General features: G+C 40.2%; 1 protein-coding gene across 1 annotated transcript; it reads left to right on the forward strand.

The window, feature by feature from the left end:
- Positions 1 to 17,030: 17,030 nt before the first annotated feature.
- On the forward strand, positions 17,031 to 239,858 carry MOCOS (molybdenum cofactor sulfurase). The gene is made up of 15 exons (XM_086469348.1): positions 17,031 to 17,160; positions 43,368 to 43,457; positions 46,114 to 46,180; positions 101,047 to 101,688; positions 139,992 to 140,068; positions 185,700 to 185,899; positions 202,464 to 202,580; positions 205,496 to 205,942; positions 213,277 to 213,439; positions 219,584 to 219,665; positions 223,828 to 223,952; positions 224,568 to 224,673; positions 229,901 to 230,027; positions 232,357 to 232,461; positions 239,712 to 239,858. The coding sequence occupies exons 1-15, from the start codon at positions 17,031 to 17,033 to the stop codon at positions 239,856 to 239,858; spliced, it is 2,625 nt and encodes an 874-aa protein (XP_086325474.1).
- The last annotated feature ends 32,318 nt before the right edge of the window (positions 239,859 to 272,176 follow it).

Raw genomic sequence — 272,176 nt, forward strand, 5'->3', positions numbered from 1 at the left:
AGTATTTGCATGTAGTAGCACAAGAGTACTAAAGTTGTTGGCTCATGAATGCCAAGACTCACCCAAGCTCTAGAGTCCTGGCTGGGGCTCTAGGACGGTGGATCTAAGAAATGAGCTTGCTCATAATGCTCAAATTTTCTGTCACATTTTCCTAAATAAGTGGCTTTACCCTGGCTCAGTATGTAGCTTGGAAAGCTAGGGCAGAGCGGTGTATTATGGGGTTGACGCTCCGTTCAAGATATCCTCTGACTGCTAGTGTAGCTCCTCCGCATCCCCCAGCATCACTCATCACGTTCTGATCCTTTCTATTGACATCACCTGCGTCAGGATTTGGAAAGTTTTCAGGGATGATTATTGCATGTGTGCAAGCCAAAGATGATTGGTTTTCGTTATTCTGTTGGGATGTAGCATGACAGTTATGACAAATACTGTGACAACCTGGTGTCTTTTATAATTTGAACAGATTTAGTTCTTAATAGAAGGTGACAAACCTCCTTAATCTTTCACTTTTTTACAATGCAGCAACGAATATCAGTAATTGAAATAATTAGTATATTTCTAATTTCATAGTGTCATATGAAATAAAAAATCAACTTTTTTGCTTTATCTTGGTTTTCTACTTTAAGAATGGAACCTGTTTCTGTACACAGCAATACAAAGAAGTTAGTTCTGTTATGAAAGATTATCATGAAAGAGAATAATATACAGATCTTTGAGGTATATATGTAGTAATACTCTATTTCTTTCTGTACTACAACTAGCCCCTGTTACCACATTTTACACCACAGCTGTGAAACTGCTGAATGGCATTACTCTTTAGGGAGCACGAGTGTGATCTACTCCTCAAAGCACAGGACTGAGAAAGGGGAAATTTATACTGTAGGTCCGTGTCTGTGGTGGTGTCTAAGCCATTCTATCTGATCAAGTCAAAGGCAGTCTGGCTAACTATGATGGTGTCTCAGACATACCTCATGGCTTTCCTGACTAAAAAACAGAGTAGGAACAAAAATCGTTATCGTATTGACAAAACCATTGTTTGGTCCCTAAGAAAGATCAGTAATATATGCTCCAGAGAAAGGTGCAGGAATACTAAAGCAAAGAGATTTTGAGATAATTTGGAATTTCCCCCTGCTGTTCTTTTTGCCTTGTATTAAGGCTGGTTTATGCTGTAGAGTACTGAGGCTTTAAATCCCTTCTGAATGTTAAGCTTTGTGAAGTATTTTGATAACTTCAGTTGAGAAGCACTATATAAGCCAAAGTATTCTTTTTATTAATTGCTTTATGATACAGTACTCACAGATGTCAAGAAATATAAATACTGGGGATTTTTCTTGGCAGCTGAAGGCCTAGCAGAGTTTGCACAACCTGGAATGACGACGGGCTTGGAGATTTTTTTATTTTTCCAAGTGTTGTTTGCAGAAATACATGTTTCAAGAATTTCACTTTTCACATTCTTACAGCACGAAAGAGATTTCCTTCTGTATCCCTGAGATAAGTGCAATGATCTTTTTCTCCCCACTAGAAAGGGAGAAAGTATGTGAAGTGAAGAGACGCTGGCTTCATCTGTCGCTACCATGAAGCTGTGTCTGACCCTTCAAATATAATTTTTTTTTAATGTTTTCTTGCTGTCTTGTATAACAATAAGTACCCTACACTTGTATTTTGTCATGTTGTCCTACCTCAGTTTACTGATGAGTAGTACACTGATGTGGGAATTTCAAAATCTAAATTAAGTCCTGGTTCTGCAATGCATAGAATTTTGCTTGTCTCTTTATGCAAGGTTAATATTTTTTTACCATTCATAAGATAAATGGAAGTTTGCAAAAGTAGAACAAAGCATATATCTGCTAAGCCATCAATATTTTACTAAGAGTCCAAATAATACCCATACCCCTCCTGTGATAAGCAGCCTGTCCTGCTCTTGAATGTCTTTACCATTGACTCAGTGGAAGTGGAGTCATCTTGATCTTGATTCCCTTCCCCCCCCCCCACCCCCCGCCCCGCCAAATTCTATAAATTTGCACTTTCATAAGAAAGAGGCAATAGTCCTTTGACTCTTCCATTTTAGCTCGCTTAACAGTTTGCTCAGAGTGCCAAGAAACTGTTTTTGCCTTCCACGACCCCTTTTTTTAATTCCTGAAGGCCCTCATAAATTTTTGTATTATTCCTAACCTCTGTTGGCCTGCAAAGCAAGAGACTCGGGCTTAGGGAAAATAATCTCTTATATGGTAGGTGCATAGCAGGAGAAACAAGGGGCTGGGGCAGATGGTTGGAGGTTTGGATCTACTAAGGCTGAATCCTTCCTTGAATTCCTGTATACAAGGCCAGTGATGCTGTCAGTTTTGTCTTTATGATCTATACATAAGCGGTATATGTATAGCGGTTGTAAACGCCAACGCAGTTCAGAGTAGTTTGGAAGTGATTGCTTTTCTTAGCAAGAAATGGTTAAAAAAAATCAGTAGTTGCTTTTGTAATTTTTTGTTGTGCATTATGCTTGGAAGCTTGTTCATTGTTATCAAAGGCAAGGTCTTGATTCAAAGAGACTTATTCTAATTGTATGATCTAATTAGAATCCAGCTCCTAACCATACATATTTCATAAATAAATTAAATGACTTTGCACATTCTTTTTTTCAACTTTTGGATATGTATCGTGGGTCACAAATGTAGAAAACGTATTATTGCAAATAAATTATTTTCATTGCTAATAACCATTTTGCAAACATTGGCATGGTGCTGTGTCTTTTGCTGCAAGCTCATGTCTCTATTAACCATGCTAAAAATTGGAGTGTGGACAAGTGACATTATCTTTATTTTGTTTTAATGAACAAAAATGTAGCTTGTTATAATTTATAGGATTTGCATGGTGTTAGTTCTGATTAGGTGCAGGGGGATGTATTGATGCTTTTATTAACATTAACTACCACACAGTTGCTGCTATCAAGAAATTCTTAGAATACAAGTGAACACAAAAGGCCTTGGTTGCATCTCATCAAGCGAAGTAGATCATCTTTTCAGCCAGTACCTGGTCACAGCCTTCTGACTGAAGAACTCACATAATGTATATAGAGTGACTTCGGATGACTTGCCTGCTGAAAAATTTGACGCGAAGCTTTATGGCAACATTTTTCCAAAGTGACCGTAAATTCTCATCACAAATTCAAGAATCTCTGATTCTTAGAAATGGTGGGCTTTTTGTGTGGTCAGCCCAAGGCTGTGGGCACTGCTACCAGACCCACGCAGCAAAACCGCCGAGATTGCCAGCACAGAGAGATTTATCTGTCCACAATTTTGGCTCGCTATGGAAAAGCTGAGATGGTGTCAGGTATGTCACTCAAAGAGAAATCCCAGAAGTAACTTCTTGTTGCTGGGGGTAATAGGTTTTCATTTATATTCATCATATTCATGTCATAACCTTTATGAGATTGACTTATTTTTCCTCCCTTTGTCTTATTTACAAAGTTTCCCTTTCCTTCTATTTCTTCATTTGCTACTGTGTGAAAGGGCCTTGTAAAGAAAAAATAAAAAAATAAATCTGAGCACTATCAGCGTAACAAATTTCTCAGACTTGCCTGTCAAGGTCTGACATTAACTCGTTTTGCTTACGTGACAGTTGGCAGGTGGATGTCTCTCTGTTGTTTAAAACGGAGCTTGCTTTGTGTTTCTCTCTGGCCTTTCACTTTTATGCAAAATTCCCTTATTTCCTTATGCTATTAATATTTTCTATGAATTTGAAGAAAGCCAGAAATTGCTCCTCTTTCATTTCCTTTTCAAAAATCCCCTGACTCTTTGTTGTGTGCTATAAATACTGTCTGACTGTTTCCAGTGCTCTACCCGGATATTTCAGCAAGCTGAAGAGCCGACTGAGGGCTGCCGCCTGCCAGTCAGATGCTGTAGAAGGATGTGTCCACGTGCACAGAGGCAAGATGAGAGACATCCTGGCAGGGTCAAGTGTGCATGTTCACTTTGCCAAATGTCAACTCCAATTACAGAATGCTACTTCCCAACATTTTAAAAAATGCAGCCCCTTCTAAAAGTACACAGAGTACTTCTTGATTGCAGGAAAACTCTCTTTCTTTTAATTTTTTATAAAGTGAAGCATAAAAAATTTACATGAAAACTTTTAAATGGTATAGCTTGAAATGTAAGAAGGTTTGGAATGTTGCTGCAGCACATCAGACTCTACACTCTAACCTGTAAATTGGCACAAGTTTTATTGTGCAGTAATTTAATTTCATTTCTATTATATATCTTAGACTCAACATCAGGTGATTATTCCTCTCTTCGGCTAGGCAATGTAGCTCTTGACTATTACAAACCACAGACTTGAATCAAACTCTGAATTCATTAGGCAGAGTCCAATAAAGTGCTTCTAATGACCCTCACTGATGCCAGTGATCTTGGGACTCAGCTCATTTGTGATAAATAGTACAGTCCTATTGAGAAATAGATAATGTACAAAGTTAAAAATGTGTTTGATAGCAAATATAAAGTGGAAAGAAGGTTCAGGGGACACAATGCTCTGAAGTCAGACTCACCAGGTTTAATGTAGTGTATTGAGATTAAATATTTTTCTGTGGTATGTAATCTGCTGCCAGACACAAGCACTAAGAGAACTTCTGCTGAAGAAGACCCAGTGAACTTGGTGTTTATAGAAACCCTGTGCAGTATGATTTCAAGTCCCTGTTTTAAATTAGGGATTTGGGCACCATACTGTAACTCTATAAGTGCTAACTTTCAGGGTTTATCACTTGCCAGTGCACTTGTTCACAACACCGACTGGAGGAAGCAGTTTCTTTCCAGCCAGACTTGAAGCAAGCAGAAGATTTGGACAAAATTTAGTTCCATGTAAGTTTAATCTCCCCAACTTCTGTCTGTGATTTGTTCCTATTAGTTTAAATTGCTTCCTGACGAGCTGATTTCAGTGGCTTCTGCCTTAATTCTGCCCCGTGGGTTACAGGAAAGAGCCTGTGGGGATATTTGGAGATGACACTGCCTCTAAGCGGCAGAAGACTGAGATGCCACACTGCCTCGTGTTGAAGTGCCCATGGGAGCCGAGACTTTGTGCCAGCAGTAAATGAGTTGTCCGAAGCTTCATCAGCAAGTCAGATAACCACGTCTCTTTAGCAATTTTGTAAACCGTGGTGCTGATCCAGTCAGCTGAGGTTAAATGTCACGGCCAATGGAAAATCTGAGGGGAGATCAGCATTTACACAACTGCTCTTCTTCACCAGCTTTCAAACACCTCCTCTGCACAAAACAGCAGGGTAACCAAGAGGGTTTTCTATCAAAGCCTATTCTGAAATACTTCTGAAGATTCTCTGATTAAGTGAAAATATGCCAAAGACTTACCATTTATTTAGAAACTCAAACCTCCCACGCACTTTTCTAAATGCAGTTACAAAAGCTGAGTCATGGAGGTCCGCATTTTCAGAGGTGCTCAAGGGTTAAATGTGAAATCCATGAGAAATAAGAGTGTTCAAATATTTGCAACCTAGGACCTTCCCTTTTCTGTTCTTATAATTACTTTGGCAAGCCCAGGTGCCTTTCTCCCTTCTCTGATGCAATTTATTTCACTGTGCTGGAGATTAACAGGACCATACTAATATTATGTGTTTTCTTTCTCCCAGTTCAGTTTTACCTAATAGATTGCTGACAAGTGTGTGAAACCCTGGCTGCTGGTCAGTGTATCATATCTAACCGATCATTGCTGATGGCATACGTTGTTGTCATACATAAAGTAAGACTCCAGAGCAGTATTTCTAAAGCCATGAATGATGGCTGCAGTGCCATTCAGAATTTAGAACAGAAGAATTTCAGGTAGTTGAGATTCCATCAAAGACAAGACCTAAAATGTTTATTTTTTAATTGCAGGCTAGTAGAAATCTCTTTGGAAAAGGTCCAAATTAAAAAGACCAGCAATAATCACTTCAGTAAACGTTCTAGTCCCAATCTCTTTTTACAATGTGTTTCCAATATTTTCAAGAAAAAAAAATAACACCTAGGTCTTATGTCAAATTCTCTGTGTAGGCGGAATAAGCATTTTTACTGTAGTGAACTGTCTGCTATAGCTTGGAAACCATCTGCAAGAACAGAAAAGACTGTCAGAACTCACTAAGAACAGGATTATTTTAAATTAACAAAGGTGATCTTCCTTTTCCCCACCACCCATTTGCACTTCAGAAACTAAGGGTAAAGGTGCCTTCAAAGTGAAAGCTCTTGTCTTTGGAAATGAATATTTTTATATGGGTAGACTTTGTATAGCAAAAATTGCTCATGAAAATCCCTATTCACAATACCTCAGTGTGCTAACAGAAGTGGCAAAACTGGTCAACAGCATCAAATACATTTTAGCTTTGTGTCTGAACAGAGATGTCAAATATATCATCTAACTTACACAGTGAGTACCTTAAAAAATAATTCAAAGCAATATATTGAAAATAATGAAGCTCAACTGGTAACAGTATCTCATCATACATTTGTTTCATGTTGTTTTTTAGTCTGCACAAAAGTTTCTGAATTTTTCAAGCTGAACAATCAAATGATCATGAAAAGCCTTTAAGAATGGGAAGTGGGATGAGAAACATTATTGCATATTTAGGTACATATTTAAGTCTGCAAAGATATTTCAAAGAAATAGAGAATTAAATTTTTGATGAAGTTGCCAGCATGTTAAAGCTGAACTGCTGGGAATGGTTTTTGGTAGCTTGTGATAACAGGTATAAATTGTAAGCTCCATGGTTATAAACAACACGTACGTGGATGAGTTGCATCTATTATGCAGTACAGAAATCTTCTCTGCATTTCTGCATGTGGATATATGAAACATTTTGGATTTCGTAAGTGTAAAAAGCTGTTTGCCATTTAAAGTCGGTATCACTAAGCCTCAACCAGCAAGATTATGACTCTCCAATCCACATTAATAATTCAGTGTGAAATATCTTCATGACACTTGTAGCCCCGTCAGAGATCGGAAGTGTTTATATTTTCTGGATACATTATATTAAAAGCAAAAAGCATTAGTATGCTGCATGCATTTACAAATTCTAGTCATGGTGGATGGGCTATGATAGGAAACCTATCATTTTAAACCCGGCCCTGCATTATTACTCATGGTGATTTCTCTGCGTAGTGCTGATTTGTAATGGGCATCTCATGATAAAACCGCCATGTCTGGGCACGTGATATGGGTGAGGACAAGCAGTAAAACTGGGATCCCAAACCATATTCACATCTCGTCTCCATATGTGTTATGAGGTTCTTCAAACCTGTTGGGTTTGGTCCTTCTTGTTAAAATATCTTTTGGTTTGGTGTTTCCTCCAGTTTTTCTCATACCTCCACCATCCACTGTCCCTGGCCTGACTCTTAGGGTGGCAAGGGGCGTATGCAAATGTCTTTCCACTGAAATGTGCTTTAGCCAGAATGACTTAATGAGAGATGGCCTAGCTACTGTTTGTCAAACTTATGCATGTCATATTTGCAACACAATCAGCCTCTCGAAAGCAAAGGCTTATGTGATCAAGTCTTCCTTTGAACTTCTGGATTCTCGTTAGCAACACAAAGCTTTGTCACCGTTGCAATAAATCATATTTTAATAACTGTTAAATCCTTTGAACATAAAGTTTAACAGTAACACTTGCAGGAATTAAATACTTTCATCAAGCATCGGTGCTTATGGCCTAAACCCATTAGACACTCACCACCTACTACCTAAGGTAGGGACTGGGGTTTGCCTTGGAACAGGGGCTGATCACATCAAACACTGAACAAACACATACAGTAATAGTAGAAAAAAGGGTTTCTGACCCAGAGTTTAGTTTAAAAATACAGGCCTGAAGAGGAGTGTGGAACCAGGGCAGAATATGCTGGCTGTGCTATCAAGACATTTCTTTCCCACCTAATGATAGTTGCTATTTTTTGAAGGTATCGTCTCAGGACTCACCATTGGCGGGCAAAGATTAGACAAATTTAAAGTCAAGTAGAAGAGAAGTCGTGCTGCAAATAGACTGTAGGAGGAAGGGGGCAGCACACACATACTGAAACTACAAAGAAATGGTGAGCATTCATGGAACAGGACTACAAAAAGGGCAGGGAAGTGAGAGGCAACCTGTCCTGCTGGCTGCACGGCTAGTCCCACCAAATCACCACGGTACCTGTACTTCTGCTCAAGCTTCTTGCTCTGCTGGCTCAGGAGTCCTCTCAACCTGCTGATCTGGATTTGTTTAGAAACATTAGCCCTCATGGGGAAAGGATTAAGCAGCATGGCTCTACGCCACATGGCTGTACTGCCTTGGAAGTAGTTGACCACAATGGGCTGGAGGATGCAGAGGTTTATAGGGTTATATCACTGTCAGGGCTGTGCCTTTCCCACTGCACCCCGCAGTGGTGCGAGAGGTTACTTCCCTATCTGCTCTCATGTTCCCTTCCTAAAATGCTTCTCCTCAGCTACTGAGGTGGCACTAGGCACCTAATGGATGCTATTAGCCACAGCCCTGACAGCACTGGGGGACACGAAGTGAGCCAGCAAGCAGGGACAGCTGTCTCTCTAAGTGATTCTTCTGCTAATAAGTTATTTAGGAGCAAATCCCAAGTCCCACCGAAGCCCATGGCAACATTCCTGTCAACCTACTTCAGAGCTGGAGTTAGCCCTTTGAGTGCTGAAGCATCTTCTGTGGCCTCCTTCCACTTAAGCCACCAAAACTGTATTTTCCTGCTTGCTTCTGCTACAACTGGAGTATAGTTGCTGAGGGTTTGTGTATATAAAGGATTTGGTTTTTGTTGAGGGTTTTTTTCTGACTGGAAGATCGCCACAGACCAACAGCCTAAACAGTTCATAATAATCAGCCCTAATTCTGAGGAGTGATATGGCCATTTTTATTACCAAAGAAAATGATCCACGTGCAAAACAGAATATCAGATATCAGTGAAAAAATAACCGTTTTTTTTTTCTTGTGTATGATTTTTTTTTTTTTTTAATTGTGCACAGGATAAACTAGAAGCTGTAATCTTTTGCTATACACGTCCTAGCAGCTTTTTATAACTGGTAGGCTCAAAGGGCCATATTAGGAGGGTATTTCTTGTAACTAATTGTAAACATGTGGTGAATTAGATAAAGTTTTCCTTATAGTCAATAAATAACTGTTTACAGTCAGTAAGTAACTACATTAGAGTTTCTGATACTGCACATCTTTTCAGTTCAACCAGTTAACTAACTGGAGACTGGAGCAGTGCATGCACACATCGGGATGTCTCTGCAATGAGCAAAATAGTCTTTATTTTATTGTTCCATGACACAACATGAAAAAGAATATAGCGGCGTGAAAACTCATTTTGTGTATAACGAACAAATGAGAAAGGTTATGTCACATCTAAATGTGTAGCAAGTGTGATCTGGGCTGCAATGAGCTAGTAATGCTTTTCCGAACACACAACCACAAAGGCGAGGCTGTGCCTGTGCTGACTTTTGTGCAATCATTTAATGACTGTAGCATTCATTTCCACTGATGCTTTCAGTGTCCGTGGAGGATCAGAGCAGAATCTGGCTTTCTGCTGGCCAAAAATCTGCCCGAGAGCAAAACCTCTCAATTTCAAGACTTTTCTTGCAGTTTTCACATATACTGCGTTATGTTGGTTCTCAGCATTCTGCATGCTTTGTATTACATAATTCCAAACTGCTTACTCCCTTAATAAAATATCCAGTCATGTCCATAAGCTCTGATTTGTAGTTTTCATTAATTTATACCTAAGGCTGCTACAAGGAAAGGATAACCTCTCCTGTTCGTACAGTAGACCAGTGGCAGAGTCAAAGCCCAAGGTCATGGCTTTCTACAGCATTAGTCTATGTATTTTGTATGAGCCTTGTCAGTAAAACTTTGTCAAAGGGGGAGACTGTAAGATATGTCTTGGGACAGTCATGCAATGGTAAAGCAAGCTGGATACAACAGGATTCAGAACTGGAAGTTGATGATGACTGGACCTAATGCGATGTGCAGTGGTTTTGTATAGTAGCTGTCAGTCACTGTCACCATCATAAAAACATGATTGTTACTGGAAACCAGTGGCATAACGGCAAGTAACCACAGATAAGTAGACTGGAGAGGGTTGGAATAGGTGACCTCCAGAGGTCCTTTTCAACCTCAACTATTCTATAACTCTGTTTCTTAAATAATTTGGGCAATATGAATAACCCATTGCTTGGTCTAATAAGCCAAACAGGCAGGGTATTATTTTTTCTCTTTGAGCAGAAACACCTTTACTGCCCATTTGCAAGATCCGGCCCGCATTCAGTGCTCTTCAGTCGGTAAGATGTATTAGAAATACAGTCACAAAATGTGCTGGAGGGGACAGAGAAAGGTTATGCAATCCATGCTCCTGCCCCAGGACAACCTTTTCTTGTTTGTCAAGCTATCTGAGAGCTGATACTAACAGTCAAACATTAATTACTTAGAAATATTTTGATGATCATCGGAATTAACTATTATAGAACCACAAGAGTTTGGAAGGGACCCCTGTAGGTCTCCTGTCCACATTCAGCTGGAGGAGGTTGCTCAGGGCTGTGTCCTGGTAGGTTCTGAATCTTGCTAAGCATGGAGACTTCACAGCCTCTCTGAGGAATGTGCTCCGGTGTTTGATCACTCTTATGGAAACTAATTTTAAACTTATATCTAGTCAGAATTTCCCTTGTTCCAGCCTGTGTCCATTGTCTTTTGTCCTTCCATCAAGCATCATCTTCTCTATACCCCAACATCATGTAGTTGTGTTACGATGATGGTTTATTATTTGCATTGAAATAGACCCTAAAAAACCAACACTGCTCTTCTATAGAGCTGTAAGAGCACACCGTAACCCCTTTATAGGTAAGCATATCAGTTATTTAGTTATTTGCAAAGTATCAGTGCAAAGGCTGTTTCCTGTTTCTTATAGTGCTTTTGAATAGTTGCTAAAGACAAAAAAAAAAAAAAAGCAAAAAAAAAAAAAAGCATTGTCACAGTGCAGTGAAAGGATAAAAAAATTTCTTTTCCTATTTTGTAACATCTTCCAAGGAATGGCAGTGTTATACATTAACATTTACGAATCAAGAAACCTACTAACTAGATTACATAGAGGCATTGTTTCACTCTGCTAAAACTTGGAAAAAGCAAGTTAAATCAATCTGTTTCTGCTACTGAGCCTCCATTAAGAAGAAAGAACCTGCAAAACTGTGCGTGTGTGTGCATGGGTGGAGGGTTAATGTGTGCAATTTGTGTGCCCGGTGCATGTGCACAGGGATCCTTTCACTAACAGCATTTTATCACTTTACAGTTTTGTGAACATGACTCTCTAGGCACACCTTTCCACCAATGTATATAATTTAATTAATGTGCTTACATGGTGTCATGGTTTAACCCCAGTCGGCAACTAAGCACCACCCAGCCGCTTGCTTACTCCACCCCGCAGTGGGATGGGGGAGAGAACCAGAAGGGTAAAAGCAAGAAACTCATGTCTTCAGATAAAGACAGTTTAATAGGTAAAGCGAAAGTTGTGCATGCAAGCAAAGCAAAACAAGGAATTCATTCACCACTTCCCATGGGCAGGCAGGTGAGCAGCCATCTCCAGGACAGCAGGGCTCCATCATGCATAATGGTGACTCGGGAAGACAAACGCCATCACTCCAAATGTCCCCCCCTTCCTTCTTCTCCCCCAGCTTTATCTGCTGAGCATGACATCATACGGTACGGGATACCCCTTTGGTCAGTTGGGTCAGCTGTCCCTGCTGTGTCCCCTCCCAACTCCTTGTGCACCCCCAGCCTCCTCGCTGGTGGGGTGGAGTGAGAAGCAGAAAAGGCCTTGGCTCTGTGTGAGCGCTGCTCAGCAGTGATTGAAACATCCCTGTGTTATCAACGCTTTTTCCAGTACAAATCCAAACCATAGCCCTGTATTAGCTACTGTGAAGAAAATTATCCCAACCAAAGCCATCACATTCTCCACCCCTTATTCCATACCATTTATGTCATGCTCAGGTCCCACACTATCCAACACATTCTCATTACTCACCACCCCTCTTCCCATCCTTTGATATAATACACAGATATCATTCCCTTGGTCTACGGACCACCCCTGTGAAATGTCTATAACTTGTCTCTAAAATGTCCACAAAATGTCCAGAGCTCATTTAGTCCATGGCTTTGGGCTCCATCTGTTATGGTGGTCACTCAGGACAGGAGAGGTGGTGTGTTGCATGGAGTTACTGGGCACCAAAGCCAGCTCAGGTTGGGTCACTGCTGCACTTGCCCTGCTTTTTGTAAGTCTTCTCCTCCATTGGTTCAGGTTGTTCCTGATACAGTAATTCCTATAGCATGCAACTCAAATCATGGGTTACAACATTTTAAAGGTATTTCCATTACAATCTCCACCCCTGGTCCCTTTGGACCAGACCATAGAGTTTAACACTGCAATGAACTCTTCCCCTTGCCCCTGTTCCAGCTTGGACTTTCCACAGACTGCAATCCCTTAAGGATGTACCTGCTCCAAGTGGAGCCGTATCTATGAGCCACAGTCCCTTCAGGAGTATACCTGCTGCAGCACGGACTTATCCACTGCCACAGTTGCTTTGAGATGCACCTATTCCAATGTGGCCTTATCCGTGGGCCACAATGCCTTCAGAGATACACCTGCTCCAGCGTGGCCTTACCTAGAGCCACAGTCCTTTCAGGAGTGTACCTGCACCAACATGGCCTTAGCCATGCCTGCAGTCCCTCCAGGGGTGTACCTGGTCTCTTGTGGGCTTATCCATGGCCACACGCTTTGAGGTGCTCCAGCATGACCTCATGCACAGCCACCGATACTTCAAGGTGTACCTGCTGCAGCATGGACTTATCCACAGCCACAGATGCATCAAGGTTTATCTTCTCCTGTGTGGACTTATCCTTTGGCCACAATCCTTTCAAAGGTATACCTGCTGTGGCACAGATATAACCATGGCCACAGCTACTTCGCAATGTACCTGCTCTGGCATGGGCTTATCCTTAGTCACAGACACATCTGGGTGTTCTGCTCCTGCGTGGACTCACCCACAGGTCACAGTCCCTTTGACTTGAGTTCACACTGGAATTCCAGCCTGCCCAGTACAGCAGCACAGAAACAGCAGCGATGCCCTGGCCATCTGCCAGCCCAGGTGTATGGCCATTGCTGTTATCAAAATGTTCCCAGGCACAGCAAAGCCAGATGATAAGCAGTACAGCAAACAGCAAAAGCAAAAAGCAGCCACTAACGAGCACAAGACTCTAATTTACAGTAAGGCAAGCAAGGCCTGTGGTAAGCACAGGAGCCTGTCAATTAATAGCTGAACACCAATAACAGCTATAAATTCAATCCAGCACGTTCCAATCAAATCTGTCGTTAACTCGAACCCTTCGAGCCCCATGTTGGGGGTGTCAAGCGTTGAGGTTGGGCCCGTCACTAACGAATGAAAGATGTCCTCTATCAACCCCTCTCCCCTCCCAAAAGGGAAAGGGAGAGAGTATAAGGGACAGAGATTTTACAGTTTTGACAAGAAAACTAAAATAGTTTTAACGAAACAATAACAATAAAAGAAAAGATAATAATAAGGAAATAATGAAATATATATAAATATGTATAAATAGATACAAAACCAATACCGAATCCAATTCCCCCCACGCTGATGATGATATGTCACCACTGAAACTGCAGGGCTGGCACTGGGGCAGTCCCAGGCTGGACTGGGCAGCAGACAGGGACGGGATGCAGGAGCCGGACTTAGGCACTGGATTCAGGGCTGCATGGATAGGGATTGACAACAGAAGAACAGACAGAGTCCTCCTCAGATGTCGGCCATCGAAGAAAAGAGATTGACCCTCATGATCCCTCAGCTTTATACTGAATATGACGTATATGGGATGGAATACTCTGTTGTTCAGGTTTGGGTCACCTGTCCAGTTCGCTTCTCCCTGCAGGTGCGACCTTTTACGTGCTTGCGACCTTTTTCATTTACAGCACCCCAACAAGGAGTACAAGATTTAGCAGTGACCTTGGTCGCTATAAGAACAAGCATAAGCAAGGGCCTCTCTGCACACCATTCCTTGGTACGAACTACAAACATCAGGCCTTAGCACTGCTGGGAGCAGTCACTGTCTGGAAATACGTGCTGTTGGTTTCAGAAAGCGCAGTTAGTTAGAGGAGACTTAACTGAAAAGTAAAAGCACTAAAACAGAATTAGTTCTGGTTTAGCTCAAACCAGGACAGGGTGCCAAAAAGCACTGCTGTGGTTTAACCCCAGTTGGCAACTAAGCACCACCCAGCCGCTCGCTCACTCTGCCCCACAGTGGGATGGGGGAGAGAATCGGAAGGGTAAAAGTGAGATAACTCATGGGTTGACACAAAGACAGTTTAATAGGTAAAGCGAAAGTTGTGCATGCAAGCAAAGCAAAACAAGGAATTCATTCACCACTTCCCATGGGCAGGCAGGTGAGCAGCCAGCTGCAGGGCAGCAGGGCTCCATCACGCCTAACGGTGACTTGGGAAGACAAACTCCATCACTCTGAACATCCCCCACCCCTTCTTCCTCCTTCCCCCAGCTTTATCTGCTGAGCATGACATCATACGGTATGGGATACCCCTTTGGTCAGCTGGGGTCAGCTGTCCCTGCTGTGTCCCCTCCCAACTCCTTGTGCACCCCGAGCCTCCTCGCTGGTGGGGTGGGGTGAGGAGCAGAAAAGGCCTTGGCTCTGTGTAAGCACGGCTCAGCAGTAATGAAAACATCCCTGTGTTATCAACACTGTTTCCCGCACAAATCCTCATACTAGCCACTATGAGGAAAATTAACTTTATTCCAGCCAAAACCAGCACACATGGACTGATCCCCTGGCTTTACTTAATAACCAGAGAAGAGAAGTTACTCTCTAACTCTGAATCTGCAATGTGCAGATGGAAAAACTATGTTTTCATGTGGAAATTCCATGAAATCTCCAGATTTTTCCTCAGAAATAGCAGTAAAACCTAGTTAGTTTTTACAACTTATGCTAATTTTCAAACCCAAAAACTTCTGTACTGCACAGAGTGGCCTCAATGCCTCTTTTTATTTAGAAGATTCTGGTTGGCCTTATGATGGATGAAGATGAACTAAGTCCTGTATTGGAAACTGGTAGCTCCCCAATGACCAGTGATCATCACCAGGTTACATTCAACATGAAAACAAAGCACATTCCCAATTAATACTATCTCCATCCTTGTGTTATTTTCAAAGGGTTAATACTGCAAAATCAGGAGGGGAAAAAAAAAAAAAAGAAAATCAATTGTGGGGAACCATTTTTATACAAAAATGTGAATGGAAATTAGATCCTTAAGATGAATTTATCGTAAGATCAGAAAGCTGCATTCTGTCATCAAGAAAAAGGACTGTTTTGGTGGGGAAAACTAGTCTTGGTTCAATAAGGAAATGAAAACAACTATTTGACACAAACTATATATGAAAATGGTGAGGGAATTATGCATACCAATCAATAGAAATAAATTGCTCTGGAAATTGATAACAGGAAGCTAGAAAAATGAGGGAGAATCCATGGCAGGTATTTTCTACACACACTTGCAGTAAAAAAAGTCATAGTAATGGCATGGGTCCTTCTAAACCGCAATGCATAAATTATTAAAATAATTTTTAAAAGGATATACGGTACAGGGTTCTGGTTTTAAAAAAAAGTGATCTCAGGAAATCAGCTAAAAACATTCCTCCACTTGATGGCAACTGTCTTTTTTTTTGTCAGTGGTGTTTTGTTCATCTGGAAGGAAAAATGTAAGGTATAGTTCAGTTGCTGATTAGTTTTGGTGAGATCATCTGCTGGCCAAAAACTTTTTTGTGTGCATGTGTATGGTTATGGTTTGTTCTACAAAGCAAAGGCTTTTACCTGAATGGCTGCTGTTCTTTCTATGACAGACCATACCACTCCTTAGGCTTTTCACAGAAACACAGAATGGCAGGGGTTGGAAGGGACCTCTGGAGATCATCTAGTCCAAACCCCTGCTAAAGCAGGGTCACCTACAGCAGGTCACACAGGATCACATCCAGGCAGGTTTTGAATATCCCCACAGAAGGAGACTCCACAACCTCTCTGGACAAGCTGTTCCAGGGCTCTGCCACCCTCAGGGTAAAGTTTTTCTTCCTCATGTTCAGGAGGAAAACCAACCGATTTGGCCAACCATGGTCCTATTGATTGACCACATGGCATCTATGGCCAGTAAAGCTGGTTAAGCGTGATGCAGGAGTATCATACACCAAATGCAAGGTGTGAGAAAGTGACTTCCACGACCTATTAGCAGCAGTGGAAGAGGTATCATTTGGAGGAAATGGGGAAAATTTGAGCATTGAATTGGAAAATTTTAGGAAAAAGCGATTTCCACCAGCTACTCCTGTTTTAAACTGTGCCTCAACAGGAGGGGATGTGAGCAGAGGCACACGCGTTACTGTGAACCCGAACCCGACATCCTTGTGCTTCGGCAAACTCCACGTTGGACTGGCTCTGCTCGGGTCCGTGGGCTCGGGGGTCCCCTGCCTTGGCGTCCGGATGACGAGGGTGGGCCAGGGCAGGACTCCGCTGCCGAGCGGTCGCCGGTTGCAGCGGCGCCTGGGCCGCCGCACGGGGCCCCTTTCCCACGGGCAGCCCCGCGGAGCTGAACCCCCGCCGGCGCCCGGGCCGGGCCCGGCTGACGGCCCGACCCGGCAGCCCACCCCGCGCCCGCCGCCTCCCTCTCCCGGCCCAGCCGCAGCCGCACCGCTGCGGGCCCTGCCTGGCTCCGGGCCCGGGCTGCGCCGCCGCTCCCGGGGCAGGGCGGGCAGGCGGGGCGCGGACACCGCCGGCGGGAGGCGGGAGGCGGGAGGAGCGAGGCGCGGCGGGGCCGGGCCGGGCCGGGCCGAGCCGGGCCGGTGGCAGTGCCCGCCCGCAGCGCTGCCGGCGGGGAGGCTCCGCTGCCCGGGCAGAGCCGCGCTGGTGGTTTTGTCAGACTTTCTCCCCCGCCCCGTTCCCGCCTGCAGCCCGCGGCATGGCCGGGGCGCCGCGGGGGGACCCGCTCTCCTTCCGCGCCTTCCAGGCCGCCTGCCCCGCGGGGTGCGAGTACGGGTACGGCGGAGGCCTCCGCGACCTCCGGGAGCGCGAGTTCCCCCGGCTCCGAGGTACCGCGGGGCGGGCGCAGCCCAGAGGGGCGGGTGAGGGGCGGGCAGGGCCGCGGAGGGCGGGCCGGGGCCGGGGGCGGGAGCAAGTTTCTGGAGGGAGGGAGCGGCGGGGGAAGAGGGGCGGCTGGCGGAAAGCACCGGCCTCGCCTCGCCGCAGCCCCCTGAGCGGCTCGGCGGGGGGCATGGAGCCGCCCCCCTCCCCTGTGCCCTCTCCTCTCTCCCTCCGGCACAAGTGCCCCGGAGGTGCCGTGAGTTCAATAACAGGATTTAGGTGCAGCAACACGATGTAAAGCGAGATAACAAGAGGGAGGAGAGGGAAGACAAATTAAAATGTAAAACAGCCCTTGTCTGGTAAACGCTTGTGGTTAGACAGGTCTCTGTTATGTCAGGTTGCATAGATTTTTATCGGGTTATATAGATTTGCGTAGATTTGTATCGGGTTATATAGATTTCCCCTCCCCCACAACGTTAAACATTGCTTGAACATACTGCTTCGAATCTAATCGTGATGGATATAGTGCAGTAATTTAGTTTTTTTAAAAGAGGTATCGATGCCTGCGATACTAGCGCTTCAAAATACTGAGGGAAAAAACAGAGTAGAGAGGAGAGTAAATAACATCAGTTTGGGTGTCCTGAAACTGCTACTTAGGCCACTCTTTCTGTTAAGAGTTTTGTGATACTGCGTCTTTTTGTTGTTTCTTTGAATTTTGGGGACTGAATGCAAAGGCAGGCTTTCTCACACAGGCGTTTAGTAAAGAATGGAGTTACGTTCTGCCTCTACAGGGATGTGGAAGAAAGTTAGTTTCAAGCAGCAATTTGAAGAACTTTTCTTTAACTAAAATTCAGTAAGTTAATTTAACAGTCTAGTATTAGTTGTATTAGTTGCATCAGTGCAAGTTTGGTAACAAGAATCTGCTTGTCCTAAATTCAGGCCAAGATTCTGAAAAGTGGGTGTTTTGTAACTGAAGCATTCTTTAGATATTTAAGCAATGACTTTTCAAAATGCCTGAGCATCAGGCTCGCTTCTCACGAGGCTCCCCAATTTTGAAATAAAGTGCATCTGCTAATGAATGATGTCTAGTGGATCAGTCTGGGTTCCCATATGGAGGTCACTGCAAAGGCAGAGCATTAGGAGTTTATCTCCATTTGAAAATCTTCTGCCTAATGCAGGCTACTGAGTTACACTTTGGTCATGCAACCTACTAAGATGAGATATGGATGAAAGATAATTTAGAATATTTCCAGAAAAAGATGAACAAAACCAAATACAGGGTATAAAATTGAATCTGCCATAATGTTAGCTAAGTGAAATGCATAATGGTCTACGGTAAGGTGACCTAGGTTGCAAATCCCTTCTGCCCTTCATTTTCCCCTTCAGAATTTTAACCTGTTACTTAATTCATAAATCGTCAACCCTTCATCTTGAAGGCTTATCACCTCCATGAGGAAGATCAGTGTCCTTAACTGATCCCTGTACATGCACGTGGTGTCCTGTCTGGGATTCTTGTCTTAAAAACAGGGGCATATCGCCTCTAGTCAAGAACTTGGGCCTTCAAGTGATGCCAGTAGTGCCAAATGAAGGGTGTCCAGGGACAGATTCATAGGCCAAATGTGTAAGGCTGTGTCCCCTGCTTTACACGTCTGTTTGTCCACTTGTCTCGGAGCTGACTAGTTGGACTAGTCCAGGACAGAGTCCAGAAGCTGGCTGACAGTGGAGCAGTGTGGATGATAAGCACATTGCTTGTACTTATTTGTTGGCCTCCTTTTATTTAGCCATGTGGCTGTATCCCCACTTGCTGAAGGTCTGATGATGTTATGTCTTTTAAAGCTCCAGGTCTTTGTTGCCTTGCTGAAATAAGGCAAAGGAAATGTGGCTGATGTCCAGGTTGGCAGCAGCTGTAGTAAGTAAAGGGGCCTTGTCCAAGTGACTTACAAAATATTGGTGGGGCTTTCAGGCATTTAGCTACTTAAGCATTTTCTGTGACCTGCCAGAACCTGCAAGTTGGGGGATGAAGTAGAAGTTTCACATTTCTTGTGGCCTCAGGTCAGCTGTATGGGTAAGTCCTGGTTGTGCAAACACTGAGTGACTAAGGAAGCTGTAGCTGTTCTTCGAGTTGATCTCTGCTGGGTATCTCCCTACTGCATAAATGTGCTGCAATTTAATCCCTTCTAGTTAAGAGCAATCTTAACTAGTTTCACTAGGCAAAAGAGAATGAGCTCTGTTTTTAGGTAGTTAACGGTAATGTCTTGCTCTGTCTGTTTACTTGGGGCATGCCTCAAAGATCTTTCCATCACTGAGGTTGGATAAAGGTCCAGGTTTTGCTGCTTACTTTTTATGTGAACAGAATTTTTGGAGTCCCTGTCTTGATAACCATAAATTAAGCCTAATGCTCAATTTTGGAAATGCCATCTTCTTATGAGCAGTATGTGATAATAATAATTATTGCATATCCATGTATTCACTTCTTCCTGATTGCTGATATTTGGTGGCATCCACTGAGGGCGTCTTGTGCAAATGCTGTTCTCTGGGGAAGGCAGAAACCTCTTCTGTGTTATAAACCTTTGCTTGTATGGTGCTAGTGCTTCTGTTGTAGCTCTAGTGGGAATAGTTCCACAAGTGTCTGTTGAGAAGGCGTGTAGGGAACACTGGCTACCGGACATACTGTAAAACCAGGGTTTTTCAAAGGTGGTCTACCTGTGGTCCTGCCAAAGTCGGTGGGAGTTTCTCTCTTGGCTCCACCAGAAGGCCAGTTAGGCTGTGTGTTGGGGATTTCCCCTTCAGGCTTTGTGACGGGATAAGAGGAACTGCTTTACTTTCTTGAATCAGCAGGGGTCTGTCTGTTTTGGCACAGAAGCCTTAAATTTTACCTTTTAAGCCAAAGTTTGTCTTCACTTTTGTAATTCAAGAGCTGTTAGCTGATGGCTAGAGCAGCCCCTTCTAAAAATATCTGTGGAGTCTGTGAAATGGATCCCTGTTTCACAGGCAGCACCATATGCGCAATATGTGACCTTGACTTTAATCTTGTGAGCAACGTGCCCTTATCTGCGGTGTAGGATTGTAAATTGTGCTTTAGAAATGGGTAAAGAAATCAGCGGGAGTTTATAGGTTCTGTTGTTAAGTAATGGGGATGAATATGCTTCTGTGATGTTTATCATAGCAAAGGAAATAGGAGCTTCAGTTTGTATCATGGGTTTAAAAAAGAAAAAGCTGACATGTGATTTGCGATGCAGCATTTAATCCCAAGATACCTTTCCAGTTTCAGCTGTGTGCCAGTATTCTCTAAGATAGCTGTGCCCGTTTCAGTGGGAGCTTTCCAAGACCGATAAGCAGTGGATACCCATCCCCCAAATAAAAACCAGGGCACGTTAGCGATCACGTATTCTTCAAGGGCTGCTCAGTGTTTGAAGATCTTATCTTTAACTGAGATAAGATGTGCTGTCACATTTAATGTCAAATTGGCCACTGTCCTGTACTTCAGCAGCAGTCACGTAACAAATCATCTGTTACCTTAGTAGTATGAACATTTGTGGTATGTGTGAATACAAACAACTCCCAATAATGTAGCTTGCCCGTTAAACAAAAAGGAAAGGTAAACTAAGCTTTGAGTAACAGAGTGGGCCTTTGATCCTTTGAAACTCAAATGATGTCCCACGAACTGGTCACCTGTATGAGAGCTTATTCTATTGTTCAGTTAAGGAGCAGCTCGGTACTGCATTTGACCTTACACAAAAATAGGACTTTTTACTCATTGCTGGTAATTCTTTGCACCGAGACTTTTCCTCTAAGTAGGGGAATGGGAAAAGCAGGTCTTCTCTGTGCACTTCAGTTAGTCCTCAGTGCTTGGTTAGCAAAGGTCGGCTCTGTCCTCTGAGAGCAGAAAAAGCTCATCTGTTTTGTCACGTTTGGGGTAATCTGGTGCTTTGGCTGAATTTCAGAAGTGGGAAATGCATTCTGGTGTGTCAGCTCAGAGTAATTTTGTTGATAGGTAGCTGATGCTCACATTTTATGAAACTTGTGAAGATGAGTGTACTGTGAGCCTGAAGAGTTGCGCTCACCTCTTGATTGCAAATGTAGGCATGACCTCAGTTTCTCTGAGGTCTGTGTGCAAACTGCTGTGCCAGTTTGCTTGCCTTGTCAAACCAGAAATTCTACCAGACTTGTGTCTGAGGTTTTTTGTTTTCTTTAAAAAAAAATTAATTGGAATAATTTTTGTATCCTAAAATAATTTGGGTTTGGGTTTTTATTTAATTTTTATTTTTACATCTACAGAGGTTGGTTTTTTGTTGTGTTGGTTTTTTAAGACGATTCTGTTTGATCTGGTATCTGTCTTCTACTTCTGCTTGTGTTTATGTTATTTTCTTCTGGTTTCCTAATTAATAATAATGTCTATCTGTGGATGAATCTATTAAGGAATCTTTTTAATCTCTTTTTTTTTCTTTTTGTTGAAGACTAAGTGACCGGCTGTGTTCAGCAAAACCTTCTATAGTTAGATTCTTTGAGCAATATTGTTCTTTGAGCAGGTTAGCAGTATCTGAGTCTCACCATGCCATTTAAAAACCAGTTTGATACTAAGGGATAAGTTTTTTTTGATTCATTGCTGCCTAAGGTCAGTGCTGAACCAAAAGCAAGGCATGGTCAGATGCAGTACTTGATTGTGAGTTCCCTGAAGCCCACCCACTCGTTGCTGGCCAGAATTAAGCTGGGCAGCTACAGTCCTGGGAGAGACGACATCTCCCAGAGAAGGTAACACGATTTCATCCGCGCGCAGAGATTGGCACATGTTAATGTGAATCCAGTGCTTACCTCTCCCACCCAAAGGCAGCAAAAGCAATGTGTAGGGAAAGGATGAGGCTGCTTTTGTTGTCTCCTTGGAATATTCCAGGTAGCTAGAAGAGCTACTAATTATGCTGGAGAATAAATCTCACCGAGTTACCTCATCTCTAGCTCACCCTGAACCTAGAAGAAATCCTTTAAACCTCTCATTTTGGTGTCTAAACCTGAGAGCTCCTCTTCCTACCACTGCGCAAGGCTTGTTCGCCCTCTCCTCAGCGGCTGTGAGATCTCTGGCTGGTAGCCTGCTCCTGTCCTCTGTAGCCTCTCTGTCACAATATGATTTAATTTTCTGAAACACGTCTTTTTTTTTTTTTGTTTGAGGGAGGAAAGAAAGCAAACGAAATTATACTTACTGAAGGAGGCTGCTGGTGGACAGTTTGAAATGCCAGAAGACATCTGGGAAGATGCATTTAGTGGGTGGAGAAGGTGTCATAAAAAGAAGCTGTGGTACGGGAAGTGTAACTGCACGACTACATGACAATTATTTTGTAAAAACCAACATATATGGTTTGTATGTAAAGGCATATAAAGCCTTAATGCTTCCTGTCGATTTCAAGTCAGCAGTAGTTATCTAAAAAAGCTATTATCTAAAGAATTGATCTCAAAGAGGAAGCGTGGAACATAAAGTGGATTTAGTACCAAATACAGTAAAAGCAGCTGTGTGTTAGTTTCAGATGCTTTCCTCTGCCGACATGGAAGTAACAGGTACTGTTAAGGTGTTCCTTTCCTTGCATTTCAGGGTTCAGAAGGTGGTCTGCTCTGTGCAGGACTGATCCTTCAACTGATCACCCAGAGCTGGATGATCTTTTGCTCTTCATGATGGATATAGCTCTTAGTGAAAAGCAGTCAATGATATCGTCATTGTGATATTTCAGCACCGAGTAAAGTTTTAGTTACTTTAAAGTTTAGTTAGAGGAAAAAAAAATCCCTGAAAGATACAGACAATGTCTTCTCTTTCTTGAATTGTATTACTCAGAGTAATATATATAATTCATTTTTAACTTCAGGTTTGGTGTTGTAATACCCATATAAAGATGTTCACTGCACCATTACACTGGCTCTGTAATCGCCTGTGTCACATAGTACAAGACATTTAAAACTCTGTCTGGAATACAGAAATGTTGAGCAAAAAAAGCAAAGTACCGAACCCTATAAACCTGTTATAGTGGACACGAACTCAGAATTGTCAGGTGTATTTTAGAAATAAATAGTCAGTCAGTTCGGACTGGATTCTTTACAACAGGAAGTAATCACATATGGACATTAGATTTTTTTAAATCAGCATGTAGATATTAAAAAAAAAAGAAAAAATATTTGGAAAGATACTTTATATCTTTATATAGATGCTGCAGGGTATCAGCCACCCATTTACAAAAAAAATGCACTTTTAATTAAAAGATACATTATCTCTAAAATTAATGTCTGCACAAGATATATATTAGTGTATGAAAGTATAGAAACAGGCAAATGTTTTATTTAGAAAAGCCCAAGATACTTTCTTATCTCTTTCTCAAAAATTGGAAACGCACCAAAATCTTGTTCCTACAAAATCCCACATCAGTGGTGATGCCTGCCTGCCTTCCTTCCTTCCTTCCTTCCTTCCTTCCTTCCTTCCTTCCTTCCTTCCTTCCTTCCTTCTTTCCTTCCACCCGCCTGCCTTTGCTTCCTCTTAGGTTCTCCTGTTTGTCCTTCTCTGTTGTTATGATGTTGCCCTATGTAAGATATGTATTGATTTCTTCCCAGCCTATTTCTGTATATTTCTATACGATGTATATCTGATTTAGTGTCCCTGCACTTATACTGGAATTTCATCTGCAAAATCAGAACCTGGCACCTGAAATTTCAATTATATGTTATGGTAGCAATTCCCATATCTAAGCCCCTCGCCAGAACTCAAGGGTACTCCCAGTCTAAGGACAAACACACAAACGGAGAGGTGAGAGGTCAGTTTTTGTTGATCGGCGTGATTCATTGCGTACTCGGTATCAGAGAGATGCTGCAGAGGCATTGCTTGGCTGTGAAAAGACTGTCATTGAATTCAGGGAGACCACGCTGCAGAGTGCTGCATAATAAAAAGCACTGATATGAGAGGTTGATAAACGAGTAGACAGAACAATATATTTGCAGAGCAGGAGGCTAGTGGGATGCTTAACTTGGAGATGATATTTAGGAAGTAGGATGCTGAGCTCTCAAATGTCTCAGGCTTTTTATAATAGGTTGTCTTGGCCCAAGCCATCAATGCAGATGTTTTGCTTTATCTGACACTAAAATACCAGTAAGGTGTTTTTTAAAAAATTTTTATACTTCACTGAGCTTAGAAACTTAAAAACAGAACTGAAAAAAAGCTTCTTTTAGGAATATGTCATCTTGGGGTTAGTATAATTCTTTTTTTTCTTTTCCCGAGTTACTAATGCTGACAGCGTTACCCCGTCTGCATATTGAGAACCACAGACTGGTTCCTGTCACGTTTGCTAGGAGGACAGGTGTTTTGCGGAGGTATTATGAAAAAGGTAGTGTCAAGAACTGAAGGTGTGGGAAAGGGATGTCAAAATTATGGAGAAACAGGGGTATAGTAGGGCAGGGAGGCATAAACACAGGCCACAAAGCAGGAAAAAGTCAGACTTTATTAGTTTCATTGCTAATGAGGCAATTTGTTATGCTCCTGGCAGTATCTGTGGCAGCCCAGACAGATCCTGTGCCATGATGCTCTTTGTCGCTTAACCTTCTGTCCTGCCGTAGAGAAGCAATGGTCTGTGAGGTGCCTGCGATGGGGACGCGACCCCAGGCAGGCAGCTATTGTGAGTGTCGTGCAAGTCACTTTTTCCATATAAAATTGGAAGGCAGGTCTTCGGGAGAGAAATCTTTCTCTCCCAGCTATTTTATTTCCCCCTTCTTGCTTTCAGTACTGACACTCTCCTCCTTTCTCGTAGCAGCCAGGCTTTTACAAGAAGAGTAAAAAAGTTGTGGTTTCTATGCTCGTTCAGATTAGTCCCTGGAGCAACAGGATCTTAAATGCTTTTAAAAGAAAGCTAAGAACACGACTAGACAGGATTTCTGTCACTTACAGTCTTCTTAAGAGAGAGATAACCAAGGATGTGATCTTTTCGTGACATGGTTAGCTGAGGAAGGATGATTGCCCAACCAAGCTTACTTCTTCTGGCAATACGCAGAATAATGTCCTAAATTAAAATTTGGAAAGATGACAGGAAGCTCATTTGAACAAATATTCATTAATTAAATTAATGTTGTGTGAATTATTTTCATTAATGTTGTGTGAATTAATTTCATTAATGCACAATTAAACATGCGATATCACTGTTGGTACCCCTTTGCAAACTTATGAACAGGTCAGGTGCAGTGGCACAGGCATCAGAAAGTTTGTCTTATAATTTCTTCCCGAGGAAGAAATTGAAGCCCAGGATTTTCCACATGGTTATTATATTCGTGCCACACGGTACATTAAAGTTGTCATAATTCAGTAATTTGGGACTGATGGTATCAGTAATGAGTGCAAACATATGCTGTCTTTTTTTTTAAAAAAAAAAAAGGACTTCATATTGCTGTTGAATAAAGTACATTGTTCATCTGCTGTGCCATTCATTTCCCAAGTAACTTATTAAGGAGTGTAACTGACTTAAGTAACTTAAACATGTGACTGGGAGTCACATTTTTGTTATTTGTATATCTGCCTGTGATTTCTTTTAATGTAAACAATTAGAATTGTCACAAAACAAAATGTTACTCAGCTGCCCTGGCAGTGTGCAACTCTTTAAAAATCTGTCGTCGTCTTTGATTCGTTACCCACTAGGAAAATATTCGTTACAGATTTAATCAATTTAGGGAGTGTGTAACCCCAGTGAGCAGCGTGGGAGACTCTTCTTAAAACCTTGTCAGATCCCAGTTGTGATGGACAATTTGCTTTGATAATGCACGTTGCCTTCTCATGAGGCTGGATAAAAGCAGGTAAGTAAAAGTGGTCAAGTAGCAAGAACTCCCTACCTGATGGACTGAATGGAGTAAAATTAAAGACTGCACGAAAAAGGAGCCTTTGCCAGCCACAGATGTGCAGCTTGCCCCCCGCATGTAAGCCAGCTAGTGTTGCGTAGCTGGGAAGCTGACTGAGTTGATGTTCAGACAAAACTGTACGTAGATGGTTGCACTCTTGTTACTTTATCATAGAGTTTGTGTCCACAAACAAACAAAACATTTGATTAACGAATAACGGCTTTTAAATGCATTCCCTAAGAACGTAAATGCCTGAGAAGTAATGTATCGGGGAGGGTGGTCATGAAGTGTAGCAACGTGATAATAATCCTCTTCTTATCACCTTAGCATAGATGTTTAGCAACAGGTACAATGCTACCGAGACAGCCTCGTAGTATAAATGCAGGATGACTGCTTGCCCTCCTAAAAAATGAGATAATTTAATACTAGTGTAAGTGAAAAAAAACATACTCCATTTAAATTCATTAGAAATTAATTGGAAGACCTGCAGTACATAAGAAATAAACTAAAAAACATGTAAGATATGTTTAGGGTAATGTGAAATTGCATACAGGAGACATTAAAATGCAAAAATAACCTTTAAGGGATGGCTGCAAAGGTGTGTTTTGAAGATAGGATAAGGAAATAGTGACACATCTGAACTGTACCGCAGCTGACTTTCCTTTTTCCTGGGACTGAGCAGCCCCCGTGAGTGGGGCTCACAAACTCCTTTCCGTTTGGTTGTTTACAACTATTTCTGATTTGTCTGAGGTGCGTGTCCCTGCCAGGATTTTTTCTGGTGATGAAGTTAAACCCGTTGTTTTAAGGCTTGTTAACTGTCTAGTTAATGTTCGATCAGTGAACTTAGTGCCTCTCCAAACTCACCAAGAACAGAAACGCAGAAAGGAGGGAGAAAAGCTATGACAGTTGTAATGGGAAAATCCCTTGCTGTGTACATTAAATGTCCCCAAAAGCCATCATAATTTGTGAAGCTGGAGTCTTTACGAGAATCTTTCTTTCTTTTCTTAATTTTTTTGTGGAAGCTGTCTTTGATGTGAGTCTTGTTGAAACCATTTCTTGGGGAAATGAATTGCGGATTTCAGTGAAACTGTTCCAAATCTGTGCTTGGATGAAACTTTCTAAAGTGGAATTTGACTAAAAAGTCATGGCACTAGCGGTTGTATCTGCTCTTTGTCCTTCAGGGTCAGTTCCAGAGTAAAAGAATAACTTCTTCGATGATCAGAAAATTAATAATTTGTTTTTCTTCTGCAGAGCAAGCCTAGAGTAAAGGCTCTGATTTGGGATTTAGGTGGAAATTTAGCTTTTCATTAATTAGAATAGCAGCTGTTGATGTACTTGGACCTATCTAATGGCTCTACAGTGTTGAAGGGATTACCATCCATTGAAGTGGTTTTATGAGCAAAACACTGCAGTTGTAACTCCAACATAAAGGAAATCTATTCCTTGGGAAGCACACTTTTTTTTATGGTCATAACAACAGTTTAGGATTTGATACTGTGAAATATTTTCCTTGAGAAGGGTTGATCATGGCAATTCCCCCTTCTTTAAAGCCTGTCCAGTGTCTGTAAAACACTGAGATGAAGGAAGGAAGGGGCAGGGTATGAGCAAGGGGAAAGGAGGCAGATGTGTGGGACAAAAAGTAATCTGCTTTAATATTCCTTTTTGTGTCACAAAGAGCTATTTCAATAGTAACTTTCATAGCTCATTGTCAAGATTAGTTTTAAACTTTCTGTCTTCTATTTTTGTAGAAGCCTAGGAGTTTTTGGTTGGGAAATAGAATTTAAAGTGGTCTTTGGGTATAAACTACTGCTTGGAAAGAAACCAAACTTCTGGGAGTGAGGAAGGAAGTACTGATGGTTTTGTTAGGAGCTGCCTTCGGTTCGGGCTCGGTGAAGCTCATCTGCACAGCACAGAAAGCATCACTGCACCGCAGGGCTGTGGAACCAGGACTGTCTTCTAGTGAGCACTACCGTGGCCCCAGCTTCATCTGACCTGCCAGGAGAGATGTGAGGTCAGAAGACAAAGCCTTCTTGTGGCACTGTAGGAACCCTCCCTGAGTGTAGGCTGTATAAGAACAAACCCTCCCTCTAAAAAACAAACCCTATTTTCCAATACCAGCTTGCCCAAAGGGTGGGTCTAATCCAGTGAAATGGTCTTTAAGGGGTGAAGCCATCTATTTCTCCCTCTTAGAACTCACCCTTTTGCTTGTGCTTAGAAGCCTGTAATAGGATGATGTTGAGTACTTCATGAATGATGAGAAAATACAAATCCTAGTGAGTTACGTCGCTACTTTTTTTACTGAGTTTCCTTTCCATCTCGTATTTTTTAAGGATTGGGAGAAATCTTCCCTTCACTGGCCTCCAAATACTAAATTTAAAACCACCTAATTTTGTTGGAATATTTATATTATGATTAGCTCTAGTGAAAGGCAAAGGCAGCTTTTTCGCTCATGGGAGCTGAAGCTACCCATTAAAAAAAAAAATGAAAACTTCTGTTCCTTTGAAGGTGCGGACTGTTGCGGAGTTCACAGCATGTAACGCTTGTTTGGAGGCACTCGGTCGATTCTCCAGGCTTTGCATCACTGAGCGTGACGGCTCCTGAGAGATTAAATAGCTGTTGCCATCAGAACTTTAATCAGTGTTTCTTCCATTTCTGCAAGTACAGAGAAGGATAGGTGTACTTGTAAAGTGTCATGAGGATTACACTGCAGCGCTTCCTGGATAAACTTCAGTGCCACTGAAGTAGGGGAAACAGTACCAAATAATCTCACGACAGCTGTCATGTTTCCAAAAGTGTCTGATCAAATCTTCAAATCTGAATGCTGGATACCTTGTGGGTACATCCAGCCTCTCATATCAGTCACTTCTGCTTTTGTTTGCTTCCATTCTAGTGGTAGAAATGTGATTATGTACTAAACTACTCAAATAGCAGCTAATTTACAGTGATCTCTTTTAGTTTTTGTGTTTCAATGTTACATGTACAACTACTTATAATAAGTGGGTGTTAGGAAGTTAGGGGGAAAACCTCCCTTTGGCTTGTTCCTGCTTCTTCAAAAGCCTCCTAAACTTTATGTTTATAGAACTTACTGTCTTTAAAAATTACCTGGGTTCTTACTTGGGTTGTATTGAAACAGCATGAAAAATTATCAAATTAATAAAATTGATATTTACAATATAGTTATAAAAAGCAGATATGAGGGGAGGGGTGTGGAAGGGAGCTCTCGTGTTTTTTGCTTTAGGATGAGAGATTAGTTTTTATACTTTTTTTTTTTTTATATGTAATCCATCTACGTGACTTGTGGTCTTTCTAGTCACTACGCATCTCCTTTTGTTTTTCTTTGTTCGGCTGCAGATTGAATTTCCCCATAGTTGGAGAAAGAAATAGCTGAATCCAGAGAAGAAACTTTACTGTTTAGGCACTTATTGTAAATGAGTTATAGACAGTGTCGCGAGTTGCGTGCATTGAGTCTACTTCACTGCACTGTGTATTCCTTGTGGAATGACTCAGAAGAAAACAGCAGTCCAGTCTAATGTGTATAGTCTCTGAATATATGTTGATTGGAGTTCCCAGCTTGTAGACAGGAATATGATATAAGAAAAAATCAAACACTAGAGGAAAAAATTATATAAGGAAGAATCTATTCCTGTCAAAACTGGTTGTTTCTTATTGTTGTTCCACTGAACAGTTATTACGATGGGTATACATAAAAACATAAATAAATATAGATACATTGGTGTATATATATAAATCCAGGAATTTTAGTCTCACTGTGGTGAGAACACAAAGTGCCTAACAGTTCTTTTTCTTAGCAGAAGGAAATTGAAGTGTTTCAAGTTTGAAGGGGGAAAAAGAGCATGGGGTGGGCATGGGGAAAAATTTACACTTAATTCCTTTCTTGGATCCCTCTGTCAGCAGAAGTTGCAGAAGAGAACCCTGTAGTTTGCTCCTATAGAAAAAAAAAAAAAAATAATTGTGTAGACTGTGCAATAACTGATCTCACGAGGTTCACTTTACCACTTTATCCTGACTTTCTGTGGAGGCAAAGTACCAGGTGTTTATACAAAACGTTGAGGAAGGCTTGCTGTCCGCCTGGAAACGAACTTCCTTAAAGCAGTTATCTCACATGAAACCTGCGTGACATTCTGTGCAGCTGATTGCCTGGGTTTGTTCTATGTTGAGTATTGGGTTATGGTGGTGACTACATGACATAATAGGGATCATTCTCATTCTGGTATTTATGGCACAAATTTGGAGAGCAGTTTTTAGAAGTAAATGGATCTGGAATGAAACACGTAGAAGCAATTGTTGTATGCGCTGGGTTAGATGCATTCTCTGAGTTACCATTGTGTCAGAATATTTTGACCAAGTTTTTTTTTCCACCTTGATTGTTTCAGATACTCTGATTTGAAAGGCGATGGGGCAGATTGAGATGTCTGACTGAACTAGATTTATAATGGACATGATCTTACAATTACTTGAAAATCAGGTTCTTCTTGAGATAACTGTAACTAGGGACACAAATGAGGGCAATTTAACATACTAATTTTAAAATTTAGGTTTTTGTTTAAACAATTTGATTTTGAGCTTCCTTTGCTGAGAGCTCCCTTCCATTTTCCAACCCTCTGACCCATACCTTGGCCTTCCTGTGCTCCACTGGGAACCTTTACTAACCATTTCAGAAGGTGCTTTTGACATATTTAGGTGCTTCACTTTTACATCTCCTGGGTAATCCTTTTGGTGAAAAATGTTTGTGCAGTTTCGCTGAAAATAAACGGTAATTACAAACTAATTTCATCTTAATGCCAAATGAGTAGCTTAAAATACAAGTGGTAAGAACCAATGATACTATTGTTGCCTTAAACATACTTGCTTTGGGGGAATATGGTAATATTATGCCCACAGGCACAAATTCAACAAAAAATAGAAATTTTCAGGATATAAGAGCTCGTGACAGACTCAATAGTATTCTGTCAGGTTACTTCTAGTTATAGTTTTAAGCTAGCAAGTCTGAGGAAGTATTTGAAAATTAATAGCACAGAAATTAGCTCTGAAATACTAACAAATTACTGTTACTTTTCCATTTATGATAATACTGTTTGTTATTAATTTGATCGTTCATTGTCATAAATAATGTTCACGTCACTTAACATTCCTCTCCATCCTTGCTTCATGTCACAGAATCAATTCTTGAATTTCTTCACTTGCATAACTCTCTACTTGCCTCCTGACATCCTTTGCCCACGTAACGAATAGGTGTGCTCAGCAATCTCTGTTTTGTATAGCACTGGTAGAAGTGGTCTATAAAGAAGGACCAGGCTTTAGCGTGGGTAGGGAACTCCAGGACTTCAGGGTGGGTATGACAGTAATGGAGACTCGAGATGTGAAATTGGTACTCATGCACAGGGTCCAATCCTGTGGTCAGTTCTGGAGGCAGAGTATGCTATCTGTGGTTTTTCAAGTATCTTGTGTCATAAACTGAATCAGATACGTTGTATGAGTGGTGTGTCTGGTCTTGTCATTTACTCAAATATGGCAAAACTGTACATTTTGTGGGGGAAGATGTTGATTTTTAAGTGCATCACGTTTTCTCAGCTGCCTTGAGGCAAAATGCAATAGCTGGTGTTGTGGCAGAGTTGTGATTTTAAGCTCAGAGTTCAGAGATTGGGGAAACTGTGGAATATTTGTTTTTCTATGCATAATCTTTTATTCATTCTCAAAGCTAGTCTAGTGTTAATGAGGCCATGTGTATTTAGCACTTTGAATAATTTATAATTATCTTTCATTTCTAATGTCGTTAGTATTGAAAGAAGCCCTTTAATTGAAGGGAATTATACCATGATTTAGTGAAGCACAGCAAAATATTCTTTAGGTGTATGATTATAAAATTGGGATAAGGTTGTAATTGCTTTATTGCTAGGTCCGTAAAAAAAAAAAAACAAAACACCCAAAGGAGCAACTGCGAAACTCATTTTTGTAGGCAGAAGTATCCACTGGGAGGTTGTTACCAAACATGAAACTCTGTATATTTATATTAGTAGTGTCAGTCTATTATTGGGTTCATGATGCTCAGATATTTGTATTCTCTTAGTACTAACATAAATCAGATTTACTTCACAGGTGCCCCAAATCCTGCCTTAATTTAAACATAGAGCATCCAGATAAACCAAGTAAAGTTGCAAAGGAGAGTAGCTGACTGAATGGACTTGCATTGAGCTGAATAACATTAGAACTCAGTCCCCTGTACTGGAATTCTCTAGTGAATGCAAAGTTAGAAGTGTGCCTAACTCTCTTAAAAGATATCCACCAGTAACTATGGTTAATGTAGATATTGTAGATACCTTTGTTTTGATATGTCTTATTTCAGGGATGAGGGAAGGGGCACTTAAAGTGAAGTATCTTTTCTTTCTTTAACAAAAGAAGCCCTGACAAACAGTCCCCAACTTTGGTATGTTACCAAAAGTTGGTATTGCTTTTATTGAGTGTTGATGCTGTTCCATAAACGTTAATTTTGATTGAGACTGAAAGCAGATGTGATGACTTCTAGGTTATCACGTTGCCAAAAATATCAAAATGTAGTTAGAGAAGCGGTAGAGAAGGTGGAAAAGAGCTTTAAGGGAAGAGAGTCTTCATATTCACATCTGCTTTTCCTTATGTTCTGCTACAAGAAGCAACATGAAAACACTAATTATCCTCTTAAGGGGATACTTATGTACATATATTCATATACCCATCTCCGTACTGCATACACAGGCATATTTGTGCATATTTGTAAATAAAGGTGTATAATATATGCTTGGAGAAAACACTCAAATCACCTGGATGCCTTGAATAGACTTCTGGAGTTCTTCGTTTGATGTAACTGACTCTAGTAAGCTGATTTGTGTAATCTTGAGGTTCTGTTGCTGTTGCCTCTGTTATTATAGCCCTCCTTTTGTCGATGGATTATAAAAGATGTTGCACTTTTTGAACTGGTACCTGGACTTCTAGAGAGTGCATGCATACCCCAGAGGCTAAAGATGCCCTGTGGATGCCATATGAGGACACAGCAATATGAGCAGCCCAACACATCTTATTCAAGAAAAGAAAAGTGCACTCGTTTCAAAGGTCATGTAAGCTTCTGTGCAGATCATAACCCAGCTCCTTAACTTGGCCTGGAATCAAAAAGGTAATCAGTGCAGTATGTTTAGGAAGTGCTGATTGTAGTGTATTTGTTAATGGTTTAACTCATACAGAGTTCAGCAGAGCCTCATAATTACTTCAAAGGCTCAGAATCAGACCTTGATGCATGTTCTTATGTTTGAATGGAGCTTGCTCCTCTTCTGCAGAGGTGAGGTCTCTGTAAACTGAAGGCAAAGTTCTTCTCTGGTTATTCATTGTAGTGCAGCTGGAGACTCAATCAGACTTCGCTTGGGTTCCTTTTGACTCACTGGACTTTGGAAAAGACTTTTTTGTTCTGTTGCAGCCCTTCAAAGGTCAGAGAACCTGACCTCTGAAATGATAATGCCTGTACCCAGTGCAAGGTAGTGTCTCCGGAAGAGCCACAAACTCTGAACAGCTGTACGGCAGTAGCCAGCAGTGGGGTTTTGCTGCCCAAAGTTCGTTTCAAAGTAATGACCAAACCTCCAAAAGCTGTGTCACGTGTTAACAGTCCTTTAGAAAGAGGGTTGTAAACTCTGTTCTTGTGTCAACAGCTCAAGTGATTTTTAGATTTATTTTAGTAAGCTGTAACATGTTGGGCATGAGTGAAGTTAAAAAACCAGAATATCTGGAAGCTGCATGCTGTTATTCCTGTTAAAATCAGGACAGTGTTAAGTAGGATTTCTCTCACGTACTGCTGTGTTTAGGCCTAGTCATTAGGAAGCTGGTATTTTGTTACTTTTGTAAGAACAAGTTAACAAATCTCTGCAGTTGTCATACTGTTTCAGAATTAAAAACTGTGGTTTACTATAACATTATTTTTTGATAAATATATGCTTTTTCATTCCTAGCACATTCCTGGAAATGGTTGTTGAAGACTTTGAATCTGTGCTTGGGAAGACCCCTAATATATCGAAAAATAAGCTGTAGAAACTTACCAAATATAGTAAGGTATTAACAGAAGTTTTATGCCAATGTATAATTACATTCCTATTAAACTGACAGAAACCTGTTTGTGTCTGTTGGATATATATTTTTTGAGTGGGAAAAATCATAGAACCATAGAATGTATTGGGTTGGAAGGGACCTCTAAAGGTCCTCTAGTCCAACCCCCCTACAATAAGCAGGGACAGCTCTAACTAGGTCAGGTTGCTCAGAGCCCCATCAAGCCTGACCTTGAATGCATCCAGGGATGAGGCTTCCACTGCCTCTCTGGGCAACCTGTTCCAGTGATCAACACCCTCATACTGAAGAACTTCTTCCTAATGTCCAACCTAAATCTGCCCTTTTCTAGCTTAAAACCATTACCCCTCATCCTATCACTACAAACCCTTCTGTTTTCCAAAAGTGCTACGCTGTTTGTGGAGGTATTAGGAAATTACAGTCAGTCCTGAAAAATTTTACAAAATAATTCTCATTTCAAAAAATTCCTCGATAAGAAATGCATTTATTTAATGAGTTGTATTATTGACGTCTGTATATCTAATGCAGTCTGTGAACTTCAGTAAAGGTAAAGCAATTGAGCATAATCTTATCATCTTGATTGGTCTGTTTATAGTTGAATACGTTTCACTTCAGGTAGCAGCTTGGATCAAATTACTATAAAGTAAAAGTTAAACTGGCGTGCTCTGTGGGGAACTGGTGCCAAAAGGTTTTGTGATGGAAAAATGTTTAGATTAACCCAATATATGCACTAGGAAAGCTTATACATAGTTTTTCATTTCCCTAATAAAACCTCACTATTTCTGTGTCTTACTAAAATGAAATTCCAACCATACATTATATTAAATCTTTAGTTACTCAGAAGTGCTACTGAAATTCCTATACTTACCATTTTTTCACACTGTAGAAGGCACACTGAAAAACTGCTGCTGTCTCCTGTTTGTGGTTTCAGTTTACATTGGTGACTGCTTCCTGGTAAAAAGGTGATACAGGAGGTTTGGTCAAGCATTAAACTTGGACTTTTCTAGCATTAAATGTCTCCTTGGCTTAATAATGCTGTGCTTTCTGACTACTAGAACAATTAGGAGTGTAGACCAGGTAAGGAGTAAGGAGTGTAAGCCAAGAGATAGGGATATATTGATCTGACGAGGTATTTTTCCAGTAAAGTTAGGGAAAATTACTCTAGCTTTCCAAAATTCTGAGATCTTCTGGAATGTGCGTTCTTCCCCACTCCGTGCTCTCCATCCCCCTGTCGCTCCCAGAGAAAGGGCTTCCAGCTGGAAGAGGTACCACTGAGACTGGAATGGGGTGTCAGATTTGTCATGCATTAGAAATAAAGGAAGATGGCATTTTTACCCAGCGAAAGTGGAGAGGTACTACTGGCTTGCCAAAGGAGAAATAGCTGCCGCATCGGTGAAGGTAGGTACTAAAGCAGAATGATGCTGATATGGGAGATATAAGAATACACTGACTGTGAAAAAACATAGTCTGAAGGTTAAGATGTAGTTTCTTACTAGGGGGATGTGATTATGAAGCACCATTCTGGTTTGAGCAAGGTAGACTAATGACCTACCTATTTTCCAGATGGAAGTAGCTTGGTTGATGATTGTAGTTACCTGTTGTAGCAAAGGACTACCCACTGTGGGCCAGCACAAACTTCTCAGACCTCTCATCTTATGAGAGTGGGGTTCTGGCCAGCAGTCCTCGCACTCCCTCTCACAGCCTTTGAAGTTGTGTACGGTTTCTCTTGGTAACGGTTATTTGGTTTTACAAAGATAGTCCAAATTTATGCTGAAGGGAAACTTATGTTTCTCGTGTTCTTTTGTCGCTGAAATTGATCTTCACAGTCTGTTCCTGGCAATGGACTGCTTGCTGGATGGTATAAAGAAATCTAGGGCTGTAATTGTCTGTGGGGAACCTCGTGTAAGGAACTTCCACTGGAGAATAACTTTACTACTGGTTTGCTGTAGCAGCCACTTCTCTGCCAGAAAAAGCCAGCAGAGGGAGGTACTGTTGCATTTGCCAAGGCATTACCCGTCCTTTTGTCATCGGGAGGAAATGATGGCTGGGAAGTAGTTCTGTGGGCCCTCAACAGTCGGGATAACTGATTTTTCTGTCTATCGTTCAGTCTTCATTGCATATACCAGTTCTCATGCGGGTGTTTAGTTATTGCTGTGGTTGCATGTTCAACCCAAGGCTCTAGCTGACAGAAGCTCATACTGATTTGAGTATTTCTGTGTAATGAAATGAGTTTTAAGGGAAAAGGGAGATGAAAAGGGTTACTTTTTTTTTTTCTATTGTTTTGAACTTAGTTTGTCTTCTTCTAGTGTTTTTGGAAACCCATAAAATAATTTAAAAGACCTTCTATATATCACTGCATATTTCATTTGGTATATTTTGCAGGGAATATTTAGAGTCACTAATTTGTCCTAGATTTTGTATGAATCCAATTAATTCAGGTCACAGAGCAAGAAATAGAACTGACTAGAAAAGTCAGTTTCAAATATTATCGCGGCGTGTTGTTGTAAGCCTGTGGCTGCTTTGTGGGAAGGATGAGAAGAAAAGTAGAGCAGGAGAATGCTTCTAGAAAATTTAGTTGATGGCTGCTATTGTAAACAATTATTATTAATATTCTTTAAACATTGCTTTTTACCATCGTGTTTTCATCTCCAGTGGAAATTCTGAATGCTTTTTTCCTACACAAAAGTGAATGTTTCTGTGAAAATTTCAGCAAAACCAACAAAAGCATTTTCCAGCAATAGAGAACAGGAATATGTTCTCTTTTAACTCTTATTTCATTTGATCAATTGCATCAGAGAAAAAGAAAAAAAAAGAGACTGAAAGATGGTCATATCTTCAGTAGGGAGGTGTGAAAGTTTCAGTTTGGGTGAGTTACAGCTGTTTGAAGACTTGCATAAATATGAATCACTTGTGATTTATATTTCATCTAAAGATGATGAGACAGTAGGCTGCACTATGTTATTCGCATGGAGCTGAGGTACCTACCTCTGATTCATGCCCACAAGTAAGGCTTCAGCTGGTCTCACACAACCCGTTAAAGGTGTCTGTGGAAATAACATCACTGACTGCAGTCAATATTTAATCATGCCCCAGTGAGCAAAAAGTGAGCACTGAATAAAGCTGTGTCTTACAGGTGGGCCAAATAGGCGAAGGTCAGCGCTGATTGATCCCTTTACCCTGGTCTCATTTAGCACAGGAGCTGGCAAATGGTGAAATTTGACGGCATGTAATTTTTTTTTTTTCTCTGTAGCTGTGAAAGTTATATTTCATAGGGTTGGATGTGACTTCTTAATAAATGTAAAATCCTTGTGTTCTTTTGTGCTCACCTAGACCTCAATACCAGCAAGCTGTAAACTATAAGCTGCAAGTAAGGGCTCATGGACATGGAATAGTGCCAGTGCTTACTGGAATAACCCTAGCCACCTAAATAGCTTTTGTGGCGTTGGTATGGCCCCTGCTGAGGAGTGCAGCAAGCAAAGAGGGTGTGTGGCACTGGCTGTAAACTGTTTTGATGTTCTGTCGCTTTGCTGTAGGTAGTAATGCAATGCAAGCAAATAATGCAGGCAAATACCATGTGGATAAAAGTAACGGGAACTTGTTATGGATAAGTGTAATTGCACATTTCGTGCTTTGCTTTTTGTAATCAGTCCATCAGGTCAAATACTAAAAGACATTAATTAAACACCAGTTTCCCACAGAACTCCATAACTTGTTAGAGGCCCTTAAAATATTGATACCATTATCCAGGTTACTTGTAGTCCAGTGCGGATCGGCATTTGGCAGTCAAGTCGAGCTGTGATTACCAAAAATTGATAAACTTGGTGGACTGGCAGTGGGACGCAGAACGTGCTCCATGTTTGCGGGCTGACTGCTGCGTTACTTCACTGGGCCTGTAGCAATTGAGTCAAGTCATGCTGAGAACAGCGTCTTCTTTAACTGCGTGGTAACTATTCAGGCTTTGGGCATCTATGGCTTTGTCCATCAAGCACTATGCTTGTGTGGTCTTTTGAATTGCTCCTTGGCCCTAAGCAAGGGAAACAAAACATTACCTTGTCTAGCAGAGCAGGAGTGTTTAGGTGTGAGGCACATTGTTATTCAGAAAACATACTCTGGTTCTGCTAGCTTTTGTCTAAATTGATGCCGAACAGGAACTGAAGGTACAGATAATGATCATAGAACCACAGACTGGTTTGAGTTGGAAGGGACCTTAAAGACCATCTAGTCCAACCCTCTGCCATGGGCAGGGACAGCTTCCACCAGACCACATTGCTCCAAGCCCCATCCAACCTGGCCTTGAACACTGCCAGGGAGGGGGCAGCCACAGCTTCTCTGGGCAACCTGGTCCAGTGTCTCAGCGCCCTCACAGGAAAGAATTTCTTCCTAATAGCTAATCTAAATCTAGCCCCTTTCAGTTTGAAACCGTTACCCCTTATCCTATCATCATACTCCCTGGTAAAGAGTCCTCCTGCATCTTTCCTGTAGTTTAGTCCAGTTTAAGTACTGGAAGGCTAAATATTTGTTCCAGAAAATATTCAGCAAAAGCAAATCTCAAGCCATATTAGTACGATCTTTTTCTTTTTTTTTTTTTTTTTTTTGCTTTTAGTGCACTTCATTAATGGTTTTGCAGAACCAGGATCTTTATCTGTCTATACGTACATACCATGCCCTGTCTCATCGTGAAATTGCGGGCACTTTCATAAAGGTTATATGTATTACATAGTTAACGCTACTTTTGACATTTAATTTAGGAGCATCCCTGGGGGCAGCTACGTTCTTATGCCATCGATGGAAAGAGGGAGCTGCCTCTAAAGAGCATCTGACTTGGATGACTAAAATAACCTGAGATACCTGATGTGATACTACCTGTTAAAACCTCACTGGGTCCAAATGGTACCACACTTGTCTACACCCTCTGTAGAGCCCTCTCATCCCTATTTTGTCACTTGGTTTTTCTCTTGCTTTTATTTTGGTGTATGAGATTCTCTCATATTTGTCTTTTGACAGATAATGATTTATTTTGCCTTCAGCTTGTTTTCGTATAATCTATTTCATACTGGCTTTGTTAATATTGCTCTACTTAAGATATATACTGTCTCCCCAGGGCATTGGCTGTATGTGCTTTCCAAGTAATATTGTGTATATAGTCCCACTGAATTGCAATTATATGCACCAATCAAAATTCATGGCTCTGTACAGTTGCTGCCTTGTAACTACACATTTCATTCCTCATTATGAAACTTTTGGTAATGTAACTGGCAGCCTGTAGTCAGCTGGAGTACAGCATTTTCAAAGTGCCATGCCTGTGAGAAATAATTTGTGAAGCCACAGGTGCAGGTCAGCTTGTTTTGGTGATTGTGGTAGAATCACAGGATGGCAAAAGGTTAAGGAGGTGGACATGGAGCAGCCACATGGAGTGTAGGTAAATTGGTTATTTTTGGAGGTGGTGCTCAGTCAAAGTTCAGAAATATGTAGCTCCAAGAACAATTTCAGGGATTAAAACATCGTATTCTGTACTACCAAAGTAGTAATAACTTAGTCAGATAGGAGCTGGGTGACCAGGCATGGGTTTACAGGTGCAGTGTGAAGGAGAAAGCATTTGCCACCAGGCCACTGTAGGAAGTGCCATGGTCTCTCTGTGCTTCTCCCCCCCATAGACCATCCTCTGGGTGGTAGGCATATCCATAGCTTAATAATTACTGAAAGATTTAATGAAGACATAACTGCCTTGTTCTACTCTCAGTTCATCAAATGACGTCTTCAAATTTCTTCCAAGTCAGGTGGAGACACCTTTTAGGAAAACGTGCTTTTGTCAGAAGCAAGCGTTTTGGCTCCAAAAGATTAATCCAGGTAGTTTCTTTTTGCTTTGTGTGTTTTGCAGCAGTCAGACTATGTACAGTTGAGTGTTCTCACCTGGTCTTAAACTCTAATTTTAAAATGCCTCAAATTAAATTATCTTTATCTTTCTTCATTCAAGAGATAGAAATGTTCAGTTAAACTGAATGGTCCCCTGGCATTTCTGAGGCTGTATGTGCACGTGCACTCATGAAGTTTTACGAAGAGCCAAGGCAGGCACACAGAGATGGCGGATGCTTTATTAAGAGGTGAATTGTAGCACAGAAGGAGAACCCGGAGCTGGGCTGGGGCTTTCTTCAGCAGGACAGACTGGCCTGTGTTGGTTCCCAAAGTGTTCCCCATGTAAAATTAATCTGCAAGAATATTAGCATATGAATATTACAGCTTATGAACCGATACTCTTGCTGAATAACTTTCCATAACTAATGCTGACCCATTGAATGGTTTTCGATACTCCTGTAAAAAAAAGCTACTTCTGAAATGTGATTTTATCAAATAGTTGGTATATTATTAGATCAATGAAGTCAGTTACACATTCCAAACATAATAGTATGTAAATTAAACTAAAAGTTAATTTTACATTTTCCCTGAGCAATGAAACCACATCCTGATGGATATTACATTTTCATTTTCTTTTGGTTGATCATATTATATTTTCTTTCTCCTGTTACTTCCTGTAAACAATATAATTTTATAGTGCTGACAGCCTATATGCTAAATACCACAGTGAAACAGGGGGAACTTTTTTTTTCTGTATACACTGACAAATCTCTTTGGTTAATGTGCATTCAATAGAGTTAAAATAGCAAATGTTATTAAACCAAGGGAAAAGCACAATGAAAGTTATTAATGTTCTTTCTTTGCTGGTGTTATGCATGTGCCACATTTTTTTTCTTTCCTTTAAAAATATAGTTTTGTTGAAATAAGACAGGGAGGAAAAAACTAGAGCATAAAAGTGCAATAGCAATAAAGATATTTGTTTCGGCACAGTCTCAAATGATGAGAGAGTGTATTTCTTTTTCTGAGCAGTGGAAAGAGATTATTAAATGCTGTTCTCTGTTTTCAATTAAACAGCAGCATTAAAGATAAAATAAAAGTTTAAGAATTAATAATTTTCCCTTCCTCAGCCAAATGTCCTCCCCCATTTTCAAAGTAATATACCCAGAGGAGGAATTTAAAAACTGATCGGCTGGGTTTTTTTACCTCCATTTCACAGAACCACAGTACTGGCCTTTGCGATGAGCTACCCAACAAATCAAATTTGAAGAACTGCTTAGGGGCTCTTTACCTAGAGATCTTTTAGTCCACGTTGCATCACAGGAGCGTTGGTTGGGACAGCAGGTGCCTGTCCCCTTGTCGGGGGATGGCTTGTGTTTGAGGAGCCTCAGCCTCCTTTTTTGTTCATGCTGTATGGTTGCGTTATTGCTTCCACGCTGGCAACCTCCTTAGGGCTGGAAGGATCCAAAACAGGCAGTTGTCTGCCTCCAGAGGAGCATCACTAGGCTGTGCTTGTGGTGCCCATAAGAGCTAATGAGCCAAGTGGCATCTCTGTGGGGACTTTGTTGAGAGGCAGTGTTGGCTGGGATGGTTGCCTCCAAGATGGCAGTCCTTTCCCCCTGTGTCTGGCTCAGGGCTGTCTCTTCCCTTTCTCAACTCTAGGCCTGCCTTTCCCAGCTGTCCCAGCTGTGGCCAGTGACCACGGAGTCTTTATAGCCCTGACTGCTGCCATTGAGCTGGGCCCTGGTGCTGGTGGCCGTGTCTGTTACCCCCCACTTCAACTCCACCTCAGGGCAGAGGCGTTTGGTGCCAAGCTGCGGGCCGTGGGGCAGGCCCTGGTCTCAGGGTGGCCAGGGTCAGCGTGTGGCCTGCTGGAGAGAAAGCTGGTGTCCCCTTGCTGGTGTCCCCTTGCTGGTGTCCCCTTGCTGGCAGATCCCGTGCCGCTCTGCCGGGCAGGGGCCTCGCTGTCTCCTGCCGTGGTGAAGTTTCCTCTCTCCCTCCAAACCCCCGGCATTCTGGAGGTGAGCTGAGCAGCTGTAACCCCTCCGGTCAGAAACTGGGCTGGATGGACCCCCATATGCGTTTTGACCCCCACGTGCTTGTATGTGCCACTTCTGACCGCTTGGGAGAAACTTTCTAGGATTTAAAAAGAAAAAACCTAGAAGGTCTGTGCCTCTAATAAATCAGTCCAGGTTTTGTCCACACTCCAGCCCTCAAAGCATCTCAAACCACTTGATTAACTTCAAACCATCATTAAAGAGTCTACTTTTGCTAGACACTGTAAGTGGGAAAATCCTGAGGCAGGGGAGGGCTTTTCTCTTTTGAAAATAAGAGAAGGGATGGGTGTCTGGATTGGTTTTATCGTTAGCACTGCCTCACATCTTTACTCACTGAATCACTGCTACAGCAACATAATATACAATAGTATATATTTCCAAGTGTCAAGGCTTCTCGTTTAAAGCTTAACTTGGTGTTAAGTCCCTGTGGAAAAGGAAGGCCTTTAAAATACTTAATAAATTCTAATCTTAATCATATTCATCATTATTAAAATTTGAAATAGGTTGAAATACTTAAGGTAAGTGAAATGAAAAAACTAATAAAGGCATGAAACACACTGGAGAAATGGAAGAATAATTGCTAAAGATTAAGAAATCTAAAATGGCCAAACATGAAAAAGCCTTCGATTCCAAAGGGCATTTATTTAAAAGTTTTGCAATAGCTTAATAATATAAAAGGAGATTTTAGAAATTAATTCAATGCTAAGTGCAGCAGAGTGGCAAGAAATACTTAAATACATTAAAACTTAAACTAGTCCTGTCTTTGGGCTTCCAGCATGATTTAGGCCTTGTTAGTTCGACAGAGTTGCTTCATCTGCCGGTGAGGAGGCAACACTACTATTGTTGCTGCTATTATTAATAATTGTTATCATTGTGTTAATAGTAGTTTGCATAACAAGTAGTGCCTAGGGGTAACAAGGCACTGTGGCTGAAGGCACCATCTTGCTCAGTCTTGTATAGGCAGAACAAAAATATTTTTCATTTCCAAAGGAAGTGTAATCTAGACATGACAGGAAGGACCTCTTAAAATATTTTTGTTTTAATTAAAAATTGTAAAGATGCACTTAAAATGTTAGGCTTCTATTGTATCCTCCTTTTTTTTTTTTTTGTGCTAGGGAACGAAAGATGCCTTGCTGTGAATATTGGCTGATTATTGAAACAAATTCGAGAGGTGTTTTTCGAGAGCTATAGAGACTTCTAAGTCAGGCAGAGAAATATCATAGAAGTTTAGGGAAATTGGCTTTTTGTGTGGTGTACTGTGCTAGGTGTGTTTGAATGGTGCACTTCACAATGTAGTCTGTGGGAGAAAATGGAATTAAATATTTAAAAAATTGAATCTAGTAATTTTATTTTTATTTTAGGAATTACTTACCTTGACCATGCTGGTTCAGCACTTTTCCCAGAGACCCTACTTAAAGCTTTTACTGATGACCTCAGAAACAACGTTTATGGTAAGTGCAAAACAGCATTCCCATTAATCTTCTCAGGTTTCCGTCTAAATAGATCAAAACTGTGCCTCTTGAGTTGTTGGACGCATACTTCTGTGGGATTTTTAGCACTGCTATAGAGTAGTTGGAAGACCAGTGATTTTACAAAGGCGTCGTAGTGCCTTCATGTCACCCCTAGCTTTGTTCTTTGGTGGCCAAGGATATGTCTGTATTGGTGAAGAAGAAAAACCAAAGGGAGTGTGACTGTTCTGCAGGGTTAAGGCACCATGCTCAGGATAAACAAATACAATGTAGCTCTGAGTACTGTTTGTTCAGGGTTTGGTTTTGGTTTTGTTTTTTTTTCCACAGAAAATGCAAAACCAATTTCTCATGCAAGGACCAGAATCCAGAACCACTCCCATTCTCAGTGAGGGTCATCACAGGGAACTTATACTGTGGCTCAGTATAAGCATTTTATTTAGAAGAAAGCTTAACTCAAAGATCCCAAGAGAATTTAGGCAGGGAATAGCTGCTATACCTCTCCCAGACTATTAGACTTTAGTGCATACTCAGAAAAAAGGATGTGTATTGCCAAAGCAATCTTGCACATAAGAATGTGAGTAAAAATATCTACAGAATTGTGCAATATCTGGGTGACGATTTAGCCGTTGAAGCTGTGGACGTGGGCACTTCAGCACCACCTATAAGTACTTCATCTCCAGATCTCTACTTAAACCTTTCATTTCTTTCTAACTTTATTATCTAGTGAGAACCACACACTGAATGTGCATTTATACAAAGTCAGCAGCATCCACTGTTTAGGAAATATTGTTACTGTGTGGGACAATTTACATCGGAGTGATTCATGCTTAACGAGAAAAAAGCTATACTGTACAATAGCATCTATATATGCTGTGATTAGTCCCACTGCAGTAATCAAGATTTCTTATTGTGTGTTACTATCTGTGGGCTTTGTGGCCTTTTTGCTAGTTTTCTGTCTTTCTTCTGCTCCCTGATACACAGAGCAAAGTGATTCCTCACTTGGGAACGAGGTACCACTGCTTTAAATGAAAACTGTGTTCACTCAGGCACCGCCACACTTGTGCTTATCATCTGGGCGAGCCTCTTGAGAGTTCTTGGTAGTTTTCAGCGTGCCATTGTATGTGTCATTTCCCCCTCTTTTGTTTCCTAAATGCTGGCGAGGCCAGGATCCACAGCGTAGACTGAAGTTCCGCTATGAAATAGGTGTTGTTCTTGATAGGGATAGGGTTTTTTTGCTGTTATAACAAGACCCATTGATTTGATTACCTTCAAAATCTCCTATTCAAGTGCGTGTCAGTGATCCTAAAATTAATGTTCTGTCACTCCAGCCATTGTAAAGTGAAAAGTATGCACTCTGATCTTAGTTCATTGGGCTCAACCCTTATATAAGTACCATAAGTGGCAGAAAAAAAAAATAATTTGTGAACCAGTTGAGTGCTTGTGAATAGAAATAGTGGTGCTGCCAGTTTGAAGCACATTTGCATAGTACCTATAATACTATGGAAGAGCAAATTGTACCTTTTTTAATACTGCTTTCATCTAAAATGACAACAGGAGCTCTAGTATGGTCAAATCTCTTTTTTTTTTCAGTTATATCTCTGATAGTCTGACAGCAGTAACTGATGTATGAAAAGAGTTCATTTAACAGACAGAGATGTGAGTGAAGGGGGAGTTTGACTTGCAGCTTTTTTTATTTTCTTGGAGATAATCCACAGGCCCAAAGAACTGCAGTTTAGCTGTTGCATGTGTAAATGAGGGAAGTAATGTAAGTAAGAGACATTCTTGCTTCTAAATTGAGAATATTTGAATTGGAAATTACAGAAATGCAACATCAGACATGAAAAGTCTAAGTATTAGTTTTGGGTTTGAGCTCTAAATTTGTTATTCTTTTCCACACCTTCACTCAATAACTTTCAGCGGGGTGATTTTGAAATTTTAAAGTAAGAGTAGCTTATATTGCAAAAACTGTATTAATATAGCATTTTTTTTTCTTGTTCTCTTTCCAAACTGTTTAGGCGTAATCTTTAAGCATTTACTGATAGGAAAGTGTGCTGTGCCTATGTGGATATTGCTCTAATCATTTTTGCTCAGGAAGATAAATTCATGCCCTTCTTATGTGCTCTTAATTGTTAATACATGCCTGTACTGAGCTGTGCTAAGGTGGCGGTTAATTTTGCAGTAAAATTTATGTTTTCATGAGCTATTTGAATTTCAGTCACTAAAAAAGCCAAGATTAGTCCTGGTGTCCAATCATGAATGTCTGTTATCTCCAGATGCTGTCTCTTTTAAATGGCTTCTTAGCTAGTGCGCAAATATGTTTATGAATATGCATTCTGTCTGTAGTTTTTCCTAGTATGTTTGTGCATATGCAGTTGTGTTTTCCTTTTAAGGGAACAGCCTAAGTGCTAGTAAGAGATCCATCTGAAGTTTCAAGGTCTGTCATAATTGCTTTCTTCTGTTATATGTCCATTCTCTTGACTAACTGCTCTAAGGAGTTTCAGGGCATTGCTGTGAAGTATATGTTAAATCTTTCTTTGTCATCTTTTCAGCCTGGCTTGGTGTAATACTTTGATAAAAGAAAAAATTAATAGCAAAATTGTGATTAATGATTAACTTCTATATCTCTGTTGTCTCCTAGGCAACCCTCATAGTCAGAATATCAGCAGCAAGCTGACATATGACACAATCGAGCATGTCCGATACAGGTAGAATAATCTTTCTTTCAGATGTTGTATAATGCACTTCATAGAGTTTTCATTTTATTAGGCTTGTGCTGTTTTGATGACTTTGATGTGATGTGATTTTCTAAGGGTCATCTGTCGCATCTAAAGAAAACACTTCACACTTAAAATACAGAGTACTTGGACAGTCAGGTGTTGGACAAAGTCAGTTCTCTTTTGCCCAGATGTCCCAATTCTCAAAGTCCTGTAGTTAAATTAGTGCTGTAATGTGAATCTACAGTTTTAATTAAGATATAGGAGTTGGAATCTCAAAATGTAAGATGGTATGGTAAGATAGTAAGGTGGAACTAAGTGCAAGGACATGGTTAAAATTCAGATGAAATTAAATAGGGCATAATTGCTTGTGAGAACTTATAAAAAGCTTGTGGGAATGTGTACATTGTTTTACAGCAGGTACTTCTGTTGGAGTAATAAAATACCTTTTAAAGTAGTTTTAGAGTAATTTTTAAGAGCAAAAAGAAAATGAAAAGGTAAAATTGAGTGATGGGGCTTCTGGGTGTGGGCAAGAAAGTGAACTGAATCTCTAAATAAGGTATCCCCCTGAAAGTTCAGGACAGAATGTGTTGAGAGTACACCTCTTGCCATTAGTTTACACCATGAAGAAATACACAACTTAAGTACCTGGGTATTGGTTTTAGGGGTTTGTGTTAGGTAACTCTTGCTATTTTATGAAATATATCTTTATTGAAGAATTGATTTGAGTTTATTTGCCTGCTTTTAATGGCACTCTTTGTGCAAGGAAAGAAACGTCATGTGTTCCACTTTGTTTTATCATCTTCTTTAAAAGCTAAGGTTTCTCCCAAACACATCACAGAATTCAGATGAATAGTAATGGAACTGTAGCATTGTAGTGTTCATAGCTGTAATGAAGAAAATCTGCTGTATACCTTTCTGCTGCTTTTTCTCTGACTACACTTTTGTGAGGGTGTAAAAACCCAAGATTTCTAGCTGGAAGATGCTGTTGGCTGTAAGCTGTTCCCCGCCTACTCCCACCACCAGCTTTCTGGAGGAAGTATTTATTTTTACTTCTTCCACAACCCTCTCTTACGCTGTGCAGGATGACAGCCTATTAATGTAGGGCCAAATGAAATGAAAGAGACTATCTATGAGGAACAGCTGATTTCAAAAGCAGACACAGCCGGGTACAGCAGTACCTATAGCCCTGCAGAGTCTCCCGATCATACCTATGTGCTCACATGCAGCCTTAGCATTCTTGTTTCCATTTACTCTCAGTGATATTTCAGTGTTGCCATTTAATAGTTCTTCTCATGAAGGCACAGTAGAAAGTGTAGCTGTTTCTGGAATAGTTACTATTGTGCTCTGTGTTCTTCATTGTTAGGGACTAAGGAAATAGACTTTCACCGTGTAACTTGTATGGATTACTTTACAAGAGCTGACATCTTCAGCTTATTTTATTTTGGATCCTGCTTTAAAAAAGCTTGAGACTTTTATAAGAGCAGGATGGGAGATGACAAGAATCATTCCAGTGTTTGTATTGGGGTTTTTTGGTTGGTTTTTTTCCTTTTGGAAAAAAAAAAAAAAAAAAGTAAGTCCTTTGCACCCTAATAGAATTTGTCGTCTATCCCTACAGAAATTCAGCCATTATTCCTCAATAAAAATTTAAGCAGCATAGTCATGAAAAAAGCGCAATCATAAAAATTCAGAAAGAAAATGCCCCCAAAACACTGTCAGTAAGTCAGCTATCTAAAACGCAATAAAAGTGTATGAAAAATCTATAGTTCCATGCCATTGCAGCTAATCAAAATAAGCAATATGACAAGACATGGAGACAAGCAGCTCTGTCTGCATCACAGTGCACAGACTGGATTTCCTCACTGAAAGAACAATTCAGTGGGTAGTTTGAGAAATCTTAAAATTAATTGCTTGCTTATAGTTCTGCTTTTGGCACATGGCTGCAGCCAGAAGTATGGCCTTTTTTCAATGTTTGATGACAAGACAAGATGATTTAAAAAAAAAATTAGTTTGATTTTTTGATGAGATGACAGAAGCAACTAATTAAAAATAAGCACAAAGCTTAATTTCTGATTTATATTTGTCGATATTGGTGATAGCAGCATCAGAACAGACTTTCCTATTCTGGCAATGTATGTTGTTCCACAGTACAAAGCTGTATGATCCGGTTTTGCCTTCATATTTGCTTGACCAACAGAAACCACTCTTAGAACATGGATTTGCAAGGAAATAACATAAAAAATTAAATATTTGAGTCAATGGATGTTTTCTATGATTTACAAAATTACAGTAATCAGTGGCTTACCCCTTGACCAACTCAAGTACAATAAGAGTAAAAATAACTATTTTATTCATAAAAACATTGCTTGTCTACTTGCAATGAACTGCTGAGAGACTTTTAAGATTATGTGTATCTCTACATTAACTGAGTAACATGGAGAAAAGGAAGCAAGAACTGTAGTAGACCTTACTGAAGTGCATTAAATGTATACATCAAAAGATTATAGATCCTTTCCATGACTTTGCTTACAGATGTATGAAAATGCCATTTCTCCACTTCCACACAGCTGAAAAACATGAGTGCAGTATCTCCTTATGATGCTGCAGATAATGCAACTCAGAAATTCGTTACGTTGAGTATTAAATAACCCTTTTCCCATATGCAAGCGTTTTAAAATACTCACTTTCTGAATATTTTAAAACATTGTCCTTGTAGATCTTACACTTGCAATATCAAATAGGGCAGCAGTGTCTTCTAACCAGATCCAGACTGAAGGTTTAGCGGTGTTTTATGTTTGTGGTGTGTTTAAGATACACAGCGGGATACCTTTTCATTTAAGCACAGTTGTTGAATTTGATGGAGTTTTGATGTTCATCCTTGAACTTTCAGGTACTACGGAATGTTAAACTTAAGCATACTTCGGGAATTCAAATATATATTAAAAAAAAAGGTAAAAAATTTCAGCTAAGATTTCAGTACCAGGCATCTCCTAGTCTGTGGCAATATGTGTATTATAGAATTTTCTCACTGAAGCTAAAAGGATTAGGCATTGAGCTAAATGGGATGAAGTTTAAATATAGAACCAAAACGTGTATTTCTATACAAGCCTCTCTCAAAATGTGCCATCTAAGTAAACTGTAAGGGGAGAATAATCTCTATGGCCTGCACATACAAACGACAAATGTGCGGGCATGCACAAAATCAAGGTAAATTGCTCAGTATTTTTAAAAAATACTCACTTGTGTGGTGAAACACACAGGTGGTACTGGATTTTGCTAAGGAAGCAGTCTTATAAATGCTGTTTATTATTTGATTTACATTGCATTTGCAGAGAACATTTCATGATAGCAAGATGAAGCTTTACATTCCTTCTGTAAGCATTGTACTTGCTTATGAAATAAGTTTCCATTGCAAGTCTTTTTTTTTTTTTTTTTTGAATGATCACATATTCTGAAATGGTGCTATGTGCAAGATAAGAATTTTTTCTTTATTCCCAGGTTTAAGCAGTTCTGTGTCTGAAAACAGTAATGTTAGAACTGATACATACATGAAAATTGGTTGACCTTTCCTAAACAGTAAGAAATAGTAGATACAGTATCTGCTTAGTATTGATTTGTCCTTTGCAAAGGTCATCGATGGGAGACCATACGGATGAGTGACATGTGAGCACTGCGTCTTGTCCTCCTTAATGGTACTTATCAGCGTGAAAACTTTGTTTCAAAAACTAGGATGGTTCAGCCCTTTTGCATGCTTGTTTTAGAATGCCATTTGCAAATGCTGCTTTTCCTGATCCCACTGCTCAGCAGGGCAAGTCTGAAATGCCACAGTCGCTGAAGTCTAGCAGAAGGTGACAGTGCTCACTGAGGTCACTCTGTACATGGCAAATGAAAGAAGCATTAGAAGATAATTATGAATAATGGATAGGTTTTTTTGGAAAAGCTTGATAATAGGCAAGAGGGGTGATATTTTTCCTTGTGGTTCATGAAATGATTTTACGTAGGCATGCAGAGAAACAATCCCAGTGTGCCCACAGTTTGCTGGCTGATATCCCAACTCTGTGCTCTGTTATGCGCCGAGCAGTGGCTTTGGTGCAGGTGCTTCTTGTTTTCTCTTTGGCCACACCTAGCCTTTCATGTACCTTTGGGAACCTATTTTTTTAATTTTTAGCACTAAAAGAAAAAAGCTAATGCAATGGATAGTAAAAAAGAAGACAAAGGACTCCATTTTATAACCAGTTGTTTCTAGGAGTGAATCCATTAATTTTCATGGCTTTACTTTTGCAATCCTATGGAAGGTAGTAAAAAGGTTCTGGCCAGGGCAACAGGTACTGTTATTTTTGAATGAGTTAGACTGGTTTAAGAAATTAGGCTTTTACTTTGCAACTTTGCTCCTGGACTTTCATCTCTGTCTGAATAAATTCATTAACCATTAACTTGATAATTGAAGCTTTAGAAAGGAATTTGCTAATATTGCCTGTTACTCTTCTGGTACTCAGCTTTATACCTTCATGATTTGTATGAAGAGATTGCCGTAGATAAAATTCGTACAGTCATGGTCATGATCTTTGTGTAATCTTTGTTGCAAAGAGAGTCAAATCTGCAATGCTTCATTTATCAAAAGAAATAAATATTTCAGTAAAACAAATTAAAATCTGGAGGTCAAGATTGCTAGTTTATGAACACAAAGGATGAAATGCTTCTGGGCAATTCTGAGTTTAATTTGTATGGGTGGTTAGAGGGTGTTTTGCAAAGAGGTCTGAAAAAATGGGTAGATACAAGCTTTAATTTTTTCCTTCCCAATTCAGAAAAAACCCTCAGGAATCTGCTTTTATAATGTGGCTGTGACAAAGAAGCAATGGGGAATAAGTTTAAAAGTGATCTTGCTGTTCCATTGCTCTCTAAGTAACATTCAGAGTAGGGAGAGTGGTACAGGCTTCCTGGGATTCAGGCCACCGTGTTAGTTGACGTTTTTTTTAAATGCGCACAGCCTTGCTGCATCCTCAGCTGCTCTTTTGGCAGGGACTTGATTTTATTTTATACTTTAAATAAGGCTTTTGGAAGACTGGATATTTAGCACAAAAATAATTTCTGCCATCCTGTGTGCACTTGTGCACTTCAGTGACTTCAGTGCTCTTCTGTTTCTCATCGTAAGCTACGTAGCATTGAAGAGGTGCTCCATTTGCTTCAAGTCAAGTTAAGAAATTTGGAATGCCATCTTGAATTATGCATGTTGTCCAAAATTCAGCTGATATTTTTTCTCATGTCTAATTTTTTTGAAGACTGCAGACACCTTCTGTTTTGCTCTACCATCTGAAACTTACTCAATGATCCTCTACCGAGAATTGCACCACTGCTGAAAGTTTAACCTATGCTGTTTATATCTTATGTTTTACTTAAGGTCACAACCCTGGGAAAGACTAATTTGTCTAAGATTTTGGAAGCATAGAGATAATTTATTACTGCACTTTTTTAAGTAGTCTCTAATAATCTTCCTGTGAAGTTAGCAAACCCAGTATTGGGCTCCATTTCGAATCTTACTCATTTCACTTGTGAAACAATCTGAATACTCCATCTGTTGTTATAATTAAGCTGTTGAAGGGACACTGCAGCATTCCCATGGGCTTCCCTGGTGGCATCTGTATCTCAATGAATCTGACATTCCTGGTGTCCCTTCTGCTGAAAGGCGGAGCTTTTTGCGCTCATCCTTATATTTGCTACCTGAGCCCCACTTTGCTGCAGTTTTAACCAGCAGACTCAAGTCCTTAACAATCATCATTTGCATTATAAGTCTTTGTTCCCCATCCAAAAGCATGGCAGTTCTGCCTCTACGTACTGTCCTGTTTCCTCAGCTCTTTGGTACCGTTTTTGTTGCACACACTTCAATGATCGTGATTTTTAGCACTTTAAACACTGATATCCGCTGAAATAGTTCTATTATAAAGTCCACCTAAGTGAATAACTATTAGTGATGCTTGTATTTTTTTATCATTATGAACAGGGGCTAGCAAGTTCATGGTGTATTATTTACATTTTGAATATATATATATATATTTCTAAACTGTTGGTGAACTTCTAACCCCCTCAGTATAACAATGTATTCAGGAACTTCCATTATTTTTTCTCCAGAGCAGATATGATCTGCAAGTAGTGGTAATTTTGGGGGCAGGTGACTCTGCAGTGTTGGAGTCATTTAATTATTTTTCTTTTTTTCTCTCAGTTGTGATGTAGCCTGAGAATTATATTCTGTCCCTGTTACATCACATGTAACTGTGGCTGCCTTCTCATCTCTAATAATGCCATTGGCTTTTATAAGTTGTTTCAGACTTTCTGTAGCTCATCCAGTTTTCTTACAGACAGAGCAAACACGTTTACTTTGCCAAACAATGGCACGTCTTCAGCTCTCCCTTTCTTTAATGAGCAGGTTATTTACAGCACCTAAGCTAGATGCTGTAGTCCTAACACTGTGGGTTGGTGTTTTTTTTTTCTATTTTGCTGCCCTCTGCAACCTGCTGTCTTGCTGAAATTCTCAGTTAATATCCCACACCTGTTAGTGGTTGTTGTCTTTTATCTCCCTTCAGAACTGAGAACCCACTTGGCCACAAGCAGAACCAGCTAGCTGTGTTCATTAAATATATAACGGCTTGTTACCAAGGTCATTGCTGCCCTGCTGAAAATGTGAACCTTTCTGTGGCAAAAAGCAGGGCAACTGCACAGCTTCTAGGCTGCCCAGGTGATGTGTTAAACACCAGAGAGAGTGGAGCCAGCAGGAGCATTGCAGCAGCAGTGTTGAGCAGAAGAAACTAAGAACAGGGAGTGCAGAAGGATGGGCAGTGGCTGGCAGCGGGTAATGATGTGGTGCAAATTGACCACCTTAGCCTTAGCAGGGATGAAATGAGAGTGAGAGGGCCCAGTAAGGGTTTTAGGGTGCCAGGTTTCAGAAGACTCAGGTCATAAACAAATCCCAACTGGTATGGTTCAAGAGTATGGGAATGCAAATGACCTTTGGGTTTTTTGTGTCTCATGTCCTGCTATTACAGGCTGCTTTTCACCTGCTCTTTCCCCAATGGGAGGGCTAGAAAACTCTTTCTTCCACTAGCTCTTGAGAATCACAGAATGGCAGGGGTTGGAAGGGACCTCTGGAGATCATCTAGTCCAATTCCCTGCTAAAGCAGGGTCATCTACAGCAGGTCGCACAGGATCACATAAGGCGGGTTTTCATATCTCCAGAGAAGGATACACCACAACCTCCCTGGGCAGCCGGTTCCAGTGCTCTGCCACCCTTGATGTAAAAGATTTTCTCATGTTCAGGTGGAACTTCCCATGTTCCAGTTTGTGCCCATTGCCCCTTGTCCTGTCGCTGGGCACGGCTGAAAAGAGCCTGGCCCCGTTCTCTTGACACCCGCCAATAGATATTGATAAGTGTTGATAAGGTCCCCTCTCAGCCTTCTCTTCTCCAGGCTAAAGAGCCCCAGGTCTCTCAGCCTTTCCTTATAAGAGAGATGCTCCAGCCCCCTCATCTTCATACCCCTCCGCCAGATTCTCTCCAGTAGTTCCCAAGGTCTCTCTTGAACTGTGGGGCCCAGAACTGGACACAGCACTCCAGATGTGGCCTCACCAGGGCAGAGCAGAGGGGGAGGAGAACCTCCCTCGACCTGCTGGCCACAGTCTTCTTGATGCACCCCAGGACACCATTGGCCTTCTTGGCCACAAGGGTACATGGCTGGCTCATGGTTCACTTGTTGTCTACCACAACTCCCAGGTCCTTCTCCGTAGAGCTGCTCTCCAGCAGGTCAACCCCCAGCCTGTACTGGTGCATGGGGTTATTCCTCTCCAGGTGCAGGACCCTACACTTGTCCTTATTGAACCTCATTAGGTTCCTCTCCACCCAGCTCTCCATCTTGTCCAGGTCTCGCTGAATGGCAGCACAGCCTCCTGGCGTGTCAGCCACTCCTCCCAGTTTTGTGTCATCAGCAAACTTGCTGAGGGTGCACTCTGTCCCTTCACCCAGGTCGTTGATGAATATGTTGAATAGGACTGGACCCAGTACTGATCCCTGGGGAAGCCAGTGTCTTTTTGTTTCTGTGACAACATTTTTATTGCCTGTAGGCTTTTACGGTCTTTTCTACCATTAACCCCTTCTGATGCATTTATGTAGAGGAAACCTGTCCCATTCTCCTGTTTTTGTAGGCCGAACAAGATAAACTCCTCTAGATTCTACTTCAAAGGTGCATTTTTCATCTCCTACCCCAATCTCACTGACCCTCTCCCTGGGCCTGTTCTGGATTGCCCCCATCTTTCTGAAATGTGTAGCCAAAATAGAATGGGTCATTGAAATAAGCCGTGCAGTATGGCAGTCAAGGGTAAGGTAATTGAGAAAGAATAAAAGATTCTTTAAATGGCAGTGTGACCTGATCAAATGTTCTGGGTGCTAGGAGAAGGCAAAAATTATGGTAAATATAAGGAAATGTCACGGGCGTTTCAAATGAAGAGAGGAAACCTGCAAGCACACTAGATTTCCAGGATGAAAGAAAGCACATCTTTGTGGGGATTCTTCTAGAATGTAATAAATTTTTTGGAAGATTATATTTCCCGTTTGTTTTTGTTCTGAAATTTCATGCTAGGCTGAAAGTGATAATGTGGTCCATAAACTGATTGATACTGATATGTGTAGAACAAAAGTGGAAGACTGAGATTTTGTACAGAGAGGTATTGTGTAAGGAACCACATTGACCTGAAGGGAAGAAAATTATTTGATGAGCTTGATCACTTTGAGCATCTAGTTCTTTGAAGCTAAATGCACTAGCTTTTGTTGGTAGTTTGAAAATGAGCAGCAAATAAGTGCCTAAAACTCAGACAGGCCTTTGTAGTATATGCTGGCAATATTAATGAGTTCCTCCTAACTCTCTTTATTCCTTCTTTTGTTTCTCTGCTTATTTCATTCATTCTTGCCTGTTTAAAACTCCATTTCTAAAATGAAGGTTGTAAACAAAGATTGTGTCCTTGAAATTAAAGGGTGCCTTTAAGAAGCAACATGAGTCATGGTAAGATACAGGAATATGAGAGATAAATGAAGCAAGACTTTGAACAGAACTGTCTCCTTTATATTAAGGTTAATAACATCTAGTGAATCCAGGTTTAATTTGCTAGATTTTATTAGTATATTTGGTACGTGTCAAGGCAGAAGAAAATTGCATCATTAGTATTATTGAGTGCCAGCTCAATAACATGTTGCTAATACTTTAGAATTTATTGGAAGCTTTTGGATGGTGAGACTGTTTAGAGGAGTAAGATGTGTATGGTTTGGATTTTATGAAGACTCCCTAGGCTTGTAATGAATCCAGTGTTCACAGTCAGTAGTGTTCAAAAGAGCTTTTCAACACTTAGGCTTTTCTCAGCCATCCTCTTACCACTTCTTTTAGTTTGTCTTTATTTTTAAAGAGTTTTTCTTTTAGTATTTCACTACATTTTTTTGCACAATACCTGTCATGCGATAGAGGAGGTTTTAGAGATATGAATCACTTGGAAAATCTGGCAGTGCTCACAGACCAGATTTTTCTGACTTGTGAGTAAACTATGTATGAAAACAGTGTTGTTTTGCAGGAAGAAAAAAAAAACCACCAAAATACCAAAGTTGATGAACAATACTAAAACTGACCTCTGGAATATAATGCTGATGCTTTTGTGCTAACAAGGGAAGCACTCTGCAGCAGAGGTGCAAGGCAGAATCCTAGTAACTTTTGCCCTGCTAAGAAAAATTTCACTGATCTGTTGGTTCCAAAATCCTGGTGCCAAAATCCTGTGTGGGGTCCCACTCAGCCATCTTTTAGGAGGGTGGCTCTCTGGTGAGCCTGCTGCAAAACTTCCAGTTCACTTGCTGTCCATGCCAAGTTCCTTGCAACAGTAGAACAAGATCTGCCTGCTAGTAAGAGCTTGTCTGAAGATTTTTACAATCTTGCTGTAAATTCATAAAAGCTGAAGGTTGTTTTATTTCACACAGATCTATCTTCCTGTGGAAAGTGAAAACTAGAATCTAAAATGTTCTGTTAGACAAGCGTTGTTCCGCTAGCCCTGCAGGGCTGGAAACCCTTTAGTCCCACAATGATATGCTCCAAACCCTGAAGTCCCCTTGTACAAGCTTACTGGAAGATACCTGTCTGGCCTTCCAAGAACTGGACAGCGGGCCACATATATAGAACTTTAATTATGCCAAAATGCTTAATGTGAAATCCATTAATATTGTATACACAGTATAATGTGGGCTTTTTTAGTAACATACTTGGGAAATGTTTCCTCCCCTGGAAAAGGTATTTATGGATGGTTTTGGTCACTTGATTTTTATCAGCAATCGTGTAATGACCCATTTACAAGGACTGTTATTACAGCCTGCGTTTTAGCTCTTTGGGTATTACCACGCTTTCAAACTGGAATAAGAAACTGTACAGACCTCTGAAGTGTTGTGGCTAAGACAGCATACGAAGGCAGTGACTGAGCCTGGATTAAAACAGACCTCCTAACTCTTCTTGGTTGTGTTCCTCCTATGTAAATTGTGTGCTACATGCAGATAATTTCTGCATTATTGTCCACGACTGCAGCATAAACTTTGCCTGTGTTTATTTGCGATGAATTAAATGTGTTGTGGTAGTAGATTGAAAGGGGTTTGTAAATCTGTCAGCGTCGGGTTACCTTAGCCAAGGAAGAAGCCTAAACAACCATGATAGAGGTCAGGTAACCAAACTTGCCTGAGCCAAAACAGGTAGGAGCAGTGCCTCTCCTCCCTCCTACTTGGCTGACATAGCCGCTCAGAGGAAAGGGAGGCCTCCTAATTTCCAGTAGCACTTTCCAGCTGTCTGGAGTGGCTCAGTAAATGGCATGCTGTTGCTTCTCTTCAAGTCTCCCTCTTTCTCCTTTGGGTGGGAGAAAGTTTTACCATGTGCCAACCTTGCAAGGCACCATCTGGCCTGTATGCATTGTCTGAAGGCAGTGCACAAGGGTCAATTTCTGTCAATCAGTGAGAAATCCTTGCTGTGTGGAATATAGTCCAGTAATGAGTATAATATGCTGCTCCATTTGCGAGAGGAAAATCAAATAACCTGATGTACTTTATAGGCACAGGTACAGGCAAGAAAGTTCTGTAGTTTTTCAGCACCTTGAGCCATACCTGTGAAAATTAAGAATCAAGGATACATAATGTAGCTCACAGTAGCAGGTCAAATACGAAAGACTTCATCTGAAAAAACGTAGAACATTAACAAGCCACTCCAAGTTTATCTGACCATGTTTGCCTATTTAAAAATCCACATGGGATGGGATTGCTATAGCAAATAGTACCGACATTTAGCGTTTGTAATGAACTTCAGAATTAGTTTGATGAAGTATGCTTTTAGTATAAATTAGAGTTAAGCTGCATTGCCAACATGTGATATTATAGGTGGTATTGTTAACAATGAAGTGCAAATGAAATTCTGCCTGCTTTTAATTAAATAAGCACACACTCCACTGAGTTTTGGAAATTAATTCTCTTAATCTGAAGTCTCAGGACCTGAACAGCTATTGTAATTTGAAAGATGGTTCTGATATGTTTCAAGGCTGTTTGTACTTAATAAAATACTCGTGCTGTTTTCTTCTGTAAATTTGGGGCCCTTTTGATTTCTTCAGGGTTTTTTTGTATTGTGTGAAAAAGAGCCAAGATAACCTCCTTCCTGGTCGTGGCCCATGAAAGTCAGAGCTGTAAGCACGAGTATCGATGAAAGGGCTAAAGCACCAGGATTCCGGTGTTTCTGCTTAGGAGTTGTTGGTTGTGGTTGTCCCCTGTAGACAGTACGATGCGGCATGTTGCTGTACGTGAGGAAGGCACGTCCGGCAATCCAGAGCCATTACAGGCCTTCCAAAATGGGAAGGGATTGACCACAAATTCTTACTGGGAAGGTGCCCTGCTGTTTTTAAACTGCATGGCCTTGATAAGGTTCTGGAAAGCCAGGTGGCTGATGATGTTCCTACAGACAAGTCACAAGGCTTGGAGGAGAGAGATTCCCCTGACAAGGAGTCTCCTACAAGATGTAATAGATTTACACATACCAGTGCTAATTACTTCCTTCTCAGTGTTGTGAGGCAATCTGCACAGCTGATTGAATAGGGGAAAAAAGGAAAAATAACTGTCAATATTCATGTGATACTGTGCTTTAGTTATGTGCCTTTTGAGAGAAATTAATATATGCTTCAACTTTTTCCACTCTTATGATAATTTCATTATCATATGATTCAAGTTACTATAAACTAAAACAAAGATGGATATAAAGTTGTTCAAAAATGAGAAATACAGTTTTATTTGACAAGGGTACATGAGATGGAGTAAGATCTAGTTAATTAGCTAGTATGTAAAAATGTTGATGTTTCTTGAGTTTGGTATGGTCAAATTTAAATGTTTTGGTGGTGTTTTTTGCATTCAAAGACCTGCATTCAAACCATTTCAGAGCCATATATAAGATGTAGCAATCTTTTTGAAAATGCTTGTATGCGACTTATATGTTTTGGAGTCATTTCAGTTTTATTTTCACAGCCTAAAGTATTTTTTGACCTCCATTATAAGTAATTTAAAAACAGTGCCATGTAACATTTTCTATGTCACTTGCTTGACTTTCGTTTTCAAGTCTAATTGAGGTTTACTTGCAATGAATTTGAGCTCTCAAATCACTTAAGCCATTACTGTAGCGGAAGCTTTCTGCCTTTAGGGTGTACTTGTATTTCTACATTAACAGAATTGTGTTTTGTACCTGTACAGTGAAATTCCCCATATCAAACTCAAACAAGAGAAACGGAAATGAAATCCTATTTTTTTGCTCCCTCTTTCTACATGGGAGAATTTTGCTGGTGTGGCTGTATTGATTTGTTATCATATACCTGACCAATGTAGTAGCTGTGGCAGTAGAATTAGGTAAATATAGAACTAAGCATTTGGGGAAACTATATTCAACATAACTTTTCAAGAAATCAGAGTTATAGTGTGCAATTAACAGCTTAATGGACCTTTACCTCTTCTAGCAGCTCATTTTAAATGAGACAGATTGCTTGGCAAACGTTTAATAAAAAGTTTGATTACATACACTGTGTAAAATGAAGACTTTAAAATTAAGCGTGTTCAGAAGTAATTTTTCTCAAGCACGTGTGGGTTGCTAGAAAAAGAAAGCGTGCATGAACTTGATAACTTAGAATATAATTACTGAGGTGCAGAGCATATTGTAAGTCATTTAGAATTTGTGAATGGCAGCTCTGTGGGAAGGTTCAATCACAGCAAAATATAAATGTCGCTAAACTTGTTTTTACAATCACAGTGAAAGAAATCACCCTGGTGATTTATTCTTTGTAGCACACAGATCAGTGCCACTTTCTACAAGGAAAAGGAAAACCAGCAAAATACTGTTTGGTGAACAGAGGCCAGCAGACTTTTCTTTCATTCATTCTGATGTGGCAAAGTGCTTGAAGGCAGGTTTTAAGGGAGCCACAAGATGAGTTGTGGCATAAATCATGCTTTACCAGCTTTGGTTATGTGCTGCTGCTTTCCCCTGTGGCCTCCTTCTGTGCCTCTTCTGGAGGTTTACCCTTGGAACAGGAGCCAGCAGAGTGGAGCTGCTGACAGTCATTTTAAGTCCAGATGCTGAAGCAGTGGAGATATGCACATATGCTCAGTGCCAGCTGTGGCAAAGATGGGCAGTTTTTGGCAGGCAGCAGGGCAGGCAAATGGCGATGGTCAAAACCACTGTGCCAGACTCACAGCAGCTCGTAATAATGGCTGTAGCATGCGGCATGCCTTAGGTCCCTGCTCGGCTGGTGTCCTGTCTCTGAAAGTGGGTGTGTAAGATGGCAAGTACTTCCCTGGAACGTGCCCTTCTGTCAGTGCTCTGCGTGGATGCTCAAATTGCTTGAGGCTTGCACTGACTTGTGGATCTGGGGCTGGAAAGTTGAGGATCCTGGGTATCACTTGTTAGAGAACAGCTTTCAGGAGGCTATACATCTGGGCATGTAGTTCTCAACCTGTCTTGTACATTATTCCCACTCTTAATGGTGTTTGGGGAGTTGTAGTAGATGATTTTCAACTTTTATGCTTTTGGGTCTAGCACAAGCAAGTGTGTTGCCCAGGAAAAACTACTGATACAATGTTAGGAGAAAATGAGAATCTTAAATTCTTCCTAGCAAATTGTGAGAAGATTATTACTGTGTTATGCAACATTTAGGGTCTGTTAGACCTATTAGAAAATGAATACACGTTCCTCCAGTGCATTGGTGGTCACACTGCCATTGAACTTTCTGAACCTACAGTGTTTACAGTTTGATAAGCACAATCTGTTATACATTAATGGTATTATATTTGCTTATTTATGTAGGTAATTTTAAATGGACCCTCTCACCACTGTATTAGGTGCTTTGCAGAAAAATTAAAAACATAAATTACATAAGCTACCTGCAGTGGGTACAGTAAACTAGTGCTGCTGATAAAAATGACCACCAAGGACATAGCTGAGTTATCTGAAATAAAATGAAAGACAGAGAAAGGGGTCATAGAATCATAGAATTGTTTGGATTGGAAGGCACCTTAAAGGTCATCTAGTTCCAACCCCCCTGCCATGGGCAGGGACACCTTCCACCAGACCAGTTTGCTCCAAGCCCCATCCAACCTGGCCTTGAACACTGCCAGGGAGGGGGCAGCCACAGCTTCTCTGGGCAGCCTGTGCCAGTGCCTCACCGCCCTCACAGTAATGAATTTCTTCCTAATAGCTAATCTGAACCTAGCCCCTTCCAGTTTGAAACTGTTATCCCTCATCCTATCACTGCCCTCTCTGGTAAAGTGTCCCTCCCCACCTTTTCTGCAGGCCCCCTCTAAGCACTGGAAGCCCACTAGAAGGTCTCCCCAGAGCCTTCTGTTCACCAGGTTGAACAACCCCAACTCTCAGCCTGTCCTCACAGGGGAGCTGCTCCAGCCCCTGAGCATCTTCACGGCCACCTCTGGACCCGCTCGAGCAGGTCCATGTCTGTCTTGTGCTGGGGGCCCCAGAACTGGATGCAGCACTGCAGGAGGGGTCTCACCAGAGTGGAGTAGAGGGGGAGAATCCCCTCCCTCAACCTGCTGGCCCCGCTGCTCTGGATGCAGCCCAGGATGCGACTGGCTTTCTGGGCTGAGAGCGCACATTGCTGGGTCATATTCAGCTTTTCACCCACCAACGCCCCCAAGACCTTCTCGACAGGGCTGCTCTCCATCCGCTCATCACCCAGCCTGGATCTGTGCTTGGGTTTGCCCTGACCCAGGTGCAGGACCTTGCACTGGGCCTTGTTGAACTTCATGAGGTTGGCCTGGGCCCACCTCTCCAGCCTGTCAAGGTCCCTCTGGATGACCCCCCTTCCCTCCAGCGTGATGACTGCACCACACAGCTTAGTGTCATTGGCAAGCTTGCTGAGTATGCACTCAGTCCCACTGTCCATGTCGCCAACAAAGATGCTAAATAGCACCGGTCCCAATATTGTCTATGTAAAATAGATCTTCGAGATCACCCCCGCTGCTTCTGAAGAACTGCTAGAAAAGCAACATCCCCTACCTTCTAGCCAGGTGCCTGCCTGTAAAAGATGTGAAAAGGATGCTGTGGACATCAGAATTGTATAATGGCAGCAGACTTCTAAAAAATACTCTGCATTGAATAAACTGCTAACCAAGTAGTAACAACCCCAGAAGAGTATTTAAGATTCCTGCATTTCTGCCTCTGTGGGACACCAGTCCTGCACCTGGGCCTGCATCTTGTCTGTGCAAAGACTTTGCTTTCTCTTATCTACAAGAGGAAAACTGCTTGCACTGACTGTGAAATTGAAATTGTGAGAGTCTGGGTGTTAAAGCCCACAGCTGAGACTTCTGCTCCCAAGAGGAAACCTGACATGGTAGCTGCAAATATTGTGAGACTTGTGGTATCTCCCTTTCAATTTTCAAAAGCTTCTGGATTGACAGTACTAGTGAAGAGTGTGGTAGGCATTTTAGTAGAGTCGAATGGGCATTTTGCTTGACTGCCTGGTGCTCATTTGTGGCTTGGCTCCTGACAGATGGCATACTTTATAACAGCAGCCTGCCCACTTTTTTCCCCACCAGAGGTACTTATTTGGGTCTATTTCAACTGTAGCTGAGAAACCCAGCATTTGTTTTTTCCCTGTACCAGAGGTCTCTGAGACCTCTTCCTGTCAATCACACTGACTTGAAATTTGAAGCATCCTCAGGAGGAGCTTGAGGTAGATAGAGATGCTACCAGAGGTTGTGTCACAGCATAAAGTTACTCCCCATCCCACACAAGAGGCTAAAATTATCACTGGGGTTTGGCTTTCTGATCCTCTGTGAGTTTTTACTGTGACAATTTGCTTGTAACAACAGGACAGAGAAGTTGCACTAACAGGAAGTTATGTTGTGTGTTGAGTGTTTTGTGTTATACAGAGTGTGTATATGCACAAAATTAATTCTCTTTAATCAAAACCAATCGATATACAAAAATGTCTGCATTACTTCCCTCTCCCCACCTTTGTTGAATTTTTGGTATCCTCTCCTGAGGAGACAGGGTCTTCCTCATCCCCTCTTCCTCGTAGTTCCTGGGCATGTACCGTCCTGCCCATCTCAGTCCTGCAGCCTATCATTATGTCCTCAGAGTTGCTGATTATACCTGTTCACATCATCACTTGGGCAGCAACAGCAGCAGAAATCTGGTGGTTTTGGCACTGCCTTCCTAAAGACATCTGGGTTGTGTCTTTCTCTGCTGTTTAGATATCCCTGCTTTATATATGTGTATATATATATCTCTCTATATCTGTCTGGCTATGTGTCTGTATATACATATGTAGATACGCATAGAAATTGCCAGGGAACTCACAGAGTGCAGTTACATTTTGATGCTTCTAATCAATAATAATTTCAGGTGGTGTAATTACCAAATAGTTGTGCTAAGTAACTGAAATGCTTAAATCACACAGTATTATATCACTTAAAAATAAAAATGCTACAATGAAAACTCACGTCTTCAAACTATGCCCTCCTGAGGGAGAAAGAATTGCTGGGCAAGTAAAGCCTGAGTTCTCCATTCTTCTGGGATTTGGGATAATCAAATATCCTGGCCCATATTTCACTTCTCCCCTTAAATCTTGAAATATTAAAAAAACTGAAAAGAAACACATTTGGATAATTTGAAATTATTTGACTTTGACCATTTTTTGTTGTCTTAAAAGTGAACAAGATCATAATTTTTCATTCATGAAAGTCAAAGCATTCCCCACTGTCTCTCCAGACAGAACCTGACCTTGCAGAGTGCTGTGGCTCGATGGAAATAAACCTTCTGTGAACTTCCCTAATTCTGCTGCACACAGAGCTAGCAGCAAACCTGCCCATTATTTGTTCATTTTCATGTGTACCTTTGTGACTTCCCAGTGTACAAGTATGTGCTTATCTCCCACTAGGTACCTGAAATATGAAATAAATTAATATAACAGCTTTAGCTTTTTTTCCCATCAGAACATTAAAAAATCAAATTCATTTGATACAACTAAATGCTGGGGTGGGGGACGGGGTGTGGAAATATAATTAATTTTTGTCAAATGCTGATGTTGAGATATTACTTTTTTTTTGTGACAATCTGATATAATTGGACATAAACTGCTGAAAAACCTGTTAATTAAACTGATCACATCATTTTGGCGCATCAGTTTAGTTATCTAATTTTAAGTATTTCAAGTTGAGAATGGTATCTAAGGTAGGTAGAATAAATCAGTTTTTAGGGGTGACTAGTGTAGGTTTAGATGTTAAATTTAAGTGAAATGAATCCAGTCCCAGAATCTAAAAAAGATGATTTACTGTATTTATTTCTGATGGTATAATTGTATTTATTGAAGAAAATATACCTTTTATGAAATGCCTGGTCCAGAATGTGATAACTTTTTAGTTATGGAGAGCTTCAGTGGAAAAGCAGGGCAGCCGGGAGAAAGATGATGATAAGAAAGGAAGTTTAATTTTTTTTCAATGACAGACAGAAATGATTGAACCAAGATCAATATTGGCAGCTGCTATTACTGCTGTGATTCTGAAAGTGGCAGAAACAGTCATATTACCATATTGCAGTAACCTGAGTGGAGCAATGACTTATGAGAAACAGCCTACATCATCTGAGAAAAGCAGGAAAGCATCACAGCCTTCGGTGCAAATCCCACCTGTGTTTGTGGGAAGCAGTCAGCCCAGCACCGGTGCCACTGGTTGGGGATCAAAGACAGCTGATGCATTGCAGCCAACGACAATCCTAAGAAGCTGGTATGTTTCGGGCCAGTGTTTTTTCATGAGGAAGGAGGGTGATTAAACAGTGCTGTTCTGTGTCACTGTATTTCTTTTTCTTCCAACTGTGGGGCAGTAAGTTTCCCATGATCCTTATCAGCAGCTATGGTACGTGGGACTGGAGACAATATGTAGTGAGTACTTTGTCGTTCATGAATTAAAAGATTGCCACGTTATTTCATTTGGAGTCCAACCTTAAAAAAGGTATAGATTTTGCTCACAAAAAAGCAGGCATGACAAGGAAGGTGTAAAACTAGAATTTTGTTCCACTTTGCAAGCCTAAAGCTTGCTTTTGCAGAGGCTGTGAAATAACAGATTATTAAGAGACATAATTCTCAGCTCGTGTTTTAAGTAGCTAGGCAGGAATATATGGCGTTACCATCCATCTGTCTGATGAATAAGTGAAAATGAGAAGGGCTCTAATTTGCAGGAGCCTGTGCATTGTTTTTGTCTGTGCTGTAGCCCCTCTAGGGAAGAACTAGTGGTGATAGCAGCATATCTGTGTGTTTCACAGTCTGTTCTTTAGCTTCTTTTGAATTTACAAATTTTTGGAACAACTCAAAATAATTGGAGAAATAAAACTATTTATGGAATACACATTATTTAAAACTTGTAGGATAATCAGATACATAGTTAATTTTATACACCATTCAGTATAGCTGTAAAGCTTTCCCACATGTTAGACTTGTGGAGAGAGTTTAGGATACATTAAAACGTTCTTGAGAAAATACGCTGGACAGTTTTTTAATGGTGGCGTAAGGTGAGGCCAAGGACTGTTGTTTTGCAGTTGCCCATAGCTGTACAAGCCATGAAATGGTAGCACTTTTGCCCCAGCTCTCAACAGTGTAAACTGGACTTTAGTGTTAAAAATTAAACCAAGAGGACTGCCTCCTCAATTCTTGTTTTCACAAGTGCCTTCCTCACTGCAACTCAGGCAAGCAGGTATGAGAAGGAGGGAAGATAGCCTCACCTGTGCTGGGGCTCCCAACATGGTTCTTAGGGCTACAGCTCAGTGTTAATAAAACAGGAAAAGCTTCGGCCGGATCTTTTATTTGCACAGGGCAGTTGTCTTATCAGAAGCAAAGAAATTGATAGACGTAATGAATCGTTTTTCTGCTTGCATCTGTTTAAAAAGGAGAGTGAATTTTGTTTTCTGAGAAGTCTGGGAAGGAAATTTATAGAGGGACTATATTTCTCACCTAATAAAACTTATTAAAGGAAAATATTTAGGCAAGTGAGTGTGAAGGAGCCCCAGCTGTGGTGGTGAAATGTAGAAGAGAAAACGTTGCAAGGAATTACACCCTCGTCCAGCATTCTGCCTAATTAGCATTAGACGTGTTTGTGCATGTAAATAGAAGTTTCCCTCGTGTATACTTTGCTGTTCACACTTAGAGTTAAACTCAACCATGGGACAGCTACTAATGTGCCAGCTGCATCGTTAGTACATTTAATACATCTTAAAACATTGTAAAGCAGGAATGTACTTCAGTGAATAATAAGTACTGGAGAGGGAGGGGAATATGTTGGTTGTAGTCTTATTAGCATACTCCTGTCTGAGGTGTTCCGATGCTAGAATGTGTTAGTAGCAGAGAGTAGACCAGCAGATGGTGTTCCACAAGCTAGACTATTCAAACTAGAGATTTAGGGTATGTCTGAAGTTAAGACACAAACCAGAAATGTGATACTGTAGGTAATGCTCAACACAGAAGTGCAAATGAAATTCAACATATTTTAAAAATTCAGTAAGTGTACAATTCACTGAGTTGCTGAAATTCAGTTCTGTTAGGTTAAATTCTCGAAAACCGAGTAACTATTGTGCTATACAATTAAAATACTATCTTGCCATATTCTTAAGTGAGGTTTCCTTACTGAGGCAGCCTTGCTTTTTTATACCTTGCTCACTCGAACTTTTGAGTAGTCTCTGTCTTCAGACCTTTTTGAGACTTTTATGTTACCTTGTCCCTTAAATGTAGCACAAGATACTGAGTTTATTAATATTGTTATTAATAATATATCTTAAAAGTTTGCAGTTTGTAGATCTCTGTGTATGTAACCTTGTAATATTCCAGGTATTACAAATCTTCCGTGAGATGTAGATTAGCAAGGTTAAAACATTAGTTAGAAGTTAGAGAGCTAATCATAGATTTGGAGTTTGCAAGAATTAGAATTCTTCCTAATACACCAAATCATGTGATGCTCAGTGTCTATTTTAACATCTTGGAACCTATTTCTTTCCATGTACAATGTGAAGATAATATCTCAGTCAATTACAGAGTTTTTCTGAGGGTTAGTAAGAGGATACCTTTTAAGATATCTGAGTGGAAAATAGTATATTGGAACAAATTGTTTCAGAAAAAAAAATCCCAAGATTTAATTTTGGAAATATATGCAGCTGGACTTCATCATGATTAACATTATAGAAGGAGTATGTCTTTTGTCTCTGGACAGTTTGAGACCAAGGTTACAGATTGCCATTTTCTTGTAATAAGTATCTCATGCTTATACAAGCAACACATACTCCTTTTGATGGTTTGCTGTGAAATAAACGCTGCTGAAATTCTGTAGGGTCTATACACCAGTGCAGTTAACAAGACCTAGGGCCTTGTCAGTACTCAGAATTACACTTTAAGTCGTTTGAAAGTGTGCTATATCATTGCAAAGCACCACACATACTGTTGAGGTTTAAGATCTGTTCGTATTGATGTTTCTATTGTTTGTTCTTCTGAAATCTGGGGGAAAGAGGTGTTCACAACCAGTAATGCTTTTGCCTTCATGATAGCCCTTCCGAAATATTTTCTTGAAGTGAGTAAAACAGTGTGTTGATGAATGAAGCATCCAGGAGACTCACAGAAACAAACCGCCGTTTTCTGAATTCCCAGCCAGTGTTATAACTCTCGGACCTTGCTCCCCTCACTTTGTCCTTTAAGCTAGCAAACACTAGAAAGTGTATAGAGGTTTTACCTTATATTAATTCAAACTTTTAAATAACTGTATTTAAAGCTGTGTGCCTTTGAGTATGGACAACACATGCAAAGTGTGTTTGTATTGTTTTTTCTTTTCCCCGTCTGCAAATCTTTGTGCCCTTTCCATATAGAAAAAAATAAAAACGATGGGACTTGTGCCCACTCTCCTGTACCTGTGTAAGTTCATTGGCTTTAAGGAGTTTGCTTGTTTACAGTGGTGCTGACTGGGAGGATCAGTCTTGCTACTTGTGCTGCTGAAATGCACTACTTCTTTTATAGCTGCTAAAAGGGGAAAAAACCCAGTCTAGAATAGACCTTTTTTTTGTACTTTTTATTCTTTTTTTCCCCTTATGTAGGAGGGAAGGGTACACGGTTAGTTGGGAAGTGTCTATGAAAACCTAGGATTATGACTAGCAATACAAGTTAGTAATTGACAGGCACACTGGAAGTAACAATGGCGTCTTTGAGAGCTAATTTACATTGTCTCTGTGACCTGGGCACTTTGGTCTTGGCAATGAGGTGAGGTCAGGATTTTGTCCCTGTGACCTCCTGTACCTCGATTTCAGTTACTTAGTCCACCGCCTGGATGTAAGTTTTTTTTCTCCTTCCATGTCCTTTCCCTTCAAAATGTTGAGGCAGCTTGCATTGATAATATCTAAATAATTCAAGTCTGATTGCACACATTGTGAAAAATGATGGATTTTAAATTACACACATTTAGAACTAATTTGTCCAACACACAGATGGCTTGGATAGACAAAAAGAAAAAGTGAATGTAATAACTTATTGAAGAGGAAAATATGCACGGTACCATTCTGACATTGATGTAGCTTGTTGGGGGACTCCAAATGTGTCATTTGCAATGCCCAAGGTTTGTACAGTTCAGAAGTATTCATTCTCCTGTGAAACTCAAGTAAGTTTATACCAGTTAGCTTGACATCAGTACTGAGATATAGATAAAAGAGTCAACCAGTAAAGTATTAAAGGATAGCAACTTTATTAATGTAAATCAACATGATTTCACAGAAAACAGATCTTGTTTGCTTGAGACCATTTTCTGAGTTTATCGGTAGAAAGAGCTCTTGACATAGTAGACTTCTGATAGGCATTTCACTTAGCACTGCACAGGGTTTTCATGTCTTTATTTATGTTTTAAAGGCTCTACACCCAGAGACGAAGAGCAGATTTTCCTTCTACAGGATAAAGATCTGTAATTTAGAATGAGTGACTCAAAAAGGTTTGAGATGCATGAAAGTAACTGACATGTGCTGCACTTCTGCTGCTAATATATATAAGCAGAGGGGATTTTAATCAAAAGAGATTGTTCAGCCAGTTGAGGAAAACTGCCATGTGCACATGCCAGAAAGAAAGGATGAATGTAAAAAAGTATAGTCTACATTTTTGTTTGTTTGTTTTCAATGTAGGCAGTTAAATAGCAGCAAAGAAAGTTGAATTTAAAGGGTATGAAACAGTATCTGAGATGCAAAGGAACTGTGGCATGGACTGGAATATACTAAAACTTTTATAAAGTAGTGAAGATACTCACGTGGAACACACATATTTATAAAAACTTGTTTTCTGAGATGAGGTGGCACCTTAGAGACCCGGACACATGTTTTGTACTGTTTGCTTTCACTCATAGTTCCCTCTGAAATCAATAAAACTGCGTATGGAACAAGATAATACTCAGTTTAAGCTAGGGTGCCTTAACCCACAGCAGTACAAATACGTGCCAGATGAAACAGCGGAACGTGCAAAGCTTGTTTGTAAGTTTACTGAAAAGGTCAAGGTCTCAGATCGCCTACTTAAAACATGTGTGGTTTCTTTCCCCCTTGGCAAAAATAAAGACATATTTTATAATAATTCTTTTTTCTAAGTGTTTTCTTTGAATTACAATGAGAAGCGTATATGGAAATATACCACAATTCTGAAAGTCAGTCCTCTGAAATGAATTAATGTTGTTTTCATACAGCCGTGAACAAAGAGTCTTTTTTCAGGAAAGATGCTCTATATCTGTTGCTGAAGGATTAATGTATTCTGAAAGTTGGGGGAAGCGTCTGGATTTAGAAAGGCTATCTGCAAATGGCTGTTGACAGGAGAGAAAAAAAATTATGACCACTGAAAGCCCCGTGGCATTCTATTGCAACTGACAAGTTGTTTTTCTTAATGCCTTGGAGATCATCGCAACTTTCTCTTCTCTAACACAGTGTACCTCTGTGAGATTGAGGCTTGACCTGACTTGGTTTTTAATACAGAAGTAAATAAGTAGCAAAATACTATCTTCAAATGATACCCTGAAACTATTATTTAAGACCCCAAGAACACCATAGCTCTTTCCATTGCGTGGAAGATGACAGATCGCAGTGCATTCTTAGGAAATATTTTCCCTTTTAACCAGCTATGAGCAGTAAGATTTTATCTTGTTTCATTTCTAACAAACTGCTGGAAGTCTCTCTCTGGGTAGTGTAATGGAATCAGTCAAGACAAGGAAGACATTGCCTGGGAAAGTGGAATAAGTCATATCTGAATTTCAGTCCAATTTGAATTTTAGTGGCTTTGGGCAGAAAGAGAAAGTTGTCATCTTTGCAAATGAAGATGACCCATAGTCATTAAAATATTTCTGTTTTCTAATCAAGTCTATTTACATGAGGTAGGTTTTGTAATTTGCATCCTATGTCATGTCCAAATTACACGTGGTGAAGATCACATTTTTTCCTGTGGCATCAGGAGCTGTAAGTAGTCATAGAATCATAGAACATAGTCAGGGTCTTTTGACAGCTGAGGAGGTTTCCTGTTACTTTAACTGGAATTAAAAACGTCTTTCAAACACTGTGTGGACATGTCTGCTCAGGATGACACAGGACTTCCATTTCCTCAAAAGAATTTTTAGTTCTGCTGTATTTGGGAATAGTGATTTTGAAGTTCATATTCAGTCACAACCGGTATACATATAATTCTTTGTCTAAGTAACAAAGAGAAGATAAAATACCTTTGAAATTTGAAGAGCTAACTTTAAGACTTGCCTGTGTCATGAGATTGCATTTTACTTGGATGTGCAGTTGTTTATTTATTTACAGCAATGCAATGATCTGTAACTGCAAGGAACAGCTACATCTCCATCTTCATGGAACACTGACGTCTAATTGCTGGTGATAGGAGTATTAGATGTTGAAAAGTTCTCAGTTTTTTTTACTGAGCCAGAAATAAGAGTTTGGAGTTACAGGTGGTATTTTCAGTTAGAAGCAATTGTTTTTCCACACCTGCAGTGAATGTCAAGACACTTTGCTCACTTTTCACGATGATCCCAATGGGTATTTAGGGCTTTCATTAATTGGGGGGTTAATAAAAGCCACTTTTTTTCAGTGCCAGGAACTTCAGTGATTTTTTTTTTAATCTGGCACGTAGACAGAAGTCAGTGCTGCCATTCTTACTGATTTAATAGTTAGATGTTGCCTTGAAACTATTTATGGGGTACAGCCTTTTTCTGAAAAGGGAAGGATTTATGCACTTGTCTTCCTTGACTTCATCTTAACATTTACTATCATTTTCAATCTGCAAGACACTGGTGGTGTTCTGAGAAGTTTTTACATATTGAACAATCACAGAGAATGTGTGTGAGTTTTTATCCAATTGAAATCAATACATCTTGTCTAGTTTTCGTCACTTGCTAGTATTTAATTATCTACAAGCAAGTCAAATTGATTACACATATAAGAACCTTACAGCTTTGAAGCAAAATGACTGAGCTTTTAGATTTGGCTAGGATAGCTATCAATGCTGGTGGCAAAATATAATTAATACAATTTATTAATAATTTTGATTGGGAAGAACAACTTTTAATAACTTTGAAGGACTCTGAGCAGTAGCTTAGAATTAAAATCCGTCATAAGAGTGAAAATCATTGTAAGGGTTGTTTGGATTGTTTTTAGATCTTCTGTCCCAAGTTCTTGGTTATCAAAGGTGCTTGTTTACATATATATAGTTCCTTATATTTTGGATTTAAAGAAAACAATCTTACGATTTGGTCCCTTATTTCAATTTTCTTGATTATTGATGGAAGGGGTTTTAAGCTTGGATCAAAAATAGAGCAAAGTTTCTGTAAATATGTGCCTAGGTAAAGGGGTAAAGGGTTGAACAAGCTCTTCTTGCAAACAAGAAATGTTCAACTTGCATACAGTGTATGTACATGCATGCCTTGCATGAAATCTCTAGATGCCGTTAGAAATTCTTCAACTGACTAGAAAAAAAATGTAGTTGTTGTCTCTAAGAAGACATTTTGCTGCACTTTATTTCATATTTCTTTAGACTTAAAGTGAAAAAGAAGCCTGTATAAGGTAAATCCTAAACATACTGAAAGGAAAGAGAGAATAAAGGGCATCTGAAATGCCAGTGCAGCAAAATGAAGGATATTCCAGAGGGAAACAGGATCTAAAGTAGGAAGGAGAAATCTTGGTCAGGTAACAGATGTTTTCCCTCAAGGATAGTAATGGAACAGATACCAGAGGGGCAAAATATCTAATGAACAGCAGAATTTCTCATTTTCTTTTTCCTCCTACTCCCAATGTCAGAACAATATGTCTAAAGAAGTGTGCCAAGAACTGTCACCTTCTTTGATATTGAAAGAGGAAATAAGAAAACAGATAGTTAATTTCAAATTTCCATGTAGGAAGAGAGGAAATGCTCCCATTAGTCAGATGACTCGATATATCAGGGGAAGCTCCAGTGCAGCCTAGTACTATGCATTTACTTGAACCTCCTTCAAAGGGAGTGTTGCACGGGCTGGCATTAATAGTTTTCTCCTTTCTGTTGCTGCAAATAAGAAGCAGCACAGCGCTTTACTCCCTAGAATGCTCACTAAAGTAGGATATTGGTAGAATATTTGTGAGACATTTATCTTCATGGTTGTGTTGTGCAGGCTAGTTATGAATTTAATGTACTTTGGTACTTGACTAGTTGTGTGCTTGTTCTCAGGCTCCCTTGCACAGGCTTCCTTATTGCAGTTCCTACCTAAGGTCAGGCTGTGCACTGACTTGCAAGAGAATTGGATAAATCCATTTAACATGAAATAACAGACTTTGACATTTGACTGGCACACTGTTTTTTTAAAAGGACATTTCCAACACATCAGTCAGTTTCCATGTGATAAATACATTCTTTCCAATACTTGAAAAATCAGCAATTTATCAGAATAAAAGGTCATCACTGAGTCAGACATATATCTGTGAGTGCATGTGTCTTTTCCCTTTTTTTTTTGTTTCCTCCTTTTTATAACAGCAACTAGGTAATGCAACAGTAAGCTAGGAGCCAAATTTGCCCTTTGACACAGAGCTCCTGTTGGTTAGAAACCACTGGGAGCCATATGCTTACGAAGTTAAAACATGTTTCTTTGTGTTTATGATGTTTTAATGTAGGCTATGATGCTCAGTCGTTTATGCAGTAAAAATTCCCATCAAATTCAACAGCAGCATGAGGATCAACAGTGGCAGTTTTCTCTTAGTCAGGCTTCTGGCAAGAGGCCGCCTGCTGCTTCCAGCTATTGCGGAATGCAGCCTCACGCTGCTCACGGGACTGAACAGCTGTGATCACATTACATCCACCCAGCGGTCTTTTCACTCACTGCCTATAAAATGACAATGGATCAATTTTAAACTGACCCTGTTGACTTTTAAAGCCCTTAGCATAGATGGAACTGGTTTTCTATGAGCCTTCCCCATTCATTTTTCTCTTGAGTCCTCTTAGTTGTCTTCCAGTCAGAGCTTGTTGGTTGGCAGAAATTCTGTTCTTGTAGCCCCAATGGTTTTGTAGCTTGTTTCCTCTCAAACATCTCTTTGGTTTTTTCTCCCTGCTTCTTTTTTAAAATGTTGTGGGAATCCAAATTTTTGATACACCCTTGTTCCCCCTCTGCTTTGCCTCCCAGAAGTGTGTTCAGTTTCAATTGCTTTTCTACAAAGCAGTAGAAATGCTCTACCTCCTTGTAGCATTTCATAATGATTTTGCATAGTTTCACTTTTAAAATACGGAGGAATACCATAATTCAGGTTGGAAGGCACCTTTGGAGTCCATCAGGTCTCAAAACATAACTAGCTTCAAAAGCTAGGTCAGGTTGCTCAGGTCTGTATCCACTTGAGTTTTCGGTATCTCCAAGGACTGACTGCACTCATGGGGAAGACTTTCTTTATGTTCGATCAGAATTTTCCTTGCTGCATCTGTGATTGCTGCCTCTTATCCTTCGACTGTGTATTTATGAGATGAGTCTGGTCTATCTTATCTATAACTCCCCTCACTTTTACAACTGAAGGCAGTAATGAGGTCCCCTGAAGCCTGCTCTTCTCCAGGCTGAGCAAACACCATCCTTCAGTCTGTCTTCATAGGGTGTGTGCTTCAACCTCCTGGCCATTTTAGTGGGCCACTGCTGAACTCACTCCAGTTTGCAGATCTCATCTGTACTGAAGATGCAAAACTGGACACAGTCTTTCATACATCTTTTGAGTGCTGGGCAATAGGAATAATCACTGGACCTGCTATCCGTGCTATTATTAGTACTGCCCAGTATGTGGTTGGTATTCATTGCCACACCAGTGCACTTGTTGCTCATATTCATCTTTTGTACCAGGACCAGGTCCTTTTCTGCAGAGTCCTAGTCCTAGTTGGTCCTCCCTCTGTGCTGATGCACCATATTGTTCCATCTCAGGAGCAGAACTTACTTATCTCTGAGCTTTGTGAGGTTTGTCAGCCTGTTTCCTCAGCTTGTCAAGGTTCCTTTGAATAGCAGATCTGCTCTCTGACGTATCAGCCAGTCTCCCCGCTATGATATCATTCATGAGCTTTGCTGAGGGTACGTTCCACCCCATTCTCCAGATTGTTGATGAAGATGTTAAACAGTATTGATCCCAGTATATTTTTTTCAGGTTTCAAAGTGTTTTCTTAGAGCTAGGATCACCTTGGTAGGAGAAAAATAGTTTATTTATAGTAATGATAATCTTGTAGCAGTATAAAATATAGTAAGTTTTTCAAATGTTGGAGTATCGTGTTAAGATATGTGTTGGAAATGTCTCCATCACAACTGAGCATTAGTGAGATGATAAGCATTAATGAGACAAGACCTACACTTTGGCAAATGATAAACATAGAATGGATAAAACAGAAGGTTTGTTTGAATATTCCCATCTTCAGGACATACAACTAAGACGAAGCTTTTCAGACTGGGCTCACTTTGCCCTGGAATTTTGTATTTACTTGTGCCTTAAAATGTGTCTGCTTAAAAATAGAGAAGGTGGCAATGATTAGTATTGCAGCCACAGATCTGTAATGCTTGGATTTGGAGATGGCAGCTTTGCTACTGTAAACATTAATGAAATATGTTCTACTCTCTACTCATCACATAGATAGTATGATGCTGATAATTGAGTAGTTTCTAGGTACATTTGGGGGAAAGCAGAGTGAGCATGTAGTTTGTTCATAGGTGCATAGGAAATGAAAGTTGCACTATTTGACCAAGATTTGATCATCTGAGTTTCAGACCAACATTTTAACTTCAGCATAAGGCATTAGCTTAGTATCAATAGCCTAGGGAAGAATAAGGGAATCAGTTTGTGATTCTTTCCTTCTACGGTTTTCCAGCATCCAGTGACCTCTGGCTCAGGAACTCTTGTGCCAGAAAGGGTATTTTAGAATTTTAATAATACCTTTTTGTGTTTAGCGATATCATTCATAGTGAAATAAGTGAGTTGGTTTCAAATAGTCTTGGCACTTGCATCTCCAAAGTCCTTGGTAAATGGCAAGGTACCTGGCAGTGGATTTTGAAGTGAGCTTCTTTCACTGGAACAGCTTACGTGGTAGGTATGACTACGAGGTTTCTGTAATAATGTGAGGTACCTGACAATTCAATCCCACTGAACTATCATGTCTCAAGTCAAATGAAAATGAGTTTGGACAGATATTGACCTCTCTGTCAGTGACGAATATCCTGGGTCTACTCAATCCAATGTGGTGATGTGACATTTAATCACAGTCACAGTAAGCAATGAGCATTTTGTTGTTGTTGTTGTTTGTTTCTGTTTTTCCCATACAGTCTCATTCTTTTTGCTGTCTTTTTAGTGTTTGATATGAGTTGAATTGACTGTTTCTGTTTGCCCAGAACAAAATTTCCTCCTGGCAGAAATGTGAAAACTATGGGGCAATAGTAGGGAGAAGTTTTCCTAATAGCTTGGAAATTCTTGTTGGCCAGAGAGAAAGGCAGCATTACAGAAAGGATGTTAATGACCATTCTATAGTGTTTCTACCATTATTTTGCCTCTTTGTTCTTGCCCTTGTTTTTTTCTTCACAGTCAGTAGAAATGCTGTCTGTCATGAATTTGACACTGGGTGACTAGCCAAGTGCTCCAAAAGCAGAATGGTTTGGAATTGTGTGTGCAGGAAATTTAATTAGGCACTTAAAAAAAAAAAAACAGAAAGAAAACTTGTGCTTTTTGTTTCAGTGTCTTGAAAGTGAATTTTGACTCAGGAGACCATGGCTTCTAGGCCCTTCAGCTCTCTGGCAAGGATCAAAGAAACCTTGAGAGACCCTGCCAATGCTCCATCAGAAATGAATCTACCTACTCGTACTTCCACCAAGTATTTAATGGCGAGGCATTTACCAACAGCGTAAATGTTCTGGGTTCTTTTTTTTGTACAAATGGTGGTCACCCAGTGTAAACGCAGAAATACATCTACACACAAGGTCATAGACTCTGATTATTTTTTGCTTAGCTAGCTGATTCTTTTCTTTTTTAGGAGTTCAGAGCCACTGTGGTGGCTCAGGTGACTGAACTTCATACTATGAGTAAAGAACAGTCAAAGGGTTTATAAAACCGTAAAGAGAATTTTTTGCCATTGACAGATATTTCTTCACATAAAGTATGCAGCAATTACTTGCAAAGAGCTTTTGATGGGCAAAGTCAGGAATAGTTGGTAAACAGACTTTGAGGAGAAAATGTGTCCAAGTCAAGTGCCTGGTTTGTGATGACAGGTTCTAAGACCTTGTCTTAGGAAGACCTCTTCTAAACTGTTTGACTCTTGATTGCCTTATTGTTGCTTCTATGGCTAGAGTTCCAGATAGTACTGAAGGAATGGAAGTAGGACTGTGATGTGGAAGTTACATTTGTGCTCAGTAGGAACATTTTCTTCCATGGCTGCATTGCTTTGGGAGCCTGGGCGGGCTGAAAATGTGATTTGCATTTTCTTTCATGCTTGTGAGTGTGGGTGCCATTCTGTGTCCTGGGTAATAAATACCACTGCTGAGTAGCAGGGGAATGGTATATCCCTCTGGGTAGGGAGCAGGTAATGGGTAGATGCCCACAGTTCTGAGCAACTTGGAAGAATGGAGATATTTTGGCTGTAAGTTTAGATAGTCCTGATGTTCTGGACAAGTAAAAGAGGTTTACCAGGCAGTAAAATGGGTCTCAGTGCTGGTCAGTACCTTAAGCAAGGCAAATCCATAGCTTGTTCTTTTGGAGTAGATTAGCTATACATGATAAGGCAGTCGTCTCTGGGACTCTTAATGGTTTGGCCTGTTTGGTTGCTGTCTAAGTTTTGCAGGACTCTTTTGACTACATATATATATGCTAAAATTGGCTCTACAGGCACAATAGCGAAGTTTAGCATCTTTATGAACCTTTTTATTATTACTTGAGGGAAATAAATGTCTGTCTGTATTATGCATGAGCATGCTGTGGTACTGCATTACTCTGTCTTCCATCAATATGTCTTGTTCTCTTCCTTTATCAGCTAATGCTCATGATAATTCCAGGGGTACATCTTATAGCACAACCAAATGACTGTCATAACCCGAACAGGTGGAAGGACATGATATTAGGCTGTTGAATATTCTAATACATGAAACAGCCAGCCGTATAGTGATGTTTTAACAACATAATCAAAACACAGATATATCTGTGTGGTAAAATTGACTGTTGCTATAACCAATACACTTAGAATGATTACATGATTATAACGAAAATGCGGTGGTTATTTGCTACATTAATTAGCTGTTGATTTAATGTTACACAAATGTGCTTCCTTTCAAGTAATCGTATTTCTTGCTGACATTTCTGAATAGGACTACCAATTAGTTAAACATGGGTAAGTAGAGGTGCTGGTTATAGGTAAGCTACAACAGAAGACAGTGGAATAGGGCTTCATAATTTTAAACTTTTAACACATTACTCTCCAAAGCATGTTTTTGTTAACACAACCTTTTGGTTGCATTAACAACACCTTTTTAAATAAGCACACATCTTTGATATCCACTACGTAGCCAAAGTTGCTAAAGAAAGAGATGTTGCTTCCCTGTGCTGAACTTTTCAATGAGATCCTATATTCCTGTATCTCCCAGCAAGTCCAGCTCCCAAAGCCCTTGGAGAAATGTTTAGTGGTTTACCCCACTCCATCTCAAGGGGAAATCCAGGGAGGCTTTTAGTGTTTTGGACTTTACTGCAATGTCAAGATGTCTCTGTAAGTGTAGAAAATGTCTTTGACTTATTGAAAAGATAAATAATCAAAATGTAAAAATGTGTCCAGCTAAACTGTCTTCTTGAGTCAAATTTTCTTAAAGTTGAGAAGACACAGCTTAGCCTGTGCTAAGGGGGTTGTTTCATAAATCATCCTTACAACGAGGATGATTGCAGAATCCCTCTGCTTCTTGCTCACCCGCACAAACCAAAGCCACATCCTCAACTGATGTCAGTGCCAGCTTTCAGTGGGGATTATTTCCAACAACTTGTGCTTGACTTACTGTATCTGAGGACTAGACCCACAGGATTTCCAACTATAGTGATCCTGCACTTAGATAAATTTTATAAGTCTGAAAACGGACATTTTTAAACACATGTAAATGCTTAATTGGTTTAATCCCTTAAGTAAAAAGTAGATTCTGTGATCAAAGTGCTTTTTCCTAGTGATTGTACAACAGACTGAGCTATAAGCTGGAGGTGACTTGGAGGTTAAAATATGTGGCGTTTGCTCTAGATATTTTTTCCAAAAAAATCTTTTTATCTGCCATCTTTTGTAATGTTTTCCTTAATATAGCTTGCTATTTTCTTGGCTGCTTCCCTCTTAGTCATATTGAAAGAATATACACTATTTCTTGTAGGACTCTGTCCTACATGGAGATACAGAGGTGTTTTGCTGGTTTTGTATGTGTAAAACATGTCCCTAATCAATAAGCCATCAGTGCAATAAAACTGTAACTTAATGTCTTTAGAACTCTGCATATGCATTTTCTACATTTGCAAAAGTATAATTGGCCAGGAAGTTTTTGAGTGGTATTAGGAGTTAAAATCAGCCAAGTGCATTCTCAATTTGTTGAAGGAGCAACAAGCCAATTCAGTCAATCATGCGTACTGATAAGCTCTTTCACAAAAAGCTACGCAAAGTGCAGTAAAAAGATCCATTTTTTTCCCCTTGGAAAATGGTTAAAAAACATAAAAATTGTATGTCAGAGACTGACTAGGATGGGAACTTTTAATATGTCCTCAAACTACACAAAGTGACAAGCTCTTCTAGCTTCTGCAAATCTGTAATGGTCTGTATTTAGAAATTCATTTGCTTCCAGAACTCCTCATCTTGCAAAATGACCATGATTTTTATATCTGGATTCAAATTTTTATAAGTATAATATAACACTCATACATAAAGGTGATACAATGAAATTTGAGAAACTGAGAAAAAACACATTAAAAAAATATTATACAAAATATGGATTGATACCAGATTTTCTTTGTTGTTTTATTAGTTCAAAACAATGATTTCCTCTGAAGGACTGACTGATGAAAAAAGAGGTATTCACATGTGAACCTCGGGCCATAGAAAACTGCATTCCAAACCTTTTTCCTTGGATTTTCTACTTGGCAGACAGAGCTGAAGCCATCAGAAAGGAAGAAAGTGGCCAGAAAGTGAATTATGATTTTAAATGCTTTGTTTTGGTAGGCATCAGTAGAAGACTAGGTCCACTGGCCTTTTTGCTGCCTTCTCTTGTCTCTAGTAGGACTTGCAGGTAGCTCTGGTGGTAGATGCTAGAAAGACCCACACAGATATGGACACATTTTTATGAGCTGCTCTTAGCCTGCTTAAACTTCCCTTCTGGTAAACGATGTCAAGCCTTCACTCCAGAAAATAATTCCTTTTATCTGTTTCTGTCTGGGAGAACACATAAGCATCAGTTAAAATCTCAAGCTTCTGCTTCAGTGGGACTCAAGCCCACACTTAAAACTAGGCACATGTTTAACTGCTGTTCAGAATAGAATTTTTTTTTTTTTTAAACAGGCTTTATTTTTTAATTACACAAATTCAGAGAACAGCATGAGGGTGTTTGATTTTTGGTACCAGGGACTTCAAGCTCTTCTAAATCACTCCAGCACTTTGTCCACATGTACTTTCCCCCCTACATGAACACAATTTATTATTCCCTTTGCTAGTATGCATTGTGAGTAAAATTACCTGTTCTTCTGCTCTGCATTATTATGCTTTCTTCATATCATCTAACAGGCATAAGTGTGAGTGGGTGTCAAGAATCTGACTAGTCTTCTTCTAAATATTGAAATTGTCTTGCATGCTTTCACTGTCAGCTTTGAAAAAAAAGCAATGGAGCATCCAGTTGGAGTTAGTAGCCACACTTCAGGTTCTTAATTGTTTAAAACTTAACTATTTTTATTTTTCTTATTGTATGGCATATATTAAGCCAGTTTTCGCACTTGCAAAGAGGAAAGCAGTCTCTGCTTTGGGAGGCATTTTTGCTCTACTTCTTGCTGTCTTGCTTCTGTAAAGTGCAAAAGAAAACAGCCAAAGATATCTGTCATCCCTGGTGCTTTAAATCTAGAGAACCTTAACTGAAGAATGGAAGGAGAAGGTGTTTGGCACATGGTGAAAAGAATGGAAGCTGTACTGAGGAGGAAGAGATAAGGAGGAAATGGAGAAACCTTATGCTGACTTTTTACAAGAATCATAAGATCACAGGTTAGTTCAGGTTGGAAGAGATGGCAGGAGGCCTCTAGCCCACCCAGCTGCTTGAAGCTGGGTCAGCTATGAGACCAGGTTGCTCAAGGCTTTTCTTCTATCCAGTTGGATCCTCTCTCATTTCATTTGATATCTTTTGCCCTGCTGTGAAGAACCTGTCTCTATCTTCTTCATGACCTCCTCAACAGGTAGCGGAAGGATGCTATTAGATCCCCCATTTTTCCAGGCTAAAAACCTCTCCCTGTGGGGCACATGCTCTGCCTTGGTGTCCCTTCACGGCACTAGCTGCATTTGATCATTGGCCTTCCTGTGCTGAGGGACTAAAACTGCAGTACTCCTGCTGTGGACTTATGATCGCTTAGTAGAGGAGGATGATGGTTTGTGCTTCTGCTAATCCAGCCCAGGATGCTGCTTGCCTTCTTGGCTGCTGGGGTGTCCTGCTGGCTCGTATTCCCTGTTGTATATTTACCTCTTTATCTGAAAGGGAGTGTTACTTGATTACTGAAACTTTATAGAGATAACCAAGCCTCCGGTGGTAGGAGCTGGTTGACTACTTACATGTGGCAAGATTACCTTGGCCTCACTCAGCAACAAAGGGTTCACTTATTCTCCTGTGAGACTTGCCTGACTCTGGAATGTGTAAAGGCTGTGGATTTTGGTCCGCTGTATATTTGGTGAATTGTAAATGTTCTGTGCTTACTTGTTCCCAGATGAGATACCTGCTAATCCTTGGTGACAGTGACCTGCTATTTTGAGCATTCGGTTGATGCATTATTGATTAATCCAGCTTAGACTGCACTTAAAGTGGTTGTACTTTAATTACATTTGGTATCTAGAAATAATAGCTTAGCATTTCGGAGGCTTCTTGGAAGATGGGTTTTTGTGTACTGCAGAATGTTTCTTCTGATGGCATTTTTGTCTTATCAGGAAAAAAAAGTATATCTTTTAATGAAGTATTCTTTTAATCTGGTTGCTTTTATATTACAATAGTTTGTCATTAGAAAGCTTCTTTTTCCCTGTGGATGTCTTATTTTAGCAGTACAATTTGTTACTTCCAAAGAAAAGAATACATCACTTGAAACCACTATGCTGTAATCTCAAAATAGAGGTTCTTCACTGAACCTTTTCCTTTTATGTGTGTATGTGTGGTTTTTGGTCAGTTACTCCTGGTTTATTAATGTTAAATTCTTTTATAGTGATTTGTCTTAATAGTGTCTGGCTGTGCCCATTAGTATGCTGTCTGGCTTTCTGATATTGAGAGCAATGAGTTGGTGATGTAGCTAAATTTCAAGATTTAAAAAATACTATAAGTCTCTGGGCAGCTTTCACATTAAAAAGTTCTAGTTTCTTTTGTGGGTACTAATAAGTACCTCTTTAGCATCATGCTGATCATGAAACATTTCAGATTGTACTGCTGACAGAAGCAGACTTTATCTAGAAATTTGAAGAGAGGAGATCTACATTTTCACACATCCTCTATGGGATTTATTGGGTGAATCAATTCAATAAAATTATCAGTTAAAGTAAAATCAGTTTAAAACATAATCAGTTATTGATTAAAATACAGTTAAATGTGTCAAGATGTTATCAACATTGGTAGGTGCTAGAGGTATGTTGCTTGAACCTGAACTTCAGAGGTGCTTCCATGTCAGACATCCAAAATCTTCATGGCTTGTGTGCATTTTGGATTGCATTCAAACATTTAGTGTACAAATGCTTGCCATACATCTCTTTTTATTTGTGCTCTGATAGTGCCTAAAATACCTGATGCATACTGTGTTACTTGGTGTGTTAGGTAGTGTCTGGGGAAGATAGGCTTTTTCCTGAAAAATTTATTATCTAGGTTTAAAAGCAGAGACTGCAGGTGGGCACAGATGTTTAAGGGAGCATAGCAGACCCAGTAGACAAGAGATATCAACATGAGGAGTAACAGTGCCTGTGTCCCACTTGCTAAAGAAAATTTATTCTGTGGCATGGCAGGGGTGGAACACAACAAGTGGGACTTGTAATCAAATATCCATAGGTGGCTATTCCGTTAATGGATGTTTGCTACAAGATTTTTCTAGAGCAGAAATGGGACCATTTGAAAATGAATGAGAAAGTGGTGAGGTTTGTGGCACTGAGTCAAGAGTCAAAACCTTGGCAGTGGATGAGAAGTGTTAAGTAGCAAAACCACAATGAGCCTGGAGAACAAAATACCCTTCTTGGTTCTGTTGAGACAGAGGAGAGCTACTCAGGGGCAACGGGCTGGTCAAAGTGCCAAAGGAGGAAACTGTCCCTTGCGGTAGAATTTGGAGTAGTGGGGAGTGGGCCAAGGGAGTCGTGCCAAAGGCAGAGGAGAGCATGCTACGGAAGACGTTTTATGTTAGAAACTTTGCCATTGTGGACAGGTAGAAACTGGCATGCCTTGGAACATTATAGTAAGTCGTGTAAAAGTACTTTAGTTCAAGCTCAGAGGGATTCAAAGCAGGGATTTATTTATCTATTTCCCTTTTTTCCTTCAAAAGACTTAGTGGAAAGAAATGTTTGAAATGAAATAATACTGGTAATTTGTTTGGGACAAACCTAAGAGAAATAAATGCTCTCACTTGCCAACTTTTCCTTGTCTTAGCAGTCTTTATTTGGCACAAATGTATTGGAATTGCTAGCAAGAGTGTCAATTTGCAGGATCTGGCGTATGACACTTAATAGCATAAATGCCTAAATGTTACCACCCATGCAGAGAAAAGGCAAGGAGTTTAGCCTGTGTAAGGACTTCAGATTGTAGCTTTCTAAGAATAGCAAAGGATTCGAGTGCAGCGTACCTTGATCGCTGTAGATAATGGGATGTACCACAGCAACGGAATATGTTGAAGTACATTGTAATGCTTGGGTTTTTCTGACTTGGGTTTCTGAGCATTGGTTACCAAATATTCTGCAAAAGCACAAGGGGAAAAGAGAGATCAAGGGGAGAAGAAAACCCCAAGGTGTTGAATTCGCCGATTGTTCAGTCGTTATTCAGTATATTAGGTAAAAATGCTTCTTGAATTATTGCACAACATAAATAAACATTTTTACCACCTATGTATCATGACTTAAAAGCAAACCTCCGCTTGGTTTCTCATTCAGAGTGAAAGAATAGTACCTCTGTTGATCATAAAGGAATGCAACTTTGTGGCAGATGTGTATTTTTTTCTTCCTTTGTAATGTTGATGAGCGATATCTAAGAATAACAATAAGCCTAATCCTCATGAGAACAATGAGGACAATAAAGCTGCAAATGATCTCCATGTGTCCATATGAAGTCTTATACACTGAATAAAGTAGATATCACAAGAGTGTAAGTTTCTTCTTAAATCAATGGTCAATTAGCTTTGTCTGGGGAGCACACAGAAGCTCTGTTCCTTTACATAGCTTTTCAGATCTTGTAAAGCTTTACAAATATTCTGGGGTAATTTTCTTTTTATTTACATGTGTTTCTCCCTAGCTTAAAGTATTTTTTTGTCTCTGTGCATACACAAAGACCGGCATCTAAGCAAAACAAGGTTTCTGTTTGATTTCGCTTTGTGCAGTCTGGCTAGTTGTAAAGGTTTTTTCAAGGCTGTGCTGTAAACCTTGGCAATTCTGCAGCACACTCAGGCTTTCCTGGGAATCAGAAGGTGACCAGAGCCATCCTGAAGTTCTTTGGGGAATTTCGTTTGTACTGTGTGCATACAGCGTCTCTCACAGTGGGATCCCGTGAGTGAGCAGAGCTTCTCATGTACTAAAAGAATGCAAATAATTAAACAGCAGCAATGGCCCAGTGTGTGTCTGTACTATCAGTTCATGGTAAGAGGAAGTGAGACTTTGAGAGATGGTTTTGGGGGTGTTTTTTAATAAGCTCAGTCATCTATTAATCTTACAGTCATATGTTAGATGAAGCATGAAGGCAATGGAAACAGTTGCAGCTTTTGGAAACCTTACACTAAACTGTGCGATAATGTAAAATTTATATTAATTATAACATTTTATGTTATTAATAATATAAATTATTAAAATATTAGTATTAGAAGTTGGTAAGTACCATTATTTTGATAAAAAGTTAAACTTGAAAGTTACATTTAAAAAATATATAGGCCCAGAGATCTTAGAAGACAGCTGCATTGCAAATTGAAGGAATATTATAAACAAAGTAGCTTTCCTTATCTAGAATCTATCTACCTGTAAATGTTTCTGGGAGACCTTCACAACAGGACGTTCGTGCAAAGAAAGAAAGAAACAAAAAAGGCTATGCCAACACCCATTACTAGTCTGCTCGACATCTCCCCCTTTACTACCAGCCTGCTGGCAGTAAGAGGAGTGACAGTCTACTTTCATTTTGCTGCTTGACCTGTGGTAAAACAAAAATAATCAGTATGGCTCAACATTGAATAAAGAAATACTGAATGACTTGTAAAATTGTTATGACATTTAAGACATTTGAATAATTTGTGGGGGTTGAAGAAGAATGAGGATGAATGTGAGAAACGTACTGTGTAGTCTCTCAGTTCAGGAAGTTTTTTACGTATGTATGTAATTGTAGAGAAATTGAAAACAACGGGGTAAGCATCAAGAGTTAAAGACATGCTTAAATACGCTCCTGAACCAAGGCTTAGGCACCAAATAAATTTGCCGTGATCTTGTAGTGCAGATACGTCATGTCAACACTCCCTTACTAACTTTAGTGAAGTGTTATGGGTACATCTGCTGCTTCCAGTGAAAAATAGACAGGATTTGAAGTGATAGCTGTTGCTGCAGGAGTTTTCTGTAATAGCTGCCAAATGGGAGGGAGGAGGGGAAGACAGCAGCACAGGAAGCAGTAACGTTCCTGTTTCAAGAAAAGAAACAAATCAATCAGTAGCTCTATGCAGAGAATTGGAGAACCTGCCCAGCAACTGTCAGATGAGAACTGACACACTGCAGCAGAATCTGCTTTGTAACCAACCATTGTAGGTGTTCTGCCTTCAGACAGGTATTCAGAGAGCTGTATGGAGTTCTTTACGTGGTACAAAGGTGGGATATCAGCAATAGTGCATCCCTACATAAATTTGAAGCAGTACCTCAGCAACAAGAATAAACAGAGATTTATACCTTTCATATTCGTTTGATAAGCTCTTGTGTCTGGATTACTAGAAGCAGTGTGACACTTGTATAAGTGGACCTCTGACCAAAAGGTACAGTGAGTACACTAAAAATGGTGGTGGCTGTTTCAGCAGGAGTAAATGGTTTAGAGGGAGGTCTCAGTAGCGTACAGAGACTGCCCAGCTCGTGGTAGCATGCAGAAACACCCCTTTAACCTCAGGAGCTCCCTGGGAAGTGCAACACCCTGGAACAGGGATGTCCAGTAAGTGAATCCCACTGCTTCTGGTTTCTGCTGAGGGAGCTGTTTTGTAGCATAGATAACTATTTTGATTTTGGCTAGTGGAAATGAAAAGATGGACAAAAATACTGCTAAGTTCTTTTAGAACAGAAAAGTTTGAGGGCGTGAAGTAGGGGATGTTAGGTTCCTGCCTCTAACGGTAGGAACCTAGCCAGAATGCATTGAAGTCTCAGCAATCTTCCTGTAGGGGCAGTGGTCTAAACAGTATTGTGAGACAGGTGAGTGAGTCACTGAGTGCGGATTCCCAGTTCTAACCCTTTGCTGGTGAGCCTGGTAGCAGCTCTCTAATGAATAGCAAGACTTGAGCACCCAGGAGTAACGTGGCCAAGGCTACTCTGAGTGACACAGACTTGTAGCAATACATGCAATGTAAAACAGACTGTGATGAGCGCTGGCTTAGTGCTCAATGTCTACACATCTTGAATGAAAGCCTGATAGATGGCCACCCAATCTCAACAGAGCAAGGGTGTGCTTAACAGTTTGGACTAAGTAAAGGTATTTGCTTTCTTGAAGATTTTGTGCAACAGGCTTCCACAATACCTTTATTTTTATATTGCTGTGAAAACACGGTTATGCAAGGGAATGGCAGAGTTTGAAAAGACAGGGTGATATAAGAATTAAACTGTAAGTTTGAAAATATGTATGCAATTCTTGCCCTTTTCAAAACCTTGTTTAAAAATCATGCATAATGAAAAAGAGCTCAATAGATCTATAATGTGAATAAGCAGTAACAATATAAAATATCTTGTACTCATCATATTTAATTGTCTTTGAATCACAAGCAAAATACGTTTGGAAAGAGTCCTTCTGCTTTTTATAGTGGACCACTTACTGTTTCTGTCTCCTCCTAATAGTCATAGGTAACTTACTTTGATAGTGTCTCTTGACAATTCATGCATCTACCTTTTTTTTTAGGGGCATGCAGTGTTGAGTTGCAGCCAGATGGTCTAGACAGATGATAAAAAAGTACGAAATGATACACCAGAGCACTTCTCTCCTGCTGCTCTGTCACATTGAACAAACACTTTAATGAAATCTGAAATTGTATTAGTTAAAAATATGTACTGCAGTACAACGGACTTTCACACATGCCTCTGGGATTTAATTGTCTTTTAAATATTGCTTCTGCAAAAAAGTTGCTTTTCGGTGTCTGTTTCTGGACAAATTCCTAGTGAGCTGGTGACAGTGAGTTGGGCAAAGAAGATAATTATTTATTCTTTTAGGAATTTCATATCTCTTATTCCAGAAATTGCCCATAAAAATTAGACTGTTCCTCAGTGTGGTTTGTTATTCACCAAATAATTTCTGCTGACATCCTTGTTGGATAGAAAGCTTGCCAGCAATTCATTTTGAGATTTTGTAATTCAAAATTTGAACCCTTTGATGAGACACAGAGTGCATGTTAAGCTTCTGCCTTTGGCTTTTAGAACATAGCCCCTAGAATCAGATTTCTAGTGTACAATTACAAGTTCAGTATTTACTTTCCTAGAACATTCTGTAATCATTTATACTCACTGTACATTTGCTGGGATGTTTGCAGAAAGTAATGTACAAAGGGCACAGACATACGTATCATGAGTGTCTTTGAATAAATATTCATCAAATATATTCCGCACTTTTCATTCTGCTCCTCATGATATTGGATGTTACCAAAGCTAATATCAAAGCATCAGAGATGTGACAGATCTTCAGAAGTAGTGTTGAAATCATGATAGGTAGAGTTAAAAAGTACACAGAGCAGAAAAGGCTGTAGATTTTATCTGAAGAACCTTTGTAAAATAAACATCTTGGAATTCTGTTCTCCTGCTTCGTGGGTGTGAAATCTGAATTGATCCTGATGGAATTTGAGCCCAGGGCTGTGGAGGACAGCTTTGACAGATCTCTAAATCTCTGATCAGATCACATCCCACCTGGTTTGTATTTGAGAAGAGATCACTTTCACAACAGCTAGCCTATTGTAATGTGACCCTGCAGAGTAGCACAGAGGCTGTTGCAGTTTCTAGTTTTTGTGGAATATATTTTATTCAGCCATTAATAAAGCTTTCCAATTTTGATGAATTTGTAGAATGCTTAGATTCACTAATGCAAGAGGGTTATAGGTTAAATCCATGTCTAGTGTAAGATTTATTCACTCAATTACATTTTTCCCAAAAGGATTTCATCACTGTACAAGGTAATGCATGAATGTACCCAGTCTTTTGTTTTAGCTTGAATACACTTTCAGGACTTTTGGATCCCAGCAGCAATAAATTCTAGGCCGTATTTTTCCTTGAAAGTTAATCAAGGGTAGAGAGCTTCCTTTGCAACTGTGAGTATGTAACAACACATGTGCCCCTACACATGACAACACTGATAGGAATTGTATCAGTGTGGTCACAACTATTAGTTCTGCTGCAATGACTGCAAATTTACCAGCAATAACAAGAAGAATAATTAAACCCTTCCCTCAACAATAACAAAATTTAAGAAAACTTGTAATGCGGGAGAAAATTTTTGTTGGTGCATGAGCGTAGACAGTATTGTGAAGTTACCCAACTCTGAATTTGGCAGTTTCCGAGTATCTACATGTAATCAAGAATGAGTTTTCCTGCTTTTGTAGCTTGACACGTGAGAGTGTGGAGTGCTGAAAGGCTACAATACAGATTTCTGTTGTCAGCTGCAGCGTGTTACTTTCTTTTGGTTTTTTAAGGTCCTTCATACCTGGAATCAGAAAGAACAATTTTGCAAATTTTCTTAACTGTTGATCATCCCATTTAAAATAACCCTTCAAAGAAGTCAAACACGATGAGGTTTTTTCCATCCTTTTTTTTTCCGTTTTTTTTCTGTAAAAAATCCTGAACTAGGAAAGTCAACTTTATCACTGTTTTGAAGGTGTGATCTGCGGGTTTCTTCCCACAAGGTGCTGACTGTTTTGTTTCAGCTAAGCAGGGTATGCCATCCTGTGCGTGGCAATATCCTACACGCATGGGCAGTCCTCTGCTCATTTTGAGAATCTTTCCCTGACCTGATTTTTTTGTGACTTTGCTATGCAGGGTGGCATACTTGGGAAGTCAGAAACATGTTCACAAGTATTGCTCCTTACCTGTTGTAATAGGCTCTAGTGAGGTCGCAGTGGTTCACAGCAATGATGAATTTGCTAGAATATATGGGACACAGGTGTCTATTCCCCCATATGGACTGACCATCTCACATCTGGATTTCCTGGCCTCCTGGGTTAGGTTTCTATCTGCTAGGAGCTAGATAATGAGAAAAAGAGAAATCTAAAGCAGTTACTACATTTTCTGGCTCAGGTTTTCTGCCTAGCAGCTCTACAAGATGAGGATGCAGTGTAGAAGGATTATAGAAAATCACGGGGTTTAGTATACCTTTTAGTTACTTTTGATTTCATGAGATTTTCTGCTGCCAGGCAGCACAAATTGCAAAAAGGAAAGGTTACTTAACATACATCCTTGGGGGTGAACTTTCTAATCAATAGCAGTTTTAATTTATGTCAGAATTAACTAATGGGACACTTTAAAGAGCCTTACTTAGTTTCAGTTTATAATCTCCATATCCATTTTGTTTTGAACAGAATAATCCTCAGACAATATGAGAAGGATTGCAGCGAGTACAAAATATTTCTCTTGGCTTCTTCTCACATATGCAGTGGCTTGTTCCTGAGTTTGTTAAATATTTTCTGTTCAATTAATAAAGCAATGGCATTTATATGAAGATTTTGTGATTCTATGGGTTTTAACTTGTTTTAAGTTCCCTCTAAACTGCTTTCATTTTTTGATTCTAAAAATCCCACTTGTGAGCTCCTTAAAATGCTTTTATTGTTCTTTGTTCCCTAACGTGTTTCTTATACATTGCAACCAGGTTCTGTTTTAAGGCAAGCCAAGAGTATCCCTCAACACTCATTTATGCCTTGTTGCATCCATCATGTGTAGAACAGTTTCTCCCTCAGCTGCCAGGAGCACTGGAAGCACAGTGGTCAGGATTTAAAGTGAATGAAGAGCGACTTGACAGGCAGAAATTATGTTTCCCATATGAGCAAACATCCATTCATAGTTTCTGGGAAATCTTGGGGCTGTTTGAACCAAAACATGAACGTGGCTCAGTGCAAGTAGCATGCAGCGAGTGCATGCTGACATTGAGAATCCTTTGGCCAGCTCAACAAACAATCAGAAAAGCCTTTCACTCTTGAGTATTTCTGTAATTACAGTCACCGGGATGGCTTCAATAACATTCATGGTATCGTGTTATTTCTAACTCACAAGTGATCAGGTCGTCCACTGTTTTACCAAAGTATGAGGTTGCTGCAGGTTTCAGGAACTCATGGGCCAAGGATTACTCTGTCCTTCATATTATTGTCACTGCCCTTCATACTGATAGAAGGTTTTTGCAGTTTTGTGTAAAATGCTTCAGTGTTCTTCCTAGGAAGAAAAATTAGAGCTACGCTGCTGAGGTGGGCCATAATACCACATGAAAAACAAATGGCAAATAAACTGTGACCAGCAGCCTTCCAGACTTCACTCTTGTGGCTTTTCCACAGAACAAGGGGAAGTACAAGCTGCTGTTGAAAATTTGTCTTATTTTGCCTGGGATGCCTATGCTATGTAAAATGCTGTTGAAATGCATGAATAGATTTATGTAAGCCCTCTGTATTTTGAAAGCAGACTGAGGTGATTTCAGATTAACATCTTCATCTAAGGCCATTTCCAGACAAAAGCACAGTACTTGAAAAGCAACTCTTGATGAAATAAGGCCTATTTATGTATATTTGCCATAGTCCCTGTCACCATAGTAACTGAGGCCCAGATTCACAAAATCATCTAATTCCTGCTTAAGCACCTGCGTACCTCTGAAGTTTCCCAAGTAAATGTGAACTCACTGTATCAGCCTTTTATGAATTGCAAGAAATTTTGCCTTCTTCATCTTTTTTTTTTTTTTTTTCCTTGAGCAAGAAAGCTCTGGCTACGGGTGTAATGAGTTTTTGCAGTCAGGCTACCAGTCATACTGTGGAAAAACGTTGAAGAGGTTGATCTAAAAGGTTATGCTGGAAACGGTCAGTTTCTGAGCTTCTGGACATGTGGGATCAGAGTACTTCATCACTGCTATGTGTCCATTTTATGGAGTTGACTCCTTTTAACATGAACACATTTTGTCTTTGTCTGTCTCCTTTCACCGTGTATTTTGTGATTTTTCAGAGGAACAGGTTAATATTGAAGAGTCAGCAATACATATGTGATCACTGATATAGCTATCTTCATTTGCAGTTGATATGTTTCAAGATTAGGATCAAGGCCTTGTTTCAGAGCAGGAATTGCAGTAGGAACCATCAGGTGGATCTCAGCATTAGGAAAATGTTTGCCAAGTGGCGCATCCTACCAAGGAGGTAGGCAGCTATATTCTTCACAGGCTATAGACTCTGGTGGATCCATTGGCTGATAACCATGAACAGCAGTGATTGAGTCTAGATATGTCAGACGTGTGAGTCCTTCAGAAAGAAGACAGTAGAAGAAGATTGCTGGCCATGTGGGAGTGTTTGGGACTGGCACACCTTGTCACAATTGCTGTACTTTGATTCCCCAAGACAGGACTTGCTCGGAGCTGATGTAGAGAAGCCCCCAATACACCTGCTCTTCTACTGCCTCTCAAACCTACCTTAGTTCCAGGCAATACCACCTCAAAGTAAAAATGCAAAGACAAAATAAGTAATGGAAGACTCAATAAATAGTGAGCAGATGTCTGTGCTTGACTCCTGCACCACAGAATGATCCTGACTCTTGCTGGATAGAATAAGAAATGCTGGGTTATGCTTTTGAAGCTATGCTTAGGTACTTGCGCTTTACAATCCGAAATACCAGGCAACGTGCAAAGAAGTCAAACTTATTTGGTTTTATGGCAAATCCATTTTGTAAATGGATCGTAGACAGTTACTGGTTGTCACATGTCCGTCCTCTGGCACCAACAGGGAAAAGAGATTGACTAGGGTCACAGAGTCTGGAGTACATGTCATCCTGTTTCAGAAAAAAAATTTGCTGTACTTTTTTAACTTGTTGCAAAATGACTACACAAAAAAAAACCCAACACCATAGCTGGAGAGATCACAGAAGTACACAGTTTAAAGGCAAAAGCTGATCTAGAAACAAATTCCATTAAAGAAAAGTTAAACAAAGAATAATGTTAAAATGATTGGAAGCAATAGTATGTTATTTAAAAAAAAAAAAAAAAAAAAGGAAAAAAGTCTAGCTTATGAATTTAACACCTTTAAAGAATATTTAATTTCTTATCTGAGATTACTTAAAAGGTTAAGCACTGTAAAAACTTGAGAGTGGAACTGTCAGAACACCTAAGTGTGCTTTTTTTTTTCTTTTTATCTTTTTTTTTTTTTTTTTTTTTTTCTGAAACAGCCTTTACGAGTTTATACTTGTTATTCTGCTGGAAAGTAGCCAACTGTCATGCTTCACTTCCCAAGAATCAGGAAACAAAGTGAAGCAACTTCAGACCAGTTACCAGCAAATATCCCTAGGGTAGGTAGGCAGGCCTCATGCCAGTGTTGCTTGCTGGCATTAGCAGAATTAATTAGACACCGCAACAGTGAGGAATGACTCTCTCCAGCAGGAGCTCAGAACTTGTGGAAAGGTTAGAGATCAGGACTTACTAAGTAAGATTGGAAAAAGGGATGGTTGTGCTCCAAAGATACTGAAGCTGAGGTTAAGCTGGATAAGAGTAGCTGTGTATGATGCATAAGGCATTTAGATGCCTTTGGCAGGCAATGGAAGGAGTTGGACATGTCCAGGGTGAGACATCTCAGCCTGAAGTAGACTTCTAGGTTATATGAGGTGCTCGCTGTAGAGCCTGTGGCTTTTGAGTGACTCTAAAGGATGATCTGCTCTGGTGTCCACAGTGTAGATGTCCTAAGGTGATGTGGATTTCCATATGCACACCCTTTAACTTGTTCACATAGACTGTGAATAAGATTAGACCTATTACTGTAGAAAGGATACCTCTGGCTGGTACTGCGCTGTCCTGACTGTTCACCATTGAATTGAGTATTGATGCATTCTTCAGTTCTGCTCAGGGGATGCCTAAATAAAAAAAACTTGTGGTCTGTGCTAGCTAAAAGGAGTTTGAAAAGGGAAAATACAGTGACCTCAGTGGTGTGGTGTATCTTACAAAGAAAATATTGTGATGAAAACATCTCACGCTGAAGTTGCCTCGACAGCAACTGAGGTGATATGTTAGTCCATGTACAAAATCTTCTTATGTTTGGTTTTAATTTTGCTTCCTGGTGGAGACTCCTAAGATTTGCTCCAAAAATACTTTGAATTCTAATACAGGAATGATTTACCAACTGATTTAGATTCATTTGTAGTTTTCTATTTGGCAATTACTTTGTGCAGATACAATTTGGAATGGTTTGTTCATGAGCTGCTTGTTGTTTATGGCTAGTACTCGTTAAATGGTTGCCTAAAATATGGGTTATTTTTCTTTTTCCTTCCTGGTTGACTTGAATAGCAGCTGGTGAATTTTGATGTGAAGAACCTATGGTATAAATTTGAAGAGTCACTTATGTCCTGATTAATAAAAATACTGGGATTCATGAGTATTTTTACAAATCTTTGGCAGTTGTTCAAGCATTGGAGTAAACAGATCTGGCTGATCTTGCTCACAAAAAATTACCACAAAGTAGTTTTAAAATCATGCAGCTATTGATCTTCCCTCACTACACAGAAAAATAACTATTTAATTTCAAAGGAAACAGTTACCCAGGGGTTTCTGCCACATCGAGAAAGTTATAGGAGTTAGAGGCTTCCGTCAGTGAGAGAAATTTTATTCGTGTGCTAGAACAAACTGTACCAACAGGTAGCTTGCAGTATTCGATTTTATGTTTTCCATGATTCCTTCCAACTGTTTTGCTCTTCTGGTTCTATGCGGTGCCATAATACCACCCTAAATTTTAGTCTGCTCTGTCAGTATGCCCGGTGGGACGTTGAACACCTTCTGGATGTGAGCTTTGTAATCAGGGTCAATACCTTTCGGTCAGGGTGTGTGCTTCTCATAGGCTTTGTTCATCTTTCTTTGTTCATCTTTTCCTGCAAGACGACATTTTATAGCCATCAAAGAGCTCCTGCTCTTCTAAAGACATTGTGTGAGGGAAACTGCAGGCATGCTGCTGTGCTTCCAGCTTTGCAGAATCGGAGAGGGGATTTATTTGGTGAAGACCAACTATGAACCTTTGTAAGCAAATGGGTGTTTCCAGTGTGTCGTCACTGAATTGGGCATGCCTAGGAGAATAAATGTAATGGATTATAATGCTTCAATTCAGACGGCTGAGCATGAATGCCTAAAGAATATAATGCTTTCAGAGAGAAAGGGAGGAATTTTTCCATCACCTGCCTAAGCCAAGTGGAGTTCATGAGGTGCTTTCCAGATAATCATCTGGTTTAGATGTTCAGGGAGCTAATTTTAGTGTTGCCATAAGCAGCAGTCGTGTAAATGGGTGAGATCCTAATCACATTCATACAAGAAGAAATGGGAAGAACCTGGGTTCAGAATGAGTGCCTTTCGAGTAAAATGGTCAAAAAAACAAGTTTATGTTGTTACCATTGGGGATAACTAGAGCATTGTGTGCCTATTTCACAGCTAGCACGTGCTCTGAAAGGTTTAGATTTGTGTGTAGTCAGTATGACAAATGAAACTGAAACAGAAAAGGAGACTGAGCAAATGTAGAGAGAGACTATAAAGAATTATTTATCCCGGTGCTCTTCCTTATGCAGATATTAATCCGTGGGCAAATCCTTCAGTTTGATGGACCTCTGCTGGGTTAGCTGCACAGGTTGCAGAGGTGATACGGCATAGGTTTCTGCTGAAAACACTGCTTTAAGGGAAAATAAACAAACCTTTACAAGGGTATTTTTTGTTAAATTAATGTTCTGCTGGAGGAAGACAGACTTAGGTTGGGGTTTTTTCCTGCTTACATATATTTGATTCTTTAAAATATTCCTAGATTTCAGTTTGCTATTGTTTGGATTGGGAATTGACAATAATATAACTCAATGCTGTGACATACTGGATTGCATAGACCCTGTCTTTACAAAATAAGATATAAGGTATTTCCTACCCAGAAGTCTTGTCTTTTTAGTTTGTTAAACCAAAGCAATCCCCTTATGGATATAGCTGTAACTAGTTAAGACAAGCTGTCACTTCTGTCAGGGAGAGAAGTTAAGGAAAAAATGGGTTGTATGTTAAGCAGTATGTGCTTCTTTATGGTATCCTTCTGCATTGGCTTGAATGAGGATGCCCACATCTTCTGTTCCTTTTTTCTTTGTATACATAGAGAGAAAAACATGTACAGAAGAACTACTGCTGCCCAGTAAGTTAAGCCTAAAAGCAGGGTGCAGGTCCTGGTGTCTGTAACAACCGCAGCACTTTACAAGACCTTAGGATCCCTCACTAAAGTTGATGGCAGTTTTTCAGTTGACTGCTTTGATAGCTGGAGCTGATGCTTAATTAATAAATGAGGAAGGTGAAACTGCTCATACCCAGATATATAGAAGCAGCCACTGTCTGTACGTCTCACTTGCACTTGAGACTTAGAATTAAAAAGCCACTTATGAAAAGTGTTACCCTCTGACTTTAAAATAAAAAATCTAAATCAAAATAAAATATTTTGTTTGACTTAGAAATCTTTATTTTTTAATTGTCATTTGTACAAAACCTTTTCCTTAAACAACAGTTACACCTTTCAGCGTTTCTATAGAGCAGAAAACAGTGTCATGAAATTTCTGAGGCTCAAGTTAAGCATCTCTCAATACAAGTTGCAACACGATTTGTGATCCTGGGTAGAGTGACAATGGAAAAAACTTATAACAAGAAATAATTTTTATACGTATGTGCATCTGAAAAGTAGCCTTTATAAAGTGCTACCTAAACTTGTACTGTTGCATAGATAGCTATGCATCTGTCTTCAAATCTGAATCTCTGAATACAATGGCAGTACTTAAACTTTTAAAAAGGGTCCTCTTTAGCTAGATCAGCTGCTGGCTAGAAAATCATTGTACTGACAATATTTATGAAAGCTCATATGCAATCTAAATAAAAACTCCTTAGCCATATTTTGATCTTGCCAACTAGAAATTAAAATATTTGCACCAATTGGAATTAGATTGTGGAAGGACCCAGACCTAGCAATGTAAGTTGCTGTTCAGCTTTTTTCCGGGTGTTTGCAAAACAGTACATTTGAAGAGAGGAAAAACTGATATAAAGCATATTTTAGAAATATTTAAAGCCTATAAGTGTGGGAGAAAAACCATGGAAATCAATTGAATTTGGGGAGACTCTAATGGAAATGGTATAGTATACATTTCCACTTTTGTGGCAGCGCTGCTACTGATCTGCTGCTGAGAGCCACAAACAAAGAGCTGGTGGCAAGGAGGAACACGAGATTCCTTGCATGATGTAATAGCAGCCAGGCAGCAGTTTTGGAGGGCGTCCCTTTCATCTAACTTTGCGTGACACTGTGTACCTGAGGTAGCTGAGGAAATCAGTAGCCTTTACCTTCCACAGAGCTGCCAATGGCAATGTGGAATGTCTAGTTCTAATAAGCTATTAATGCAGGCGGTTGGATTAGATAAGTTAGATAATACGACTACTCCTTCAAAATATATGATTTGATTATAGATATCTGTAAATATAAACCCCATTATTAATTATGTGTGTATTAAATATACAAAATGAGACAGCAAACTTCGTTGAAAATTAATTGACTTCCTCTACTAGTGTTTATTTTAGAATAGTAAGATGTTTTGGCTCAACTGCAGTCATGAAGATACAAAACTCTCATGGCAACTTTTTAGAAGGATTAAACACCAGCTAACAGAAAGGTGTCTGAATACAAGTGTGCACAGGGAAGCATTTTCAGTGGCTTCTCCCTGGACAGGCTTCTTGGCCATGCGTTACTGACCTCCTTGTGTTGTGATCTGTGTGGGATCTGTGTTGTGATCTGTGGGGAGGTGAGAGGAGGGGGAGAAGAGGTGGCTGGTCATGGTGGGTCTTCAGTGTACTGCAAAGATGGAGCGTGCGGCTTCCTTCCCCACCTTGCCAGGCTGAAAGCAAGGTACTGGGTCAAGTTTCTCAGCCTTTCTGCCATCTTCCCCGTGATGGCATGGCTGTGTCAGTATGTTTAATGAAACAATTACCCTCTTACTCGTTTCTTCCAAAGAGTCCTTTGAAAAGTAGAAATTTGTAATACTATGAAATACCACTGCTGTTTGCAGTAGATCAAGCCATCCGTTTTCTACCACAGGTCTTTAGTCCTACTGCCAACAACGACCTTATATATGGCTATAAATCTTCCAGGAGTGTAATAAAGGTGAACTGCATTTCACCATAATGGGGTATGTCTTACATGAAGACAGAGAGCATTAGGAAATCTGTGTGTAATAGCCAGTGCTTCCCAATATTCATGTCAAAGCAGGGGATGTAGCACTGTGGGCTGCAGAAGTCATTCAGACGTATTGCAGTCTTCTGTCCCTAAGTACTTTGATTTTATCACAGCAGTGCTGCTGTAGTTCAGGAGTTTGTGGTATTCATTTTATAAACCTTATTCTGAGGTGCTCACAGCTTTTCTGCTCTGCACATCAGAAGTCATTCTGGAGAAGGAAAATTCCCTTAAATCAGTTGCTATTTATTTATTTCCCTTCTTTAACGTTAGAAATACTTCAGTCTAATCTAAGTCTGACTTTGAAAATTCTACCTCTTTTGCAAGTACGGGAGTCATAGCAGTTTTGTGAGGCATTTAAAGACCCAAAATGCAAATAGGTACCTAATGAGATTCACAAAAGAACCTATTTCCTATTGAAGTCAATTAGAAATGTAACTTGGTTGTTTCTGTAGCTTTAGGAACTTAAATGCCTTTTAAAATTGGCTCTAATTCATCTGGGCACTTTTGAAAATTTTACCCTAAAGCTTGATTTTTTTCATGTGAAAGTCAATTTCTGGTACTGAACTGAATAGATAAATGCATCCGTGTTATGTCATGGATTTTATTTCAGAACTGCCCAGCTGTTTCTGAATGTGCATGATTTAAAACTAAATATAGTTAAAATACTACCAAAGTGCATGAGGTTTGTCTCTCTCATTTAGGAATTAAATGTAGAGCTGTCACTATTTGTGAGCATAAACAACCCAAAATAGTATTTGTTGTTGTATAAAGTTGTGAAAATGTTTAATAGAAGTACTCACTGTCTCTGATACTCACGGTTAGGCAACAGCATCCCATTATTAAATCCTGATCCACCATTCCTGCATCCCAGCTATTATCATTTTACAGTGTCTTTTGGTCAAATTAAGTGCTGCAGTAATTACGTGAGTACAATTCCTATGGAGAACTGCAGATTGTTATTCCTGAGCAAAATTTGGCATTTTTCCTAGCTGTGTCTCACCTCCCACTCAGCCTATGTGGCACAAAGAGGCTGACTGGGGAGGAGAGCAGAGAAAGCGTAGACAGTGGAAGAGGAGCAGGCTTGATAAGAGTCCTCAGCACACTTTTTGTTACTGCTCTTGTCAGCTTGCTCTTCTGAAAAGACATTCTGTATTAAGAATTTGCTCTTGTCATGTAGCTTTTTAACTCAAAAGGTTTTCTGTGTGTGCACATACGTGTGAATACATAACTTGTCCTAGTGCTCACAGAGGCAAAAGCATAGAAGGCTGGATACTTAATTGTTGTTGATTTTTGTTGGAATTGTACAACCTTTTTGTAATTTGTCTTTATATCAATGTAATGATTCCAAGACCTATCCAATATGACTGTAATGCATACAAAAATAAGCCACTTCAGATAATACATACAAAATCATGTCCATAACCACAAAGTCCCAGCCTCTTTACTAATCCACTTTCTGCAGTTCCTTTCCTGTAGAAACAAGAGTCTAATGCTCTCCCACTTTCTCCCTGAAGAAGAAGTTAGGACTCATGCTTGCCTTGCTTTCCACCTTTACTATATCTAGGTGAATGCAAGGAAAGGCAGAATGGTATCAGGACTGAAATTCAGGGCACTGCTCTGAGTAGTAACCCTCCAGCTAGAGGGTTCAACAGAGGCTGCTGTCTGGGTTGAGGGTTTCAGATTTCTTCTGTCAGGTGTCCTTACAACACCCACATGTGCTTCTAGCCGTAATGGAGGTGGTGGTGGTGGGAACGGCTGTACCGCTCACTGCAGGGGAAGGGGGAGTGATGTGATTCAGTGACCAGAGAGAGCAGGACACAGTGATGAAAGAGGCAGGCTGTCGGTTCAATACCTGGTACAAAAACTTCTGTGATTGTCTTCATCTCTAACATGGTTCCTAAAGTCTAATGGACAAGTTTTATTTCTCTGATTGTGGTCTTTAAAAATGATATTCAGAGCCATGAATGCTTGCAGCAACTATCCCCTGGCAGGTCTATTTCAGAACGATCCTTATGAATTCTTTCAAACAGTTTCTCAGGACATTTAAAGCTTAAATCCATGACCTGCTGATGTCATTCATAAAAGTTGAAATTCTTTCATTTCCAGGAGACATAAAATACCTATCAATTGCATAAGATTTCAAAAGTTTAAGTTCTTAAGAAGCTCATTTGGGCCTATGAATCCATCTGTTGCACCCTGTACTTGCTGGTACAAGAAGACTTCCCTTCAACCAAGAAAAGTATTAATAGTATCATTTCAGTGGGCCTTTGCAGGGTATTTTTTAGTCCTAATGGTCAAAGTCATTGCAATTGTTTCTTTTCCAATGTTTAACCTTTGACTGCTGCGCCCCACACCCCCAGCTCTGCCACACTTTGCCTGTAGCATGTGTGTTTCAGGTTGAACATATAAAACTTCAAGGTATTTCTCTCTGGTGTTCTGTGGTTCAGGAAATTTTGGCTTAAATTTGTCACCTAACCTTTTGTACGACTTACATTTAAATGCGACTGTATCTTCAGTTTCTGCCTGTTCTAGTAAGGGAATCTCCTGTAACATGAAACAAGAAAACTTTTCCCAATACACATTAGGAATGACAGTTCATAGGCTCTCCAAATGCTAGTCTCTACCTTGGAACTACACAAATCAGAATGTCAGCTGCTTGGAGAGCACTGTTACATTATGTTGCTCACAGAAATGCTCTGCAGCAGGAGAGATGCCCTGAGAAACCCCGTTACATCTTACCTACCTTGAAAACCAGACAGCATTGCTGAGCACCAACAGTTATGCTCTGGTTCAATTTTGTTTGCTTTGCTCCATGCGCTGAAGGTGGTGTCTCTTAGATGGATGTTATATTTCTTATTAATGTTAGTGGGAGTTTTATAAAAGTTCATACAGGGAAAGTTTGCCAGGTGAAAAAGGTAAGAAAGGTGACTGAATTGAAGCTGTTCCTCGGTCTCTGAAAAGACCCATCTTGCACGCTGCAAAACTGTAATAGGTGCACAAGCTAGCATGGGTACCAAAAGGTGCATTAGATGCTATTCACAAAAGGTGGTTGAGAGCCAACAAGGTGCTGTCCAGGCACCAACGAGGGTATAGTGTAGATGTGTCTCAGGAGACCACCTTGCTTAGGTTTTCATAGTCTGGCTCGTTGTAAGGCATTAGGTTGCTCTCTTTGCGGACTACAGCGATTACAGCCTTAGGTGCATAAGGCACATGCAAAGCTTATGTTGCTTCTTGCTGTCTTCCGTTTCTGCTGTTAATACTATACACAAGGAGCAAACCTGTGTGCTAAGGTTTCCCTGTTGAATCCTGTGACCCTTAATTGGGGTGTGTGGGATTTAAGTAGATTTTTTTTTTTTCAACTGAAAGATATTGTTATTGCTCCAAATACTTTGTGAACTAAACACCCTAATAGTTTGCGAATAAACCAGGATCTCTCAAGGACAGCGCAGTTTTAATCGTATGCAGGCTTCATTCTGATCCTACTAAGGTACCAGACTGGCTAGTCTATTCAGAGCCAGGCAGAATTGGCTTCTATCCTTAAAAACCCAGCCACATTCACTGCAGCATTGGAAAGTCTCTTGTGGGCAAAATGATTCAAGTTACACCTGTTGAAGTTTATTGGGCTATTTGGAAAAACCTGTCTACTTACATCAGGTGCCAGAATACACGAATTTATGCTGAGGAAAAAACCAAAATATATCACACAGCAATAAAATAGAAAAATCAGAAAATAACTGGGTCCTTTTTTTCCTCATTTTTCAGAATATTGCAACACTTTCACACTACTGCTGAAGATTACACCATCATTTTCACATCTGGATGCACAGCTGCACTTAAACTGGTGGCAGAAGCATTCCCTTGGATACCTGAAGGCACAAAGCAACCCAGCAGTCGGTTTTGTTACCTAACTGACAGCCACACATCTGTGGTGGGTATGAGGGGGATAACTGCCTCAATGAATGTCCTGTCTGTTCCAATAAAACCAAAGGAAATATTTTTATCAGAAAAAAACGTGTTACCAGCTGAAGAACAGAACTGCATGACACCTCATCTTTTCTCTTATCCAGCTCAGAGCAATTTTTCTGGTACCAGATATCCCCTTTCATGGATACAGGACATAAAATCTGGAAAACTCTGCCCCATCAAAATACCAGGGAAGTGGTTTGTTCTACTAGATGCAGCTTCCTATGTGAGCAGTTCTCCATTAGACTTGGGAGTTCACCAAGCTGACTTTATCCCCATTTCATTCTATAAAATCTTTGGATTCCCAACTGGTTTAGGAGCATTACTGGTAAACAACCGGATTGCCCCCCTCTTGAGGAAAACCTATTTCGGAGGTGGAACTGCAGCTGCCTACCTCACAGGAGAGGACTTTTATTTCCCAAGGAAATCTATAGCAGAAAGGTAAGGCTTTGTTTAACAAAACAGGGGGGGTTGCTGATACTATTTGCATCAGACAAATGACTTAAGGTTGGTGCGTGCACTGGGCTGTGACACCTATGCTGCTTTATGCGGTTGGATAGGTATTTCACACCTAACTCTGTTTTCTTCTTGGTAGTCTTTTTTTCCTATCTAAAGAACATCATCGAAATATCTGCCTTCCTTCCCCGATCTAGTTTGCCACAACTGATAAAAATATAAGGCTTCATTCAGTGACATAAAAGTCAGTCCATGCATTTTTCAATTTATATTTAAGGTACCTCAGTGGAACCCTGATTTGTTTTTGGAGCTCTGCACCTGGAGCAGCCGGGCCAAGGTTGATCACACAGTATAATAACCCTGAGTGGAATTGGAAAGTAAGGTCTATGTATTTCACTGGAAAGGTGGCATGCTTTACTCTCAAGAGAAGCTTTGTCAGAATCTCATGTGCAGTAAGATAAATTACCTCAGACAAATATTTGTAGTGCTATTATTCCCTGACTAAGGTTCTGGAGAAGCTTTCCTGTAGAAAACAGATGACACCTAAAGGAGGTCAAATATACACACACAAGGAAATGCAGGGCAATGGATAAGCTTCCCCAGTCCCTTAACACATTGAAACACCACTCTTAGTGATGCTTGGTCTCTCTGCCTCTCTCCCTCATGCTAGCAACAGCTTACATAAATGAAGTAAAGGGTCTTCCTTCCTGTCTCACATCCAATATATCTGCACAAACAAAATGCTTGAGATCAGCATTTAATAATAAATTATAGTCCTTGGGAGAGGCTAGATGTGAAAAGGGGAAACGATAAAAAAAGCCATTCGTGCCTTGCATTTGTTATGGATGTGTGTTCAGCAGCACAACGTCCTGCATCTCCCATGATGTAGATGCCTGACCTTTCACTGTACATGTAGTAATGCATAATGATGCTTCGTGTGTGTGCACCTCTTCTAGATGTGTGCTCTGAATGCTGATGGGGGGTTTCGGTTCTGGACTAGTAAATTCAGAGGCTGGCTACATTAGCCTGGCCCTTCCCATATGAGACCATGCATTATTTCTGAAATGGAAGTTGATAAGGTGGAAGTCCAGTTAATCTTTTAATTTAGAAATAAAAACAACAGGGAAACATTGGCTTTCTGACCTCTGTTTCTGGTTTTTCAAACCAAAAAAAGGCTTTGAAGTGCAGCACTCACTGAAAGTCAGGATGAAAGGGCATAAAAATCATGGGATCCTAGGGTGCTCCTGGGTCACCTGCCAGCCAAGGAGAAAACCTGCTTTAATTTGACCTGGGTAGGCTCTAATTTCTGAGTGGTTTTCTAGAAGTAACTGACACATGACTCCTGAGATTGTATAGCGGATAAAAATATCTGAAATGCATTTTAAATCTCGGTTCTGCTTTTATACTTTTAAGAGGGGAAAGGTATATGGGAAACCTTGAGAGGAGCTCTGTCTCTGGTATCTTTTTCAGGAGTTTTCAGAGGTTGACTAATTACAAGCCTTTCAGGTATTTGAGGCTCCCACTGCTTTCAAGGGCTTTTCCTACTGGATCAGAAGGGCCTGCTTTAACCTTTTTCTACTACAGAGTTATAAACAAAGGAATTGGTCCAATTTGATTTCTCAGTCAGGCTGGATACAGAGTGTCTAATCTGGTATGAGGGAGCCTAACTAAAATAATCAAATCCGACAGCTAGATGCTAAGACATGTGATAGTAGCTCCCGTTAGACACCAAAGTGTCATACAGGCAGTCTGAGTCATTGTACATAGGTAAATATTCACATTTGTCCTCATGTAATCCTTTGGTTAATATTTGAAAACCTAATATTTAAAAGTACATGTTTAGAGTGCTATTGATGCTGTCTGTATTCACTAGTGAACAGTGGAGACTTAAAGTCCTACCTGGAGAGGCTTGACGTTTTCAAAGATGGGTCAGGAGTGAGGATAACCACTTCATTGAAAACATAAACCAAATAGCATTTAAATGCTCAATTGATGTCCTCCAATCCTCCAAGCTATATTTTTTTTTTCCAGATGTTAGGGATTTTTGCACTGTTATGTTTTTAAAATGTTTTCCTGATAATAAAATACAGAGATAGGGCAGTTAGGAACAGAACTTCTCCACTTCAAATGAAATGCCAGGACACTGTGGCCAAAGCTGATGTGATTACCTTATCTGTGGGCCACACTTCCATTTCTGTGTTAGTGACTGAGACACCTGGGTCATTATTTCTCATATAAGCAGCAACTCTAGACAGGTTTTATCCCTGCCAAATTGCAGTAAGGAGCCTCCATCCTTGGAGGTATCTGCACCCAACTGGAGAAGCCCCTGGGCAACCTGCTTCAGGTGGCTATGATTTGGGCGGGAGGTTGGACTTGAGATCCCGAGAGGTCTTTTCTATCCTCTATGCTTCTGTGGTTGATTCTGCGCACCTCTGCTGAGCTCCATCTGCGTTCTCTCTTTAGGCATGTCTTTGAGATTTCAAAAGTTTGGTTTCTTCACATTGTTTTTTATAAAAAGCTTCCTTACAGTGCTGGATTAGCATTGGGGTTGAATACACCAAAACATGTCGTTTCATGTGGTGATTCATAAGAAGACTTGAATTCTAACAGATACCATTGGAAAAGGGGATTAGAATATGTGTATCTGAATACCGTTAGCAGAAGGTATTCCCCGTTCAGACGTAATCAAAGTGCAGTGTACTATGGAAATAACTTTTTTTAAGTCAAGGTGAAACTTGAGTGGAGATGTGTGACGAGAGGGTGTTTATTCATCTTTCCTTCACAGGACTGTCAAAATGGTTACCTTTTATCTAATGGATACAGCTTTTGCTAGTGTTTCTTGTACTTTATTTTGTGGTTCTTGCTATATAGATTATTCTATCACGGTCTCTTTTACATTCCTTTAATACCTTTAAATCACCTCCACGTTCTCCAATTTCATGGCAGTAGCCAGTCTTCCTATCTCAACTTTTAAAATCATGTTTATTGTATTTTCATCCTTGTATCAAACACCTTGACAAATTATTATTATCATTCACAAATCTAGCCTCATTTCCCATGTTTTTTTTCTGCACAGCATGAGATAATAAAATAATATGATTATGTATAGCAAGAATTCAGCAATAAAATATTCATCATCTGCCCTATTTTTCTTTTGTATCTGGGAGTGCTATTCAGAATCTGATCCTCCTGGAATTTATGACTAAGGGAAAAGAAGCTGTTGTGTTATCTGTAAATTGGATATCTGCATCTTAGTCTACCAATGTGAAATATCTAGTGCATTAGCTGTTGTCTGTTTTTCATTTCCAAATGCATTTTCAAAAGCTTTGGAAATCCAAATGGCATGACTTTGTCCCTGACGAGTTTTAGTGGCTCTTGCCTCTGCTGCTTGAATGACTTGACAGCCCCAAAGCAGCACACACACTTTGGTAGCGTGTGATGCGTTGTACTTAATCAAAGCATGTTTCTTTATTCTTGATGCGGTAGCTTTTTATTTTTGAGGTGATTCAGTGGCTCATATCTATATGACCTGCAGATAAAAGGTTAGATCCCTTAAGTTCTGCAGGAAATGTCCTTAATTAGGGCCCACCCATGTACCATGGTGGAGAACTATGCTGGAGATCACTGGGGCAACTCTGCGCATGCCTGTGCAGGTCTGTGTATAGTAACATGGTTTGGATCCTCCATTGCATGCTGTTTGTGCATGCTGAGGGAAAGGAAAGGAAGGAGTGGAAAACAGAGGCAGAAAGGTAGGGGTGGGAGCTGTTGCTAGGATGCCAGGACCTGGAGACAAAATCCTGAGGCTGGGTGCTGGATATGGAGCAGCTCGAGAATCCCTTGGTAAAAAGCTGGTCTTCTGCTTGAAGTCATCCTTTTAGCATTATTGCGTGTTTCTGGCAGCATAGAAAGAAAGAACATAGTGGCAGGTGCTGGTTTATTCCATAGAAATTCTTCGTAGTGCTGAGGAATCACCTTAGTACTGGACCATGTCTAGAAGAGCGCGATACTTACGCACATGCTCACCTCATAGACTCTACACTCAAGGGCTCTGTCCCTCTGCCCGTGATTACTTTAATGTGGTAAGTGGGCTTAAATATCACCCTGTTGACTAGTACATTTTGTTCAAGCATTTTGTTTGCTGCTTCCATATTCTTCTGACGTTTAGAGATCTCCAAACAGGACTGCTGTTCTTCCAAATCCATAAAATTCCTGAATAAACATCCTTTCAAACAGCAGTGATGACTTTCAGATGAGATACTTGGGAAGTGACAGGGGTCTTCATGTAATTTCTAATGGGTATTTGCACCATGAGGCTGCCTTCTGCACCTGACAGACCTATTGCAGCCACTGACGGGGACTTCTAAGCCTGAACAGGCAACAAGAGGGTGAGCAAGTCTCTTCCTTCCCTTCACCCCCCACTGCCACATCGTCTTGCAGAGATGAGAGGCTGGAGGCCATTAGGCCAAACTGTGTAGCACTTGCACACAGCTGCTCTCCGTGTCTGAAAGGCAGACAAAGTCCTTTCGTTTGGCTGATAGAACTTAATTCTGACAACTTTTACAACTGTTTTTTGAAACAAGGGCTGTGGAAAACTAAAAGAAAAGGGGATTATTTACTTTCTGAGTAACTATAAGAAGGTTCAAGTAACCTGTTACTCTTTCCCTTCTCTGATGAAGTCTGAGTATCTGCTGAAAAGCTTCATGCAGTCTGTCTGTCTTGGTATCTCTCAAGGCATCCAAGGTGGCAGTTGACATTTTCTTTGGTTTTGTGCCAGCCATCACTGCAGCCATCCATCTTCTTCAGTACTGAATGCAAAGGAAATTTTTGCTTAATTTTTTTTTTTTCTAGCTCCCGCCTTTAAGGAGGCGTTCATATATCATTATGCACTCTAATTCTCCAGGTAATTATTTTTTACAATAGTGAAGTTGTTTGCCTGAAAACTCAGCATAGCCAGAATAAACTGAAAATTGTAAATCAGTGAGCCAAACGAAATCCTGTGGGGATCACTTTTGATCTTGATTCATCATGGGATTCAGTTAAATTGCTGAAACTGGGATAAACTGAAAGCAGTGCCTCTGATAAATGCTTGTAGAGTGCAACCAAACACTTAAAAACATGTTTGTGAACTCGGATTAGTGGTCAGTCACCCAAAGAGAAGCAGCAATGTAGGTAAAACTTTGGAGAGGCAATACAGTTGGCAGTGATGTCTTCCTTTAGCCAGTCAGCTCCACCTGTATTCATTTGTACAACTCTTGGATGTCCTTATTTATATTCTCAACCTCTTGCCTTGAAAACCCCTATCTGTTTTGAAGACAGCCTTTATTCTTGAACTTTTGTTTGGGCAGCTGGTGTTGCATTTCTTTTTTAGCCACACAGCTGAAGAAGATCGGTGATCAGGGTCTTCCAACCAAAACCCTAGTTCCGTGCTTCCTGCAGAGGTTCAGATAGACACCTCTAGGAGTACAGAGGGACCTGTAACTACCAGGATCTTCCAACAGAGATTTTTGGGGAGAAAAAAAAAAAAGGAATTACCTTCCACTCTACTCCTGAAGTTGCTGCTCCCGTGTTTTACAGAGTCCAGAGCCACAGAAGAAGGTGCTCTCCTGAGTAAGCTCTTCCCTATGTCCCAGTGAGAAATAAGATTTGAGTTGTTTTTTCATCTTCAGCGTTTTCTATTGCACTGTTGGGAAATCCCAGTCTGAAGTGGGTCACATATAGGACTTAGAGCTGTAAATGCTGGGAATGAGCCAAAAAGCTAGGCATCATATTGGTTAATGTCTAAATGTTTGGGTCTATTGCAGCATGCCGTTACAGCGTACAGGTTCCCAAATTACTTTTAAACCAGTTGAGGTCCCCAATGCAATGTGGCACAGTGCCACAGACATCCACGCCAGGCAATTTACATTGCCTCTGAGGAAGATACTACATTTAGGCACTCTGGAGTGTCTTTGTGCTAGGCTGTAATCTAGAGTATAGAAGTAAACACAGCGGGAGATGTTTTTTTCAGGCAGGGGAGGTAGTGGATCTTGCACCCTTTTTAGCAATGTTCAGCAAAATAAAATCAATAGAAAACATGAATGCAAAGAATTTTAAACTGTACTGGAAGTAGGCTGAACTAAGCCAAGCATCTTTCTTCTTTCGTTGCCAAAGTCTCATTGAAAGCCAGTAGTAATCATGTGCCTAATGTAGTCACATGCCTAGCGCACAGAGGCTCGTGTGAATCACATCAAGCATCAATCTGTATTGTTAGGTACCTCCATCCCAGTGTATGACTGCCACCAAATTATTGGCTTCTGAAATAAACCTTATAAATTCCTAGGGAGCTACAATGCATGCATTTTTTAATAAAATAAAGAAATTTGGAGGTCATTATAAAATGCATTTTTCTTAAAATACAGTTTTGAGATGATAGCAAGAAAGAAAGGAATTCTGTTACACACCTGGATTTGATTTTGCCTTTGATCAAATACAGTAAAAATTCTGCCTGAACCAGGATGTGTATTTGCAGACATTGTGGCTATCAAGTTGTCATGACATAGTTTTAGCCTAGGGAGTTCTTATACTCAAATTCAGAATCAAACCTTTTCCCTAAGTCTTCTTTGAGGGGCTTTGTGATTGTCTAGCACCAGCTATTGGGATTTTACAGCATCTGTCTTCTGGTGGTAAATTTATTGTACACTTTTTATTGTGCTTTGTAGATTTTACATTTCTGATTGATTGACCTGTTTGATATATGAAGAGAAGCAATGGTAACTTGTTTGGCATAAAAATCACATTTTTTTCATCACCATTTGTACTGTGTACTTACAATATCTTGATATTAGCATGTAAAAGGGTGAGACTGGCTTTTTGACCTAGACGATATTTACAACATACAAGTCCTGTTCAGATAATGTTAAGGGATTGATTTACTTCAAAGTGCAGGAATTAAAGCTTTTTCTCTCTCTTTTTACCTCAGGCAGTTCTTAGGAACAGGAATTGCTGTAAATACTCCATGGTATAATATATAATTAGTATAATGCTCTTCGTTTGACTCCTGAAGTCTTAGAGACAAAAGCATGAGCTAAGACAGATGTACGAAAGAGCTGTTACTAGTATCAGGGGGTCAATTTAGATATTTAACATTATTTTACCCTAGTTTTTATGTTCTCCAAATCCTCCGGCATGTGTGTGTGTGTTTTAAATACTTCCACAGTGATGCTGAAATTGTTCCAAGTTGGCCACTGAAACTTTATTGGCTCCTTTGGAGTGAGTTTAATCTTGGTTTACAGAGTGCAGCCTCAGATGTGCAGAAAGCACTGAGCCCAGGCAGGAACGTGTGCTGCCCACGTGGGGCACGTCCCTACGCCTCTCCAGAACCACCCAAGAAGGGATGAATCTTTCTTACATCTTCCCTCCTTCCCCGGGAAAACAATTACTGCTTTTTCTAATTTACGGTAGGGGACTGCCCTGCTCCTTCCTTGTGCTATACTAGCTCTGCTGCCCAAACAGGGGCAGAGCGGTAAGAAGGTCATCAGGGCAGGGAACAACCGTCACAAGGGCTTTATTTTTTTCTATTTTGGGATTTTTCTGAAGAATGAGGTGACGTGAGCGGGAGAAAGGCATGAGCTAATAGAAATGAGAAAAAGTAGAATGGAGATGACAAAAACAGAGGAAAAGTTGAACCACGTGTCTGTAAGGGTGGCAGCTGCAGAGGGTGAGACTGCTGCTGCGAGGGTGGCAGCTCTGCTCCTGGAGCTGACCCACCCACACGAGGGGGGCTTCTTCAGGCAGGATGGGGGGGCTGCCTTGGCAAGGGGTTTTCTTCGTGAACCATTAGCAGCGGGCAGGGAGATTCTAGAAATATGGCTCAACGTCTCTGTCCCTTTGATCTGCAAATGCGTAGCGACAGCTCAGGGGAAGCTGTCAGGAGTTTTGGGTCAGGGCCGTTCCCGTCAGCATGTACCAAAGCTTCTGGCACATCTTCTGCACAGACGCTGCTGCAGTGGGCTCCAAAGCAGCCATTGCAATCTGTGGTTTCCACAGGTCTTTCTGTTTTGGGGAGTAAATGAGTCTGAACTGCAGGATGCTACTGTGCACGACTGCCGTACTGCCCAGGGCCTCTGCCGGCTGTGTGGACTCCATACCGCAGACCAGGACACACAGATCCCCATGTGGAGTTGGGGCTCACAGGCTTGACTGCTTCTGGCTGTGGAAATGAAGTCTAATTTCCTGTGTCTGGATGAGAGCTGAATCCCTTATGGCCCTCTCTGTTGCCAGGAAGAGCAAAGCAACCGAGGCCTTGAACCCCACGTCAGTCCATTTGCTAGGGCTGATGGTGAGCTGGTGCCTGTGGCAGCGCAGCTCCGTGGCAGGCCGTGGGCACCTCTCCTGAGACACACACCCTGGGAGCAAGGTTGTCTGGCTGCACAAACCCTGCTTTTTGAACCATCTCGGTTTCAATGGTTTTGACATTTTTCTATTGCTGCATTGTAAAATCCCATCCAGCTCTGCTGCCCGGCTCCCTGCCTGGGGCTGAGTTTCACACAGAACTGAGGTATTTGTGCTGGGTAAATCAGGAGGAGAAGGTGCAGGAGGAGGAGAGCAGGCATCACCCACCCAGGCCTCTCTGCAGGAACGCTGACAGGGAACAGCTTTTAGACTTAGGAAAGGAGTATTGAGTTGGGTTTTAAAACAGAGTAATGCAAAGCAATGAAAGTGGTGGGGAGGGGAACATTGGTGTCTCTTCTCCAGAAAAGGACAGAACTTCTCTGAGCACTAACAGAGATTTCAGGTTGTGCTTTAAGTAGAATAGGCTTATGCTGATTGCAGTGCTCTATTTCTGTGTTCATCCTTTTGGAAGCAAAACTCTTAGGAAATACTTATTTTCTCCCTTTATCACAGAATCATGGAATCATTAGGTTGGAATAGACCTTTATAGCAGATCCGGTCCCCCGACTGCTTGTGTGGGTTTGTATTATTCTTTCTTGTGGGCAAGGGGCAGAGGGAGGCATGGGGGAGTGCCTGGCAATTAAAATTACTGGCTGAATGCAAGCCAAATTTAGTTCTTCCAAAATGGGATGGGGATAGGTCATTTCCTTTAACATTTCATCCTTAATGCAAATAATCATTCTATGATGAAAAAGTATACTCCTCTAACAGAAACTAACACTAAAGTTATGTCAGGAAATGCCTGGCCACAAATGACAAAGCATCTCCTCTACTATAACATACTAATGCACTGTAGTGTCACGAGTTGCTTACTTTTATTTGCCCGTTTCAGGAAGAAGGTGCTAAAAATCAGTGATTTTCAGCCTGTTGTGCATGGATTCTTCTTGATCCATGAACTCACCATAAAGGCTCCACACAAGGAGACCAAGATATCTTCATATGTTATGTGGCAACTATATATGTGGTGTTTTGAAAGAGATCTTCACCTTCAGTGGATGTTTTTCTAGTCCCATGACTTCATTCCACTCAGTCATGCTTCTAAAATCTTTTTTGAAAGGTATTCTTGGGCAGACTTATTGTTGTTAGTATCATCAGAGACAAGTCTTATCATTTCAGAGAACGATATATTTTTGCAGTCTAAATAATGTCAGAATACAAGAGAGCAAGCTGAAATGCCCATAAAGGTTTGTCTGTTACTAGCAAAAGACTCACAAAAATTTAATGACTCAGATTATGTGACTTCTTATGTGATACCCATATTATTTAAATTTTATTTATAGCTAAGCTACAGAAAGCTGCTTTTTAAAAAAGTGTAATGGTCACTGGCTTCATAGTGAGGAAAAAGAGATATATAGAAACAGAGTAGTTTAAATGTTTAGATGATTCCACTCAGGCTAGTATCTGAAGATTACAAGTACAAGCAAAGGGTTTAGGTTTTTTTTTAGTTCATCTTCATACTAGTCAAATATATGCAAGAGTGCATCTGGCAGTTGTGCTCTTGGAAACCCGTGAAAGAAACATCTACAGGCTTCTCAAACAGATTTAATTCAGAAGAAAAAGGAAAATATTGATGCTCTTAAGGAAAAAAGGTTTTAAAGTCTTTCTTGACTTTCATATGTAAGCAACGGTTTTCAAAACAGGAAATACTTAAATTTGATTAAACACTTGGCTGTCACATTTCAGTCTGTTCATGTTCAATTAAAAAATTCAGAGGACTCCTCTAGCATTATTATAATCTACTTTTTCCATATCTAGGCATTTATATTATCAAATAACATCTGCTATGGCCTAATAACTGTGTCAAATGATTGTAATAGCTTTATTTTTGGTGAATTATATGATAAAAAGTTTTAGAGTTACAGCAGGGAAAGTACTTATGCTGAAAGGATTGCATCTCCTATTTCATACTTTATGGCAGATATTTTGCTGTTATATTTTCAAGTAGTACTCTGAAGTGGCCCTTTTTTTTTTTAATTTTTTTTTTTAATTGCTGCTGATGCCACCAGTTTGTAAGTTCAGCAATATAGATTGCACAGATTTTCTTCATAACATCCACTGCTCAAAGGTGGTTAGTATGAATCTAACTCTTCTTCTTGCTCAATTTGGCCTAAATTAGAGGTCTCTTTGTTGATCTTAAAAGTTAGTTACTCTGATATGTGACCAGTTTAAGTGAGAAAAATGACACGCTGCATACTAAATTAGTGCTAAGTAACATATAAAATGTTACTTTTTTTGACACAAGCAATAAATTAATAACACAAACAATAAATTCATAACACAAACAGTAAATTCATAAAATAACACAATAATAAAGTAATACAATAAATACAATAATAAAATAAAGCAAACAATAAACTAATGCTAAGTAACAGTAACCCAGTTAACCCTTCCAACAAAAGCTAGTGTGTTTTTTTTAAGTTTTTCTGCTGTCAGTATACAAATGAAGGCAGGTGCTTTGAAGCCTTCATCAGTATGAAAGAAGGATGTTGTTCATGTCAGATTATGTTTAGATCTCATTTGTTGTGTATATATATTTTTCCTGTATTTCATTGTAATGGGTTAGTTTAGAAAGACTGTATCAAAATAAAGAGCCAGAGTCTTTGTTAGCCTTAGATTTTCTGACTTTTTCTTGAGAAAGAGAAAAGATAAAATAAACATTGCATGAACTTTTATCAAATTAAACAAAGCTTGTGTATGCATATAAGAAATACAATCCTTCACTATGGAATACCAATATGTGGACCAAGTTATCTCTAACCATCTTTTACTCATAATATTTTCTAACATTTTTCTAGTGTCATTTTGACTACTCGGTTCTAGTATAGTTCAAATCACATCTCTGTGTGGCAGAAATCATTCAAAATAAGGTTTTACACATCAGATGTTTACACACGAGACTATTCTTTCTTTTGGAGAAACAGCTTTCATGCTGGTTTGACTGCCAGCATAATTTAGAAAGCACCAGTAATGCAGTGAGACATTGGCATTTTGGGTCCAATGGTCTGAATATGAGAGCTTGGTTTGTACAAGAAAATAAGGATGCTGTGTGTTGTTTTGTTGAGTATCATAATTTAGCTGTGGCTCTGTCTGTCTTTTGTGGATATTGCACGTCTGAGTAGGAAACAGTCCCCTCATTTAGACATTCACTGTTGTAAGAACCACCTTTTAGAAGCACAGAATCAGGCAATTCCACTATGTTTTAAGTCAAGCAAGCATGTCAGAAGACCAGCTTGGCTGAAGATGTAACTCCTCATGGAGCTCAAGTGGAAAAAGAAATTGTATGATCTCTGGAAGCAAGGTCAGGCTTCGCAGGAAAATTACAGAGCCGTGGTTCGTATAGGCAGGAAGAAGACATGAAAGGCCAAAGCTCAATTAGAGATGAAACTGGCTAGTGTTGTTTCAGGTAACAAGAAGGACTTTCTTAAGTATGTTAATAGCAAGAGGAAGTCTAAAGAAAACATTGGACCGATACTTGTTGAAGATGGTAATCTGATTAATAGGGATGAAGGAAAAGTGGGAGGCGTTCAATGTGTTTTTTGCCTCAGTCTTCAATTGTACTGATAGACCTTGGGCTGCCCCGTTCCCTGATTCAGAGGACCTCGATTGTGGGAACAGTGACTTTCCATTTGCGGACACTGAATTTGTAAGGGACCAACTGTAACAGCTGAACATCCACAAATCCACAAGGCCTAATGAGATTCATCCCAGAGTACTGAAGGAGCTAGTGGATGTTATGGCAGGACACCTTTCAATCATCTACCAAAGGTCTTGGGAGTCTGGGAAGGTCCCTGCTGACCGGAAGCTAGCCAATGGTATTCCAATCCACAAAAAGGACACAAGAGAAGACTCAGGAAAAACTACAGACCTGTTAGTCTAACCTCATTTCCTGGAAAAATTACAGAGAAGATTATATTGGATACTACTGAAAGGTATTTAAAGAACAGTACAATCATCAGGCACAGTCAACATGGATTCACAAAGGGTAAGTCCAGTTTAACTAATTTGATATCCTTCTATGATAAGGTCATCTGCCTAGTGGATGAAGGGAAGGCAGTGGATGTAGTTTTTTCTGGATTGTAGTAAGGGTTTTGATACTGTCCTTCACAGGATCCTTCTAGACATGTTGTCCAGCTGTGAGATGAGCGAGTTCACAGTGCACTGGGTGAAGAACTGGCTGAAGGGCAGGACTCAAATGGTTGTGGTGAATGGAGTTACATTTGGCTGGCGACCGATCACCAGCAGTGTTCCTCAGGGTTCAATTCCAGAGCCAGTCCCGTTCAATATATTTATCAATGATCTGGATGCAGGAGTTGAATGCACCATTAGTGAGTTTGCTGATGATACTGAACTAGGAGGTGCTGTTGATTCTCTTGAGGGAGAAGATGCCTTACAGAGGGATCTAGACAGATTGGAGCACTGGGCAATGATGGGATGAAATTTAACAAGTCCAAATGCTGGATGCTGCACCTAGGACAGAGGAATGCCAGGCACAAGTATAAATTAGGAGAGGAGTGGCTGGAGACCAGCCCTGCAGAAAGGGATCTGGGGGTGCTGGTCGACAGCTGGCTCAACAGGAGTCAGCAGTGCCCTGGCAGCCCAGAGGGCAAACCTCACCCCGGGGTGCATCAACCACAGCGTAGCCAGCTGGTCAAGAGAAGGGATTGTCCCACTGTATTCAGCGCTGGTCTGGCCTTACCTTGAGCGCTGTGGGTAGTTCTGGGCCCCACAATTCAAGAAGGGTGTGAAGGTCCTTGAGTGCATCCAGAGGAGGGCAACAGAGCTGGTGGAAGGGCTGGAAGGAATGTCCTGTGAGGAGCGGTTAATGATTTTGGGATTGTCTAGGTTGGAGAAAAGGAGGCTGAGGGATGACCTCACTGCTCTCTACAGCTTCCTGAGAAGGGGAAGCAAAGAGGAAGGTGCTGAGCTCTTCTTCCTGGCATCCGGTGACAGGAGTCGTGGGGATGGTTTAAAGCTGCACCAGAGGAGGTTTACACTGGACATTAAGAAGCATTTCTTTACTGAGAGGCTGGTCAAACAGTGGAACAGGCTTCCTCAAGAGGTGATCGATACCCCAAGCCTGTCAGTGTTGAAGAGGCTTTTGGACAATGCCCTCACTAACACGCTTTAACTTGGTCAGCCCTGAATTGGTCAGGCAGTAGTCTCGTCTCGTCTCGTCTTGTTGTAGATGTCATATACAAAATCTGTCTTTTGGAAATTTGCTTTTTTATCCAAGATCAGACATCTGCTCACACTATTTTAATACATACTCAAACCATTCTTCCTATATGGAAAATATTATTCTGCAGTCACATTTAATAATGGTATAGGAAGGCTGCTTGACAGAGATTCCTACACTTAATCTAATTAATTAGATATCAGATTTTTTGGATGAAGTTTTTAGTTTCTGCATTGTATACTGAAAATACATTGACATCTTTCTGAAGGTATTAAATATTGCACAAATAGTGTCATATTTCACTTCCTTTTTAAAAATGATTTTCTAAAGTTGCCAGAATCTCTATTAAGTTTGACATCTTGCTCTTTCTGAAAAGTATTATTAAAGTCATTTGTTGAAATTTTGACTGCTGTTTCACTGAAATGCAAATATTTCATAGAAAAGCATCACTTTAGGTAACTCATTAATATAAAAGTGAGACATCTTTCAGTCAAAATGGAATATTTGGTTGAAAGTTCATAATTCTTAATTTACATCTAACTTGTGTAAGCTTTAGTATTTAGTCATATTTTCATGGTTAGCATAAAAATGTTCAGTATTTACTAATAATTTCATGGTGAAGCTGCTATAGTGTTTAAAAAGTCAAAGTATTTTTTTTATTTTCCTGTCACCATAACTTTCAAGATTTTAAATTATTATTTTTTTTACTTGGCATAGTATGACCCTTTGCTGGCACAACCCATGTAGCCAGGAGGAGCATTTGCAGGCTTTCGAAAATGTGATGCAGTAAATGAGAATAGTATAAGGTCTTTGGGAGGAGAGTGACAGAACTGCTGTGTAGAGGCCTGGTGGCCCAATTCATCTCCTGATGGACTCAACAGGACACGTTTGATTACATTCTATATGCCAAATTTAATCCCTTTTAATAATTTAAATTTATTTTTAAAATACATTAATTCTCATTGATTCTCTATCTAGACCTTTCTAGTCGATTTTCCTAGGCAGATTGCTACAGAACTGGGGAGGAGCAGGAAAACCAGCTCTCTAACTGTTCATAAGAATTACACTCTTGCCATTTAATGAATGTGATGATTAAATCAAATCAACAAAAAGGAGCAGGACCATGCACTTTAGCTGATGTTCCTTAAAGAATTTGGGATTTTATGTATGTGAATGTATGTAGAGACTTATGTAAGCAAGTAGACAGATCACTGTGGACAGAGTCCTCCCTGCAAGCTTTGACTGCGTGTAAGTATACATCCTAGATGTGAGAACTTCATGCAGCTGTAGCCCTTCCTGTTCTCTGTTACCACGTGGTGGGTTTATAATGAGTTTTGCACACAGAGGTGCAAGGTGCAGTTTTAAATTTTAGTGAAGACTAAATGCTGTGGTGTGGCTAACCAGAACTTGATAAAGGACTTGGCATGCAAAATAGTTTCAATAATAGGATATAATGGAGCCAATTTTATCTTGATAACATGACTGCATTTCCAAGAAGGCTGAGCGCCTTCATAACTTTCTTGATTGTATTCTTTAAACTTGCTGTTGTAAATTCACAACAGAGCACAGGTAGACTTTATTAATGGAATTGTTGTAAAATTTTAACTCTAGTCAAGAACATGTCTGAATGTTCAGCTTCTATACAAAATGTGAATCAAACTGTGCTATGCTTCTCTCGTTAAAGGAGAGTGGTCTCTTAAGTTGTTAGTGTGCCAGTTTGTAGCAGGCATCCTAACTACTTTCTGTAAATCCTTCTATTATGGCATAAAGTATATGAAGATTGATGTCCACAGTATGAACACACCTACGGTCTTCATTTATAAGAAATATGTATAGGAAAGTAGATATATTCATTTTGTGTTCCCTAAAAATTTCTCTAATACCTGCATGCTATTAACATTGTCACCAAATCCCTAATGTGATAGTATGCATACCTTAGTGGATGTGCTCCCTTTTAAGATCAACTACATGAGATTTTTGAAATTCAGATTATTTGACAAATCAAACTTACAGTATAACTATGGTTAAAGTATAACAAATATGGGTTTTATTTCAGTTCTCCATGTGCGAGAAAATGTAAATTAACACAGTTCTCCCATGCAGGGAGTACAGAATAAGTTCTCATTTAATCTCCCTTCCTGTCTGATGAACAGAAATGCTTGGCAATCAGAACTGTGAGTCAAAGATAAAGGAAGATTTCTTATCCTAGCCTGGTTTATTTAAATTATGAGCTAGGGGGGGGGGCGGAATGTGAATCTTGAAGAGATCATTTTGTAGTTAATGAAGCGGTTATAACAGCCAACGAGATCTACCTTCAGCTATTTAAATGGCTGCAGGAATGTTAAAAATTTATATGATCATAAAGAATTCTTAGCAGAACATCTTATTTAAGTAAACTTTTCTTCTCTCTGCTGCTCAAGTTAAAGATTAATAATCCATTAATTTAACGTTTCTGAAATGTTTTTCTCCTCAGGTACACAAAGAATTTAACAAGGAAAGCCCAACCGTCATTAAATACTGTGTGGGGTTCATTCAGATACTTTTTAATCTACAGTGGCATATTGAAAAGGTGTGAAAATCCTTGACAAGTCTGTCAAATTTGCTCTTGTGTGGGTGTCCTGAAGGGAGTGGAGGAAGAGTAGTACTCGCTCACTATATTTATGTCTGCAAATTGCACTGTCAACACATTTTCAAGGCGTAAATGACATATATGAAAAGGAAAACTGTATACACACAAACAAGAAGGCGAGTATGCCACTAGTGAGTTTTTTCATGGAATTACTAAACAAACAATATCTAAACCATAGGGATTGATGAATATCTTTTCCTCTAACTTAAATTGAGAACTCTTCCTTCCTCTGAGCCTACTGAAGATTGAAGCCTGTAGCTAATAGCCAGAGTAACAGAGGCATGTGGCCCCATGTCTCGTGACAGGTTAATTTTTTGATTCCGCATGTTCCTGTGTGTAAGCCCTGTCTTTTATCCTTTGCCTTTGGATTCTGCCTGGCAGAACAGCATCTCAGGCAGTGACCTGGCAAACAGACTCACCAGTGTGCACTGTCAGGGGGTAAGAGATAGCTATGGTACTGTATTCCTAACTATTTCTAATTTCACTGGCTGATTTGCCCTGCCTTGCTGTCAGCGTGTCTGTACTTAACTGTACAGAAAGTAAAAATAGCAGCCACGTCTCCTCACCTTTTCTCTGGGCTGTGCTGAGGTGTGTGTTGGTTACAGCTACAGACTAAAGTTTAGAAAACATTGGAAGAACTGCATGTAACAGAAAACATCAGCATATCAACTCAGTGAAGTTGTAATGACTTGACTGTTTCAGGGCTCCTTGTGATTCAAACAGTCTTTGAGTGATGCTATCCTCAGAATAAATAATGTGGATCTTAACTCCTTCTGTAATAATAGCTGATTAATCGCTTAATTTCAAACTGATAACTTTCCAGGCATACACTGCTTTTTTCAAGTGTTAATATGAGATTATTGATACTGTTCTTGTGCCCATTCAGTTTCCATTGAAAACCTAAATACAGGACAAAATCTCTAATCCAAAGTTTTCATTTAGGGAAGAGGCCAAAACCCAAACGTTGAACCCAGCTGTTTTCATTTCACAAGCAGAGGAGTAGCAGGTTTTAAGCCTGCTTCTATAGTCCAGGCTGTGCGTGGTGCTGTAACCAGAAGTGTTCAGCCAAATTCTTGCCCCTGAGACTTTGACAACCCGGGAGTTGTTGTAGTCAGAATAGTCTAAAATGCAAGAGAGGCAAGGCTCGTAAGTTGCAGTAACCTAATTTATTGGACCAGCTGCTGCAGCTGGGAAATCTGTTTAAATCTCTTTATAAAACTTGCCTTACAAGGTTTGGACACCATTAAATCAGGCAGTGTTTGCTGGTGCTCCTCTGAAGATAAATAGACATTGTCTTTTGCTTCTTGCCCATTTCTCCTTAAGCCAAAACCAGAATTCTAACAAAGCTTAATTTCTAGGGAATAACCTTGTTGTAGGGAGGAAATTTGGTTCTTAAATTTAAAACAAAGCGCAGCAGAACTTCATTTGTACTGGAACATATAGTTATCAATTGCAATAGAGACTTTCTGGCTTCATATACCACAATGATTTGACATCCCATGGTGATATAATTACTGTATGCATTACAGATCTGCAGGAAAGAGAGAAAGCAATGACAGTACCATTTGTCTGATTTCCATAGGGGAAAATATCTTTGGCATCTGTTTCATTTTGCAGAAAAAGAAGGGAAAAAAAATCCTTTTTTTGACAGTCTTTTTATGACATTAAGCTAAACTGCACAGTAAAAGTAAGGTAATCTCCTTTATAATATACCTTTCAATAAACCCCAGTTCTAAAAGGAAGAAAAAAATAGCCGTATCATTTTAGAACTACGTTGGGTGTTTTTTTATTTCAATATGACTTGTGTAAGTGAACACTGTTTAGGTTAGTGACTGATTTTTAAACAGCATGTTACACTCAAAGATTAACTTGATTCTGCAACCTCAGGCAACTAAAATTCAGTGAGGCATGGTGTCTATCCTGTTTTCTCTATTTGTTTAATAATGTACATATCTAGACAGCTCCAATTAGGTTTGCAAGTTCAGGTCCCTGCTGGGTCTTGCAGTCTCTGGGCAGATCCAAGAAGACAGGGTTACCTTGTACTATTTCCAACATTCTGTCTTAATATTTTTATTTCAATTACTTCCCTGATTGTGGGGAAAATACAGTCAACAGAGTGATAAAACCTTGAATCCTTTTCATCCTGGCAATTTGATTATCATTTTAAATGAGAATTTCTTTATGATTGAAAAGTTCAAAGTTTCTCTTTTCCCTTTTAGCATTGCCTTATAGCAGCATCCTAAGAGAATAAGACCTTCCTGGTGTATATGAGATGCATCAGTAATAATCCTGTTTGCAGAAACCCTGCGTTGGTAGAAAATGTTGACATTCAGACTAAATACTAGTGACAGTTTTGCAGGCTTTTTTTATAAATTACATTTTTATGATCTTCCTTGTAAGATTATCCCAGTGAAATGTTGACTCATTATTCTGTTTTCACTCCATTGTTTTTCTGGTTTTGTTTTGCAATCCCCTGATTATACTTGACTCTTAAGAAAAGCTTTAGAGAATGCCCTGTATTTGCAGTGTGAATTACGATTGTGCCAGTGTGCATAACAATTACATTATAAATATTTCCTCAGCCATTTGATAAAGACTCAAATTAAGAAAAATAATTACCAGTATAATTACAATTATATATAATTACGCTATATTCAATTTAGTTTATCTCTAACCTCCTCTTGCCATAATGTGTTCGTTGTTGAAGAATGAGATTTTAGCTGACTGGAAGTAAACATGGATTTTTCTGTCCTTTACGGCATATTTTGCTTAAATGAAGAGTTTTATCAGCATGTTTTCTCACCAGAAAATAATGCAGTTTAGCTGGTTCTATTTCAAAGGGGTCTCCTAGATGAAGATTTTTTTTTTTGTTGTTACGTGGAGTTTATCTTCCGTTACGTTAAAGAGGCTGTTTGCTTCTAACAATGCAACTTCCTTAAATATAAATTATTTATACCTGGGCAAGCATAGTTAATTTGTACTTATACAGCAAGAGAAATGTATGGCTGCCAGATTGACTAAACACAGCTATTCCAGAGAAGCACAAAGTCTTCCAGATTGAGTGAGAATCCAGTGTCTCCGAGAGAGAGCAGTGCAAAGACTTGGCTCTTATTTAGTGTAAATATTAGCCGTGGGCAATCAGAATGTATCAAAACACCTCAGGAGGTAGAACAGCTAAGATGTGCTAGCTTCCTTTTTTGGCTTAGAGCGAGTGTGTATGTACCTGCTGTTCCCAAGAACTGCACCTACACTGTCTTGCTTTGGAATGATTCATCAGCCCTTTATAAAAAGAAAAAGAGAACGAGCGATCTAGAAAAGAAAGGGCTGTTTATTTTGCATCTTACAAAATAAGAAATGCTCTGTGGTGCTCCATTGCCGCTTCTTCTGACTCAAAGTACTCAACTGATATTAACAAGACCACGTTATCTGTTCACATGCCTCTCAAACGGTACACAGTTTGGCTGACAAGAGACACTACGTACAGCATCGTCTATATGGTGATATTGTTGTTTATAATGGATTTCATTTGGTGTGTTCTTTATGTTGCCTTCAAATAGTCCCTTGATACTTTAAAGCAATTCTCGCATGTTAAACAGTCATGTTAATTGTGCTTTTCAGAGGCTCTGAGACTAGATATTTTCTTTCTTTACTTGCTTTAGGGAATTCTTGTCCTATTCCAGATGAAATCCTGGTTTTAGACAGTCTGTCTGTGCAGCTTTGTGTCTTAGATGTACATAATACTGATTACTTGCTGTTCATTATTCAGTGTGCAATCTGCCAGTGTACTTTGACTCCACAAAGGAGTAATAGCCTATGATTAAAGGAAATTCTTAGGATTTGAGAGATTTAGATCATCTTTCTTTTTCCGTAAAATTTTTATTTGTTTGAATTTAGGATAAGTATCTTTGCAGTTTAGCACAGTTTTTGAAAGTGGCTGCAGATTTTATTTCCCTAGCCTGTGTTAAACTCTGAAATCCAACATTGACATTAGCTGGCAGAACAGTAGCTGTTCCCAGCACCTGAAAACAGAACCCATAATATCTCAAAATGGGAACTGCAGCTTTTTTCTTTTTAAGCTTGAGTTCACCTTCATAAAGCAGGAGAGCAGTATTTATCTTCTGTATGCAGGCCCTGCAAAAAGGTCAGTCAGAGCTGCACTAAAACTTGTTTTTAAATAGTGGCTGAGGAAAACATGCAAACAAAGATGATAAACTTACAGTTGCATTTAGGTTAATATGCATTGCTTGTATTTCATTATCATCTCTTTATGGGCATGTCCATGGTGGGACACAAAGTATTAATTTATAACCTGTGAACTGTAGTTAGCAACATTGAGCTGACCTACTGTGCAGAGGTAGCTGGCTGAGTTGAGTGGTTGAACGTGTTCCTAAGCAGGTGCTTGTGAGCAATTGTTTGGAAAGCGTCCAATTCACTCTATTCAAGATAAATATTGAAAACTTATATCTCACAGGTATGTAGGAAAGAAATCTGAAATGACTCAAGTCACATTTCTCCACATCAATGGATGTTTTTTAGGGATTTGGCTTGGTTGTAAACGAACCAAGTATGAAAGCAGGGAAGGAAGTCAAGATGACTCCCTTAACATTACTGAAAACCTTATTTTTACTTTTTTTTTTTCTAAAATTAGAAATAGTGGCTTCAATATTTTTGGAGAAAAAGTGCAAGCGAAGGCAACATAGCAGGTGGCACCTGGTGAAACCAAGGGAAAGTTCAAGATCTAAAGGACAGAGAACTTACATATATGCACCAGTACTCCGTAAGGACATCCCATAGTGCGAGCCAGCAGTGTGTGTCCCTGCCAGTCTCTCCAGAAAACCCCTCAGGTGCCCTGTCCCTCTGCGGACATGGGTGCTCGAAGCAGAAGCAAGCGTCACGGTGCTCTTTGTTAGCCAACCTGCACAACGATTCTACTTGGTGACATCTACCTGCTAGCATAGGGGGGAGATGAGGGAGAGTCACAAATTCTGATTACAGTCCTTGGTAAATTTGTCCACAAGCTTGCTGCTGCTGACAGGGCTGTCAATAGAACAATTCAAAAGCTGTGGGGCTCACCTTTAAATTGGTAGCCAGACCCTCCAGGCCTGGGGCCAAGTGCTTCTTGAGAGTCAAATTTTACCAGCATCTCTCTGGCTAATCAATGTCTATCTCTATGGATAATCAATAGTGTCTTGGGTCCATTCCATTGTCTGCATTTGTTATTATGGTGGCAGAAAGTGGTAAAAAAAGCTGATTCTTTTGTCATAGCTTGAAATTTTCCAAGCTTTTTGTGATGATGGATGTGCCAATATCAGATGTCGTACCTCTCGGAAATCTTCCACTTACATCACTGATGTATTCCGGTTTTCTCAAAGGAGCCTTTGAAATGGCTCCAGTAAGATTGAACACTAGAATTTTAATAGATGATATGATAGCTAATTGAAAAAAAAACATTAGTTGAGTTTATTAAACATGGTGTCTGCAGAACTGAATTCCAATAACAAATGTAGCTTTAAAAACTTTAGTAAATGCAATCCTGCATTAGGCAAAATGTTCTTGACAGTGTATTATCAGGTATATCCCTTCTCAAAAGAAATATACAATATTAGACACAAAATACCCTAAAAAGAGTTAGTTTGCTAGACACCCTAAATTCTAGAGAATATGCTTGTTATGAAAACACAGATGATCAGTTATTTTAATAGGTTACAACTGAAAAGGAATTGCAGATAGAGGTTTTTTTTGCAGTTCAGACACAGCAACAAGCTGTTAGTAATATTTATTTATAGGTTTACACTAAAGTAATGAAGGTTTAGAATTGTTTCTACAAGAATGGCAGAACTTGATGAAAGATTACGTGTATTTTACGTCTCAGTTGAGCTGTAAGCACCTCTACTATTTGGTTTGTTTTCAGAAGAATTTGTGGAGATCTGTGCTTTTTAATGGGAGGCTAGAATTGTGTCCCTGAAGTATATTTGAGTTGAGGAGGATGGATTTTCAACACATTGGTAAATTGAACATGCCATGTCATATCTGCACAGAATGCTACGGCACAGTGAGAAATTGCAGCAAAATAAACAAATTCCATTGTGAAGTTTGAACTTTAAGGATGAGTTTTCAGCGTGTCACAACCTGAAAGCAACATCCCCAAAGGAACTGGTTTTCTATACACTTGTACAATTTTTCTTCAACTGGACCTTGCATCTAGACTAAGACTGAGCATTAAAACTTTTTCATCTTAACCACGCTAACTACAGAAGTAATGAGCATATTCTTTGTTGTTTCCCTCCATGCCTGATATTTTCTTGGTAAAGACATGTAGCAATCAGTAATCTGCGTTTAGTTGTCACGGGCAACACGTGCGAAACCATTGCTTTCCTTTCAGCTGGGACACAGCTCCTCAGGGCAAACTTGCACATTCATTGCAGAAGGAGGCCTAAGGCCAGCAACAGGATTCGACAGCACACAAGTGAATACGCAATGGGGACCCCTCCGCGAGTAGAAAATTCTTTAGAACTACGTCTGAGGTGTCAACAAAATTAATTTTGTGGCTACAAAGATAAAAAAAAAGCCCAAACCAGGACAGCTAAGACTTACCTTAAAATACCCTGAGCTGTCTGTCTGTGGCATCCAAAGTTATTACTTTTTTTCCCCGCAGGATCTTAGGTTTCAATCTTTTATGTGTATGTACACATTGAAAAGGAAGATGCCTCTTCAAAAATTGTATCAGAAAGAACAAAGACTGGTTTTTTCCTCATATGGTTAAGCTGCCCTATTAATGTCAATTTTTAATTTTATCCTTTGGATTTCTCATTAGCTTTACAACATGTCTAGATTATTTAATTATTATATTTCAGCTTGTAGATGACATAAGATTTAAGAGCTTTTGCTGGGCTCTAGCAACTTGTCGCTACATTTTGCCTGAAGCTGCTTTTGTATGAAATAATCCTCCCATAGTTAACATTCAGGATACTCTGCAGAGCATCTTAAGAAGACTTAAATGCTAAATAACTGTCACATAGCAAGTCAGTATTATTGCACTAAATTACATTGCAAGCAGTGTGATAAACAACATCATAATACTTTGACACATTCATCATTAATTACAGCTGAAATCTAATCTCAACTGGATATTTTTCAGTAATTATATCCAGTAAAGCAAACATTAACATATATGGGGAAAGGAGGGTGGAGAAGTCTTCCAAAAGCATAGCTGATGTATCAAAATACTGAATGGCCTGAGAAGTTTTATTAGGTTTTCTATGTATATTAAGAGATAAAAATATCTGAAATATATTTGGAATTCATTATGTGAGTAATTGTTTTGAAGGCAAAACTTTGCAGTGACCTACTGGTTGTGTCGTTTTAATGTGCCATGTGAGACTGCTGTATGAAATCCCAGATTTCTACTCTCTGACATAGAAGACTAGTATTGAACTAAATTTAAAATCATGGATTTCTCCAACCACCAAAATACTGGATGGGTGGTATTTTAGGCTTCATACTACCATGCTTCCTGTATTTCCCTAAAAACTGTATATGGTATTTGTGAATGGCAACTCCATGTACCTTTTCTCTCCAAACTCATATTATTTTTCCACTGGGGAACTTTCTGCTGTCGTGGAGCTCCCATTCTGTTACATTCTGTTAATGCAAACTATTTTCCTGGGAAATTTGAGAGTCCAGCAGCCAAGCTGACGGTGGCAATGCTGCGTGCTGCTTAGCATCGTGCTGCCGTGGTACTGTCATGATACGACACTGCAACACCCTTTTGGCTGAGTCAGAGCCTATGTCCACTCAATGAATGTGAATTTCACTTTTGCTTTGTTTGCTCTCCTCCTAAGACTCTGGTTTTGCAAAATACTTCATTACTTGTGTAGTACTAAGCATGCTTGCAACTGCAGTTATACTTTCCTCTGTATAGAATTACGAATTCCCTGCATGCAGAGCTACTGCTTTCTGCCATACTTAGTTCTCTCCAGTGGTTAGCAAGTCTAAAGAGACGGCACTATATTTGGAGTAACCTCAGCTGGTTCTTTTATTGGATATTTCTACTCATACCAGACGTCTTCACTGCCACCTATTTTGCAAACATTGGTTACCTGGATGCGCGTCCCTGAGGTATCTATGTACTTTACCCGAAACATCAAAGTAGTAGAAGAGCAAGTAGTTTCATTTCAGCTCTGGTTATTCTTTGTTTGGTAAATTAACTATGAGAAACTTTTTAACATATTTTTCTGTGGTGGGGGGAAGCAATTCTGTGAAACTTGTGTTCAACCATTTTGTCTTATAATTACCAATACGCTCTTTGTAACATACACAAATACTCAATGTATTTCCAACCAGGAGGATTATACATGCATTGAAAGCTGAATTTTGAAAGTACTTTTATTGATAAGAGAGAATAGATGACTTACTGTATTGGTGCATGTTGAGTTTTTCAGATGAGTATTTTGTATTACAATGGCACTGTACAGTTTTCCTTTCTTGATGTTTCTTTTGTGTCTGGTATGATTGAGGCAGAGAGATTTTCTGTACTTCTGTACTGTCTACATAGAGGTAAAAACGTTAATGGAGGTGTGTATTTCCGTTTTTACTGTGTTAGCTTTATTTTATAAAGTTATACAGCTGTTGAGTTCACCTTTTACTTCTATGACAATTAATCTAAATAAAATTATCTTTTTATTCCTCACCACCACCACTAGAGACACTGGAAGCATGTGGAACTAGTCAATACACCATACTGTCAGACTGGTAGTACATGCATGCAAATTTATAAGAAAAAAAAAAAAGCTGTTACAAGTGCATTTCTTTTGCTCTTGTCTCAGTAGTCTCTTCATGCAACTGATGTTGTGCAAGACAGCACCACCTTAATTGGGTGTCAAATGGAACTGACTTGGTCAAAGGAAAATCATCAAGAGGAATGACTCCAGGCTTTTCAGAAGTTCCCAAAGTTACAAACTTCTGTATTTATGCTATTTTCATATGCAGGTTCATAAAGTCAGAGGAGTTGCTATTTTGGCATTTCAATTTATCAGATTCTTAGGAGAGGCAAAAACCTTCTGGGTTGTGTAATCAACCTATTTGCTGTCAAAGGCACCCACGCTATATAATCCCTTCTTTATACTGAGCCTGTGTGCAGAATGAGAGGGGAGACCTTTGACAGAGGGGAGGGAGGGCATGTTTGGTTTGGTTTGTTCCTGCTACTTCCTGTTGGAAAATTGTTCTATAATCACATATATTGGATGGACACAAAACTTCTAATTTGCAGTCTGTATTATCTCGTGGTCGGTTTGGTCATTTAACTGCATTTTGTCCGGTAGCTCTATTACCCACCTTTTCCATCTTTAGACCTGCCAAGAGCAATTCTACTTAGCTTTGAATTTCTATACTAAATGAACTGAATACTTTTATAAGATGGGCTTTCCTTTTCTCTGATCATCAGATGCAGCTTGCCACAGAAAGTCTTATCAGACCTTTATTAATGGTGCTATTTGTCTATCCGTAAGTCCTAGCATGTTTTCTTGTCCGCCATGCTGATGGCTGATAACTGATCTGATCAACTAATAAATCTGATGTTTCAGATGACACTCCTCCAGTTTGTGACAGAGGTTAATGTCAGTAATCCCTAACTGCATAATAGGGTTTATAAATGATGATGTACTTCTCATACATTGTGGCATATTATACATTTAATCTTGTTTCCCTTTTTAGGGTTTTCAGCGTTATCTGTTTCTTACTACACACAATATACAGCCCCAGCTTCTGCACTGACAATCTCTAGATTTCACTTCAGCAGCCTGTTTTATCTTCACAATCCTATTTTTTATGCCAGGACCATTACTAAGACTATTAAAAGAGATACTTGTCCCAAAACCAGTGCTTGAGGAACTAAACAGGTAACCTTTTCCTAGTTTAATAGTTCCCCTTTCAGCACAGTTTCTTAGCCTACTGTAGCACTCTTCTAATATTCCTTATTCTGTAATAGCTTCTCATATAGCACTAGAGGTAATGTTTTACTAAAATCAAGATAAATTATTTCTGCATTTCCTTTGCCTAGAAAAATAATGTGTTCTTAAAGCGGCAGCCTCTCTGGGCTTGATTTTCCATTGGCACAATCCATGATGCATTTGACCATGCTTTTATTTACTCATTTATTGTCCTTTCATTCAGAACTTGTTTTCAGGACATACATAACACTGAGGCCAAGCTGTTGTGTGTTGTTGTGTGGATCACTCTGTTTCCCTTTCTTCAGTAGAAATATTGTGTTTTCCATTTTCCATTCCTGATTTGACAGATCTGTTTACTGGCCTGTGTTATTGGACTTGGGAGTTTTCGTGCCAATTTCTTACTATTCTGGGACGTAGTTTGTGTGTCGCCTGTGTTCAAGTACGTTAAAATCTTTGCAGTGAGTTTCCACACCAGTTGCAGTAACTTCAATTTTCACACTTTCCATTCTTTCAGCCATGAGTCACCCTGCCTTGACCTATGTTTTTCATCAGAGTCCTTATTAAAATGTGAAGCCAAGTACTCATTTAGTTTTCAGACCCTTTTTTCCTCTTCCAGCTCTTTGCTTCTTGAAAAATGATCATGTTTTTCTGCTTATTTATATTCCTTATTTCTTTATATATTATGCTTGTTGTTATATATTATTTATATTTTCGTTTGATTTTATATAAAGAATAGTTTTCTGTTCAGTTTAATTTGCTTTGTCAGGGCTTGGCTCTTGGGAATTCTCACTTTATCGCTGTGTCTTTCCAGCAGTAGATTCCTTCACTGAGCAGCACTTTCTCTGATTTCATGTCAGCTTTTATAAACAGTGCTAAATCTCTCTTCAGAGAGGTTTTTTTTTTTTTTTGGTGTAGGTTATTGCTGGAGACTTTCTCTAAAACTGAATTTCCTTTCTTTTTTCATTCTTTTGAGATGCTAATTCCATGCTTTTTTGAACCTCAACTTCAAATAATTTTAGGTCTTCTCAACGTCTAAGTATCTGATGACTTCAGTTCATTTTTCCTGACCAAGTAATTTAATTAATGTCTTATTTTGCCCCGATCACATTCATGTCTGTGCCATGTAAACTTGTAATCCCTATGACCAGGGTTCCTATCAGTCAAAGTCTTCCATCATGTATTGTATAACTGTTTGTAAAAGTCATTTTTCAGATAATTCTTTCATTTGTAGCAGATTTTGTTTGGTTTTGGCTCGATGTTAAGGAATAATTGAACTAAACGATTTCTGTTATCTTGGTTTTGCTTGTAGGAAAGTTAAGGTAGTAGTTATTTCTGTGGGAGTGACAGAAAAGTATCTGTTGTTACCCAGTCTATGTTTCCTGCATAGCTACATAGCCTATAGCAGAATCTCAGCATCCAGTCCTGCTTGTTTTGAACATCTCACAAAAGAGATTACAATTCAAAACATTTCTCTTTTCTTCACCACCATCTCTCTTATATTTATGTGTTTTCTTTAGCACATGTTTTCAATTTGTGATTATTTTTCTACCACATGCTAATGTCAAGTGTCCTACAGAGGGTCTAATCCCTCTGTTTTCTAGCCCACGTACTTTGTCTTAGCTTATAAACAACATCTCTGCTTTTTTCACCCACTCGTTATCTGTTTTCCATTTGGATGATAGCTGGGGTGATATCCCTTACATAACAAATGCTTCTATGAATATTACACTTTTTATTTCTCTGTTGATGCACATAACCCTAACCCTCTGCTGTTTCTTTGCCTTTCTATCTCCTCATCTACCTGACTCTTTTCTGTCAAAGCCAGGGGTAGGAGTCATCTCTCTGTGCTCCTTACTTCAAGCATCAGCAATGCCAGGGAACAGGCCAGAATTTTCCTGAGTCCTTGAAGGAATTGTTAGTTGAGATGATCCTTTCTTCTGGACTTAGATGACAGGAAGATCTCCAGAACTTCCTCCAATTGCTGGCCTTGTCAATGCAGGTCCAGGACACCTATGAAAGCTAAAGCAGCTACCTTGGTTTATAACATGAGTACATGGTATTCCTGGCATCTTCATCACTGCACTCCTGTTGAAGAGGAGAGGCAATTGCACGGAAAGTGTTCTTGGATTTCTGCAGTATAAGCTGCAAACTGCTTAAAACAGTGAGAAATTAGGAGTACTTGCTAATTCTGTATCACTGTTGTGAGTTCAATTTTCTGGAAATTTGGTACCTCCCAATACCCAGACCAAGCTTGGCAAAACAATTAGAGTAGGTCCTTGGAAAGAAAAGTCATTTACTTCTTCAACTTCCCTGTCCTCATTTATGAGTGAAATGCTACTAATTGACATCACAGGGTAGTGTGAAGTCTTAGCAAGCCTCATAACAATGCTGAAAAATGAAAAAACATTGGAAGAGGTCTGCATATTATGGTAGTTCTAAGGTCCCAAAGTGGAAAGACAGCTTGGTAGGTTTTGCAGTAAAACAGTTGATTGCCAGGATGCACCTGGTTAGGTGTAGCATATCTTACTGTGTAATTTTTTTTTTTTAAAGCATGAGAGTGGGACAGAAAGAATATTCTTTTTTCCTCATGAAAGTCTCAGTTGGCTGGACCTCCTGTGCCTAAAAAGGTTGCGTGTATACTTTGGAATGCCTTATTAGCTGAAGTCTTCCTTATATTTGTCTCTTCTCATTCTGCTTTGGTGATTTTACTGTTTTCATAAAGTTCTCAATATGCAAACTAGTTAATCAGACCTTATTCTGAACCTAAGTAATTTTATAGCAGGAATTTAATAATGCCAGTCCTATCAAGCTGCCAGCCTTTCTGGATACACAAGGTGTTGTTGGTATGTATATCATACATTAAACTGAATTTAGCTGCTTAGTACGTACTTGTTATTACTTGTATTTGGCATATGCCACCAACTACGGGCAGTTCCACATATGTGCACATTCACCTCAGAAGTAAAAGACAAGAAACACTGATAACATTATATTCTTGCTGACAGTTCTTAAATATTCAGCACGTGTGTGAAGGCTTCTGACATCCACTTAATACTCATTCCACTTTATAAAAAAGAAAATTATTTCTTGCTTGTACTTTATCTGAGTCAGTGATGAGTGGAAAGACGCCAAGAAGTGCAGTTTCCCATGAAGACAGCTGCCATGTGGACGTGTGTTTCAGAGTCTGGCTGACCTGTGATGCCTTCAACACTTCCCTAGTTTCCAGCGGAAGAAGATCTGGACCTGAAAGTTCCCTGTAATTTGGCAAGACCTGGCATCTGGGGAGATTTTGCACAGTCCTGAGCCATGTTGAAGGCAGAATTTGCAAGAAGCACTCCTGTCCCTAATAGTTATGGCTTAGATTGTTTTGTAGCTGCATCAGAAAAGTATAGATGGGAACTTTCTCTGTATTTCTTTTTAGCTGGAAACTAATACAATAGGCAGTGATGGAGGAAGACAAAAAGACTCTATTTCTTTTTATTTTTAAAATTCCTGCCTTCCAGCAAAAATACTCGTTTCTGAGAACCCTTACTCCCCCACCTCCTTTTTCTTGTGTGTGTTATCATTATCATAGAATCATAGAATCATTTAGGTTGGAAAAATCGTTGAGTCCAGCTGTAAACCTAACACTGCCACATCCACCACTAAACCATGTCCCTAAGCACCACATCTACACATCTTTTAAATACCTCCAGGGATGGTGATTCATCCACTTCCCTGGGCAGCCTGTTCCAGTGCTTGACAACCCTTTTGGTGAAGAAATTTTACCTGATATCCAATCTAAACCTCCCCTGGCACAACTTGAGGCCATTTCCTCTTGTCCTATCACTTGTTACTTGGAGGAGACTGACCCCCGTCTCACTACAATCTCCTTTCAGGTAGTTGTAGAGAGCAACAAGGTCTCCCCTCAGCCTCCTCTTCCCCAGACTAAACAACCCCAGTTCCCTTAGCCGCTCCTTATAGGACTTGTGCTCTAGACCCTTCACCAGCTTCGTTGCCCTTCTCTGGACACACTCCAGCACCTCAAAATCTTTCTTGTAGTGAGGGGCCCAAAACTGCCCACAGTATTCAAAGTGCGGCCTCACCAGTGCCAAATACAGGAGTACAATCACCTTCCTACTTCTGCTGACTACACCATTTCTGATACAAGCCATGATGCTGTTGGCCTTCTTGGCCACCTGGGCACAGAGCTGGCTCATATTCAACTGGCTGTCAACCAGCACCTCCAGGACCTTCTCTGCTGGGCAGCTTTCCAGCCACTCTTCCCCAAGCCTGTAGCGCTGCATGGGGTTGTTGTGGCCAAAGTGCAGGACCCTGCACTTGGTCTTGTTGAACCTTTTACAGCTGTCCTTGGCCCATTGATCCAGCCTGTCTGAATCCCCCATGATCATGAGCACATTTTGAGCCTCTGTCTTACTGACAGTACCAACATTTGGAATTCTTTAAATTAGTTTTCAGGTTGCCATGAAGGAAGAGCAAATCTGCCCCAAATGGTGGCTCAACATGGAATGGTTTAACATGACGGGCTTAATATATACATTGCCTCTGAAAAATAGGTCCAGAAAGAATTTTTATTGCTAGAGGAAGAAGCTTTCTGGATGGGATCAGAGAAGTCTTTTCACACACACACCCCCCCCAACAACTGAAGAAATAAAGCGTTCAGAAATGTTGCTGGATTCACTTTTGTCTGCAGTGGAAATAAGGCTTATGCATTGCAGTAACCCCTGCTCTGAGGCATAGACCTTTCTGTAGAAAGGGAGCCTGCCCATTGGAAAGCAATCATAGGGATTTTTCTCTATTATCTGAGGATAAGGTACTGCTAACGTTATCCAAGGTCATTGATCTGGGTCTGCCTCACAGGCACAGTTGGTTAGACAGCGGTATTTTTACGTGTGGATTTTTAAGAATAAATTCATGGTCAAGTGGAGCCTTTTTTGTCTGCCAAAGTTTAAATTGATTTGTCTTTAGCAGTTCATTACAAAGTTATTTTTTATCCCCAAATGCACCTGTTTAAGGCTGAAAGATTGCATCTCAAGTCTTCGTGAGGAGCTAAACAAATCTGTTTACACTGAATATGGACAAATGATTACAGCTGGTCAGATTATTGCCTATGAAAAATTTATCCCCAGAATGTCTTTCATCATTTCTTTCCTTCTAAGAAGAAAATCAAAGAAAGGGCTTTGAATTTTTATTAATGATTTATTACTCATAACTGATCAGTGAACAGTTTATGCAAAGATACTTTTCAAATTGCTCACTTTAACTGTTACTTGGGGTTATATCTGGATATTACCTTCCCATGGGAAGCAGAGGTGTGAACATTTGGATTATTGATATTTAATCTTGGGAGAATAATGCATATCAAATGTTAACTACTCAGACAGACACAGAAATCATTTGCAATACATTTGCTCACACTGAATTGCACCTTAATGAAGTTCTTGTTGACATTAATAAGTTACAAGTTAAGATGAATGAGTATAAATTGCAAGCTAACTAGCTGATAGTGGAACACATTATTCTTTAAGGCCAGTTAACCAGCAAGCCTCATGTTCCTGAAGACTTAAATTTAATATACCTCAAGGGAATAACCCTTTGCATGATGGAATTTTAAAGAGAAAGATTATATTGTTTCTCCCCCTCCACCCCATCAATGCAATGAAACCACACTGGCCTGATTCATGCATTTGGAAGGGAACCTTTGGCCAGTGACAAATGTGGTGCAGGGTTTTTTGTGACCAATGACTCTTCTGGTGGGGAAAAAAAAGTAGTTTTATTATTGTTTGACTTTGGAGGGTCCGTGTTGGGGTTGGTGGGAGGAGTATGTTATCCCTGACATATAATGTACTCATTGTTGCGTGATTTAAATGCTGATGGGCAAAGCTCTTGTATAAATATACTTTTAAACTATATTGTAAACTATTAGTTGTAAAAATGATATTAGTAGGAGAAATCTAATTTTATTAAAAAAATTGCATACAGCTGAAAGTAATTACCATTGTCAGTAGTGTGATTTTTGCTGAAAGGGAGAGCCCTGGGGAGCTGATGATCTGCAAAATCAGGAAGTGTCATTCAGACTGATTTGAGTAACAGACTCAAGGATTGCTAATCTTTTGGTGCAAAAGGGGAAGATTCTTCTAGATATAAGTAATGAGCAAAGTTACCAGTTAGAAGTTCACCAAATTGCACATAAGAAGAGATGCACAGGAACACTTGAGAAATAAAAATGGATTGATTTATTCATTCAATTTTCTCCTCCACAAGTGGCAGTTGTTCAGGCACTGGATAAGCATTCTCCTTTCATTGTGCGAGAAACGATCATCGCTCATGAACGTGTAAAGTGCCACTAACAGAGGTAAAAAGGAGTTGCTGAAGTGGTGAGAGTAGATGTCTTATTCAGAGGTCTATAATTTATTACTGCCCTCCTAGCATTTAAATTCTTGGCTTACTGTAGCATGCTCCTATGCAGGCAGTTACGCAAAAGTTAGATTATTATGAAAGCATACTTTAATGATAGCATACATGCCTGTTACAACAGGCTATCTCCTAATTTTATTTACTTGCTTCAGTGGCATCCAGTGTGTGAAACAAAGATATTTAGTCCAAAGGGAGTGCGTGCCTGAGATTAGTGGTGTGAGGATCAGAACCTGTTCCAAATGTTTTACTAGTAGAGGATCAAAAAGCCCACAGATAGATGCTTCATCTTGTGTGATGCTGCCTTAAAATTCAGCTTTTGGTGTTAAAGTGACCAGAATTTTACCCAGTTAAGAAAATGACAATATGGACAACTGGCAAATTGCTAAAAATGAAGAGCACCATCTGTGGGGGACAAAGCCAAACTGAGGGGAGCGTGTCCTCTGGAGAGCCACAAACACCTTTGAAAGGTACCAGAGAACTTTGTCTCAAGACGAGTTGATAGATGTACTAAAGAGCAGAACAGGGCCCTAAAGGTTTCCTAGCCTGGTAATGATGTATTTTAAGTTAAAGAAAAGCAAAACAAATATAGCTTCTTTTGCAAATGTTGGGTTTTGATGTTGGAAAGCAGTGAGACCAATTAAGATCAGTTCCCCTGCTAATATCAGAGATGGCAATTACTAACCTAAGAACATGAATGTGACTGAAAACAGTCTGTTCCTACAGCTATAAGCTTGACACTGTATACCCTGGGTGCTACTGTAATTCCAGCAAATGTCAATTTAGAATAAACAATTAAATGTATAAAATGTAAAAATTAAATTCACCAAGGCAGTTGTTTCATGTGGAGGTGATATGGAATATCTCTAAGAGGTGAAAAATAGGATCTGAATGAACTACTTTTAAATGCATACCAAGAACCTCTCTGTATTGTTGTACTTTTTAATTAGATGAAAATAAATGAATTGAAAAGATGAAAGGAACTCTTGTAACATCTCACTTCAAAGGGCAGCTCCACTCTTGAGGAGTGTTAAAAAAAAAAAAAAAAAAGAAAAAAGAAAAGAAAAGCAGCTTATTGAAGAAATATGCTTCCTCTGTGGATTTGGTTTCACTTTTACCTGCTTTAGAAACTCAGGAATGACTTCTGCTCATTTGACCTAAATGGAGTCACTACCCCAGTGTAAAGGAGAGTGGAGGCTGGCTGACAGTGATGTGCCCCCCTGCACTCCTTCATTGCATTTTGTATTGACTCAGCAATGCTCTCAAATGAGGGGGATTATTTTTGACCTTGTGATGGGATTTTTGTCAAAGCTTCAAAGCTCTGGGCTGTGTTCTGGGCAGAAAATGCACATGTGCAGTGGCTCTGTGTCTCGATTTACTTTGTCTGGGCAAATGAATTGAAAAGAACCAGCTGAATCACTCATCTGCCTGTGCAGCACGTCAGCCTTCCCAGAATCCAGAGGCAGGTGCTCTCACCCAAAATACCTAAAAGTCATACCTTATGTGCTTTCTATATACGGAATAGCTTACGTTATGCAAGCTATTTCACCGCTTCAGCATTGACTGACTGCTCTTGAGGGCCCTTTTGGACTCCTGATTTAAGTCGGTGCTGTCTAACTCCAGGGTAATATTTTTGCCTTCCAACAAATTTTACACTTGAGTACTCTCTTTAAACATGGATTCTTTGTTTAGCCCTTAAGCACTTTATTTTCAGTCGCATCTGTCCAGGCCATGACTCTTGTCTTCATATTTCCATGCAAAGGAGACCTGGCTAATGAGAGGACGAATTCAAACTGCTCAAGATGTCACGGTTTCCTTCTTTATTTCAGTTGCCCTGAAGTGTGGGATGGTGGCTTTAGAAAATAACATTTGTTTGCAGAAGCCTAACAGAGAAGTGTCACAACAACCAGTTGAACAAGGACTCAAAGAAAGACTAGCCTATCTCCTTTCCTAGGAAGATCCTAAAGGTGGGACCTCTGGCTGTAAGCAATAGTTTTCTCTCATGACCCAAAGGAAAAATTGCTGCTTCTAGAAGCAGAGGTCTTGTGTGACTTGGAATAACAGCTCATCAGCCTCATAACTCCTTGATAGATTTGGGCAGACTGCTCTGTTTTTTGTTATGCCATGTGCTGTTTAACCAGTTTGTCGGGTAGCGGGTTGATGTGAAATGCTGTCAGCTTTTCACAAACACAATCAGCTAAGCAATTGAGCTCATCCCAGATGTGATTAAGTGGGATCAATTATAATAAGAACTAGATAAGAGAGGTAAGCTTGTTGTGTCTTGGGTTGGTATTCTGCAGTATCAGCCTCTGTAAGTATCCTTTATACATACATGTAAAACCTTTATTACTTCAGGAAATGGCTTCTAGACCAGCATTCAAATGAACTTCATCCTAAACTGATTATTCTAACACTGTGACTGCCATTGACTGAGGAAACAGTTTATTCGAAGCATCAATTGCATCAAACAGAAAAGTAGCCATAGAAGTCAGTGTTTTGCAATGTAAGGAGCATGTTTGCTCTCAATCTTAAATACGGTTAAATATTCTGGGACGCTCTTTGCGTCCCAAGAGGCGAATAACTACCTTTTATAGCATGACGTTTTGCTGCAGTACTAAGTAAATTTGGTATAGCACTTAAGGCTTAATTTGCTAAATATCAGAATTTGTAGATTATTCCTGTAAATTTTTACATGAAATTGCACATCAAGTGTTCAGTAAATCTGAAGAATATACGTGAGAGTCAAGTGCACTGGAAGTAGTGTAAATATACATATTATAGGAATAACAAAATGTTAGTTCTTTATCAGAAAAAGCTATTTTATGGAAAGCTAGTAATGTGGAAATAGAGGGGGGCCATATGAACAAACAAAATACAAGAGAAGAATGTTGCAAAATAGTCCATATCTAAATTGTAGAGAGTGAGACTTGCCCATATCTTTGAGCAAATATTTTTAACACTATTTTCAGTTCTTTCATGACTTCCCGTTCTTGCAGTGGAGCTCCCAGCAAGCAATTTTTTTTGTGATTCAGAAAGACTAAATAATGCAGGTCTGACAAAACAATGCAGGATGCATATACTGCCGCAACGATTGTGCTGTTCTGGAGCATAATGTTTGACCAAACTTTCACAATTGTGTTTGCATTCTTTTTTCTGAACAGAAAGAGATTCCTAAGCTCTGGACTATGTCCATAAAAATCTTTAAGATCTTAGAACAGTAATTGCTAAGCAATAGAAGAGATGCACGAACGAATGGATGTACTGCAGTTGTCTGCTCAGTTAATAATCACATCTACTGAACAGAAATCCACCTTTTGCTTCCCCTTTTTCTGATAGGTAAGATTCATAGGCCTTTGAAGATCTAGACTAGCATCTTTGTTGACGTTCAAGTGCTTTTCTATTCTGATAATGATAAGGTTGCTGAAGGTTGTGCAGTCTTCATGATAGGCTCAATGCCAGTGTCTCTGCTCTGGTCTTTAGTTCCCTGTGTTCTGTTTGCTTTGCTGCCCATTGCCAGTAACTGAGCAGGGCAGGTCAGTTCCCCCTGATGGATCCTTTCTGTAACCTCTCCTTGGCAGCCATGTGAGACCACTGTGTCAGACCACTGTGACATTTGTGGGACCACTGTGACATGGAAGTGTTCAAGGCCAGGTTGGATGGGGCTTTGAGCAACCTCCCTGCCCATGGCAGGGAGGTTGCAACTACATGGTCTTGAAGGTCCCTTCTAACACAAACCATTCTATGATTCTATGCTTGACGTATTTGCAGTGCAGATTTTTGATGTTTTTCTGCATTTCATTCCAAACCCAATGTTAGCCTCTGCCTTATCTCTTCTTCATCCTCCTCTCCTAATTTTTCTGGCTTTGGATAGAGTATTGCTTCCCTCAGATACTGGTTCACAGATCTCCATGAAAATATTCCTGGTGTTAGGTCACTTTCGAATCATAAGTGGCCATTTTGAATTTCATCACTGAACCAGCAAGGTTTCTTCCCTGAAGTTCAGTTTCAATAGACTTTGCTATTAATTATTACTAGGCAAGATTCAGAAATTCCTAAGAAGGATTCTCTGGCCTATGTTGTGATGAAATATGTGAGTATGAGTGGTCTCTTTTGGGCCATTCATCCTTGTAGCAGTCCACCACTTTTCTCCTATCACTTGGTTTACAATTATTTGCTGCCTCTGTCTTCCTTCATCCCTGCTGAACATATTACCATTCTTTTGTGTGGAACTTTACCAAATATTTTTGGAAGCTTTATATGTCCTTCACCTGACAGTGTCATTTGCAATGTTTGTATTATTTGATAACTGCAGAAAAACGAAATAGACCATAAGTAAGAAAAATCATTGTAGAAGTGAGAGCTATTATGCTATTCTATTGAGGTTTATTTTATTAAAGAAAAGCATTTGAAGTCTAACATTTTTAACCTTTGAGCCTTTTCACAATACATACTTAATTGTGGTATCAAAAGCTTTTTTCATGCATTATGAAAAATGATACATCCAGCAAAAAAAAATAGTAATCCACTATTTTCTTGTCTATTATGTGTGCATGTAAAGTGGTTTTGCCTAAGAGTGCCTCTATTGTGCTCCATGTTATCCAGTCATTTTTCAATGTGGACATCATCAGACCTTTCTGAGAAAGATTCAAGGAACACCAAGTCCATGGGAAGGTCTCATCCTCATGGTCAGTTTAATTTTAAACTTGAACTATATTTGGGGTTGTTGCTGGTGGGTTCATTTCCAGCATTAACTATTATAGTTTTGGAGATAGCTCCTTCCTTCTTAGAGACTTGCTGTGACCCCGGTTTCAGCCTTACATGGTAGTGAGTTCTCTACAGTTCTGACTTCATCTGTTGTCAGCATTATTCTGCCTTCCCCTTTGTGGTGAAGCAAGCTGAATGATCACTCCTTAAAACTTCTTGTGGACTGCAGTGCACACAAAGCCTAAATAAAACATATTTTGTTGCTTGATATGGTGTGCCTTCTGCCCCCTTGAAATTCTGTTGGGCACCACGTCCTGAATACACCCCCGCCTTGGAGCTGCACCTTCAGCTGAACTGCGAGAATGGCTGCAGTAGTTCAGCAATTCTGGAATTTTTGTTTCCGTTTGGTGTTTCTTTTAAAAGATTTTGGTAAGGATGCACCTTTTCCCACACCCTTGTATAGTGATCTTGTTACAGATCAGTTATTTTTAATTTCCACGAGGAGCACATGGAGGGAGATTTGTTAGTGATCTTCCTCTTTGCTCCAGGTAAGAGAGGTCTCTTCTTGCCTTCTAGCTCAACTGTATTAGATGTAATCACATCGGAGTGGGGGGGCAAACACAATGTCTCCCCCTGTCTCCTCACCTATTCCCAACATTATCAAAAGGTAGCTTAGGACCTTGTAACGTTAGCTTGTAAGACATAACTGTTACCCATAACTTTAAAAATCCAAAACCCACAAGTAGCCCACGCAGGGGAAAATATAATCTTCTATGTGCAAGTAACTGTTCATACGAACCTCTATAGCTTTGAAGAATATATTTTTGCTTCATGGGACGCCACAAGACTGGAAGATGAATCTCTAAGGGAAGAGTTCCTACTCTGCAAGTTAGATTCACTGAATATAAAATAATAACTCTCAAAATAGATTTAGTCTATACCATAGCTGCATGATTTGTTTACTGTGCTCATTTATTCCATTCTTTAGGTTTGAAGACGGCACAGCCTCTTTTCTTGATATCGTTGCTCTGAAACATGGATTTGATGTTCTGGAAAAACTCACAGGTCAGTTAACATAACTCTAATACTGAAGAGTGAAGTGCCAGATTTGTATTCAGGACACAAATCTGATCATATTTCCTATGGCTGTAACTTAATTTTCCTTTCTAGATTTACTATCCATGTTCGTCAGTGTGAAGAGCAGGCTTCAGTGTAACTGGTTGACTCAGGTCTTACCTATTGGATTATTTCAGCCTGGTTTGGAAAAAGGAAGCATCCAGACTGTTCTCTGCAAATACACGCTCAAGACTCGAGTACATGGAGCACATATAGTCTGCCTCACACTCACAAAGATGTAATAGGAAAGTAACAGTAGAAAGTAGCTGAGTGGCTTCCACTGTTTGGGTATCTTTGAAGCCCTTAACACGGAGCTAACGCTGGAGTCCCAATAAAACTTTGAGCTGATCTTCAAACCAGAAGCTCCGTGTGAAGGGTGACACTCATGTTCCTTGTTGACTCCAGGAGAGCCTGCTGCTTGTCTAGCTCAGCACCCCAAGTGCGCAGCCTCTCTGTGGTTGCTGCCGTGGGTCAGTGATTCTGCTGAAAGGTGCAGCAGATGACACCTGGCCGGGGTAGCTTGCACCACTGGCTGTGCAGGAGGCTTGCACCATGGCATACTTCCACATGTGGAGCGTGCCAGGTTAACAAGATATGTTCCTGAAATATGTGTTTCATACTCAGGTATGTGCACAGTTAATGTGTGATGTCTGAACCTCCCATCTCCAGTGCAGTCTTTGATATCCTATATAAAGGCATAAAGTGCATTAGGATCTAAAAGAGACCTGAGTCCAGAGAGACACTGACTATGTATTTTTCAGGCTGGTATAATTTCAGCTAGTGTCTGTGGAGGTTTATTGCTAAGCTTTATCTGAAGGATTCTAGTTTCTTCCTCGCAGAGCAAGACTTTGGCGAGGAGTATTCTGTTAGATGCTTGAGGTCTTGCTCGTGTGGAAATCGATAGCAGAGTTTTCATCCACTTCAATAGGAGTCTGACTGAGCCCCAACAAGTAAGGATGTTTTGCTTTATGATGCTCTGCGTGGAGACCAGGGATCAGAAACCAGCCTTTAGTATATATTCTTGTAGTATAAAATGCTTCTGAAAAATGTGCACTTTTAAACAAACACGTTGCCTTGTAAAGAAGGCTAACTGCTTTGATTTAATGTGTAGAAGCATTGCCTGCCCTCACGGGGGAGTTAATGATAGCATCTCCTCCATTGCATTTCTCATCCATCTAGACCTCCTATTGGTGCCTATTTCAGCTAAACAATTGAAAAATCTCTTCATACTAGACTGAGGGGAATACTTAGCCCTGAGCCTGAATAAAGTGGATATCAGTGGATGAAAGGGTAGAATGGAGGCATGAATAAATAGTATGTGAGACCTCTCAGATGGCAAAAAGGCCAAAAGTGTGAATGTGGCTTCAAATAAAAATTAAAAATAAAAATGTAGGAATATTTCTATTTTCAGTTTTAAAATGTATTTTTCACAGTGCTAAAATGTCGAAAGATAAAGATGAGAAAAATATAGACTAAAAGAGTAAACAAGAGGAAACCTATACTGAGGAGAAACTTGAAAAAATAAATAAAAAATGGTTTTGACAAATACTTGAATTTTAGAACTTCTGCATTGCTGGTGGAGCCTAGGTACTCTGGTGGTCTCTAGTCAAATTCTGGAGTGCCACACTGAAAAGCAGGAGTGCCAGCATGGTAGAAGAGACCAGAGTAACTTACAGGAATCCATAGAGGATGAGGAAATTGAATTCTGTAAAGGATTTTAATCACCATATGATCCAAGAATTTTCTGCAAAGTCAGGCTAGTCCTACAGCAGTATCTGTGACCTAAGAGGAATTACGCTTGCGTTCCAGATAAGTAGGAACTTTCAACATCTCCATTTGTGCTAAAACGTATGTGGTTATGGTTACATGTATGTGCATGTCCGTACAAAAATTTGCATGTGATGTGCTTTTTTAATTAGAATTTAGTCATGCAGCAGAGAAATCAAACAAGCACCATGCAAAGGTGATAGTGGAACGTGGTTTGGCTATGGTCATGTTTGGATTTTTCCATCATAAAATGCATTTTGTGTGCCCACTTTTCGAAGCTTATGTGAAGGGTGACTGCAGTGCTCCAGCTTTCTCACCTCGTCACATCACTGTTGGTCTTTCGGTGTTGGCTGCGAGAGCACGGCTGCCTGGGGGCCTGCGGTGTAGCACCACAGCCCACAAAGCGGTACGTGCTGTCCACGGCAGTTTACCTTTCCAAATGTTTAGCTCTTGAATTTTATATGCATTGAATATATCCGTGAGTGACACGACTCATGCAACAAGAGATTCAATGCTTTGCAATTGCCATTTTCTTCTCACCATCATTTTCTCCCCTGCGCATTATTGAGAACATTGGAATTTTGCAGGTTATTTCATTTCTGTCAAAGGTCCACTGTTCCTTTTGAACAGAGATTATTGGCATTTGTGTGTATACAACAAAGCCGTTGCATGCTGTAGAAACACTTCATAATCCAGAAGGACTGCAGATTTGTTTTAAGCCACTTACGCATATTTCTTCCGCTTCAACTGTCAGAGTTTTCGGTGGAGAAGTGCACTGTCAGATGTGAGCCACTTCTGAATCTCACTTTGCTGGGATACTTGCTTTGCACTCCTCCAACACAAACAATGATTCTCATTCTGGCTTGGAAGTAGCCTGGAGTAGAAACAAAGAAAATAAACAAAGCATTGTTGTTATTGTGTCCTTCTGTGTCATAAAAGCATCGCCGAAGTTCTTTTGGGATATGATGAAGCTGGATTGTTCCAGTGTAATTATTGAAGATCTGGAGGGAGATCACTAATGGAAGGTTAATCAGAGCTTCAGCGTTAGGCAGTTTTGTGAAAGCTAGAGATCTGTTTCTGAGTCTGATATCATCTGACTAAACCCTTGACCTGTCTCAACTTCCATTTATCAACAAGGCATATTTCATGCCAGAGTTACATCATGACGTGTGTGTGTGTATTTAAGTTATTTTCAGACATCTTGTGTCTATATGATTCCTAAACTTAACCTTAGCTGGTGTGTATTTTTATTAGTAAATTTTCATCAGTTTTACAGATGCAACTAAGGTACATAATTTGCAATTATGTTGTAAGGAGTACTTTAATTATAATGTCTGTTCAGGAAACATTAATTCTCTTCACAAGAAAATACAGTATGTATTGAAAGAAATTTTAAAATGCAGACTGAGTCTCCTGAGGAAGGTGAATTGAAAGTAATTTTTAAATTCACTGGATGCTTGATTTGTTGTTGGAGAGTGAAGGTTGTGTGTTCATAAAGGCATTTATACCACAGAACAGCAAAGGAAAATACAGTGCAGGTTGCTAAATGGTGAGGCTAACTTCAATTTTTAACTTGGTCTTTGGGACTTTGAGTTATGTTTTGCCCTGTAATAATTTTTGCCATTCTCTGATACATCAAGGACTGGTTGCAGCCAGTGATGACATGCTGGGCAGCCTGAGTTTAGTGGTACTGCACAGATTCTCACGTGTGTTGTGTTTAAACACTTAGGGTTATGCAAGTCATACAATTTAGGGCCAGAAAAAAACTTTCTTCTCCGTCAGATTGACAGGGATTACTGGGATTTCTTCTCCTGTGTAGAGTTTGTGACTTAATCCTGCCATTGTCTGGGCATGTCACCTAAAATTGGACCATGGGTGTGATGCTTGTGAATTTTACTGCTTTCATCCTTGGTGCTGCTTTCATTCATAGTTTTAATGGATTTGGGATTTTTCTTTTAAAAAATCATAAGATTATAGCTGGTATTAATACATGTGTTCTGGTTTGTGATGTATAGGTGTGTGGGAAGTGGATGCTCCATTTTGGCCAATGTTTATGAAATTCTTCATTTTGAAGGGAAATTATTTCCTTGGAGAGAATGAATCATTGATGAAATTTTTACTTTCTCTATGCTAACCATTTCCCACAAGACGAGCTTTAATGTAAAAGAAACCTGGGAAATTGACACTAATATCCTCACCTCCCTGCTCATCGTTAACATCTTCTGTAACTGTACTTGAGAGAGAGGGGGGCAGGGTTCTGAGAAGAAATGTTTGATGAGTTGACTAGAGGGAGAAGATGCTTCATCCACAGAAAATATGGATACACTAAAGAGAAGGCATTTTAAATTCTGGCATCAGAAAGAAAAGTTTGACTTCTAAATGTGAAGGGAGTGCATAAGAGCTTAAAATCCAAAGGTATTCTGATTCCTAGATAATGACACTAGTCGTATGTCAAAAGACAAAAATCTCTCCTCTCCTTTCATGGACAGTGAGGTGACTCTGTGTTTTTACATTTCTGTCCCAAGATGAACTTGGTTTAGAGAACAAACTAGAAAGAAAGTTATTTATTTACTGCTAACAACTCTTGCTGCTAGCATGTTACGTCAGTCCAGGTTTTCCTAGCTTTCTGTTGTGACTTGACTAATGCAAACTAGACATCATTTGTGCCCTTGAAAGCAGAGCAGAACAGGTAGAGCATGATTTGAGAAGCTTTGAAAAAGTGAGTTGCCAGAAGCAATCCTGCCAAGGCTGCCTTTGCAAAGTTTAATCTGTATATAAGGTTTCTTTCTGGAAATAAAAACTTCTTTTATGTTTGGGGGGTTTTAATATGCATTTGCTAATATTGATGTGGATTGCATTCACAAACTGCCTAATCTGTGAAGAGGCCTAGGAAAGAACCAAAAATGTCAGTCATTCCTCAGACCTGTAGAGATAACACAGGAAGAGGTAGTACTGCACATAAATGTCTTGGGTGCTTTTGCATAATACAGCTAGAGAGAAAAATACCCTTCTTAGGAACGAAAAGAAGGGGGAAATGTCTTTATTATAAGCTGAGTTGATGAAGAAAAAGTGCAGCACAGCTGACAGAAAATATACTCTTGGCAAGAGATAATTGTTCTGTGTTCAGATGAAAGAGTTAGCAAGCCTTCTGCAGTGAAGGCATTTGATGGCATCCAGCGTTATTACAGGGGAGAGATTTGCAACAGAGTCTTTTCATGCTTGGGAGACTTCTGGAAAGAGGAACCTGGGCCAGCTAATAACTGGGGGATCCCCACAGGTGCTCTTGCACTGGCTGGGGCTTGCCAAGGCAGGAAATGGCAGGGAGCATCAGTGTCCAACATTTGACAGGCTTCTCACTTGTCCAGTCATATCTGAGCTCTTGAGGCCTGCAGCCTCTGAGAACTTCTCCTTTGGCAGGGCTGTGTACATTGCAGGTCCCAAATGTTAAAGACTACAAGAAGAAATGAGGCAATTTTGGTTTGGGGGCCCTTATGTGCTTCCACATGAAAGGATGCTGGAGTCACTGATCTCATTTCTCTCACCGATGAAGCCTTAACCCCACCCTGCTGGCAGCAGAAGAATCTCTTGTACGCCAGTTAGTGTGGCCTGTGCCTGCCTCTCCTCCTTCATCTTTCTTTATGTACCTAATTTAATCCCTAGATGCAGAAGAGATTAGTCACAAGTATTGGGTGTCCTACTGGTCACACTTCCGTATTGTAGATCAGGAATTGCTTCTGAAGTTATTGGAACCTGCAATAATTAAGATCACAGTATACAGTTTGCTTTTTGGTATGATTTATACACCTTCATCTAAATGATAAATTATTACATTAAAAAAAACCCAAAACAAAACAAAACCAAACAGACAAGGGGAAGAAAAGGGAAGAACAGCATTTGCGTGGGGAATATGGCAGCTGCTGAACATGTGGGTATTCTCAGTTGCATTATGTTGCGGGTCACAGTGTTGACTTTACTAAAGCCAGCAGAAATGCCAAAGAGACAGTGAATTTAAAAAAACTGTTGTTCTGGATTCTGAGGAGTGGCAAACTGCACTCCTACACTGGTCCTTCCCAAATACAGGCTTTAAGACAGGAGTATGGTCATTAGTTGCACATTCTTTCTGTTTTACATAGCTGCTAATACTTTTTTTTCCCAATCCAGATTGGTAACGTGAGAATGCGAATGTCCCCATTGAGCTGGGGTAGCTATAAATCAGAGTTGTTAATGAGCTGATAAGAGTAGTTTGTTCCTGTGTTAGTTGTTCAATTTCTTCAAGATAGTGGGTGGTGATCTAACAAGAATGATAAAATCCTGGGCCTGCTCTCTCCCTGTCACTGAAATCAGGAGAGGTATACAGTAGTGTACAACCAGGAAAGCAAGGTGGAGAACATTTAATAAACTGCAGTGATTAATCTATTTCTTTATCTACCGTATTTGTTTAGTTCAAAATAAACCATTGTGTTCCTAACCGAAGAGACTGACTTTTTTTATAGTAGTACAGCAAATGACTAAGCAATCAGTATATGTTTTTTATTACGTTGTATGCGAATCCTATTTATCTGTGACTTACGCTGTGGAGCCTGATACCTATTCAGATGATCCACTGAACAAGGTTTTATTAATGTGAACACCAACGGTACCATCTAAATTCTTGCAATTCTGTGTACCTTACTGCACATGGGATAATGTAAAAAAGGTGGTTTTTCTGCCTTACATCAGGTGGTTGCTGTGAAACTACGCCCTGACCTACTGATGAATCAGAACCTCTACAGAGTAATTACCTGCACTCACTCAGTCACTTTCAGGTTTGCAACAAGAGATTGTGTTTCACTTTGAGGACCTCATCTGTGTGGACACTCTCATGAACACTTCCCTTGAAGTCAGTGGGGCCATGAAAAGGCTAATGCACTGGCCAGGGAGCTAGATGAGGACTTAGGAGACTTGAGTTCTTTCCTCAGCCATGAAATTTACCTGACTTTTATTAAATCACATAGATAGTAACGTTCAGGGGAGCAGGGAGTTAGGTAAATAAATGTGTTTGCAGATCTGCATTTAATCTCTGGGTGGGATTTCTCTTATGTTGCTGTCAGCACCTACATCTGAGGTGACCATTTAGATTGCCATTGCGATCTGTGGAACAGACAGTACTTCACCAGCTTGATCCCTTTGACCTTTTTTTGAATTTTAGGACGAGAAGAGTGACAGCCAGAAATACCAGTTCTTTTCGTTGTCTGTTAAAGGCGTCTTAGATGATTAGCTTAGTGTGGCATTGGGCATTTCTTTACTTTTACATACCTTTCCTGCTAATGATCCCTTTGGGACTAGAAAGCTGAACTGTCAGATTAGTTGAGGTGAAAATAGTGTTTTGGGTTTTTTATCTTCTCTTAGATCTGTGGCTTGTGTTGGGCAGGACAGGTTCTACATTTCTCGTGGTTGAAATAAACCAGTAAAGCAGAACAGGGAATGTGCTGGAGGAACCCTGAGGAGCATGAAGGCTCAGCAGGATGTTTTCTGTTTGTGAAACCCTCGTCTGTCTATTACTCTGTGAGTGATTTCTGATTTGCAACATATATTTCATGCTTCAAATCCAAGCTTATTCAGGTAGATGTTTCGTTCTCTGAGAGGGAAAGGCTCACAGTCTGACAGCAGACAAACTACCTTGCAAAGGCAAAAAAATTTCTGTCTCCAGGGTGAGAACGTCCCTGTTATGGTAGAACAGTCAAAAAAATGTCTTATATAAAGAGTGTGACTGTACAGCTGACTTCAGAAGTCTGTGATCGTTTTCATTTTCAAATGACTGGTTAAAGCGGATTAGGAGGAAGGAAAGCTCCATTGGTTCTTTTGCATCAAAAGAAGCCGTTGTTGGAACTGTAGTTAATTTATTAGGAAAGACATGCTCAACCGAGCACATATTTGCTAATGGCCGTATATGAAATTAAAACAATTAAAGAATCAGTATTACAAAATGAGCAAGTAGGTGAGGCAGTCTTGTGCAACTGTCTGGAAGTACAGCCAAGCACATACAATGTATTTGGAAGGCAAGTTTGAATCAGTGGATGGGGCCTACCTGTTTTACTGTAGATACAGACTCTGTTCTCAGTTCTGCCTGAGGTAGCGTTGTGAAATCTGTCACTTTCAATAAATAAAGTGGGGGAAATTGTTGTAGCCTGTCAAGAGAGAATAGGTGTACAACCCAAGTCTTCAATAAAGGCCATGGGAATATTTGGCCTTTGACACGGTCACCCACAACAGAGAATCATAGAATCATAGATGAGGAGGGACCCTTTAACAGGGAGTGTAGTGGTAGGATGAGAGGTAATGTTTTCAAACTAAAAGAGGGCAGATTTAGGCTACATAGAAGGAAGAAAGTCTTTACAATGAGGGTGGTGAAACACTGGCACAGGCTGCCCAGAGAGGTGGCAGCAGCCCCATCCCTGGAAACATTCCAGGTCAGGCTGGATGGGGCTCTGAGCAGCCTGATCCAGCTAAAGATGCCCCTGCTCACTGCAGGGGTTGGACTAGTTGGCCTTTAGAGGTCCCTTCCAACCCAAACTATTCTGTGATTCTGTGATAATATTAACAGCAGTCAAAAGTAATGAAACTCTGATCCCCTGGTTCCTACACTGATCCAGCATTGCCTACACACGGCCAAAGGATAACCTGGAGAAGATGTACCTTTCTCCCTAGATCATTTTCTGTGTCAGATATAGTTAGGATCTGAAGGAATTGTCATTTTCACTACAAAGGTGTCGTTATCTTTGCTAAGAGTGAGATGTAAAGTCCTGTGGGACCATATTTTTCAAAGCAAAACAGAAGTGAGGGCTTTCAGGCTTGGCTGCAGACCTTGCAAAGACTTTTTGATGCCTAAATTGATTGATTAGGTTAGGGTCTTTGTTATTCTTGGAATACCCTTTTAAAATGGGAAAAATAAAAATCCTGTTCAGTTGTGTTCTTAAAACCTGTATAAGAAATACTCAAGAATTTTTTCTGTATAGTTCCAGCTAAGAACAGAACTGAAAGGGAAATGGAAAATGGCATCACACATAAATTAATTCTGTTACATTTTAAATGTTGTAATATATTGCTAATTAATTTTTGCTACATCTTGAGTTACTAACAAGGAACTAAAGTGTTACCTTGTGGATACTAATTTCCTCGACTGATACGTGAACAGTTTTCTTAACAACATACACTTGGAAAATGAACCTTGATAGGGCAGTGAAATAAATTCAGTTATATGAAAAAATAGAGCAAACTGTGATTAGAGAAGGGATCAGCGTTTTGGTGTTTGCAGAAGAAGGTCTGGCTGGCGTTAGGGCAGTGGACTTCAGCCATACCTCAGCAGGTCTCAGGGTCCCGTTCTAGTGTGTGCTGGCTACCATGGCAAGGATTACTTTATTTCATTTATTACATTTTTAATTTCCTAGCTAACTGGATCCAGCTGTTTCAGCCCTTCATGCAACACAGAGATTTTATGCTAAATCCAAAGGGGCTAAATTAAAGCGAAAGGAAATTTGCATATTGTATAAAACTTTACTTGTTCAGCAGATCCAGATTATATGGTGCTAATCACAAACACTAGATAGAGTAATCCTCTTGAAGTCACCCTGGGGTTAAGTCAAATGCTTTACACTCTTTGACACATACCCGTGAAATATGTAATCAAGTCTGTTTGACATCCTCTCCTAATTACGTGTGTGTATTTTAAGCAGATGCTTTTCCAGCTGATCTGTGCCTTTTGAGACTTTTTTTCATTATTAATCAGAAAATCACGCTGTATGTTAAGGGCAAGTGCCAATTATGAGAAACTAATATTAGTTTCTTTGCTTAGAAGCTGTGCTTTTGCAAATAAGACCATTGCCAAATAACATATAGATGTAAAGAAAATGTAAGAACCTCTGAAAGTTATCCATCAAGGGTATAATTTTTCTACCATGTACTGCGCTATTTCAGCCTAAAACTACAATTTATTCTTCCAGATACCGATTTTTTAGTTTTAAGTAAAGAAAGTTCTCTGTTGGAAGTAGGAATGGACTTCTTGTTTTCACAAAAGCTAGTATTTAAATTATAAAAATATTTTTTTTCCACGTAACTCTACATTCATAACTTCTGTCAACAATATTAATACATAAGCTTAGCCTTTTGTGAATTCTTCTTACTCGGTGAGATAATATCAGGAGACAAAATTAATATTTAATTAACTTGGGAGTCACTGAGTTTTGGGTAAACCCCATTATTGCGACTGTGTAAGAACAGTCTTCAGAAATTGCTCGTGACCTAGTTGGTTTTACCCCGGCTCTTCAGCTGAAGGATGCGAACTGCCACTTGCGTTTTGCTGGTTTCAGACGGAGCCTGTTCCCTTCAGTGCGTTTAGCAGGGACATCTACTGGCAAAGCGTTAACTAGCATTCCCTTCCTCAGGTCCCACAACGCCATTTCTTACACCGCCAAAGGGAGACCTGCTGATACAGAATTGAGTGCTTTGAAGCTTTTAGATGTCCTCGAGCATTAAATCTATTATTTGGGAAGAGACATTAAGTAGTGTATCAACACACACACAATTAATAAAGGCAAAATAAAATGTTCCTATTGTCTCACTAAGGATACTTCCTGTCGAACTACTACACTACTTTTAGCAGAAATGTGCTTATCAGAGAAGAGGACAATAAAGGAGTTTATGATCCATTGTAGATGAACAGGACTAATTGCAAATCATGTAATAATCATAGTCTCCGCTGGTTTTAATTCAGTCAATATAGAATGGAAAGAAAGAAATTACAGGCTGTGGTCAGGAGAGCTATTCCGCCTGCAGTGACTGGCTTCACGTCTCATACTTGCTCTACACTCGCAGTTTGTTTTTTCGATAAACATCTGCCGCAGCTGTCACCTTTGCCGAGTTTTTGATGGCTCTCAATAGAGCCGTTCTAGGTACGGTTTCAACACTTGTGGTTTAAACACTTGGAGGGGAGCAGTGGTGGAATGAGCAAATGCCTGGCGCTTGCGCAGACAGAGACACCAGCAAGTCCCCCGTGGGCTCAGGCCCTGGAGGAGCCCCCGGCGTCCACCCGGGAGCCCTGCCTCTTCTTCTCCGGTCCAGCCTCGCTCCCCTCCCAGGAGACACCCGTGGGGTGGGCATAGCCTTGCAGAGATGGGAAAGCAGGACTGAAAGAACACAGGTGATTACATCCCCCCAACAACAGGTCATTAAATATTTTAAAATCAGTCTTTGCATTTTTGGGTAACCTGTGGGTTCAAAACACTAAGAAGGATCTCATCCACCTGGTTGGAGTGGATGTATTTTCTCACAGTTGCTACTGGTAAAATATATTTTAAAAAGCACCTGTCTTCTAATGTTTGTTTTTCCAGGAACACTTGAATCATTTTAAGAGAGATGAGTCCCTTTTATAAGAGGCCTGCTATAGCAGTGAAATTTTTCAGATTGGCTTTATTCAAGTAAAGTGTCACTATTCTCCAAACTACATGTTCACTGAACCTATTTTGATCAGTTTGTGTGCTACATACCTAAAAGTATTCATTTGGCTTCACTCTAAGTTTATATGCATTTGTGATGGCCATTTCAGGTCTGCTGTGCTTTCAGGTCTATGTGTGCACCTCAGCCAAACTCCAGATGTAAGATCCACATATCTGCTCACCCGTATTGCATCCCTATTCCTCCGTTTTCATACACATCCTAATTTCCATGAAAAGAAGACTTCTCAGGGCAAAAGATCTCTACTTGTGAGCTGCTTTAATCGCAAATGTTGAAATTCTATGACAGCTGGAAAAATATATTTTTAAGTTTTTCCTCTCTTCCTCCTTTCTCCTCCCCTCCTTTCTTTTTTCTTTTTGACTTTTTACTTTACAAAGCTTACAAGTCTTTTGTTAAAGCATCTTACAAATTGTATGATAAACAGAATTTAATACAAAGGTTTGAAACTGGTTGGTTTAACTTGGTTGTTGCTTACGGTCTTTTGGCATGAGTGTGTTGTCTCAAGTTGATGTTAAAATTTCCATTTTATTACTGTTTTGACCAAGAATTGCTACAGTTATTATTTTATTCACATTATTAATTGAAACCCTGGGACACTAAAATTTCTGCCTACTTTCTTCTTTAAAGTATAAACTTCCAAATCAGCTTGAACTTTGTCTACCTTCCTACTGAATGCTTCATAAGATTTTAAGGCAGTCATAAACATCAATTTATTTGGTAAGTGTTAGGCTAATGTTAATGATATTCTCACAAGTATCAACAGAAAATGGTGCTGAGCAGGAAAAATTCTGCCATAAGATAGTATTTGATTAAAAGGTACATTTAGCTTTATAAACTGAGAGTACAGAGATGTAATAAAAACTTCTTGAGTTATCCAGTCCATGAAAGAAATTTGATACTCTTAAAAAATAAGGACTGAATAAGCATATTTCTAATTTCAATGAATTTTATCATTAATGGTACAAATTACAGGGATTTAGGGAGTTAAGATCACCGACACAAATTTTCTCAGCTTAACTGTGTCAGTTAGGTGACTTTCGTTTTTTACAGTAGAGTGGTGTTGGCAGGAGGTCTGTTCAGTTGTATATGGTTGTTTCACTAAGCAAACTACATTGAGCTCTCGTCACAAGAGCTGGTGTAAACCCTCTTTATGTTAGAAGGATTTTGATGCCGTAACCACACTGGCAAAACCTTCAAGGAACAAAAAGCTGTTGGCTCCTGAGTGTCTAGCAGCACAATTCTGTATTTCAGGCATGATGTTCCAAGGCTGTGTAAAATCAGGTGAAAATGCCGCACAGCTGACATGGCAGTATACTTCACCCCTTTTGTAATGACCTAAATAGTTACAGCACTGTGCAAGGCAGACAATAATCATGACCCTGTGGGAAGTCCTCACCCAGTATAAACTGTCATAGTTTATTAATGTTAGTGGAGGTATGATAGTTCATAGATCATGGAGGTGCTGTTTGAAAAACTGCCATTGATTAGGTGGGTTGGAGAAATAGCTGCAGAGTACTGACCCCTAACAATTGAACTAGTTTCATTCCTTGGACTTGGCTAAGAGTTCTCATCATAAAAGAACTTAATCCAAGAAATTAAAGGATGAAGCTGGGGATAAGAATTATTGAGCTGGGTTTGTTTATATATATAAATTTTCATAAATTTTAGCAACACTCTATAGTGGTACGATTTTGTTTCCATCCAGTATAAAGAAAAATTAGAGCAAATTGATTGTAGATGAATGAGCAGGTGACATGGTAGGTTGGCTGCTCACAGTTATGCTGTGTTTGAGCCTGTTTTGGGACAGAGGAGGATGTCTGTTTTGAAAGGTTTTGTTTTCAAAATAGAGCCCATAATCACAACAGTAGATTATTTTTCTTCTTGTGACTGTATGTTAGGCACTGACATGCAGCTTCTGACTAGTAGAGAGCCTGGGTCTAAGTGTAAGTTATTTTCTTAAAGTATACAAAAAATTATGTTATGGGGGTAACTGAGAGCAACAGGCCAGTGACTTTTCAGAGTGCTTCCAGGCACCTGTTTTTAATTTCTTACAATTATTTTTCTCTTTTTCTTCTTCACATTAGTGGCAGGTTTTTTATTGTTGTTTTGTTGGAAACTAGGATCATCTCTGTTCATGGAGGTGTTTTCAACTATTTTTTCAACCTAATTTCATTTAGAACAAGTATCATCAGATTTTTTGTCGTCGTTTCTTTCTTCTCCACTGTCTTTATTGATTTGGTATGAGAATATCATCTTGTTATTTTTATTTTGAGGAAAATAAGATGATCTTCTAGAGGGACATGAAACTCACTTAGATTTCACTTAGGCTCTGGTTCACAAGATCTGCTAATTCACCATCATCACTGCTGATTAAGTGATTAAAAGATTTCTGTTTCCAGACATCCACCCCAAATGTTGGCCAGAATTGATGCCTAGAGGCTGAGTAGTTGCTCTACCTACTTCTGAGCTCTGGCAGTTGGCAGCCCAACCTACTAACCTAAGTTTCATCTGCCTCCATAAATAAAAATCATGAAATACTGTGGCTGACAGCTCAAATTCGCAATCCTTGTTAGTGCTATGGGTGACAGTTACAGAGTTTGCCACGTCTTGCTTATAGCCTCTTCTGTAATGTGTTGTGTAGTCTGGCAGAAGCTGGTAAACAGAGGCTTGAATTTTGTATTGATATAATCTAAAAAACATGAGTCAGGTCCAAAGCTATTTGAGACATAAAATCTCCCATGATTTTATATTAAGGTGATATGGGTGGAGAACGAAGCTGCATGGACTATCTAGAAGAATAATGTGGAAAATACTCAAGTGCCACCCTATGTTTCTTATAATCCAAAATATGCAGTGCAGTCCTGCTTACCTCATCACGTAAGTACATCCAGAATTGGAGGGTGCTCAGTGATGAGCAGCAGCACAAAAGAGTGCTTACGTGAACAGAGACTAATCAATGGCATCTTTTAAGGATGGGTCTGTGCTTATAAACAAAAAAAAATGGATGCTTGTGCAGATTTAAAACCCTGCTTAACAGAACACAAAATGTGTGTTTTCCCACATATGTTCGTTTTTGCAGTGTTTGCCGTGTTTAAAGCATTCCCATGGTGCCTCCTGTTCCTGCTGTTCCACAGTGCCTTTGCTATTCTTAGAAGCAAGTCACCAAGGGAATTAAACGAGTGTTCAAGAAAGGGGGGGGAGAACAGGAAAAGAAACTGTGAGGACAATCGAATTGTTCCTATGCCACTTGATTCAATAACAAAAATATTAAAAGGATTTGGGGGCTGCAAGCTGCTGTCGCACTGGCTAATTTACCACGCCTGCAAAAGATCAATGAGGGGGCCTTCAGCTAGCCAACATGCAGCTAGCCAACAGGGTACATCCAATTATTAAGGAAAACAATGAAGTTCAGACTCCAGAATATATTTTTCTTGATGTAATTCATGTGGATGTTTGGATTGTGCTAGTTTAATTGTGAGAAATGTAATGCAAATATAATAATTACCCAGTTAAATGGGTTGACATGTTTCTATTAATCACTCTCATTAAATTATTAAGCCACTTATCTATCTTTAGCACTAATACACACTACATGACTAGTGGACATTACATTCATAACAAATCTAGAAGGAATTTTTACCCTTTCCAAGAAGTATCAGCTAAGCAGACTAGATAGCTCTGTGTATCCATCATACACTGATAATGCAAAAGGTTGAACTAGCCTTGCTGTTACTTAAGCAATTATGTTTATAAAGGTGTTCAGGATTTGACCCAACTTCATGAGTTTTCTAGAACAAACCATAACTTTTTCATTATGTTCTGAGATTTTTGCTTCAATAAAATAACATTTCTATATAGGTAACAGTATTATGTGCATTTTGCAGCTGTGCTTCATCTTTTACACTGTAACAAGCTAAAATATAATGGATGAGTTTCAAAGTCTTGGTTTTGACAGGCCTCCAAATTATTTCACTCTCCAACATGAAAGATCTTGAGTCATCCTGTGTGTATTTCATATAAAGGGCTGTGAGAAGGGTATGTGGCTGGCTTCCTGAGTTGTGGTTGGAGAGAGCTGGGGAGCAGCATCTGTCGCCAGCTGATCAGAGGATGAAAGGATCAGGCCAACGGCTGTAATCAGCACAGAAAGTTACAGAATGGGAAAAAGGAAGGTGATATGGTAAAATACTTACAGGTGCAAGTCCTGTTGCAGAGCAGTATTACATGGGTGTTATTTGTGTAGATATCATGATGAGATTTGATATTTAGTGAGTTGGATTTGCCAGGTCTGTGTTGAGCTCGTGGACAAAATGATTATTTGCATTATGTTCCTCTCCCACTAATTTATTTGTATAAATTAAAAAAATATCAAGTCCTCCCACTCATTTCTGTTCCAGTATGTGAGACAGTACTGGGAGGTGATGTCATGTGGGGCTTGTGATGGGACTGAGCCTGAGGTATTGGGTCACAGCTGGGAAAGGTGCCCAAGGTGTTCTACAGATCAACAACCTCCTCTTCACGCTCTGAGCTCAGGCACAACTGGCTCAGCAGAGCAGCTGTGCCTGGCGTGCGAGGCTGTGTGTTCTCCTGGGTTTTGAATTCTACCATGTCCTGGTGTGGCTGGGGCAGAATCCCAGCCCAGCCATGCCAGGCAGGCCGTTAGCAGTTGTGAGTCAGCCAGGGCAGCTGACCTGAGTGAGCTACAGGGGTAGCCCATCCCATCATGTCATGGTCATGATAAAGGGGGAAGGTTTGCTGAGGAGAGGGAGCTCCTGCTGGGGTTCTTCCTGCTTATCCTCTGGCTTCTCCCAAGGACAGCTCTCTGGTTGGTTGTGATGACTGGAGACTCATTTGGCTGGATATAACTCTTTATATCTCTGTTGGTATTGGTGGTGTTTCACTAAATATGTTTTACTTCTACCCATGGGTCTGCTCTCCTTTTTCCAAATTCCACTCACTGGCTGGTGAGAGTAGTCGGTGATAGAGCAACTGTTATAGTTTAGCCCCGGGTACAGGCTAAATGGAGACACACCATGACTTTGTGTTCATATTTTTTCCAACTACAGAAAATGAGAGTTTCCTGCTAGTTAGCTGGTGGAAATATGATCAATGGGAGTTTCAGGACAGTATAACAAAGCAAAGGAGATTTTCAAGTTCTGCCAAATGGTCAGGGGGGCAGAATATGAGTCAGATATTCAGATTAGAAAACTGACGTTTAAAAGGGTAAGACTAGAGATGGCATTTTTTGTTCAGTTGTAGTTTTTGTTGTTTGTTTTTCAGCAAATTCTAGAGAAAAAACTTGCTGTTATTGGATGCTCATAAATTCTAAAAGCAGTGGGGGACACAATTAACAGATCACGGCAATTTGTGAAGTGAAACAAGAGATGAATTTGGCTCATGTGTTTTAGTAGCCCAAAAATATTTTTATGTCCTCCTTTCTCGTGCTTGTGAAGTTTGATAATAGCTATACAGAAAGAGATAAAGTGTGGTAAATTTTCTGTCAGGGCGGGAACTACGAGAAGAATTCTCTGGGAAAGTATAACACCACAGAAACAAAGGGCAAACAATGCCAAAGGCAAATCGCTCCAGTAGGCAACTTGGGCGTGTGGCGTTTAGTATAAAGCACTGTAGGTAGAGCAGCTGCTGGCTAGAATGAGGAATATCGAGACAGATTTGAATAAAGCCCAGAAATGAAATCTGTTTCTATTTCTCTGTGGTCTTATTTACAACATAAAGTCAGATCATCAACTGATGTTAAGTGATTTATGGCCTAACAATATTAATGCCCTTAGGACAGCTCAGCACTGTTAGGAGTCTGTCCACTAAAGTCTACACCCATCCTGTGAAAAAAAGACTGAATTCCTGTTTTTGCATTAAGCTTGCCTAAGCACCACGCATCATCCAAATAGCGAGCAGTGACTAAGCAACGTTGTGTTTTAATGAATATTCAAACGTAGATACATAATTTTATTTCCATTGGCTTTTTAATTTTCTAATGGTTTTTCAAGGTCTGTGCTTTTGGGAGAAGGAGGGAGATGTTTCCTCTCAGAGGAAAAAAGGCACATTGCCATTTCATTTCTTAGTAGAGGTTTGTAATGCGATTACCAGAATGTGAATAACAATCAAATAATGTAGAGGCTTATTCCCTATGGATAGCAAAAATAAATTTCAGTCAAATGTTTCCAGCAGAAATCTCAAATTTGTCATGCAAAGTACTTCTCTGCATTCAAACATAATGTATTTATGTGAGTCAGAAACATCAAACATTAGGATAAATAGCCAGATTATAAGTACAGTCTGCTTATGAAATGATTGGAATAGAAGTGCAATTAATGAAACTGGCAGAATGGCTATGAAGTAGTGTTAATGCCTTGAGATTTAAAGAAAGCATCCGTGTCTGCTTTAGAGCATGGGGTGGAGGAGACGCTTGGAAACTGCTTCCTGTTCTCCCCTGTTAACAATCCGACTACCTTTTCATTCTGTGTGACTTGCATTCATGTCAGAAGAGAATTAGGAGCAATTTTTACAAACTTCTCCTGGGCTCATATTTAGAAGGAACTGAGGCCTGGGAGGCCAAGGGGAAGAAAATGAAAAGATGGGCAACATCATTGATACTTCTACCTCGAAGGCAGTGTAACACTACGTACTTCTAAAAAAAGAGAAAAAATGGGGAAGGATGGTATGTGCCTATGTCTGGCAAAAGTGCTGCTATGAACTCCTTATCCCAACTCTACTGACCAGTCACAAGTGTTCTCTAAGTTGCTGCAGGTCTTACTTGTCCCCAGAGGAGCTGGTTGAGCAGTGGTAGCTTCTGTCTCCTCTTCTCACTTGCTTTCTCTGCATCCTTAAAAGGGAATGGATATAATCTGAGATACCTGGATTGAACCTGTAGATGTTTGTAAGCAGTAAGATAGGAGTGACATAAAACATATGAGCCAGCAGGTTTTAATAATTGTGTGGGTCCTGTGTATTTCTGGGGCTGAAGGGTGCATGTTTGGGAAAGAACAGGAGTAAGCATCGACTGTGAGGTACTCAAGTCCTCTGTCTTGGTTTGTGTGCATGTTGTTCTTTACTGGGAAGATTTTGTGGAGATGTGCATCAGCAGCCTGTCATCAGTGGATTGTTCAATGGATATTGTCAGTTTTCTGTATCCACCACCAGCTAGTGCTAATGGAATAAAATGTTTACATTTTGTGAGGACCTTGGAGGGCATGCCCAAGCAGAGGCTGCTGAGTGCAACACCAGGCTCAGTTAGCGTTGTCTGGTGGCAGCGGCTGGCATTGCTTTTGAGCAGTGAGAAGTGCTGAGGTTCAGCCCCCCCTTGCCGGGACCCTAGAGAGTAATTTCATGGAGAATTTGTTGTGGCTGTACTTAGTGCTTCTTTTTTTTTTTTTTTTTTTTTTGTCATTTTAATTTTTAGTATCTCAGTGTGACTTGACTGGCAGTAGAGAAATCTTTGGATTTACCATACTGTGCTATTATGTTGCAGGTAAATTATAACATGCTGCTCCAAATAAGTGTGGGAATTTAATCCAGTATTCACATCTTAATTGAGTCTGCTCAATTCCAAGGTATTTCAATGCTTTGAATATGTTATTACTTATTTCAGTAAGTGAATATATAAATAACAAACCTCAGGTTGGTTTTGGTGAGGTAGTGCAGGTGAAACCCAGATCTGGATGACCTGTGCTTAGTACTGAGCTTAGGGCATATGAAAGTAAGAGAAGAAAGGCTGTAAGAATGGTATTAGGACATCTGTGTGATTAAGTTTGAACCTGTACAGAATTTATTACAACTTACATAGCCTCAGAGCTAACATAGTTTATGTCCAGTTATTCATGGCCTACAGATCTTTGAGAAATGTTTTACTAGAAAACAGACCTGTTACTCTGTCCACTGCAGGGGAGCGTTCCTCTATAAAGGAAGAAACATTAGTCTCAGATTTTTGTTTTCTTGGCTTTAACTGAGCTGCAAGTGTTTTCTTTCAGAAAAGCCTTTTTTCCCCTTTCACTTGGCAATAATGATCCAAGGTGTCCAAGCAACTTCTGTGCACTGAAGCTATTCTTCTGGGAAATGTGCAAAATCCATAAGGACCACATGATTTGTTATGAGGTGGTATCTTACACAGATGACTTTCTTCTTCCAGTAAGTCCAAAAGAAGTCCTTATGTGCCCGCATGGGAGTTTCTTTCCAATTTGATGAGCCTGGTAGAATACAGCTAGAAGGAAAAGGTGGGAGCTATCTTCCTTGTCCCTCTAGCAGTGCCCATGGTGGTTTGTGATAAGGCATATTCCCAAGGAATTGTGAAGAACTTTGCTCAGCTGTTCTTTAATCCAGAAACTGATTTTCCTTCTGTTTGTGTGTTGTGGCCAACTGAGAGTCTATCAAATCTCAGAAAGGTAACGCTACAAAGAGCCAAGTCTTCTGAAGAGCTTCTTGATGATATTGATATAGCTTTCACATGCAGATATTATTGGTCAGAGATGTATTTTCTAAACAAATTATTCTCTGATATTTAATTTTCATTAAAATTAAGCATTTTGTGGAAATGTGCAATTTCTGAGAGGTTTGGGGTTTTTTGTAAGAAATGCCATCCTGTCTTGTATCTACAAATATTTTTATTTGTCTGGTTTTCTTGTAGATTACAAGATATTAGTTTACATACATCTTATCAAATGCAGTCAATATGTAATTACCGATGTGTTTTTTTACTTGCTTTGGAAATTTACAGGAATCAGAACAAACTAACATGGTGAATTTTTGAGTTACATCATTCAAAATATAGCTGGTGATGGAAAGACACTTTATTAGGCCAGTGAGTGCAAGCTCTTCAGCAACCCGAAGAACTACTTCCTTAAAACCTGTTTATAAAGTATGAATGCTGTCCTGTTGTCCAGGTCATTAATGAAGTTGAAAAGGTGCTTGTTCATGGGCCTGAATTGTGTGGTGTTTTTTAAAAAAAAATTCACTTCATAGGAATTCCATTGCTTTATATTTGCAATTTAAATCAGAATTACCTTTTAATATGTTGGAGTTTCATATAAAACAGGAATTCTTTCATATATAACAGGAATTCTGGTTCCTGCTCATCTGTGTAGAAACCCTGCTTTGTCTTTAAAGAGGCTGAATTTTATAATACAATGAAGAGAGGTGAAATCAAGTCTGGCTGCTCACAGGTTATTAAAGCTGTTAGTCTGTATGAAAGAACAATGGATATATCATTGGACAACTAAACTAGCAGTATAAATAGGTAGGCCTTTTTGCCTTTTGCTTATATGAATGAATGAGTCTGTAATGTCTTTCCAAGACCCACATAGGGATGGAATGGAGACAAAGAGCCCTCCCAGCTCAAGGCTGAGGGCTTTCTGGCAAGTTTTTTTTTCTGAAGTTTAGGTGGAATTTCCCATGTTTCAGTTTGTGTCCGTTACCTCTTGTCCTGTCACTGGGCACCACTGAGAACAGCGTGGCTTCATCTTATTTACACTGTCCCTCTATTTACACCCTCAATACACATTGTCAAGGTCCCTCCTGAGCCATCTCTTCTCTAGGCTAAACAGTTCCATCTTTCTCAGCCTCTTCTCATAGGAGAGATGCTCCAGTCCCTTATTCATCTTTGTAGCACTTCGCTGAACTCACTCCAGTATGTCCGTATCGCTTGTACTGGGGAGCACAGGGAGCTGGACACAGCACTCCAGATGTGGCCTCACCAGGCCTAAATAGAGGGGACAGATCACCTCCATCTGTGTAATACAGCCCAGGATACCATTTACCTTCTTTGCCACAAGGGCACATTACTGGCTTGTGGTCAGCTTGTTGTCCACTAGGACACCCAGATCCTTTTCTATAAAGCTGCTTTCTGGCCAGCCAGACCCTGACCTGTACTGGTGCCCAGGTTGGTTTACTCCTACCCAAATGCAGGATTTTGCATTTCTCTTTGTTGATCTTTATGAGGTTCCTCTTTCCAACCCATTGAGGTGCCCCTGGATGGCAGCACAATCATATGTTGTATCACCTGCAAATTTGTCAAGTATGCATGCTGTCCTGTTGTCCAGGTCATTAATGAAGTTGTTAGACAGCAAAGGACTTGGTATCAACACCTGAGACACACCACTAGTGACTAGCTTCCAGCTGGACTTTGTGCCATTGATCTCAACCTTCTAAGCCTGACAGTTAAGCCAGTTTTCAGTCCACCTCATTGTACACTTGTCTAGCCCGTACTTCATCAGCTTGGCTGTGAGGATGTTATGGGAGACAGTGTCAAAAACCTTGCTAAAGTCCAGATAAACTACATCCACTGCTCTCCCCTCATTTGGCAAACTGGTCACCTCATTGAAGAAGGCTATGGTGTTGGTTAAGCATGATTTGCTCTTTATAAATCCATGCTGAATACTGATCATCTTCTTGCCCCTCATGGGTGTGGAAATGGTTTCCAGACTCATTTGCTCTATCACCTTCCCAGGGCCTGTGGTGAGGCTGACCAGCCTGTAGTTCCCTGAGTCCTCCTTCTTGAAGATAGGAGTGACGTTCGCTTTCCTCCAGTCTTTGGGCACTTCTCCCAGTCACCATGATCTTTCAAAGATTATCAGAATTGGCCTTGCAAATGACATCAAACAGCTCCCTCAGCACTTGTGAGTGCATCCCATCAGGGCCCATGGACTTGTTTATGCCCAGTTTGTTTTAAGGGTTCTGTAACTTGATCCTGCTCCGCTGACCGGTAAGTCTTCCTTGAACTAGTCTTTCCCTCTGGTCTCAGGGCCTGGGATTCCTGAAGGCAAGGCTCACCAGTAAAGACTGAGGCAAAGATGTTGTTGAGAAATTTTGCCCTTTCTGTGTTCTTCCTCACCAGGGCATCTACTTGTAGAAGTCCTTCTTGTTACCCATTACATCTCTCACCAAATTCCTAATATCATCCCTGCATGCTCAGACCATGGCTTTGTTTTCCTTCTGGGTCACCTGGCCATGTTTCCACCTCTCTACTTTTTATGTTTTAGTTAGTGAGAAGCTCCTTGTTCATCCATGCAAGCCTCCTGCTGCCTCTGCTTGGTTTCCTGCTTGTTGGGATGAAGCATTCTTGAGCTTGAAGAACGTGATCATTGAAACATTTTGTTTGACCTGAAATTAATTTTTTTCTTGCCAAGTTATTTGCAATGACTAATCCTAACTGTGATTTCTGAAAAGCTGGACAAGGCCGTCAGCACCTGGGTTAAAATGGGCGTTCAGGTGTGTAGACTATGTATCTGATTGAGGATTAATTTAAATCACTACAAAAATTTGCATTGATTTCTGTGAGCACAGAATCAGGAAGTGGGTTATTCTTGTGATTTGTGAGGTCAGTGTACCATTTGGGGAAGAATCAATCTGTGCTACATGTATGGGAATGGTAGCAGGGGAAGAAAATGGAGCCTGTAAGTTTTTATGGCCATAGTAAAAAATGGTTATTGAAACTAATCTTAAATATTTAGGGTTTAGCCCTTCCTGAAAAAAGCTATTGAAGATTTAATAAAAAATAAAAGCTTTTCTATTACCTTTTTAACCATGAGCTAGCAATTAGAAGAGAGTTATGAGTTGGATGTAGAACCCCATATGAAAGCAAGAAAAGCCCCCAACCTCTAAAAAGGGAAAATTCTCAGTTAAACTATCTGAACTTTCACAGTAATTGCTAGGCAGACCAATGGTTTTTATTTTATCGGGCTTTCCTATAAAGATTCTCTTACAAGAATATAATTATCAATGACATTTAATAGATCATTTCCAGGATTGAGGCCTTAATGAAGTTTTTACTTTCAAGTAATTTAAGGGGGTGGTGTTGATGCTTGTTTTGTAAGCAGAATATCTTCATTTTAGAGCACATTTATTAAACCTTTTTCTGGAAAATACATCTGTTTATACATCAAACTGAAATGTTATGTACATAACAAAGGGGGAAAAGAAGCAGTCTATGGATAGTGAGTTTTGCTCAGACTAAGTACAAATCAAATATACAATAAAATGGACATAATTGTAATGTGTGAAGGTATCTACACAAATATGTGTGTGCCCCCTTTACAAATTCTTTTTTTTAAAAGCGTCTTGCTAAAAACAGCCCAACATATCGTCACAAAACAAGTGCTTTCTTCTTTGTTTTTTAATGTTTTCCTCCGCAAACAATACTTAGTTATGTTTAGTGTATTGATCCTTACCAGAAGGAGAGTTTGAAATCAATGCTAATTTTGAATTGTCAAGCTAGTGAAAAGAAGCATAACTATAAGATGTTAGTAGCCAACGGTTTTTGTGTGTTCTACTAATATCACGGAGCAGGTTCTTCTTTATGAGATTTTTTGATGGAACAGCAGTTCCTAGCAGACAAACAACCTCAGCAGTGCATACTTTGTTCTTTCTATACATGATGTGTGTCACTTCCAGGTGTATTTCTCAATTTGGCATATTCAGTGAGCTACACACTAACTAAAAGAGCATTCAGTAATTTTAAAGATTGTATTAAATCACACGTCTCTGGAATTTTCAAGTAGTAAAATCTAAGTATTTTTCAAATGAACTCATAAAAGCATCTCCACCTCAAGAAGTTTTTCATAAAGGGATAAAACCCCTTGAAAGTCAGGAATGTTAAAATTGTTACTGAAAGCCTGGGCAAAACTTTTTCAGGGCTTTGCAACTTGTGAAACACTTGTTTTCTGCTCCTGTTTTTGAACATACTAATTGATAGGTGTTTTGACTGATGGGTTAAAATGGTAGTCAATGTAATGTTATGAGTCTTTTAAACAGAATTCTTTTTCATCTCCAAAATTTCATGTTTTAAAGTTACTTAAAAGTTTTTGGCTGAAAACTCAAATACCAGGTTTCATGTTAATAAATCCAGTTATCAATTAAATAGTGTCAAGTTTCAGTAGTTTCAGTTACAACTACAAATTTCAAAGAGGAATAATAAAGAAAATGGAGGGGGATGTTTTTGATACTTGCAGAGCAGAGGCACTTTTCTGTGAGGCTCCAGAGCCAGGAAATCCTGTAGCTTGTGTAGTTCTGCCTCACGGTAACAGCAGAAGCTGAGTAATCGAGTCATTCACCCATATCCTGAATATGGAATCAACGCCATCCAAGAGGGAGCCCTCTTTAGGGGCTACACCAGCATCTAGAAGGCAGCCCTTCAGCCATTTCACACATGGGAGGAGGCGAGGTACTTTCCTTCAGAGATCCCCAGTACAGGACTTGGCGCTCATGTTGTGCCTTGGATGGGAGGATTTAAGCCTAATTAAACAGTAATTGTTGACTAGTTCTGTAATAGGCGTGACACCGTTTGGTACTTAGTTGTGGTCTAGCATCAAACGGCTCCCTTCAACTGCACATCTGAGGCACAGCTCAAAGAATAATTACGTTAGCCTGCGACAAGCCAGGGACTGGCTGACAGAACAAGTGGCATTAGCGAGGGTGGAGATTGCCAGCATCAATAATGATTATATGTGCCGCTTCTGCCTGTGATGGGCTGCCAGCTTGTAAGTGCTGAACAATTGAGTGACCTTGGACAAACCCTTCCCAATAATGATACAGCGTTTGTTTTAATATGAAAGTGACAAGAAGGAACAGATCACAGTGTATCTTTTCTTTCCTGCAATCCCTCATCTCCAAAATGGATGCATCTCATGTGAATTTAATAATTCGTTTCATATGCAAAGCCTCTTTCTCTGGTATTAAGAACATCTTCATTTCAAAGCTTAGAAAAATTTAAAGAAGACTAAAGGTTGGAGTCAAGGAAGAAAGATAGTTCTTATACCTGGCAGTAGCTGTCACCTGCTTAGAGATAATAAAAATATCCTCTAAAATTTAAAACTGTACCTTATCTCAGCTTAGGTACCTGCAAACTTTTTAAATTTAAATCCATTTTTTGTATTGAGACCACTTGGTTAATTGGGCTAAATTGCCTGTTTTATTAAAGGAAAAAGTATAAAATGCTGGCAAAATAATTGTGGTAAATATATGAGCCAGAGCTAATCTTTTTTGCAAAGTTTGAGGTTTCTTTTACTCTTAAGTGTGGACCACCTGCAGCAGTTTGTATAAAACCTTTCTAAGCAGAAGAACAAAGTCCAGGATTGACAAAACTGTCTGAAGAAAGCGAGCTGCGAAATAGAAGCTGCCCCACAAATTGTGGGGGGAGACGGGGGATGGGACACAGGGATGATGACCTGTAACAAGGTACTCAAAGCCCCTAGGCTCTCATTCTCAGGATTCCTTCAAAACCCTGACAAATGGCGCAGCTTTAGTATAATTTTTTTAAAAGCTCATTCATCTTTTCCTCATAAATGTTTAATTTCTCTTTTCGGCATTGCTTCTCTGTTTGCTAGTCAGCACAAGAAAACATTTCTTCAGATACAATCTGTGGGACGCTGGCTATATCTTCAGCCTTTCTCTCTCTTTTTTATAACATTATTTCTTTCGAACACCTTTTTTTAAACTAGAAAAAAAATTATTGTTTCCAGCGCACAATCCAGCAAAAGCACCAAAGTTCAGTATTTGTCACTGTCACAGTATGAGAGATAATGCCATCTTGAATACAAAATCGAGCTGCCAACTACTTTTAGAAGTGCAAAGTATCGGATCACCTGATACAGATCTAATGGCTTTCAAAAAGAAGTGGACCTTTTTTCTGGTCCACTTTTTTCAACACATTCTTCTGGTGAGATGCTTCTGAGGACTGAAGATGAGCAAGATGAGTTTTTGCAGTAGAGGACAGCAGCTGTGTGACTTGGCTGCTGGGGAGCTCTGCTGCTGCTGTGATTTATTTTATGAAGGCCTTTACCACCCATATTTTGAGCACCTTATTAAAAGTGGGTTTTTTCATAGTGAAAGCCTGCATTCTTATGTTTATTAATTGTGAAGAATATTAGTTTCAGGCACTGAATGCCTTTGGTTTCGGAAGTACTTTAACAGATGTATAGCTACACAAAAAAGAACAGACAAGAAATGGGAAGCTACAGAGCTTGCACTCTTTGAAGAAGCATAGGGAAGCTGATTTACCCGCGAGTCATGGAAATTAGAGCTCATGCAAAAGAAGCCTTGCTCTCTCTGAGATTTTCATGCTTGTCCAAGATACACAATGCAGCTGTGGTCATAGTCAAGATGAAGAAGCTGGGTATGGCCTGTCTCTGAGCATGTCCAATTCCTGTGGCATTCAGTGGGTGCTACGTGCCTGGGTAGGAAGAGATAAAGTTTCACTGTGATTTGATTCACTGCAGTTGTTTTAGTGAGGTTAAGAGAAGATTCAGCTCAAATATTCTAAACTTGAAATCAGTATTGTTTGGAGGTGGAAGTTGGAAACTGTCTTGTAAAGTATAACGCTTTATATATTAAGAGAAATATGACTTTTTATGACTTAAGTGCCATGTTTTAAAAATTTTGTTGGTTTTATGAGTTGCATAATATTTATGGAAGAATTTACAGTGGTTTAACATGTATTTAGGCACTTGCTTATTGTCAAACATCTTCTCTCTTTAATACAGAATAGAGCCAGAAATTTCCCTCTTCCAGTCTTGTATCACATTTATATAGGAAATTGCTTGCAACATCTAAGTATTCTGGTTTGAGAGACCTTGTGCTGTTACACAGGGACCAAAATAGAGTTGCAACCTTCAACCTGTGAACTGGCCCGGCAGGGACAGGGAGAGTAAAGCAAGGGCAACATATGCACCAGGTCAGGCCAGCTGCTTTGCTAGGGACCTCCTTGCAGGCAAGTGAGATGACAGTACTGAGGTAGCTGGGTGAGCTGTGCCAGGTTGGAGCTGCTGACCCATCCCATCCCATCCCAGGAGGCCATGCATGGCTCTTGCTGGCATTTGGGGCTTCCTGTGTAAGAAGAGCTTATAGCCAGCAAGGGCACGGCCAGTGAACTGTTAGAGGCTGAAAACCATTGTGTGTGTGTGTGGTTTGTTCTTGGATTGGGTTTTTGTTGTTTTTTTCATATTGCAGAATAGTCCTAAATATGCAGATGCACAGTTGTGTGAGTGGGAACCTAAGAACAACTGTTTTGCAGCTTAAAAAACCCCTTCTGTGTGCCGCAGAGTTTATCCGAATGCCGTGAGTCTGTGGGCAGTGCCTGTTTCACAGCGTGCTTGTAGAGCACCTCGGTTCAGTCTGGCGAACTGCCACGTCTTGTGAGGCTGTCCCTTCAGTCCTTCCTTTCATGTCTCAGAGTTGTGATCTGGCAAATCCCCGAGAGTTTGATAAGGCACATTTGATTCCTCAGCCAGTGCAAAAGAGAGTATTCTGAGACACTGTTTGTATGTTTATTGGGAGTACTTTTGTGCTACCCTTTCACCTTAGTTTATGGGATCGATAGAGCACAAGATATGACATTACAATGTGTATATTTATACATTTGGAGTAATGGACTGACAGTTTAAGAATGCTTTCAAAATGAGTGCAGGTGTAGTGATTCAGATTTTTTTCACAAGTCCAAGATAATTAACATTTTCCTTAAAGCTTTTTTTTTATAGTCCTGTGACTAAGAATATTCTTTTTTTAAAAAAAAAAAAAAAAAGTTTAGTTTTGTAGCTCATTGTTTCAGATAAAAGCTTGAAAACAAGCTATCGATATTCAGAAAGCAGAAGGCAAGAAGTAACAGCAAGCCCTGAGGACTAAAATTTATGAGTTCTGCAATGCATTGGTATTTATTTCATCTCTCGCACAGCTACACTGGAACTTAAATTTTCTGATAAAACCTCTTCTTTTTTTAGAGGAATTTTCCCATGTTTCTTTCCATCCACTCACAGCAGCAGTGTAATCACATATTGGTAAACAAAAAGATCAACTGGAAGATTCTAAAATTATTCCAGATCTGGAACATTATTTCTCATTTGTGCTTATTCCTCCACAAGCTAAGCATCTAAAAAGTAACATTCCATGTAGAATATGCATCATGAAAATGCACAGTTTTAGCAATGTGTAAAGAACAAAGCCCATGCAATAAATGGCAAATACAGTTACAGAAAAACTAATAAAGAAATACAGCCAAATCTGTATAAATAATTTAGGAAATTAATAGCCTGCATTTTGAGTTGATTTAGAGTAGTTGTATCTACGTTAAATTTTTATGAATGCATCAGAAAATAGGGATAAGATTCAATTTGATCAATGGTTTTCTCCTAGACTGCCCCTCTAAATGAGATCTCAATATGGCCTTGACTTCCTTTTGAAAAGACTGATCTTTATTTGGAGAAACTGCCATTTTAGAAAGTATGGGGCAAGACAGCTACAGTAAGCTACAGACTGATGCCTCCCATTTCTAACAACAGTGCAAGAACAGAACTAAGAGAGTAAAACATGAAAATACTTGAGAGGGAGGGAGGGAAGGAGGCCTAGCAGAAAGAGAAACTCGACCCAAATGTTGTACTGCTGAAAAGCTTAAGGATGAAATATAAAACCTCTCTGGACTGTGGCAGGTCCACTCTTAATCCACAAACCAGAAAGTGCTTTTTAAATGAGTTTTTCTTCCCTATAGCCCTCTAAGAAAACTTTTTTGCATTTTTTACTTATTAGGCCCTCCTTAGGAGCTACTTTACATGTTTTTGACAGGCTGTGTTTTATCGATCACAGTTAGTGTGTTTCTGTGTGATAGTCCATGTATACAGACCAGACATCAGACTACTTTTTGTTTCCTGTTTTCTTTTGGGGCTGCTACTTTTCTTTCCAATAATTGGTTGAATTTATCATAAATATAAAGACAAGAGTAGATCCCTTAATAAACACAAGAGTTATTTAAAAAAACAAAACAAACAAACAAAAACTAAAAGCAAAAAAAAGACAGAGAGAAAAATATTATAAAACCAAGCCAACTTGAATTCTTTCTGGAAAATAAGTAGTTTTATATGACCTAGGCATCTCCTTGAAATAGAAAATTAAGCAAAAAGGGTGGAAATACTATTGCAGATGTCTGTGGATTATTTTGGTCTCACATTCTAATCCTTTTTTTCCTAAAAGTAATGATTTCTAAATATAAAATAATAGTAACAATAATAATAAATCAGCTTTCTCCCCTTTGATTTGCTCAGTCTTTTGAGTAAGCAAATGGACTGGGAGGGAGGAAGAGAGTAGAACTGGTTATAATTTTCACTGGAGAGTTGTCTAAGGTGACATCTGTCTTACTGAAATCTGTTTATTTTGATAGAACATTTTACAGGAAAAAGTCTAAAATTATTCTATTGGGCCATCTAGATCTAGTACTTAGTATTTATTTCATTGTATTTTAAATATGTTACTTAATACATCCTGCATTTCAGTATTCACAAAAGGTTTGACTGCATGGAAATGAAAATTTGAATATCTTTTAAACAAACATTTCTTTGAGGTTTTTTTTATTGTATTTTATTATATTTATATATTATATAATAGATATTATATATATATATATGTAGTAGCTGTAAGATCTGGATACTTTGTCTTCCTTGATGGTATGATATTTAGAAAACATCACTATCATAGTTTCTTGATAAGCAGAATGCCATTTTCCGACTGCTGTTGACTAAAAGTGAGAATTCTGTATAACAGTAATGGATAAATTTCTGTCTGAAACTAATTAATGACATATTCTATAATTTTAAGCATATTTGATTTAATTGCTTTTACAACAATGGACATGCCCTTAGATTGTTCCAAGTTCAGAATAGCTGACTCTGAGCTCTAAGGGGAAAAGTCAGTACATTATTTAAAGTACAATTCAATGTAGCTGCCAGAGAACATTCCTGATTTTCTTTAATAATCTATAAAAGCTGGAGGTTAATACAAGGGGGACGTGAGAACAAGAAGGGGTAAACTAAGGGTAGAAAAAAAGAGTCTGAGAGTTTTATAAATTGGAATTTATAGATTGAGAGTAGCAATACCAATCCATTAATTGAATAACATCATAGGTGTTTAAAAGCAATATATTTTTATGTCTGTTTTAAGAGGTTTTAAAGATATATTTTGCTTTCCATTTCATAAATTAGTCTTGAAAATGTCTTCCTGTTCATGAAAGCAGAAATTCTCAAAATCTGTCTCTGGGCATTGTGCCATTTTGTGGTACTAATAGATCATTCTGTTCTGACAGGAAGAGTTTTAAATAAATGTCTGCTCAACAAGCAGCTGTGTGAAACAGGCTGATTCGGCCTCTGTCTTTGGGTCAAATACTCACTGTCTCTTGCTGCAAAACAAAAGACAAAAAAGAAAGAACTAATCCAATGGGGCACATTCAGTTAGTATGGAGGAATTTCAAAACGTCTTGAAAAGGTGGGTCTACATCTCAGCAGTGCATAGGGTATAGAAAGATGTTCTTGCTGATTGCTGCAGGAGAGCTTTACAGCTATGAAGGATCCTGACAGCTTTAACAGGCTCTGAATACTAACCTGGCTTACAAACGAGTGATGTTAAACTGCCTGATGCCCCTGACACACACCTTCATCTCTTCCTTGTGCGTAAATCAAGAGACAAAATTTGAGGAGGAAAGTAATACCAGCATAGTCAAAAAGCAATGTGTTTAACTTCTGTCTTAAAGAATATCTTCAGATAAAATTACAAACATATTGCCTGTACCCAAATTTGGCAAGTATTATCCATAAAGAGTTGTGGAAATGAGGGAAGAAAAAGAGCCGGATAAGGTGTGGGAAACAAATTAACCCTTCATGACAGAGCTCATCATATGTTACGAGAAATTGTGGTATGAGTTGAATCAAAGTTTGGTAGGTTGCAGAAGAAAATAAAGACTGTGGTTGCTGTCTCTGGCTGTTGAACAAAGTGAGCCTTTAAGGTTTAACTTTTAGTCAGAAATAATCAACATGCTGTCTTGTCACCAACACATCTTGTTATCTGCTTTGATAGAGAAGGATCTAAGCTTTTATAGGAGATCGCATACTGAACTTGACAGCATCGTTCTGGTAAAGAAAGAAAAAAGGGAAGAGCTGTAATGAGTATATTTGACAAGACTTGTGTTGTCAAGGCCTCAAAAAGAAGGCTTTTTTTTTTTGTTTTTGATCAATTGATTGGTTTGACCTTATGGGTGAGCCAAATCTGGGCAGGACTATAAAATTATAATGTTTCTGACCCTTCAATTTATAGTATGTTCCTTTGTCCTTTACTGTTCTGTGTTCAAGACAGGTGAAGTGTTCCAACTTTACCACTTCTACTGATCCTACAAAAATCGTGTGATTCATCATAACTTGAGGATATTAATCAATTTATTTCTTGCATGTTCAGAGACACATAAGGAAAGAAGTGCTTAAGCCCACATTTATTTATTTATCTATTTATTAATCTATTTGTTCTTCAGCTTTACGAGGGGTATTTTAATCCTGTGAAAGATCTGTATTGAGTTGACATGTGAGAGTCAAACCCTCTGGGACACCAGAAAGTCTTTCCTAAGAGCAAAATGTAGGTTTTCCCATGCTTCTCACATTATGTGGAGGTTGTGATATTAGATAGCTAGGAAGAAAAAAAAAAGGATAAACCACGATGCTATTAGAAAGAATAGAGAGCAAGAGGTACATCACATGCTAAACCTCATATTCTGGAGAGCATGTTCTTAAAAGTAGGTGAGAAGACAAGAAAAAGCAAAGTTGCTGACCAGTGTAAAAACAAAAAATCTCCCAGACCAGTTCCAGGCCACTGAAATTTCAGCAGCTTGATGAAAAAGGACTTGCTATGTATCTGTCAGTACTACTTTGTTTCTTCTGGGGAGTTCAAGTTGACTGGCTGCCATGGCCACAAAAGGACAGCTTGTCCTGCATCGTTCTGATCTCTTTTCATAGTTGTATTGATGCCTTCTCATTTGAGAAGGCTCTCTGGTGAGAGTTAAAATGGGAATTATAATGCAAGGGAAAAGAGTAGAGAAGCCATATCACCATCCAGGCTAACATTATCTGATAAATGCTTCATCTGATCATGGTGTCACTTTAGGACACCCTAAAATAGAATGACACACCAAGGTTGATGTGCTAGCAGTTTTGTGCCTTTTGGTCTCACTGATTTAGTAGAATTTCCCTCTTGAAACTGCCCAGTAAGTTCAAACCATTACAATAAACATTCAAGATGTTCTTGAACTCTCAAAAATTGAGGAGGTCTTTAGGAAAATGCCACTGAGTACCAGTAAAATATTTTATGGGTGAGAAGGCACAAAATATTGTTTGATTGTTACTGTTCTCATAAAATGAAACAGGACTGATCATTTACATGTTGCTTTCCCCCATATCCTGCCATACGCGAGCAGGCAGAAGAGTTTCAGGCAGGTAAATGAATATACTAGTTCTGCATGAAATGCACCCACGTGAGTGTTTCATACCTGCAGCCTTTAAATGCATTGCCGTGCATTTAAATTCACACTTCTCAATTATCAGAGTTTTCCTCTTGGGTTTGTAGTCAAATGTTTGAACAGTTTGATTAATCACTGCAGTCCTAATCAGTCTGAAGTTAGCTGCTGTTTTGAATTAGGTGTCTTGTCTCTGTCACAAAGTACCACAGTAGGGTGATGTAGTTCCTGTAGAATTGTCTCCTAGAGGTGTAAGACCACTGGAAGCCTGGTCAGCCCAGAAAGGTTGATTCTAGAAATATTGGAAGCTTGGGCAGCCTGAAATAGCTGTTCTGAATAATTCAATTCAGAAAAGGCTATCTGTTGCATAAACTCACCTAATAAACAAAATAGACTAAATAATAATCTTTAAAAGCATTGAGTCATTTCAACTGCAAAACAGAGCTCGCAACTACTCAGCTAGAGAGACTAAGCCAAGGCAAGGTTATCTAAGAAGGGGTCTTGTGTGCGGTTGAGGAAATTCGAATTGTCTCATATATTGAGTTAAGCATCTTTCCAGGTGGAAAAAAAAGAGTGTTAGATGAATATATTTCAACAACAAGTTTTCGTAATTCAAGGCTAACGTAATAAAACAGATTCTTTGCTTCATATTATGGAATTTGCATATCTTATGTTGTGCAGCATCTCTGTGTAGTGAAAGGTCATGCAGGTAAGCTTGTGTCAGCTTTGTTTAGTGACGGTAGTAACAGTGTCTGTTAGGCATAGTAGCCATATATACTGTGATTCATTTATAAAGATTTTTATTTCATGATGCTTTAAGTATGAAGCTATTTTCATGGTCATACTTTTCACTTACAGTAGCAAGACTTCACTTGTCATTGGTGTGGCAAGAATGAAAAAGAAAGTATCAAGGATTATCTGTGTATTTATTTCTTTAAATTTCTTTGTTCCTTGGTAAAGCTCCCAATATACTTTGCATATTTCCATTTATCAAATAAAAAAAAAGGGCCTGTTTTGACATTCTAGACATCTTTGGTAAATATGCTGCATCAAAGAAATAAAGAGGTATACTGCAGATAATACTAAATAACCAGAAAACACAAAAAGAGCTGTATTTCTGATTTTCACCTTCATTAGCCCTATTAGTGTTCTTTAACATCTTAAAATATGGATCTCATAGAACAGTCTGAGTAGCAGTAGCCAATATTACCACTTCAGTAATGTTGTGTCAGGATGTAAGAAAAAGCATTCCAAAACCTGAGAGCTCCAAAGAAAGTAAAATGTATTCTTTTATTGTTATGTCTGATGACAAACTAGAGTCTGAAGCCCCTCAAGGGAAGAGATAAGCGAATCTGGGCCTCACACCCCTCGTGAGTGTTGTAGCTTCATCCCTACTTAGTGGCAAGGGAACCTCTGCCCTACTGCCTGCCCTTCCTCGCCTGAAAAGGGAAGTTTGTGAACAGTGCCTTAAGCCGGACCTTCCTTTCTAAAGCCTTGCTATTGTTAAAAATATCTCGAATGGAAATGATGGGGAAAATGAGTTTTTAAAGCCATTTTTAATCGCTGTGTTTACACTTTAACTGCAAAGTCCCTCACTTGACGCAGCAGCAGCAGCCTTTAGTCTTTTTCCCTCACTTCTGCAGAGCTCAGGTGTAACGGGTTGCCATGGGAAAAGGCCAGGGCTTCCTAAGTGCATGCTGCCTCCTTGCTCTTCCCTGGCTCCAGTGGCTCCCTCTGAGTTGGCAGCAGTCATCCTTCACTGATGCCTTGCTTGGATCAATGTTTTCTTTTAACCTTGTCTAAGTCTGTCTTCAGAGGCAGTTCTCTAGTTTACTGTAGGTCTTGATTTACAGCATGAGACAGCAAGTGGTACACATAAGAATTGCTCGTCTTGAAATACTTCAGCTGTTCTGAACTGAATCTGAAGCACAAATTCTGACTGATTTATGGTATTATAGCTTATTGAAGCTGATGTAATACTAAGAGTGGTTAATTCTTTCTGAAGCACACTAGCTACAGTCTTTAGAAGGGAGAAAAAATTAAAATAAATTTCTTTATAATATTCATATTTTCTACCTTGGTTTCTCTTCCAGTCTTCTTTTTTGTAGATCTGCACACTGAACTTGCAATTGATTGAAATACCTATCCTGTGCTTACAAAATTAGAGATGTTCAGTCTTTATCCACCGCGCTCTTATTACTCATCACCCCCATGACTTGGAGACCACAAATATTTTAGCTGCAGTAGATTTTAGAAGCTCGTAGGAATGAGCAATAAAGTGACAACCTGCCAAAAGTTAATTTATGCCAGCCAACACTCCAGGACATTCTGCTTATAAAAACATTGGTACTGTTTTACAGAGGCTATTGCTGAGTGTGCCACAGTAATGGCTGTACTTTAAGAAGTACTGGCATCTGAGAGAGTTGGGCTTGTTCAGCGTGGGAAAGAAAAGGCTCTGGGAAGACCTTTTAGTGGCCTTCCAGTACCTGAAGGGGGCCTACAGGAAAGGTGGGGAGAGACTTTTTACAAGGGCCTGCAGTGACAGGATGAGGAGTAATGGAAGCTGGGAGAGGGCAGGTTTAGACTAGAGACAAGGAAGAAGTTCTTCACCCTGAGGGTGGTGAGACGCTGGAACAGGTTGCCTAAGGGAGTTGTGGATGCTCCATCCCTAGAAGTGTTCAAGATCAGGTTGGATGGAGCCTCAAGCAACCTGGTCTAGTGGGAGGTGTCCCTGCCATGGCAGGGGTGTTGGAACTAGATGATCTTTGATGTCCCTTCCAACCCAAACCATTTTATGATTCTATCTCACTTTTATTGAAGAACTCTTGAGAAGTGGGACTGGGGCTGTAACATCATTGCTCAAAGCTGTGTGTTGTGTGTGTGCAGCATTGTGCCAAACAGAATCACAGAATGTCAGGGGTTGGAAAGGACCTTGAAAGATCATCTAGTCCAACCCCCCTGCCAGAGCAGGACCACCTAGAGCAGGTCACACAGGAACACATCCAGGCGGGTTTTGAATGTCTCCAGAGAAGGAGACTCCACAACCTCTCTGGGCAGCCTGTTCCAGGGCTCTGTCACCCTCACAGTGAAAAAGTTTTTCCTTCCTCCTATGCTCCAGCTTGGACCCATTGCCCCTTGTCTTATCATTGGACATCACTGAGAAGAGACCAGCTCCATCCTCCTGGCACTCGCCCTTTACGTATTTATAAACGTATCCGATTTTTGCTCTCGGTTTTTCCTTTCACTATCTGAAGTGTTATGTGTGTTCACACACCTCACCAACGAACTTCAAGAGATCTGAACCTGCCACATTCAGGCAGAAAGGAAGTGTCAGTGGATCACCCTTTGGTCCTCACAAGACCAGTGAGTAGAGTTAATGCTGTGACATTGCGGGAGGGGGAATAAAAATGGTAGTAAAAAATTAGGAATTCAGGGGTTCCCAAAATGTTTGGCGAAAGGTCTCTCTTGTGGCATCAATGTAGATATTTATTAAAACAACATTTGCCTGTTTAAAAAGCTTGGGACAAGCCTGGTATAATTCAGTTTTGGATGAGGTCCAAGAATCCTGAGCGCTTTTTAGTATTGACTACATGTTTCCTTATGATTAAGGCATCAAATCAAGGAAATTTCAAAGCAGTTTTTAGAATTAATTGTAGCTGCTTTATTACCTTTGTTTCATGAATGACACTGTTCCCTCCATGGTAACTGTTATTATAATATTACCCTGCAGAGACCTAGTCTGAGAATGCAAAACAAATGGCAAAGCATCCTTTCAGGCTATTGGAAAATTATGAATATCAATAAATCCAAAATTTCACTAAGGAAGATGTTCTGTTATAATAATGGCTAGAGCTTATTTTACCAACTTTCAATATTCCTGAATGTTACAGATAGAGAATAGAAAAGGTGAGTGTATTTTTAGCTTGTTCCATCACTTGTCAACATCATGCATTAGAATTTGTTGTCTGGAAACTTTTCTTTTTCTGTACCGTATTTCCTGGTTTAGTTAAGTGAACTTGTGATGTTTCCCGTAGTGCTGTGATGGGCAATTTCTGTGGAGCCTTAGAAAAAGTGGGATACAAAGGCTGCACAAGAGCAGACATAGAGCATCCCCACCTCTTCATATGCTGGCAGCCACCGCCCTGGTTCAGAGATTCAGAGGAAAAGAGGGAAGGTGTCCAAACAATGTTATCAGGCAGGGAAAACCTGGAATGCAAATCTATATGCTGCCTCGGGCCCCAAAGTGTTTCACCAATGAAGAGATTCCAGAGATGTTATAAGGATTGCTAACTTAAAAGCTGTAGGAAGGTAGAGTCAAACCAGTGGGTAGTGAAGTGTGAGGTTTGAGCACACGATTACCCACTCTTCTTCACCTAATGCAAGCCTGCTGAGCTTTGAAACAGAACTGATTTATATCCTAGCAAGGCTTTAGACTGGGATCTGTCATCTTAGGCAGAAAAAGAAAGAAGCTGGCTGGCTTTTCAGAATATTTTAAAGGGTTCTTTTGGTGCTGAGGGAGAGATTTCTTCCTAAGAAAAACAGATTTGGATTTATCTTTATATTCAGCTTTTTTTCGTGCAAGTTTTTTGTCTCCATTGGTCTGCAGCTCCCCTCAGGGGAAAACAAAACCAAAACCAAACAACGCACAAAACTGCAGAGCCGTTAGAAATTCATGAGACCATCAAGTACTACTGGTGACTGGGTCTTATAGAAAAGTTATTTGAGGGAAGAATTGTACTTAACTGCAGACCTGATGATAGTATCATAGTCTCTGGCTGAGCAGAAGATGAGAAAGTTTTCCCTCCTACTATGTTAAAGTGATTAGAAAGTTATTGCTGACTCAGATAAGTAAGCAAATAAATAAGTAAGTGTTCATGCAAAGTCAGTGCTGAATTAGTCTTAGTGACTTGAAAACATAAGTTTGATGCCCCATCTTACATTTTCTGAATCCCCATGACTGTAGCTTTGAGACAAAGAAAGCGTTTTATGCTCTGCCTCATATTAGCAGTCTAGCTGTTGAGAGTTGGAAATACCAGGAAACAAGCAGTAGTAAAGCTTTCACATGCTGACATCAAGGAATTGTGCATAGCAGGCTCCATTAAACAAAGGACAGAGCCAGGTCTATAATAAAGCAGAAAACAGGCCTGTACGTTACATTGAGGTTTCTAACAGCTACCAGGAGAGTTCATGTGCTTTTATAGTACAAGCTTCTCTTGCATTTAGTCATTAAGATGACAGAATCATAAGCAGTTGTTCTGCTGGACTGAGAAAAACCTTGGGAGATAAAGCCTCTAGAGGTAAAACGTGAATATCACGTAAATACATGCTTTCAGGGATGATTCTATTATTCTCCTAGAAACCTCTGTGGGCTCCTGTCATCCAGCACTCTGGAGATGTGGTCTGAATGCTGCTTCCATGAGGTCTGCAAAACACTCTGCTTTTTTTAAGAGAGTCTCGCCATTCATCTGTTACATTGCCGGTTTTAAAGTTTGAAAACTCATCCTGAAATTATTTCCTCTGTTGACAGTATGGCTTTGGCTCATGGAAGAAAAAAAAGATGGACGGACACATACACCCACATACACTCCCTCCCCCAGCTCAAAAAAGAAATCTCATATCAATAGCAAACAGTAAATTAAATGTATCTCACCTGGAGCTTATTTGAATTGTTAGGTAGTTTTCAGTCTAACAAGCAGTTAACTCAAAGTTAATTGTACCTGTAATTAAAATAGTTATACTAAAAGTGAGTCAGCCAGCTGGCGTGTACAACTTCTCCTCTCATGCTACTCCCAAGAAATTTAAAAAAAAAAAAAAAAGGCAAAATATTCCTCATTATGACGTTTGAAAATTAGGAGCTGCTTCTTTCGGGATGTGATGCTCATTTTATTCCGAACAAAGACTTCTAACTTCCCTCACTGTGTGAAAACAGAGCTTGAATTAGCTGCTCTGAAGTGGGAGATGGGGCATCAAAGAGCCTTCTGTTCATTAAGATAAACAGCGAATGTGTTTCGTGTTTGGTTTTGGTATAACATTCTGAATAGAGGATTAAGCAGTTGCTTCCCACAGACTTAAACTATTGAGATGGTGTGGGAGAAGGAGGAGAATAAAAAGATTTAAGCTATTATGCAAAGAATTAGCGCTGAGAGAGTAAAAGGTCCCCCTATTACCCATTGAATTCTGCACGGATTTGGTACTGTTGGAGTGTAACATGGCTCTCCGTTTTGGATACACAGAAAGTACACAATGAAGTTGCAAGAGTCCCTCTGAAGTTTCAACCTGGACACTGATCTTGTGAGATGGACTGCTGCAACTTAAATATGTACTTTCAAACAAAACTATGTACTTTTCAACAAAAATATTACATAGCTTCATAACTGAAATTTCCTTTTTATGTAATTCTTCTTGTTGCATCTTAACTTCGGAAAGAAGCCAGCTCTAATCTGTGCATGGCAAGGTATTATTTTTTGGGGGAGTATAAATGACATCTAGGGACACTGATTTTTCCCTTTTTTCTAACAAATGCAGTCACTTCAGTTGCAGAAAGGGTCGTGGTCCACCACACTTCATGTTCCCCAAGTCAATTTTTATTACATGTATTTTATAGATCAAGTTGATTGGACTATTCATGTGAGTCAGTGTGAATAAGGGGTTTGCAACCTGTCCGTGCTTTATGCATTGCCTGTGTGTGGATGATGGATGGTGTTATGAATTTGCTGATAAGTCAGTTGCAGTGTTTTATGTTGAGTTTTAATGAACTAGATTTGCTAATGGCTATGACTAATACTGGAATGCTATTACATTAGAAGAGCTCCTTTCTGTTGACTCCAAAGAAGTGTTAATGTATTAAATTTAATGCTTAAGTTCCATGAGGGGTGCTTATACACTTAGTTCTAATTTTAAAAGTAATGTTTCGCTGCTGTTACCCAACCTGTAAGCTCATTTTCATGGATTTTTTTATTTATATTCTGTTTATTTAATCTTTAAACAATCAAATGTAGCTGTTTAGAAGCTAAATACTTTTTAATATGTATTTTTTCCTCTAGGCATCTGCTATTTCTCACTCTGGGAGACAGGCAGTAGCTAGATTTGGTCTGACTTAGGACAGCTGTTCTCATAATTTGTGGGGAAAAATACACCAGGAGCATGTATATTTAATATTTTTATTGATGAATGCAGGAGCCCTACCAGAGGATGAGTGATCAAGGTTTCTTAAGCTGATTATATTTTCTTCTCATTATTTGCTCTTCTGGTATTGTATTCATAACATTTCATGGTTGCACTTTGGAGGCAAGGGGTTGGATCATCATATAAGTATTTCATTTTTGTGTTTGCAGTGTTTTGTTTGAAGCAGGATTGCTAAAAAAAATTAGCAGTGGTTAGAATATATTGGTTAATGTGATTTTAAGCCAAATGACTCAAATTTGCAAAGGAGGTATATGAAGCTACCATTACCAAGTTCATCCTCAAGAGATGATCTTTGGGAGAATAACACTACGTAGGTGACAGACTTCAGTCAGAGACATTTAGTTCTACACATAAAAGAACACCAAAAAAAGCTCAGAAATGAATCTTAATTTACGCTTCTTGGAGGAAGTGAAGGAAGGACTCCAAATGTTTGACAGGATTTACGGGTTCCGTGGCTTCGTTAGCACATTGACTCACAGTTCCCACATGGTGATCTGTCTTGTTTGGGATTTATTAGAAGGTGCCTACTTCTTGGTTTCACTCCCTGCTGATTGGTTTGCTGAGATTTCAGCTCATCATTTCTCTGCCTCATTGCTATCTGTAGGTAATGCTGAAGAATAATGAATCACATTGCTCTTATCCAAAGATATCTGTGTGTTTGGATTTACTGGAGTAACAGTGAATTTGTTCATGTAAACCTCAATTTCTCTGGGTTTTTTCATACCAAGTTAGAAAAATAACTGTATATTTGATTTATGGCTCTCTTGTTCCTTATCTCCGGTATTTAATTTCTCATAATAAGAGAGATAAGCAATGTATTTGAATGCAGATCACAGAGGTTTCTGAGTACAGCCTGAAAACCCTAAGCACCAGAGCTTTCATTCTAAAGGCTCAATTTCAGTCTCTGCTTTATCTTAATCTCTTTATTCAAAATCTTTTATACATGTTGACACATGCCTGTCTGTCTCCAGTTCTTTCAGAAAGAACTAATATTTGAACATTTGAGCTACGGAAATCGTGGTTGTTTCAGAGAGAAGATTGTATGCCATTACCTGTTTTCCATCTATGTAATGCAAAACCAGGTCTATACTGACTCAAAAGCATTCTATACTGAATATTTATTGGACATCTATGTATCTCATATTTCTCTGATTAGATAATTCCACCAGAAAAATAAAATCTTACTAGATTTTGCATATAACAAGCGGATAATAATACAGAGGCAATGCAAATACAAGGAGTTACCACCAGGCAAACCAAGCAGTGGGTTTACAGCACTGTGGTAACAATTGTGCATGGTTTGAATGCACACAGTTTGAACCCTCCTGTAAATGTGAGATAACTCACCCTTCTTTTCTAGATGGCTGAACTGTCCCACAGTCTCTATGAACAGGCATATGCAATTCCTGTGGAAGAGCTGACATGGTAAATTTAGCTGTGGCTTATCCAGTGCACTGACACTCTGAATTTTCCATACTGGAACAGTATCAGTTTCCTAACAGTAGCCAAATGGAAGTATAAGATGGAATGGTAGGTCTGAGATCATGCTAATCTGTCAGGATGTAGTGTACCAACATACATCAGCAATATGGGGTTTAACAGCATCTCCAGAGGTTTACTAAGGTACTTTGGCAAGTACACAAAAGTGCGAGCTTTCTTTGTCAATCTCTTCTGCTCAATAACTTTGCCCCTGCAAAAGTATATGGCATTCGTTGTGGCAACAAACAGTGTGAAAAATGAGGTGCCACTGGGAAGAAGAATTAATGAAATCATCATCTCTGGCTTAATGTAAAGTCAAAACATACACATGGGGACAAAGTTATAAGGGGCATATTAATTCACAGAAAAGCAGGAGTTTCCCTTTTGACAGGGAAGTCCTTACATTTGTACTGTAGGAAGAGGCAAGTCGTTAGTGAGAGCATCCTTTGTGCTGAATGTGTTCCTACACACATAAATACAGTGAATGGTATTAGATAGATTTCAGTTGGTGTAATTTAGACTACATCAGATTCATTCTGATCCAAATTACAGAGCACATAAATTGTTCTTCATTTTCATGTAATTTTTAGGAGCAACTAGATGCAATTCACCTTAATGAAAAAATGCACTGATAAGGAATAAAATCCATAAAGTGAGAGGCAGTCAGGGCACTTGAGGCCTTCCCAGCACCTTCTCAAGATGAAGTACTGATGATTTTTCCAAGCTGTAAGTCTTCCAAAAGGCTTAAAGTGTGCTGCTACTTTTATCCCCAAACAGGCAGCTAGGAAGAGTCTCCAAGCATTCAGAGGTAAGGAACTGAGCATAAAACCTGAATTCTGTATAGAGAAAAGATAAAAGTGCAGGAATGCAATAAGATAATAAATACCAATTCAACCGTAATACAGAAGATTACCTTCTCATTTACCTTAGACAGGCTTAGTCAAGCAATGAGTTTTATTTTTGACACTCCAAATATGAGACTAGGTGCAATAATGGAAGTCCTTAGATCATGTTAGAGACCAAAGATTTGTTCTGATTTTTATTTTTTCCTCTTCATATTGTTTTCCCTAGCAGGGAGAGGGAGATGAGGTAAACACTGGATTTATGCAGGATACAGTACAGATCATTTCATTTAGCACAATAAAAATAAATCACAGCTATTTTCTGAATATCCTCCTTTTTCTGTCAGAACAAACTTCAGATTGCCAGCATTTGTTTCACAGGGTTTTCTGTGACATCAGACCTAATCACAACCTATTCTAATACTTAAAAATACAGGACCCTGGCAACACTCCTTCCGCTCTTCAGTCACGGGGCAGCAAAGCAACTGCAGGCTATTGCACTTGGATTTGTCAGAATAAATAATTAAGAGGCTCATCAGCTTGTTCACTAATGAACAAGGAAATGTGATTAAGCAACTTTAAAAGAGAATGGCTGAAGACAATATAGAAATGATAGCAGGATGATTGCTGTGAATGAGAGACTGAAATTTCTGAATAAGAGATTTCTTTAACAAGACACAAGGACAGTAGTTTAATCTTCCATTAAAAGGTTCCTGCCAACTTGGAAAAGCTTTGAATCAGGAGATTACAGCCATCTCAGAAGCTGACAAGGCAGTCACTTCTCTTAAGACAGCTACATTCTGGCAAATGCTGAGAAATAACTTTTTTTTTTTACAGTTTCAAGACTCTTAACTTCTACCAAACAATGACTAGGACATCTCTGACTAGGCAATCTTTTATTCTCAAAGACTCTGAAAATACAAATTGTCTTTCGGACCAAAATGTTCTAGAGATGCTTGCCAAGTTTACTGTGGCTAACATCTAGAAATTGTACTGATTAGCTTCTGGCAACATTCCTTGAAAGGAATGGTTTTGTGTTTGTATCTCATTAAATATCTTATTCCTCTTTGTTATTCTTTAGCACCAACAAATGTACTTCCACCTTATATCTAATCTGTTTCTGTTTTTACTGTCTGCTTTCCTAGCTTATCTAAAGGAGATAGCACATAATATAGAAACTTGAAGGAAAGTGAAATAACAGAAGTTGCTGTAATTCTTCTGTATGTCAGGAGAAGGATATCTTATTTTTTCCCTTTATATACATTCATAAATTACAGTCTTTTTACAAGTAAAGGCACAAAAGTCAAGAAGCATATTACAAGGTTTCTGTCCAAGGGTGGTTATATCAGACTGTAGAAGTTTCCAGATACTCAGATAGAAATATGGTATGTGCAGAAGTGTGAGATTCATAGTTACGCAGTTTAAAAAAAAAAAAAAAAAAAAAGAAAAAGAAAGCAAAAGAAAATGTCAAACATCTTTTTAGTTACAGAAATGCTGATGTACCTCAAGATGCTCAATGTTACAGAAAATACTAAGGGTCTGAAACCCAGGCAGAAAAATACCGTTCTACTTCAAGGGGCTTTTGAGGAAATTATTATTTCCTTTTTTTTTTCCCACATGATGTAGGCCCACAATAGTGTAACGCATAGTACGTGTAATAGAAACCAGTTTGTATTTTCAGCCAAAATTCCAGCTCTCTCCAATGGAGATTTGATTCGGTTTAAACATGTTAGCCTTTGGATATCTCCCTGTGTTTCTTACAATACTTTGAGATCATATTGTTATCTTCTAATTGTGTTCCATAAAGATGCAAATTCTTAGGTTTTCAGTTACTACTTTGAAGATTACTTGTACTTTTCTGGTTCCATATAATAAATTACAGCCTAGAAAGTCAATTGCATCCTGGGCTGAATCAAAAGAACCATGGCCAGTAGGTCAAAGGAGGTGATTCTCCCCCTCTGCTCTGGTGTGACCCCCCCTGCAGTGCTGTGTCCAGCTCTGGGGCCGCCAGCACAAGACAGACATGGACCTGTTCGAGCGGGTCCAGAGGAAACCACGAAGATGCTCAGGGGGCTGGAGCAGCTCCCCTGTGAGGACAGGCTGAGAGAGTTGGGGGTGTTCAACCTGGAGAAGAGAAGGCTCCGGGGAGACCTTACAGCGGCCTGCCAGTGCTTAAAGGGGGCTGCAGGAGAGGTGGGGAAGGACTCTTGATCAGGAAGGGCAGTGAGAGGATGAGGGGTAACGTTTTCAAACTGAAAGAGGGGAGATTTAGATTAGATATTAGTAAGAAATTCTTCACTGTGAGGGTGGTGAGACACTGGAACATGTTGCCCAGAGAAGCTGTGGCTGCCCCCTCCCCGGCAGTGTTCAAGGCCAGGTCAGATGGGGCTTGGAGCAACCTGATCTGGTGGAAGGTATCCCTGCCCATGGCAGAGGGGTTGGTACTAGATGGTCTTTAAGGTCCCTCCCAACCCAAACCAGTCTATGATTCTATGAAATTACTGTTTGATTAAGGTTATTGCTTTTCTTATACTGTATTTATTGTTATAGCCAGATACTTGACTTCTGTCAGAGCTTTATCCCAGTGAATATTACAACCTACTTCTTCATTTCAGATTACATATGTTCTCCTTTGACAGAAATAGCTCATTTTGTATCTGTTGCTTGTGTTTTAGCTTCATGCAGAGAATCAAAATAACCCAAGGCCACTGGTGATCATGATATGTCATCCTATGACACATCCTCTGAGCACAAGAATAAGGAGCCATTTCTATAGGGACATCTAACAGAGACAAAACCTCCTCTCAGGATGCAGAGATGTAGAAGGGGTCTCTGTCTGTCAGGAAATCTGTGCCGTTCTCTTTCCCGAACTCCTCAGTGTAGGGCGAAAAAAAAAGGGCAAAAAAAAAAGACAACGTATTTCCTCTTTATGCTTTCTCTAGGCCAAGTTCTGTGAAAACTTCTCTGCAAAGCTTCTCTGGAGCAGATAGATTGTATGGGTGTAGTCAATGAGGCATTCACATCATCTTCTCTTTCTTCTGCAAAAAGAAGAGCAGTCTTGGAAGAATATTTCTTCAGTATTCAAGTAAATTCCTTGTAGACTAACATTTGTATTTTAATTTCAATGAGAGTTTTGTTATTTTTATTTTAGCTTAGACATAGCAATTTGCTTTCTGTGCTGTGCTAGAATTGGTGCCTCATTCCCATCATCTCCAGAGCCAGATCTGGAGCAAAACTTCCTTTTCTAATTAATTGTGCCAGAATATCTTAGTTATACATATAGGCTGGAACTATCAATGATGTAATGCGTGTGAATCCATTTCAACGTAACTTTAGATTTCTACAGTAGATTAATTGTAGATAAACCCTTCATGCAACAGTACTTCTGAAGCTTTTGTATGAGGAAACTTTTTCGAATTGTGTAGTCATTTAAAGGAACCCAAAACTATCAATTTTGTGCTAATTACCTCCCAGCTACACCATTCTGAAAAATCATCCTTTTTTTTTTACATTTCCTTAAAAGTTAAGGCATCTGACATGTACATGCACTTTTCTTTTGTAGGTGGAATGGAGAAAATAAACCAGCATACCTTTGCATTAGCTCATTACACCTATACCGTGCTGTCTACCTTAAAATATGCCAATGGGGCTCCTGTAGTACGTATATACAGTGATACAGATTTCAGCAGTCCTGATGTCCAGGGTCCAATCATTAATTTTAACGTGCTCGATGAAAATGGAGAGGTGATCGGCTTTTCACAGGTATGTTTTTCTCTTGCCTTAACTGTTATGTTTATATTTTAAGCATGCTCACAATGAGTTCTTTACTCCAAAGGAAATATTTTGTCTATAGTGGTCTCTTCTGAGGTTTTAGGGGTGTTTCTTCATAGCTCTGCGCAATATATACACACAATTTTTCAAGTAGTAGAAAGAGAATCCAATAAATAGTGCTAGCACAATGTGAAGTACATAATAACCAAAGCCAGTATCTTACAGATTTAATACTCTACGCATAGGAAGATTGAAAGTGGGCTGTTTTAACAGGATGCATTGAGTAGGCCGTTAGGTTTCTTGTTGACTTCCTTCTCTAGAGTACTCAAAACTAGGAATCAAAGAGCAAGTCTAGAAAAGACGATATAAGAGGCTGCCTTAGAGCTTTGACATAGAAGTGAAATCAGATATCAAAATACCGCAGTCACCCATGAAAGAAGAGTTTTCTTTTCCCTTCAGTTCTAATAATTACATTCTTGTAATATTCCTGAGGGAGCATTGAATAAAGTTGAATGATTAGTGTAAGGAGTGAGATTCAAGCTCAAAAAACTCTTTGATGCTGTCTTTCCCAACAGCTTTCTCTAGCTTTTATCCATCAGGTATACTGAGTATCTGTAAAATGAAACTTTGTGAAATTTTTCTACCTCCAGTAGAGAGGTAATAGTGTATGTCCATAATCGTGTAATACTGTGCACTGTGTAGGCAGTGAGTAACGTAGGGTAACATAGCTCACTTGCTCATCGGGAGAAATCAGAAAAAAACTCAGTTCTCTAATTTTGCTGAATTCTTCTGTTTTCCATTGGCTGATGATTGAATAAGCCCACAAGTCAAGTTCAAGTGTATGGCCTTGATTTTTTTAAAGAACTGTCAGTAACTGGCACCATCTGTCTCAGTGACTACCTCCCTCTGCCAGCAGTAGTGGCAGAGCTGCATCATTCTTGGAAGGTGGTAATTCTGGACCATTAGGGAAAAAGTGGGAGTGCCACAAAAGGCATTCCTCAACACTTCTCTAGCAGAGAGGAGAAGAACAAGATAACGAGGGGAACACAGAGACACATCTACAAGAATGCAAGAGCAAATCCATAAATACACAAAGAACAGAATTGAAGCAGTTACTTTGTGTCCTGTCAATATGGAGTTTTACAGGGGGTTTTAAGGCACTTAATTGGGCTTGGCAAATGTGTAGTACTGAAGAAGTTCTTCTTCCCATACTTTTTTTTTTGGACTATGCTACCCAATAGTCTCAAATATTCACCACACTTCATTTCAAAGGGTTCCACATTTTAGGAGTGAATTAGCCATTTATATAGTCTTGAATACGTGTGGCAGTGTTCAGAAAAGACTGGGGTTATTAACACAGCTGGGTGGGTAAAATGCTCAGCAAACACTCTGATGTTGCTTCTGTCCTTTGGTTAAAACCAAAACCTTTATTTGCACTTCTGATTTTCAGAATTTCTTAGTAAAAATGATTCTTGCCTGTTTCACTTTTTTAAACTCAACTGTACCATCAAAGAAAAAATTATTTTATAGTCTTATGCCTCCATTGTGCCTGTTTGCTGCAGTGGCTGCTCATAAAAAGCTTCTTTATTGATTTCTATCATCTGGATTGTGCTATTCACCAGATTCTCATCATTTCTGGTGTAAGTATGTAGAATGAAGAACTATAAAGTTTTTAAATGCATGCCAGTCACGTCTGCAGTACCTGTTCGATTGCTTTGTTTAATTAAAATAATGTGCAATTTATGACTTTTAGAAATTAACAAGCAACAAGCATCCTTTCCAAAGCTATTATACATTTTATATATATATATGCATATATATAAAATTGGCTTCTTTATGGAATGAAATTCTTTCATAGACATCTTATAGCAGTTATGGGGGAGAAAAATGTTTGCTACTTCGTTATGATTACAAAGAAAATATATACAGCAGAGAGTAAGCTTCATCAAATTGACAATATAATCTCATCTTCATACCTGTATATGTGTCTAAAATTAGATGGGTTTATTCAAATCAAAGTTAAATCCAATACTTCCATTAATTATTTAGAAATTAAATAGTGTCCTCTAGTTTGGTCATGTCTGCAATCTGCACATTCATGTGGATTCACTGGTCAGTCTCCAAATGCAGTCTAGTGGAGTTTGGAGAACACAGTTTCAGAATCACAGAATCACAGCACAGTTTGGGTTGGAAGGGACCTCTCAAGGCCATTTAGTCCAGCCCCCTTGCAGTGAGCAGGGACATCTTCAGCTGGATCAGGTTGCTCAGAGCCCCGTCCAGCCTGACCTGGAATGTTTCCAGGGATGGGGCTGCTGCCACCTTTCTGGGCAGCCTGTGGGAGTGCTTCACTACCCTCATTATAAGAAATTTCTTCCTTCTATCTAGTCTAAATCTGCCCTGTTTTAGTTTAAAACCATTACTCCTTGTGCTATCATAACAGACCCTGCTAAAAAGATTGACCCCATCTTTCTTATAGGCCACCTTTAAGCACTGGAAGGCCACAACGAGGGCTCCCCAGAACCTTCTTTTCTCCAGGCTGAGCATCCCCAACTCTCTCAGCCTGTCCTCATAGGTGAGGTGCTCCAGCCCCCCATTCATTTCCATGACCCTCTTCTGGACCTGCTCGAACAGGTCCACACCCTTCCTGTGCTGGGGGCCCCAGAGCTGGACACAGTACTCCAAGTGGGGTCTCACCAGAGCAGAGTAGAGAGGGAGAATCACCTCCCTCGACCTGCTGGCCACACTTCTTTTGATGCAGCCCAGGATGCGGTTGGCCTTCTGGGCTGCGAGCGCACATCGCCGGCTCGTGTCCAGCTTTTCATCCACTGTTCGTTCTGTGAACTCCACCAGTGTGTGATCACTGCAGCCCAGGCTGCCCTCAATCTTGACATCACCGGTTAGCTCTCTTGAATTGGTGATCATCAGGTTCAGTATGGCATCTGCTCTGGAAGGGCTGTCTATTACCTAGCTTAAGAAGTTCTCCTCCATGCCCTCCAGGAGTCTCCTGGATTGCCTACAGCTCGCCATGCTACTTTTCCAGCAGATGTTGGGGTGGTTGGAGTCCTCCAGCAGGACAATAGCCTGTCAGCACGAAGCCTCCTGTAGCTCGAGTAAGATGACTTCATCCATAGACTCCCCTTGATCAGGCAGCCTGTAGTAGACCCCAGCCACAAGGTTCCCTTTGTTGCCTCAGTCTCTAATTCCTACCCATAAGCTTTCAACCTGCTCGTGGCTGTTCTTCAGAGACAGCTCTTCACACTCTATCCATTTCTTGATGTAGAGGGCAATGCTTCCGCCCCTCCTTCCCCACCTGTCCCTTCTGAACAGCCTGTAGCCATCAGCCACACTCCAGTCACGGGATTTGTCCCACCAAGTTTCAGTAACAGCAACAAGGTCGTAGCTTTCTAGCAGCACACAGTGGTTTCCAGCTACTCCTGTTTGTTGCCCATGCTGCATGCATTGATTGAGAGCTGAGCTGTTGTCGGAAGGCTCCCAAAAAACATTTTGGGGAATTCTGAATGAAAGGAAAATCAGATGGCATTTCTATCTGACATACCTACTACTAGTAGACACCAGTTAATGACTCGGGTTGTATTTCAGCTAGTATATTAAAAGAAAAATGATAGAATGTCCTTATTCCTTTATGGATGATATCCCATCTATAATAAATTACTTATAACCAGGCATCCAACCAGTTCTACCTGTCTTTCTGACAGGCAATCGTTATGTGCCCATTGCCTAACAGAGGGCACAGTGTGGCTGTACATCAGCATTTGGTAGCCTGAAAAGGACAATCTGACTAACTGATTCCAGAGAAAAATATTGTGATGAGGTTTGGAGCAGTTTATTTGGAACATTTAAGATTGGCAAGAAAGACTTCGTAAGTAGACAGTGTCTTCAGAGGATACCAAGCTTACATTTAAGCCTCAAGATTTACATAATTTACATGGTATTCAAAACGCTGAACTAAGTCCAAGATATTTAGGATGTGAAAGGCGTGTAGTGAAACACTTGACATTTAACACTGCCACTGAAAAATGAAAGCAAAGAAAAAATTATGTCTTTCATCTGTGTAGCATTTGGGAAGAAAGCGGTTCTTACCTGCATTTATTATTGAAATCCATTTCTCACTGTTACTGGAGTTTAATTACCAGAGCAGACAACATTGTGCCACTAAACACAAACACACTTGAACTACATACCCCGGGTCAATTGCACCAGTAGGAAATAGCCACAGCCTCAGGTTCATGCTTGAGTAAAACCTTCATTGTGGCACTCAAAATCAAATGAAGGCACTTCATTAAAGTGAGACACAAAAGAAACCATACCACTCTCAGGGATGGAAGTGTTTCTGACAGCCTCCTGTCCCAGCATATATGATGATAACTTGGATGTTAAGAAATTACAAGGTGAGAGTGAAATAATTATGAAAGTTTGCTTTTTCTTTTAAATGTTTTTGTGATTGTTGAAGAGTATCACTATTTTAGAGTACTGTATTTGGAATAAACTTGCTTTGTATACTGTATGTATCATTGGTTTAATTGACAGTTTAATTACTGAGTTAGTTACTTCACTCTAAATAGTAACTAAAACAATCAAAGAAGAGGGACTTGCAGGCTCCAAACACCAGTAGTCACTCAAAAGCTTTGGGTTTTCTTCAGATTTTTCATGAAATATTTCTTTATCTAGGGATAAAACTACTACAGTTTTGAAATGTCCATAAACCTCTTGTCTTTGGGCACTAAAACTACATTAAATTTCTTCCTTTGAGCTGCACCAAATACTTCCCATGAAAATTATTTCCTTCAGTAAAGCTGTCTTGTAGACTACTATTGGTAGTAATTTGTTCTTGAAATTACTTGGGAGAATACCTGTATTCTTTTCACGCAAGCTGCCTGTCCTCTGCAGTAGCGTATCTGTCATTTTATGTTATGTGTTTATTTGCACTGCAGCACCAAAAAGCCCCAGTTATGAACAGGGGTTAAACTATGATGAGTACTTGACAGGTGCAGGACATAAAGATGGCCTTTATGCCAAACAGCTTCTTCATATATAGGTGTCCAGTTAAGAATGGATAATTATCTGGCATTACAGCTTTTGCTATTAATGAAGAGTGGACAGATGACAGGCTGGCGATTTTGAAAGGTAAGAAAGTGCAGGGGTAGAGACAAAGGACCTCTGCTAAGTCAGTGGTACAGGATGAAAGCATCAGAGTTGATACTAATGCAGAAAGCTGTTAATCTTCTGCTTCCTTGTGAGGCTACCAGAAGAAGCAGCAATTAGCCCTAGCTATTAAAGGGAGTTTGTGATGTCGTGAAAAAGGCGTTACGTATATGCTTGGTGCTGAGCTAATACTGCACACTCTTCACACAGAGAATCACCATTGGTCATTTATTAACAGTGAGTATCTGCAGTCTTCAGCATATATGAATGTCATGTGTTTATACATCCCCAAGTCCTTCCAATCTCCGAAACACTGACAGCAATGACTCAGCTGCAGTTTGCATCCTTGCCAGCTTTTCTGTCAAAACCTTGCATATGACTCAATGAGGTTCCAGCCTGGTTTGAATGCCAAAGAGAGATGGAACAGCTGTAAGGGAACAACACTGACTTGAAACAACAATCATATACACAAAAAAAAGTACATTTCTTACAAATCAGTCAAAGTGCAAAGTTGTGTGTTCTCTTCCATTTGCAGATTTGAAAAAAATCACCATCTCTGCTATGAGGGACCTTTTGTGTTAACATTATTTTAAGATTTCCTCTTTGTTCTGATAGGAAGAAGAGACCTGTGAAAGGTTCTTTGTACATTCGTAGATAATTGCAGAGTGATTTTTTTTTTTTTTTTTTTTTTAATTCCTTCACATTTCATTCTGCAAAGTCAGTTTGGGAGCTGGAAGAGGGGAAAGGAGTAAGAGGCAGAGATGGGCAGATGGAATTTCACTTGAAACATTTGTTGAATTGTATGCCCTGGAGAGCTCTTACCCAGTCACACTTTCCAGTTCTGTGGTTTTTGCCCCCAGTGAAAAATAGCACTTCTCTTACCAGACTTTCTTTTTTCATTCTGGTCTTCTGAGACAATAGTTTTTTCCTCCTGTGTGTCATGGGCTTAAAGAAGTCAGCAAACCATCATAGCTATCTTTTGAAAAATGGCCATCATTTCAGCTGTGGATTACCAGCTCCCTTTCCCAATCTACTTTTTCACTCTGCCTCCTTTGCCTGGAGCCTGAAGCTAAACGGAAGTAGCTTGCTGTGATTGTCTCACCTGCAAAAGTTCCTTTGCTATCCATATATGCTTGCCATGCCTCTAAAAATCTTGTCAGGAAGGGAAGAAGCATCAGTCCATTAGCAGTCTCAGCCTTCTTGCCTGCCACTTCACACTTGAGTGTGATAGACAAACTGCTATAACAGGAATCAGCTGCCAAAGATAGGGAATGTAAACATTTTGGTTTGCCTAAGGAAGGCTCTTCTGCAGTGTTGCATATGGATGAGTTTTGCCTCTCAAGACTGAGAGCCCTGCTTAGATAGATTATGATCAGTTTTGTGTAGGAGCCCACATTAGCAAGTCCTGGCTCACTCTTATCAACCCAGTCAGAGTGAAGAGAGGTATGGGCTTTGAACTTAGCTTTCATCCAGTCCTCAAGAAAAAAAAGTCAACACTTCTGAGCAGATAACTTCCAGTGCGTGTCCCTTCAGCACGAATCTATAATGCAATTGATAACCGGTCTTATGGCATCTGCCCACTGTCACACCTACCTTCCTTCTATCTCAACCTGCCTTGAGTTAATGTAAGGATAGACTCAATGACCCACTGTTGGTTTTTTTCCTTTCTTGCCTTTATTTTCTATCATTCTGAAGTGAAGACTAGGGTCTTAAATTGGAATGTGTGGCCCCGAATCACTTAAATATAAGAATAGGCACACAGGATCTCACCATGGCACCTTCTCTAATCAGGTAGCCTTTTTATGCTGGTGTTCACATGCTAGCAGTTTCAGAAGAGGACAAAGCCAGAATGAGACTCCCTCAAGTAACAAAAGAAATTTTATTTTCTTTTTAACCCCACTGATCCTTCTGCATCCAAAGCATCCTATGGCAGTGAATTGTTTTGTAAGCAGCTTAGTAGCCAAGCCAAATTCATCACTGTGGTTTGAGAAGATGTGGAGGGAAAAAACAGATCTTAGGTTTGCAGCGACTATGAGAGGATACTCATCATTGTTGTGTGCCAGGATAGGATTATCTTCACCTGAACCTTCCCGCAGCCTCCAGAGGTAGTTTGTTCTGGAACTTTGCTATATTCACTATTACAGAATATTTCCTAATGTTTAACTTAAATTTCCCACAATGCAGCCAAAGTCCATTATTATAAGGAGAAGAGACAAAGAAAGAGACGCCAGTTGGGCAGGAAGGCATCAAAGAAGGAGATTCCAGCCATGAGAGGCAGAGGAGAGTTGGACAAGCAGCCTGAAATGGTGTTGCATGGGAGAGGTGTGATCAGGGAAGAGACACAGCAATATAAGCAGGTAGAAGTTATTCTGCCTGTTTGCATTTGGAGAGGTCTGCAAACAGAAGTAACACAGGACAAAGTGGTGTGAGGCAGGATGGGAAATGCACATAAAAGTAATTGCTCATGAGAAGTAAAATGATGATAGCCAGTTCTGGAAGCACCTTCATATTGGGAGTACACTTTCTTTGCTTTAGTTTCACAATGTTCTCTCTTAAAAAGTTTCCTTTTCCTTCAGTGATGTTTTAATAAATTGCTTAGCTGGACCTAGATCAGTAGCCAGGACCTGGTAATGGCCAGGTGAAATCTCCTTCTGCTGTAGTCTTGCAGTGTCACCTTAAGGGATTTAATGTCTGTCTTGTTCACTTATTCTAACCTCACAGGATTGGAGAGGAAATATGTTAAATACTGGCAAATCTTCAGATGTCAAGTGGTGTATACATTTGTATATACACACAGCTGGTAGAATGCATATTCATATCACTGCTTATAGTTACATGATAAAAGGCACCGTGCAATACCTGTAGTGGGTAGATTTCTTGAAGTAGTTGCTGTTTGTGTGTTAGATGGTGCCCTCAGTTTCACTGGTAGATTAGCTCCAGTGCACTGTACATCTGCTGTATAGGTACAGAGTGGGGAAAAAAAGGAGCTACAGCATTTCATGTGCACAGGAAGCTGTTACCAGGTCAATTTGATCAGGCTACTGACTGGAGCCTGGTAGTAGCTATCAGTACTTGTCTGGAAATTTATACCGTGTTCCTACAGGAGAAAGTGGGTTGCTGTTGAGCAATGATGAGGGATAATTTCTACTTTATTTAATTTATGTGAAATAAATCTTCATAGAAAGTTATTAAGCTGGAGACCTTTGTTGTTCTTCAAACCATAATCTTTTGTGTTTTTTTCCATCTTTTACTTCTTACTTTTGTGTAAAACAATCATTCAGTTTTGCAGGTGCAGGAGTGCAGCATTTTTTCAGCTGGACCAGAGACAATGGAAATCCAGCATTTGTTAATTCACGCTAAGAACATCTGTGCAGAGATGGTCAAACAACTTCGAGTTACTTACACTAATGCTTTCAGAAGCATATCCACTCATTGTATTAATTTTGATGACTCAGGGGAAGAAAAGTGTTTTTAACATGCCTAATGGGATTTTTGGCCATCTTCCCAATAGCTACCTATATATTGCTGGGGTGATTGCTCACTATTGATTTTAGCTGTAGATTTAACCATTGATTTCAGGAAGCCAGGGATGGCAGATGGATCAGCACAATAGAATGCAAACAGGATTACAAGGAGAAAAAGATTGTTGTGAAGATTCCTGTTGAATGTCCACTAATTTCCTTTGTTGCAATTAGTTTCCAGTTGCACTGTGGATATCTGGTAAGCAGGGAGATAGCAGCAATGCAACAAACCACACTGGCTTGCCAATAAACAGCACCTTGTTGCTTCAAACTGGCAAGAAATGCCATTACAATCTGGATCTTTGCTAACGTGGCATTGGGCACTCAAAGACAGCCCTTACAACAAGGGACTTCTAGGTAGGAGATTACTGACTGAGTGTAAGGAGATTCTGTACTTGAGAGACTCGGTGTGATAACTGCAGACCTAGTTAGTAGGTAATGAAGCTCTCTCCTGGTGAGGAAGTAGTGACAGAATACAGGCTGAGTTGCTTTCTGTAATACCTTGTTGTGGGGGGACAAAGACGGATGTGAGATTGTATGCTTGAAATTGCCTACTATTAAACTGCTCATCAGAGTTGGTCAAGGTAAGAAAGCTTCATGAAAGCCTAGACTGAAGTTGTTGCCTGACACTGCTTCTCTGGAGTGTCCTTGCCTGTTGCTAAGGAAACTGGAAAGGAGAGAAAAGAAAGATACTCTTAGTTGTTCAGATGAAAGAATCTGAGATGAACGAGGGAGGCTAAATATTTTCTGTTTAGTAACAGGGCCTAACTATCTCTCTAAACTACAGACCTCGTTACACAGGGGAGAAATGTGAAAAGAAACCACATGGTAGCAGCGAAAGGACTGCACTTTTGACAGCCTCTGCTGGATTCCTTTTTTCTTGATCTTGGTAAAAGCAGATCAGCTGCCTTTGAGTGCCTGCAGTGCCCAGTTTCAGTCCACCATCTGAATCCGTAGAAAACAAAGAGAGCCTGGCTCCACCTTCTCTATTACCTTGCTTGCATCTTCCTGCCTCACACACAAATCCTGTATAGGACCCTGTACGGACGTAATTCAAGTAATATTTCAACACAGTCCATCACGGGATTTTAACTGTACAACCTCTCTGTGATCTATTATCCCCATTTTCAGGGGATAAATACACACAAAGGAGGATTTAAGTGATTTAAGAGAAAGAGGAAAAGGTAGAAAGGGTTTTGACTGTGACATGAATTAAATCTGTGTCACCACACTTTCAGTATCATGCAGCGCACCTTTTTATTCCTAAGCATTGTTTCCACTTGTATTAGTCTCTGCATTCCTCTTTATCCCTTTTTGACGTGAGTTATAGCTTAGTCTTCTGTGTTGTTTGCCTCTGCTCAATGGGATACAGAGATACAGACCTTTTCCTATGGCTCACAAGGGAATGTTCTGTTGAAGTGAGGGTTAGGAAGTCACAGAGGGCTTAGGTTCCTTTGCTTTGCTTTTCTTCCTGGAAACCATCCTTTCCCTGATGTCATTTTATCAAACCAGATTTTCATTGTCACTGAATGCAGTTTAAGACAAAGGTAAGAGAAAACGCCATTAGTTGGAGAGACTGTGGCTATTGAGATGCCAAATCAAAGAAAACCAAGGTGTTTAGCCTCCTCATCAGCCTGTTCAGTTTCAAATAGCTGGATCTTGGGTTCATGAAGTTCCAAATAACTTAAAAAGAAGTCCATCCCTTAATTCATCGCTTGTACAACAGAGAAGAAAAAAGCAGTTGAAAAACCATGAGGTCATCCATCAACAATCAAGACCATGTTTCATTTCTTCCTCATAGCCACCCCATCCCCAAAGTATCTTGTAGGTTCTGGATCACAGATATGTAAAATTATTGTTACTCCTTCAAACAAGGAGGACCTGCAGTTTGCTGTGTATATGGCATCTTCCAAGTGAGAATTCCTGCAGAATGGCAACCCACAGATTCTGAATTATGCTGTTGTTTCCAGCCTGCTTCTCTCCCATCCAATCTTACCTGATATTTGACTGTCTTTGAAACCAGCAGAGAAAATTATCACATCGACTGCAAAGTTCCTGATGAGCTAACATTTTTACTATCAAGACACTGAGTTTGGCAATTTCAGTAAATTTCAGTATCTGTGTCACTTCACTGCCTTCTACCAAAGGGTTTTGGTCAGAGTGAGTGATGAATGGGTGTAGACTGAAGAGAGATTTACATCCACTCTCCAATTAGTTTAAACCATTGTCAACAACTAGAGATGCAATGAGGAGGAGAGGATCAGATTCATCAATACTGTGGGAATGTGCCCACATAGAAATTCTTTCCCTGGGATGGGAAAAAATGCCTGTCTTGCAGGAAACCATGCTGTTAAACTGGTTTAAGTATACTGTAACTCAGCTAAAATGCTCTTTTTCTCCTACTAAATGATTTGGAAACAAGTACTAATTTTTTTTTTTCTTCTGACCTACTTCTTACTAAATTGTATTAAACAAGATTAAGTATGCATTTGCATCAGCAACAACATTTCACAGTCAAATGCTGGATGACAGAAAGAGCTAGCTTACTTTCTCTCCAATTCCATGCCATGAATCAGTGAATTAATGTACCAGTGGATGTGGAGAACAGTGTCATGAAGCCTGTTTTATAACCAGCCATCAGTGGTGTGCAGTGAAATTCTTGTAATGAGCAAATCCATCAGACAAACAAACTACTCTAAAATTTGAGCATTGTAGAAAGTAGAATGAGAAGTCCCAATCGCAATTCCTGAAGGACAGTACCTGCCAGTATTGACTTATATGATTTTGGGTTTTTCAGGACACTTCAAGATCTATTATAGAAAGTTCCTTTATTCATGTGAATAATTCTTGTGATCCTCAGTAAAATAACTTGCACAAATAAGAAGTACTTGCTTGAATAAGAGCTACAGAATTGGATCCTATGGGAATGACTTCAGCAGGGCTTCCTAAAGAATCCATCATTTTTAGTGAAAATCTTAGACTTAGTTGATTAGAAATAATGCAAAACTATGTGCTATTTGTAAATATTTGCTGTCACTTAGTATATATCTACCTACAGTAAGCATCATTCTCAGACTTACTTCAATGGAGCCTGAAGCCAGAGAAAAGCTTGCAGCTTTCAGCTGAGCGCCACAGAGGCCCTGAGGTGAATGACGAGCAGAAGTCAGTCGTTTAGCAAAGGCAGAGAAGTCACCAGTGCAGCTGTGAGACAGCGAGTGGGGAGTCAGAACACACCAGAATCAAATTTAGTTTTGGAGCTGTCCCACAGCTGAGTAAGAACTAAAATACCAACTATTCAAGGGGGACTACTGTAGGGTAATGCATTAAAACCAGGGGGGGGAAAAACTGCCACCTCAGTATTTTTTTATATTAAAAAAAATAAATAGAATTTGTAATGGAATTTATCAGATAGAGCACTATGAAAGAAAAACCCTAACTGTGAGCATTTGGTCAATCTGGCAACACTAAAGGAAGGCTCACTGAGGAAGGCAACTGTGCTTAAAATAGAAATTATCTCGGAAAAAAAAAAAACAACTATTTTAAAGGTGGATTTAGATTAACTTCTTTCACGTGTGTTTATTTAACTTGAAGACCACAGACTGTAAGTGTGAAAAGCACATTTTGCTTGTCAAAAATCAAGATGATCTGTCATAAGAAGTGTTGGGGTGTGAAGCAACCTACAGGGCTTGGCCTGCAGTAAAGAGCCTCAGAAAGAATAATGAATGCAGAGGGGCTCTGAGGGGCAGGCAGGACTCCAAGATGTCGTTATGGCTTAATTATCATGTCGTCACTGACTGAAATCAATAAAAATGCTGCAAGATTTCTGCATGCGTTTTGCAGTTTAATTGTAGTCTTTAAGCTCTGAAAGACCGAGGCACAATAGTTCCGAACATCAGACCCAGGGAATCACCAAAACTGACAATCTGAGTACATTAGGCTGTGTACTTTCCATTAGTACCATTCATGCTTCTGTGCCTTCATTGATGAACGTATTCCTGGCTCCCAAAAGTCAGCTGCTGCCATTACAGACAGAGCTGGAAGCGACATTTTGTATTTCATAACTGTGGGCTCCATACCCACTATTGCTCCTTCTGGCAATTTTAAAGATGTGCTTTATTTAAATAAGCTTTTCTTCATCGAAATAACTGTAACAGATGTTTTATGTTCTATTTGTTTTGCTATATGGTAACACTGCAGGGAGAGATTAAATTAACTCCCCAAGTAGAATATTTCTAGGGTGAAACTAAACAAGAAGAAATCGAAGCACATGTCCAAGGAAAAGTTGAGCATGTATTCAAGAGACAGGCAGATTTTCAGTGCTGCCCTTACTGATTCTTTACATGGTGTCATTGTTTGCAATGAAAAGCGTGCATCGCATTCCCAAGACCTGTGTGCGTTATCACATTGGTGATAATGGAGTTTGATTAATACTAAAGTTATGGGTAACTTATCTTTGTTCTCCTGAACCACAATTCCCTGTATTCCTCTAACGTTCTTACGCTTTTATGTATCAATAATCTTTGTCTAGTGTACAGATTAATATCACAATTAAAAGTGTTATTGGAGAAGGGTGTTGGGTCACACAGCTATAATGAAATGCGTGTTCATTAAAGAACAGTAGTAATTTATTTGACAAAAATTAATAAGATTTTTAAAAAATTCTTTCTAGCAATTCCTTGAAGTTGGGTCATGAAAACTTCATTACACTACATACACTTTGATAAGGAAGGCTGCCCCAGCAATGTTTCTTCAAAAAAGTAGTTTATATATATATATATATAAAGCTTTTTGTATACCGAGTAAATAAGCCCGAACACTACACAAATTCAGTAGTGATGTATCTGTTGTGATTTTTGCCATGCTTGTCACCATTAACAGAATGATAGATCCACCCATGAGTCACTAGCGCCATGATAAACTGTATTATGCCAGGACGACAACTTTCCACCTCTAAATGAAAAATAAGTCAAGCAAAGGTCACTGTTCCCAGGTTGAAGTCTTCTGACAAGACAAAACTAATGACACCACAACAGTCTTTCCCAACAGATGCCCTTTACTATAACTTTGATTTGAGAAGCATACTTCGAACACAGGATATTCCCCAAGGCATTAATTGTGTATAAGGATCTCGGGACTGATCCTATTTGCTACTTTCCAGGCCTGGATAGGTGGAGTTATTTTGATTGTATCTCCATATCTTGGTTTGAAAGACAGGTGTCTGTGGAGGAAGGCAGGAGCCTCCCTTGAAATGGAAAGTGCAACCCCCTTCCCTCCAAATTATTATAATTTTGAAATTAACGGGCCTTCAGGCAAAGATATGGGGAATAGGGATAACAGTTCTTTACTAATATATATATATATATAACACAAGGCAGGGAAAAACAAACAACCCACTGGTTTACACTGACAGAGTCAGAAAATACAACCTGACACCCTGTTAGGGTGGCAGTAGCAGTCCGATAAGATGCTGGCTGCAGTCCTCCTGAAGTGATGGATGTAGTTCTGTGGAAGCAGCGATCAGGTAAAAGAGTCTGGTCTTCCTCCGAAGGTCCAGTGGTAGGTAGGTAGCTCTTGTCCTCTGGAACTCCAGTGGGGGGAAAAGCTCCTCTGGGAATCCAGTGGAAGAAGGCTGCTAGGGTGTTGGAGATCTCAGTTTTTATTTAGCATGGACTGCTTGGCTCCTTCCCCCCGGGCGGAGCATCTCACCGTGGGATGGGGAGTGGTGAGGCAGTTCCTTGATGGGCCATTAACAGGAGATAGCCCAGAAGCGAGTTATCGATGGGTCAGGCGATAAGGCATTGTTGTGCCCATTAACAGGAGATGGTCCAGAGGGGGGAGGCAGGGAGCACCGCCCCACCTGGTCTCAACAGCTCCTGAAGATGGTAATAGATTTTTTTTTTTTTTTTTTTTTGGCACATTTTACACTGTAACCCAGGACACTCCATTTGAGATGGAGATACAATAACATTTTGAACTGAACTAGTGGGGCAGAACATATTTAAGTGTGAACTTGAGAACTTCAGCACTGTAATGATGCAAGATTTCTTCTGTGTATACAGCACATTATTGTGTGGAGCACCTTGTGCCCCACACATGAAAAAAAAAAAAAATTAATGCTGTTTGAACTGTTTTAGCAGAGCTAAACACTACTTAGGTCGAATAATTTCAGCCTGAAGTAAATTCTAACAGAGGCTTTGGTTTTTCAAGCTGCTGAGACAGTGAAGTTAAAGGTGCTTGGTATCTCACACAGGTAAACTTAGAAATGTCAGAAGACAGGAGACAGAAGATAGGCTGAATTACACCAGAAAGTATTTGCTACATATATTGGGCTACTATCCTATGCAAAGAGAATTTATGTTAAAAAAAAAAAAATAAATAAAATCCAGTAGAGATTAAGCCAGCTAGAAAAGTTAGGTTGAATGTTTACCTTGAAACCTCAGGCAGATAAAGCATGAGCTCACAGGAAAGTGGTTAGTTTGAGGTGGTCGGCACTTCCATTCCTGCACCTTTAGGCTGAGCTGTCGCTCCACATGTAGCTGAGCCTGAGCTCCCTGCGAGGAGGATTGTGTCACTGGCATGATGAGGTCCTCTCAGTCTGCAGCACGGCTCTTCTCAGAGCTCCCAGCTCTCCGTTTTGCAGAAGGCGAGCGAAAGCATAGAGAGATTAATGCAGCTTGTGCAAGGTTGTTCTGGAAGTCTGTGGTAGAGATAGGATGTGCCAGGTTTCATGCTACTTTTCTGACTGTGACTGGCCTTTCCCCCAGTCCTGACCAGGAATGTTCATTTATGTTCAAAGAAATATCTGGCAGCAGCTATACCTGCTCAGCTAACCTTACCAGCTGCTGTTGTTGCTTTTTCAAATCAACGTAAAGCATTTTCAGATCCCTGCAGTGTGCTTCCATGGTTTCTTAGCTGTGCTAAGAGAATCCTCATGGTGTGCTTCCGGTGTTTATTAGCTGTGCTGTGAAACCTTGACAACCCATATCTCTTCCCTGCAGTGCCGTCCTGCCAGTGAGCGCGTATATGTCTCCTTCCAAGGCACATATAGACATGTGCTTCTGTTCTCTTTGCACATCTTTTTCATTCCTTCACATTATTTATTCATGCCAGTTTGTCATCAAGTATTGTATTTCTGCCTATTCATTATTTAGTGGACAATAAAGAAATGGTATAACCCAGAACAGCACAACATGAGGAAAAAGTACACCAGGGAGTTGGTGGACTGAGTTGTCACATATAGCAAACTCAAGGAGGTATTCCAGTTTAGTTTCTGCCCTGTCAGATGTTCTTGCTTACTGGGGGGCTGATTCTTCAAGCACTGGTGTGCCACAGGTACAGTCAGTTTCTGTAATGAGGACTTGCAGCCTCAGATCCTTGGAGAGCAAGGTTTTCTTTAGCTAACTGAAGAGGTGCCCCAGGCCTCTCTTCAGCCTCTGCAGATGCAGTTTCAGGTGACAGTTCTGTCGAGACACTGAATGACACTTGACTGCAGGCCTGTAGTTAGCACTACTGATGTGAATGAACCTGTTCACAGGTTTAAAATTAAGCACCATGTACAGTCATTAACAGGATCAGGACCTGAACTGATAGCTCTGTGTGTGTCTGTGTGCGCGTGTTGTGCGCACTGTCCCTCCGCGCCAAGGTAAGCATTTCTGCTTCCACCACTGTTTTCCTTCAGCTGAATAACAAGGCTGAAAAATCCTGGAAGTGTATGTGAATGCTAAAAGCTAGAGTAAGTTGTTAATAATTTAGAGAAGTATTTTACCTCCAATTGACTTGCACCATTAAAACATTGTATGCTGTTTACCACAACTTTAAAATGTTTATTTTTCATTCTTCTCCTATGTCTTATCTCCTGATGAATTGGGAAGGTGGACAAGATGGCCAGTCTCTACAACATACATGTCCGCACAGGTTGCTTCTGTAACACAGGAGCCTGCCAGATGCATTTGGGTATAAGCAATGAGGACATCCAAAGGAACCTGCAGGTTAGTTTCTGAATGAGATTACATGATATGTTGCCCATGGAAAATATCTAGATTCAGTGACTTAAGAGACATCTGGCTATCAGTTCTGAATTTCCTAAGGATGGGAGGTTTGAAAGGGAGAAGAAAATCTGTCTCTGTATCAAGACAACCTTTAAATAGTTAAAAGCTAAAGTACATGTACCATATCCTGTGGGTTTGAGTCTTTGTAACTTTAAGAATGAAGGTGAATTTGCTTTCTCTGACCTTTCAACTCAATTGCAGTGTTAAAGAACTACATGAACTGAAATTCAATTCAGTGAAACGGGGTGTTGAAACTAAATCATTTGATGAACCCAAAGCAGTATGTGTTGCTTGTTTTTATTTCATTGGAAAATACAAAATAGTGACTTCTTGTTCTGATTTGGAATTACATGAAATACAGTCTTCCTGCAGAACAGAAGTTCCTGGACAATTCATCTCATGTTGTTCCTTAAGTATCCTTAATTGTACTTAATAATGTTCAAGTATTATAGACCCATTGCTATTGGATGTAACACTTTAAAAGTCATACACAAAGTGGACAAGAAACAATAAATGAGAATACACAGTGAATCTCAGAGAGTGAAGTAAATTTAGGTGACATCTACGTGGATTACTGGTGTGTTAAATTGTTAGAACGTGAATGTAAAAACTGTTTCTAGATGACTAATATTTTCCATAAATTGTCATTAAAAGATGTGTAGCAGGATGTATTACAATGAAGTGGAGGAGGCTTCATGTCTGCATATTTGTCAGATTTTGAAATTACAGTAAATTAATACAGAACAATCGAAAATTTCATTAATGGTATTCTTCAAAAGATAAAAAAATATAACGGCTGTGTTGATATTATAGCTCCCTTATAATTTCACAGAGCTGTTTAGACAGCTTTTGCAAACACATTATATGCAAGATTGATAGCACAAGTTCTTAAAGGGAGAGAATAATACCTTCCTTGGCAAAATGGTGCTTTGATTTACCATGAAAAGCTCCATGTCCATAGTCTCCTCACGCATAGTATGTCTAAGAGCAGGTGAGTGATGACTGAATTTTTGAGGGGAAGCAGGTTCCCCAAGATACTCTGAGAAAAGAAAAAAAAGGTCTACCCTTCTGCTGAAGTGAGAATGCCAAATGACCAGCTGCAACGCTCTTGGATCTCTTTATATAAGGAGGATTTTGCTAAGGAGTGGGTGGCCTCTTATAGGTCTGTATCATGTTAATAAAGCTGAACATTTAATGGGGACAGGCCAACCCCAAACTTATAAAGAGACACCTAATCTGCCAAAAGTGGTACGATGAGGTGGTGGAGTCAAGCAGTCTTTATTTTGGGACATTCTCATCAGTCCTTTGAGAAGGATCTGGATGAGTTATTGGCAACATTACTGCGTAGGGGAAGGCATATTTTATCGCATTGTTTACACATATGCTTCAGTTTCACCTTTTCCCGGGGTGCTGACTGTATTCTTCCTTCCCTGATGAAGATTTCCATGTGTAAAATGCCTGTGAGGGAGGACTTTGTGTCCTCAAGGGTCCCTGGAGAAGTGTGGTTAGTTTTCTTAGGATGTTAAGTTGGAACTCATTTACTTATTTACACAGCAGGAACGTCTCTCCTCAGTCAATCAATCAATACTTGGCAGAAGGGTTGCATGTATATTAACAGATGCAACCTAATTTTGCAAATGTTGCTTCTGCTCTATGGTCAAGGATAAAAACTACATCACACTGAATTAAAATACTTACTACTGTATTTCATGCTTTGAAATAAAGGTGTGGGGTTTTTTTTATTTCTCCTTGCATAAATGTGTTCATTGAACTGTGACATTTCTTGCTTCAAAAAGCTCTCATGTAAATAACCTATTCATACTTCCATTTTTATGTAACAGAAATGCATAAATAAATGAAATTATAAAAACAAAACAAAACACCACTGCTGCACTTACAGGAATAAAAATGCTGACTTAGGGCTGCATCTTCTTGTCCATTGGTGAGATAATGTTAGGTGAGTGAACAGAGAGGGTCTCTAGCTTATCTCACTGGAGGTGACTGGCAGCATTCACTGACCCACTTAAGGAGAAACTTTGCTCTAAGGAGAGTTTTCCAGAGTGTGCTGTATGAAAGTCATATCAAATGGAGGGGTATCTATGTGGAGGTTACTATTAGGATATTTGAAGCATTTTTCAAGAAAGAGTTTTCGTAAGAGGCAACCTGTGTCCTTCAAAGGAGGAAATGTTAGAGGGAAGGCTGGTTCCTTCCATCCTGAAAGCAATGTGTTGACTGGATCAGCAAGACAGGTTTACTACCCCCCAATGATGAGGGAAGTCACTCTGGATGTTGGAGTTCTACATCCAAGTCTGCTTTGCTAATATCACAGACCAGTTCTCAGCTGTATAGCTATCCATTGGACTATTTAACAGAACCCATAAAGAAGCCACTGATAGTATAAAATGGAACTGTTCTGACAGCAAATATCAAAAAAACTGCCCCCAAAAAATCAGCAGTCTTGTGGTTTGGTCACTTGACTGAATATAATATCCCAGTTTAAATCCCAGTGAACTGTGCAGATGAGACTGGAATATGCCTGGAGACTGCCCTATCAGGCCATCCTAGGACATACAATCCTTTTCTGATTCTTGACATGTTTTTGAGGAGTCTCTCTTGCCTTAGAGGAGACTGGGACAAGCCTCTCAGAATTATCTTCTTCCCACCTTGAGTAAGTAATAAGATAGCTGGGATTCTTTTCTCCATTTTCTCTTTGTATTTGTGAGTTAACTTTGTGTTTATGAAAACTGGTTTTCAGGTTAGAATTAAGAGACTCATTAATAACTATGTAAAATTAGAGGGAAATAAAGCAAAGATTGTCAAAATAGCTCTCTGGTTTTCTTCCTATTTCAAATTAGGCTGGCCATGTCTGTGGAGATGATATAGACCTAATTGATGGACGTCCCACTGGTTCTGTGAGAATATCCTTTGGCTACATGTCTTCTTTTGAAGATGCACAGACTTTTCTGAAATTCATCATAGCCACCAGACTTTCCAAGTCGAACACTGAGATTCCCTACGAGTCCTCTGTTACAAAGCTGACGACAAAGTCTGTCCCAGATGACCACCCTTCCTTTAACATTGCAGGTAAATTGTCTCCAATACCACACATCTTGGACAGAGAACTCAGGAATAACTCGTCTGTGACAAAGATGACTGTCAACTGGCAGCCACCGGAGGCTGAGGCGGAAAGCATAAGGGCAGCTGTTTCTGAGACTGCAGTACCAACATGTAGAAGAGGTGGCCAGCCCATCACTGTCACCAACATTTACCTCTACCCCATCAAATCCTGCTCTGCGTTTGAGGTATAGCACTTTGACTCATTCTTAAATGTACATCTCAACCTTGTGCTTTTCCTTACCCCTCTCAGACATATCAACAAGGAATACCATGTGTGTGAGACATTAGGAAGCAGTATATGGGTACCTATTTTTTCCTTTTCTCCAGTTTCTAGGGTCAAGTCCTGCATGCTAAGGTACTTGAAGGATTTTTAGTTAGACTGAAGTTGCAGGATGCAAATGTGTCTTCTGCTCTACTCTCCCCCCCAACAGACAAATCTGCACATAATATGCAGTCTCGAAAAAAATAGTTGGATTTGCAAAACTGAACTAAAATATAATCAAGTAATTAGTATGCTTTTACAGAATGACATGTGACGGACTTACAGGCATTGATGGGTAGGCAGCAATTGAGAAATAACTTGATTAACATGTTATAATTGAGAGGAGGCTGATTTACATTACAAAGAAATGTTATCATTAAAAATACATTTGCAACAGAAATATGACATTTAAGTGTTCCTGCACTATTTGAAAGTTCACTCTTTGAAGATTTTAATTGCTTTTTTACGAAGTTAATAATATCATCACCTTAGCTGTGCCTTTTTTTTTTTTAAATAATGCATGGTGAAATAGGTGTATGGCCCACACATGACCTAGAATGCGGCTCTGCTTAGTACCATACTGGGAAGGGATTTAATGAATGTCAATATCGGTATAACTTTCCCTATGAAAACTCGCTGGTGTAGGTCACTGTCTCACATCTGAATGAAAATTGGGGTTAAATCCAGTGACAAATCACCTGCATTTAAAATATGGCTTCATAACTGATTTGATCATGATTTTTTTTTTCTTAAGGCAAAAAGAGGCTGGGGAATTAAAGCAAAGACTGTTAAATGATCAACAAAACTTCTGTATTTTTAAATTTGGTTTGGCTCATAATGTCTTTAACTCGGATGAACAATTTTGAGCAGTAAATGAGACCTGAAGAAACAATTTCCATGCCTTATTAACCTCCCACTAAATCAAACTGTTCAGAAAATCAAAGTAATCCCACATTTCATCTGAAAATGTTTTAACCTTTGTTAAAGTGTTGCCGTTATTATAGGTGTATTATAGAAGCTCACTACAGGAGTTGCTGAAATATGTTGTAGCAGTATCCGGACCCCTTTAGAGTTAAATTCTATTTTTAACATGCAGGCTGGTGTTGTGAGATAGATACCACAACATTCAGAGCTAGGAAGGCTTTGAAGTGTTTGTGCCCAGGAGCAGGTAAGACGTACCTCAGCATGAAAGACAGCTTATGTTCCCCCACAAGCTGAGCCAGGTTTCTTCTCTTCAAGCTCTGTGAGGGGAAACGACTTTAGGTGATGAATTCATACAAACCTGCTACTCCCTGGCAGACAGAACTGCAGTTTTACATGGAGGTAGAAAATCCCTGTTCCTCATGCACGCTTCTTGTGCCAGTTATGTGTTAATGGGCCCAGCATGAAAGCAGGGTTCCTCATACCCCAGCTTACCCCTCCAAAGTTAGATAGTATTCAGTAAGCAGTGAGAGGTGGATACATGTTAACTCATCTTACTGTAAAATAGGCGTCTGTGGTAGGAAAAATTAACTATTCCTGGATATTTCTGTCTCTTTCCATTAACTACAGGAGGAATCCAAGGCAACTTGGATTACACAACTAACACTAGCTGATTTGAATAGTTTAAAAATACAAATATTAAAATAGCAACTATATTATGAGTTTTAGTTTTGCCTAGAATAATTTTTGAAGTCTAGTGTATTGTGGTTTGATATTTTTTGATAACAAAGTATGAGCCACATTAGAACCCAGTAAGCTAAGCACTGTCAGAGCCTGTATTTCCAAGAAGTAATACACAATTTAATATATACTGGCTTTAGTATATGATATTGGAAGGGACTGGAAGTTCACCATCAATAGCATCTAATTCTTCTCCTCCTCTTCTCAAATAGCATTTTTTGTGCATTTCCACTTAGTTCATAGAAGATACATGAGTATATGTGAAGGAACAGTAGAAGCTGACCTAATAGAAACAATGAAAAAGGGCTTTCAGTGCATAAGGAGAGCAGGACAGTAAATGAAGCCAAAAGATTGACTTTTGTTATTTTCAGTACTGAAGTAAATCCCAAAAGAAAAAGTGTTTGCTTTCATGATCTTCTTCCTGTCCACCAGGCATTCTTCAGGTTTTTGTTCCCAAAGGTCTGAGTGACACCTCTAGACCTGTTGCAAGTTTATAACCAGCCTGAGAAAGAGGCTGTTGATCTCATTGTCTGCCTATAGAAGAGATGCAAATGGCAACTTGCAGCCCACCATTTCTAATGAGCTTTAAAAGTCAGTCAATCCCATTCTAAATCAGGCAGTTGCTTGGTTTCTTCCCAACGACTAAAAGCAGAATGGTAAGCCAGTGCTGCCAGAACCCAACATCATCACTAACTGCAGAGTGCATCACCCTCCACAAATCTATGTATGTCATTACTGCAACTTCAGCCTGTATGACCCTGAAAGGGGAGAATAACCCACGCTACATGGCACTGGAGTTTGAAGCAAGACATGCCAGATAAACCTTACCACAATTAAATGGACTCAAATCCTGGAAATCATTTTGCCTTTTAAAATGTTGATTATACCAGCATTTCTAGGCTTTATCATGAAAAGATTGAATCCCATGGGAAAGTATTCCTTTGCAAGTCTCTTAGTGGACTTTGTCATACAGATCTCACACTTAGTAAACTCATAAACTTCTGAAGTAATAATCATATAGTTTGTGTTTTCCTTAGTCTTCAGTTAGAAGCCAAGAATTGAAAATCAGTTTCGTGTTTTAAATCTAAAATACCTTTAGATGCCTTGTAGTTGTTGGAAAGTTAGAAAAATATTTTCCCAATTAAAAATTTGATCTCCTTTTCTATCCATTATAAGGTACCTCTAAGCTACTTGATGTGGAAAGGTGAAGGAGGTTTAATTATTGGGCAGCAATAAATTCACTCATCTTGTACTTGGATCACAGAATGGTGGGGGCTGGAAGGGATCTCTGGAGATCATCTATTCCAACCCCCTTCTAAAGCAGGTTCGCCTACAGCAGTATTGAGATCAGATGCTTGAGATCAGTATCTCATAGATTTATCTGTTCGAGTGCAGGCCTCCAGAGGATATGGTAGGTCAGACCTTTAGCATGTGTAGTGAATGGGCTTTATTGTGAGTACATGATTGCTTGCCTTTGCCTAAGATAATACGTGCAGTGGAAAATTCCAGCTAATTGTGTGTGCAGGACCCAGCCTGTCTGCCAGGGAAGTCTCCCTGCTGACTTACTGGTTGCAGGATAGATGGCTTGATTAGTGGAGGGAGGACAAACTCGATGGGGATATGAGTACAAACTCACAGCTGTTCGATCTCCTCTGTAGAGTCACATAATCCCCTCCTCTCTCAAACTCTGATTTCTCTGCTCTATTCTGCGTATTTTAGTATGGGAGGTGCTTGACCTCCAGAGAGAATGAGAGTGCAGAGTGCTTCGGCAGCTGGGAGGATGAAGCTTGGCATGACGATCATCAGCTCCCCATGGGTTGGTTAGTTCCTACAGCATGTATGTTTTGTAAAGTGTTCCTGGCCACGGGACGGTTTCTGTTCAGTGTTGTTCCATGGGGTTTGTGCACACAGCACAGGAAGTGGAGAGCAGAATATTCTAAATCAGCTTCTTAAATGCGCTTTCTTTTCCTTCAAATTATTTTATTAAATGGGGAGAAGAGGAGTAACCTCTGTCCCAATCCCTGATCACTCTTCTTCTTTTCCAACATAAAAATGTGTTTTAAACATGCATTTTTAAACACGAACATCTCTCATGTCAATGAATTTTGCATAATCACATAATGCAGTATGCCCAGTGAAAAAGGTTAGGATTTAAACATTAATAACTTTATTATTCATGCAGTAGATTTCAGAGTATAAAAATTGCATCTCAACACAGAAGACAAATTAGCTTTTAATTTAACATACAATGCAAATTCCTAGTGATTGGTGGATAAATTATATGTAAGACCACTAATGTTGTTAAACTTGCGTAATTTAAAACCTATTCAGTGATTACTTTAATGTGTTTGAAAATTGTGTTAGCCTTCATGATGACATTGCTGTGAACTATGGAAAAATGCAGCCCAAAATGTTGTAAAGAAAATTCTGGGGAAAAAAACAAAAACAAAAACAAAAATAAAAACATGTTTTTGCAATGAGTATTTTTACATTACAAGAAGAAAAATGGACTAAAGCAGGCACCATAGTACCATGTACTGGCTGTACTATGCAATGATCCTTGCTTATGTTAGATAGAGAATACCTTATGTTGCGTGATTAGTCCACCTGCCATGCCGGGAATGAAGGTGTATGCTAGCATCTATCAGTAAAATCATGGGGTGTCCCTGATCTTTTTCTGTCCTCCCCCTTCTAATTTGCCTCAGTAGTCTGAGATGGCCAGACACCTTCAGGGAATCCAGTTAGCAGCTAGGTAATACAGTATTGCTTACTGCGGTGTGCGCTAACTGTTTTATTTTACTTCGCAGTAAGGTTCGTTGGTTGCTTTGCTTCACTTCGTGGTGTTGGTTGCCTGGATGTAGGTATTTAGTGACATTTGAGTGCCCTGGCTGACCTCCTGCTGCTGCTCCTCTGGGAAGTGGTTCATCTTTGCAGCCTGTGTCACTCCTGCTCGCCTTGGGCAGACATCTCAGATGTAATCCAAGGGAGCCAAATTGAACCACTCTTCTCGTGTCTCAAATGAAAGCAGAGCAGGCAGAATTTGCTTGAACTGCTGTAATTCAGTTGCTTGCAATCATTTAACAGTCCCTTTAGCCTCTGGAATACCGGCAGGAGACGGTCTGCATAGATGGCATGCCTAAGTACTAAGAATAGAAATGTGTGTGTTCTTCCATGCTCATCTCCAGTATCAGGATTAGCAACAAACCGGCTCGGACTGTTTCACGATCGTCTGTGACTCTCTGTCCAAGGCAGGGTACACAGTTATTTTGTTGTTGCAACTTTATTTTTTGGGATCCTAGCAACATATGCAATACAGCAAGTTGAAAAGTGGAGAGAAAGTAGGGCACTGGGCAGCGTACAGGGGGCATCCAGGAGAGGACAGGGACTCACTGCTGGGCACGCGTATGTATGATTCTTGTTACGGTGGCAAATACCCACAGGAAGGGGAAAAATGGGCTGAAGATGTGTAGCCGTGTGCTGCATCTCAGAGTGGAGCATGGAGTTACTTGCCATTATTTTGGACCTTCCAGGGGTCTTTTGAATGGAAGGTGATGATTATTTCCAAGTGTCTGCTACCTAGTCAGCCGAGCTTTCCCCACAATGCCTATCAGCATGTAAGAATGAGCTGAAGCACTGATTAAAGAGAAGTGGTTTTGTTTTGCTCATAAAACCTCTTACCTTCAGTGAAGGGTAAGCAAACACTCAAGCTATTTCCTGAATAAGATTGCTGTCCTGAATTGGAACCAAAACAGCTGAATGTTACAATAGGGAGCTAGGAATCATTGTCTTCATGCTCTTTTTCTATTTTTCTGTTCTTTTAGTTTATTCTGCTCATTATGTCTTGCAAATCCTGTAAAGATCTGCTGGATCCATGGGAGGATGTATTACTGATTAGTGATCTTCTCTTTTGGAAGGGAGGTTTGTTAGCAGGAAATTCTTGCAGCTCTTAGATGATCACCAGCTGTTCAAAAGCATTTTGTAATCTAATTACACAGGATAACAAAAAAATACTGGCCTCTCCAAGAACAATTGCCACCAAGGACAAAAGTCTGTTCTCCAGCTGATATTGCAGTCTTTAGGCTGTTATTCCTCTCCTAAAAAGACAGGGCGAAGGTTCACATCATTTAGGCGCTTGAACAACGTGGTTTCAGGTGACACTGTCAGACCCGAAGTTTCCATTTTTGACTGAATTTTTCATCCACACTCACTTAAAGAACTGGAAAATAATATTATAAATCAAGTAGGCTGATAAAATATATTTCTTATGTTTAAATTTTTTCCATGTATCTTCTGTATTCAATACAGTTGATAGCACTGTGGCCAAATTATTTAAGAGTTCAGCTTTAATGCTTTTAAGTTTTCCATTTCAGAGTGCCTGCCTTCAGCTTTCTCTAGTCAGGCTGTCAGTGTCAATCTACTGCTGCAGACTCCTATAAAACCTGGAAAAGCTTATAGGAATGGGATATTGTGGTTCTGCGGGGTTTTGGATAGAGCACATGTTAAACAAGAATGTGATTTTTAATTAATCTAACCAGTGCTTCCATCCATGCTTTTCTTCAGAGCACCAGGCTGTGCCTGACATATCTTTTTCTCAATACTTTTTGCTAAAGTCTTTTGCCAGTTAATTCACGTGAGCTGTGCTAAGCGTCTCGACAAGAATTCAACAAAGTTCAGCTGTAGTTAACTTTTCTCCGTATTCATCTGTGACTAGAAAGCATACATGAGTTGAAGCAGTATGTTTAAATGCCCAGCTTTATGTTAAAAGAATGGTATTAATATTTTAACATTCTGAAGGAGAAAGCAGTTATTAATATCACCCAAAGGCATTACTAAAATTGCTCTCTTTTTGGATTTCAAGATTACCATCTGTGTAGCATCAGTAACAGATGTTCTTTTCACCAGAAAAATGTACATGAAAGCAAGGACAATATGCTTGTATAGGCTATTGAATGTAAAGAGTGTTATGGAAGTGATGGAAGAACAGATAGCAAAGAAGACAATGTGCTTTGTTGTAAGGAGATCTGGAGAAACTATTATGCTCCTAGCTAAACCAGAAACCTCAGTAGTGGAGGTTTTCTCAAATGACTTAATTAATAAAGTGGTTCCAGTTTTATGAAAAATACGGACTTTTTTTCAGAATTTTGAATTTCACAGTTTTCTTGCTTTTTGTTTGTTTGATTTTGCCTTAGTTCATACAACTCCCATGAAATGTCCATGCTTTGTAAATCAAAATAAAATTGCTGGAGAGAAAGGTCCTGAAAATGGATGACTATAAAACTGAAAGCAGCTTTCAGAGTGTTTCGGAGTTGTTTGCTCTCTTCTTATAGCTCTGTTAAATCAAAGTGTATGATAATATGTAACAAATTATAGTAACTCCATTTTGTTTTGTCAGCTTTGTGCAGTGATATCTTTATCTTTGATTTGCAATTAAGGTTTCTCTTATTATCGGCTGACATTGGCTTGCACAAGTTTTCCTGATTTCACAGTATTTCATTAATGGTTTCTTTTCCCCTCTCTTTTCTTTGCATGAATCTATTAATGAAACTAGCATTAGCATTTTCTAAACCTTTGTGTCCCTTCCTGATGCTTTTCCAGGTTACAGAATGGCCAGTGGGAAACCAGGGTTTGCTGTATGACCGTAACTGGATGGTTGTAAACCAGAATGGAGTCTGCATGACTCAGAAGCAGGAGCCAAGGTTGTGTCTTGTAAATCCTTCAATTGATCTGAAGAAAAAGGTTATGGTCATCCAGGCAGAAGGTTAGTAACCAATATCCTTTTGTCCCCTTCATTATTCGTGTCAAACTTCTAGACAGAGACACCTGTAAGAACCCACCAAACTACTGAACGCTGTGTAAGCTTACTGACTTCAGGGACAAATTCTCCTACCAGCTCTGGGCAAAGAAAGCCTAGGCTGTGATAGACAGCCCTGGGTAGTTTCCTAGCGTGTTGTTGGGTGGGCAGAGAGTAGACAGGGATATCTTATGTGCAATCATAAAGTGGGTGCTCCAGGAAGGAATAATGAACTGACAGAACTGGCTGGTCTGTCTCTCCATGTCGGGAAGTCCACCAGCCTCAAGGCACTGTTATTGCTGCAAAGGAATAGGAGTCTAACATCAAACACCCTGGCCAAAAACCTTCCCATTTTATAGCTCTCCTCCTCCTTCCTGCTGTGGGACTAGAGGGGTAGAGTCTTCAGGAAATTGGTATGAATTAAAATAAGGACCAGACATTATTTAGCTCAGTGAAATACTTGCACTCGCAGGCAAATATTGCATGATGTTTGGGCTTCTCTGGACTCATCAAAATCCTTTCTATTCTCTGCTGAGGGAAAAAAAAAACAAAGAAAACTTATGAAAAGTATTATTGAAACCCTTTGCTACTTCAGGGTGCAAATTATTTATTTTGTTAGCACTGAACACTGGATCAGGTTTGTATTCCACGACAGTCATTATTAATGCCAGGTTTGCATGTGTCTGAATGGTGTTCGTCATTTCCCTGAGGTCTAACATTTACTCAGCCTGTATGTCTTAACCGTAAACAATATGTGTGCCCACATTTTCAGCAGCTAGATCAAAACAAGGGAACCTATATTCAGATTTTCACCCTTTATTAGAAATGCATATGAGTGGATCTGTAACTACAGTCTCCTTTCTGTTTGTACGTTATAGTTGTTGTCCTCTCCAGCTGTCTGAGCACTCTCCATAAAATTAAGTCTGACCAGTTGATTTCTTTTGTCTGGAATAGGTTTGTCAAATGCACCTTTGGGTACTTCCACTAGTCCTGTGTGATTTTGTGTGTATGTTTCAGATTCCAAACACAATCTAGTCTCTTCTTAGGGATTCCGGACAGGCTCATTGGCACAAACACTGCTATTTTCCACTCTTCCTTTTGTGATACTTCTTTTGAAAGGTATTGTTAATTCATGTCCATTCTATGTGGAGCACCTGGCACCTCAAATTTTTGTAGTACAGTTGCATAGACAGTCTTCTCTCACAACTTTTAAATTACCAAGTGCTTCAGAACTGATTGTTTCTAGAAATTCAGTTCCTTTCCCTCTCTCTCCCTTTCTGTTGGTACCTCTTGCTTGCAAACACAATGTGAAGTCTTGTCCGAACCTTCTCCATTTGTCCCTCACATTTTCAGAGGTTCAGTTCTGTTGGGCCTTTTGATTGCTTCATTCTGCTCTTCTAAGTATGTTCCTAATTTTTTTCCTTGCTAGTACCACATTGTTCAGACAAGTGCAAATCCATTATTACGTTTGCCTGTCAATAATACCTGCACTGACATACTTCAGAGAGTCAGGAAGAAGTTTTCTCAGACAAAAATTACAATCATGGAACCCATTGCTCACTGAGATTTACAATCTCTTGCCGTAGTTAATGCCAGTGTGAAATTCACCTTTAAATCCTACATTTTATTTTGTGTCATTTTCAGAGTTTTCCCTGTCATTCACCTTCCTTCCTATGAAAGTGAGAACCATTTCCATCCAGAAGTGATTGACCAAGTCTATGGATCACTTTTCTTCCCCAGAGTGATTGATCAGATCTCCAGTGTGCTGTAACAGAAACATGGTTGGCATTTATTTATAGCCTGCTTTGGTACAACCAGTACATAAGAGTGGAGTAATTTTATTCTTTGTATGATGACTCTAGATAGCCCATAAGGTGGTCTGGGCTGCCTTTTTATAATAGTCCTGCTATTTTTCACTCTTGCAGTGTACTTGCAACCTGTGGTATTTTTTTTAATGCATGACAGTGAGATAATGGCTCTCATTTGCTTGGGGAGACTATTCCAGAGGTTACTGCTCATGAGATAGGACAGTGATGGGAATACATATGAACTGACAGGGTAAGACTGAGCAGATAAATCTGTAGGAAGTTGTTCCAATATTTCTTCTGTTTTCTTTCCTCTTACCTGCAGTCTAGATGCATGATTTGCTTCTTGGTGTTACATTTTTAATTTTTTTCTTTTATCCCTTCACATACATGGGTCATTTTTATATCTCCCACTTAAATCATTTCATGGCAGACAAATTGAATTTAAAAAGTTGACTCTTTCCTTGGAAATCCCATGTTAATCACTTTTAATGCTTTTGTCACCACTCTCTCCAGCCTGTCAGTAGTTTGTTGCTAACATAGGACCTGAAGCCAAACGCCACGTGTGTAACTGGAGCAGCAGTCAGTGCGGTGAGGAGCAGTAGCCCGCTGATGAGCCAGGCTGGCTGTTGTGCAGCTCAGAGTCTTCACTGCCCTACGTCCGTGGTTAATGGCACTTCAGCTTTGTACCACTTAGCCTGCTGACTGCAGCCACCTCCAGGTCTCTTCCAGCTTTGTTGCTTTGCGAGTTTCTTTCTCCCACTGGATGCCTCCCACTCGAACTGCCTTTCCTCAACTACAGCAGCATGCACCTTCCCAAGAGGAGTTTTGTTTCCTCCAACTCCCCATCTCCACCCCCTGCCCTCACACTCCCCGTGCAGTTCCTCGGTTCTTCTTGGTGTGATGGCGGAATTTCTAGTGGTGAGGAGTGGGTGAGGGAGGCGACAGCAGTAGAAAAAAAGAGGCAAAACCTTTGAGCCACACCTTTACTGCACCCCTTGCTCTGCTGAACCTGAAAACTCAGCAGCCCTCAGCTGATGGGGTGACTGCAGTCAAGCCAGCGGCCTTCCTCCTGCTCCGCTCCAAGGAGGCTGTAACCACTCTGCTTTTTCTACCAGTTTCTCTGCTGTCATCTGTGCTTTGCTCACTGTGAGAGCAGGCTGTGGCAATGATCTCCATCTAGAGTGCGCTTTGCTGTCTGGAGGTGTCTCTCTCCAATAGAGAGAGCCTAAGGCAACTGTGCTGCTGGATTAGGTGCCTCTGGTAAGTGCCTAAAGCCCAGTGGGGCAAATCCCACATAGCTGAATTCTGTGGCATTCTTAAAGAACATTTTGCTGTTACACTATTAGATTATGGTGAAGACTTTATCTGTGCCAATTTTAAAATGTAATGAGTCTGTTCTTCCTCCCCCTCCAGGCATGTGTTTTCCTCTCCCTCTAGAACTTTTCATTAGTGGAAAATTTGTTTATGGCTATTTTAGTTCAATATGGTTTAATATTCTCTGTCTTCTCTGTCCAACAGAATAAAACTGTCAGCATGATTTAGTGTGACAGTAACTACTTTAATACCTTTTACTGAATCCTCCGTGTGCTGAGACATTGCTTCATGGTCTTTCTTTAACCCTCATGTGTAGCGTGTCGCCGTAGCCCATCTAACAACCAGCCTTGGATGGGCAGACTCACTGTCTGACCAACCCAGCTGTGTGATCCTGCCGTCCCTGTGGGGAGCAAGGACATCAGACTGAGGCTCTAGAAAAGGCCTAAACTGCTCAACAGCTTAGGATCCTTCCCTGGCATGCCTGCAAAATCAGTTGACTTGCATGGCAACTGGGGAGCTCCATCCAGGTATTCCCCTGATCCCTGAGGAAGGGATTAGTGAGAGCAGAGGGAGAGGAAGGACCTGTGCTTGGTCTCTCATTGACTGTACTTTACTTCGTTAGAGGGAGTGAGACTTTAATTTTGAAAAACTGCCTTTCTGAACTTGGTCGACATTATTTTCTCAGGCTATGTGGTTGGTGACAGGCATTTCCTATTCTTTTTGACACAAGGAGTGTAACTAACCCTTACTATCACAGGACCCACTTTGAGAAAATCAGCGTAACTTTAAGTAAGCCTCTGTGGAGAAAGACAACTTCTTGTATCTTGACTGAAGCAGTTAATGGTTAAGCTCCCAGCAACTTAAAGGTGGGCAGGAGCAAGTGCCTTTATTTCTAGAAGCGTATTACTTCAGTGGGAATCAAGGGAAATCTTGTTGTCCTGCTCCATAAAATACATGGGGGCACAGATTACACTGGGCTTGTTCCTAACCAACATAAAAGTAAACCAAAGAGAATTTAGCTGAGAATACATTTCTGTGGAAAACTAGTTTCTCTCTTTCCATTTTAGCTAACAATCAGCAGTACTCTGGCAAGTTGGCATTAGTTTGTCACTGCACAGAGGGAGAAATTTTGAGTGCTGTGAAGGTCCTTTAAAATATTTGAGTAAAAAGATGCTAGCAAAACTGAGCAACTAATTACACTTTATGGAGTTTATTGTGCCTTCAAATAGTCATGTGTTACTGCCAATAAAAATAATGGAAATTAAGTGCATACACTGACGAAAGAATATACATGAATAGTTTATATTTCAGTCTATTGAAATAACAGACCTCTAATTTTTCTCATTGACTGAAAATAGGAGCTATAAAGAGAAGAATATTTTTTTTTATATTAATGCTGTGAGCACATCTGTGAATTTTATTATCAAGCAAATGACCATGGAGAATGACAGCTTTTACATTTTAGTAACTGGCAATATTCTGCTTTCTTTTTTTGCCTTAAGATAGAATAAAATTGTAATTAACAACATTTAACTGACCTAGACATCACTGTAAAATGTGTACTGTTCAATAAAAATGTGATACATTTGCTGGTGTATAAAAACAGGGCTTTTTAAAGCCCTGAGATTCTATTTTAAGAAATTTTGTGAGTATGCCTTGCTTAGAAACTATTTTTAAAAGATATAACAGCTAAGGATGCATATAGGATGAAACCTTTCAAACTCTTCTTTTCCAGAAGGAATGATGCTAGTGTTTAATTTTTTCAATGTACAAGAGCGTTAGTTCTAGTTTATAAGATGATAACATTGCCTTCTTTTTCAGGTTGTTGCAAGCACGTTCAACGTATTTATTACTTACGTGTTTTATTCTCCTAAGTGAACCTAGCTTTTCGTCCTCTGTCTTTGCTTCTGAAGCCAAAAAAGGGGTAGACATCTTTCTGTAATTGAAAACTTGATAGAACAGAGCTGATAGTTGGGATACAGTGAATCTGAACTACATTTCATTATTCTTCAGAAGAGAATAAAACAATTTGATTTTACCATGTCAGAGCTGCTAGAACTTGATTCTTATTTGTACTACAATAACACAACAGGAAATAATGAGCGAAACTGAAACATGCTGGTATAAAGCTGGGGTACAGGAGATCAGTCTTTGCTGGTTTGTGTTGCAGTATAATGGAAAAGGGTTGGATTCACTGCAGTCACACAGTAAAACCCTTTGTTCGTCGTTTCAGATTTTTGCTTTCAATTTACAGAATGGAAAATAGTACAGCTTTTGTTTTCATTCTGCTATTCTAGTAAGCCGCAGTAGCCTTGCCATCTCTTTGGCTCATTCTGTCCAAGATGAGAAAACTTTGGAAGAAATTGTTAACATAGATCATCACCAAGGATTCCTCGTCTGGTTTAAACTTAGAGATGGAGATGGGAATAATTCTCTCATTAGTGGTTTCCAAACATTTTATTTTTAAATTATTGTCATTTTATGACACATTATATTTCTTTCCTTGAACAGCTTGTGCTTATTTTTTCTCTCCTATCTCCCTCCATCTTTTGTCTTTCATCTTTCTGATCACTACATCCCACCACTCCAAAAAAAACCAACCCAACAGTGAATAACCTCATCTTCTGATTTGCTAGAGGGGGCACAACAGCGATAAACTCATCCTTTCAACAGAAACCATGACTAGGGCAGTAATTCTGTGCCAGTTTCGTTGCCCAAGATACACAGGGAACAAAGTTACTCGACGCTGAAATTGTACAGTCCTTAATGTGGTTTGGGTACCAAGGTCATCTGCAGCCTTTGCTCTTTGCATTATCATTTGGAGCCACCTGCAGGCAGAGAATATAATTCTAGCAAAATGAAAGAGGATTTTTGTCACGTGCTGTTTGGGAGGCTGTTGTGATTGTGAACAGGTGCAAAAAAACCTTTTTTCATGACCCTATATTTTTGCATATTTTTTTTTAATATGTTTTGCTCTCTGCCCATCTAGGCATGGACCCAATATCTATATCTCTAGAAGAAGATACTGGAAAAGAGGCTTTGATCTGTGAGAGTAAAGTCTGTTCACACAGGTGAGTGAGAGCAGAGAGGAATTGAGCTGAAAAATCACTGCAGTGACACTTGGGACACACAGAGTCAGAAATCCTTTGGAGAAAAGAGAGGAGGAGGGTGGAAAGCAATGAATGACTTAGTGGACCAGGAGAAGACAGATTTAGGCAGGTAATTTGGCATGCCCAGAATATCTAGTAGAAAACACTAAAAAAATAATAAAAATCAAAAAGGAGAGGAAGGATAGTACAAGAGATTGTGATGACTTGGTGCTGACTTCAGTAAGGGAGATCTTTGTTTTACTTGCTGCAAGGATGAGAAAAGGGAAGGGTGTCCCAGTTACTTCCAAATGCCAACTGGGGGCCTCAGCAGGGCTCTAGAATTCCGTTCCTTCATTTGACAGTAATGATGCTGGCATCTTTGCCCATTTCATGCTGTGTGGATTCAAAATTGCTAGAACCTGCTGAGGTTATAAACAGCTTTCCATATTTGCAACCCTTTTTAATTTTGTTTTGACCACCATGTTGATCAGTGTCCCCTTAACAATCTTGGGAAAATTGCAGGTGAGTATATGAAATAACATTAACTCTAATCAAGAGACATGCCACTTCAGCGAAATATAACGTTATGCATAAATTAATTTCTTATCAGTGAACTTAAGTGTTTATCCATCATATTTTCTAAGTACTTCCCAGTCTCATTAAGTTTTCTGAGTGGCAGCGTATCAAGTGCCTTCCTGACGTACATTTGCATTACTGAATCTCTTGGTAAGTCCAACTAAAAACCCACTTACAGATTTACGTCTTCTTTTAACCAGGGTATACTAATTCTTTGTAACCCTCTACATTTGCTTCTCTGAGGGTAACACATAAACAAACCAGCAGAAGACCTGGCCATTTTTCCCATGGAGCCATGCAGGAAGTGATCTTCTACTTCTTTTCTACTAGCTATTCAAATGATAAAGAGGATTTTTTTCTAAGTGTATTTTCGTCAGGTAGTGGAATTCACCCAAGAGTCATTTGTTTTAACCATCTGTCCCACTTCCCTTCACGTTGACTCATCCTTAGCATCCCCATGGTTAGCCCATCTATTACAGGCTGTAAAATAGCCTAGGTTATCTTTCTCTCTGTGTGCGTATAATTGGCTGCCATACTATTTATTGTAGCTTGTCTTTCATCTCACTGTCTGTGTCATTTTTAATGTATGAAATAGGCAATTTTCATGGGAAACTGCTTAGAGTCTGAGGACAAAGAAAAGGACAGAATGACAAAGGGGAGATATGAGACAAATTGCACAGAGTGGACTGTGATGAGCGAATAAACAAGGCAGGAAGCAAGGCAGAATGAGTGGACAACGTTGATGAGCCTCTGAAACTGCTCAGAGATTCAATAGTACTTGATACCATGTTCCCGTATTTCAGCAGGGGAGCCTCCAGGTCCAAAAAATGAGAAGCAGGAGCAAAACAGTGCTTTGCAGTAGGACAGGAGGTGATTTGTGGTCTGGGGTCCTTTCTGCAAAGTGTCTGAGGTGAGAAGTGGGACCAAACTTCTTTGTTAAAAGGTTTTTGTTCAAAAGAAACCCCTACTGAAGCCATTTTCCACTTAGTAATTCTGCTCTATGACACTGTGATTTCATCCAGTTCTGTTGGTGTAGGTGGTTACTCTGAATTTACACTGAGATAGCTGAGAAAAGCACATAATGTAGAGTCCTCAAGCAGTCATGTGAAGAAGTTTAGTTTCATGGCAGCTACAGAAGTTTCCCTTGTGAAGCACTTCATCAGTGTTAGCCTTCACCTCAGCAGGGGTTGTCCATCAGCATATGCTGCTCACATCAGAGAGATGTGGCTTTCAAGTATAAAATCTAGCAGTGGACAGATGTAAGTAGAAGCTAGTGATGTTAAGGTTATTGATGTTGTAGAAGACCCTAAATGCTCAAGGTTAGTGCTCTACTGAAATAGGCAGGGATATCAATATCAAAGAGATCGAGGGAAGGATATCAGCGGTAGAAGACGACAAAGTTGCAGTAAAAACAAGGTGAATTGAGCCTGTTGTGCATGAATGTATGTATTATATCCCTTGGGATCAATATTCAGACTTCAGCTGTCCTTGTTTCTTGTTCTATAAATTCCCTAGCAAAGAGGGACCAGCTGTAATGCGCTGAAGCTAAATGACATAATACGAAGATGAGTGGGGAACTCAAGGCAAACAGCAAGGAAAATCTGAGAGAACTAGGCCCTCTGTAATAAATTGCCTGACATGTGTCAAGCGAAATCTAAAGCTGACAGATGTAGAGTAATACTCCACAAAAATAAATGCAAGCATAAAATTAGTAGAATTGAGCTATAACAGAAGGACTTTGGATAAGACCTTGAAGAGATGACAGTACTTGCTCAAAAAATGGTCTGACAATAAGGGAAAGCAATTTGAAAACACAGGAGTCTTGGAATATAAAAACTACACGGTGATATTTGATGAAATACTAACAATGCTGTGTGTCTCTAACTCAGCCACTGTGACTCAAAATGATAAGCAGATAAAAAAAAAGGAGGGCAAAATTTTGTTCCTGATTTGTACAGTATTAAGTCCCAGCACACTGCTAGAGGCAATTGGCTCAGGAAAGAATTTAAATACTCCTAGCACCTCTGTTTGGGTGGGAAAAAAATATTTGGGGAATTTGTTTCAGCTGTACTGTTACCATGGAAGATTCATGCCTTCTCCCTAACACAGTGACCAGCAAGGGCAGAAGAGTCACTCAGCTCAGACTATGAAATCTCAAGTAGAGACTCACCTTTTGGCCTCTTTCTTGCCACAATGTCTGCATCTCGTAGTACCAGAGTTTCCTTTCAGCTCTGGGACATCACTGGCTAGATGTGGCTGTAGTTGGCATCTATCCAGTCTCAGCATGGGGAAAGGGACACAGAGCTGCACCACAATCAAAATTCCGGACAAGTGCTGAAGAGATACTCGATCCCTGCAGGATTATAAAATCTCCTTAATTTCACTTGTCCTGGCTTTCTACCTGTGTAACTCAGTTGAACCTACAACGCATTTTGTAAAGTCAAGGCAGTTCCTCTCTCAATCCTAGGGTTTAGCATCTTTTGCTGTGAGGAGCTGTTTTCTTGTTTCACAGAGCAGGTCGTTTCCATGCAGATCAGCTGCTTTGGCTGGGCAGGACAGCAAGGTGAGCATAGGACCACTGCTACTTCACTTTCCTTGCTACACAAATCCTGCCTAGATCGGCATGAGAATTGGCATTCCTCTTACCCGTTTATGCCATTTTAAAGTTAGGTGTCAGTCAAATCTCCTTTTTTAGTCAGTAGAGTTAAATGCTCCCAGAGTGAGAGTCATCCCATCCTGAGGTCTAATGTAGATGGGAACTACTTACCTCTCCCCATTATCTGTGAGGGGAACCCAGACAACTAACTTAAACTAGATACCTAGTTTTAAAAACATTGACGTTAAGATTAGTCAAGGCTGAGGCATCTAGTGGCAAATAGGATCACTGCCCAGTGGTCTGATCTGTGTCCTTCCTGAACTAAGAGAGGGGATCTCAAAATCCTTCTAGGAGGGGTTACATCCAAGTAAAAAAGGTGAATCTGTTGCCAGCCTTGCATAACTCACTAGACAATTTACTAGTAATGGAAGTCATCTTTAGATAGAGAGATACTTGGGCTCTGCAATGGAGCCATGTTTCAAGGTGGAATGTCTGTACTAACATGAATTAAATTAGGGAATTAACATCATTGTACCTGATGGGATCATTAAAAATTACATACAGTGGGGCAATCTTAAATTCAATTCAGGTTAATCCTCTTTGTTTTAGTAAAACGCACAGACCAGAGAGTAACTGTTTCGTAATACCGTATTGTAATATGAGCTACCAGTTACTGTACTTCAGAGTCAGTGTCTTGAGTGTTGTGATTATTTAATCCTTTATTCCACAGTAATTTACTGGATAAAACCAAATTAGATCTTGTGAATGTTAACTTCAAGAGTAACAGAGTAAAGTTGAGGAAATGGGGAGATAAAATTATGCAGAACTTCACATCAGACACTCATCAGACAATACAGATTCTGTATTTTGTGTTGAAAGAAGCAGAATAAACATCTTCATAATTTGTCTTCAGTTTTGCAAATTAGTGTTTGGGCAATCAAATTTTGTGAAGTCCCTCTTTTCTCATAACAGGGTAAAAACATACGACTGCGGAGAAGGAATTGCTGGCTGGTTCTCTATGTTTCTTGGTCGTCCGTGTCACTTGATAAGACAAAGTTCAGACACGAAAAACAGGTCACATCAGAAAAGTACAAAAGGTAGGTTGTCATTCTTAAAAACATTTGTGATTCCTCACTTAGTAAACATCAGGCTCGTTGTCTTCATATGAGCATACAACTACCCTGATAAAGGGCGAAAGAGTCATCCAATATTGATCTAGTAGGTTTCAAAAGGTACGTTTATACCCAAACTGTGTTTATGCTGCCCTTCTACTTCTTACATTTGGTGAAAATTTACAGATACAACAGTCTGGGGGGATGGTTTATCATCATGATCATGATTTTGTCTGGAAACTCAATGATCATTTTGAAAAATGATCATGAAAAATCTATAAACAAAGAATTTATTCTTAGACTAAATTTCATTATAAAAGGGATCAAATTGAAAGAGCACTGAAAATCCATAGATATTGCTCTTGCAAATTGCTTTACATTTTGGTAAAATCTCAGCTTTATCTTGGTGTCTAAATGCATTTCATCATTATCACTTATTGGTTTGAGGGGATTCTTGGAATCTTTCCTTAGTGTCTGGAGCTGAATGAATAACTGTTAATGAGAATGAATAAGAGGTCAAAGGAAAGATGAGGTGAAATTACTAATATAATCTTCCTGATTTTTAACAGTAATTTTAGAACGTTGGGTTGATTTTTTTAGGTCTGGCATCTGCTATGAACATCTCACTCTCTCTTGTGAATGAAGCACAATACCTCCTGATCAATGTAGCAAGCATTCTGCAGCTGAAAGAACATATTTCTGCAAGGTAAGATCCTTCTGTCTCCAAATGTCAGCAGTCTTGGATTCCAGAATCTTGCCACAAGACGCCAATATAGCTGTTTCATCTGGAAGTTTAGAGATACTTTTCAATGTTCAACAAATATATAGGTACTAAACTGCTATAATTACTTGTTCCTGTATGACTTCTGAAAATTTGGATTAAATGGCTGAACATAATCTATCTGCCAGTCATCTTTAGGAAAACTTAAACAAAATTCCTGTCAAACGATTTGGTGGCAGGCGATTACTGGGAACCAGCCAACTTCTACTTGTGGGAAGAACAAGGATAATTAGGTTTTCTCAACATAAATAATCTGGCAGGTGAAAATAAAAAATCTTGCTACTTGCTGAAGTATTTCTTTCCTATGGGAAGAATTAAGATTTAGAGCAAGCATTCACAACAGAAATATTTTAAAACTACTTGCAAGACTGGTTTCATCTCATTTCTTAATTGAATTTGGCTTTACTTGTACAAAAGTGGGAGGCAGAAGCAGCAAATGAAAGCAAATTAAGCCAGCCCACAGTTCAAAGATAAGGAACCCATTACCAACTAAATTTTCATATACTGACAATAGAAAGTTGTTTTTTCTTGAATATAACTGGGACAGGCTCAACTTCCACAGAAAATCTGCCCTCAAGGCCTCCATCACAGCTGTGCATCCCACAGCCCTGGCATTTGTCTCTGAGCCCCCTTTCTCCTGTCTCACCAAACTTCCCTGCATCTGCTTGGAGTCATTGTCTCTCCTCTTAGTCAGCCACAAAACATGCCCCCTGCACTGAAATTCTGGTTTTGAGTAGAGGAGGAATATATCTATATATCTATAGATAGATATCTATAGATATATAGATATATCTCGCACTGTAGGAGAATACATATATAGCTTCAGGATTTAAAACCACTGACTGAATGAAGCATCACTACAGACCACTGGAGCTTGCATTGCCTGAGGGTTTTCTTTCTTTAGGAGAAGACAGTTGGGCAGTTTTAGGATATCATGGCAGTGCTCCTCTGGGAAAAAATGCATGGAAAAGGTTTGAATCAGTCCATCTCTCAGCCGTTTTGACTAACCTTTCTCAGTGATAGTTAATGCCTTCTTTTGAGTCTTGACTCGCTGAGTTACATCTCCTTGAGACAACAACACTTGCAAGCATCCCTTACTAAGACCAGGCTTTTTCCATGATGAGGCTCAGTGAGGATCCTTCCACACATGAGGTCTGAGTGCAAAGAAGAAGAATAAGGCACCAGAGGGAGAAGCAAGTGAGGATGAAGGAGGACAGGGAACTTTGGTAAAATGTGCAATGTCAGATGATCCACTGAGTTTACGCCTAATATTTTCCAGTACAACTAGGCTTGTAATATCTTTTTTCCTCAAAAGAAGCTCCAGACATGACTGGAGCTGCCATGGTGCCTGAGAAGCATCTCGCTTCCCACTCTGCAGCACAAGCTGGAAAACTCCCTGTTTTGCCATGGAGAGCTTTCACAGGGTGCTGGGGAAATTAATTCGGCATGGATATACAGCATCCTTATTCTGCACTGTTGCTAAATCATAGTGTACGAACTTCCAAATACTGAACTGTGCAATGTACTTTCAAGAATCTGCACATATCATAGAATCATAGACTAGTTTGAGTTGGAAGACTCATGACTTTAGAGGTCATCTAGTCCAACCCCCCTGTGGTGAGCAGGAATGTCTTTAGCTGGGTTTTTATTAAATATTTTTTCTTTTTTAGAAAATATTATTTAGCTTCTTGGCATGTGGGTTTGTTTTTCTTTAATGGAAACCTGCTAAGATTTATAAAACAATTTCAATCGTCAATTCAGTTTTTATAATTTCTCTTTGTATCTTCCATAAGTAAAAATTAATCTTCCAGTTTGCACTCAGCTCTTGAGAGGTGATCTAAAACAGAAACAGCAATTTAATTAAAAATTAGAATGTGTCATGCTGTTGGAAAGATACATGTGCATGGAGACATCCATCTCTCTGGTGTTGCTGTTACAGGTCACCTCCATGAAAATCCCCATGGCCTGGCCTTATGCTCAAATGTTCTTGTTAGAAATACGGCCCTGAAAATGCAAATACTCATTTTGAACTTTGCCTGTTAAATGTATGTAATGTGTCCTGCATTGCAGGACCCACTACTGTGAGAAGTCCAAAGTGGATGACTTTGACAAGTTACAGTGATTTTCACAGTAGATCCTTATTGAGATTTGCAGGATGAAGGAGCCTGTGTACTGGGTTTGCGTGGCAAGGTTTTGCTAGTGGGGGGCTACAGGAGTGGCTGCTGTGAGAAGCTGCTAGAAATTTTCCACATGCCTGATAGAGCCAATGCCAGCCAGCTGCAAGACGGACCTGCCGCTGGACAAGGCTGAGAGCATCAGAGATGGTGGTAGCACCTCTGAGATAACATATTTAAGAAGAGGGGAAAACTGCTGGACAATAGTAGCAAGAATGAGATATGTGAGAGAAACAACTGCAGACACCAAAGTCAGTGGAGAAGGAGAGGGAGGGAGAGGGAGGAGGTGCTCCAGATGGCGGAGCAGAGATCCCCCTGCAGCCCGTGGTGAAGACCATGGTGAGGCAGGTTGTCCCTCTGCGGCCCATAGAGGTTAACGGTGCAGCAGATACCCACCTGCAGCCCGTGGAGGCCCCCACGCTGAAGCAAGTGGATGCCCAAAGGAGGCTGTGACCCCGTGGGAATTCCACACTGGAGCAGTCTCCTGGCAGGACCTGTGGATCCGTGGAGAGAGGAGCCCACGCTGCAGCCCACGCTGCAGTCCTATGCTGGTGGGACTTGTGACCCCATGGGGGTCCCGCACTGGAGCAGTCTGTTCCTGAAGGGCTGCACCCCATGGAAGGGACCCACACTGGAGCAGTTTGTGAACAACTGCAGCCCAAGGGAATGACCTACAGTGGAGAAGTTCATGGAGGACTGTCTCCCGTGGGAGGGACTGCACGCTGGTGCAGGGGAAGAGTGTGCGGAGTCCTCCCCTGAGGAGGAAGGAGCAGCAGAAACATGTGATGAACTGGCCATAACCCCCATTCCCTGTCCCCCTGCACTGCTTGGTAGGAGGAGGTAGAGAATTTGGGAATGAAGTTGAGCCCAGGAAGGAGGGAGGCACGGGGGGAAGGTGTTTTTAAAATTTGGGTTTATTTCTTATTACCCTTGTCTGATTTGATTGGTAATAAACAAAACTAATTTCCCCAAGTTGAGACTGTTTTGCCCGTGATGGTAATTGCTGAGTGACCTCTCCCTGTCCTTATCTCGACCCACGAGCCTTTTGTTATATTTTCTCTCCCCTGTCCAGCTGAGGAGGGGATCAAGCTTTGGTGGGCACCTGGCATCCAGCCAGGGTCAGCCGAGCACAGCCTGTCACTCCATCCAACCACTGCATGTTTTGAGGGAGGGGGAAATAATGGGAATTTACTCAGTTATATGCTGCCAAGTAATTAGAAGCAGTTCTGAGGGCTGGAGATAGGTGCAGGAGAGGTCGTGTATTTTGGGGGTGAGCCTGAGCAGGTTGAAGGCAGAGACACCAGGAGTAGGGGCATTTCAGTCTCTGAGGATCAGCAGCAATGGATAAAATAGTAGAAAGTCAAAGTCATTTTCAGCAGCTGGCTCTGGACACTGGATGACCAGCTCTGAGGTTACTGGGGCTTTTGATGCCCCCACCAGTACTGGCTGGGGTGGCAGGCACTTGTATGTTACAAAATACATTCAAAACTAGAGGCTACACAGCACCCAGGCTCCAAGAGCCCACAGCAAAGCCAGGAAGCACAGCATGTAACTGAACTTGGTCATGAATAACTGCTATTTTCCTCCTTGTGTGTTGAGCTTCAGCATAGTCCACACCTTCTGTTGGCTCATAACTCCTGCAATCATTATGAATTTTGTCTCAGCCATGGGACTACTTGTGGGTTCTCAAGGGAAAACCTGTAGTCCTTCAGCTTCTCATCCCACTTTCTACCCCCAGGCTGCTCTAGCCCTGTGGAGCTGGGCTTGTGTGGTTTGACTGAAAGTCTGCACAGGCAGTTTATCCTTATGCACATTTGTCTGCTAAAGAAGATCATCCAGGCTGTTTTAAATAAAATCAAGCTCTTTTTTTCACCTAACAGGCCTCTTCTGCCAAGACTGCTTGATGTGAACAGTTTTCCCTGTGCTTTGATTTTGTATGATTTTCCTCATTTTAATTAAAATATATTTTAAAGTATATGCCCGTACTTTTTTTAAATACTTTTTTTTTTTTTTTTTCTAGGACAGAAACTTCTCTCTTTACTACTTACCCAGGTTTCTGTGTCTGCTGTGGGGTCTCATATCCCAAAGTTGTCAGACCACAGCTGATGGAGTATCAAAAATTGCTCATGACCATAATAGCTAAATGCGAAAAGAAATGCTCTTCCCCACTAACAATGTCGCTGAGAGCTCTCCTGGAAATTTTAGGGCTGTCTTTTTTTCTAGTACTGGTCAGGTTCTCCTTTAGAAGAAGAGTGAAGAATGACAATTCAAAACTGCAGATTTCTGATATTTGTATGCAGTCTGCTGCTCTGCCCGCCTCATATATGTTCTCCACACTGTCACAAATCTACACTCTGGCAGTTCAAATGCTTGTAAAGAGGTGGAGATATCGCCACACAGAGATTAATTTTTTTCAAAACACCTATCATTTGATGCAATCTTCTGCATCCCAAAGGCAAATAATAATAATAATATGAGCAATATATTCTCTCATAAAATACCTTTAGTGGTCTTTTTCACCTTCAGCATCTACAGGTTTTGTCCCTTTTGCCATTGCAGCATGTGCAGAATAAGTTTCTATTTGCCTTCTTTTTAGAGGCATTTAATGAGTCAAATGATTGCTAACTCAAAAGATCTTTTCATTTGTTACCATTAGCCTTACATATGATAAATAATAAGGAATTTTCTCATATGCGTTGTTCACAATCGCCTGTCTACGTGCTTTGATATCTACAGTTCCAGATTACGCCTCTGAAGAAGCCACCTAGAGGATTACAAATTATAGTCAAAGGTTTACAAATTATAGAAAACATTTTGTGCCATTTTCGTAACCTTTGTAATAAAACTTGGTCGGGGTTATTCTGGAGAAACATTTGCTGAATCATACTAGCCACCAGATTTTTACAGCACAAACATCTAGTGCAGAACTAATTAATAAACCTTATTTTTTCTTTTTCTCTGTCAACTCTGTGAGACAGATTGGGAGAGCCATTGCAAACAGAGGAATTAATCCGACGTTTCCGTGCCAACATTGTCATCAGTGCACCAGAGTCCTTTGAAGAAGAAGAGTGGGCTGAGATTTCAATAGGTGCTCTGCGATTCCAGGTGTGAACTCATCTCTCTTGTCCTAGTCCCAGCCTTTCACAAAGTATTTTAACCCCTGGAGACAAGCAATTTTTGCAAGGCTTTGACCGGAACATGGGTGGCACAGTTTGTGCAGATGAAATTTATGAAGTGTGTAAAAAAAAAAAAAAACCATGCTGTGACCTGTGGCAAACATGCTTCAATATAATTGAGAGGTTTTCTCCATATTTCTCCACACCTTTTTTTTTAAATTTCATAATTCATAGAATTTCCCACCTCTATCCAGCTGAGCAGAATAATAATCACTGTTTTGAGGCAGAGTTTGCAGCAAATACTTAGGCAGCATGTGACAAGAGAATACTGGTTGCTGTTAAGCTTAATAGTCCAAATGTAACCTCAGATTGCTGCACATCAAGCAACTGATTGCCTAAAGATTGGACATGAATACAAGTCAACAATCACTGTCTGTTGCCCTCTGTTGGATGCATTTTGTCTTAATCTCCGTTCAAGGCATGTTTCTAAGTCTAGCCTGACGGGGGTTTTTTCATATGTTGTGCTTCATATCGTATCTAACAACATAACGTGCTGTGTATTGTAAGGAAAATGCTGGAGAGTCAGACTTTGTTGGCAAATACATTATTTTGAGAAAAACTTCAACAAAGGATCCATGAAACCCAAGGGAATGATGCGCACATTACATGTTGTCTTGTCCTTAAATAAGAAATAAGGATTTGAAAATGTATTGTCTAGGATGCGAAAGTGGCTTATTCATTGTTTTCTTGGGGATGATAGTGAAGGTGTGAATAACAGAAGTGCTAAGGTCAAATCTAGAAGCTGTGATAGACATCCCTGCTATTTTTTTCTGGTCAGCATACTGTAAGAAATGGAGAGGTCATTTTTTCAGTAAGAGTGGAAAATACTACTTATCTGTTCTCTTCTTAGTGTACTTTGATCAGTAAGCTGTAATATGAGTTACAGAAAATTGAGGGAACATTTCTTTAGGTAGAGAATGAGGAACACAAAGGACAAAATCCTTGGTGTATAGCTTGTTGGAGGCTGGAGTTGCACTAGGGAGCTCAGCTCAGGATCCTGTTGTGGAAGATACTGCAAAACTACAAAATAAAATGGCATTCTTGTTTCTGACATTGAAATACCTTAGGAATGCAAGCTGAAAATAGAAAGGCTTATGCAACTTGCATTGTCTTTTCCAGTCTCTGCTAGGTCCCTATTCAGATGCTGATGTAGTAACAGTAGAAATTATGTTAATGGTGCTTGATGCCAGGAAATGGTAGAAGAAGCTGTTGAACAAAGCAAAGCAGGGAAAAATATTTCCTTCTCTGTCTTGTTTTCTTGTTCTTTTAATACAATATTAAAGCTGTGGAAATTCATCTTCTGAAAAAGCTGAGCCAAACGTATGGGTTTGATGATTACACTGAAGAGTTGTACAAACAGTTCTAGATGTTTCTCGAAAAAATGAAATAGCATTTCAGATCAGCATATAAAAATGTTTGCAGTGTAAGGTTTAATTATTTGCCCTATCTGAAATTTATGACACATTTTACAGAAGTAGAATGCATATATTGGGATACTGTACAAACAGTTAGTTTCTATAACGTACAGCTTTGCTGAAGTTAGGGATTCAGTATTAAGTGCAACTGCAATATGGCTTCTTTCTTCATTTTAATGCTCTCAGAAGAAATTTGTTTCAGGGTTTTTTTTCCCTAAAAACACACCCTAGTTCAAACAAGAATTAACTTTAAGATCCATGCTGTCTGTATTACGTATGATGTTAGACTAGAGGATCCCATTATTCCTTCTGATTATGTAAACATGTGAAATTTCACATTTTGCATTCTGATTATCTACAAGTGCCACGCATATGAGAAAGATATTGTGCATTTCAGCTGCGTTGAGACAATATAAAACAAACCCAAGAAAATCCTCCTCGGGTTAAATCCTGACGCATTGGCTTAATTTTGTATTCAGTTCCCCTTTGGGCAAGCAGCCCTGCCAGCCCGTAGATGAAGTGAAGCCATCAGGAAATACAAATATGCAAATGGCTGGTATTTCTCAGATTCTGTCTCTGGGAAAGTTTTCCTTAAAAATAAAGAAAAGGAAAAAATGAATTAAAAATTCAGTGAGACCTTCACAAGTAGACCCTTTGAAAATGTACCAGATACATTAGGTGAACAGGCCTGACCTCTTACGTAATGGAAACATAAAAGAATACAGGAAAGGTATGTGAAAGAGATGTATGTGTTTGAGATATTATGATGGTCAGAAGCCTGTACTGTTCTGAGTTGTACTGCTTTGATATACTGCTGTGAACCTTCTTTAACTAAAATTTCAGGTTGTGGGTCCATGTAGCAGATGCCAAATAATTTGCATTGATCAACAGTCTGGGGAGCGAAACAAAGAAATTCTGCAGTCTCTGTCTACTGCCAGGGGTAAAAAGGTCAGTACAGTATTTCAAAATAGCTGTGTAGAAAGATGTAGTGACTTTACTGCATGCACAGTGAAATATCTGCTGAGAGAATATGCACAATTAAGTTGTTATGCTAATCGTTACCATTTGTTTTTTCAGAAAAAGAGGATGCACTTACAACCCAGATATGACTTGGTTTATTTCCATAAAATGCTCAACACGTGTTTTATTCAGAAATTGACTATTAATATGCATTATTTTTTACTGCGCTTGCTTTTATTCAGTGTGTACTGCTTTACAATGTGTTTATTTTGGTCTTGAAAAACACGTGCTGATGCACTGATGTCATTCAAGAAAAGAAATCTGCAGAAAAATCTCAGTGTTTGAAATTATATAGTTAGCTCGTAAGACTAAACTTTATTCTTCCTGTGAGAAACTACATAGCAGAAAAAACAGAGCAGATGTGAATATAATCAAAGCAGACAGTAAGTGATTAAGAAAGTGACTGGAGAGGAAGTGTGAAACATAGGGATTCATTTGGAGTCCTTCTGCTTCCTAAGGTTGCATTGCTCCTTGGAACAGAGAGTGCCCAGACGATGGCTAGACAGTTCGGCATCCCAAAAGCTTCACAAATCTCCTCATAAGTGTTTATCTGGCTGAAAATCCTTACTCTTAGGTTCATTTCTTCCTGTTCGTTAACCTTCTGTTGTAAAAGTTTGTTAGCCAGTCAGGGCTCGGAAGCCTCGCCAATACCAGCCAAACCCCAGAGCCTGGGCACAGCGCAGGAGCAGAGCAAGAACAAATAGGCTGAAAATCATTCACCCAAACAGCGCACAAACAAGTTACAAATAACGCATGCTTTGTTCATACCAAAAAATAATAAATTGATTCGTCTCAGTGACTCATTAAGCAAACAACAGGCTACATTTTCAGTGAGTGTTATCCTTGGTGAATAGCTCTGCCGGCTCCATCCCAGAGCCAGCCTCCTGGTGCAGAGTGAGAAGGGGGAGAGGCGAGCAGGCCCGGGCTGGCTGTCTAGGCACAGCTTCCCGCTGACCTGACGTGACTTGGGGTTGCACAGCAGGCTCTGGCATCCAGATCTCTACAGCACATGTGCCTTTGTCCGATGAGCTCCTGGCCATGGTGGGTAGCCTGAGGACAGGAGCCCTTTCAAGGTAACGGTGAGCTGCAGCTGGAACATCTGGGGCACTTTAGAGCACATTCTGGCGCTCTGGGCAGGGATGCTGCCCAGCTGCCACATGGGGTGCGGTGTGCAGAGGACTTTCTCTACCCATGTGGGTTTTGGTGGATTATGACTTGAATCCTCTGTAGAGGGAGAGCGCTCTGTATTCAGGGACCTTCTCAAACAGCAACAAAACCTTACCCAGAACACAGATTCTCAGGAGAGGCAAAGCTTCTTCAGCACGTTTCCCGCAGCAAAGATGAGCTTCTCTTTCATTCTGATTAACTCAGCGATGCAAAGATTTTCTTGATACAAGCGCTCCTAGAACGAAGCAACTCGTTCAAACAGAACTAAGGCAAGGAGAGCAATCCTGCCTCTTGAGAACAACCTGGCTCCAGATAACAAGACGCATGGCAAGGCGAGGCGCTGCAGAGCACAGCGCTGCTCTTCACAGCGGGGGAGAGTGCTCTGCTTCCCTCAGTTGCTGCAAAGAACCAGGCCTCCAGCTTTTTTTATTTTTCCCAGCCTTCCGCGCTGCTGGCAGATGCGATCTTGTGAGCATGCCTTGCTCTGCATAAGGCCAAGTCCTCTGGGTTAGCCTGACGGCTGAAAGAGATCTTTTGAATGGGTAGTTTTGCTTGAACTGGTCTGAGAAGACCTCAGAGCCCATCCCTCCTGTAAGTAATCTGCGGGGTGATGGCCACCAGCTGGTTATCGGTGAGTAGCACCCGAGGGCTATGGCATCTTCAGTGTGCTAAGCAGACCTAGCAGAGAACATCGATCCAAACCTTTCACAGTTCACAGCGGGGAGAGAGAAAGAACATCCAGTTCATGTGACTGTGTTAAATCGCAGAGCTAATCCTTTGGTGACTCATGTCTCTAGCATGTGCTTTTCTGTGAAGGAGTCATCTAATAGACTTCATTTTCTTTTTTTATCAGATACAGATTCAGTGAAGGAACTTAGCAGTGTTTGTTCCCAGCTGTCAGTAATGCGATTCAAACTACAAAAGCCAAATGCAAGAAAATAAGATTTAAGCTAATTTCCCAGTACAAGGGCAACTGATATTTTTGAAAGGCTGTTGTAGTTGCTCGATTTCCAAAACATTAAAGATACTGTGTATATGAATGGATAGCAAATCCTGGATGCTTAGCAAGAGAGCGAGATGTCAACATTTACCATTTTGTTTTGGTTTTCCGAGAACACCAACCTGGAAAAATATATCAAACTTTATCAAACCGGTAGCCCAAATGACAGCACTGCCAATGAACTTCAATAATGAGCTAAATAAAGTAAGGCTTGTAAGAGCTGGTTCAAAATTTATTTCTGAAATCATATTTGTCTCCATTCCTCTGAAACTCTGAGAACCGGGTGCTCCAAGTTGAAAGACTGAGGCTTTGCATAGGTGGATTGCAGCTGAAAGTCAGAACCAGCTCCTGTAATTAGCCACACAAGCAATTTGCATGTTTCCTGATAAATGTAAAGCAGGGTGCTGAAGCGCAGCCAGCTACTTTTTATGAAACTTTTTATCACATTTGAAATAAAATGCAAACACCTCCACAAAGCGAAGTCAAGCTCTGCTGCCATCAGTTCTGAAGAACCACTCATTAAGGATTCCTTCTGTAATTTTTGACTGAAAAGGAAAAATGAGCTCGCCTCCTGTGACAGAGCTCTCTCTGTTACTGCAGGAGACTATGAAAGACTAGACAACTACATTAAGCAAATAGCATAAAAACAGCCACACGCTGTTTCACGTGCATCGCCACCTGATGCAAAACACACATAGACAGAAAGGAGAGAACATCGAATTCTTGCCCATCTTCTGTGTTTTGCAGATGCAGTTTAACACTAATAATAGCAGAAGCCCTGTGGGCAGATTTGCAGCAGTGCTATAAGCTGGGACTTGCTGTCAAGGTAGCAAAGGGAATTGCATTAGCAGTCTGCCCCAGCGTAAATGTACGGATAGCGGTACATCAAGGGAAATCCATTATGTTTGCACATGCCCTCATACACTAAAAGGCTTGTGTTTTTTCCTGCGGGCTGTTGATCCTCCTTTATGTATCTCATTGTGCCTTGGGAGAGCTTCTTCCCCTGCAGAATTAGACTCTGTGTCTTTGTATTGCTTACTGAAACGTTAGCAAGGATAGCAAATGACTTCTCTTATCTGATGCATCATTATCATCATTTTCGTAGTAATGCAGAGCTTTACACTATGCAATGCCTTTCATCCGAAGATCTGGAACATTTGCAAACAGTGATTGATGTAATTAATAGGCCTCTGAAATAACATAGTTCTCTTTTCTTATTGGTGGCTGCGCTGGAAAATGCATTTATTTAAGGCAGAGCAAAGGAAAAGCAGTTCTTAGCAAAACGTTCTGCTGTCCAGATGTTTTCAACAGAACAAGATGGGGCTTTTTGACACCAAGTTAAAATTTTCCCTTTTTTCCAATATGAAAAACCAGCATGTTGAAAGTGAGTACTTCCACTCTCCTGTTTTGTAAGGCTTTACTAATAAGTTTTGGTGAATCCAGAGCTAATAAAACATCATTAAGTTAAAAAAAAAAAATCTACTTTAATAATTACATCTCCCAAACCTTCGCATGAGAGTGAGGTTATGAATAAAATGAGCAGACGTGAGCAGGTAAAGTTATCTATTGGGAGAAGGCAGCTGAGAGCTACATCCAGGGGCAAAAGCCAGAACTCATCCATCCAAAGCTAAGTCTTAGCATGCAGTATCACTTATGTGCTTGTTACACATTCCAGCAGGGCATTTTTCCTATTGAGTGCTAGTCTGAATCAACTGATTGTTTAGGAGCTGTAGCTTGAAGGCATCTCATCTCAGCCTTTGTCAGATGTAGCACCTCAGGTTTCTGTCTTACAAAGGGAGATACTGCACCCAGGATATTTCTCTGTCAGTGGATATCTGAGCAGTGCACATTAGTGTTGATCCAGTAAATGTACTTGAAACAACATGCAAGAATGACAGCATTTCATAGCTCCTCCTTTAAGTGAGTGTGATGACTATCATATGATTCACTGTTGGCAAGGATAAGTACGTTTTATCTGTTTCTCCAAGCAGTGAAGTGTTGTGCTTTTTACTAATCAAGAAGCTTTACATTTTTTGTCCCTGTGAAGTTTAAGAGTGATGGGAAGAGCCCCTACTGCCATCAGAAGACTGAGCAGATAAAGCCACAGAACTCACAGTCCGGCACTCCCCTGCCTAGTTCTTGGTGTGTTCTGGGGAGGTTATACACAGAATAAAATGCCCTTGAAGTCACAAAAATGTAGCAACAGCAGAGAGAGATTATGCAGTTCTTTGTAATAACTCTGCAGGCTGTAATCTCTGTGTCTGAAAGCCTCATTTTTCAACAGTGAAATGTGTAGAAAGGGCTAATTTCTACATTTTATCTTTCTCTTGAACCAGAGCTGAAATGGCAGGATGCACAGCTTTTGTGGTTGCTTGGGGGGCGGAGGTTGCTATTGTCAGTATTTGCTGAGCCGACATTAGCAATTATTGAAAAAACAAGGAACTTTACTTAAAAGATTTAAAATCCACTTCTGGTAGTCACAAGCTAAATTTTGGTCTTAGAAACATTCACGAAAGAGAGAGATCAGCAGTTCTAAGCAGATATTAGTACTAAAACTTGTATACCATCACTGTGAAAACTCCTCAGGCATCACCCTGTTTCAAGCACTGAAAAAAGTACTACGAGACTTTAGATGCCTAATCAGGGTAGGGAAATACTAAGGACCGGTACTAAAATAGTATTTGAGAACTCCTGAAGATAAGATGTCTTCATGTATGCCTTTTCTTAAATAATTCTGAAAGTTTTAAAGTGCTTTAAGAAAAAAAAAAATCTTGCTAAATGATTCACGGTAATAGAAAAGTCAGTAAATAAAATTCTCCACAGTGAACAATCTGCCCAGATTTATTTTGGTCTCATTTCAAGATATCAATACAGTAAATATAAATAGAAACTCCTCATGTATCAAATAAGTTCATTTACACGGCTGAGTTATAAAACTCCTTCCTGTGTGAAATGTGGTGTCGCATGGACTAATACTCATTTTACAATATTTGTTTTATGATTACCTGATTTTTTTAAAACAATAAAATTATGGCAACTGTCATTTTTGCACTAGGGCATTGGAAGTAAATCCAGGTTATTAAATACCAGGCTGAAAAACATATAATTTATGCCAATAGAGAAACCACAGCTTGTCAACAAATAAAAGAAAAGTAAAAGTGGAAAAGTAATACTTTGTACTTCAGTATTTTAAATGAAACTGACCATTTTAGCATCATGGTTGATCCAACACAGTCACTATGCTAGAGAGGATTGGGATCTTACTGTGCTGCAGCCATTCATTCCTCAGCATTAAATACTAGGACACTGACCCTGTGTCCACCAGCGCTGACACCGTTATGGTCACAGGTATCCAAAAGGCGTCATTAATGGGACAGGCCTGATAGGTCCAACTCATACCCCGGTATGTGAAATGCCAGTGAGATGAAGGAATAGCGTAAGTAGCCAAAAAACCTCTGCTTGGGACCTAATTTTGTTTTTAGTGTTTAGGATTACACATGAAACAGAAAGACCCAAATCCAGAGTCTGAGGCCATGTTTGGATAGCTCTCTGCTTTACAGCACCTCCCTTACCTGGGAGCTGGCCTCAGCCCCACCTCTCACTAATTCTTCAAAGAATAAAAGCTGTTTCGTGTTACCGCATTACTGTGTCTTTATTTAATTGTACAGTGCAAGAACAGGAGAAAGCACACTGCCTTCATATTTAGTCTGTGAAATATGCTTCCTTAAATTCAGCTAATGCTATTCTTTTAATTTATTGCAATTCCTTTTACCTAGTATATTTTTCTAAACCTGCTGTAAATGTAATTCCCTCAGTTTCAGGATCATTGATCTGAATAATGGCAGCAAAACTAATCAGGAAATGGAAAAGGAGAATAGAGTTTTGTTTTCAATGAATTTAATTTGTTTATCTATTTACTTTTTACTTCAGAGTGACTGGTGCACTTTGGCTGTAGCCTACCAAAACAAGTAAAATACTTTTTATTGACATCTATAAAAAAAAGACAAGAAAATTAATATCAGGTTCCCAAGATCCTCAGTTTTAAGAACAAAGACATTCTGAAGTCTACAAAACAATTATCAATTTAACATGGCCTTCAGCATTACTTTAGTTCTTACTTTACATATTTCTTTAATTAACTATTATCTAATCATTTGGAAAATACTATCATGAGATTGCAAGTCTGTTCCTTGAGCATTTCTAAGTTTTCCACTGCTGGAAAACAAAACCACAAAACCACACCAGCCTCTTACTGTGACATTTCCAGATCACAACCAGCTCTTCACAGCTCCAACTGTAATGTTCAATGTGCTTAAGATCAAGACCACACATAAGAGTGCGGACACTCCGATCAGGTTTTCGGTGCCTGCGAGGGTTGTGTGGTCAGTGGGTGAAGGGGTTATTCTGCTCCTCTTTATTTTTCAGTATCACAAGGACATATCTAAGTATTTCTAATATTTAAGCAGGATGGCTTCACAGATGATGACAGGTAACAAGTGTTAGTCCTAATAAAACAAACTTTCTGAGTATTTTCTGTAAAATATACTAAAATATTCATAAAAACAAATGAAGGGAAATTCATAAAGGCTAGACAGAACAAAGTTCTGTTAACACAGCAGATAATTCATGGTAGAAGATGCCTTCTCATGCTGCCTAGCCTTTATTTGTGATAATGGATTAACTGTATTTGTCAAGAAGCCAGAACTGTCATTAAATGACAAGACCATGAGGGAGTGTAAATTACATATATGATACTGTGGGACTCATGATGAAATACTTATTTATCCACTTACTTAAGGTATTCTTCTTGAATAGCACAGGGCTAGCTTTTTGTTTACCAGTCTATTATAGTTAATTAGTTTAAAATGTTGTTAATTACATGGAGATGGGACATACCTCCTTATTCTTAAAGCAATATTGCTTTTCTAAACATATCTGGGTTGTGAGATCCTCTATAGATCTGATTGCTTTAACATGAGTTGCATCTCAATAAATATTTTGCTTTTTTCAGACAAACTTTGGCATATACCTGATGAACCAGCCCTTGCACTCATCCTTTCCAGATATTTTGTCGGTTGGGTCTCAAGTACTTCCAGTGCTGAAGGAGAATACAGAAATTCAGCCCCCAACATCCAGTGAAGAAAAATGTTCGGGGTAGATTCTCTGCTGGAGAGGAGATTTATATGCAACTCCAGGGAAAAGTCAGTAGCCAGTTATTCAGAAAAAAAAAAAAAAAAAAAAAAGAAAAAAAAAGAAAAAAAAGAAAAAGCTTCCACTCATTTTCTTTCTGGTTTAAGTCTTTTAATGTTCTGTTTGCTGTATGTGTAATCAGATGGCAGAACCCTTGATAATTACAGCTCACCTACATGTTTTCGCTTGTGATTAGGTTACAGCAGCCATAACTCTGTTTTGCTCAATTGCTTCAGGATGCAACAGGTTTGATCAAGTTTTACTGGTGGATGACTCCCAAAACAAGCCCAGCATCATTGTCAGGAACCCACATCTCAATGAAGGAAAGAAAGCACAACAATACACTACTTCCTTATGTTGCTTTGTTAAAACCACACATGGGAGAGAGGATGCCGGACGTATTTTAGACACAGTGTGGGTGGGAAGGGAACAGTGGGAGCGTGGCATGAGAGTAGCAGTCCATTCAGCTTTTCAAAAATGGAACTGAAGGTGATGTGATGTGCAGACAGTCTGAAAGCACTGGAGAAGAAGGAACTGTTAGTGGGAAATCTGTGTCTCCCTTTTTGGAAGTGGTGTGTGAGGATGCCAAAAAGGCACAAGGATCGATGAAGTTGCAGTATGCTGTTGGCAAAACACATTCCCTGTGAAGCAATTTCATCCATTTGTTCTCGACTTCTTTCTCTCATTCCTTTTTGCTGCCTTTCCATCTGATTTATTTTATGTGATGACTTCCCACACACGTGTTTCCTTACTTATTTGTGGATATTGACACATTTTTTCTAATTAGAGATTTTTCGACTAATACAGTCATGGGTTTTTTACAAGTTTGTTTATCCTCAGCGGTCTCTAATGGTTGCTTAAAGGGAACTCCTGAAAGTTTGGATGCTTCTCCATCCCAAACAGGTCAAAGCATCCTTTTTTCTTATTCCTTGTGCATTTGATAATGTCCTTAGAACACTTTTGAGTTCTTTACTCTCCTAAATATCATAGAATCACAGAATACCAGGTTGGAAGGGACCTCAAGGATCATCTGGTCCAACCTTTCTTGTCAAAAGCACAGTCTAGACAAGACGGCCCAGCACCCTGTCCAGCTGAATCTTAAAGGTGTCCAGTGTTGGGGAATATGACTCATGATTTTTGATTTCTGCTAGCAAATGTGTGAAACCTAGGACTTGGTCTGAAATATCATTTATTGTGAAAATTGAAAAATAAATACAGCCAGCCACACAGCAAAAAAACCACATGGAAAGTCAATGTAATGCAAGAGTGAACGCATTGAGGCCAGATGTTTTATGACCCCCAACATGTGTCTGGCCAGCCACAGGGCAATTTCATGCTTCCAGGAAGTCCTTTTGGAAGAGGAAATTCTCCTAGATTGGCTGCTCTATTGCCATTTGGGAAGTGAAATTTTGACCCCGTTAAAAGCACGGGCAGAACTCTCATCCAGCATGATTTAGGTCTTCCTTGGGGCAATTTTGGCTCAAACTGTGTGAAAGTGCTTCTGACTGAAGCAATCCTTGAGTTGTTGGAGCATATCCCTGGAGGGGAGCAGGCGGCTTTGTGAAAGAATTGGTCAAACAGTCGTTCTCAAAGGGGAGCGACTACCCCAGAGCAGTGTACAATGGGAAAAGGGAAGCGCATCGCCTAGTGTGCAAATCAGAATTCAAAGATGGTCTTTTTTCATTCTCTTCGTGGTTTTTTTTTTTTTCCAACTGGTTTCTTTTTTTTTTTTTTTTTTTTTTTTTTGTTCTTTTGAAGAACTGGTTTTACTCACCTCAGCTGGAACAGACTCTTAATAGTCTCTCAGCAGAGCTTTGTAATGGAAATGAGAAGAGGCATTATCTGTTTCTTACAACCTGCCATAAAATACATGGAAAGAGAGAGGTGTTTCATATGTATGTAAACTGAGCATCAGTTTTGAGAGTTGTACCTCTCACTTCAGAGCCCAAGCACTGCTCCTTGATGTCTGCTTTGAAAAGCAGGGGTTTTATCTGTCTAATAGTCAATTATCTGATGTTGTAATGAGCAGGCTTTTTGGAACCTTGAAAAGCAGTTTCCTGGTATCTGAATCTCTTAACTGTCTCACTCTGCCTTTCTGTTATGCAGAGCATTGTTTTCTGGATAGAAAGCCAGCACAGCTCTGGCAAATTTAATATGAAGAGACCTGCTGTATGCTGACCTTCAGGTGATCTCTGGTGCTTTGCTGTGTCCTCTTCACCTCACCAGTACGTCATTTGTTTAAAATGGCACAGAAGTTAGAAAAGGAAATTGCAAGCAAACCTCAGCAAGCTCTGTTTCACTTGTTATTGGATTTGCTACAAAATAAGTCACTTTCGTACACAGTAGCTTGACAAATACTGTTTGTGAATAGCCTTAATGCAATCTATGATAACTAAGGATGAGAGGATTTGAACTTTAAAAATGTCATGCTTGGTCATTTTGACCTATTATTTACAGGCAATTACACTTTCTCTCTGCTGTGGCTTAGTAATATTAGGTCAAGAATAATTTTGTCATTTTACCAGAGGAAAAAAAGATTTTCTCTGATGTATGAACAGACTCATTAGTATATTCAGTGCATTTCCCAGAAGGAACATCCTTGTGCTACAGTGATAGGAAATGTCACAACGCTTCAGATTGATGGAAGAGACATAAGGAATCTTTCATCTCAACAAAGGGTATTTCCCTTCTAGTAAGTGGAGTGTTCCCGCCAGTATTGATATGTCTTCCCATCAATGAAGACAAATTCTTCTCAGTGCCAATACTCTGTGGAAAATCTTGAATTAGGAAGAATCACTTTTAAATGACACGCCGTGTCAGTTTGTAGAAAGAACATCCCTCCTATAATGTGAAAAAAAAAATCAAAAAATGAAGAAACTTACCATAATGCAAACCGGGTACTGCAGGAATGAAAAGGGCTTAAACACTTTGAAACACTGTATGTATTTCATAGAAAGATTATGTGTTCTATAATGGTTGACTTCTCAATCTTCAGAGGATATAGAAAAACGACCCTTTCCTATGAATGCAGGCTCTTTCATCAAAGTAGTCCCATTGCTGCAAAATTAAACCTTGGTCTAATTGCAGATGCATGTTTACCTTATATGGATAAGAAATGTACTTAATGCAGTATTTCCAGAGTGCTGTATGTAGAAAGTCCTCTACGTATTTGAAAACTAAGTCCATATTTCCTTACAATGAATTATTCAGGCTCATTCCATTTTCTGTGGAACTGAACTCCTTCTCAAATCTCAAGGCAAAAATGGTGATTATTGCAAGATCTAAGAATAGCCAGGAGGCTGAAATCACAGAAATCTGCATTTTTTAGGAGAAGCCTCTGTGTTCTCTGATATGACTAAGATATTTCAGATACAGTTTGTGATTTATATACTTTCAATGGCATCCTTCAAAATACGGTCAAAATTTTAGGTCACCCTTCTGTCAAAATTATACACAAATCAAAAGGAAGGGCTGTATAAAAAACGTGATTGTTGTTCATAAATTGTAAAGATTATGCTATGAGTTTCTTCTTCAGTCTTGTTTTCAACTTTCTTGGAAATGAAACCAATAAAATATATATTGTGTCTACTGGTGGTGATTGCGTTCTTGACCTTTGAGCTCATGAGATGCTGTTCTGCCTGGAGGCACTGCCGGGCTCAGAGGGCGAGTACGTGGCTCAGGACTGAGGGGATGTCTCATCACTGCTGGGATTCCCAGGTGAGGTGTCCATCCAGCTATTGTGCTGATGGCCTCCGTCTGTCTAGTCAGCGTGCCAACCGGTCGCACACTCAGCTCAGGCCCTGCACAGAATGCACTAATGGTCACTGGTTTCCTTTAAAATACATCCAGAGGCGGTCCTGTTGGAGTCATCTCTGTTATCCAGAGGTTGGAGCTCTCACCAAGGGTGTTGGAGAAGAGAAGGTTCATTTCCCTCTCCCTTGCCTGGAGGGATCCAGCACCATCTTTCTCCGCTGCCTAACCCATCAGTCAGTAGGCGAGACTGGGGACTTAACAAGACTGGGTGTGTGTGGGAATTACAGGGAAGGCTTATCCCTCCCTTCTCATGAGATTCACATGGAAATGATCTGTGATTCACTGGGCCAGAGAGAGAGGGACATGGGCACAGTGAGGCAGGATACACACGTGACTCCGAGGTACTCATGCTCTTTTGGATTTGCTGAGGATAGGAGGGGAAGAACAGCATGACTCTGTAACCCAACAGGTAGGTCACTCCTATGGAGGTGAAAGATGTGGGTATGTCCCTGTCTCTCTGATTACACATCTGTCATGAGGCAGCTACTTGGACAAAACATAGACACAGCCCTCAGAGAAGGGAGGAGAAAGCCGAGTGCTCCTCTCCGCTGGGCATGTGAGGCAGTGGGTTACAGAGGTTTGTCTCCTTCCTCTGGCCGCCAGCATTTAAGTACAAGGTGGAAGTTCAGCAAGAATAGAGGAGAACACCCCAAGCGTGTTTTGGAATAGGCCATTAGTGAAAACACAAGTTTGAATCCTCAAAAGCAGAAATGGAAATGAACCCACGTTTCTGACTTCTTGCTAGATGCACCAGCCCCAAGGCCAGAGTGAAAAGGAAAAAATGTGGGAGGGAAAGAAAAGTGGCATCTCCTACAGCCAAAGTTTAAAAGAAAGTAGTGCCTTCGCCACCCAGTTTGTAATTTTTTTCAGGAAAGAAAGGACGTAGGTCTCTTCAGACCCACAAATCAGATTCAGAGAACTCAAGAGTAAGTCAGAGAGGTGTCTCTTAAGCAAGGTGCTATTTAAGAGGTCTCTCCTCCCTCCCTTTTGTGTCAACTAGCTTACTTTGCTGCTCACTCAGTGTGATGAAAGTTGTGGCTCCCTTCCAATGGAAAAGAAAACAGGCGGGTGCCCTGCATAAGGGGCAAAGTGACTCACGTGGGACTGCGGCCAGGGAGAGACGTTAGGGAGGTTTGACATGGGGCATCCTTGAGCATCACTGTCCTAAGCCAAGGTACATCAGAAACCTCCGTGTAATAATCCCAGAAATATGTGCCACAGAACAAGCTAGTTATTTTTCTGCTGGCGCTGTGAAGCCATCCTGGAAGGGTGATATTCAAGAACTGTGCTACTGGGGAACAGACTGTGGCAAAGGCAGGATGGGGAAAGGGGACAAACAAAACATGCATGTTGTAGCTTTTGCCACTGAAAATTGCTGAGGGGTTTCTCAAATCCCCACCGAGTAAGACAAAATGTGAGAAATCAGGGAATTTGATTTACTACATCAGTTTCATGGAAAATTTGAAATTACCTTGGTCTCAAATGGAGACCCTCTTGCCTTGAATGGCTCATGTGTAGCCTATAATTAGGTGCATTTCTATGTTAAACCCAGTTTCTTCTGTGAGCCTATCTATTCCAGACTTGCAACCAAAACTTGTCAAAGCACTGCAGATCTGGATGTCAACATCAGCTTCTCCTAGATAACCAGTATATGCCATCTTTGAGCCCGTCTCATGGTTTTTGCTGTTTTTCAGAGGTGAGTGTCCCATCTGGATTCAAGTACTCTGGCCAAGACTGTTAGTGCAGAGATGGTTCTTTAGTCCAGAAGTGAGGTCAGCTTTTGTTTCTGAAAGGGCTGTGTTTTCCATGAGGCTGTGTTTGAAAAGCCAGCCATGATCTAATGTCAAGTCTGTTGTTTTCTGGTACTTACAATAGATGAATCAGATAGAGCTGTTGAAAAATTTGTGAGTTGTTATTTCCCAAAGCAAAACAAAACTAGAAGACTACAGAAAGCCCTGCACTGCTGAACCCACCTATTCACTTCTACTAATGGAGAAGACCCTCTGAGGTGTCCGTCGTTCATGGATGTAATTCCCAGTGAGTCATGTGTTAGATATTTGTAATTTCATAGGTTTAGCCTAATGCTTTGAACTGTTGCTTATCCTCAGAGCCTTTGTATTTACTGTCATATTCAAAAAGCTTCTTCCAGTGAACCTTTCAATCTGGAAATTGAATTCTTTCAGTAAACATTTCAATCTGGAAATTGAATTTCTCTTATGTTAAATGTTGTCTTTATTCTGTTTTAAGGAACAAGAATGTGGGATTTCTGTGTTTGACTTGCTATCCAAAGCTCGGTGTAATGTTTTAATACAGTTGAGAAGGTTCTTGTCTGAGTTGCTTCATCTGTCAGTCAGTACTTGTAAAAAGCTACAGTGCTCCTCAGTAATGTCTAGTCAATTAGAAAAACAGACCTGAGCTACAGGAGCTGGGCACAGCTTGCAAACACTCGTTGTCTAGGAGAGTTTGCATCTCCTCATATATATATATATATATATATATATATATATATATATATTCAAGCACAGTTAAGTCCAAATAGTCTGGTTTATTGTTAGTTTTGGAAAACAGAAAAAAGCATGCACAGTTTTTCTGAGGGAGCATGGATGCGGCACCCCACCTTTTGTATCAGACCCACAGCAGTGCCCCGACAACCAAACAGCTGCTGTCCCTGCAAACAGAATGAGGCCTCAGACATGTAAAAGTGCAGGGTAAATTTTTGTAATGCAGATTTATACCCTCTCTCTTTCATCATACTCTAAGGAACAGCTTGCAACAGACACGTCAGCTGAGCTCTGAAGAGCCAGGACCAGGGGCCGCATCCCTCTCCTGACACTGTGTGACCTGGCCCCACTGTGTCCCGCTCAAAATTTGTCCCAGGGACACTTTGAAAACTGCCACTGCTGGCCTGTGCTGTAGCCGAGTTGTATATTGTGCCCAAGACTTTGAGAACGATTGATTAAAAGCCAATAGACATTGATAATTTAGCTTGCTAAGCTCAGAGGACTTTTCATTAACTAGTTGTGCATGGTTTTATCTGAGGGAAGTACTTTGTCAAGCTCTCATGCTATTTTATGTTGTCTTGTACTTGTGTCATGGGGTCATTTGGTATTCATTCAATCTCACATGCCTTCCCCACTGGCACGGCATGGAAATGTGGAGCTATTTACATGCAAAGTGAAGAATATGTCAAGGAAGAGAGAATCTGACGTTTCATTGAGTGGGTAACCTGAAGCGATTGGTTAAATTAGTCAAGCAAGATTGGGAGCTGTGTGTATCAGAGGCATGCATCAAACATTACGAAGAATGCGACTGAATTCCTACCAGACCTTTTTTCTAAGTGCAAAAACAATACAAGCCAGCTATCATGTATTCAAGAAGCTAAGGAATCGTGTATTTAAGAAGCTATATATGATCTAGAGGAGACTGTGAGAGATATGCACTTATACTAAATAAATATTCTCCTTCAAATAAGAATATTTGGATTGGGAGGGTCATTCTACTCCCTGTTGTATTTCTTCTAATTTTGTCCATCAGCTCTGAAATACTGATGGGCAAAATATTTTTAAAAATTATAATTCCCATTTTGTAAGAGGAGTTTGGCTTTGAAAAAGGCTAAACAAGACACAGCATTCTGAGTTGAAAGACTGAGAGTTAGCTGTATAGTGGTATCCCACAAACATTTGAAAAATGACCGTGACGTTTGTCAAAAAGAAGAAAATCCAGAGCAATTCAGCAGTTAGAGGGGAGGCATACAGTCAGGCATCACATTCTGTGTGCAGAGGGATGCTTGCTAGAAAACAATTCCCTCAACATATGCACACATATCTCTCCATATTAGGAAATTTTCTTAAGAATGTGTTGTTATTTTTCTGGAGTCTCTGGTGATAAGCTTTATGCCACAAGGAACAGGTAGAGATTGAGAGGCAAAGTGGTATCAGATGGCAACACAGCAAATAACGTAAATTTTTTTAAAACGGAATAATTTGCAGTCTACAACATTCTCTATAGGCAAAAAAACATCAAAATTCAGTTTACAAAGAATATGAAAATAAAAATAAAAGTGAATAATTAAACTAAATATAATTATCTAAGCCTTCTAGAATGCATTAATATAAATAAAAGCAATTTCCAGGTTTGTGAAGCTCCATACCATAGTTCATCCTACCCATTCTTGTTATTGTAGCCCACTAACTGCTGGATCCTGGATAGAAGTCACTGAAATCTTGTCGTCAGCTTACTCCTGAAAAAGAGACTCATGCTGGGTATGGTCATCGTGAAAAAGCTGCTAAAGTAGTTACGTGACAAAGTAAACCTTAAAATCATGGACCTTAAAATCACATCTGGGTGCAGAGTTGGGGGAGGGGAGGCTCATGAAGGAACACACTTTTTCTGAGAAAAAGGAAACTTCTGACCTTAATCTTGCAATGAAAAGCTGAAGAGCTTTCCAGTTGTAGCAAGACTTACTGGGTAGGAAACATGATTTTTGACCTCTTGATGCGGGCATTATTTTGATATACACTCAGGCTTTCTTAACCTGGATTTTCTGTGGAAGTAATAACTGTAGCTGTCAGAAAGAGGATGTGTGATCATGAATCGCAGAGGAGATGAAACCTCTCAAGAGGCTGTCAGCAGAACAAGAAACTGTGACTCCCTGGTGCCCTGAGGGCAATAGGAGCCCAGGAATCCAGCTGGAAATACAGCTGCAAATTCATGAACGGATTCGAGAATTGGGAAATGCTGCCTTAAAAGTGAGCTCTCCTCTCCAACTTTCAGTTATTTCTCATTTCTGTCTAAAAATAAAGCTGCATGAACACCAATGTCATCAGACTATAACAATGAGGACTTCACTGTGATTCCTTTTTTGTTATAGATGAGTTGTTTTCTCAGCTTATCAGCCAAAAAGTACGTTGCAATGCAATAACAACTTAATATGATAAAAAAAATCAGTATGATGGGCTTTACATGAATTCATTCATGTGAAATTTTGTTTTCAGTGCTATTAATATTCATTAATTTCTGGTTAGCTTCTTGATTATCAAGTTGTCAATGTCAGGGTAACTGTGAAGGGACTTCTGAAGGTCCCCTAGCTCACCTCGCTGCTCCAAGCTTCAAGGCTCAATCAGGTTTCTCAGGGCTGTATCCAGTCAAGTTTTGAGTTTCTCCAACAGCCTTTCTGGGCAACCTCTTCCTGTGCTTTTCCACCCTCCTGGTGAAGAAATCTGTCTTTAGATCCTCTAAGAAACTCCGCTTCTGAGTGTTGCTTCTTACCCTTTCACTGTGTAACTTTGAGAAGACTCTGGTCTTCTCTACCCCTGACCCATAAGTAATTGTACACCCTGCCCTTAGCTTTCTCTTCTCCAGGCTGAAGAAACCCACTCCTTCAGTCTCTCCTCATACATCACGTACTGCAATCCTCAAACCTTCCTCTCCAGTGAGAAGTATAATGAGTGACTTCAAATATCCTTTGCTGAATGCTGGAAGATTTAAATGAGAGAACCCAACAAATCATCCCCTGAGCTACAGGGCTGAAAGACATTCCCCATCCGCTCTTGTGCTGAATGAGCGAGAAGAGTCATGCAGTTCATGCAGGTACCATTTCTCTGGCAAGCTGGGTCGCAGTGTTACATTATTATAAGAATGGATCCACCAGTTTAGAGACTTGGCTGTGATACATCCAATTTTATTCCTTAAAGACTGGCTCTAAATTTAGTTTTAAATGAAACCTTACACTGACTTCAGGATATAAGTCAATTACCATTGACTTACAGGCTGATTCCCTTACTGACTCAACAAGAAAAAGTTTGGTCTTCTAGTTTCAGAGATGGGGAGCCTATTTAATACATTCTTTGCAAAGCTGGAATGTGGTTGAAGTCTTGGTCTGAGCAAAGTCGGCAGCAGAATTAAACTCCTCTCTGCTGGATAAACTCCTGTCTCCTCTAGAAGGTTGGAGGTAATCATATTTGCTTCCCCCAGTATGGTCTAACTGGATCTTCACAATATTCAGAAGGCTGTGTGACTGAAGCATTTCCATTTCTGTGTGCCCAGTTTTGGATACTTAACAAATTTGATTTTCTAGAAGTAAGAGCTGAAATTGGGTTGATTGAAGAGTCCAACAATCAAATATCTGTGCAGCCCAAGTACTTCTGAAAGTTTAGACAAAGATGTACCACTTCCTAATTTACTGAATTAACTGCATCCGAAAGCAGTTAATCAGCTTTTTCACTGCCGGCAGGCAAAAGGAAGTTGACAGCTGTTGACAACTGTATCTTTGTGTTTCCCTCTTTAGCACATACAATGCGAAAAGCGTGAATCGGGCAGAATAGGTCAATGAGATTTTCAGGCAATCACAGAAAAGAAATAAGAGCTGAACCATTGAGCAGCCTCATTTTTCTCTCCCTGGCATCTGGCAAGCTTATTTGTCCCAGTGTAAGCCATATATAAAACCCATAATCACATGGGAGCAGAGAATCCTCCCTCAGTATTGTTCTGAAGTCCCTGTGCTCAGGTGATGAATAACCTACATGAATTCCAAGGTGATGAAGAACCAGAACCAGTAGGACGGTTTTATTGGGATGAAGCTGTAGAGACAAAAAACTTTGTCTGCTGAGACTGCAAAGCTTGAAATAATTTCCAAATTTTTGTTTCTTTTTTCTGTTGTGAAATATTACAAAGGATAGGCTAACATTGCTAGCATAGCAGCTGAGGTTTGTGAATCTGAAAATATGGGAGGGTACCCTTGCAGGCAAGTCTTTTACAACCAGACAGAGGTTGTTAGAAAGTCAGTCAGTCAGTCAACATTTCTTGCCTTTATGGGCTCTTCTTCCCTTTGATGCAATATCCTCATATACATATTATCTAGCTGAACTACAGAGGAGCTGCACAAACCTGGGCTCTTCCAGCAGATAACTTGGAAGATTCCCAAGAATTCAAGATTTGCAGTGAAATGCAACTGATCTCAAGGATGAACATGAGCCCAGTTTATTAGAGAAGGATAGCAAGATGGAAGGAGGACACTCCTTGAGAGGTTATTAAATCAGTACCTCAGCCCTAGGCCAGTGCCCAATATACCCACACAACTCCTGACAGGTGACAAAGGGATCAAAAAGGATCCCCAATTCTAGCATTATTCAACCCCAGCCCATTGCAGCATAGGGGAAGATTTGACAAGGCACCCAGACAGAGCTGAGCCAGATCCCTGGGGCTGGGTAGGGATAGTGGGGGTCCCTGGGAGCCTGCTCAGGGCAGCTGAGGTGTATCAGTGCCCTCAAGGCCCGAACCTATGGAGAATTGCTCTTTAAACCTCACAGCTCGCTCTGTGTGACAGTCAGAACCATTTTCCATCTGGGCCAGAAAGCAGCAGCAACTACTTTGATCAAGGACTGAAGTGGTTGGTCTGCTTCTGCACAAGCCTGGATGCCCTGGTCAGAGAGTTCCACGGCTTTTCTCCCTGTGTTTTTCTGTCTGCCAAGCAGCTGATGTGGGCCAAGGACCACGGCGATTGCTCCTTTCTTGCTCTTTCAATAAATAGCTGAACTTGGAAACTTTTGTCGTCCGTGGGCTGGCACAGGCTGACACAGCTGTGCACGCAAGCTATTACAGACGCTGTGTTCGGAGGCTTATACACATGTAGGTTAATGGGCAAAGGGCAGCTCTTGATGAAAATGTTCTGCTGGTCTGGTCAACTAGATCTTATAATCACCACCAAGCTGCCAGAGATCTGAGAGATTTCTATTACCATGTGTCCTGCACTTGTTGTTTCTCAGATGAAGGCTGTGTGTTGCTCATCCTTTATGAGCAGAGCTTTAGCTGTCCTTAAAACTTCCGAAGTGGAATATAAAAAGGAAAATTCTTGTCAAACAGATGTTTACCACCACTGATTGATGGTCTTGCAAGAGATAATGTCACCTGAAGGGGATCAATTAGCAGCATTTTCTTTCTTTCATCATAAATCTCAGTAAAGCAGGAAATAGTATGAAACTTGAAAGAAAGATAAATGAGTCTCATTAAGAGGAGTGAGGTATGATTAAACAATAGGGTACAGCAGGGTGGGTAATGTATCAGGCCAGCATTGAACTGGGGGACAACTCATCTAATTGTCACCAGCTTCCCAGCCCAAAGGAGTGGTAATTCAGAAATTAAACGTAGGTCCTGAGGTATGCCATCGCAATGCCAAAAACTGCAGTTCAGAAGATTAACCACACTTATCCCTAAACCTGAACTCAGAAGAATCCCTGAACTGATGTGTTCGTAATTAGCCTGAGGGATGACAGCTCACAATCGGTCGCGTTGGCCCCTGGTGTAAGCCAGCAGCATCTCATTGACTTCCACCAAGATGTGACTTTTCTGATATCAGAGTGCCCATGAAAAGGCAAAAGCACAGTGAACATTTTTCTGGCTTTAATTTCTGTAAATGGCAAAACCCCTCTTGAAGCAGGACAGAGCTATTTGCTTAATTATACTCAGTCCTCCCTACCAAATATAATGGAAATGACTGTGAAGCTCTGTTTACTGTTTTACCCTGCTGTGCCTGAAGCTGGAAGGAGATATTACTTTCCATCCAGTAAAATGAGACTGATACTCACTCTTCTTATAATCTCTTTGAAGCATCTGCGCTTGAGGCAGAAGCTAAGGTCTGAAATGGAGGCATTTTAACAAACAGTGTCAATGACCTTGTGCCTAGCACTGCGCCTAGACAAATAATTGTGCTGCCATGCTGTACGCTGGTGCTTCCCTAACGCGCTCTTACGCAAGAGAAAGGAGCTGGGAGTCGCTTTGCATGTTTGACAAGGGTGAGCGGCACAGCAGCCTCGACGGGATTGCACACAGCCAGGGCAGCTTGCTTGCACCTGAAGAGCAGGAGACTTGATTTTCCTTGGCCTTGCTGCCCGGATGCATTCCTGCCTGCCCATCGTGGTCACCTTCCTTCCACTCCATCCCGCACGCACTGATGCAGGGTTGGAAATCCCGTCAGCTTTACCAAGCAAGTGAGCCACGTGCATCTGCTCTGTGACTCCCACCGCAGAGGCATGTCCTACCCAGGGACTGCAATGTGCCTCTGAGATTTTACCAGACCACACAGCTCTACCATCCCACCCTTGCTTTATCAACTGCATTTTCCAGGCTGCTCCAATACCTTCTGGCCTGGATCCCTTTCTCTTCCCACGCTCCCGGTTGAAGTAATTGCCCCATAACCTGCTGTTCCATCTGCAACTTTTGTTTGCTAGCCTCTGCTCTTTCCACCCAGGTATGAAGTCTCCAGGGCTGGCATCTGCTGCTCAGTCAGCTTGCAGCTCCTCTTGGAGGTGAGTAGGATGCTAGGGCTGGTGAGAGATAGGGTGGTGGACACTGGCACAGGTTGCCCAGAGAAGATGTGGCTGCCCCCTCCCTGGCAGTGTTCAAGGCCAGGCTGGATGGGGCTTGGAGCAACCTGGTCTAGTGGAAAGTGTCCCTGCCATGGCAGGGGGGTTGGACTAGATGGTCTTTAATGTCCCTTCCAACCCAAACCATTCTATGAGTCTATGATCTCAGAGAAATGGCAGCAAGCCCCATGGGGAGTGTGCTGGGCTGTGCAGTAGGGAACCTCACAGCCCTATTATCCACCGAGTAACCCTTTTCAGAGGGTAGGTTATTCAGAGCTGAGGTCTTTAGTAGTTAAAGACCTTGGCTAAGGTCTATAAACTCCATGTGGTCTAGGACTCATCCTGTTACAGATCTGGCTCTGAGGGCAGCTTATGTGGGTTTTTTGTCTGCTGTTTGATATAAAAAACCATAGGTGATGGGACTTAGTTACTTCCTTTTATCCACAGCTGAATAAGTCAGGGTGTCCTTGTCCTTTGACCTTCTGCATGGTCTAAAGACTCTGTCTTTCTGTGGAGAGCAGAGGATGATGTTCTGGAAAAGGGAGAGGGTTGATATTTCTGTCTCTTGAAGCAGATGAGGGAATTGAGCCCAGACTTTCATACTGTGTGTTGGTATTGGGAGTGGCAAGCTCTGCAGAAGAGGAACTGCTTGCGTCTCTTGTCTAGGAAACATCCACAGGGCTCCATCAGACCACGGGATAACTCAGGTGTGCTGGGACTTCAGGGGGGGCATCTTGTCCACCCTCCAGACTCCACCTCACCAAAATCTCAGGGCAGAGATTCACCCCTCTGCTGTCCCTTCTCATTATTGCACAGAAAGGAGTAGGAAGGGGACATCCCTGTTGAGTATTTGTGGGGGCAAGATGGGACAAAGTTCCTTCTACAGAATGCAAAGAAAGGGGGAAGTTGGATGGCAAAAAGAGCAGATTGAAGGCAGGTCTCCCTCTCATCTTGTTTAAATCTCTTCAGTAGTTGGCTAGTTATGATCAATACCAAAATGCGTCGCTTGCTTTTGTTGGCCTGCTCATGCTCACATGAGTAACTGCAAGAACAGATCCAGTAGAAAGAAAAGTGGATTTTTGTACAGTTCCTCTAGATGGCAAACTTTATCTGTTCTATTTATCTTATCTATTCAAAAGCAAGCATGTTCAGGCTCAGTCACACTGGAAAAAACATCCTGCTCTACTGGGACTATTCAGCCAGTTCTGGAATATCAGTTCCTAGAGTCCTAAGCTAGTTGCTGTAGGGAAACAAAACTGTGGATGATGCATCAAGTCCTTGACAAATGTGTTTACTGGTGGAATACGATATGGAAAGTACAATAATGAAATTTAGTTTGAAAGATGACATATTTTGCAAACCTCCCTACCGCACCTAACAATGAAGATGTTGTCCACTTCACTCCCAGAAGCATTTTTCTGTGCTGAATGTGAGGGAAGTCTCTCTCTCTCTTTCTGCCCCAACTTTTCTAGATATTAACGCTGATCATTACTTTCACTGTTGCTAAGCCAATGAGGAATGAGTGTAAGGAATCTGAAATAGCATAAGGAAATCAATAAAACTGGCCTGAGAGCTGATCCTGATCTAACTCCTGTGTAACTGATAATGACTCCAGTGGACTTCCTGGCATAAAATTGCCGTAAGATATCTGGTCTTGCGTGCATCCAATATTTGAATCTTAGAGACAAATGATAATAAAGGTCAGCTATCTGGCATCCTAAGTTGCCTTTTGAACAGCTACAAAGTAAGCGTGATGATAGTGTTGTGACAGAATTGTATTACAGACTTCATGGTATTAAATTATTTACTGGGAAGCAAGGTGGCAAAGAATCAAGCCCATGTGTCTTGCTGGAAATCAGAATGCAGCCCCAGCCCTTATGCTTCATACAACAGAAATGGAGCTTCCAAAAACACTCTTGGTGTTTATGAAAACCCCATTCTACTGATATATCACTGGCGTAATGGGGCTTTATATGACAGTAGTTGCCATTCTGAATTTTCTGTGGGCAAACGAAACGTCTTGCAAAGGCTGACACTTGTCTCCAGCACTCCACTGTTTGCACTGTTTCTGCGCGCTCCTTGCTGAGACCCCGTCTGTGTTCTGTTGCCTGTATGAAACAGCTTGTGAACTCCTCCAGGGAGAGATCACTTCGTTCACTACCCAGGGGATACTGTGTATGGCATTTTGCTCCGGTGTGACAAATGGAATACTTCACCAATTTACTTGGGAGATTTTGCTATAGCCCGAATGCTCTATTTGAATTCTAATGTTCAGTTTAAGATTTTCCTCTCTTAGTTTCAACGCACTAATTACTTTTATACCCCTCAACCTCCATTTTCTTTCCTTCCACTCTAAGTCGTGCATCCTGTCATGCCTCTGACTAGACTGTAAGGGTCTCAGACTATGGACTTTTACTTGTTCTACAAAACTTCTGAGCAATCTTTAAGTGCTGTACAAATACATAACAATCCTAGTCATGCTGCTTGCTCTGCCTTAAGTGATTTGTCTCCTTTTTTTTACCTTTTCACCCTTCAAATAATCTTGTCCCAGAAATTGCCTATATCTTACCCAAGCTCTCTTAATTTTCCTCAAATCAGGCTTCCCAGCCCAGAGATCATCGCTGGTACCATTTGACCTCCCTTTGTCTCTGGATTTGATTTCTAGCAGAGGGATGCCCAGACCTCTGGGCAGTTTTGCTGATCACAACTCAGCCGAGTCACCTTGAGAGAGTGTCTCATCTCGCCTCTCTGATGAGATGCCTCTTCAGCCAGCTTCCTTCTGCTGCCACGTTGTATCGCACACTCACGTCCCTCATGGCGCCTCTTCTTCTTGCCTTGAGCTCCCCGCCTTTCACTTCCCTGGTGACTGTGCCTGCCCTAGATAATGAAGTGGTTTGTGCCTGGTTCTTGCATAACTATTCCAGTCAGGGCACCAAGAGAGATGGTTTTTTGATTTTTCTCTGCTTAAAGTCACCATGCACCTCTCGGTACTTTGTGATCAGGCATCAGCTGCCCCCTAGAATAGCAAGGGAACTGGATTTATCTAATTCCTCCAGCTTTTACTGAATCAGAGGGTCAACTGATAACGTACAGGAGAATGTGCCATGTCCTTTCATGCCAATACATAAAATGCATGACAATAAAATTTTGGCCATCACTATCAATAAACATGACTGAATTCTTGTGTTGTCCTGAACAATTTTTTCCCTTCTATTATGACAAGAAAGCTATAATAATTTAATCTGGCTTGATCTGAGCCAACAGACTTTCTTTTCTCTTGACACCCCCCCCCCCCCCCCCCCCAGTTTTACTGCTGAAAGAAATAAAAAATGGCTAACTGGCTCTGCTTATAAGCAAGGACACAGCAAGCACAACCCAGTGCATATGGTGTCCGGAGGAACCTTCTCCTCCCTCCCTGAGGCAGTGGCACAGCACAGCCTTCTAGAAGGTCCACAGGCAATCAGCATGTCCTGGTTTGGCTGGGACAGAACCCCAGCCCAGCCATGCCAGGCAGGCCGTTAGCAGTTTCCAGTCAGCCAGGGCAGCTGACCTGAGTGAGCTACAGGGGTAGCCCATCCCATCATGCCGTGGTCGTTATAAAGGGGGAAGGTTTGCTAAGGAGAGGGAGCTCCTGTGGGGTTCCTGCTGGGGTTCCTCCTGCTCCTCCTTTGGCTTCTCCTGAGGACTGCTCTCTGATTGATTGTAATGACTGGATATTTGTTTGACTGAGTATAGCTCTGTGTATCTCTGCTGGTATTGGTGGTGTTTCACTGAATCTGTTCTCACTTCCACCCGTGGGTCTGCTCTCCTTTTTCCTGATTCCCCTCCCTGGCTGGTGAGGGTTCATTGGGTGATAGGGCGACTGTACAGTTTAGCCCTGGGTGCAGGCTAAGCGTAGACATCAACCTTCCCTTTCCCTACTGGATCTGATTTCCTATCCTGTGCATACACTTAGTCTATCCCCCTCAACTGACACAGGTGACAGGCATCCCTGCTCTCTAGCTCTTAGCTCTTCGGTGTGACTGACAGATGACCTGCTCACCCCTTCCCCCAGGTGTTAGATGCAGATGTGCTATGGGACCGAATCTTTCCCAGGTCTCTGCGATATGCCCTCATGCAAGATGGCTTTGGTCTTACCTCATGGTGGAGGGGGAATAATCAACACCTGAACCGCCTGTTTTCACACAGCCGGTGTTTTTCACCCTAATTAAGAGATGCCCCTGACTGATAGATAGGTGCATGTAGATCTTCTCTTTCAGGGTCAGAGGGTCTGAAAGCATCCAGATAAATGCTGGAAAAGTCTTTTGGAAATACGTGTGTGTAACTGCTGAGAGAAATTATGATGTTACTGACTCTCATGCTGAATAAGCAGTGAAGGAAACAGTGGCCTCTGACAATGTCCCAGCTAGGGAATTTGAGAAGAGGATTTATTTCCTCACAGATTTGTATGTGAAATATGCTGTGGTTGCTGTGTATTGCAGCTGAGCATTACTCAAGTTTAGGGTCTCCTCTTCTTTTTTTTTTTTAATACTGATACTTTGGATACATGTATAATCATCCATTCCCCCACTTCTTGGACACTTTCTTTTCCTCCTTTCTTCACACTATTCAGAAGTGGATCTGTGAGTGGTGCTTGAATATTTATATTTCTTGTAGTTTACTTTTACAGCACCTTCAAGCAAGAATCAATAGAAAGACCCCGAGGAAATTATTTTCGGCCTGTTTTTCTGGTTGAAAAGTAGCAGGTCACGCAAACTAAACACACTCCTACATCCTCTGCTCTGGGCTATTCCCCTGGGCTGGAGCAGACCCAGAGGGCAGGATCTCTCACAAGGAGCTCAATGCATGGAGGCTATATTATCCTTTTGTGGGGTGCATAAGCACTTGCATATGTAAGTTTTTCTGCCCAATAGGAAGAGGGAGGAATGAAATGGGAGGGCAAGTTATAAATCCCCTTCTTCCTCTTACAGTGGGCAATGAGTTTGTGAAAAATTGGGCTCTTGTTTTAGTCTCCCTTGCATTGCCCTAACTGAGGAGTAGTTTAAACACAGCATGACTAAAATTTGAGCTCATGTTCTGCTGTCTCCTTCATTAAATGTGCAGTAGTGTGGAGGTTTGCAGTTCTTCATGAGGTGAGTTCATCACCAACTTTTTTGATGAGATATTTTAACATCATCATATAAATGCATGTTCTCACAAATCTGAAATGTCTCATAAACCTGATGAAATGGAGCTGTGGAATAAAGAATTTCTTTGCCTACCTCGATAACAAATGTAATGGATGTCTTGCCCTATCCTACACTGCAGTATATATCGATGGCTGTGTATCATACTTCTAAATGTGCAATGAAGACAAGCTAACAAATTCTGTGCCTCTGGAAAAGCCATGCTTTGCAAGTCCAGCCTATACATAATCTTAAACTTGAAAAAAGTGTTCATACTGATAGGAAATACTAAGTGTATTTTATTACGAAAAGGGAAAGAATGGCTGCCAGCTGGATGGCATGGGCAAATGAGCCGTCCCTTATCTGCTCTTCCAGAGCATGACCTACATCTTGTTGCTTCCATTCCACTTTTCTTTGAATGATTAACTCTCAGTTCATGAGACTTTTCCAAGCAGGACCTATCCTTCAGGGTGCCTAGTAAGTACCAAGTGCTTTTGACTGCTTGTGCTCAGCTTCCTGTTTCCCAGAGCAGAACCATCCCAGATCTCCCTAAAAACAGCATCATAAAATTTAACCCAAAGTCCCAGGGACCTGGCATAACACTTTATTGGCAAGCCGTCAGTCATTGCATCACAGTCATATTTTCCTGTATGCGGGGATAGGTGGGCATCATGGACAGGAGCCGACATCTAAAGGCCAGTCCAATATTCAGAGCAAAGCCAAGGCTGCCAGGTATCTCCAGAGTTGTGAAGGGAGGGAGAAATCCCCACCTAATGGCTAGCCAGTGGTCATAACCCAGCCTGGGCTTCCTTTGTAAGAAGCTCTTCTAATGTAAACAGTGCTCTTTAGGTTTCAAGGAAGCCCTGGGGAAAATGACTGGCTGCACAAAGGACTTTTGTTGTTGCTTGACCAGTTGGCTCACTCAGCATCTGACATCTCCCCACTGCCCTTTGGTCAGAGTCATGTTATTATGAGTATATAATTGTGTATTTAGCTACTAGCTCCTCTGTTAGGACTACAATTTAAAATAATGAAGGAATCTAATTTATATCAGTGATGCTCCCCATATGAGCTCAACACACGGCTATAATAACCTAATTTATAAATGGCACGTATTTCCCCCAAACCCTGACAAAATGAAAAATACAGAAATGAGAAGGACTGACTGGTTATGTGCTTATGAGCTGAGGCGTATGAGCAATTTGAAAGTTTCTTTATAGTTTTCATACGAAAATTAGACCAAATCACAAATAATTTGATTCACAGGGTATTTTGATTGGCTGATTTTCAGCAAGAGTTAGAATAACATTTGCTTTGGGCACAGTGTTGGCAAACTGATTTTAGCCGTTTGCAATTTGATTTTTGAGAACTAGTCAAGCCAAGGGTTCAGAGAAGCCTCTTAGGTGCGGGCAGATTTCCAAAGCAATCTGAGACTCCATTCACTAATTGAAGTCGGTGTCAGGAAGCATGTTTTAACATGACCTTCAGGAAGTTCTTTAATTTGTTGTTAATATATGAACTTTCTCTTTTCCCTCCAGTATAAACAGCAGCTTTATAGAGAATTTTTTTTTTTCCTCCATGCCTCAGCAAAGGCAGGAAAAGGAGCTGCTGACACAGAATCAGGAGAAAAGGAAGGTGGCCATTCCTGGAGAAGAAGCCTCTCTCTCCTTAATAGCCTGACACAGCAGGGTGGCTGCCCACAGATTAGGAAACTGAAAACCTCGGATTACCCAACCGAGGTTGTTTGGGTTACCCAAACTGGCCACAGCAGGTCAGCCCCAGCACTTCCACCCCCGCTGACCAGGAGGCTGAGTCAGGCTCTTCCCAGCTCCTATCATGCCATTGCATCTCATGTGTTCGTGAGATCAAGCCTCGGCTGCCGTCGCTCATGGTAGGGCAATAAAAAACATGCTCCAGTTTCTCTCAGGTCACCTTTGCCTGAACCATCCAGCTGAGCACCACTGCCCTAATCCTGCGCATCTTTTCCCTCTCTGATCCGTGCTTCCTTGAGAGGATCCCTCTCACCACCTCTTCCTCAGTGTCCAAGCTGAAATCCCAGGAGGGTTTTGTCTCACTGGAAATGTTAACCTGCCTGCTGGGTGGCAAGAGGGAGAAGTTGCACAGAAACTGGGCTAAGGCAGTGCCCAGTAAAACTGGAATGCACACAGACCGATGGCTGTAACTGGGGTCAAATGCAAAGCCCAATCCTCACCCAAGCTGCCCCACAAAAATGCCCAAAACCTGCACAGAGATTGTGTATCGAGACAACTATTCAACTGGTTGTAGAAGCACAAACTTGGTTGCGCACACTCTTACTTGATTATCCTAAAAAAAATGCATTATAGCATCTACCTAATTCCTTCCTGGGAACAGCAGTAGCAGGATTAAAAAACACAATATATTTTTTACCACATTAAACGTGGTGCAACCCAAATAAATTAGAAACTATAAATCTTTCCACTGCATTGGCAAAGCAGGTGAGCTCTGTGAGCTCTATGCCCTCCAAGATTCACACACTCTCATGTTAATGTTTTTAATTCCACCTCTTTCAGGCTGAGAAATTATTGTCATTTTTGACCTTGGGAGGAGACCAAATGCTGTGGGTGGTGGCAGGGCATCAGGCGAGGAAAGGAAGGGAATATTTGCTCTTCTGCATGCTCAGCAACATGCTTCCTTGGAAGGGGCAGAGCCTGGCACTGCTAGAAAGGAATTCGTTTTCCTTTGACTCTTTGCAAACGCACGGAACTTCATGAATACAGAGCACTGTATCGTTTGTTGTAGGAAAACAAGCTAACGGGAGCAAAGGTGAGGCTCCTCAGGCATTTACCACAAATTCGGATATACAGGTTAATTTTCTGCAGCCTTTTCCTGGAAAATAACTACTCACAACAGACCAAAGGTTTTCTAGGTAGCAGCAGCTACCGAAATTAATTGGGTTACATAGTTTCATTATGAAACCTGTGCTCTGGTATACTAATGCCAGTTCTGCAACAGATTAAGAAGAGAGCTTTCTGGAAAATGAAATTTAGTCCCATAAGAAATTCCGATATTTCAAAAGCACGGAAGTTTTAGCAAAATTTAGATGAAAATGATTCTTTATTTTTTTACTTAGAGGCAAAATATTCTTCTTTGGAAACAGAAAAATAACTTCGAAATGTATTTTTAATAATGTCAAAATACTCAAATTCTTAGCTTAATATACAGCAAAAGCTGAAATCCCATGAGAAATTGGAACCGAGTCAGTCAAAAATGCCCCCAACATCCACACCCTGGTCAGTTCCACAGTACTGAATTGTTTCATTCTCCCATCCCTTCCCTCCAAAAATATGGCCTGTTCAAAAAGCATTTTATTTTTGCAGAATGTATTCTCTTGCAGGCAATGTGTTTTGACCAACAAACAAACCCCAACGTTTTACCGAAGGAGCAGTGCTGAGCACTCTGAGGCCACATCTACATTAGCAATCAGTGCAGAGCATCCCCACTATCTCTGTCACAAGGATTTTTTTTTTTACTGAATGCCTATTTGTGGCTGGTGTTTGATGCAATTCATGCACTCTTAGGCCAAACCAAAGCACAGAAACTGGGAGAGTCACTTCAACACACCCTCCTGATCTGGACTAAAATGCTAATGAAGATACATCATGAATATGAAGCTGACTCACGGTAGCAAAAAGTCCCATCTGCTTACATCATTAGCTGTTGAATGACATTATATGCTGAGGTACCACTGACTGACAAAATAAGGTATCCAAAGTATCCTAAAAAAAGTAGGGGGGGTTGGTTAGTGGCTCTTTGATCAAAGACAGGGTATCAGGCTGGATTCCCCAATGTTTTTATGTCTGATTTTCTATCACTCTGTAAAAATTGTTAATGGAACAAATATTACACTGATGTAAATCACTGAACAACATCTGGGCTTAAAAGCAGAAATGCACAACACAGTGGTAGGTCACACTTTCTATAGCTTTTGCTACACAGCACTGAGCTTAGCCTGCAGTAATCACTGGTATTTACATCCAGCAGCCAACAGAGAAGAAAGATCTCTTTTTCTCAAGGCATACAACATATGCTAAATAAGAATAGGGTCAATTTCCTATTTGTCTCATTCTTTTACTCAATCACCAGTGGACAATCATTCCACTTGTGTTTTTCAGACTTGCTCCATTGAACCTGGTCCTCAGGTACAATTCAACTCAAACTGTGCTTGGTCCTTAAGGGCATATCAAAAAAGGTCAGACTGAGAAACACAGATAATTTAAATAATAAAATATTTTTAAAATAATTATAAAACTCCAAATAATAATAATAATAATAAAAAAAACCCAAACAACAGAACATCAGCATTGTCACTGTAAGAACAAGTCACTGAAAGTTATCAAAGAAAGAGTAATGAAACAGTTCCATCAGCTCACAGGTTAACCTGTCTTATCAGCTATTTTGGCTAGAATTCATGACTTAACGATTTTCTGGCTTCAATATCATAAAATCTTTTTGTTTAGAGTAATTATACTGGTAAGATTACAATTTAAAACATTAAAACAACCCCCTGCTCTGCTTTTACAAGTAGGCAAGTGTTGTTCTGCGTTTCCTCACCCTAACAGTCTGTTTCAGTTATGCTTAAGAAAAGACTAAAACATCTGACTTCATCATGTCTTGGCAATGCCTCATGCAATCAGTTTTGGTTGGACTTCCAACTGTCTTTGGGTTGGGTGTTTACACTTACTGCTTAAATCAGCCGAGGCACTGTGTGTGACGAGCAGTCCAGTTTTATGTGCCTGTCTCAAAACTAAAGTCTGGGGTTTAATTCCTGGTAGCTCTTACAAAAATAGTATAACAAACTGAGCAAAAGCCTATTCTTTTCATTTGCATGTCAGAAGCAGCATTGCTAATGAAGGTTAAAGTAGTTCTACAAAGTCACAAAAAAATCATACTCTTCAAAAGGAGTAACTAAAGGCAACCCTTGGAGCACACCCTAGACCTACCCACAATAATGGAAAAGTTTCCTAAGTTTCAAATTTTGAGGAAAGTTTGCAATACTAAGTACTTTTAAGATGATGAGCACCCTGCGAGAAAACACCTTAAGACAATGTATTTCATTGTTTGTGCACTCTTATCAAAGGCAGAAAGGCATCCTCGTGTGGATGATAAGCAAGTTTGAATTGTTTTCCAGGAAACATTAACATCTTCTTCTCCTCTAATGACATTCTGTTAGCTCCTAAAATTTTTGTTCACACAGGTTGGGGTTGTTCAGCCTGTGGAAGAGAAGCCTCCAGGGAGACCTTACAGCGACCTTCCAGTGCTGAAAGGGGGCTGCAGGAGAGGTGGGGAGGGACTCTGGATCAGGGAGGGTAGTGATGGGACGAGGGGTAACGATTTCAAACTTAAGGGGGGTGGGTTTAGATTAGCTATTAGATTCATTAAAATTAAATTAGTTACTGTGAGGGTGGTGAGGCACTGGCACAGGTTGCCCAGAGAAGCTGTGCCTCCCCCCTCCCTGGCAGTGCTCAAGGCCGGGCTGGATTGGAGCAACGTGGTCTGGTGGGAGGTGTCCCTGCCCATGGCAAGGGGGTTGTTCTAGATGGTCTTTAAGGTCTCTTCCAACCCAAACCATTCTGTGATTCTATGATTTTTATAAAATAGCTATAAAACCACTAGCTAACGCCTTCGCACTCCATGCTGGTGTGTGTGACTTCATCAAGAACAATAAGACTTTAAATCATGGCATCAGTGTAGATTTATAAGATCAGGGTAATTACCAGCAGAAATGCTGAGGGGCATATATTGGCATTGTATCACAGACCTCCTTTGACAAGCCATGAAAGGATGACATTTTTTTGGTAATTTGAGCCATAATATTAGAACTGTATATATGCGTAAAGTAGTGTAAAATACAGAACTGTAGCTTTTCTAATTTTCTTCAATCAAAAGATGTTACCATAAAGTAGTATGATAATTGTAAGAAACTGAATGGGAATTATTTTGTTAGTGAAGATAAATCGAATACCTATGTGAATAAGTATTTTGCTTTTTGAAAGTCAATGTCAGATCAAGCATTAAAAAACTCTCTTTGAAACAGTTGTGTTTACCTGATGGTCTTGGACACCTTCTAGAACAACCTCTTCTATTGTAAACATATTGAACTTTTACATCTAAGTGGTCCGAATGAGAAAAAAACAGTTGAGCCTAGACTGTACTTTTTATTTACAGGTGGGCTGTTGGTAGTTGTGAGTCAGCCAGGGCAGCTGACCTGAGTGAGCTACAGGGGTAGCCCATCCCATCATGTCGTGGTCATTATAAAGGGGGAAGGTTGGCTGAGGAAGGGGAGCTCCTGTGGGTATTCCTCCTGCTCCTCCTCTGGCTTCTCTCTGTTCTTGAAGACTGCTCTCCTGTTGATTGTGACAACTGGATATCCATTTTGCTGAGTATAACTCTGTCTATCTCTGTTGGTATTGGTGTTATCTTATTAAAATCTGTTCTCACTTCTACCCACAGGTCTGCTCTCCCTTCTCCCTGAATCCCCTCCCTGGCTTGTTGAGAGGTCACTGGGTGATAGAGTGACTGTTATAGTCTAGCCCTGGGTACAGGCTAAATGTAGATACAGTAGCAGCATAGATAGTAAGCTAGATGTCATCCCCTCGTGCAGAGAGTGTTTAGAAATATAAAAGAACTCTTGAAATCACAGGTCTATGGCTAGCTGCAAAGACATCAATAGACACAGTACTTCAAAGTGCTGAGTTATTAAGCATATTGCACTTAGATGTGAGGAAGCTGGAGTCTTGTGTGTAAGGTGAAGCAGCATCTCTATGTAATAATGTAAGTGAAGACTGATCAAATTCAGCAAATCTGTCTCCAAAAATCATATTCTTGAAATACTGATCATATGCAGTGTTAAAAATAGTTTCTTACTACGCTTCTCTAAGCTAATTTGTACCCAATGTGTCACTTCCTTTTGTCTAACTATAATAAATACCTAACTGAGCACCTACCTGAATTTGAGGCTGCATCAACAGTTTGTGCAGTTCTTAGTGAGACAATTAAATAGAGGATGCCCTGTCTTCTTGCTGTCTGAGTGGGGGGACATTTTCTTTGCTGGTCTGCATGGACATATCTGGCTCCCTGGTCCAGAACGGAGTCACATGGGGGCATTTCTAGCTCCTTCCTTAAGTGTAAAGCTTAATGCATTTGGAGCTTCAAATTTGCTTCAACTGTTGGACACGGCGCAAAAAATCTAGTAGGGTTAAAGCTTTAGTAAGAAATTGCTTAAATTTGGGTTGCCTCCGCAGGGTCTTTTTGGTGTTTAGGCTCCTTTGGTGCCCAGCTCCTCCTGCATTAGGTCTTCTTAAAATTTGAAGATGCAGCTAATAGGGGCTGACTGCTTGTAGTGGGTGTGCAAGAGTCATGCTTGTGAATATGAGTATCAAAACAAAAGAAATTATGGGATTTAAAACTAAGTTAGGAAGGAGTCACAATTCTGAGGCTTATACCTGCAGAAAAGGAGCAAAATACCACTCTGTGTCATTAAGGTGTCACACTCACTTGCCAGTAACATAGCCATTTCTTTGTTGACATTTTGTGTGATGATAACTTGATGATGATGACAAGTCACCATTTTGCTGCATGAATCCGTGTGGCTGTCACTTGGAATTCGTCTACCCTAAGGTATTTACTAAATACAGTGAAGCTTACACATGTCCTCTGGTCAGCGTGTTGAAAAGAAGTCAAGAAGCTTACTCATCGAAGAAACGCAGCGTAATTAAACCCTCCAACTAACTCTGAGCAATCTCCTACACCCTAAACGATCAGTTTTATGGGTTCCCCCTTGGAATAATCCCCTTTTTCTCACATCACCTACATACAATCGTACTAGAGAACTCCTGTATATTCAATATCTTCCATGTGCCCCCTAGTTTTAACCTATCACTTCCAGGAAAGATTAGCATTATCTAATCTATTTATGCTTAATTACTGTTTTCTAAAAGAACTTGGCTACACGCACTGACTAATAGACAAGACTATCCTCTTCCTCTCATTGTTATACCTTTCTGGTTTTTTGTTCCTGAGAAAAATAATTTTCAGCACTAAGGGTGAGGAAGTGCTAGTTTATGCTAACTATAGTTGAAAAATAGATGAAAATCCAGGCAATCACATAAAATGAGAAGCAGTGAGAGGAGGACATGCACAACAATGGTTTTAAGCCAGCTCAGCTTTCCCCTAACCCAGCACTGCTCAAAGAGGCTTCTGGCCCCTGATGTAAACTTAGATGCTCTAAGTGGTGGGAGCAGCTGCGAATGGCCTCTGAGGAGGACACCTAACTGAGGGTTCCCATGACCAAGGGAACTACCCATGCCCTCTTTTCCCCCGCTATCCTCCCTTCTTGAATCAAATTTATTGGGCTTCCCGACTCCTTTGTTTTAGGGCAATCTGCAGAGATTAACTGTGGAAAATGGTCCAAGCACAACCAGTGCTGAAGACCTCATTCTCTGTCAACACAGTTTGAATGGAAGCAACTAATGCAGTTCGTCATTTTTCTGATTGATGTAGGAGCATTAAAAAGGAACTTAGGTATTGCCTTTATTTGTCATTATACAGAGTTCCAGGGCTGACACTTGGATATCTACCTCTCCCTACCTTTTTCAGCAAGAACAATGTCGACCTGTGGAGTATGATTTTCTGACTTTAACATGGGGCTTTTGCAGTTTACATCTGGCTTTCTTTTATCCATGTGGGAGTAGCATGATTCACTACTGGCAGAGCAAACAGCTACAGACTTGAGTGATGTCAGCCCACCAAGCATCTCACTGCACCTTCACCTGAAATGGCTGGTTGAACCCCAGGAAACCCTGGGATTCAAAGCCACAAGTAATGAGGCTGGTCAGCAGGGCTCTGAGGGGACCTGCTGCAAGTGTGGGTGTACGGCAGAAGCAGACTCAGAGTGCATCAGCCCTCTTGGGTCACCAGCCCATCAACCAGAAACTCACACCACAATGTAAGCAAATACAGAGAGAAAACAAGTTAGAAATAGAACTTCATACTTAAAAAACCAATCTTTCAGTTTGTGTCCCCCTCAACAGGCAGGATCAGGCAGTGGAACAGCACACAGGGTTAACTGGAAATCTGCGTGTGCTGGCAGCAGTTTATTACTGGCTTTATTATTCTGCACAGTTTTGCCCTTGCAATTACTGCAACTGCCTCTTTTTTCGCCTTATGCAGTCCTTTTGTTTGCCTGGTTTTAAGTCTGAGGTTTGAATCTGTTCACATTTCCTTTGTTTAAACACATCCCTCATGCCCTCAGGTGTGTTGATCCCTTGAGCTGAAGCTTGAAAAAAAAATAGTACTGGATTAACAGCGTTGCATCACCCTCAAAGAGAGTGGGAAAGCACATCACTTCCTCGTAGCCTTTTGTCCCTGGATCCCTTCAGGTTTCTGCAGCAGCTTGGCAGGTTGATTTCACTCCCATGGTCCTTTCAGCCTGATGTATTTTCTGCTCATTAATCTAAAGCAACTGGCAGTTTAGGAGGAAAAACTTTGATAGTAGTGTTGAATGGGCAAGTATTTAAAGCTGCATTCCTTGAAATGATTCCAGATGAAGTAGCCAGTGTGCCAAGTTATCTTACTGCTGTTTGCTCTGCAGAAATCTTCACTGGGTCTGACAGTGGATACGTGTCACACAGAAATTACCCTGCCAGTGGATGCTTGACTTAGATTTTGCCTAAAAATATGTGAAGACTTTTGATTTGTGATCTTGAGAAATCAAAATGTTGAGCTGCTGTTTAATTTAAACTAAAAAACCCACAAACATTACAACAGTTTTGTATTTTCTTCAGGAAATCTTGTTCTAGGGTAAATTTTGAGTGTTCCACACAGGTCCCCTACTTTTGCTTCAAGGCAATGTTCAGCAGTGGTACTGCTGTGTATTGTCTTGTGGCTCCTCTTGCTTTTTAGGGTCCAAGCAGTAGGTCTCAGGAGGATGAAGTATGTCCCAGGGTCATTCTAGAGTCTGCAGGGCACAACTTAGTGGAAACTGTTCATCCCCCTGTCTGAAAAGAGGAATTGAAAAGTTCAGCTAGAAGAATAAACACAATCGATTTGCTTTTGTGCAGTGCCTGAAAAGCAGAATTCATCTTAGTAAACGTAGAGGTTCACCTCAGAGCTGGTCACAGCAGGTCTCCGGTACAGACAGGAGAGAGAGTCAGTGCACAAAGGGGTCTAGGGCATGGGTTGTCTCCTCCTAAAAGAGATGTCTGGAACAGCTCAGGTGACTCATGTCCTCAGTGTGCCTAGTTCTCTCCACTGACTATGAAGACAGCCTGGGCCGACCACTGCACACACAGGGATCTACAACGCAGGTGTCCAAAACGCAGCGCGAGGAAGCAGCCTCTCCTCTAAACACGCGGATGCAACAAGAGAATGCTTCCCAAAGCCTTTTGCACGTAGCAGCTCGGGGTGCGGTGTGCGGTGTGCCTCTCACCTGCACGCGGTTGCTGTGGATGTGTTCTCTGCTAACGCCACACTTTGCATTTTCACACTTTATAACCTCGCAGCTCACTGCTTCCAGGTTGGGGCAGCAGTTTCAGCAGCGTTTCTCCCCAGGTGTGCTTCATCCCTTTCCCGGCTCCCTTTCCGCCCCTTGCCCCAGCCCTGGAGCACTTGATGTGCAAGCAGCAGATGCTTTGCAGTGATACCTGAAAGCCTTTTTCAAACAAACACTATTCTGCTGAATTAAGAATTTTAGGGTCCTTCGTTTAGAACAGAAAAGCAAAGATAACCCAAATGCTCTGGATGGCACCATCGTGTGCCTCTGTGGACCAATATATTCAGGATTTCATCTTCATGTTGTACTGGTAACACAGTTATTACCTGAAGTGGGAAACCTGTGCTGTTTAAAGAAACAATTGCTGAAACCTGCTCCATTTTGTGCCAGTTAGGGTCCACCCTCAGCTTTTGGCATAGTCCCAAATCAGCGTTGAATTGGACAAGCTTTGATCAGTTCCACGGAAAGCTAATGACACATAAGTGCAGGTTATGGCCAGATATTGGGGTGAGGACAAATGTGGCATTATAAGGAAGCAGATGCGAGCATGACTTGGTTATTTTGTCACTCCAGTGACAGAAGTGGAGACAAGCATCAATTGCACAGTTACTGTAAACCTGCGCTGTTTTTTCAGACAATGATTATAATTATAGATACGAGCTTCTTGGAAGATCAAGCACTACAATTATGGGTTGTTTGTCATTTGAACACTCTTTGCAATAACTCACACATAAATGTATGCATCAGTTTAAATACTTGGAGTCTGTCCAAAGACATAAATGGCTGCTATCACTTCATACTTTAATTTCATGATTACAACAGAATGCCCTTGTATGTAAACTTGACTCTTCCTAGTGTTTTTGCTGCAGTTGACAGCACTGGTTCACTTAGCTCATCAGACGATTTTTCAGATTTTTAGGATTTGATGTTTAACCAAATGCATTCACTCATCCAAATGTAATCTCAACACCAAAACGCCTTGCTTCAATTGCTGTTTTTCACTTCTCTGCTGTAAAAAGTTGGAATCAACTCACAGTGTGCCTTCCATTTCCAAAGGCTGGGTAACAACATTAATTCCTGACCTGTTTCATCCACAAGTAGCATTACAACTCGACACAAAAAGAGAAAAATTTTTAAAGCATTTTTTGTGCAATTTTTATATTATCTTTCTAAAAGAAGCCTTTCTTTTTTCGTAACAGTCCTTTCCACTGAAATTCATACCAGACCATGCTAATCCGATACCCAGTATGAGTTTGCTAATGTTGTAAGAATGTGATTATTGAGAAGTCACCTACTGCAACTGCATGTATTCAGACAACACAAGTAAATGCACGCCCTTCTGCAAATATACTTCCAAGGGTTCCTGAGCTTGCAGCTCTAAGTGATTCACTGCTTACTATAAATTGTCAGTGCAGTAACCTTAGGACATCTTAGAACATGGCTCTGAAGTTAATAGATTATGGAGTAAGGAGCAAGTAGGTTATACGTTTACCATTCCCCTGGTCTGTAATAAACCTGGCTGGCCATGTTAAGTCATGTAGAGAATTATGTTTCAAGACTCAGGTAAGCTTTCAGAATGTGCCAGTATTAACATGCAATCAAAGGGCATTTTACAAAAAGCTGTTTCCTCACAGCCACTTATCTTCAATTCAGCATTTCCCAGTTTAATCTCTGGGCTATCGCCCTTGTTAAGAATTACCCAGGATTTTAGTCTAATAGGACAGTGGATAAACAAATTTCTGTTGAGGACTGTCTTACAGAAAAAAGATGCAGAGGGAAAAAAGCAATAACTTTGATTCTTCACAGACAACACAGACAATATAGTTCCTGAAAGCTTTTGCAAGTTTGTCTTAGCTTTCAACCTTACGTGGGCCCTCAGTACATCATCTCAGGAGTGTTGCCATCACTTGAGATGTCTTCAAGCTGAGAGCAAAAGTGCATGGATTACGGCAGCAGAAGCAGAGGCAGGAAAGCCAAGGCAGCTCCATCCTGCACTTCTCACAGCCCACCAGCTGCTGTCTTCCCAAGCAGAGTAAGTGAAAAAGTACTTGCTCTAAACTCCAGGGGAAAATTAAGTCCCTGTCATGCCCTTTACAGTCCTCCTCACTGAGGAAGGCCCCACAATGAGCAATGCTGCAGAAGCGGGGTGAATACAAGCACCTCTTTCACTTTGTTCGCTGAAGTATTAAAACAAGTACAAGGCTCCCACGTGAGTGAATTCAACCTCTGGAACACACAACTTTGCATCAGTCTGTTCAAACTTACCTGCACGTGAAAAAATCCCAACTTTTGTAAGCTTTGTTGAGTTCTAGTTTTCAAAGAGGATGAGTATTTAGACCTATTGAGTACAATGCAAGTACTCGCCAGCTGCAAAATGAGAGATTTTATTTACCCAGGTGAGAGAAAAGCAGGAAATTGCCATATTATGTCATTTTCCACCGAGGAACCTCTGGTGGACTTGCTGTTTCCAGGAGGGCGTAATGTTCCTAGAAGGGAGAATTGATTTAGATTTGCTCTCAACATTCCACTGGGAAAACCAAAACTGAACTTTTGCCAAATTCTATAAGAGTATTTTTTTTTAAGAAATCATTATTACAATAAGGCCATATGCCTCTTAAAACATGACACTTTACATGCATGAAATCTCAGATGCTTGATGCTTATTGTGTGCCTCATCCTAATGTTTTACAAGTGTGCAATAATGATAGCTTCCTCTTTCATCCTGCATTTTGTACATAGATTTCAAAGCATTTTCCAAAGAAAGGGAACTATAATTATGCATGTGTTGGAGATGGGGAAACAGAAACACTGAGAGGTAAAGCAATTTGCCCAAGGTGACAAGGCAAATTAGAGGCAGAGTCAGGCATAAATCCCGCGTCTCCTGCTTTTTGGTTCCTTGCTAACCACAGCCTTGCTTGCACTTGACAGTGGTATCACCAGCTTGCAAGAGCAACAGCAGTAGGAAAATGCTATGGGGGTACTACGAGACGCACCCTGATGTGAAATTGCTACAGGTCTCCGTGAGGGCCCACCTGCAGTCCCTCTTGGTCATGGCTTGCAGGGCAGTGCCGGGGGCTCCTCTCTGAGCCCCAGATGGCTGCACAGGGGCTGCTGAAAGGCAGAGCAACCTCTGCAGTTGCTGCGTGGAGGAGCCCTCTCTGCAAGCACTGAGGCACTGTCAACCTCACCTTCCTGGGGATGAATTTCTCAAAGATCAGGTCCACACAATTTGTCACACCAGTGGCAATCAGACTTGCCGTTCACGGAGACAGAGGCCTCTGTAGTAGTGATGTGGAGTTGTTTTGTCCCACAAGAAATCATGCCTTGGGGAGACACAGTGGCAGCCCTTGCCACCTTGGTGCACAGCGGAAGGATTCTGGCTCTCCCACAGCGCAGAGGCATCCGAATTATACCGCTA

Source organism: Leptosomus discolor, chromosome 8, assembly GCF_034619465.1.
Source record: "Leptosomus discolor isolate bLepDis1 chromosome 8, bLepDis1.hap2, whole genome shotgun sequence".
In the NCBI taxonomy this organism is placed as follows: Eukaryota; Metazoa; Chordata; class Aves; order Leptosomiformes; family Leptosomidae; genus Leptosomus; species Leptosomus discolor.

Bases quoted from the DNA above. Each gene is read 5' to 3' on its own strand.
- MOCOS (XM_086469348.1), top strand. From the start codon at position 17,031: ATGGCCGGGGCGCCGCGGGGGGACCCGCTCTCCTTCCGCGCCTTCCAG. The intron at 213,440-219,583 runs GTTAGTAACCAA...CTGCCCATCTAG, and splicing joins TATGGTCATCCAGGCAGAAG to GCATGGACCCAATATCTATA. The intron at 223,953-224,567 runs GTAGGTTGTCAT...TGATTTTTTTAG, and splicing joins ACATCAGAAAAGTACAAAAG to GTCTGGCATCTGCTATGAAC.